Source organism: Salvelinus alpinus, chromosome 8, assembly GCF_045679555.1.
Source record: "Salvelinus alpinus chromosome 8, SLU_Salpinus.1, whole genome shotgun sequence".
In the NCBI taxonomy this organism is placed as follows: domain Eukaryota; kingdom Metazoa; phylum Chordata; class Actinopteri; order Salmoniformes; family Salmonidae; genus Salvelinus; species Salvelinus alpinus.
This window is the reverse complement of record NC_092093.1, coordinates 77367143-77655500: the sequence shown is the minus strand read 5'-3', so window position 1 is coordinate 77655500 and position 288358 is coordinate 77367143. Positions and strand designations below refer to the sequence as shown.

At 45.3% G+C, this 288358-nt stretch overlaps 4 protein-coding genes across 7 annotated transcripts in view; 3 read left to right on the top strand and 1 right to left on the bottom strand.

Moving 5' to 3' along the window:
* LOC139583739 (MAGUK p55 subfamily member 7-like) overlaps positions 1–89539 on the top strand; it is a 268462-nt gene extending 178923 nt beyond the window's left edge. For all 4 annotated transcript variants that reach the window (XM_071415154.1, XM_071415152.1, XM_071415151.1 and 1 more), the window contains 8 exons: positions 2348–2544; positions 5883–5950; positions 63069–63239; positions 71203–71283; positions 74037–74130; positions 76595–76703; positions 81213–81356; positions 87179–89539. In XM_071415154.1, the coding sequence (XP_071271255.1) occupies positions 2348–2544; positions 5883–5950; positions 63069–63239; positions 71203–71283; positions 74037–74130; positions 76595–76703; positions 81213–81356; positions 87179–87358 (1044 nt within the window). In that variant the 3' untranslated portion in view covers positions 87359–89539. The remainder of the gene's footprint in view (positions 1–2347; positions 2545–5882; positions 5951–63068; positions 63240–71202; positions 71284–74036; positions 74131–76594; positions 76704–81212; positions 81357–87178) is intronic.
* Positions 89540–114850: 25311 nt separating this feature from the next.
* On the top strand, positions 114851–192655 carry odad2 (outer dynein arm docking complex subunit 2). Its single transcript, XM_071415150.1, has 20 exons — positions 114851–114931; positions 115246–115498; positions 120697–120854; positions 121236–121434; positions 121647–121753; positions 122548–122684; positions 123624–123740; positions 129177–129394; positions 130018–130146; positions 132971–133124; positions 147098–147244; positions 147669–147878; positions 148905–149138; positions 149344–149454; positions 149605–149759; positions 162131–162373; positions 166014–166128; positions 172107–172295; positions 172559–172780; positions 192196–192655. Exons 2-20 carry the CDS (start codon positions 115275–115277, stop codon positions 192307–192309), a joined length of 3183 nt encoding a protein of 1060 aa, XP_071271251.1. The 5' UTR covers positions 114851–114931; positions 115246–115274; the 3' UTR covers positions 192310–192655.
* Positions 192656–209276: 16621 nt separating this feature from the next.
* Positions 209277–242579, top strand: mkxa (mohawk homeobox a). Its single transcript, XM_071415149.1, has 7 exons — positions 209277–209401; positions 210297–210606; positions 213959–214118; positions 217162–217315; positions 218991–219332; positions 238106–238139; positions 239356–242579. Exons 2-7 carry the CDS (start codon positions 210422–210424, stop codon positions 239549–239551), a joined length of 1071 nt encoding a protein of 356 aa, XP_071271250.1. The 5' UTR covers positions 209277–209401; positions 210297–210421; the 3' UTR covers positions 239552–242579.
* Positions 242580–273479: 30900 nt separating this feature from the next.
* LOC139583735 (ras-related protein Rab-18) overlaps positions 273480–288358 on the bottom strand; it is a 14918-nt gene continuing 39 nt past the window's right edge. Inside the window, exons 1-7 of the mRNA XM_071415148.1 lie at positions 288173–288358; positions 285399–285454; positions 281457–281518; positions 280962–281034; positions 280272–280390; positions 276597–276663; positions 273480–275527 (exon numbers count right to left, since the gene is read on the bottom strand). The exon at positions 288173–288358 is cut by the window's right edge and continues 39 nt beyond it. Of these exons, the coding sequence (XP_071271249.1) occupies positions 275355–275527; positions 276597–276663; positions 280272–280390; positions 280962–281034; positions 281457–281518; positions 285399–285454; positions 288173–288240 (618 nt within the window). The 5' untranslated portion in view covers positions 288241–288358 and the 3' untranslated portion in view covers positions 273480–275354. The remainder of the gene's footprint in view (positions 275528–276596; positions 276664–280271; positions 280391–280961; positions 281035–281456; positions 281519–285398; positions 285455–288172) is intronic.

The window sequence follows — 288358 nt, the reverse complement described above, 5'->3', positions numbered from 1 at the left end:
CTCCTGCTGTTAGGCTGTAGAGCCAGAAAGTATGTTTCCTCCTGCTGTTAGGCTGTAGAGCCAGAAGGTATGTTTCCTCCTGCTGTTAGGCTGTAGAGCCAGAAAGTATGTTTCCTCCTGCTGTTAGGCTGTAGAGACAGAAAGTATGTTTCCTCCTGCTGTTAGGCTGTAGAGACAGAAAGTATGTTTCCTCCTGCTGTTAGGCTGTAGAGCCAGAAAGTATGTTTCCTCCTGCTGTTAGGCTGTAGAGCCAGAAAGTATGTTTCCTCCTGCTGTTAGGCTGTAGAGCCAGAAAGTATGTTTCCTCCTGCTGTTAGGCTGTAGAGCCAGAAAGTATGTTTCCTCCTGCTGTTAGGCTGTAGAGCCAGAAAGTATGTTTCCTCCTGCTGTTAGGCTGTAGAGCCAGAAAGTATGTTTCCTCCTGCTGTTAGGCTGTAGAGACAGAAAGTATGTTTCCTCCTGCTGTTAGGCTGTAGAGACAGAAAGTATGTTTCCTCCTGCTGTTAGGCTGTAGAGCCAGAAAGTATGTTTCCTCCTTGCTCAGACCCAAACAAAGTGTCCCCATCTGATACATAATTTCACCACATGGTAACGTAGCCCTCCTTAAATCACCCTAACACATACAGAGACTTTACCCGTCTGTCTATCTGTCTCTCTCTCTGTCTGTCTCTGGCTGTCTGTCTCTTGTCTGTCTCTGGCTGTCTGTCTCTCGTCTGTCTCTCTGTCTCTCATCTGTCTCTTGTCTGTCTCTTGTCTGTCGTTATGTCTGTGTATGTCTCTTGTCTTTATGTCTGTCTGTCTCTTGTCTGTATGTGTATGTCTCTTGTCTGTCTGTCTCTTGTCTGTCTGTCTCTTGTCTGTCTCTTGTCTGTCTCTTGTCTCTCGTCTGTCTCTCGTCTGTCTCTCGTCTGTCTCTTGTCTGTCTCTTGTCTGTCGTTATGTCTGTGTCTGTCTCTTGTCTGTATGTGTCTGTCTCTTGTCTGTCTGTCTCCTGTCTGTCTGTATCCTGTCTGTCTCTTGTCTGTCTCTTGTCTGTCTTTATGTCTGTGTCTGTCTCTTGTCTTTCTGTCTCATGTCTGTCTGTGTCTGTATACTGTCTGTCTGACACTGTCTGTCTCTTGTCTGTCTCTTGTCTGTCTCTTGTCTGTCTCTGGCTGTCTCTTGTCTGTCTCTTGTCTGTCTGTCTGTCTCCTGTCTTTGTCTGTCAGTCTCCTGTCTTTGTCTGTCTCCTGTCTCTGTCTGTCTGTCTGTCTGTCTCCTGTCTGTCTGTCTTTGTCTGTCTGTCTGTCTCCTGTCTGTCTGTCTTTGTCTGTCAGTCTCCTGTCTTTGTCTGTCTGTCTGTCTCCTGTCTGTCTATGTCTCCTGTCTTTGTCTGTCTGTCTGTCTCCTGTCTGTCTATGTCTCCTGTCTTTGTCTGTCTGTCTGTTTGTCTGTCTGTCTATGTCTCCTGTCTTTGTCTGTCTGTCTGTTTGTCTGTCTGTCTGTCTCCTGTCTTTGTCTGTCTGTCTGTTTGTCTGTCTGTCTGTCTCCTGTCTTTGTCTGTCTGTCTGTTTGTCTGTCTGTCTGTCTCCTGTCTGCACATATTCCCCAGTGGCTAAGGACTGGTAATTTACTGTGACTGCTTAGGCGTCTTGGAGTGAAGATGTAGTGAGTTGTTTTCGCTATAACGGGGAAGTTGTCCAAGTCTCCACTCCTTTCTCTCTCCCAGGTCTTACTTCTGTTGTGTTGATGACGCGCTGTGTCCCTCCGCTGACTGCCAACATAAATTAGCCCATCTCTGCAAAATATGTTTCCCTCTTCAGTAGGGAAAGATTACCGAAGTTAATTTGGACCTGCGAATCAGCCCAGATCACAAAGCGGAACGAAGTAGGAGTCACATTTAGAGTCTGTGACTCAGTAGACGTTAAACTCTCGCCACGCTCTAAGACAGCTGACAGACTTTAGTATGTGGGGGTGTTCCTCCTCCATTCCCTATAGTGCACTACTTTTCACCAGAGCCCTATCGGTCCTGGTCAAACTAGTGCACTATGTCGGGAATAGGGTGCCATTTGGGATGTAGACCATGTTGATGGAATAACCCAGAGAGACTAGAGCCAATGGCTTCAGGCAGGTAATAGACAAACTCCTGATTGTGTTGACCTTTCCTGGCCAATCACATTAAGCAACAGTGAAGTGTGTCTGATCTGGTTCCGAAGCCGGGCAGGTTTAGATCGCCGTAGCGACGGCCTACCTTGATGTTGCCACGGTGACTAGTGGGGAGAGGAGACAAAAGGTAATGTGAAGAAACCGCTGTCGTCCTTTTTAAAACTTCTTTCTCTCTCAACCTCCCCCTCCCATCTCTCTCCAGATGTTTGTGAAGACACTGTTTGACTACGACCCAGCTGAGGACAAAGCCATCCCGTGTAAGGAGGCGGGCCTGGCCTTCAAGAGGGGAGATATCCTTCAGATCATGAGCCAGGAGGATGCCAACTGGTGGCAGGCTAAACAAGATGGCCATGCCAACCCTCGCGCAGGCCTCATACCCTCCAAACAGTTCCAGGAGAGGTGAGTGAGCTACCCAAGGACCAGACACCACCCCACACAACCTACCCCCTGTCCTCCTGTCCCCCCTGCCCCCTGTCCTCCTGTCCCCCCTCTCCTCCTGTCCCCACTACCCCCTCTCCTCCTACCCCACTACCCCCTCTCCTCCTACCCCACTACCCCCTCTCCTCCTGTCCCCACTACCCCCTCTCCTCCTACCCCCCTACCCCCTCTCCTCCTGTCCCCACTACCCCCTCTCCTCCTAACCCCTTACCCCCTGTCCTCCTGTCCCCACTACCCCCTGTCCTCCTGTCCCCACTACCCCCTGTCCTCCTGTCCCCACTACCCCCTGTCCTCCTGTCCCCACTACCCCCTCTCCTCCTGTCCCCACTACCCCCTCTCCTCCTGTCCCCACTACCCCCTCTCCTCCTGTCCCCACTACCCCCTCTCCTCCTGTCCCCACTACCCCCTCTCCTCCTGTCCCCACTACCCCCTCTCCTCCTGTCCCCCCTACCCCCTCTCCTCCTGTCCCCACTACCCCCTCTCCTCCTGTCCCCACTACCCCCTCTCCTCCTGTCCCACCTACCCCCTCTCCTCCTGTCCCCACTACCCCCTCTCCTCCTGTCCCACCTACCCCCTCTCCTCCTGTCCCCACTACCCCCTCTCCTCCTACCCCCCTACCCCCTGTCCTCCTGTCCCCACTACCTCCTGTCCCCCTTCCCCGTACCCCCTGTCCTCCTACCCCCATACCCCCTCTCCTACTACCCCCTCTCCTCCTGTCCCCCCTACCCCCTGTCCTACCCTCCCACCTACCCCTCATCCTCCTTTCCCCCCTACCTGTCTATATACCTGTCTGTCTGCCACCCCCATTACAAGACCTGTCTATATACCTGTCTGTCTGCCACCCCCATTACAAAACCTGTCTATATACCTGTCTGTCTGCCATCCCCATTACAAAACTAGGTATTTAAAGGCCAGCATCCCAGAGTCACCTCTTCACTGTTGACGTTGAGTCTTGTGTTTTGCGGGTACTATTTAATGAAGCTACCATTTGAGGACTTGTGAGGCGTCTGTTTCTCAAACTAGACACTAATGTACTTGTCCTCTTGCTCAGTTGTGCACCGGGGCCTCCCACTTCCCACCTCCCTTTTTCTATTCTGGTTAGAGACAGTTTGCACTGTTCTGTAAAGGGAGTAGTACACAGCGTTGTACGAGATCTTCAGTTTCTTGGCAATTTCTCGCATGGAATAGCCTTCATTTCTCAGAAACAAGAATAGACTGCCGAGTTTCAGAAGAAAGTTCTTTGTTTCTGGCAATTTCGAACTTGTAATCGAACCCACAAATGCTGATGATCCAGTTACTCAACTCATCTAAAGAAGGCCAGTTTTATTGTTTCTTTAATCAAGACAACAGTTTTCAGCTGTGCTAACATAATTGCAAAATTATTTTCTAATGATCAATTAGCCTTTTAAAATTATAAATTGGATTAGCTAACACAACGTGCCATTGGAACACAGGAGTGATGGTTGCTGATAATGGGCCTCTGTACGCTTATGTAGATATTCCATTAAAAAACAGCCGTTTCCAGCTACAATAGTCATTTACAACATTAACAATGTCTCAATGTATTTCTGATCAATTTTATGTTATTATAATGGACAAAAAATGTGCTTTTCTTTTAAAAAACAAGGACATTTCTAAGTGACCCCAAACTTTTGAACGGTAGTGTACCTGTCTGTCTGCCACTACCATTACAAGCCCAGTCCAGGCTTGGGGTGTTTCACTGCCGTCACAATGAAAGGAATGACTATTTCTTTCTCTTTCCTTTTTTCCCCCTCTACTCCCTCCCTCCTTCTATCCGCCTCCCCTCTTGCCTGGCGCTGCCAAAATACTTTGGATTTCCGTGCACGTCTGGCTCAAAATGAGTCATGACAGAAAATGATAGCACTGGTACTGATCCACTTTGGAAGGGGAGTGGATGGAAAATCACACATCAGTGGCAAGCACAGATGGCTGCTGATGTGCAGGACAGGGCTGGAGGACTGGGCTGGAGGACTGGGCTGGAGGACTGGGCTGGAGGACTGGGCTGGAGGACTGGGCTGGAGGACAGGGCTGGAGGACTGGGCTGGAGGACTGGGGCAGTTTCTTGGCTCCGTCTGAACAACCAACGAGCGTAGAGAAAAAATAAAACATAAAAATCAAAATCCTTCACATTTATTCCTGCCACTTTTTTTCTCTAGCTTTCTCCCTCTCTCTCTTCTTCCCTTTCTTTAAAAAATGTTTCACCCTAAAGAATGAACGTGATGGATATTTAAGGATGTTTCTAGGTATTATAGCAGAAAGGGTTTATTAATCCCAGTGTGACTGTGAAAGCTGATGGTTTTATTGGGATTCTTCTCTCTCTCTCCTCTCTCCTCTCTCCTCTCTGTCTCTCTCCTTTCTGTCTCTCTCCTCTCTCTCTCCTCTGTCTCTCTCCGCTCTGTCTCTCTCTCTCCGCTCTGTCTCTCTCTCTCCTCTCTGTCTGTCTCTCTCTCTCCTCTCTGTCTGTCTGTCTCTCTCTCCTCTTTGTCTGTCTCTCTCTCTCCTCTCTGTCTGTCTCTCTCTCTCCGTCTCTCTCTCTCTCCGTCTCTCTCTCTCTCCTCTCTCTCTCTCCTCTCTCTGTCTCTCTCTCTTCTCTCTCTGTCTCTCTCTCTTCTCTCTCTCTCCTCTCTCTCTCTCTCTCTCCTCTGTGTCTCTCTCTCCTCTCTCTCTCTCTCTCTCCTCTGTGTCTCTCTCTCTCTCCTCTCTCTCTCTCTCCTCTGTGTCTCTCTCTCTCCTCGCTGTCTCTCTTTCCCCTCCTCTGACTTTCTCTCCTTGCTGTCTCTTTTCCTCCATCTTTCCTCTCCTATCCTCCTCCCTCTTTCCTCTCCTATCCTGTCTCTCTCTCCTCTCTTCCCTCTTTCCCTCTCTCTCTCCTCCCTCTTTCCTCTCCTATACTCTCTCCTCCTCCCTTTTTCCTCTCCTATCGTCCCTCTCTCTCGCTCTCCGTGTCTCTTTCCTCTCCTATCCTCTCTCTCTCCTCCTCCCTCTTTCCTCTCCTATCGTCCCTCTCTCTCGCTCTCCGTGTCTCTTTCCTCTCCTATCCTCTCTCTCCTCCTCCCTCTTTCCTCTCCTATCCTCTCTCTCTCCTCATCCCTCTTTCCTCTCCTATTCTCTCTCGCTCTCCGTGTCTCTTTCCTCTCCTATCCTCCCTCTTTCCTCTCCTCTCTCTCTCCTCCTCCTCCCTCTTTCCTCTCCTCTCCTCTCTCTCTCCTCCTCCCTCTTTCCTCTCCTATCCTCTGTGTCTCTCTCCTCCCACTTTCCTCTCTTCCTCTTTTCTCCAGGAGGTTTGCTCTGCGTCGGCCCGCCGCCAGTGTTCTTCAGCCCCAGAAGATCTCCAACAGAAGATCATGTAAGAATATATCACAGCCTCACACGCACAGCCGCACACGCACAGCCGCACACTCACAGCCGCACACTCACAGCCGCACACTCACAGCCTCACACTCACAGCCTCACACTCACAGCCTCACACACTCACAGCCACAGCCACACCCACACACAGATCATATAAGCATACTTCCTACCAGTAGCCAGTCATGTGGGTTTGCCCTCTGGTTGGATGTGTGGGTTTGCCCTCTGGTTGGTTGTGTGGGTTTGCCCTCTGGTTGGATGTCTGGGTTTGCCCTCTGGTTGGATGTGTGGGTTTGCCCTCTGGTTGGATGTGTGGGTTTGCCCTCTGGTTGGATGTCTGGGTTTGCCCTCTGGTTGGATGTCTGGGTTTGCCCTCTGGTTGGATATGTGGGTTTGCCCTCTGGTTGGATGTGTGGGGCTGCCCTCTGGTTGGATGTGTGGGGCTGCCCTCTGGTTGGATGTGTGGGTTTGCCCTCTGGTTGGATGTGTGGGTTTGCCCTCTGGTTGGATGTGTGGAGCTGCCCTCTGGTTGGATGTGTGGAGCTGCCCTCTGGTTGGATTTGTGGGGCTGCCCTCTGGTTGGATGTCTGGGTTTGCCCTCTGGTTGGATATGTGGGTTTGCCCTCTGGTTGGATGTGTGGGTTTGCCCTCTGGTTGGATATGTGGGTTTGCCCTCTGGTTGGATATGTGGGGCTGCCCTCTGGTTGGATGTGTGGGTTTGCCCTCTGGTTGGATGTCTGGGTTTGCCCTCTGGTTGGATGTGTGGGGCTGCCCTCTGGTTGGATGTGTGGGTTTGCCCTCTGGTTGGATGTGTGGGTTTGCCCTCTGGTTGGATGTGTGGGTTTGCCCTCTGGTTGGATGTGTGGGTTTGCCCTCTGGTTGGTTGTGTGGGTTTGCCCTCTGGTTGGATGTGTGGGTTTGCCCTCTGGTTGGATGTCTGGGTTTGCCCTCTGGTTGGATGTGTGGGTTTGCCCTCTGGTTGGATGTCTGGGTTTGCCCTCTGGTTGGATGTCTGGGTTTGCCCTCTGGTTGGATATGTGGGTTTGCCCTCTGCTTAGATGTGTGGGTTTGCCCTCTGGTTGGATGTGTGGGTTTGCCCTCTGGTTGGATGTGTGGGTTTGCCCTCTGGTTGGATGTGTGGAGCTGCCCTCTGGTTGGATGTGTGGAGCTGCCCTCTGGTTGGATGTGTGGGTTTGCCCTCTGGTTGGATGTGTGGGTTTGCCCTCTGGTTGGTTGTGTGGGTTTGCCCTCTGGTTGGATGTGTGGGTTTGCCCTCTGGTTGGATGTCTGGGTTTGCCCTCTGGTTGGATGTCTGGGTTTGCCCTCTGGTTGGATGTCTGGGTTTGCCCTCTGGTTGGATGTCTGGGTTTGCCCTCTGGTTGGATATGTGGGTTTGCCCTCTGCTTAGATATGTGGGTTTGCCCTCTGGTTGGATGTGTGGGGCTGCCCTCTGGTTGGATGTGTGGGTTTGCCCTCTGGTTGGATGTGTGGGTTTGCCCTCTGGTTGGATGTGTGGAGCTGCCCTCTGGTTGGATGTGTGGAGCTGCCCTCTGGTTGGATGTGTGGGTTTGCCCTCCGGTTGGATGTGTGGGTTTGCCCTCTGGTTGGATGTCTGGGTTTGCCCTCTGGTTGGATGTGTGGGTTTGCCCTCTGGTTGGATGTGTGGGTTTGCCCTCTGGTTGGATGTCTGGGTTTGCCCTCTGGTTGGATGTGTGGGGCTGCCCTCTGGTTGGATGTCTGGGTTTGCCCTCTGGTTGGATGTCTGGGTTTGCCCTCTGGTTGGATGTGTGGGGCTGCCCTCTGGTTAGATATGTGGGTTTGCCCTCTGGTTGGATGTGTGGGTTTGCCCTCTGGTTGGATGTGTGGAGCTGCCCTCTGGTTGGATGTGTGGGTTTGCCCTCTGGTTGGATGTGTGGGTTTGCCCTCTGGTTGGATATGTGGAGCTGCCCTCTGGTTGGATGTGTGGAGCTGCCCTCTGGTTGGATGTGTGGAGCTGCCCTCTGGTTGGATGTGTGGAGCTGCCCTCTGGTTGGATGTGTGGGTTTGCCCTCTGGTTGGATGTGTGGGTTTGCCCTCTGGTTGGATGTGTGGGTTTGCCCTCTGGTTAGATATGTGGGTTTGCCCTCTGGTTGGATGTGTGGGTTTGCCCTCTGGTTGGATGTGTGGGGCTGCCCTCTGGTTGGATGTGTGGGGCTGCCCTCTGGTTGGATGTGTGGGGCTGCCCTCTGGTTGGATGTGTGGGGCTGCCCTCTGGTTGGATGTGTGGGGCTGCCCTCTGGTTGGATGTGTGGGTTTGCCCTCTGGTTGGATGTGTGGGTTTGCCCTCTGGTTGGATATGTGGTGCTGCCCTCTGGTTGGATATGTGGTGCTGCCCTCTGGTTGGATGTGTGGTGCTGCCCTCTGGTTGGATGTGTGGGGCTGCCCTCTGGTTGGATATGTGGGGCTGCCCTCTGGTTGGATATGTGGGGCTGCCCTCTGGTTGGATATGTGGGTTTGCCCTCTGGTTGGATATGTGGGGCTGCCCTCTGGTTGGATGTGTGGGGCTGCCCTCTGGTTGGATGTGTGGGGCTGCCCTCTGGTTGGATGTGTGGGGCTGCCCTCTGGTTGGATGTGTGGGGCTGCCCTCTGGTTGGATGTGTGGGTTTGCCCTCTGGTTGAATATGTGGGTTTGCCCTCTGGTTGGATGTGTGGGTTTGCCCTCTGGTTGGATATGTGGGTTTGCCCTCTGGTTGGATGTGTGGGTTTGCCCTCTGGTTGGATGTGTGGGTTTGCCCTCTGGTTGGATGTGTGGAGCTGCCCTCTGGTTGGATGTGTGGGGCTGCCCTCTGGTTGGATGTGTGGGTTTGCCCTCTGGTTGGATGTCTGGGTTTGCCCTCTGGTTAGATGTCTGGGTTTGCCCTCTGGTTGGATGTGTGGGGCTGCCCTCTGGTTGGATGTGTGGGTTTGCCCTCTGGTTGGATATGTGGGTTTGCCCTCTGGTTGGATGTGGGGCTGCCCTCTGGTTGGATATGTGGTGCTGCCCTCTGGTTGGATATGTGGTGCTGCCCTCTGGTTGGATGTGTGGGGCTGCCCTCTGGTTGGATGTGTGGGGCTGCCCTCTGGTTGGATGTGTGGGGCTGCCCTCTGGTTGGATGTGTGGGGCTGCCCTCTGGTTGGATATGTGGGTTTGCCCTCTGGTTGGATATGTGGGTTTGCCCTCTGGTTGGATATGTGGGTTTGCCCTCTGGTTGGATGTGTGGGTTTGCCCTCTGGTTGGATGTGTGGGTTTGCCCTCTGGTTGGATGTGTGGGTTTGCCCTCTGGTTGGATGTGTGGGTTTGCCCTCTGGTTGGATGTGTGGAGCTGCCCTCTGGTTGGATGTGTGGGGCTGCCCTCTGGTTGGATGTGTGGGTTTGCCCTCTGGTTGGATGTCTGGGTTTGCCCTCTGGTTAGATGTCTGGGTTTGCCCTCTGGTTGGACGTGTGGGGCTGCCTTCTGGTTGGATGTGTGGGTTTGCCCTCTGGTTGGATATGTGGGTTTGCCCTCTGGTTGGATGTGTGGGTTTGCCCTCTGGTTGGATATGTGGGGCTGCCCTCTGGTTGGATGTGTGGGTTTGCCCTCTGGTTGGATGTGTGGGTTTGCCCTCTGGTTGGATGTGTGGGGCTGCCCTCTGGTTGGATGTGTGGGTTTGCCCTCTGGTTGGATGTGTGGGTTTGCCCTCTGGTTGGATGTGTGGGTTTGCCCTCTGGTTGGATGTGTGGGTTTGCCCCCTGGTTGGTTGTGTGGGTTTGCCCTCTGGTTGGATGTGTGGGTTTGCCCTCTGGTTGGATGTGTGTGTTTGCCCTCTGGTTGGATGTGTGGGTTTGCCCTCTGGTTGGATGTGTGGGGCTGCCCTCTGGTTGGATATGTGGGTTTGCCCTCTGGTTGGATATGTAGGTTTGCCCTCTGGTTGGATGTGTGGGTTTGCCCTCTGGTTGGATATGTGGGTTTGCCCTCTGGTTGGATGTGTGGGTTTGCCCTCTGGTTGGATGTGTGGGTTTGCCCTCTGGTTGGATGTGTGGGGCTGCCCTCTGGTTGGATGTGTGGGGCTGCCCTCTGGTTGGATGTGTGGGTTTGCCCTCTGGTTGGATGTCTGGGTTTGCCCTCTGGTTAGATGTCTGGGTTTGCCCTCTGGTTGGACGTGTGGGGCTGCCTTCTGGTTGGATGTGTGGGTTTGCCCTCTGGTTGGATATGTGGGTTTGCCCTCTGGTTGGATGTGTGGGTTTGCCCTCTGGTTGGATATGTGGGTTTGCCCTCTGGTTGGATATGTGGGGCTGCCCTCTGGTTGGATGTGTGGGTTTGCCCTCTGGTTGGATGTCTGGGTTTGCCCTCTGGTTGGATGTGTGGGGCTGCCCTCTGGTTGGATGTGTGGGTTTGCCCTCTGGTTGGATGTGTGGGTTTGCCCTCTGGTTGGATGTGTGGGTTTGCCCTCTGGTTGGTTGTGTGGGTTTGCCCCCTGGTTGGATGTGTGGGTTTGCCCTCTGGTTGGATGTGTGGGTTTGCCCTCTGGTTGGATGTGTGGGTTTGCCCTCTGGTTGGATGTGTGGAGCTGCCCTCTGGTTGGATGTGTGGGGCTGCCCTCTGGTTGGATGTGTGGGTTTGCCCTCTGGTTGGATGTGTGGGTTTGCCCTCTGGTTGGATGTGTGGGTTTGCCCTCTGGTTGGATGTGTGGAGCTGCCCTCTGGTTGGATGTGTGGGGCTGCCCTCTGGTTGGATGTGTGGGTTTGCCCTCTGGTTGGATGTCTGGGTTTGCCCTCTGGTTGGATATGTGGGTTTGCCCTCTGGTTGGATATGTGGGTTTGCCCTCTGGTTGGATGTGTGGGTTTGCCCTCTGGTTTGATGTGTGGGTTTGCCCTCTGGTTGGATGTCTGGGTTTGCCCTCTGGTTGGATGTGTGGGGCTGCCCTCTGGTTGGATATGTGGGTTTGCCCTCTGGTTGGATATGTGGGTTTGCCCTCTGGTTGGATGTGTGGGTTTGCCCTCTGGTTGGATATGTGGGTTTGCCCTCTGGTTGGATGTGTGGGTTTGCCCTCTGGTTGGATGTGTGGGTTTGCCCTCTGGTTGGATGTGTGGAGCTGCCCTCTGGTTGGATGTGTGGGGCTGCCCTCTGGTTGGATGTGTGGGGCTGCCCTCTGGTTGGATGTGTGGGGCTGCCCTCTGGTTGGATGTGTGGGTTTGCCCTCTGGTTGGATGTCTGGGTTTGCCCTCTGGTTAGATGTCTGGGTTTGCCCTCTGGTTGGACGTGTGGGGCTGCCTTCTGGTTGGATGTGTGGGTTTGCCCTCTGGTTGGATATGTGGGTTTGCCCTCTGGTTGGATGTGTGGGTTTGCCCTCTGGTTGGATATGTGGGTTTGCCCTCTGGTTGGATATGTGGGGCTGCCCTCTGGTTGGATGTGTGGGTTTGCCCTCTGGTTGGATGTCTGGGTTTGCCCTCTGGTTGGATGTGTGGGGCTGCCCTCTGGTTGGATGTCTGGGTTTGCCCTCTGGTTGGATGTGTGGGTTTGCCCTCTGGTTGGATGTGTGGGTTTGCCCTCTTGTTGGATGTGTGGGTTTGCCCCCTGGTTGGTTGTGTGGGTTTGCCCTCTGGTTGGATGTGTGGGTTTGCCCTCTGGTTGGATGTGTGGGTTTGCCCTCTGGTTGGATGTGTGGGTTTGCCCTCTGGTTGGATGTGTGGGTTTGCCCTCTGGTTGGATGTGTGGAGCTGCCCTCTGGTTGGATGTGTGGGGCTGCCCTCTGGTTGGATGTGTGGGTTTGCCCTCTGGTTGGATGTGTGGGTTTGCCCTCTGGTTGGATGTGTGGGGCTGCCCTCTGGTTGGATGTGTGGGGCTGCCCTCTGGTTGGATATGTGGGTTTGCCCTCTGGTTGGATATGTGGGTTTGCCCTCTGGTTGGATGTGTGGGTTTGCCCTCTGGTTGGATGTGTGGGTTTGCCCTCTGGTTGGATGTGTGGGTTTGCCCTCTGGTTGGATGTGTGGGTTTGCCCTCTGGTTGGATGTGTGGAGCTGCCCTCTGGTTGGATGTGTAGGGCTGCCCTCTGGTTGGATGTGTGGGTTTGCCCTCTGGTTGGATGTCTGGGTTTGCCCTCTGGTTAGATGTCTGGGTTTGCCCTCTGGTTGGACGTGTGGGGCTGCCTTCTGGTTGGATGTGTGGGTTTGCCCTCTGGTTGGATATGTGGGTTTGCCCTCTGGTTGGATGTGTGGGTTTGCCCTCTGGTTGGATATGTGGGTTTGCCCTCTGGTTGGATATGTGGGGCTGCCCTCTGGTTGGATGTGTGGGTTTGCCCTCTGGTTGGATGTCTGGGTTTGCCCTCTGGTTGGATGTGTGGGGCTGCCCTCTGGTTGGATGTGTGGGTTTGCCCTCTGGTTGGATGTGTGGGTTTGCCCTCTGGTTGGATGTGTGGGTTTGCCCTCTGGTTGGATGTGTGGGTTTGCCCCCTGGTTGGTTGTGTGGGTTTGCCCTCTGGTTGGATGTGTGGGTTTGCCCTCTGGTTGGATGTGTGGGTTTGCCCTCTGGTTGGATGTGTGGGTTTGCCCTCTGGTTGGATGTGTGGGGCTGCCCTCTGGTTGGATATGTGGGTTTGCCCTCTGGTTGGATATGTGGGTTTGCCCTCTGGTTGGATGTGTGGGTTTGCCCTCTGGTTGGATATGTGGGTTTGCCCTCTGGTTGGATGTGTGGGTTTGCCCTCTGGTTGGATGTGTGGGTTTGCCCTCTGGTTGGATGTGTGGAGCTGCCCTCTGGTTGGATGTGTGGGGCTGCCCTCTGGTTGGATGTGTGGGTTTGCCCTCTGGTTGGATGTCTGGGTTTGCCCTCTGGTTAGATGTCTGGGTTTGCCCTCTGGTTGGACGTGTGGGGCTGCCTTCTGGTTGGATGTGTGGGTTTGCCCTCTGGTTGGATATGTGGGTTTGCCCTCTGGTTGGATGTGTGGGTTTGCCCTCTGGTTGGATATGTGGGTTTGCCCTCTGGTTGGATATGTGGGGCTGCCCTCTGGTTGGATGTGTGGGTTTGCCCTCTGGTTGGATGTCTGGGTTTGCCCTCTGGTTGGATGTGTGGGGCTGCCCTCTGGTTGGATGTGTGGGTTTGCCCTCTGGTTGGATGTGTGGGTTTGCCCTCTTGTTGGATGTGTGGGTTTGCCCTCTGGTTGGATGTGTGGGTTTGCCCCCTGGTTGGTTGTGTGGGTTTGCCCTCTGGTTGGATGTGTGGGTTTGCCCTCTGGTTGGATGTGTGGGTTTGCCCTCTGGTTGGATGTGTGGGTTTGCCCTCTGGTTGGATGTGTGGAGCTGCCCTCTGGTTGGATGTGTGGGGCTGCCCTCTGGTTGGATGTGTGGGTTTGCCCTCTGGTTGGATGTGTGGGTTTGCCCTCTGGTTGGATGTGTGGGTTTGCCCTCTGGTTGGATGTGTGGGGCTGCCCTCTGGTTGGATGTGTGGGGCTGCCCTCTGGTTGGATGTGTGGGGCTGCCCTCTGGTTGGATGTGTGGGTTTGCCCTCTGGTTGGATGTCTGGGTTTGCCCTCTGGTTGGATATGTGGGTTTGCCCTCTGGTTGGATGTGTGGGTTTGCCCTCTGGTTGGATGTGTGGGTTTGCCCTCTGGTTGGATGTCTGGGTTTGCCCTCTGGTTGGATGTGTGGGGCTGCCCTCTGGTTGGATGTCTGGGTTTGCCCTCTGGTTGGATGTGTGGGGCTGCCCTCTGGTTGGATGTGTGGGTTTGCCCTCTGGTTGGATGTGTGGGTTTGCCCTCTGGTTGGATGTGTGGGTTTGCCCTCTGGTTGGATGTGTGGGTTTGCCCTCTGGTTGGATGTGTGGGGCTGCCCTCTGGTTGGATATGTGGGTTTGCCCTCTGGTTGGATATGTGGGTTTGCCCTCTGGTTGGATGTGTGGGGCTGCCCTCTGGTTAGATATGTGGATTTGCCCTCTGGTTGGATGTCTGGGTTTGCCCTCTGGTTGGATATGTGGGTTTGCCCTCTGGTTGGATGTCTGGGTTTGCCCTCTGGTTGGATGTCTGGGTTTGCCCTCTGGTTGGATATGTGGGTTTGCCCTCTGGTTGGATGTCTGGGTTTGCCCTCTGGTTGGATGTGTGGGTTTGCCCTCTGGTTGGATGTGTGGGTTTGCCCTCTGGTTGGATATGTGGGTTTGCCCTCTGGTTGGATGTGTTGGTTTGCCCTCTGGTTGGATGTGTGGAGCTGCCCTCTGGTTGGATATCTGGGTTTGCCCTCTGGTTGGATGTGTGGGTTTGCCCTCTGGTTGGATGTGTGGGTTTGCCCTATTGTTGGATGTGTGGGTTTGCCCTCTGGTTGGATGTGTGGGTTGGCCCTCTGGTTGGATGTCTGGGTTTGCCCTCTGGTTGGATGTCTGGGTTTGCCCTCTGGTTGGATGTCTGGGTTTGCCCTCTGGTTGGATGTGTGGGTTTGCCCTCTGGTTGGATGTGTGGGTTTGCCCTCTGGTTGGATGTGTGGGTTTGCCCTCTGGTTGGATGTCTGGGTTTGCCCTCTGGTTGGATGTCTGGGTTTGCCCTCTGGTTGGATGTGTGGAGCTGCCCTCTGGTTGGATATGTGGGTTTGCCCTCTGGTTGGATGTGTGGGTTTGCCCTCTGGTTGGATATGTGGGTTTGCCCTCTGGTTGGATATGTGGGTTTGCCCTCTGGTTGGTTGTGTGGGTTTGCCCTCTGGTTGGATGTGTTGGTTTGCCCTCTGGTTGGATGTGTGGAGCTGCCCTCTGGTTGGATGTGTGGAGCTGCCCTCTGGTTGGATGTGTGGGGCTGCCCTCTGGTTGGATGTGTGGGTTTGCCCTCTGGTTGGATGTGTGGGTTTGCCCTCTGGTTGGATGTGTGGGTTTGCCCTCTGGTTGGATATGTCGGTTTGCCCTCTGGTTAGATATGTGGGTTTGCCCTCTGGTTAGATATGTGGGTTTGCTCTCTGGTTGGATGTGTGGGTTTGCCCTCTGGTTGGATGTGTGGGTTTGCCCTCTGGTTGGATGTGTGGGGCTGCCCTCTGGTTGGATGTGTGGGGCTGCCCTCTGGTTGGATGTGTGGGGCTGCCCTCTGGTTGGATGTGTGGGTTTGCCCTCTGGTTGGATGTGTGGGTTTGCCCTCTGGTTGGATGTGTGGGTTTGCCCTCTGGTTGGATATGTGGTGCTGCCCTCTGGTTGGATGTGTGGTGCTGCCCTCTGGTTGGATGTGTGGTGCTGCCCTCTGGTTGGATGTGTGAGGCTGCCCTCTGGTTGGATGTGTGAGGCTGCCCTCTGGTTGGATGTGTGAGGCTGCCCTCTGGTTGGATGTGTGGGGCTGCCCTCTGGTTGGATATGTGGGGCTGCCCTCTGGTTGGATATGTGGGGCTGCCCTCTGGTTGGATATGTGGGGCTGCCCTCTGGTTGGATATGTGGGTTTGCCCTCTGGTTGGATGTGTGGGGCTGCTCTGGTTGGATGTGTGGGGCTGCCCTCTGGTTGGATTTGTGGGGCTGCCCTCTGGTTGGATTTGTGGGGCTGCCCTCTGGTTGGATTTGTGGGGCTGCCCTCTGGTTGGATATGTGGGGCTGCCCTCTGGTTGGATATGTGGGTTTGCCCTCTGGTTGGATATGTGGGTTTGCCCTCTGGTTGGATGTGTGGGTTTGCCCTTTGGTTGGATGTGTGGGTTTGCCCTCTGGTTGGATGTGTGGGTTTGCCCTCTGGTTGGATGTGTGGAGCTGCCCTCTGGTTGGATGTGTGGGGCTGCCCTCTGGTTGGATGTGTGGGTTTGCCCTCTGGTTGGATGTCTGGGTTTGCCCTCTGGTTGGATATGTGGGTTTGCCCTCTGGTTGGATATGTGGGTTTGCCCTCTGGTTGGATGTGTGGGTTTGCCCTCTGGTTGGATGTCTGGGTTTGCCCTCTGGTTGGATGTGTGGGGCTGCCCTCTGGTTGGATGTCTGGGTTTGCCCTCTGGTTGGATGTGTGGGTTTGCCCTCTGGTTGGATGTGTGGGGCTGCCCTCTGGTTAGATATGTGGATTTGCCCTCTGGTTGGATGTCTGGGTTTGCCCTCTGGTTGGATATGTGGGTTTGCCCTCTGGTTGGATGTCTGGGTTTGCCCTCTGGTTGGATGTGTGGGTTTGCCCTCTGGTTGGATGTGTGGGTTTGCCCTCTGGTTGGATGTGTGGGTTTGCCCTCTGGTTGGATATGTGGGTTTGCCCTCTGGTTGGATGTGTTGGTTTGCCCTCTGGTTGGATGTGTGGAGCTGCCCTCTGGTTGGATATCTGGGTTTGCCCTCTGGTTGGATATGTGGGTTTGCCCTCTGGTTGGATGTGTGGGTTTGCCCTCTTGTTGGATGTGTGGGTTTGCCCTCTGGTTGGATGTGTGGGTTGGCCCTCTGGTTGGATGTCTGGGTTTGCCCTCTGGTTGGATGTGTGGGTTTGCCCTCTGGTTGGATGTGTGGGTTTGCCCTCTGGTTGGATGTCTGGGTTTGCCCTCTGGTTGGATGTGTGGAGCTGCCCTCTGGTTGGATATGTGGGTTTGCCCTCTGGTTGGATGTGTGGGTTTGCCCTCTGGTTGGATATGTGGGTTTGCCCTCTGGTTGGATGTGTGGGTTTGCCCTCTGGTTGGATGTGTTGGTTTGCCCTCTGGTTGGATGTGTGGAGCTGCCCTCTGGTTGGATGTGTGGAGCTGCCCTCTGGTTGGATGTGTGGAGCTGCCCTCTGGTTGGATGTGTGGGGCTGCCCTCTGGTTGGATGTGTGGGTTTGCCCTCTGGTTGGATGTGTGGGTTTGCCCTCTGGTTGGATGTGTGGGGCTGCCCTCTGGTTGGATGTGTGGGTTTGCCCTCTGGTTGGATATGTCGGTTTGCCCTCTGGTTAGATATGTGGGTTTGCCCTCTGGTTAGATATGTGGGTTTGCCCTCTGGTTGGATGTGTGGGTTTGCCCTCTGGTTGGATGTGTGGGTTTGCCCTCTGGTTGGATGTGTGGGGCTGCCCTCTGGTTGGATGTGTGGGGCTGCCCTCTGGTTGGATGTGTGGGGCTGCCCTCTGGTTGGATGTGTGGGTTTGCCCTCTGGTTGGATGTGTGGGTTTGCCCTCTGGTTGGATATGTGGTGCTGCCCTCTGGTTGGATATGTGGTGCTGCCCTCTGGTTGGATATGTGGTGCTGCCCTCTGGTTGGATGTGTGAGGCTGCCCTCTGGTTGGATGTGTGAGGCTGCCCTCTGGTTGGATGTGTGGGGCTGCCCTCTGGTTGGATATGTGGGGCTGCCCTCTGGTTGGATATGTGGGGCTGCCCTCTGGTTGGATATGTGGGGCTGCCCTCTGGTTGGATATGTGGGTTTGCCCTCTGGTTGGATATGTGGGTTTGCCCTCTGGTTGGATGTGTGGTGCTGCCCTCTGGTTGGATGTGTGGGTTTGCCCTCTGGTTGGATTTGTGGGGCTGCCCTCTGGTTGGATTTGTGGGGCTGCCCTCTGGTTGGATTTGTGGGGCTGCCCTCTGGTTGGATTTGTGGGGCTGCCCTCTGGTTGGATATGTGGGGCTGCCCTCTGGTTGGATATGTGGGTTTGCCCTCTGGTTGGATATGTGGGTTTGCCCTCTGGTTGGATATGTGGGTTTGCCCTCTGGTTGGATTTGTGGGTTTGCCCTCTGGTTGGATTTGTGGGTTTGCCCTCTGGTTGGATATGTGGGGCTGCCCTCTGGTTGGATGTGTGGGTTTGCCCTCTGGTTGGATATGTGGGTTTGCCCTCTGGTTGGATGTGTGGGGCTGCCCTCTGGTTGGATGTGTGGGTTTGCCCTCTGGTTGGATATGTCGGTTTGCCCTCTGGTTAGATATGTGGGGCTGCCCTCTGGTTGGATATGTGGGGCTGCCCTCTGGTTGGATATGTGGGGCTGCCCTCTGGTTGGATATGTGGGTTTGCCCTCTGGTTGGATATGTGGTGCTGCCCTCTGGTTGGATGTGTGGGGCTGCCCTCTGGTTGGATATGTGGGGCTGCCCTCTGGTTGGATATGTGGGTTTGCCCTCTGGTTGGATATGTGGTGCTGCCCTCTGGTTGGATGTGTGGAGCTGCCCTCTGGTTGGATGTGTGGGTTTGCCCTCTGGTTGGATGTGTGGGTTTGCCCTCTGGTTGGATGTGTGGGTTTGCCCTCTGGTTGGATGTGTGGGTTTGCCATCTGGTTGGATGTGTGGGGCTGCCCTCTGGTTGGATGTGTGGAGCTGCCCTCTGGTTGGATATGTCGGTTTGCCCTCTGGTTAGATATGTGGGTTTGCCCTCTGGTTAGATATGTGGGTTTGCCCTCTGGTTGGATGTGTGGGGCTGCCCTCTGGTTGGATGTGTGGGTTTGCCCTCTGGTTGGATGTGTGGGTTTGCCCTCTGGTTGGATGTGTGGGGCTGCCCTCTGGTTGGATGTGTGGGTTTGCCCTCTGGTTGGATGTCTGGGTTTGCCCTCTGGTTGGATGTGTGGGGCTGCCCTCTGGTTGGATGTGTGGAGCTGCCCTCTGGTTGGATGTGTGGGGCTGCCCTCTGGTTGGATGTGTGGGTTTGCCCTCTGGTTGGATGTCTGGGTTTGCCCTCTGGTTGGATATGTGGTGCTGCCCTCTGGTTGGATGTCTGGGTTTGCCCTCTGGTTGGATATGTGGTGCTGCCCTCTGGTTGGATGTGTGGGGCTGCCCTCTGGTTGGATATGTGGGGCTGCCCTCTGGTTGGATATGTGGGTTTGCTCTCTGGTTGGATATGTGGGGCTGCCCTCTGGTTGGATGTGTGGGTTTGCCCTCTGGTTGGATATGTGGGTTTGCCCTCTGGTTGGATGTGTGGGGCTGCCCTCTGGTTGGATGTGTGGGTTTGCCCTCTGGTTGGATATGTCGGTTTGCCCTCTGGTTAGATATGTGGGGCTGCCCTCTGGTTGGATATGTGGGGCTGCCCTCTGGTTGGATATGTGGGGCTGCCCTCTGGTTGGATATGTGGGTTTGCCCTCTGGTTGGATATGTGGTGCTGCCCTCTGGTTGGATGTGTGGGGCTGCCCTCTGGTTGGATATGTGGGGCTGCCCTCTGGTTGGATATGTGGGTTTGCCCTCTGGTTGGATATGTGGTGCTGCCCTCTGGTTGGATGTGTGGAGCTGCCCTCTGGTTGGATGTGTGGGTTTGCCCTCTGGTTGGATGTGTGGGTTTGCCCTCTGGTTGGATGTGTGGGTTTGCCCTCTGGTTGGATGTGTGGGTTTGCCATCTGGTTGGATGTGTGGGGCTGCCCTCTGGTTGGATGTGTGGAGCTGCCCTCTGGTTGGATATGTCGGTTTGCCCTCTGGTTAGATATGTGGGTTTGCCCTCTGGTTAGATATGTGGGTTTGCCCTCTGGTTGGATGTGTGGGGCTGCCCTCTGGTTGGATGTGTGGGTTTGCCCTCTGGTTGGATGTGTGGGTTTGCCCTCTGGTTGGATGTGTGGGGCTGCCCTCTGGTTGGATGTGTGGGTTTGCCCTCTGGTTGGATGTCTGGGTTTGCCCTCTGGTTGGATGTGTGGGGCTGCCCTCTGGTTGGATGTGTGGAGCTGCCCTCTGGTTGGATGTGTGGGGCTGCCCTCTGGTTGGATGTGTGGGTTTGCCCTCTGGTTGGATGTCTGGGTTTGCCCTCTGGTTGGATATGTGGTGCTGCCCTCTGGTTGGATGTCTGGGTTTGCCCTCTGGTTGGATATGTGGTGCTGCCCTCTGGTTGGATGTGTGGGGCTGCCCTCTGGTTGGATATGTGGGGCTGCCCTCTGGTTGGATATGTGGGTTTGCTCTCTGGTTGGATATGTGGTGCTGCCCTCTGGTTGGATGTGTGGAGCTGCCCTCTGGTTGGATATCTGGGTTTGCCCTCTGGTTGGATATGTGGGTTTGCCCTCTGGTTGGATGTGTGGGTTTGCCCTCTTGTTGGATGTGTGGGTTTGCCCTCTGGTTGGATGTGTGGGTTGGCCCTCTGGTTGGATGTCTGGGTTTGCCCTCTGGTTGGATGTGTGGGTTTGCCCTCTGGTTGGATGTGTGGGTTTGCCCTCTGGTTGGATGTCTGGGTTTGCCCTCTGGTTGGATATGTGGTGCTGCCCTCTGGTTGGATGTGTGGGGCTGCCCTCTGGTTGGATATGTGGGGCTGCCCTCTGGTTGGATATGTGGGTTTGCTCTCTGGTTGGATATGTGGTGCTGCCCTCTGGTTGGATGTGTGGAGCTGCCCTCTGGTTGGATATGTGGGTTTGCCCTCTGGTTGGATGTGTGGGTTTGCCCTCTGGTTGGATATGTGGGTTTGCCCTCTGGTTGGATGTGTGGGTTTGCCCTCTGGTTGGATGTGTTGGTTTGCCCTCTGGTTGGATGTGTGGAGCTGCCCTCTGGTTGGATGTGTGGAGCTGCCCTCTGGTTGGATGTGTGGAGCTGCCCTCTGGTTGGATGTGTGGGGCTGCCCTCTGGTTGGATGTGTGGGTTTGCCCTCTGGTTGGATGTGTGGGTTTGCCCTCTGGTTGGATGTGTGGGGCTGCCCTCTGGTTGGATGTGTGGGTTTGCCCTCTGGTTGGATATGTCGGTTTGCCCTCTGGTTAGATATGTGGGTTTGCCCTCTGGTTAGATATGTGGGTTTGCCCTCTGGTTGGATGTGTGGGTTTGCCCTCTGGTTGGATGTGTGGGTTTGCCCTCTGGTTGGATGTGTGGGGCTGCCCTCTGGTTGGATGTGTGGGGCTGCCCTCTGGTTGGATGTGTGGGGCTGCCCTCTGGTTGGATGTGTGGGTTTGCCCTCTGGTTGGATGTGTGGGTTTGCCCTCTGGTTGGATATGTGGTGCTGCCCTCTGGTTGGATATGTGGTGCTGCCCTCTGGTTGGATATGTGGTGCTGCCCTCTGGTTGGATGTGTGAGGCTGCCCTCTGGTTGGATGTGTGAGGCTGCCCTCTGGTTGGATGTGTGGGGCTGCCCTCTGGTTGGATATGTGGGGCTGCCCTCTGGTTGGATATGTGGGGCTGCCCTCTGGTTGGATATGTGGGGCTGCCCTCTGGTTGGATATGTGGGTTTGCCCTCTGGTTGGATATGTGGGTTTGCCCTCTGGTTGGATGTGTGGTGCTGCCCTCTGGTTGGATGTGTGGGTTTGCCCTCTGGTTGGATTTGTGGGGCTGCCCTCTGGTTGGATTTGTGGGGCTGCCCTCTGGTTGGATTTGTGGGGCTGCCCTCTGGTTGGATTTGTGGGGCTGCCCTCTGGTTGGATATGTGGGGCTGCCCTCTGGTTGGATATGTGGGTTTGCCCTCTGGTTGGATATGTGGGTTTGCCCTCTGGTTGGATATGTGGGTTTGCCCTCTGGTTGGATTTGTGGGTTTGCCCTCTGGTTGGATTTGTGGGTTTGCCCTCTGGTTGGATATGTGGGGCTGCCCTCTGGTTGGATGTGTGGGTTTGCCCTCTGGTTGGATATGTGGGTTTGCCCTCTGGTTGGATGTGTGGGGCTGCCCTCTGGTTGGATGTGTGGGTTTGCCCTCTGGTTGGATATGTCGGTTTGCCCTCTGGTTAGATATGTGGGTTTGCCCTCTGGTTGGATATGTGGGTTTGCCCTCTGGTTGGATGTGTGGGTTTGCCCTCTGGTTGGATATGTGGGGCTGCCCTCTGGTTGGATATGTGGGGCTGCCCTCTGGTTGGATATGTGGGGCTGCCCTCTGGTTGGATATGTGGGTTTGCCCTCTGGTTGGATATGTGGTGCTGCCCTCTGGTTGGATGTGTGGGGCTGCCCTCTGGTTGGATATGTGGGGCTGCCCTCTGGTTGGATATGTGGGTTTGCCCTCTGGTTGGATATGTGGTGCTGCCCTCTGGTTGGATGTGTGGAGCTGCCCTCTGGTTGGATGTGTGGGTTTGCCCTCTGGTTGGATGTGTGGGTTTGCCCTCTGGTTGGATGTGTGGGTTTGCCCTCTGGTTGGATGTGTGGGTTTGCCATCTGGTTGGATGTGTGGGGCTGCCCTCTGGTTGGATGTGTGGAGCTGCCCTCTGGTTGGATATGTCGGTTTGCCCTCTGGTTAGATATGTGGGTTTGCCCTCTGGTTAGATATGTGGGTTTGCCCTCTGGTTGGATGTGTGGGGCTGCCCTCTGGTTGGATGTGTGGGTTTGCCCTCTGGTTGGATGTGTGGGTTTGCCCTCTGGTTGGATGTGTGGGGCTGCCCTCTGGTTGGATGTGTGGGTTTGCCCTCTGGTTGGATGTCTGGGTTTGCCCTCTGGTTGGATGTGTGGGGCTGCCCTCTGGTTGGATGTGTGGAGCTGCCCTCTGGTTGGATGTGTGGGGCTGCCCTCTGGTTGGATGTGTGGGTTTGCCCTCTGGTTGGATGTCTGGGTTTGCCCTCTGGTTGGATATGTGGTGCTGCCCTCTGGTTGGATGTCTGGGTTTGCCCTCTGGTTGGATATGTGGTGCTGCCCTCTGGTTGGATGTGTGGGGCTGCCCTCTGGTTGGATATGTGGGGCTGCCCTCTGGTTGGATATGTGGGTTTGCTCTCTGGTTGGATATGTGGTGCTGCCCTCTGGTTGGATGTGTGTAGCTGCCCTCTGGTTGGATTTGTGTGGCTGCCCTCTGGTTGGATTTGTGGGGCTGCCCTCTGGTTGGATTTGTGGGGCTGCCCTCTGGTTGGATTTGTGGGGCTGCCCTCTGGTTGGATTTGTGGGTTTGCCCTCTGGTTGGATATGTGGGGCTGCCCTCTGGTTGGATATGTGGGGCTGCCCTCTGGTTGGATATGTGGGGCTGCCCTCTGGTTGGATATGTGGGGCTGCCCTCTGGTTGGATATGTGGGTTTGGACTCTGGTTGAATGTGTGGGGCTGCCCTCTGGTTGGATGTGTGGGGCTGCCCTCTGGTTGGATGTGTGGGGCTGCCCTCTGGTTGGATGTTTCGGGCTGCCCTCTGGTTGGATGTGTGGGGCTGCCCTCTGGTTGTATTTGGGGCTGCCTACCTCTCCCTATCCACTGTAAATGCTGCTCTGCAAGGTTGAATAAATAATGAATGATCAGATAGGAAGTAGGCTGAATGTGAGGATATGATAGGGCCTCAGTCTCAGAGCTGTAGATGAACCTCCTGCTAGCCTACCTACTCTGGTTTACACATATTAATATGTTTTACTGTGTGTGAACAAGACTGCACCACACACACACATACACACACAAACACAGAACTCACAACACAGACTGATAGACAGAGAGGGCTGAGGTTGGAAACAAGCGGCTTGAGCAGACGAAGAGAGAGGGACAGACAGACAGAGAGAGAGGGACAGACAGACAGAGAGAGAGGGACAGACAGACAGAGAGAGAGGGACAGACAGACAGAGAGAGAGGGACAGACAGACAGAGAGAGAGGGACAGACAGACAGAGAGAGAGGGACAGACAGACAGAGAGAGAGGGACAGACAGACAGAGAGAGAGGGACAGACAGACAGAGAGAGAGGGACAGACAGACAGAGAGAGAGGGACATACAGACAGAGAGAGAGGGACATACAGACAGAGAGAGAGGGACGGAGAGAGAGGGACAGACAGACAGAGAGAGAGGGACAGACAGACAGAGAGAGAGGGACATACAGACAGAGAGAGAGGGACATACAGACAGAGAGAGAGGGACAGACAGACAGAGAGAGAGGGACAGACAGACAGAGAGAGGGGGACGGAGAGAGAGGGGGAAGGACAGACGGAGAGATGGGCACGGACAGATGGGGACGGAGAGGGAGATGGGGACGGAGACGGAGGGACGGAGAGGGAGAATGAGGGAGGGACGGGGAGGGAGAATGAGGGAGGGACGGAGAGGGAGAGACGGGGACAGAGAGGGGGAGAGGCAGACGGGGAGGGAGAATGAGGGAGGGAGAATGAGAGAGGGAGATGGAGGGACGGAGAGAGGGAGACGGAGAGAGAGACGGGGACGTAGAGGGAGAATGAGGGAGGGACGGGGAGGGAGGGACGTAGAGGGGGACGTAGAGGGAGAATGAGGGAGGGACGGGGAGGGAGGGACGTAGAGGGGGACGGAGAGGGAGAGCGGGACCGAGAGAGAGACGGGGATGGAGGCGGAGGGACGGGAAGGGAGAATGAGGGAGGGACGGGAAGGGAGAATGAGGGAGGGACGGGAAGGGAGAATGAGGGCGGGACGGGGAGGGAGAATGAGGGAGGGACGGAGAGAGGGACGTAGAGGGGGACGGAGAGGGAGAGCGGGACAGAGAGAGAGACGGGGATGGAGGGAGGGACGGGAAGGGAGAATGAGGGAGGGACGGGGAGGGAGCATGAGGGAGGGACGGAGAGAGGGAGACGGAGGGACGGGGAAGGAGAGAGAGAGACGGAGAAAGGAATCGGGGGGACGGAGAGAGAGACGGAGGGACGGAGAGAGAGAGACGGGGGTACGGAGAGAGACGGAGGGATGGGGGGTCGGAGAGAGAGACGGAGGGACGGAGAGAGAGAGACGGGGGACGGAGAGAGAGAGACGGGGGACGGAGAGAGAGAGACGGGGGACGGAGAGAGAGAGACAGGATCGGAGAGAGAGGGAGGCGGAGGGACAGATATAGAGAGACGTAGGGACGGAGAGAGAGAGACGGAGGGACGGAAATAGATTGGGGGACGGAGAGAGAGATACGGAGGGACGGCGACGGAGCGAGAGATGGAGGGACAAAGAGACTGAGAGACGGGGACGGAGAGAGAGAGAGACGGAGGGACGGAGAGAGAGAGAGTGACGGGGGGACGGAGAGAGAGAGAGTGACGGGGGGACGGAGAGAGAGAGAGAGACGGAGGGACGGAGAGAGAGAGAGTGACGGGGGGACGGAGAGAGAGAGAGACGGAGGGACGGAGAGAGAGAGAGTGACGGGGGGACGGCGACGGAGCGAGAGATGGAGGGACAAAGAGACTGAGAGACGGGGGACGGAGAGAGAGAGAGACGGAGGGACGGAGAGAGAGAGAGTGACGGGGGGACAGAGAGAGAGAGAGTGACGGGGGGACGGAGAGAGAGAGAGACGGAGGGACGGAGAGAGAGAGAGTGACGGGGGGACGGAGAGAGAGAGACGGAGGGACGGAGAGAGATGGGGGGACGGAGAGAGACGGGGGACGGAGAGAGAGAGAGACGGAGGGACGGAGAGAGAGAGAGTGACGGGGGGACGGAGAGAGAGAGACGGAGGGAGAGAGACGGGGGGACGGAGAGAGAGAGACCGGGGACAGAGAGAGAGAGAGACGGAGGGACGGAGAGAGAGACGGAGGGACGGAGAGAGAGACGGAGGGACGGAGAGAGAGACGGAGAGAGACGGCGGGACGGAGAGAGAGACGAAGGGAAGGAGAGAGACAGAGGGACGGGGACGGAGAGAGAGAGACGGACGGACGGAGAGAGAGAGGGACGGGGACGGAGAGAGAGAGTGACGGGGGGACGGAGATAGATTTTGGGGACGGAGAGAGAGAGAGAGAGAGACGGAGGGGACGGCGACGGAAGGACGGAGAGAGAGAGTGACGGGGGGACAGAGAGAGTGACGGGGGGACGGAGAGAGAGACGGGGGGACAGAGAGAGTGACGGGGGACGGAGAGAGTGACGGGGGGACGGAGAGAGAGACGGAGGGAGAGAGAGACGGGGGGACGGAGAGGGAGGGACGGGGATGGAGAGAGAGAGAGGCGGGGGGAAGGAGAGAGAGAGGCGGGGGGACGGAGAGAGAGAGAGGCGGGGGGACGGAGAGAGAGAGAGACGGGGGGACGGAGAGAGAGAGAGACGGGGGGACGGAGAGAGAGAGAGACGGGGGGACGGAGAGAGGGGGGGACGGAGAGAGAGAGAGACGGGGGGACAGAGAGAGAGAGGGAGACGGAGGGACGTAGAGAGAGACGGGGGACGGAGAGAGACGGAGAGAGAGAGAGAGACGGAGGGACGGAGAGAGAGAGAGACGGAGAGAGACGGAGGGACGGAGAGAGACGGAGGGACGGAGAGAGAGACGGAGAGGCGGAGAGAGAGAGAGACGGAGGAACGGAGAGAGAGAGAGACGGAGGGACGGAGATAGATGGAGGGACGGAGGGACGGAGAGAGATGGAGGGACGGCGATGTAGAGAGAGAGACGGGGGGACGGAGAGAGAGAGAGAGAGAGGGACGGCGACGGAGAGAGAGAGACGGAGAGAGAGACGGGGGGACGTAGAGAGAGGGAGGGACGGAGAAAGAGGGAGGGACGGTGACGGAGAGAGAGGTATAGACGGGGGGACGGAGAGACGGAGGGACGGAGAGAGAGAGACGGAGGGACGTAGAGAGAGAGAGAGACGGGGACGGAGAGAGGGGGAGGGACGGAGAGAGGGGGAGGGACGGAGAGAGAGGGAGGGACGGAGAGAGATGGGGGATGGAGAGAGAGAGAGATGGAGGGACGGAGACGGAGAGAGAGACGGGGGGACGGAGAGAGAGAGACGGGGGGACGGAGAGAGAGAGAGACGGGGGGATGGAGAGAGAGCGACGGGGGGACGGAGAGAGAGCAACGGGGGGACGGAGAGAGAGGGAGGGAGGGACGGAGAGAGAGGGAGGGAGGGACGGAGAGAGAGGGAGGGAGGGACGGAGAGAGAGAGACGGGGGGACGGAGAGAGAGAGACGGGGACAGAGAAAGGGAGGGGCGGGGATGGAGAGAGAGGGAGGGACAGAGACACACAGAGAGAGGGACAGAGACGTACAGAGAGAGAGAGAGAGAGAGAGAGAGAGAGAGAGGGACAGAGACGCACAGAGAGAGATAGAGAGGGACAGAGACGCACAGAGAGAGAGAGAGAGGGACTGAGACGCACACAGAGAGAGAGAGAGAGAGAGGGACAGAGACGCACAGAGAGAGAGAGAGAGAGGGACAGAGACGCACAGAGAGAGAGAGAGAGAGGGACAGAGACGCACAGAGAGAGAGAGAGAGGGACAGAGACGCACAGAGAGAGAGAGAGAGGGACAGAGACGCACCGAGAGAGGGACAGAGACGCACCGAGAGAGGGACAGAGACGCACCGAGAGAGGGACAGAGACGCACCGAGAGAGGGACAGAGACGCACCGAGAGAGAGACAGAGACGCACCGAGAGAGAGAGAGAGAGAGAGAGAAGGGGACAGAGACACCGAGAGAGCCAGAGAGGGACGGAGAGAGAGCGAGAGAGAGAGTGGGACGGAGAGAGATTATAAGGTAATTAACACTTTAGACAGAAACCAACTGTCTCGACTCCCAAAGTGTTTATTTCCTAATGCAGCCCCAGACATCCTAGCTTTTCAGAGTGTATGTAGCACCTCTTAGGTATGCCAGCATGTGTGTGCATGCGTGCGTGTCTAAGTGTTTGTGGTGTACTGTTTGTACACACTGCCTCTCAGCCGAGGAGGTGTGTATTCCTCTTCTCTCTTATTTGAGCTGTTCTTGTCATAATATGGACTTGGTCTTTTACCAAATAGGGCTATCTTCTGTATACCACCCCTACCTTGTCACAACACAACTGATTGGCTCAAACGCATTAAGAAAGAAAGAAATTCCACAAATGTACTTTTAACAAGGCACACCTGCTAATGCATTCCAGGTGATTACCTCATGAAGCTGGTTGAGAGAAGCTGTCATTAAGGCAAAGGGTGGCTACTTTGAAGGATCTCAAATATAAAATATATTTTGATTTGTATAACACTTTTTTTGTTACTACATGATTCCATATGTGTTATTTCATAGTTTTGATGTCTTCACTATTATTCTACAATGTAGAAAATAAAGAAAAACCCGGGAATGAGTAGGTCCAAACTTTTGACTGGTACTGTGTATATTTTTATTTTATTTATTTAACTCGGGGAGTCAGTTAAGAACAAACTCTTATTTTCAATGACGGCCTAGGAACAGTGGGTTAACTGCCTTGTTCTGGGGCAGAACGACAGATCTTTACCTTGTCAGCTCGTGGATTTGATCTATTAACCTTAGTTACTGGCCCAACGCTCTAATCACTAGGCTACCTGCCTATAAACACTACCGTTCAAAAGTTTGGGGTCACTTAGAAACGTCCTTTTTTTTGTTGTTGAAGAAAATCACATTTTTGTCCATTATAATAACATCAAATTGATCAGAAATACAGCGTAGACATTGCTAATGTTGTAAATGACTATTGTAGCTGGAAAGCTGTTTTTTATGGAATATCTACATAGGCGTACAGAGGCCCATTATCAGCAACCATCACTCCTGTGTTCCAATGGCACGTTGTGTTAGCTAATCCAAGTTTACCATTTTAAAAGGCTAATTGATCATTAGAAAACCCTTTTGCAATTATGTTAGCACAGCTGAAAACTGTTGTCTTGATTAAAGAAACAATAAAACAGGCTCAAAATGGACAGAACCAAATAACTTTTTTCTGAAACTTGTCAGTCTATTCTTGTTCTGAGAAATGAAAGCTATTCCATGAAACTGAAGATCTCGTACAACGCTGTATACTACTCCCTTTACAGAACAGCGCAAACTGGCTCCAACCAGAATAGAAGGAGGAGTGGGAGGCCCCGGTGCACAACTGAGCAAGAGGACAAGAACATTGGAATGTCTAATTTGAGAAACGGACACCTCACAAGTCCTCACATGGCAGCTTCATTAAATAGTACCCGCAAAACACAAGACTCAACGTCAACAGTGAAGAGGCAACTCCGGGATGCTGGCCTTCTAGGCAGAGTTGCAAAGAAAAAGCCATATCTCAGACTGGCCAATAAAAATTTAAAATTAAGATGAGCAAAAGAACACAGACACTGGACAGAGGAAGATTGGAAAAAAAGTATTATGGACAGACGAATCTAAATTTGAGGTGTTCGGATCACAAAGAAGAACATTCGTGAGACGCAGAAAAAATGTAAGATGCTGGAGGAGTGCTTGACACCATCTGTCAAACATTGGTGGAGGCTATGTGATGGTCTGGGGATGCTTTGGTGGTGGTAAAGTGGGAGATTTGTACAGGGTAAAATGAATCTTGAAGAAGAAAGGCTATCACTCCATTTTGCAACGCCAGGAAGCATGGGGTGAAATCTCTTCAGATTACCTCAACAAATTGACTACAATGCCAAAGGTCTGCAAGGCTATAATTGCGGCAAATGGAGGATTCTTTGACGAAAGCAAAGTTTGAAAGACACAATTATTATTTCAATTAAAAATCATTATTTATAACCTTTATTTATAACCTAACCTAAGACCAACGTCTTGACTATATTTCCTATTAATTTTGCAACTCATTTCATATATGTTTTCATGGAAAACAAGAACATTTCTAAGTGACCCCAAACTTTTGAACGGTACTATATACAATTGAAGTCAGAGGTTTACATACACTTAGGTTGGAGTCATTAAAACTCGTTTTTCAACCACTCCACAAATTTCTTGTTAACAAACTATAGTTTTGGCAAGTAGGTTAGGACATCTACTTTGTGCATGACACAAGTAATTTTTCCAACAATTGTTTACAGACAGATTATTTCACTTATAATTCACTGTATCACAATTCCAGTGGGTCAAAAGTTTACATACACTAAGTTGACTGTGCCTTTAAACAGCTTGGAATACTCAAGAAAATGATGTCATGGCTTTAGAAGCTTCTGATAGGCTAATTGACATCATTTGATTCAATTGGAGGTGTACCTGTGGATGTATTTCAAGGCCTACCTTCAAACTCAGTGCTTCTTTGCTTGACATCATGGGAAAATCAAAAGAAATCAGCCAAGACCTCAGTAAACAAATTGTAGACCTCCACAAGTCTGCTTCATCCTTGGGAGCAATTTCCAAATGCCTGAAGGTACCATGTTCATCTGTACAAACAGTAGTACGCAAGTATAAACACCATGGACCACGTAGCCATCATACCGCTCAGGAAGGAGGCATTCTCTCCTAGAGATTAACATACTTTGGTGCGAATAGTGCAAATCAGTCCCAGATCAACAGCAAAGGACCTTGTGAAGATGCTGGAGGAAACAGGTACAAAAAGATCTATATCCACAGTAAAACGAGTCCGATATCAACATAACCTGAAAGGCCGCTCAGCAAGGAAGAAGCCACTGCTCCAAAACCTCCTTAAAAAAGCCAGACTACGGTTTGCAACTGCACATGGGGACAAAGATCGTACTTTGTGGAGAAATGTCCTCTGGTCTGATGAAACAAAAATAGAACTGTTTTGCCATATTGACCATCGTTATGTTTGGAGGAAAAAGGGGGAAGCTTGCAAGCTGAAGACACCATCCCAACCGTGAAGCACGGGGGTGGCAGCATCATGTTGTGGGGGTCCTTTGCTGCAGGAGGGACTGGTTCACTTCACAAAATAGATGGCAACATGAGGAAGGAAAATTATGTGGATATATTGAAGCAACATCTCAAGACATCCGTCAGGAAGTTAAAGCTTGGTCACAAATGGGTCTTCCAAATAGACAATGACCCCAAGCATACTTCCAAAATTGTGGCAAAATGGCTTAAGACAACAAAGTCAAGGTATTGGAGTGGCCATCACAAAGCCCTGACCTCAATCCTATAGAACATTTGTGGGCAGAACTGAAAAAGCGTGTGCGAGCAAGGAGGCCTACAAACCTGACTCAGTTACATCAGCTCTCTCAGGAGGAATGGCCCAAAATTCACCCAACTTATTGTGGGAAGCTTGTGGAAGGCTACACAAAACGTTTGACCCAAGTTAAGCAATTCAAAGGCAATGCTACCAAATACTAATTGAGTGTATGTAAACTTTTGACCCTGTGGGAATGTGATTAAAGAAATAAAAGCTGAACTAAATCATTCTCTCAACTATTATTTTGACATTTCACATTCTTAAAATGAAGTGGTGATCCTAACTGACCCAAGACAGGGAATTTTTACTAGGATTAAATGTCAGGAATTGTGAAAAACTGAGTTTTATTGTATTTGGCTATGGTGTATGTAAACTTCTGACTTCAACTGTATGTACTGAACAAAAATATTAATGCTACATGCAACAATTTCTAATATTTTACTGAGTTACAGTTCATATGAGACAATCAGTCAATTGAAATAAATTCATTAGGCCTTAATCTATGGATTTCACATGACTGGGCAGGGACGCAGTCATGGGGGGGCCTGGGAGGGCATAGGCCCACCTACTTGGGAGCCAGGCATAGCCAATCAGAATAAGTTTTTCCCTACAAAAGGGCTTTATTACAGACAGAAACAGTCCTCATTTTTATCAGCTGTCCGGGTGGCTGGTCTCAGACGGCCCCGCAGTTGAAGAAGCCAGAAGTGGAGGTCCTGGGCTGGCGTGGTTACACATGGTCTACAAGTGTGAGGCCAATTGGACGTACTGCTAAATTCTATAAAACAACGTTGGAGGTGGCTTATGGTATAGAAATTAACATTAAATTCTCTGGCAACAGCTCTGGTGGACATTCCTGCAGTCAGCATGCCAATTGTACGCTCCCTCAAAACTTGAGACATCTGTGTTGTGTGAGTGGCCTTTTATTGTGCCCAGCGATAGTGATCATGCTGTTTAATCAGCTTCTTGATATGCCACACTTGTCAGGTGGATGACTTATCTTGGCAAAGGAGAAATATTCACTAACAGGAATGTAAACAAATTTGTCAGCAAAATTAGAGAGAAATAAATGTTTTGTGGGTATGGAACATTTCAGGGATAATTTATTTCAGCTCATGAAACATGGGACCAACACATTACATGTTGAGTTTATATTTTTGTTCTGTGTGGTGTGTGTGTATGTATACAGTATATGCTTGTTCTGATATTTCTTAATTTCTTTCTTTTTACTTTTGGATTATGTTTGTATTGTTTCGTATTAAGTATTATTACTCCTCTGTTGGAGACAAAAAAGCACTTTGTTGTTTCTGCGATAACATCTGCAAATGTTTGATTTATTTCTCTGCTTCCTAAATATATGAGCAGAGTACAGATGCTGCTGGTTTGGCTCTGGTCTGGTAGCACACACAGAGGCCATGAAAGATGTCTAAAATAGTGCTTATTTGACTAAAATAATAATCCCCTTAGTCGTCTCTCCCTTTAAGTAGGACATGGATAGGACATGTCCATTGGCCTTGTTTACTTCCTGGTTATGTTAAACCACGCACTATTGGCATACATGGTGAGGATCAGCTCAACATAGCCTGACTGACACAAAGTTGTAAAGAGAGAGCGAGTGAGAGAATAAAATGAGAGTAGAGCTGTACTGTTCTCCTGTTTCCCTTTAATATCAGTTAACTTTCTTGAGTAGTAGTAGTAGCAGTAGTAGTAGCGGCAGTAGAAGTAGTATTAGTAGCAGCGGTTGTAGCAGCGGCAGAAGTAGTAGTAGTAGTGGCAGTAGTAGTGGCAGTAGTAGTAGTAGTAGTGGCAGTAGTAGTAGTAGCGGCAGTTATTGTAGCGGCAGTTGCAGTAGCGGCAGTAGTATCAGTAGTAGTAGCAGCGGTAGTAGTAGTAGTAGCAGCGGCAGTAGTAGTAGTAGCAGCGGCAGTAGTAGCAGCAGCGGCAGTAGTAGCAGCAATGGCAGTAGTAGCAGCATTGGCAGTAGTAGTAGCGGCAGTAGTAGTAGCAGCAGTAGTAGTAGTAGCAGTAGTAGTAGCAGAAGTAGTAGTAGTAGCGGCGGTAGTAGTAGTAGCGGCGGTAGTAGTAGTAGCGGCGGTAGTAGTAGTAATAGTAGCAGCGGCAGAAGTGGCAGTCGTAGTAGCGGCAGTAGTAGTAGTAGCGGCAGTAGTGGCAGAAGTGGCAGTAGTAGTAGTAGTAGTAGCGGCAGTATCAGTAGTAGCGGCAGTATCAGTAGTAATAGCGGCAGTAGTAGTAGTAGTATCAGCGGAAGTATTAGCAGCAGTGGCAGAAGTAGTAGTAGCAGTGGCAGTAGTAGCAGCGGCAGTAGTAGTAGCAGCGGAAGTAGTGGCAGTTGTAGTAGTAGTAGTAGCAGCAGTAGTAGTAGTAGAAACGGTAGTAGTAGAAACGGTAGTAGTAGTAGTAGTAGCGGCAGTAGTAGTTGTATCAGCAGTAGTAGTAGCGGCAGTAAATGCAGCAGTTGTAAGAGTAGTAGCAGTAGTAGTAGTAGCGGCAGTAGTAGTATCAGTGGCAGAAGTAATAGTGGCAGTAGTAGTAGCGGAAGTAATTGCGGCAGTTGCAGTATTAGTAGTAGCAGTAGTAGTAGCAGCGGTAGTAGTAGTGGCAGTAATTGCAGCAGTAGTAGTAGTAGCGGCAGTAATTGCAGCAGTAGCGGCAGTTGCAGTAGTAGTAGCGGCATTAGTAGTAGCGGCAGTAGTAGTAGTAGCAGCAGTAGTAGTAGTAGTAGTAGCGGCAGAAGTGGCAGTAGTAGTAGCATCAGTAGTAGTAGTAGTAGCGGCAGTAGTAGTAGTAGTAGCGGCAGTAGTAGTAGCGGCAGTAATAGTAGTAGCGGCAGTAGTAATAGCGGCAGTAGTAGTAGTAGTAGTAGCAGCGGAATTAGTAGCATCAGTGGCAGAAGTAGCAGTGGCAGTAGTAGCAGTGGCAGTAGTAGTAGCAGCGGAAGTAGTAGCAGCAGTGGCAGAAGTAGTAGTGGCAGTTGCAGTGGCAGTAGTAGTAGTGGCAGTTGCAGTGGCAGTAGTAGTAGTGGAAACGGTAGTAGTAGTAGTAGAAACGGTAGTAGTAGTAATAGTAGCAGTGGCAGGAGTAGCAATGGCAGTCGTAGTAGTAGTAGCAGTAGCGGCAGTAGTAGTTGTATCAGCAGTAGTAGTAGCGGCAGTAAATGCAGCAGTAGTAAGAGTAGTATCAGTAGTAGTAGTAGCGGCAGTAATTGCGACAGTTGCAGTAGCAGTATTGGTAGTAGCAGTAGTAGTAGCAGCGGTAGTAGTAGTGGCAGTAATTGCAGCAGTAGCAGTAGTAGTAGTAGCGGCAGTAATTGTAGCAGCAATAGCGGGAGTAATTTTAGCAGCAATAGCGGCAGTAGTAGTTGTATCAGCAGTAGTAGTAGCAGCAGTAGCGGCAGTAAATGCAGCAGCAGTAAGAGTAGTAGCAGTAGTAGTAGTAGCGGCAGTAGTAGTAGCAGTGGCAGAAGTAGTAGCAGCAGTAGTAGTAGTAGTGGCAGAAGTGGCAGTAGTAGTAGCGGCAGTAGTAATAGCGGCAGTAGTAGTAGTAGTAGTAGCAGCGGCAGTAGTAGTAGCAGCGGAAGTAGTAGCAGCAGTGGCAGAAGTAGTAGTAGTAGTGGCAGTTGCAGTGGCAGTAGCAGTAGTAGTAGTAGTAGCGGCAGTAGTAGTAGTAGAAACGGTAGTAGTAGAAACGGTAGTAATAGTAGCAGTGGCAGGAGTAGCAATGGCAGTCGTAGTAGTAGTAGCAGTAGCGGCAGTAGTAGTTGTATCAGCAGTAGTAGTAGCGGCAGTAAATGCAGCAGTAGTAAGAGTAGTATCAGTAGTAGTAGTAGCGGCAGTAATTGCGACAGTTGCAGTAGCAGTATTGGTAGTAGCAGTAGTAGTAGCAGTGGTAGTAGTAGTGGCAGTAATTGCAGCAGTAGCAGTAGTAGTAGTAGCGGCAGTAATTGTAGCAGCAATAGCGGGAGTAATTTTAGCAGCAATAGCGGCAGTAGTAGTTGTATCAGCAGTAGTAGTAGCAGCAGTAGCGGCAGTAAATGCAGCAGCAGTAAGAGTAGTAGCAGTAGTAGTAGTAGCGGCAGTAGTAGTAGCAGTGGCAGAAGTAGTAGCAGCAGTAGTAGTAGTGGCAGAAGTGGCAGTAGTAGTAGCGGCAGTAGTAATAGCGGCAGTAGTAGTAGCAGCGGAAGTAGTAGCAGCAGTGGCAGAAGTAGTAGTAGTAGTGGCAGTTGCAGTGGCAGTAGCAGTAGTAGTAGTAGTAGTAGCGGCAGTAGTAGTAGTAGAAACGGTAGTAGTAGAAACGGTAGTAATAGTAGCAGTGGCAGGAGTAGCAATGGCAGTCGTAGTAGCGGCAGTAGTAGTAGTAGTAGTTGTATCAGCAGTAGTAGTAGCGGCAGTAGTAGTAGCAGTGGCAGAAGTAGTAGTGGCAGTAGTAGTAGCGGCAGTAATTGCGCCATTTGCAGTAGCAGTATTAGTAGTAGCAGTAGTAGTAGCAGCGGTAGTAGTAGTGGCAGTAATTGCAGCAGTAGTAGTAGTAGCGGCAGTAATTGTAGCAGCAATAGCGGGAGTAATTTTAGCAGCAATAGCGACAGTAGTAGTAGTAGCGGCAGTAATTGCAGCAGTAGCGGGTGAGGAAGTAGCAGTAGTAGCGGCAGTAATTGCAGCAGTAGTAGTAGCAGTAGCAACGGCGGCAGCAGTAGTAATAGTTGCAGCAGTAGTTGCAGCAGTAGTTGTTGTAGTAGTAGCAGCAGTAATTGCAGCAGCAGTAGTAGTAGTGGCAGTAGTTGTGGTGGTAGTAGTAGTAGCGGTAGTAGTAGTAGCAGTATTAGTTGTAGTAGTAGTAGCAGCAGCCGCAGTAGCGTAGTAGTAGTGGGAGTAGCAGCGGCAGTAGTTGTGGTAGTAGTAGTAGTGGCGGTAGTAGGAGTAGCAACGGCAGTAGTAGTAGTAGGAGTGGCAGTAGTTATAGTGGTAGTAGCAGTAGTTGTGGTAGTAGTAGCAGGAGCAGTAGTAGTAGCAGTAATATGAGTAGCAGTAGTAGCAGTAATATGAGTAGTAGCAGTAGTAGCAGTAATATGAGTAGCAGCGGAAGTAGTTGTAGTTGCAGTAGTAGCAGTAATATGAGTGGCAGTAGTAGCAGTAGTTGTAGCAGTAGTAGTAGCAGTAGTAGGAGTGGCAGTAGTTGTAGTAGTAGTAGAAGCAGTAGTTGTGGTAGTTTTAGTAGTAGTAGTTGTAGTAGCAGCAGTAGTAGTAGTAGCGGCAGCAGTAGTAGCGGTAGTAGTAGTAGCAGCAATAGTAGTAGTGGCAGTAGTGGAAGTAGCAGCAGTAGTGGTAGTGGCAATATTAGTAGTAGCAGCAGTAATTGCAGAAGTAGTAGCAGCAGTAATTGCAGAAGCAGCAGCAGCAGTAGTTGCGGCAGTAATTGCAGTAGTAGTAGCGGTAGTAGTAGTAGCAGTATTAGTTGTAGTAGTAGCAGCAGCGGTAGTAGTAGTAGCAGTGGCAGTAGTTGTAGCAGTGGCAGTAGTTGTAGTAGTAGCAGTGGCAGTAGTTGTAGTAGTAGTAGCAGTTGCAGTAGTTGTAGCAGTAGCGTAGTAGCAGTAGCGTGGTAGCAGCAGTAGTGGGAGTGGCAGCAGTAGTAGTAGCAGGAGCAGTAGTAGTAGCGACAGTAGCAGTAGTAGGAGTAATATGAGAAGCAGCGGCAGTAGTTGTAGTAGCAGTAGTTGCGGCAGTAGTAGTAGCAGGAGCAGTAGTAGTAGCGACAGTAGCAGTAGTAGCAGAAATATGAGTAGCAGCAGCAGTATTTGTAGTAGCAGTAGTTGCGGCAGTGGTAGTAGTAGTTGTAGTGGCAGTAGTAGTAGCAGCAGCAGTAGTAGTAGCGGCAGTAGTAGCGGTAGCAGCATTAGTAGTAGTGGCAGTAGTGGAAGTAGTAGTAGCAGTGGTGGTAGCAGTAGTAGCGGTGGTGGTGGTGGTAGTAGTAGCAGCAGTAGCAGTAGCAGTGGTGGTAGCGGTGGTGGTGGTGGCAGCAGTAGTAGTAGCAGCGGCAGTGGCAGAAGTAGTAGTAGTAGTGGCAGTAGTAGTAGTGGCAGTAATTGTAGCAGCAATAGCGGCAGTAATTTTAGCAGCAATAGTGGCAGTAGCGGCAGTAGTTGCAGCAGTAGTTGTTGTAGTAGTAGCAGCAGTAATTGCAGCAGCAGTAGTAGTAGCAGCAGTAGCAGCGGCAGTAGTAGTAGTGGCAGTAGTTTTGTGGTGGTAGTAGCAGTAGTAGTAGTAGTAGTAGTAGTAGTAGCGGTAGTAGTAGTAGTAGTCGCAGTAGTAGTAGTAGCAGCAGCGGTAGTAGCAGTAGCGTAGTAGCAGCAGTAGTAGTGGGAGTAACAGTAGCAGCGGCAGTAGTTGCGGTAGTGGCAGTAGTAGGAGTAGCAATGGCAGTAGTGGTAGTAGCAGTAGTTGTGGTAGTAGTACCAGGAGCAATAGTAGTAGCAGTAATATGAGTAGCAGTAGTAGCAGTAGTAGCAGTAATATGAATAGCAGCGGAAGTAGTTATAGTTGCAGCAGCAGTAGTTGTAGTTGCAGCAGTAGTAGTAGCAGTAGTAGGAGTGGTAGTAGCAGCAGTAGTAGTAGTAGCAGTAGCAGTGGTAGCAGCAGTAGTAGCAGTAGTAGCGGTAGTAGCAGCAGTGGTAGTAGTAGTAGTAGCAGCGGTAGTAGCAGCAGCAGTCGTATGTAATGCCTGTGTGTATGGTAAATACTGGGCGGCCCATACAGTTTGATGAATAGAATATACCTGTGTTGAGTAGGAAGTCCCAGACCACAGTCTCAGGTGGTGTCCCAAATGTCACCCTATGCTCTGTGGGCCCTGGTCAAAAGTAGTGCACTTTATAGGGAATAGGGTGCCATGTGGTACATTGCTAGGGTTTGATGTGTGACCAGGGGATGATAATAGCCTTCTCTCTGTTCTGTACACTCACATTTCTATTTATCTTTATTTAACTAGGCAAGTCAGGTAAGGACAAATACTTATTTACAATGACGGCCTACCGGGGATCTGTGGGTTAACTGCCTTGTTCAGTTAACCCACGGGAATTCGATCCAGCAACATTTCGGTTACTGCCCCAATGCTAGGCTACCTACCTAACACTGTACACAGGGTAAAGAACCCATACATACCAATTCGCTCTGAGACAGAAAGCTAGGAAGAGAGAGACAGAACATGGTAGTGGGAGTGAAGAGACGAGGAGCCAGAGAGAAAGGGGAGCAGAAAAGGACCGTCTGTGTGTGACCCTGTGGACTGTCAGGTCAGGAGGAGGAGAGAACGGACGGAGGGAGAGTGAGTTTCTTTCGTTTAAACCAGGCTCTTGTTCAGACAGGCCTGTTTGTCTGCAACCTCATAGTTATAAAGCATTATCTAATTGAAAGATACCAAAGAGACTGCTGTTACAGAGGGAGGTGCTGTTACAGAGGGAGGTGCTGTTACAGAGGGAGGTGCTGTTACAGAGGGAGGTGCTGTTACAGAGGGAGGTGCTGTTACAGAGGGAGGTGCTGTTACAGAGGGAGGTGCTGTTACAGAGGGAGGTGCTGTTACAGAGGGAGGTGCTGTTACAGAGGGAGGTGCTGTTACAGAGGGAGGTGCTGTTACAGAGGGAGGTGCTGTTACAGAGGGAGGTGCTGTTACAGAGGGAGGTGCTGTTACAGAGGGAGGTGCTGTTACAGAGGGAGGTGCTGTTACAGAGGGAGGTGCTGTTACAGAGGGTGCGTCTGGCATCCGTCTGTGCGTGTGTGTGCATGCGTCAGTGCATGTGTGTGTCGGGGTCTGGGGGCCTCAGTGTTTCCAGCCCAGGAGCTAGCTCCATAGGAACAATATTGATCTTGGACTGAACCGGCCGGTCTAGCGTCACTTAACCGTGTCCGTTTACGCAGAACATTTACGCCTTATAAATAGTCTCCTTCTCCTTCCAAGATGCACCCTATACTGGAATAATGTAGTTTAATGCCTTAACATTTAGTAATAAAAGGCTGTAGGCCTTTAAGCAGGGCCAGGTTAAAGTAATTTCCCTGAATCTCAAGGTGGGTGACACAGTCTAGGCTGGTTTTGATACCCCTCCCTCCCTCTCTCTCCTCCCTCCATCCTTGCCCAAACCTTGCATCATGTCCCTCTGGCTCTCATCCAGTCTGCTCTCCTCTACTTATCCTCTCCTCCTATTCTCTCTTCCACCCACCCATCCTCATCTCTACCCCTCCTCTTTGAAAGAGCCCTGACAGCTTCCTGAGCTAGCACGTCTCTCCATACGTTATTATAGCACGTCTCTCCGTACGTTATTATAGCACGTCTCTCCATACATTATTATAGCACATCTCGCCATACGTTATTATAGCACGTCTCTCCATACGTTATTATAGCACGTCTCTCCGTACGTTATTATACCACGTCTCTCCGTACGTTATTATAGCACGTCTCACCGTACGTTATTATAGCACGTCTCTCCGTACGTTATTATAACACGTCTCTCCGTACGTTATTATAGCACATCTCTCCATACGTTATTATAGCACGTCTCTCCGTACGTTATTATAACACGTCTCTCCGTACGTTACTATAACACGTCTCTCCGTACGTTATTATAACACGTCTCACCGTACGTTATTATAGCACGTCTCACCGTACGTTACTATAACACGTCTCTCCGTACGTTACTATAACACGTCTCTCCGTACGTTACTATAACACGTCTCTCCGTACGTTACTATAACACGTCTCTCCGTACGTTATTATAACACGTCTCACCGTACGTTATTATAGCACGTCTCACCGTACGTTACTATAACACGTCTCTCCGTACGTTACTATAACACGTCTCTCCGTACGTTACTATAACACGTCTCTCCGTACGTTATTATAGCACGTCTCACCGTACGTTACTATAACACGTCTCTCCGTACGTTATTATAACACGTCTCTCCGTACGTTATTATAACACGTCTCTCCGTACGTTATTATAGCACGTCTCTCCGTACGTTATTATAACACGTCTCTCCGTACGTTATTATAACACGTCTCTCCATACGTTATTATACCACGTCTCACCGTACGTTATTATAACACGTCTCTCCGTACGTTATTATAACACGTCTCTCCGTACGTTATTATAGCACGTCTCCGTACGTTATTATAGCACGTCTCACCGTACGTTATTATAACACGTCTCTCCGTACGTTATTATAGCACGTCTCTCCGTACGTTATTATAGCACGTCTCTCCGTACGTTATTATAGCACGTCTCTCCATACGTTATTATAACACGTAGGAACAATAGCACGTCTCTCCATACGTTATTATAGCACGTCTCTCCATACATTATTATAGCACATCTCGCCATACGTTATTATAGCACGTCTCTCCGTACGTTATTATAACACGTCTCTCCGTACGTTATTATAGCACGTCTCACCGTACGTTATTATAGCACGTCTCTCCGTACGTTATTTTACCACGTCTCTCCGTACGTTATTATAACACGTCTCTCCGTACGTTATTATAACACGTCTCTCCGTACGTTATTATAGCACGTCTCTCCGTACGTTATTATAGCACGTCTCTCCATACGTTATTATAGCACGTCTCTCCATACGTTATTATAGCACGTCTCTCCGTACGTTATTATAACACGTCTCTCCGTACGTTATTATAGCACATCTCGCCATACGTTATTATAGCACGTCTCTCCATACGTTATTATAACACGTAGGAACAATAGCACGTCTCTCCATACGTTATTATAACACGTCTCTCCGTACGTTATTATAGCACGTCTCCGTACGTTATTATAGCACGCCTCTCCGTACGTTATTATAGCACGCTTCTCCGTACGTTATTATAGCACGCCTCTCCGTACGTTATTATAGCACGCCTCTCCGTACGTTATTATAGCACGCCTCTCCGTACGTTATTATAGCACGTCTCTCCGTACGTTATTATAGCACGTCTCCGTACGTTATTATAGCACGTCTCTCCGTACGTTATTATAGCACGTCTCTCCGTACGTTGTTATACCACGTCTCTCCGTACGTTGTTATAGCACGTCTCTCCGTACGTTGTTATAGCACGTCTCTCCGTACGTTATTATAGCACGTCTCCGTACGTTGTTATAGCACGTCTCTCCGTACGTTATTATAGCACGTCTCTCCGTACGTTATTATAGCACGTCTCCGTACGTTATTATAGCACGTCTCTCCGTACGTTGTTATAGCACGTCTCTCCGTACGTTGTTATAGCACGTCTCTCCGTACGTTGTTATAGCACGTCTCTCCGTACGTTATTATAGCACGTCTCTTCGTACGTTATTATAGCACGTCTCTCCGTACGTTATTATAGCACGTCTCTCCGTACGTTATTATAGCACGTCTCTCCGTACGTTATTATAGCACGTCTCTCCGTACGTTATTATAGCACGTCTCTCCGTACGTTATTATAGCACGTCTCTCCGTACGTTATTATAGCACGTCTCTCCGTACGTTTGACATGCGATCACTCCACTGTCTGATTGTACAGTAGTTAGGAGCGCTAGCCTAGCTGCCAAACATGTGGTTGTACTTATAGCTCATCTTGAGGCCTACTTTGTCTCTCTCTCTCCCTCCACAGGTTACTGTTGTCTCACCCAACACACGCTCTCCCTCTCCAACTGCTGAAAGATTGAACCACTCTTAAATAGTGCCCCAGATTCTTCTAAGTGCTTCTGGACCTGGCCTTCCCTCAATTTATACAACTATTTCAAGTCTCAACTGAAATGCTCACAGACAAAGCAGGACAAATAAAGTTGAATCCATTTTCATTTCAGCCGTGGAGGTTAAGACTCCATAATCTCTATTAGAGACCACCCTTGACGATGTATTTTGAATGTATTATTTTCCCTCTGAAATATTATCCTTCAACATCAGAACAACTTATAACACAGCAGTGTTATGGTGTGTTAGTTATTAATCTCTGCGTATACATTTCCAGATATATGTTTATATGAAAATCCAATGTAAAACTCAATCATATACAGATTACAGAGGCCCTAATGCGGACCAGCTTCGTTACCGGCAGTTACAGCCTGACTGTAAACAATCTGTCTAACCGCCGTCGTTCCAATCTCCGTCGTCCCGACGTATGAAAACGATCTAATTTCATGTCATCTGGAAAATTCCACCCGGTCCGGTCTCATCCTGGCTATAAAAACGTTGAGTTTGTTCAAGGGAAGGAGGAGGGAAGACCATCTCCATCTGTGGTTGCATCCCAAATTGCACCCTTTTCCCTATGGGCCCTGGTCAAACGTAGTGCACTATATAGGGAGTAGGGTACAATTGTGGATGTAGCCTGTGTGTTGGCCCACCAGGCAGCAGAGTGACATCAGCCAATAACTCTTCACCATTCAGAGGGTGTTGACTGGAGGTCATTCCACAGGTTCTTTACTGGTAAGGAGATAGCTGAGAGATGGGCCTCGCTGCCAGGAGGGAGATGGCAAGTGGGGTAGACGGACGGAGGGAGAGGGGTAGACGGACGGGGAGAGAGGGAGAGCCGGGGAGGGACAAAGGTGGAGAGGGTGATGTAGAGACAGACAGAGATTGAGAGAGAGGAAGATTGACTGAGTGAGTGGCCAGGTAAAGCGTTTACTGCATGAGGATGACTGACCAGAGAAGGGAGAGAAGACTTCTGCAGTATAGGACAGTACCGAGCTGATGTCCCTGGCCCAGTTCCCTGGTCAAGCAGGTTTTGTGTTACAGCACCATGCAGCACAGTGCAGTCAGTGGCTGGTGATGATAATGATTAAAACCATCTCCATATGTCTGTGTCTCTTGGAGCACACAGCTCCTGCAGTACCATAGCATCTACCAACCCAGGCCTTCCCCTGTCAGAGTCCCCCCCTTTCTAATCAAATACATTTTTATTTGTCACATACACATGGTTAGCAGATGTAAATGCGAGTGTAGCGAAGTGCTTGTGCTTCTAGTTCCGACCGTGCAGTAATATCTAACACGTAATCTAACAATTCCCCAACAACTACCTCATACACACAAATCTAAAGGGGTGAATGAGAATATGTACATATAAATATATGGATGGCCGAGCGGCATAGGCAACGTGCAATTGATGGTATAAAATACAGTATATAAATGTGATATGAGTAATGTAAGATATGTAAACATTATTAAAGTGGCATTATTTAGTGGCATTGTATAAAGTGACTAGTGATCCATTTATTAAAGTGGCCAGTGATTGGGTAGGCAGCAACCTCTCTGAATTAGTGATGGCTGTTTAACAGTCTGATGGCCTTGAGATAGAAGCTGTTTTTCAGTCTCTCGGTCCCAGCTTTGATGCACCTGTACTGACCTCGCCTTCTGGATGATAGCGGGGTGAACAGTCAGTGGCTCGGGTGGTTGTTGTGCTTGATGATCTTTTTGGCCTTCCTGTGACATCGGGTAATGTAGGTGTCATGGAGGGCAGGTGGTTTGTCCCCGGTGATGTGTTGTGCAGACCGCACCACCCTCTGGAGAGCCTTGCGGTTGAGGGCGGTGCAGTTGCTGTACCAGGCTGGGATACAGTCCGACAGGATGCTCTCGATTGTGTATCTGTAAAAGTTTGTCAGGGTTTTGGATGACGAGGCAAATTTATTTAGCCTCCTGAGGTTGAAGAGGCGCTGTTGAGCCTTCTTCACCACACGGTTTTTGTGGGTGGACCATTTCAGTTTCTCTGTGATGTGTACGCCAAGGAACTTAAAACTTTCCACCTTCTCCACTACTGTCCCGTTGATGTGGATGGGGGGGGGGGGGGGGGGGGGTGCTCCCTCTGCTGTTTCCTGAAGTCCACAATCATCTCCTTTGTTTTGTGGACGTTGAGTGAGAGGTTGTTTTCCTGATACCACACTCCGAGTGCCCTCACTTCCTCCCTGTAGGCTGTCTCGTCGTTGTTGGTAATCAAGCCCACTACTGTGTCGTCTGAAAACTTAATTGAGTTGGAGGCGTGCATGGCCACGTAGTCGTGGGTGAACAGGGAGTATACCAGGGGGATGAGCACGCACCCTTGTGGGGCCCCAGTGTTAAGGGTCAGCGAAGTGGAGATGTTGTTTCCTACCTTCACCACCTAGGGGTGGCCCGTCAGAAAGTCCGGGACCCAATTACACAGGACGGGTTGAGACCCAGGGCCTCCCGCTTGATGATGAGCTTGGAGGGTACTATGGTGTTGAATGCTGTGCTGTAGTCAATGAACAGCATTCTTACATAGGCATTCCTTTTCACCAGATGGGATAGGGCAGTGTGATGGCGATTGCGTCGTCTATGGACCTGTTGGGGAGTTATGCAAATTGAAGTGGGTCTATGGTGTCAGGTAGGGTGGAGGTGATATGGTCCTTGACTAGTCTCTCAAAGCACTTCATGATGACAGAAGTGAGTGCTACGGGGCGGTAGTCATTTAGTTCAGTTGTCTTTGCTTTCTAGGGTACAGGAACAATGGTGGCCATCTTGAAGCATGTGGGGACAACAGACTGGGATAGGGAGTGATTGAATATGTCCGTAAGCACACCAGCCAGCTGGTCTGCGCATGCTCTGAGGACGCGGCTGTGGATGCCTTCTGGGCCAGCAGTCTTGCGAGGTTTAACGTGTTTAAATGTTTTACTCACGTCAGCCACGGAGAAGGGAGGGGGGGGCAGTCCTTGTTAGCGGGCAGCGTCGGTGGCACTGTATTATCCTCAAAGCGGGCAAAGAAAGTGTTTAGTTTGTCTGGAAGCAAGACGTCGGTGTCTGTGACGTTGCTGGTTTTCTTTTTTTAGTCTGTGATTTCCTGTAGACCCTGCCACATATGTCTTGTATCTGAGCCGTTGAATTGCGACTCCACCTTGTCCCTGTACTGGCATTTCGCTTGTTTGATTGCCTTGCAGAGGGAATAACTACAATGTTTGTATTCAGACATATTCCCAGACCTCTATAGTTAAATGCGATTTTACGCGAATGCCGCCATCCATCCACGGTTTCTGGTTACGGTAGGTTTTAATAGTCACAGTGGGTACAACATCTCCAATACACTTCTTTATAAACGCACTCACTGAGTCAGCGTTTAGGTCAATGTTGTTCTCTGATGCTGACCAGAACATATTCCAGTCCGCGTGATCAAAACAATCTTGAAGCGTGGCTTTCGATTGGTCGGACCAGCGTTGAATGGTTCTCGTCACTGGTACATCCTCTTTGAGTTTCTGCCTATAAGACGGTAGGAGCAAGATGGCATCGTGGTCGGATTTGCCGAAGGGAGGGCGGGAGAGGGCTTCGTATGCATCGTGGAAGATAGAGTAGCAGTGGTCGAGGGTGTTGCCCATACGCGTAACGCAATCAATATGCTGGTAGAATTTAGGTAACCTTGTTCTCAAATTTGCTTTGTTAAAATCCCCAGTTACAATAAATGCAGCCTCAGGATATATGGTTTCCAGTTTGCATGTAGTCCAGTGAAGTTCCTTGATGCCCGTCTTGGTGTCTGCTTGAGGGGGAATGTACACAGCTGTGACTATAACTGACAAGAATTCTCTTGGTAGGTAAAATGGCCGGCATTTGATTGTAAGGAATTCTAGGTTGGGTGAGCAGAAGGACTTGACTTCCTGTATGTTGTTATGATTACACCATGAGTCGTTAATCATGAAGCATACACCCCCGCCCTTCCTCTTCTCAGAGAGGTGTTTATCTCTGTCAGCGCGATGCATGGAGAAGCCCGGTGGCTGGACCGATATCAGCATATCCCGAGAGAGCCATGTTTCCGTGACAATGTTACAATCTCTGATGTCTCTCTGGAAGGCAACCTTTGCTCGAATTTTGTCTACCTTGTTGTCAAGAGACTGGGCATTGGCTAGTAGTATAGGAGCGGTGGGCGATGTGCACGTCTACGGAGCCTGACCAGGTGGCCGCTTCGTCTGCTCCTTCTGCGGCCCTGTTGTTTTGGGTCGGCTTCTAGGATTAGATCCATTGTCCTGGGTGGTGGTCGAAACAGAGGAGCCGCTTCGGGAAAGTCGTATTCCTGGTCGTACTGTTGGTGAGTTGACGTTGCTCTTATATCCAGTAGTTCCTCCCGGCTGTATGTAATAAGACTTAAGATTTCCTGGGGTACAATGTAAAAAATAATACATAAAAAAACGAAATACTGCATAGTTTCCTAAGAACTCGAAGCGAGGCGACCATCTCTGTCGACCCCCTCAGACACAAGATCCAAGCCCAGGGACACCAGAGAGGCTAGATGTGAAGCAATGTCCCCTCTCCCCCTTTTTATTTATCCCTCAATCTATCCCTCTTTCCCCCCTCCATCTCACCCCTCTGTCACCTTTCTGGTGAGGTTTCCTTGGTTGAGCTCTGTGACGTGATACCAATCCTCTCTCTCTGTGTTTCGCTCTGGCTTCGTGGGGAGCCATGAGGCATCCAGTTGCAGTCTGACTGCACTGTAAGAGCTGCAGCCACAGGCAGGGTCGGCGGCCATGACGGCTCGGTGTGTCTCCGTAGAGAGCCGTGAGGTGTCCAGTGACAATCTGCCTACACTGTAAGAGCTGAAACCACAGGCAGCGTGGGCGGCCATGATGGCTCGACTCCCTAGTAAATGATAGGCTCCACTGTCACTGCAGGCCCCGGCGCGTAACGACAATACCAGCACTACTTACTCACTCTCTCGTCTCTCTAGAGTAGACACACTACTGCTCTCAAAATGTAGGTCTGGAGAACCAAAATGTCAAAGTCTCTTATGAACGAAAACTTTTAAGAATTTGGCCGGCTAGCGCTGTCTCACTAGTCGTTACCATACTTTTAGCTCTCTCCTGCTGATTTTCCCTGTGGATTCTTCATCCTGCGTGCTGTTATCGCATGGTTTTCCATCAGGCCAGGAATGCAGAGGAAGAAATAGTTGATACTAAACTATTGCTCTAACTTTCCCCATCGGGTGCAGATAGCCTCGAGATGAAAGCAGAGTACCAGTGTAATGACTTCAGTTATATTTGAAGGTCAATAGATATCACTGTCAAGCACATTCTCTACTTCCCTCACATATCCTCTCCCTCTTTTTTTCCTCCCCCTTTCACCCTTTCTTGTCTCTCGTTTACACACACTCTTCCTCTCTCCCTCCTTCCCTCCTCCTCTTTCTCAGCCACTGTTCTCTGATCTCTCTCTTTTAGTCTCTTCATAAGCTGCTGTTACTTCAGATGTCACACTACAGTGGGAGGAGGCAGCATTGCTGTGACCACACACTAACATGTGAAACAAGTTGTCAGATAAAGGCTTTCAAATTCACATTACCCTCTCCCAGTCTCCCACTTAAAAACAACCTGTCACCACCAGACGCTTTTAGCATGTATCCTAACCTCCTAACCGCTGGTTTGAGAAAGAATAAATCATATTTCCCGTGATCATTCCTGACTATTGTTATGGCTAGCGATTTACCTTGTAGCGTGATGCAACATCTCCCAGTGCGCTCTGGGAGAAGCGGTCCGCTGTAAGGTAAGCTCGAGGATCTCATTGGTGCAGTCCTGTATGTTTTGAATGTAACCCTTTTTGCTGGGATTGGGACCACATGACAGGAAGGAAGCTTTTTAAGTGGCTCCAAATGGGTCTGGGATGTGTGTTGACCTCCACTCTTCTTATAGTGCCCCATCTGCTCTGGTCAAAAGTAGTGCACGATACGTAATAGGGTTCCATTTGGGACAGATCACTCTTCTCTTCGTCACTGCTGGGCTGTGGCCTGACCAGACAGCTGTGTGGGGTAGCATGGGCCTGCATCTGCTTGGCATGTTGATGGGTTTAGTGATACTGCTACACATCAGGACAGTGTCTGTATCACTAGAGATAAACACTCTGTGTGCGTCCCAAATGGCACTATAATAGTGGACTATATAGGGACTATGTGGTGATGAGTGTGTCTGAACTCTCTAGATACTTTGCCTCAATGCCTATCAAGTAAAAAAGGTCAAAAGTAGTGCACTAGGGGTAGGGTGCCATTTGGGATGCACATCAATGTGTTCTTCCTGTGGTGACCTCACCATGAATAACAGACAACATGCACAGTTTATTTTATTAATGAAACATTTTAACCATTTTAACCATGTTGTTTCCTTTGTTTCTTTGCTTTTCTAAGACGATACGGCAGTTGAGTTTGGTAGGTGTCTCGTCTCTTTTACTCTTCTCTCATCCCTTTTGCTTTCACCTCTCTCTCTAACGTTCCTCTCTCTCCAATGTTCACCTCTCTCTCCAACGTTCACCTCTCTCTCCAACGTTCACCTCTCTCTCCAACGTTCACCTCTCTCTCCAACGTTCACCTCTCTCTCCAACGTTCACCTCTCTCTCCAACGTTCACCTCTCTCTCTCTAACGTTCACCTCTCTCTCTCTTATATCTTGCTTTCGCAGCCCCCCTTGAAGCTGAGGAAATAGAAGGTACATAGTGCTTGTCAGACTAACTGCTGCTCACCTATTAGACTGACTCATAGCAACATAGCAGCTCACTGGCTGGGGACCCAGCAACATAGCAGCTCATTGGTTGGCAACCCAGCCAGCACCCCAAAAATGAGTCCTGACATTCGCTGATCAGCCTTTTAACATTACATCGCTGTGTATCTGTATCAGCATCCCAAATGGGCACCCTGTTCTCTATGTAGTGCATTATGGGCCCCAGTAAAAGTAGTGCGCTACATAGGGAATAGGATGCCATTTGGGATGCAGAATGTGTCTTAGCATGTCAGGGATGAGGATAGCTCACCTCCTCTACCCTCATCTCATCTCCCGCTCCCCATATTCTACTGTTTGTGTTCGCCTGTCTTCTCATGTCTACCGAAACGGTTTTAAAGAGGAACATCGGGTGTCTCTGTCAATGTCTCTGTTAAATACTCCTGCTCCCTGGGAAAGGAGCTTAAGGTTATTGGCCTTTTCTGTGCCGAATCTTCCTCTTTCACTCACTAACTTATCACTTTCATTGAAACAGACATTATTTTACCGAGCGAGGGATAGAGGCTTATCCCTCCCTTCACACGCATAGCATAGGCTGTGTCCCAAATGGCACCCCGTAGGGCTCACCTTAAAAGTAGTTTACTATATCGGGAATAGGGTGCCATTTGGGATGCATCCATACTGTAGGTGCTTGTAACAACATACTGTAGCTTTATGCTATGTATGATGCTGTAGTAGTGCCATGGCATCGCTAGCCGCAGAACCAGGCTAGATCATGTACATTGTTCTATGGGCCGTCCATGATGTCTTGAATATGTGAGGTAAAAATGTATTCCTGAAAATCTATCTTGATCAGCGGGAAAGGTGAAGTGTAGTCTCGTGGTGAGTGTTGGGGCTACCTGTGTTTGTGTCTGTCTCCCTTCCCTCTGTGGTACCTGGCTGTGCTGTCACCTGGGTTCAGGCAGTCTGTGTAGATGGGTGGGCCTGCTGGTTCTTTTTGGGATCTGTGATGCCTGATGTCTAACTCCTGTTCTTCTCTTCTGGCTACCATGCTGTTCTCTCTCCTCCTCTCTCGTCACCGACACCAGAGGATGACGGTTGGTTCTATGGCTCTGGTTTCTATTTAAGCGGATACCACGTAGGTGAGACATCACATGTCCCCTTCAGTCCTTTTCATAGATCTGTCCTTCGCCCTTGTCATACATTCGCTCTTCCTACCACTGTCCCTCACCCCCTGCCATACAGTAGCTGTTCCTGCCACTGTCCCTCGCCCCCTGCCATACAGTAGCTGTTCCTGCCACTGTCACTCGCCCCCTGACATTCAGTAGCTGTTCCTGCCACTGTCCCTCGCCCCCTGCCATACAGTATCTGTTCCTGCCACTGTCCCTCGCCCCCTGCCATACAGTAGCTGTTCCTGCCACTGTCCCTTGCCCTCTGCCATACAGTAGCTGTTCCTGCCACTGTCCCTCGCCCCCTGCCATATAGTAGCTGTTCCTGCCACTGTCCCTCGCCCCCTGCCATGCAGTAGCTGTTCCTGCCACTGTCACTCGCCCCCTGCCATATAGTAGCTGTTCCTGCCACTGTCCCTCGCCCCCTGCCATGCAGTAGCTGTTCCTGCCACTGTCACTCGCCCCCTGCCATACAGTAGCTGTTCCTACCACTGTTATATGGATTCATTCGTGATAAAGGGACAAGGTCCATTCAATTCTCTTCCCGTCAGGCCTGTTGATGTGGTCCTGCTAGCCTCCTCTTCTCTCTTTCTTTCCCCTTTCTCTCGCTCTCAGTGTGTGTGTCTCTCTTTCTCTCTCTCCTTTTCGTTGATGTGGTCCTGCAGCAATTACGGCTTGTTCTGTTCTGGAACCATCCTCTGGGTACTGGTTCCAATTCTCTTTGCGTACAGAAACTCTTCCTCATCGTGTTGTTATTACCCCTGTCACTTTCCTGACAAATCAGAAGTTATAATCCCATCAGAGTACCACGGAGTGTCCTGGCTGAGTCTCTCAAACCTCTTCTCTCTCTGAGGATCTCTCTCTCTCTCCCCTCTCTCTCTGAGGATCTCTTCTCTCTCTGAGGATCTCTTCTCTCTCTGAGGATCTCTTCTCTCTCTGAGGATCTCTCTGAGGATCTCTCTCTCTCCCCTCTCTCTCTGAGGATCTCTCTCTCTCTCTCCCATCTCTCTCTGAGGATCTCTCTCTCTCTCCCATCTCTCTCTGAGGATCTCTCTCTCTCTCTCTCCCCTCTCTCTCTGAGGATCTCTCTCTCTCTCCCCTCTCTCTCTGAGGATCTCTCTCTCTCTCTCCCCTCTCTCTCTGATGATCTCTCTCTCTCTCCCCTCTCTCTCTGAGGATCTATCTCTCTCTCCCCTCTCTCTCTGAGGATCTCTCTTTCTCTCCCCTCTCTCTCTGAGGATCTCTCTCTCTCTCCCCTCTCTCTCTGAGGATCTCTCTCTCTCCCCTCTCTCTCTGAGGATCTCTCTCGCTCTCTCTCTCCCCTCTCTCTCTGAGGATCTCTCTCGCTCTCTCTCTCCCCTCTCTCTGAGGAACTCTCTCGCTCTCTCTCTCTGAGGAACTCTCTCGCTCTCTCTCTCTGAGGAACTCTCTCGGTCTCTCTCTCTGAGGAACTATCTCGCTCTCTCTCTGAGGATCTCTCTCTCTCTCTCTCCCCTCTCTCTGAGGATCTCTCTCTCTCTCCCCTCTCTCTCTGAGGATCTCTCTCTCTCTCCCCTCTCTCTCTGAGGATCTATCTCTCTCTCCCCTCTCTCTCTGAGGATCTCTCTTTCTCTCCCCTCTCTCTCTGAGGATCTCTCTCTCTCTCCCCTCTCTCTCTGAGGATCTCTCTCTCTCCCCTCTCTCTCTGAGGATCTCTCTCGCTCTCTCTCTCCCCTCTCTCTCTGAGGATCTCTCTCGCTCTCTCTCTCCCCTCTCTCTCCCCTCTCTCTCTGAGGAACTCTCTCGCTCTCTCTCTCTGAGGAACTCTCTCGCTCTCTCTCTCTGAGGAACTCTCTCGCTCTCTCTCTCTGAGGAACTCTCTCGCTCTCTCTCTGAGGATCTCTCTCTCTCTCTCTCCCCTCTCTCTGAGGATCTCTCTCTCCTCTCTCTGAGGATCTCTCTCTCTCTGAGGATCTCTCTCTCTCTCTCCCCTCTCTCTCTCAGGATCTCTCTCTCTCTCCCCTCTCTCTCTGAGGATCTCTCTCTCTCTCCCCTCTCTCTCTGAGGATCTCTCTCTCTCTCTCCCCTCTCTCTCTGAGGATCTCTCTCTCTCTCCCCTCTCTCTGAGGATCTCTCTCGCGCTCTCCCCTCTCTCTCTGAGTATCTCTCTCGCTCTCTCTCTCCCCTCTCTCTCCCCTCTCTCTCTGAGTATCTCTCTCGCTCTCTCTCTCCCCTCTCTCTCCCCTCTCTCTCTGAGGAACTCTCTCGCTCTCTCTCTCTGAGGAACTCTCTCGCTCTCTCTCTCTGATGAACTCTCTCACTCTCTCTCTCTGAGGAACTCTCTCGCTCTCTCTCTCTGAGGAACTCTCTCGCTCTCTCTCTCTGAGGAACTCTCTCGCTCTCTCTCTCTGAGGAACTCTCTCGCTCTCTCTCTCTGAGGAACTCTCTCGCTCTCTCTGAGGAACTCTTCCTCTTTCCCCCTCCTCTCTCTCTCTCTCTCTGACTAACCCTGCCTCTCTAATTTCCTTTCTCTCCTCCGCACCCCTTATCTCTATTGCTGCTACTCCCCCCCCCACACACACACACCTCTCTCCCACCCTCCACCTAGTGTATACACCAGGCTATGTGAGGCTGTGTTGAGGTCATGAGGCGGTCTAGACTCTGGACACTCCACAGCACACTAATCCATTTAGACCAGTTGATTTCACAGGAGATCCAGTGCACATTGAGTTTAGAAATAAAGACTGAGTTGTGTCTGCCAAGCTCAATCAGGGAATTCTATAAGGATGACCTTTCAAACACTGGGCTATTTTTGACTTCATTGAGTGTGTTTCAAATGACCACATATTCCCTATATAGTGCACTACTTTTGACCGTGACCCATAGGGTCTAGTCAAAAGTAGTGCACTATATAGGGAACACGGTGCCATTTGGGGCGCAGGCTCTGTTTGCCCGTGTTGTCGCAGTGCCCTTATGAGGTCGGCGACCTCAACTGCTCCTCTTCCTCTCTGACCTGAACAACCTCCATTGCTGGTCCCAGTGCAGTTTAACTTGTTTCCTATGTCCTAGTACACTGAAGCACCGATTTTTTGAAACAAAAGATGTTTTGAAGAGAAAAAAAGGCTCCTAAAATAATAATATATTCTCTACAAGCGTCTCTCAACAGTCGTTGCACATTTTATTACATTTCAGGCTGTTGTATGACTTAAAGTTGGACAGGCCTAATAGCTAAGAAATCCTAGAATACAGATGCTTTTTCAATGCCATTGAGGTTGAATTGGGAGCTTGAGTTGGGGGAAGAGGGGGCAGAGAAGTGGGTTGTCTTGTTCTTCTTTGGTCTGTTTGTAATCCCTCCGTACCTCTTGTCGGTCACTGATGGAACGTCTGAGTCCTCAATTTTCAAAGAATGGTCCTTGGGGCAAGCTGTATTCCTGTGAGATGCCTCAATAGTATAGAGCCAGGAGACTGTAGAATAGGGCTCTGGTCAAAAGAAGTACACTATATAGGGAATAGGGTGCGTTTTGGGACTTGTCACATGCTTCGTAAACAACAGGTGTAGACTAACAGTGAAATGCTTACTTCCGGGCCCTTTCCAACAATGCTGAGAGAAAAAAGAGAAATAATAGAAAGTAATAATACTAGGAATAAATACACAATGAGTAAAGATAACTTGTCTATATACAGGGAGTACCAGTACCGAGTCCATGTGAAGGGGTACGAGGTAATTAATGGCGTTCGGTGCCGTTTAAGATGGGGGACGATTTTTCTTATTTCTATTACAGCATATTGGATGACTGTCATTCATATTCTATTCACTCAGATCAATGTAACATGGATAGGTTTAGGCTACTACATGATACAACATCTTTCCCTATGCCCATCATGAGGTTGCTACAACCTAGCCTATGAATGAACGTTTACAGCGTAGATGCACAGGTCGAGAGACATTTAAGTAACAGACATTGACACGTCCAATGTCGCTTTGTACAATCTTGCCTGCATCTAGCTGATCTAGGGTGTAATCATTAGTCCAACAGTTACATAGAAGAGTTTCTATTGGACAAATTCAGTTACGTTTATCCCTGTTTCGTTCGGTTTGCATCCGTTTAAGAAAGGGTTTTCAACAAAATCGGCAGAATGAATATACCCCTGATCAAACACAGTTCACTTTCATATCAGCCACATACAACCAGCATAATTCCTTTGATTATTGTGTAATTACTTCTTACATCTACACGCTCTCCTCCTCTCACCTATTCCCTTCGCTCGTGGACTTCAGTGCACAACACAAACCTTCATATCATAACCGCTAACCGCTGCACACAGCCTACATTGTTGTCACCATAGTAACGTCAAAGTCAACAAAGCTACTAGAGCTAAAGCTTTAGTAAACCCGCTACAATCCATCAGTACAGTCGGCAAGAAGTTTAGAAGGAAATACGTTTATACAACCAAAAGCTTACCTTGACTTGGAAGAGTTCCAGTATTGGATAACCATAGCCATCTAGCTAACATAGCAATCCTCTCTGTTTGAGCCATGTGTTTGAGTAGGCTAAACTAGCTAGCTGCTTTCACAAGCTAAGTGAAAAATAAATACAACAATCTCTCTCTTGCTACTCTTTCATTGTTGAATAAATTCATTTAAGAACTGTTCAACTATTGTCTTTCTCTCTGAGTAAACTACTCACCACATTTTATGCACTGCAGTGCTAGCTAGCTGTAGCTTCTACTTCTACTTTCACTAGATTCCTTCTCTGACCCTTTGATTGGGTGGACAACATGTCAGTTCATGCTGCAAGAGCTCTGATGGGTTGGAGGATGTCCTCTGGAAGTTGTCATAATTACTGTGTAAGTCTATGGAAGGGAGTGAGAACCACGAGCCTCCTAGGTTTTGTATTGAAGTCAATGTACCCAGAGGAGGACGGAAACTATAAGGAAGGAATAGAAGGAATCAAGCTCGTCTGGTAGACATCACTGGGCAGCTCGAAGCTGGGTTTTCTTTTGTAATCCGTGTGCAAGCCTTGCCACATCCGACGAGCGTCAGAGCCCGGCGTAGTAGAATTCAATCTTAGTCTTGTACTGACATTTTGACTGTTTGATTTCTCGTCGTAGTGGGATTTCTTATAAGTGTCCGGATTAGTGTCTCGCTCCTTGAACTCAGTGCGGATGTTGCCTTTAATACATCACTTTGGGTTGGGATATGTACATACGGTCACTGTGGGGACGATGTCATCGATGCCCTTATTAATGAAGTAGGAGGAGGAGGACCGTGTCCTGAGATGCCTTCCCATAAGCCCCGTGCCACGCCCTAAACACCTCTTTGAGACCACCGCTCCGTCTGGAAGAAGTGCGTTAAAGAGATCATTAAGACCCGTGGCCGTTCTGGGCCCGTTCCTTACCTTTCCTGGATGGAAGAAAGAAAGGAGCAGAAGAAAAGAGAGAAAAGACATGGGTTTTGTCCCAAATGGCACCCTGTTCTGTATATAGTGCACTACTTTTGACCAGCGCCCATAAGGCTCTGGTCAAAAGTAGTGCACTATATATGTTGGCACCCTATTCCCTATTTTGGGACATAGCCCGTGTCTCTCCTTAGATCCATCAACACATTGTAGCTTAGTTCCCTGGGATTAGACACACAATACCTGGATGGAGACCTGGAAGCGTAGGCAGTAGGCACAGTCCCATTTCTGCTGCTGTCGTAATCTACCCTAATCCCAGAGATCCCGAGGCACAGAGAAAAGCCTCTCAGCAAACATCTGGATAGAGGGATGAGAGAGGGTGGGATAGAGGAGAGGAAAGGACAAAACAGTACAGGGGAAAGCTGGGAAAGCTGTCAACCCCCAGAATCCAATTAAAACAGAGTTATGGAAAAATGGAGACGTGTGTAAGCCCCCAAATAATTCTAAATTTCCAGAAAACAAGTTTATTTCATCTGTCTGCAGGTTCACTACTGGAGGATGAGCCGCAGCCAAAATATAAGACCAAATGTGCGTTCCAAATGGCGCCTTATTCTCCATTTAGTGCACTGTTTGACCAGGGCCCACATCTTGGCTGAGCAGGTAGAGGCCATGCAGACAGACAGGTGTGATTGGCTGAGCAGGTAGAGGCCACGCAGACATACATGTGTGATTGGCTGAGCAGGTAGAGGCCACGCAGACAGACAGGTGTGATTGGTCTAGACCAGTGGTTCCAGTCCTCCAGTACCCCCAACAGCACACATTTGTGTTGTAACCCCGGACAAACATACCTGGTTTAATTCATCCAGGGCTGAATCAGGTGTGCTTGTCCAGGGATACAATAACATTGCATATGGTTGGGAGGACTGGAGTTAGGAAACAGTGCTCTAGACAGTGGTGACGTTACTTAATAATGTCCAGGGGTTACATTTCAGTGGTTTGGTTGTGGTTCTGACCGGTAAGAGAAGAGAGTCTATGTCCCAAATGGCACTCTATTCCCTATGTAGTGCACTACTTTTGACCCCATCACTATAAAGGTAAAAGAGTCCCTATCGGCCCTGGTCAAAAATAGTGCACCATATATAGTGATGGGGTGCCAGATGGGATGTGGACTTTGGCATCTCCCCTCGCACTGGGTTTGTTGTCTAGCATCCCTGTTGTCTGAGTGGGCTGGCTGATTGATGAGGAAAACAGGAAAGTGTTCTTGGCACTCCCAGCTCCCAACTCACTAGCTGTGCTGAGAGAGCCCAGACACATACAGTACACACAGCACCAGAGAGAGCCCAGACACATCCAGTACACACAGCACCAGAGAGAGCCCGGACACATCCTGTACACACAGCACCAGAGAGAGCCCGGACACATCCAGTACACACAGCACCAGAGAGAGAGCCCGGACACATCCTGTACACACAGCACCAGAGAGAGCCCGGACACATCCAGTACACACAGCACCAGAGAGAGCCCGGACACATACAGTACACACAGCACCAGAGAGAGCCCAGACACATCCAGTACACACAGCACCAGAGAGAGCCCGGACACGTACAGTACACACAGCACCAGAGAGAGCCTGGACACGTACAGTACACACAGCACCAGAGAGAGCCCGGACACGTACAGTACACACAGCACCAGAGAAAGCACAGACACATACTGTACACACAGCACCAGAGAGAGCCCAGACACATACAGTACACACAGCACCAGAGAGAGCCCAGACACATACAGTACACACAGCACCAGAGAGAGCCCAGACACATACAGTACACACAGCACCAGAGAGAGCCCAGACACATACAGTACACACAGCACCAGAGAGAGCCCAGACACATACAGTACACACAGCACCAGAGAGAGCCCAGACACATACAGTCACACAGCACCAGAGAGAGCCCAGACACATACAGTACACACAGCACCAGAGAGAGCCCAGACACATACAGTACACACAGCACCAGAGAGAGCCCAGACACATCCAGTACACACAGCACCAGAGAGAGCCCAGACACATCCAGTACACACAGCACCAGAGAGAGCCCAGACACATCCAGTACACACAGCACCAGAGAGAGCCCGGACACATCCAGTACACACAGCACCAGAGAGAGCCCGGACACATCCAGTACACACAGCACCAGAGAGAGCCCGGACACATCCAGTACACACAGCACCAGAGAGAGCCCGGACACATACAGTACACACAGCACCAGAGAGAGCCCGGACACATACAGTACACACAGCACCAGAGAGAGCCCAGACACATCCAGTACACACAGCACCAGAGAGAGCCCAGACACATCCAGTACACACAGCACCAGAGAGAGCCCGGACACATCCAGTACACACAGCACCAGAGAGAGCCCGGACACATCCAGTACACACAGCACCAGAGAGAGCCCAGGCCGCTTTGCGTAAGTGCAGCGGAAGACGAGAGCTAGATCGAGATGTGCGTTCGTGTTTTTCTTTTCTTCAAATCAATCCATTTTTTCAAGCGACGACAAATTAGGCATGGTTTTCTGTTCAGACTAGACATTCCTGAGTCCTAAAGAGCTCTGGGATAAGACGGAGGGGAAAAACAAATAGCGCTCGACACAAACCCACGTCGCTCAGCCAAGGGACTTGAGCACTATTCCACTGTATAAGCCTGTAACACTTGGGTTGGAGTACCACTTTCCACATGCTGGAGCAAGCATACTGTAGTAAGCCCATGGAAAGTACACTAGCCCCAGAGTGTGTTTCTGTTCCCCCCCAGATAACACTGTAATGAGTTCACCACGGTGGACTCAAACGCTCTCAGTACATATTTCAAACATCACAGACAGCCTAAAAGGCTTTTTTAATCATCAAATAACGTTTAACTCTCTCTCCCTCTCTGCATACAGCCTTCTATCCTGGTTAGACCAGAGTGAATACTGCTTAAAACAATGGCTACCTGCCTTTCCTTTCTCAACAGGAAACCCAGTGACCCGTAAGGGAGGGCTTCAGCAACAGGGTATGAGGTTTGAAGGACAGCCGTTACAGTAGATGCCACATACTGTAGGTCGGTATGAAACGTTCTCCTCCAGTTAAATATTCCTCGTTCCCCTCAGAGCAATGTTTTTTACCATTCACTTCAAATGCAGTGTTCAGTCTGGTTTAACCAGGATGCCTGCCTGTCCCCTCACAACACGGAATGCCATTACCCATAAAGCTAGAGCACAGGAGGTTGGTGGCACATTAATTGGGGAGGGACGGGCTCGTGGTAATGGCTGGAGCGGAATTGGTGGAATAGGGTCAAACACATGGTTCCCATGGTTCCCAGATGTTGATGCCATTCCATTAGCTCCTTTCCGGCCATTATTATGAGCCGTCCTCCCCTCAGCAGCCTCCACTGAGCTAGAGGTAGGAGGTTTGAAGGACTAGCAGTGAGATACGGATACCACATGCCACATCGGGAGAACCCTCTCCACCTGTTAAAGATCCCTTGTTCCCCACAGAGCTATATGCTTTTCCTCGTCAGTACAGTGACCGTCCATGTGGTCAGCCTGTGAGCCAGGTACTTCCGTGACGCGGCAGGCCTGGTCCCTGGTTCGGAAGCCACGATTCCTATAATGCCTTTCACAGATGGGTTTACATGGAGGGGCATTGAAGGCCACACGTCTGTCTATCTGTCTGGACAGCCCCTCCCCCCCCCCCCCCACACATCACTGCATAGCGGGACTAAGACACGCCACACAGCGTGAGAGACCAGAGGCCTATTTGAACCCAGCTGTTGGTGGAAGAAGGGAGTGCAGAGAAAAGGTTTTACTTTTCCCGCGTCGCTGCTACAGTGTTGGCCCACATTTTTCCTCTTATTTTTAGTGAGTGTCATTCCTCGGGAACCATCCTCCTTGGTTCTCTTCGGTCCTTTGGTCCACCTCTCAACTCACAATGGACGGACATAAATAACATGCTGTAGTGAACAGGCGGGTAGCTGAGTGAGTTACCTGGAAGAATTAGTCAGGGTATTTGTGGAGAACTTGGTAGAGTTGGTATTTGTCCTTGTTGTTCTGTGGTAGGAGGGAATATTGCAGAGAGTGTGGAAACTGGAGATCCTTCTTCACACACACTGGGACATGCAGTAGAGCCATCCTCCTCTCCCCCTGCCTGCCTGTCGAGCGTGTCTCTGACACAGACTTGAACAGACGAGGAGCTGTAATGAGCACCATCACATAATGACTGAAAGGAGGTACTCAGTAATGCCTCCCACATTTCTGTGGCCACTTCCAGTACTAAGTGTTGCAGTGATAAACCGCACCGTGTGTGTGTGTGTGTGGCAGCCATAAACCACACATGTGGGGCTAGGGTGTAATGGTAATACTCTCTTAATCTAGAGTTGCCATGGAGAGATAATTCACCAGTTGTCATCTCTGTTAGTCTTCATACTGAGGGCTTGTTCTGCTGGGCCAGGATGGCACTGCATGCATCCCAAATGGCACCCTATTCCCTATGTAGTGCACTACCTTTGACCAGGGCCACAGGCTTCTGGACAAAGTAGTGCACTATAATAGGGAATAGTGTGCCATTTGGAATATGCCAGTGTCTGTCAGCGCTTCTTCAACTGCAGTTAGAAACTCCAGGCTCAGATGGGAGCCATCTTTTTTTTTGGGGGGGGGGGGGATTTGTACACTTGATCTAAATAGTTAGGAAATCAGAGTGGAGATGGGTAGGTGGGAGAGACAGTGGGAAGGATGGATGCTGGGATTGAACGCCGGTCTTCCAGTCGTATGTGATTAGACACACCATTATTACCATTCCACCCCAGGATTTGCACAAGACATTGACTGCAACAGGCTTAGGCCGGATCCCACAATTCAACACACACACACACAAAGGCCGGCTCCATAATACAACACACACACACACACACACACACACACACACACACACACACACACACACACACACACACAAAGGCCGGCTCCACAATACAGCAGGTGGTTTCTCTGCCTGCCTATCTTCACTCCTCTCATCTCGTCTGATTTGGAGAAAATGACCGCAATTTATGTATTTTGTGTTGGCGTCTTAATGGTCTCCTACACATGTTGTCTCCGTTTACTTTCTACAGAATAAATCTGTGTGTGTGTGTTCTTTTTTTGTTTCAACAGTTTTGCTCCGTCTCTTTTACAGACACCGCAGCAACGTTTCACAGGATGTTAGCATCAGCACAGTGAGCAGTTTAGAATTCCCTGTTTGTGAAGGCGCCTGGGTGCTGAATGTCCTACACCACGGCTGTTAGATATTATCACACTGGAAAACGGGCTTGCAGGAGCACACTGGCAACTTCCAGGCAGTTGTGTGTGTAGTGGCAGCACGTGTCTTCTACTGTTTACTCTGTGGCTCGATATGCCCCTTGTTATTTTTCTGTTGGAGGTTCTCTTGGAATGGGAGGCTTTGAGTTCGTCTACACGTTATTGTGTGTGTCTTACAGTAGTAGGGGCGACTGGCAATTATCCAGTCACGGTCAAGTGCACGCCATTAAAACGTGCGTGTGTGTGTGTGTCCTGAGCAAGGAAAATGTCTCCATATCCGAGCTCTTTGTCACGGTAGGGGGATACAAGAGAGTACGATTACATCCAGGGTCAAGGGTTAGGAGCCAGCTGAACAATGAGTTAAAACCACAGTCTTTTCAGCTCGACCCCATCATAATTAGGACCACTGTTGCCATGCATAGCTAACATTCCTGATTTACCACCATGCCTTCTATTGGCCCTAGCTATTGGAAACCCCACTGTTAATCAGAGCTGAACAGTAACACACAAACCGGCCACACACGCAGGCACACTTCCCTGCTCTAACAGTAACACAACTTCTCTGTACTGTAACAGTAACACAACCCCTCTGTACTGTAACAGTAACACAGACATGACAACGAGACGCTGGTCCGGGTCCAGACCAGGAAGGTTTAGTCATTCATTTATTTCATTCGGGTTGAATACTTTTCCAGCCCTCTCTCTGGGCTCGCCTAATTCTGTCTCCATGGAGATGATGATGCTCGCCGTGCGTGCGTTTTGTCTCGCTCCTTTGATTGATTTGTCTTTATCCTCGAGTAGAGGAGTTGTGGGTTAGTTATTTTCTGTTATTTGGATGGAGCTGTCTAGAAGGGTTGAAGTGATTTTGAAGGGCCCGGGATTACGGAGGGCCTTCAACAACAGGAACAGAGCTGTGTATTGACTGGCTGCAGCTGAGCCTAATGAAACGCCGTGCACCTGCCTCCCTGAAGGAAAACAAAGAGATTCCCTCTGACAGAGCCAATGAAATGCTGGCGGCTTCTGGGCCCCGAAAGGCCCCCTAATCGAATGGAACAACCCGTGCTGCAGTATCACGCTAATCAGACCACAGTATTAGAGCGATCCAGAGGGGTGGCGGAACCTGCCCTGGAATGTCCAAGACCCTATTTCCTATATAGTGCACTACTTTTGACCAGGGCCTAACAGGACAACCTTAGTTAATATTATCTACCCTGTAATGGCTTAATAATAGCACTGCTATGATGTTAACCGTTGATAATGATGACATTGTGCATGGCTTGCTGTTACAGTAATGTTGCTAGCAGCAGCGTATTCTATTCAGTGCGTCCTTTCCACTGTGGCGAGCAGGCGGCTCGTTCTTTCTGGCTGGTGTTCGGTCAGAGCAGTGGGGGTGTTGAATGAGAAGGATACACTGCAGGAGAAGTGGCACAGACAACACCGTGCTAACCCAGAACGTGCTGTCCTGCCCGCAGTGGAACAGTCTGCCTAGAACGTTAGCTGTAACACAATATCCCAACGCTAGGGTTCACACACGCACTCAGACACACACACAAACACTTTCTCTCTCTCTCACACACACACACACACACACACACACACACACACACACACACACACACACAGACACATTCTCTCTCTCTCGCACACACACACACACTCATACACATACACAAACACATTCTCTCACACACACACACTCAGAAACATACACAAATACATTCTCTCTCTCTCTCACACTCTCACACACACATTCTCTCTCACACACACACACACACACACACACACACATTCTCTCTCACACACACACACACACACACACACACATACACAAACACATTCTCTCACACACACACACACACACACATACACACTCAGAAACATACACAAATTAATTCACACACACACACACACATTGTGACATGCCTTAATACCTTAGCCATACACACATGGGTTATTGTGCTGAAGCCGTATGTTTGACGTGTTTCATTTCTTACACAGCGTAGGTCTCTCCATCTCCTGTCCCTTATTAAGTGACTGTTTGGAAAAGAACAAACTCTCGACCGTAGCTATACTCTCTCTCTCTTTCTCGTGGCACATCTGCACAGCGCTCGCCTGCCGCTCGCCTCGCGGTTTCTCCATGTTGTGGAAAGTATTAAAGGATTGGATCAGGGCTTCTCTCTCTCTCCAGTGTATGATTTTAATGCTGCCTTAATCTTGGCCATCTTGCATCATAACGCTGGGTTCATTCATCACTGTTTAAAAGAAACCGAGAGGGAGAACCTTTCTGCCGTGTGCAGGAACGGGATATTAGCAAAGTGTCCTCGGTCCTCGGTTTGCGGATTTTGGTTTAACTGTCTGTCATAAATATGAAACTGTGCTCTTCAAATTAGGGGTACGTTTCTCTCTGTTTGGTACTGCCTTAGTGCATTCAAACCAGACCATTTGTTTGGGTCAATTTATGACGGTTGTCATGTTTGATTGGTTTATCGTGCGCTGCATGTCCATGGAATGCCACCACCACACATACTTCCTTACACACGCACACACACCACCTACAGTACCAAAGTAGTCTGAGAAGAATGAGAAACGCTTGACTGGTACTTGTGTCAACTGGACAAGCATGAAGCAATTACCAGTAAATTCACATAGCAGCAGTGAATTACATGAAAAAATGCCAGTCGCCTTCACTCATCCTTCCCACCTGCCATTTTTGATTCTCTCTTTACCTCCTGTTCCCCTCTACAGGAGGTCAGAGGTCAATGTGCTTAAAACGGACCATTCCGGTTCAAAAGGCTCAGATGAATCACATCTATGGTTGCATCCCAAATGGCAACCTATTCTCTATATAATGGGCCCTGGTCAAAGGTAGTGCACTACATTGGGAATAGGGTGCCATTTGAGACTCGTCCTGTAACATAAAGAGAGAAATGACATAAGAGGTAGCTAGATGACATAAACTGAGGCTGGGAGGAGAATGGGAACGTGGCAGTCATGTTTTTATGGTCTCTAGAAGACAACAGTGTTAAGACGACATTACATATGAACCGTATGAGCTGTTACTCACCGACCAAACGCTTTCCCTGGATCTAGGTGCATCTCAAATAGCAACCCATCCCCTATATAGTGCAATAGATTTGACAGGGCCCAGGGAAATCGTTTGGCTTAGCGTTCACTACTCCTACCTACTGCACAGATATCTCTCTCAATATGTTACATATGAAGGGCTGCTCTACATAAAGCCAGACCTGATAGATATTGAAACGCTTGTAAATGTGCATCGGCAGGCATTTTGTGCAGATGCAAGTTTACTTGTACGTACTGTATACACTGTCAACTTTACCCCTTACAGTGACTCAACTTTCTCTCTCTCTCTCTTCTCGCTCTCTGATTTGTAGCTGGTTTTCGCCGGAGTTTCCGCCTCAGCAGGCGAGACAAGAAGACCAACAAGTCCATGTATGAGTGTAAGAAGAGTGAGCAGTACGACATGGCTGACGTGGCCACCTACGAGGAGGTGACTCCCCACCGCAGGCAGAGCGGGGCCAAGCACAGGCTGGTGGTCCTCGTCGGTGAGTAACACACACACACACACCATGGTAGAGCGGGGGGACTGGGCTGGTGGTCCTCGTCGGTGAGTAACACACACGACATGGCAGAGCTAGACCAAGCTGCTGTCGTAGTCGGTGAGTAACTGACTACTGCCACCATGGGACACTGGGGATTGCTGAGCTGTTGGTCTTGGCCAGGCAGAGGCCATCGTTTAAGTCTAAAAGTGGTTTCTCCATAGAGAGAGCATGTGGCGCTCCAGTCAGAGTTCCAGGGCCGGAGGTGGCTCAGCCTTGCCCTCACACAGCCGTAACCCAGAAACATGCTCCCGGCCACACGCAAGCCCCCTTAACTTTTAAAGCCCTGGTGGAATATGACAGCACAGGGCTGGCGGGCTGGGGATTCCTTCATATTTAGTGCTTTTCATTAACAGCACCTTGCTCAGCTCTAAATGTTCCTTCTTTTTTTTTACTTGACAGAATTGTTAACACTTGCCTTTAAGGCTGGTATTACAACGTCCTCCAGAAGGCTTATGAAGTGCCAAAATCTTGAAATGAAGTTAGCTTTGTTTTTATTCCCTCTTGTGTAGTTTTGAGAAAAGCATTGTGCCAACGAGTGGTGGAACAATACCGTTAAGCCCAGGTGCACCAGAATTAAAACCTGAATATAAATATTGGAACTATTATTGCAAATGACACGAATAATGAATGTCTTCCTCACACGCTGCTTTTTCTTCTCAAGGTTAGCAGTGCTACTGATTGGTGCAGCTGCGTATGAATCATTCTTCATTCTGCAGATATCGCTGTCTTTCTATTTAATGCTCTTATGAAGAGAAGAGAAAGTGAGGCTTGTGTTGCAGTACGTCTGTTTTAGCATGATTGACCAGGCCTTGGTACGGTGAAACGCACTGGTATGGACTTCATCATAGCGTGTTGCTAATTAGCTAGCCCATTTTCTTGCCAGGCAGCATGTCAGGCTGTGCAACCCAGCGGACGCCACGGCCTCTCTCTCTCTCTCTCTCTCTCTCTCTCTCTCTCTCTCTCTCTCTCTCTCTCTACAATGCATATAACCCCTCCTCTGTCACGCTAATGTAAATATTTTCAATTCACTTCTGTAATTTGGATGACAACCTATGGACAATTTCACACCTAATGAAGAGAAAGGCCAAGGAAAGATCTGTTTTATGTTTCCTTTCTCTCTCTGGAGTTCTCTCACTTTTTCTTATTATGAGGACTTCTTTCTCTCTCTCTCCCTCCCTCCCGCCATCTCTTTCTCTCTTCTCTCTCACTCTCCCTCTCACCATCTCTTTCTCTCTTCTCCCTCCCGCCATCTCTCCTCTCTTGCGCTCTCCCTCCCGCCATCTCTCTTCTCTCTCTCTCCCTCCCACCATCTCTTTCTCTATTCTCTCTCGCTCTCCCTCCCGCCACCTCTTTCTCTATTCTCTCTCGCTCTCCCTCCCGCCATCTCTTTCTCTCCTCTCTCTCGCTCTCCCTCCCACCATCTCTTTCTCTATTCTCTCTCGCTCTCCCTCCCGCCACCTCTTTCTCTATTCTCTCTCGCTCTCCCTCCCGCCATCTCTTTCTCTCCTCTCTCTCGCTCTCCCTCCCGCCATCTCTTTCTCTCCTCTCTCTCGCTCTCCCTCCCGCCATCTCTTTCTCTTCTCTCTCTCGCTCTCCCTCCCGCCATCTCTTTCTCTCCTCTCTCTCGCTCTCCCTCCCGCCATCTCTTTCTCTCCTCTCTCTCGCTCACTCACTCGCTCTCCCTCCCGCCATCTCTTTCTCTCCTCTTTCTCTCCTCTCTCCCTCTGCCTCCCAGCGTCTCTTTCTCCATTGTAAACGTCAGGCGCCTAGTGGTCCAGGAGAAAGTGAAGTAGGCGTGTAGATCCTCCAAAGAGGATCAGGCGTCCTGTGCTTTGCCTTGGCCCCCTTTCCTCACTCCTCTTTCCACTCCACACACACACACACACACACACACACACACACACACACACACACACACACACACACACACACACACACACACACAAGAAAGATCACTGGAGCGTCCAACGTCCCTCTAGTTGTTTATCCATCTACGTGGATGAAAAGGAATCTAAAAATGATCTCCAACGAACAAAGTAGACCCTATACTCTCCTTACTCTTATTAGAATAAATGTGGACGACAGTGAGATTGGATTTCAAAAGATGAAACAATATGTTTATCTGTTTTTATACATTTGTATTAGTTTTCAGGCATGGTTCGTGGTAGGGTGAAATGGCCTTAGGATAGTGTTCCGCATATAGCTGTTATCTTAGGCTTGTTGGACTCAACAGAGCAGGGTTAAGGTCTGGTTGGAGGAGGCTGAAGTTACCCTGTCTGGCTGGCTGGGTGGTGGAGGTTGGATAGGACTCACACCGTCCACATCGCCCCTCCTCTCCCCCTCAGCTCTAACGCTATGTGATATGCTCTGCGTTTCGCCCCTCCTCTCCCCCTCAGCTCTAACGCCATGTGATGTGCTCTGTGTTTGGCCTGGAAGTTATTAAGCTCCAGATATTAAAGGCTGTTTCTCTAATGAGGGCAGTAATACAGTCTGACACTTTTACTGGCACTGCAACCTGCCTGAGGAGAGGAGGGCAAGAGCACCGACCCACCACACCGCGCCCCCTCCCAGAGGAGGGAGAGAGGGAGACTCAATATAACACAGTACACTATACCAATCAAGTATAATTCAGAAACAGTTGCAAAGAAATATGCTTTTTTATGGTGCCGTTTTGTTTTATAAGGTCAACATTGTATTGGAGATTGTTAAAAACAAACAATGCACAATAGAACAAACCGGTTTCTTTCTGCTAGTTCACAACGTCCCACCCCAATGTGTTCTTTACTCCAGGTTATATAGGCCTCACAGGCAGCGTGTGTTGTCCTCCACCGTACATCAGACGTAGAGGTAGTGAGAGGCTGCGTCCCAAATGGCACCTTATTCCCTTTCCTCCGTAGTGCACTACTTTTGACCAGTGCCCAGTAGCACTATATAGGGCAAAGTGTGACATTTAGGACACAGCCAGAGAAAGAGCGAGACCGAGAGAACGCCTGCTGGCGAGGGAACGATGTAGAAGGTGAGAATAGTTTAATGAGAGCTGTAAAAGTGTAAGGGAGCGTGAGCCGTTTGTCATCCCACGGCGAGGTGCTCGTGGCGGGGCCTGACGCCGCCGGGAAGAAGGGCCAACAACCACTGAAACGGCCGCTCTGCTTCCCGACAAACAACGTGCTTGAACTAGAAACTATTCCCTATGGTGCCTGGTGTAAAGTAGTGCGGTGTAAAGTAGTGCACTATAAAGGGAATAGGGTGCCATTTGGGACGCTCCACTAGACTTGTGGCTGGGAGCAGCCTGCTCTTCTGTCTTGATGTTACCGCTGTGCTGAGATACGCTTCAGAAAAGGCCTGTATTACTCCGCTCCAGCGCCTTTAACACCTACAACAACACGCCGGAGCACCGCTGACATGCACGGCCTTCTTTAAACAGCACAGTCACATTCCTTGTGGTCTCTCCAAACACATTTTAAAAGTGAAATCCGTTTCCTGATCTTAATAAATCAACACGGAGGAGAGGGTCAAGACCCCATTTGGACTTGTTCTCTGAAAACTCTCCTGAAAGATTGATTGCTGTCTTCACGCGGCCATGTGCTGTTTATGTGAGACGGCGACCGCAGTTCGCTAGGGCCCAGCAGCCCCGCGCTTTAAGTCCATAGCTTTTTTCCCCACATTTTTTGGGGTCTTTTTTAACATGGAGAGTGGAGGACGCTGAATGTGCTGACGAAACAGCTTTTATCACTTACAGGGACCATGTGACGGAGAGGACATGTGTGGCCGAGCGCTAAACTGCTGTAGGGCTGTCTCAAATGGCACGCGCGTGTGTGTACATGTCTTGGAGAGAGACTTTATCCTTCAGGAAGAGACACTGCTCTCTCTCACTCTCTTACTATCTCACACACACACACACACACACACACTTAAAGGCACTCTTTGTTCACACCTGTTTATCAGAGCAGCTTAAAATCTCTCTGGAAGGACGGACAGGAGGTGAAAGGTGAACACACCAGATAGGACAGACAGACAGACATGATGACTAATGTCTAACAGTACAGCATTTGTGTTCAACCTCCTCTTATAACCCAAACCTCCCTCTTTTTCCAACTCCTCCACATCACTGAGTGAACTCAATGTCCATTTGTTTTAGATGGCGGCCTGCTAGACACATTTGCCTGCTAAACTTAATTTCCAATAGGGCCCGATGCATTCGTAGCGCCTGCCCAGAACAACAAGCACGTCAGGAATTCCATCAACCCTGCCTTTTTGCCATTCTACAGGCGGATTGTAGGGAGCTGTGGGGCTTCCTGCCACTGTAACGCTTCTAGAACCAGGGGCGTGGAACCTTGTACTTCCGTAATTGATTCTTGTCCACACTACTTGAAGACATCGATACAAAGTCAGTTTGAATTAGCCTCATATATCAGCCTGGTCACTCCTGCTGATGTTATATGCTATAGGTTTCTGTCTGGAGACGGGGGGGGGGGGGAGAGCCAGGGAGGGGGGAGAGGAGGGAGCGCCAGCGTTTGTGTTTTGGAAAAGTTGCAAGGATCTGGAGCCGCAGACAAATCAATAGCGCATTACTTCTCCCTCTCTCTCCCTCTCCCCCCTCCCTCTCTCTCCCTCTCCCCCCTCCCTCTCTCTCCCTCTCCCCCCTCCCTCTCTCTCCCTCCCCCCTCCCTCTCTCTCCCTCTCCCCCCTCCCTCTCTCTCCCTCTCCCCCCTCACTCTCTCTCCCCTCTCCCTCTCTCTCCCTCTCCCCCCTCCCTCTCAATAGCGCATTACTTCTCCCTCTCTCTCCCTCTCCCCCCTCCCTCTCTCTCCCTCTCCCCCCTCCCTCTCTCTCCCTCTCCCCCATCCCTCTCTCTCACTCTCCCCCCTCCCTCTCTCTCCATCTCCCCCCTCCCTCTCTCTCCCTCTCCCCCCTCCCTCTCTCTCCCTCTCCCCCTCTCTCCCCCTCTCTCCCTCTCCCCCCTCTCTCCCTCTCACCCCTCTCTCCCTCTCACTCTCTCCCCCCTCCCTCTCTCTCCCTCTCCCCCCTCCCTCCAGTAGATGTGATGGAAAACCCAGCTGCCCACTGAGATGGATCCTTTCAGGCTGTTAAGGAAACACAACAAAGTGCTCTTTAGGCCTGTTGGTGCTGCACTCCTCCCACTCCCTCACTCCTCTCCTCCTTTTCTCCTCCTCCCACTCCTCTCCTTCTCCCAGTCCCTCACTCCTCTCCTCCTTCCACTCCCGCACTCCTCTCCTCTTCCCACTCCAGCACTCCTCTCCTCCTCGCACTCCTCTCCTCCTCCCATTTCCTCACTCCTCTCCTCCTCCCTCTCCCTCACTCAGCTCCTCCCACTCCTCTCCTCCTCACTCCTCTCCTCCTCCCACTCCCTCACTCCTCTCCTCCTCCCACTCCCTCACTCCTCTCCTCCACCACTCCCTCACTCCTCTCCTCCTCCCACTCCCTCACTCCTCCACCCATTCCCTCACGCATCTCCTCCTCTCACTCCCTCACTCATCTCCTCCTTTTCTCCTCCTCCCTCTCCCCTCCTCCTCCCACTCCCTCAGTCCTCTCCTCCTCCCACTCCCTCACTCCTCTCCTTCTCCCACTCCCTCACTCCTCTCTTCCTCCCGCACTCCTCTCCTCCTCCCACTCCTCTCCTCCTCCCAGTCCCTCACTCCTCTCCTCCTCCCACTCCCTCACTCCTCTCCTTCTCCCACTCCCACACTCCTCTCTTCCTCCCGCACTCCTCTCCTCCTCCCACTCCTCTCCTCCTCCCAGTCCCTCACTCCTCTCCTCCTCCCAGTCCCTCACTCCTCTCCTCCTCCCACTCCCTCACTCCTCTCCTCCACCCAGTCCCTCACTCATCTCCTCCTCTCACTCCCTCACTCATCTCCTCCTTTTCTTCTCCTCTCACTCCCCTCCTCCTCCCACTCCCTCACTCCTCTCCTCCTCTCACTCCCTCACTCATCTCCTCCTCTCTCCTCCTCCCTCTCCTCTCCTCCTCCCAGTCCCTCACTCCCCTCCTCCTCCCACTCCCTCACTCCTCTCCTCATCTCACTCCTCACCTCCTTCCACTCCCTGACTCCTCTCCTCCTTTTCTCCTCCTCTCACTCCTCTCCTCCTCCCACTCCCTCACTCCTCTCCTCCTCCCACTCCCTCACTCCTCTCTTCCTCCCACTCCCTCACTCCTCTCCTCCTCCCACTCCCTCACTCCTCTCCTCCTCCCACTCCCTCACTCCTCTCCTCCACCCACTCCTCTCCTCCTCTCACTCATCTCCTCCTTTTCTCACCTCCCGCTCCCCTTCTCCTCCCACTCCCTCAGTCCCTCCCACTCCCGTCCTCCTCTCACTCCCTCATTCCTCTCACTCCTCTCCTCCTCCATCTCCTCTCCTCCTCTCACTCCCCTCCTCCTCCCACTCCCTCACTCCTCTCCTCCTCCCACTCCCTCACTCCTCTCCTCCACCGCTCCCTCACTCCTCTCCTCCCACTCCTCTCCTTCTCTCACCCCTCTCTTCCTCCCACTCCCTCACTCCTCTCTTCCTCCCACTCCCTCACTCCTCTCTTCCTCCCAGTCCCTCACTCCTCTCCTCCTCCTACTCCCTCACTCCTCTCCTCCACCCACTCCTCCTCTCACTCATCTCCTCCTTTTCTCATCCTCCCTCTCCCCTCCTCCTCCCACTCCCTCACTCCTCTCTTCATCCCAGTCCCTCACTCCTCTCCTCCTCCTACTCCCTCACTCCTCTCCTCCACCCACCCACTCCTCCTCTCACTCATCTCCTCCTTTTCTCATCCTCCCTCTCCCCTCCTCCTCCCACTCCCTCAGTCCTCTCCTCCTCCCACTCCCGTCCTCCTCCCAGTCCCTCACTCCTCTCACTCCCTCATTCCTCTCACTCCTCTCCTCCTCCATCTCCTCTCCTCCTCTCACTCCCCTCCTCCTCCGACTCCCTCACTCCTCTCCTCCTCCCACTCCCCCACTCCTCTCCTCCTCCCATTCCCTCACTCCCCTCCTCCTCTCACTCCCTCATTCCTCTCACTCCTCTCCTCCTCCATCTCCTCCTCCCACTCCCTCACTCCTCTCCTCCTCCCACTCCCTCACTCCTCTCCTCCACCACTCCCTCACTCCTCTCCTCCTCCCAGTCCCTCACTCATCTCCTCCCACTCCTCTCCTCCTCCCACTCCCTCACTCCTCTCCTCCACCCACTCCTCTCCTCCTCTCACTCCCTCACTCATCTCCTCCTTTTCTCCTCCTCCCTCTCCCCTCCTCCCACTCCCGTCATCCTCCCACTCCCCTCCTCCTTCCTCTCCCTCACTCCTCTCCTCCTCTCACTCACTCCCTCAGTCCTCTCCTCCTCCTCTCACTCCTCTCCTCCTCTCAGTCCCTCTCCTCCTCTCCTCCTCCCTCTCCTCCTCCCACTCCCTCACTCCCCTCCTCCTCCCACTCCCTCACTCCTCTCCTCCTCACTCCTCCTCTCACTACACGTCAGTCATATTTACAGTAGTGAGAGCACAGAGGTCTCAGTCAGTGACTTTCACAGTCTGGCCCTCTCTGTTCCAGTCATGGATGGACTTAGCCAAGGTGTGTGTGTTTGTGTGTGTATGCACGTGTGTGTGTGTGTGTGTGCCTGGGTCTGTAAACACCATCACACATTTATCAGTGTCTCTCATTGGCGTATGGGATGGAAACAATTCCGCTCTGCTGCGTCCCATCCTGGACCAGACCTGGCCTCCACACTGCCTTGCTCCTCTGGCCCGGCCTCTATCTCGCCCACCTTTATTATGGGGAGGCGGTGATGAATGCATGACTGATGTTGCTTTAATGATGCTTTAACTCTCTCTCTCTCCGTCCTGGTTTCTCTCTCGCTCTCTCACTCTCGCTCTCGCTCTCTCTCACTCACTCTCTCGCTCTCACTCTCTCTCTGTCTAGGTCCCACAGGGGTAGGTCTGAATGAGCTGAAAAGGAAACTGCTGATCTCTGACCCCCAACACTTCAGTGTGACCGTGCCACGTAAGTCTACCTGACCCGTATGCTAGACCAGACTGGTGGTGGGGTGTGTGTTTAATGGAGACTGAACCTCTCTCCCAGACCAGGAGAGAGGTTCACTGGTACTGAGGTGCACTGAAATCAGATTGGCTGTACAATGGCACAGAAATGTAAACCTATCAGGTGCCAGGTTAGATTGTCACTAAACGGAGGCCAAATGCCCCCTGTGATTTTAACTGGTAAGAAATCATCCATCACCCTGGATAAATGATGTTTAGCTTTCTGCTGCCAGTTTTGTTGTTGCCTTCGTGGGTGTTAGTAAGGGTGAAGGTCCATAGACCCATGCAAAGACTCACACACACACAAACACGGAGCTGTCTGGGGGCGACTAGCACCAAGACGTTGCTCTCAGGTTGTGCGTCTCAAGGCCCACAAACACACACTCCTTCTCTCACACGCACGCACGCACACACACACACACACACACTCCTTCTCTCACACACACACACCCTCCTTCTCACACACACACACACACACACACACCGGACCCAGGCGAGTGGAGTGGTTCTCCTCCTGATGGTGTAATTGTCTGTTTATCGCGGGCTGCATGACAGGCCCAGAGCGATGGAGGAACTGCTTTATTTTCTACCTCCTGAAGAAATGCCATTCCACTGCCTCATGTTTTGGCACCAGCTCCACGCTCCCTTCCTCTCCCCCCTGCCCTCTCCACCTCCAACTCTCTCTCCCTTACCACTTTCTTCCTCTCCCTCTCCCTCTGTCTGTAAGAACTAAATGACAGCTTGCCATAATTCTGAACACCTTCCAGCCCCAATGCTGGTTATGACTTAGACTCACACCACTGCCAAGGTTTTTCAGTTTGTAACTTTATTTTTTATATTTTTTTGCGTTGAGGAGCAAAATTCTCTTTCTGAGCCCACAAGCCTGAACCAAGACCAACGTGTTAGGAAAAATGAATTGGTTTGATTTATGTATTTAAGCAGGACACAGCCAGAGTAATTGCATATTTACTGCAGGCTTGCTGGGAAATGTGCGAGGAGGAAGGGATAGATGGAATCGGTTGATATTAATTGCCATGTTTGTAACATGCAGCGTGGCATAGTGGATGTGTCCCATTTTGTGTCTGTCACTTGAAATGTCACTGGTATTAAAATCCCATCGCAGTCGCTCTTTTTCCCATAACGACTCCTGTTAATTGTTCACAAATGTGACCACTGGTTCTATGTCTGACCTCTTATAGACAACGTATAGTTACACCAGTATCTCTTGTTCCTTTTTATTTTGATCACTGCCAACGTTGGCCTACAGATGACACTCGCTGTTGTTTCCAATTAAAAACCCAAGAAGCGTTACCTCCTTTTGTTAATTTGAGAAACGTATTTCTGAAGAGCACCATAAGGCTTGTGTTCTGAATGACTGTATTTTTATACCCTCCATGTGTGTGTAGAATGTAAACCATCCTTCAGCCTGCCAGTCAGTAACAATAGCAGCATTGCAATAAGCCATTAGGATGGATACGGGTTAAACATTTTGATTTCACGACCAGATTCACTGACAGATATTTTCCATGATTGGGGAATGACATTTATTTCAGATTCCTTTGTTGCACGGTAAATAATTCCTATACAACTGAGCAGATGCGAAATCATATATATTGTATTAGTCTGAATCTATGTTGTGAAGGACTATTTTGTACAGTTGCGTATAATACTCATCACGGCTTCCGAGACATAAATATATGTTATGACGGTCTGGCCTCGTAGTTTTTCCAACTGTGGCTGAAGATGTAGGCCTATTTTCTTGATGAGTAATTGATTCATTGCAGAGTCCAGTCTTCCTCCTCTCTTTTGGGAAGGATGGACTTAGTTTTCAAGCTGAGCTAAAGATCCAGTAAATCACTTACTTGTTCGTCCGTGAACTCCACTGGCCACTCACATAAAAACACACAGTGTGGAAAAAGAACTCGTTAGTCCACGCCCCTACACTTTGTTCCGACGACTGAGGCCACATCCCAGAAATAGCCACATCTCAGGCACATGGCGAGTTAGAAAATAAAAACGGGGAAGAAACTGTAAACCTGGTGTGGCGGTTGCAGGAACGGTGATAAAAGTTTAATAGTTTATTTTGGAGCTGGAAGGAGTGTGCGGTCAATTTGTCTGAAGAGTGTAACGGAGTTGATCTCCGACCCCTGTATCTCTCATTTAACAAGCGGCAGTTCAATGTCCGCAGACGGCACGGCGGGACCTCTCGCCCCTTGCAAATCCACTCGACCCTGGCCACACTGCACATACACACACACACACTGTGCTGCCTCCACATGTCGCCCTTTTAATGGCAGAGGTTTATGAGGAAGCAAATGTCGAAACGGATCTTAATGAGAGTTACCCAACTCAACTACCTTACCCTCTCAGTCTCCATCTAATGGAACTGCTCCTGTGTATGTGCGTGCGTGTGTGTACACTACTGACTGTGCCAAATTGAATGTTCCTCAGTAAACGTTGACTACTGCATTTCATTAAGTGTCTGACTGTAGTAGTGCCCTAGCCACTGGAGGGTCTCCATCATGCACAGGGCCTAGCTCTGAACACCACTGCTGTGTATTTTACTGAGGAAATACTGTCATGGTAATAAGGAATGATTCCTGTCAGAACTGTGACTCAGAATGTCTGGATTAGTAGTGATGTCTGTTTGTCTGTCTCTCTCTCTCTGTCTGTCTCTCTCTCTCTGTCTCTCTCTCTTTGTCTGTCTGTCTACTACAGACACCAGCAGGCCGAAGAGAAACCAGGAGAATGAAGGAGTGGAGTATCACTTTATCTCCAAAAATATATTTGAGACGGACATTCACAACAACAAGTAAGTACACTCCTGAAACGGCGGTCATCTTTAACCAGCACTAATACCACCTCTGATACAAGACACACCACGTCAAATACATACTGTCTGCATCCATCCATTCACACAGGCACAACAACTAAAACACACAGCTCTTATATTGGAGGTCTCAGACAGTACCTCTTTCAGGAATCAACCACGTTCTGCCGTGTCCTCCCTGACCACTAGGGGCAGTGTAACTGTGAGACAGACTGGTGAATGACCTCAGCTGACGTGAGCAGGGTTCTCTGTAAATAGACCAGGGTTCTCCCCTATGACTCTCCCTGACTGAGTGTGAGGTGGTGTTGACAGGGCCAGGCCCTGGCTTGGTAACAAAACTCTTCTACAAAGGGCTCCAAGGTCACAGAGGGCCCCTCTCTGCCCTGTGTGTGTGTGTGTGTGCGCATGTCAGTGTGTGTTTCTTTGAGGTGGCCCCGACGCCGACACTCACACTCGGTAGCCGCTCTCACATTATGCGGGGCGGACAAATTGAAACAGAAATTAACATCCTTCGTGATGGATGCCTTTCCGGCTGTCTCGCTCTCTAAAAGCACACAACATGCACGCGCGCACACACACACACACAACAGGATGGCTGGGCTGTCAGAGCATGCAGAGCGAGGCTGGGACCAGGGTAGGGCTGCTTCAGCTGTGGTTGGTCATGGGGCACGGCATAGGATGTCTGTCGGGGAGTTGAGAGTTAGGGGTGAATGTTGGGACTGTGATGTGGCCTCGACGCTCTGGACAATCCACACACACACACACACAAACACAAATTACAAGGCACTGGAGAGAGGAGAAGAGTGAGATAGCCTTGTTGTTTGCGTTGTGCTGTGATGCATGCACTCATGACACTGTACAAACACACACACACACACACACACACACACACACACAGGCACTCTCTCTCTGTGCCAGTAGGGAAAAGCTCCATGAGAAATGGGCCACGGGCAGTAACTAGCAGTGTGTGTAGCTTTCCCAAGGAAAGCCCTATTCCCTGCACAAAATGGATGGCATCCATACATTCCCAATTTAGTTGAACCGGTCTTGGCATTCTACTCTACTCTTATCTACATAACAGCACTTGTGACAACAAACAGCATAGCCTTTTTCAGTGTATGGCTATGGCATGCCTTTTTAAACATGAAATGAAATGAATTTCCCATAACCAAATATAAGAGCTTGTTAGACTCCCGGCTCCTTTTCTGAAACAGAATAAAATGTCCTTACATGAGGCAATTACTATAAAATGAGTTTTACATGGATTTTAGTACTGCAAGTACAGACATTCAGCCCAGCGATCATCAGGACCAGTCTGATGGCGTGTCCAAAATGGTACCCTGCTCCCTACGTAGTGCACTGCCCTATGCCCGTGTGGACCCTGGTCAAAAGTAGTGCACTATATAGGGTCTGAGGTGGCTTTTTGGAATACACACGAAGTCTACCAACACACACACACTGTCTTATTATTTAGAAATGTAAACTTAGTAAAACACACACACACACACACACACACACACACATATACTAGACACGCTCCTGGCATTCTCCTACACTTTAAACAAACAGGTGTTACTGATTTAAAGTGTAGCATAGAAGATTATATAAAGGGTTATTGTGCCAGACTGTCTGGATTTGTGTTGTACTGAAGAATGCTATCTGAGGATTGGTCAGTGGTTGGAAGAGTAATCCCTAGTCCCTGCGGTACTGTAGGCTTTTAGAATGATCTTATTCTGAACACAATCTCAGTTAGGAGTGTGTGTGGATAGTATATCTAAATAAGAAAGGAGTGCCTAGGAATAAGATGGTAACTAGGCTAGGGGAGTAATACGTTGGTTTTATTTGACGTTAATATTAATGTTAATCCCAGCCTGTACTTCTAAATGATGTGAGTGAAACCTTTACTCACTGACCTACTATTGTGTTTTTTTACTTATCTCTCTCTCTCTCTCTCTCTCTCTCTCTCTCTCTCTCTCTCTCTCTCTCTCTCTCTCACTCACTCACTCACTCACTCACTCACTCACTCACTCACTCACTCACTCACTCACTCACTCACTCACTCACTCACTCACTCACTCACTCACTCACTCACTCACTCACTCACTCACTCACTCACTCACTCACTCACTCACTCACACACACACACACACACACACACACACACACACACACACACACACACACACACACACACACACACACACACACACACACACACACACACACACACACACACACACACACACACACACACACACACACACACACACACACACACACACACGTGAGTGAGTGAGTGAGTGAGTGAGTGAGTGAGTGCTGCAAAATGAATTGCCTCTTTAAGGACATTAAAGTTTTTTTTATATAATCTCCCTTTTTCTTTTCTTTCTTTCTCTCTCTCGCTTGCTCACCCCCCCCCCCCCCCCCCCTCTCTCTCTCTTTGTAGGTTCATAGAGCATGGTGAGTATAAAGGGAACTACTATGGCACCAGTCTGGACTCTGTGCGTTCGGTCCTGTCCAAGAACAAGGTGTGCCTACTGGACGTTCAGCCTCATGTGAGTTACACAAGTCCCTGACCCAGTCACAATCTTCCCTTTACCTCTACCCCCCATCTCTTCATTCTTTACCTCTACCCTCCATCTCTTCATTCTTTACCTCTACCCCCATCTCTTCATTCTTTACCTCTACCCTCCATCTCTTCATTCTTTACCTCTACCCCCCATCTCTTCATTCTTTACCTCTACCCTCCATCTCTTCATTCTTTACCTCTACCCTCCATCTCTTCATTCTTTACCTCTACCCTCCATCTCTTCATTCTTTACCTCTACCCTCCATCCCTTCATTCTTTACCTCTACCCCCCATCTCTTCATTCTTTACCTCTACCCCCCATCTCTTCATTCTTTACCTCTACCCTCCATATCTTCATTCTTTACCTCTACCCCCATCTCTTCATTCTTTACCTCTACCCCCCATCTCTTCATTCTTTACCTCTACCCCCCATCTCTTCATTCTTTACCTCTACCCTCCATCTCTTCATTCTTTACCTCTACCCCCCATCTCTTCATTCTTTACCTCTACCCTCCATCTCTTCATTCTTTACCTCTACCCTCCATCTCTTCATTCTTTACCTCTACCCCCATCTCTTCATTCTTTACCTCTACCCTCCATATCTTCATTCTTTACCTCTACCCCCCATCTCTTCATTCTTTACCTCTACCCTCCATCTCTTCATTCTTTACCTCTACCCTCCATCTCTTCATTCTTTACCTCTACCCTCCATCTCTTCATTCTTTACCTCTACCCCCCATCTCTTCATTCTTTACCTCTACCCTCCATCTCTTCATTCTTTACCTCTACCCCCCATCTCTTCATTCTTTACCTCTACCCCCCATATCTTCATTCTTTACCTCTACCCTCCATCTCTTCATTCTTTACCTCTACCCCCCATATCTTCATTCTTTACCTCTACCCCCATCTCTTCATTCTTTACCTCTACCCCCCATCTCTTCATTCTTTACCTCTACCCTCCATCTCTTCATTCTTTACCTCTACCCCCCATCTCTTCATTCTTTACCTCTACCCCCCATCTCTTCATTCTTTACCTCTACCCCCCATCTCTTCATTCTTTACCTCTACCCTCCATCTCTTCATTCTTTACCTCTACCCTCCATCTCTTCATTCTTTACCTCTACCCCCATCTCTTCATTCTTTACCTCTACCCCCCATCTCTTCATTCTTTACCTCTACCCCCCATCTCTTCATTCTTTACCTCTACCCTCCATCTCTTCATTCTTTACCTCTACCCTCCATCTCTTCATTCTTTACCTCTACCCTCCATCCCTTCATTCTTTACCTCTACCCCCCATCTCTTCATTCTTTACCTCTACCCCCCATCTCTTCATTCTTTACCTCTACCCTCCATATCTTCATTCTTTACCTCTACCCCCATCTCTTCATTCTTTACCTCTACCCCCCATCTCTTCATTCTTTACCTCTACCCCCCATCTCTTCATTCTTTACCTCTACCCTCCATCTCTTCATTCTTTACCTCTACCCTCCATCTCTTCATTCTTTACCTCTACCCCCCATCTCTTCATTCTTTACCTCTACCCCCCATATCTTCATTCTTTACCTCTACCCTCCATCTCTTCATTCTTTACCTCTACCCCCCATATCTTCATTCTTTACCTCTACCCCCATCTCTTCATTCTTTACCTCTACCCCCCATCTCTTCATTCTTTACCTCTACCCTCCATCTCTTCATTCTTTACCTCTACCCCCCATCTCTTCATTCTTTACCTCTACCCCCCATCTCTTCATTCTTTACCTCTACCCCCCATCTCTTCATTCTTTACCTCTACCCTCCATCTCTTCATTCTTTACCTCTACCCCCCATATCTTCATTCTTTACCTCTACCCTCCATCTCTTCATTCTTTACCTCTACCCCCCATATCTTCATTCTTTACCTCTACCCCCATCTCTTCATTCTTTACCTCTACCCCCCATCTCTTCATTCTTTACCTCTACCCTCCATCTCTTCATTCTTTACCTCTACCCCCCATCTCTTCATTCTTTACCTCTACCCCCCATCTCTTCATTCTTTACCTCTACCCCCCATCTCTTCATTCTTTACCTCTACCCTCCATCTCTTCATTCTTTACCTCTACCCTCCATCTCTTCATTCTTTACCTCTACCCCCATCTCTTCATTCTTTACCTCTACCCCCCATCTCTTCATTCTTTACCTCTACCCCCCATCTCTTCATTCTTTACCTCTACCCCCCATCTCTTCATTCTTTACCTCTACCCCCATCTCTTCATTCTTTACCTCTACCCTCCATCTCTTCATTCTTTTCCTCTACCCTTCATTCTACCACTCCTGTTCCCTCCCAATGTCCTTCCATCTCCCTTCATCCCTCCATCCAAAAATATAAAAAACAACAGTATGTTAGGGCCGTGGACCAGAAAACCGGTCTGTATCTGGTGTGACCACCATTTGCCTCATGCAGTGCGACACATCTCCTTCGCAGAGTTGATCAGGATGTTGATTGTGGCCTGTGGAATGTTGTCCCACTCCTCTTCAATGGTTGTGCAAAGTTGCTGGATATTGGCAGGAACTGGAACATGCTATCAAACACGTTGATCCAAAGCATCCCAAACATGCTCAATGGGTGACATGCCTGGTGAGTATGCAGGCCAGAACAGGGACATTTTCGTCATCAAGGAATTGTGCACAGATCCTTGCGACATGGGGCCGTGCATTATCATGTTGAAACATGAGGTGATGGCGGTGGATGAATGGTACAACAATGGGTCTCAGGATCTCGTCACGGCATCTCTGTGCATTCAAATTTCCATAGATAAAATGCAAATGTTTGTAGCTTATGCCTACCCATACCATAACCCCACCACCACCATGGGGCACTCTGTTCATAATGTTGACATCAGCAAACCGCTCGCCAACACAACGCCATGCACGTGGTCTGCGGTTGTGAGGCTGGTTGGATGTACTGCCACATTCTCTAAAGTGACGTTGGAAGCAGCTTATGGTAGAGAAATGAACATTAAATTCTCTGGCAACAGCTCTGGTGGACATTCCTGCAGTCAGCATGCCAATTGCACAAGCCATCAAAATGTGAGACATCTGTGGCATTGTGTTGTGTGACAAAACTGCACATTTTAGAGTAGCCTTTAATTGTCCCCAGCACAAGGTGCACCTGTGTAATGATCATGCTGTTTAATCAGCTTCTTGATATGCCACACCTGTCAGGTGGATGGATAATCTTGGCAAAGGAGAAATGCTCACTAACAGGGATGTAAACAGATTTGTGCAGAGAATTTTTGAGAAATTAAGCATTTTGTGTGTCTGGAAAATGTCTGGGATCTTTTATTTCAGCTCATGAAATTTGGGGCCAACACTTTATATGTTGCGTTTATATTTCCACCTCTCTCTCTGCCTATCTCCTGGAGGAATCTCATCCTTCAGAAGACATCAGAGGCAGCGGCGGCTTTCTGCAGGCCATGGCTGCTTACAGGGTTACCAACCAAACCTGGCTGGTATTTTTAGCAGCAATTACTGCTAATGTTCTTTATTTGAAGATTTCCTCTTTGGCTTATGTGTCTGGGTGGTGGTGATGATCTGCCTTTCATAAGTGGCCTGTATGTTACTGAAAGCCCACAAACCCCACAGTTACAATCCTGTTACCCCAGGCCAGGCCTAGCACCCACCCTGCCTCAACCCTGCCTCGCACACACACACACTCTCTTGCCTAGGCCCCATAGGCATCCTCTGTTTGTTTTCTCTGAGTAAATAATCATATAAAGGCCGAAATACACTATTATATAGATTACTGGCATGTTTTCGAACCATCTCTCCCTGATCAAGTAGCAAGCAGTTAGCTGAGCCCCTCGTTAGCCCATGCTGTGTGTGTACCTGTGTTTATATGTGCGTGCTCGCACGTGTCTGAGCCTTTGTGCTCCCTTGTAGCTCTCTACCCCGCTCAGTAGTCAGTCACATGAGTTTCATGTCAGCCCGGTGGTGTTGCAGAGCGAGGGATGTTGACTGCTCCCGTGCTGACCGTCCGAGCGCCGGATGAAAGCTTTCCTCCTCTCGTCCCTCTCTGTGATGGAAATGTATGGTAGTCTCGCGCCACTTCCCTCCTGTCTTCTGCTCCTGTCTTCGCCTGGGTCCCAAGTGGCACCCGATTCCCTATCTAGTGCACCTAATCGGGAATAGGGTGTCGTGTCGGACGCGGCCTTCGTATCGGCCCAGGGTTTTGAACCCGCTCAGCAGAACACAGCGAGAGGCCGTGGTATCGGGCCCAGAGGGAGGTGGACCGGCGCCGGTTAACACTGCTCGGCTGCGGTTCAGTACACACACACACACACACACACACACACTGTGTGCTACGTGTCAACGCGACCCAGCTGTGTAATGTGTCATCGCCTCTGCACTGTGACAGATGGAGATCTGGGTCTAATTCCACTCTGCGATATCTCCAGATTGTCTGGTTCATCTATCTCCTCTGCTAACTGTGTTTTCTCTCTCCTCTGTGTGTCGCAGACGATAAAGCACCTGAGGACGGCAGAGTTTAAACCTTATGTGGTGTTCGTGAAGCCGCCGCCCGTCGAGCGCCTGCGGGAGAGCAGACGGAACGCTAAGGTCATCTCAGGCAAGGACGACAAGGGATCTGCCAAATCATTCTCCGTAAGTCACGTCAGCAAAAACAAATGTTTTCGTGTTGTCAAGAGATGAAACGTTTCAACGTTTCACCTTGTCAAAAATCTGTGACAGAAAAGCCTTGCGCTTAAAAGTTTGCGTCTTTTTGAAGTAAAAACACGTTTTTAGAATGTCACACAACGTCAGAAAGTTGAAATGACTATTGCTATTTGCGTTAAGCACACTTCTCTCAGAGAGGTCCTCTTCATGCAGGGTAAATGTGACGTGGTGGGAAGGATCAAACTTGATCCAGGGGTGTAAAAGTTAACACATTTTGAAGAACAGTACTCTGGTAAAACAGGCCGTTTTAGAACGTCAAACAACTTCTTTTTTTTTTTAAAGATAATAAATCCACAAATTGGATAATGATTGGCTAATTGCGTTGGAAGCACACTTCCCACTCAGACGTCTCCAGTGAAAAGTGATGTGGTCTTTGTGTGTGTCACTGTGTGCTGGCGTGTAATGACACGTTATAAGGTAGGATCAAAGGTGATCGACCAAGCTGTTGCGTACCAGTAGGTTATCAGAAACCCACCTAACACAAACTTTATCTGGGGCTTTGGGGGAGCTAGTTGTGGTGGTGAGGTCATATTTACTACCTACAGCTTTCTGTTGCAGGCTAGGGTGTATGGGTGTATGGGTGCTTGCTTGTGTGTGCGAGCATATGTGTGTGTGTGGTTGTGTGTTACACACCTTTCCGCCGCAGCAAGTCGCAGCTCACAGCCGGGCCCCACGTGAAACCAATTAGCCGTGGCGCGTTGCCGTGGTGGTGGCATAGACGTGTGGCAGCTGATGACTTTCCCAGCCCGCCGGGTCATCAGGTCCGGCGCTCGCGTGTCTCTCTCCGCTGGGCCACGCTACGGGCCAGAACCCAGGTCACAGCCACATGCCGGGCCGGGATGGAGTGATATGATGACGCGAGAGAGGGTGGGGGTGAGAAAAAGAGTGAGGGGGGAGAGAGAGTGGCTGTCATGTTGGAGGCGTGGAGGCTTTCCACGCGCCAGCGCTGAAGGTCGTGTCAACCGAGCTGGGGGAGGGGAGGGGAGGGGAGGGGAGGGGAGGAGGAGGTGTAGACCGGCAGGTGCAGATCAGATCGGCGGGCGGCTCAGTGGGATGTCTGCCTCGGCCTTCGCGGCCCCGCAGGGCTCTGGGCCGCTCTCTGCCTTTCGTCTGTTCTCTCTCCCTCTCTCTCCATCTCTCCCTCTGTGTGTCTGCTCTTTTCAGCTCAGACCATCAGGGCCTGCCCTAAATGGCTCCCTATTCCCTATATAGTGCCCTATGGGCCCTGGTCAAAAGTAGTGCACTATTCAGAGAATAGGGAGCAATTTAGAGCACGGCCTCAGCCCCACTTTGAGGTGTTACTCCACACATACCTCTGTGTTTTCACCATGACCTAACCTAACACACAGCCCAACACGGCTCTGGAAAAGGACAGGGTTAGACACAGCCGCTCTTAACTCAGAACATCCTTCGTTGAGCCGTCACTAAGTTATATAGTACCGTCACTGTTTTAAGCACAATATGTCAGAGGGACAGAATATATTCTTAAAATCATCCTTAAAGCATTAAATGATGACAAATTCAACGGTGACCTCACTGATATACTGACATAATGTATTAAAGTCAGAAGCATCACTTTTTCCTCCAGTCGTGAACTGACTACATCTCTGAGATCGCGGATTTCTTCTCGTGAAGCTCTTGGGCTAGAGGATATAGGTAAACAGCTCCATCATGCATGATGACGACCATCCTGAGGTGTGAGAGGTCAAACAGAGAGAGGTCAGAGGTCATGCTATCGACCTTTGTTTGACCTTTGGGTGAAAGTAACCCTCTGATCTCAGTATAACTCATGTGAACAGTAAGCTGTAGTTGCCAAAAACAGGGCAGACTTTGACATTGATTGCCCTGGCCTATAATACCGTTATTAGATCCAGTGTTCAGAGCTCAGGTAACACATCCAGCCCCAGCGTTTCATTTTGTTACCTGGTTGAAATATTTCCTGTTACCAAAGCCCTTTCTGTAACCTTCTCTAGAGATTGACAGACAGCGTTTTAAACCATCAGGTCCCAGCTATTAAAGAAAGAAAGACTTTGTTTGGTGGACATGTCACTGCTGGATTATATTCTCCGCCTGCTATATTTCTTTCAGTCGAGACGAATGTTAGAGGCAGCAGGTCTGGTCATTGTCCCATCCAGACTACTGGAGAACAGACGTTTCATTGTTTTAACAGAGCCGTCTATGCTTTATTTTACCTGAATGCATTCATATCTGTTTTCAAATGGGGCTGACGTGAAATATGAGTCCAAAATCAGTTATGATACTGTAATATGTCCATATTCATATTCCTAGTAAGAGCAGTATTATAAGTAAAGGGATCATGTGATAGGGCTACTTACTGATATCTTACCTTTCCCTCTAGCCAAGCAATGACATTCTGTCTTCTTTGAGAGAGAGTAAATCAGGGACCTCTTGCCGAACCAGATCTGTTCTGATATTTTATATCATTTTAATACAGAGGGCAGGTGCATTTTATGTGTATGAATAAAAGCAGATTTTCCGTTGAGGGCCTGACCTACAAGGGGATGGCCAAGAGACATCAGGACTGAGAGGAGACCTTATCCTGGCTCAGTACCATAGATCTCTCTCTCTGTTTCTCTGTTTCTCTCTCTTGGTCTCTGTTTCTCTTCCTCAATTTCAGTTTAAGGTCTCTGTTTCTCTCGGTCTCTGTATCTCTCGGTCTCTGTATCTCTCTCTCTCGGTCTCTGTATCTCTCTCTCTCGGTCTCTGTATCTCTCTCTCTCGGTCTCTGTATCTCTCTCGGTCTCTGTATCTTTCTCTCTCTCTCGGTCTCTGTATCTTTCTCTCTCTCTCGGTCTCTGTATCTCTCTCTCTCGGTCTCTGTATCTCTCTCTCTCTCTCTCTCGGTCTCTGTATCTTTCTCTCTCTCTCGGTCTCTGTATCTTTCTCTCTCTCTCTCAGTCTCTGTATCTCTCTCTCTCTCGGTCTCTGTATCTTTCTCTCTCTCTCGGTCTCTGTATCTCTCGGTCTCTGTTTCTCGCTCTCTCTCTCATTCTCTGTTTCTCGCTCTCTCTCTCGGTCTCTGTTTCTCTTCCTCAATTTCAATTCAATTTAAGGTCTCTATCTTTCTCTCGGTCTCTGTATCTCTCTCTCTTTCTCTCTCGGTCTCTGTCAGGTCTTTCTGTCTCCTCTCATTCTTGTTCTCTTTATCTCTCTCTCCCCATAATGGCCTGCTATGGTCATCGAGAGGGAGACTTGCCATGTCATGGACACTGACCGACTGGTCGACATGGAAACGGCATACACAGCGTCTCTAGGGCTTCTTCTGTCAGATGTCCACCCCACCGTCCTGTTGCCAGTTCCTGGTCTAATGTCCAAAGGGTTGGAGAGCTGCTGGCAGCAATAGCTGGTTGTGCGTCCCAAATGGCACCCTATTCCCTGCATAGTGCACTACTTTTGACCAGAGCCCTATGGGAATCGGGTGCCATTTAGAAGCACCCTGGGTCACTGTGTCCACATCCAACCTCCATCCTTTCCAAGGGCTGACCACAGAGGAAGGCTACCAAGGGTCAACAGCCTTGGATCACCGGAGGGAATATATGGTGTACGGACGGACTGAGCCACTTCAACTTCCTCTCAGCCCTGACCAACAAACCTCCTGCTCCCTCCTCAACCTCTTCCCTTCCTCCCAGACGGAGGAGGATAAAGCCATCTCTCAAAAGACAATAGACCGTGATATAATGTGGGTGGATTTTTTACTGCCTTGTACAGTAGACAGTGAATACAGGGGGAGAGAAAGCTGTATGAGGGCTGTGTCGGAGGCAGAGTGGTATGTTTGCAGAGACTGGCTTGAAAACTAGTTATTGTCGTGTCATGGCGACCGTTTAATTTTAGCTGCATGACTAATCAACTATGAGGCGGAAAACCACGAGCAACAGGCTGAAGTAACTCCTGGCTCGGAGCTGTTAGGCTGACAAAAAGGAGACATTCTAAAATTGTAGATTGTAATGAGTTTGTGTGTGCATTAGTGTGTGTGTGTGTGTGTGTGTGTGTGTGTGTGTGTGTGTGCATTTGCATCAGTATGTGTGTCTGTATTCCTGCCTATGAATGTGTCTGTATATATGTATTTATATTTGTGTGTTTGGCAGAGTCAGTGACCGTATCTCAGTGGAGATCTGAAGCTCAGTATTCCTCTAGTAAAAGGAGCTAGCTAAATGTAGCTAGCCGCTCTAACCCTGCCATGTTCCCTGGGTCTGAGGCTGGAAGGGACCAGGCCGTATAAACATATCACCGTGCGGTATAATACCATGCCATCAGAGAGGGGAAACTGTGAGGTGGTAGCTAGCCTGGTCCCAGATCTATGTGTGCTATCTTGCCAACTCCATTCATTACAGTGACCATAGTAGTTGCAAAACAGCACAAGCAGATCTGGGACTAAGCTAGCGATGAGGCCAGGAGTTGTATAGCTACTAGGTTCATGTGCCCAAGACATTTCCATTTCTGAAGCCATCCCATTTTGAATGCCTTGTCTACAAGCTGTCTTTGGCCTGTCTCCATAAAACCAAAGTGGCATGTATCAATTATGGATCTTCTACTTGCTTGGTCTGTCTCTTCGTCAGTTATAGATATGTTTAGTATTTTTCAGTTTTTAGGAATATTTTATTTCTCTTCTGAATCAGATAGACTATGTGTAGCCAAATGAGGAAATAATGACAATTCCTTGAGGTTTTGGACTCTGTGTGTGTGTTAAGGTTTTGTAAAGTGTTTTAGGCTACATGTGGGTGTGTGTGTGTCCTTCAGTTACACAGGGCTGTTTGCGTCAGTCTGTTTATGTGTGTTAATGGCTGTTATCTTTGTTTATGTGTATGTCTCCGTCGTCCCTGAGATTCTCACTTACTCATGCCCTTTACTCTTCATAGGCCATCGACAAAAGCTTGTACCGAAGATAAGCAGTAAATAGATAAAATATACAGTTTATTAGGTACACACATCTAGTACCAGGTCGAACCCCACTTTGCCTCCAGAACAGCCTGAATTATTTGGGGCATGGACATGTTGCTCTATTAGTATCAAGGGACCTAACGTGTGCCAGGAAAACAATCACCAGACCATTATACCACCGCCACCAGCCTGTACCGTTGACACCAGGCAGGATGGATCCATGGATTCATTCTGCTTACGCCAAATCCTGACTCAGCCATCAGCATGACGCAACAGGAAGCGGTATTCGTCGGACCAGGCAATGTTTTTCCACTCCTCAATTGTCCAGTGTTGGTGATCGCGTGCCCACTGGAGCCACTTCTTCTTGTTTGTAAGTGATTTAGCCGTGACAAGGACCGATGAGTTGTATGTTCCGAGATGCCGTTCTGCGCCATTATTTGCCTGTTTGTGGCCTGCCTGTTAGTTGGTATGATTGTTGCCATTCTCCTTCGACCTCTCTCATCAACAAGCTGTTTTCACCCACAGGACTGACGCTGACTGGATGTTTTGTGTTTGTCTCACCGTTCTCAGTAAACCCTAGTCACTGTCGTGCGTGAAAAGCCCAGGAGACCAGCCGTATCTTAGATACTGTAACCGGCGTGCCTGGCACCAACGATCATACCACACTCAGTCGCTTACTGTAGGTCACTCGTTTTGACCATTCTAACGTTCAATCAAAGAGTAACTGAATGCCTCGATGCCTGTGTGCCTGCATTATATAGCAAACCACGGCTTTGTGACTCACTGTCTGTACGGGTGTGTACCTAATAAACTGACTGTATATTTTATTCCATTCTATTCTTGTTCAACAGGAGGAGGACTTCCTGGAGATGGTGAGCACCGCCCAGCAGATGGAAAGCCAGCACGGCCACCTGTTTGAGAAGATCATTGTCAACGACGACCTGACGGCGGCATTCAGCGAGCTGAAGGTGGCTCTGAAGAAGGTGGAGACTGACACGCACTGGGTCCCCATCAGCTGGACTCACTCCTGAGAACCACAGAGAAAGAGTGAAATACTGTTTGGAGAAAGAAGGATATAAAAAAGGGGAGGACTTTTTAATGACGTTGGTTCTATGTCCACTGCGTAGGTGGTGGGTGCTGTTGGGTTTAGGATGGATCGTAACACAGCTGGACAGCAGAGTGGGCTGACTTTAAGTGCGTCCCAAATGGCGCCCTATTCCCTATATAGTGCACTGCTTTGTGAAAGTACTTTCCAAAAGTAGTGCACTATGTAGGGGTTAGAGTGCCATTTGGGACGAAGCCTGTGTCTCTGTCTGGGTCTTCCTCTGGGCCCTGTCTAGCTCAGTCAACATTCAACGCGCTGGACATCTGAGGGTGGGGCTGGTCTGATCTGGTTCTAGACCGCTGCACTGTCTTCTAATCAGATCGGTGTGACTGCCTATCAGTGCTGTGCCAGAACGTACTGTAACTTCGGACTCCTTCCTTAGTGTGTTTTTAACATTAGTTTATAGAAAACTAAGGGATTTGTATTGTTCTGTGGATGGTGGGTGGGTTGTATATTAATGCAGAATGGGGGAACAGATGAAAATATTTTTTTGCCTTCAAGTCTTAAACTCAGCTTGGGTCCAAAACGGCACCCTATTCCCTATGTAGTGCACTACTTTTGACCAGGGCCCGTAGGGGATAGGGTGCCATTTCAGACACAGCCTCAAACTCAGATAAACGTTTCCCCTGTGATTTCTAACGCTTCCATAGACTGCTACACCAAGGTATCAAAGCAAAAACGTCGGCAGGTACAGTACACTCAAAAAAGGGCAGCAAGAGGTGTAATTTTATTTAAGATAAATTAATATATTTGAATATTTTTCTGCAGTTTTACATACCTTTTTTATATACAACATATCTATAGCATCATCTGTAAGGAAGCACCATGACACTGTAAGCTACAACCTGAGGTGATTTCTGATGTTACTTTGACGTTGAATTTTTTTTTTCAAGGTTTCAGTCAGTGTTATGTCATTGCACCTCAAATTCCCAAGGCCCTACTTACACCGGGTGTATTTTAAATGGCAAGCTATTCTGTGTACTGTGCACTACTTTTGACCAGAGACCAATGGACCCTGGTTAAATGAAGTGCGCTACATAGGAAATAGGGTGCCATTTGGGACACAGCCTAGGTGTTTTATCATTTTATTTTAGGAGCTATTTAAATGTAAAACCCTGCCCTACTCATGATTGTGCCCAGGCAGCATAACAGTTTGCTATTTCAACTAGCAGACATTGGCTCGTCGGTTGTAAGTCAAATGTTCTCAATCTAGTATAATTAGGGTGGAGTTAGCGTTATTTTACCCTCATAAAACAGGCCTAAAACAAGGAACCTAATAGAGGGGTCCATGGCGCTAGTAGATTTACAACAGACAGAAACACAAAGTAGCTGCTTTTAACTTATGTAGAGAAAGGTTAGAGTTGCTAGTTATTTGCAGGACTCCTCCACCCCTCTCTTTCTAACCCTCCATCTGTCAATCCCTCTACCATGTTTTTCCTATACAGTATGCTGGCTGTATCCCAGGGTTATGTGGCTAGACTAGAGCATGTCTTGGATTGTTTGATGAGAGAATATTTGTTTATACCATATCTAGGGTTGCGAAATTGCTGGGTGCAGTGACCTCAGTGCCCTTATGTTCTCTCTCTGTCTCTCTCTGTGATTTCACACTCTCACATCACCAATCATGTGGCGTTAGTTAGCTCTGTGTTGAGCTAAGGTCATCATGAGTCATGACGATGCACCAGAGCTATCTCGCTGTCTGTCTGGTGTCTCTTCTCTTTTACAGCAGGTTTCCCTCTATCCCTCTCTTCCTTTATCCCAGTTTTTTTGTTCATTTCAAATGTTCTTTGTATTGCAGATACACCTGTTCTGTATTTTTCTGATTATCAAGAGATGGTGTATCTATTTAAACAAATATATTTGTTTGAGGTTAAGCCACTACAATACCATGTTTATCTACACTACAGGTTTAACTCTCTAGTTTCCCCATTCTTTTATTTCATGTTTATATGATGTTAGGTTCATATTTACCCTCCAGCCAGCCATATCATAGTTCTGTCTGCAGATATTGTCCTTCTAACTGTACATTCAATTACTGTGAGGCAAGTTGTGTGATTTCACTTTTTTCTTTTTATTTGTACATTTTATATAAAAATGTTCAACCAAATGTGTATTTTTCTAAGATGCTAATAACAAGTATGGAAAACTAGAGTTTGTAATATGTCAAGTGAAGAATGATTGTAGCCATGAGTTCATTTTCCTCTCATAGGATCACGACAGTGACATGGGACGCGTGGGGTTGTCACAATCTTGTATGTTTAGAATTTGTTTCTGAGCCATTTAGCGCAACTTTCGCTCGCTCCGATGAAGAAGAAAAACACCTACACGGAGTGCACACTTGTGTAAATAGAACTGAGGGTGTGTCCCAAATGGCGCCCTATTCCCTTTATAGTGCACTACTTTTGACCATAGTGGTGCACTATGTCGGGAATAAGGTGCCATTTGGGATGGATCCTCACATTCACATCTTTCGTCTCCCTTACGGAAAATCGCATGATTCCACATGTGGTGACATTTCACATAAAGTTTCACATGTTGATTTTCACATATGAAACCAACAGCTAGAGGCTGTCCGCCTACTAATCTCACTACAACCCCCCTCCATGTCGCTGATCACTACTGTGTTTCCTTTTCTCTCTCCATCTCTCATCCAACCCTATCCACTCAGCCTTTCTCACGACTCTCTCCATCTCTCATCCAACCCTATCCACTCAGCCTTTCTCACGACTCTCTCCATCTCTCATCCAACCCTATCCACTCAGCCCTTCTCACTACTCTCTCCATCTCTCATCCAACCCTATCCACTCAGCCCTTCTCACTACTCTCTCCATCTCTCATCCAACCCTATCCACTCAGCCCTTCTCACTACTCTCTCCATCTCTCATCCAACCCTATCCACTCAGCCCTTCTCACGACTCTCTCCATCTCTCATCCAATCCTATCCACTCAGCCCTCTCTCCCTCCACGACTCTCTCCATCTCTCATCCAACCCTATCCACTCAGCCCTTCTCACTACTCTCTCCATCTCTCATCCAACCCTATCCACTCAGCCCTTCTCACTACTCTCTCCATCTCTCATCCAACCCTATCCACTCAGCCCTTCTCACTACTCTCTCCATCTCTCATCCAACCCTATCCACTCAGCCCTTCTCACTACTCTCTCCATCTCTCATCCAATCCTATCCACTCAGCCCTTCTCACGACTCTCTCCATCTCTCATCCAACCCTATCCACTCAGCCCTTCTCACTACTCTCTCCATCTCTCATCCAACCCTATCCACTCAGCCTTTCTCACTACTCTCTCCATCTCTCATCCAACCCTATCCACTCAGCCCTTCTCACTACTCTCTCCATCTCTCATCCAACCCTATTCACTCAGCCCTTCTCACTACTCTCTCCATCTCTCATCCAACCCTATCCACTCAGCCCTTCCCACTACTCTCTCCTCTTCTATCCTATGCTCTCCCCCTTCTGCTAGATCCTTCTCCCTCCTGTATCCTGACTTTGCCTCTTCGACACTACTCTCCTCACTTTCCGCATCCTTTGACTGTCCCCTTTCCTCCCGGCCCGGCTCAACCTTCCCCTCATGCGCCGTGGCTTAGTGACTCACTGCTTGCTAACAGAATAGGGCCCGTTTCCTCAAAAGCATCTTAAAGCTAAGTTTATCGTTAGAACATTCGTTAAATCTCTGCGCTGTTTCCCCCGAAACTATCGTTATTAACGTTGCATTTGAAAACACTCGTAATCTAACGCCTGCCTCAGACCACTCGTGTAACGGCTAAGTGCAGCGGTAGATACTTTTTTGCCCTCCCGCGTCACTTTATAGACAGAAGATCTCAGCTAAACATAGAATCACATGGTTTATCCGTCTCTCTGTGACCACTGATATCTTCAGAACAACGTTGGCTGCAAATACAAAGTTGCCAATGTCCTTGCAATTGATACAAAAAAGCGACATATAAATAAAAAAAAAGATGACTGCATTAAAATATAAACAGTAGACTATATGCCTATTTCAATCATATTGAAATACATTACATTTTCAATCAATTTAGTTATATTTTGCTTCTTGTAGGCACTTTCTGTATTTGTCTCAATATATTTCATGATGTGTAGCCTAACGTGCGTTAGGCTACACATCATGAAATATAAAAAATCTGTGATTTTGTGCATTTTCATTGGGTAAGCATTATAATAAGCCGCCTCAATAGTTGCAGCCGTAGGTGGTAATAACTCTCTAGGAGCTGACCGTTTGTCAGTATTGTGAAATAATTATAATGTTAAAGAAAGATTTGAATGGAGAAAGCTGACCCGAGAGCAGCGCAGCATTTCTTTAGATCCTATCAGTTTCGACACATGCCTTAACGACGCACTTAGCGACCTTTCTTTCTGCGTTGTTTTTTGGGAAACATGTTACATATTCGGCCGTTGTAGGAAAGATGCATTGTTAAAACACTCGTAAGGAAAATTAAACTTTCGGAGGACCTTCCACTCCCTCCTCTCAACCTTCTCTTCCTCTGTATCTGCTGCTAAAGCCACTTTCTACCACTCTACATTTCAAGCTTCTGCCTCTAACCCTAGGAAACTCTTTTCCACCTTCTCCTCCCTCCTTAATCCTCCACCTCCTACCCCTCCCTCATCCCTCTCTGCGGATGACTGGAAAAAAAGGTTGACAACATCCGCTCCTCATTCACTCAGCCTACTGAGCCCACTGATCACACTCACATAGTACTACCCTACACCTTGACCTCTTTCTCCCCTCTCTCCAGATGAAATCCTGCGACAAGTGATGTCCGGCTGCCCAACAACCTGCCCACTTGACCCTATCCCCTTCTCCAGACCATCTCTGGAGACCTCCCGTTCTTCACTTCCCTCATCAACTCATCCCTGACGACTCGCTCCCTTCAAGAAACCAACACTCGACCCCTCTGACGTCAAAAACTACAGACCAGTATCCCTTCTTTTCTGTCCAAAACACTTGAGCGTGATGTCTCTCTCGTTATCTCTCTCAGAACGATCTTCTTGACCCTAACCAGCCAGGCTTGAAGGTGGCTCACTCAACTGAGACCGCTCTCCTCTGTGTCACAGAGGGTCTACGCTCTGCCAAAGCTGACTCTCCTCTGTTCATCCTCCTAGATCTATCTGCTGCCTTCGACACCGTGAACCATCAGATCCTCCTCTCCACCCTCTCAGGGCTGGGCGTCTCAGGCTCTGCACACTCCTGGATTGCATCTTATCTGGCAGGCTGATCCTACCAGGTGGAGTGGAGAGGATCTGTGTCTGCACCACATGCTCTCACTACTGGTGTCCCTCAGGGCTCAGTTCTAGGCCCTTTTCTCTTTACACCAAGACTCTTGCCTCTGTCATATCCTCACATGGTCTCTCCTATCATTGCTATGTGGATTGCATTCGACTACTCTTCTCCTTCCCCCCTTCTGACACCCAGGTGGTGACACACCTGTGCATGCCTTCCAGAGATCTCAGCTTGGATATCGGCCCACCACCACCTTTGTCGGCCCGCCAAAAACAGACAAAACAAAGCTGCTCTTACTCCCGGGGAAGGCCTGACCACTCCTAGACCTCTCCATCATGGTTGACAACTCAACAGTGTCCCTCTCCCAGACTGCAAAGAACCCCGGCGTGACCCTGGACAGCACCCTGTCGTTCTCTTCAAACATCAAAGTAATAACTCACTCCTGCAGGTAGAGTACAACCTTTCCTCACACAGGATGTGGCGCAGGTCCTACTCCCGTCTAGACTACTGCAACCATGTTGGCTGGGCTTTCCGCTTGTGCCATCAAACCTCTGCAACTTATCCAGAATGCCTCAGCCAGCCTGTTGTTCAACCTTCCTAAGTTCTCCCTTGTCACCCCACTCCTCTACACACGCCAATGGCTTCCAGTCAAAGCTCATCTTGAAGACCCTGGTGCTTGCCTACAGAGAAGCAAGGGGAACTGCCCCTCCTTACCTTCAGGCTGTGCTCAAACTCTACATCCCAACCCCGAGCACTCCGCTCCGCCACCTCTGGTCTCTTGGCTCTCCCACCCCTACAGGAGGGCAGCTCCCACTCAGCCAAGTCCAAGCTCGTCTCTGTCCTGGCACCTCAATGATGGAGCAAGCTTCCCCCTAAAGTCAAATGCATATAGTCTGGGAAGCCATTTGATTAGATGTTCAGTAGTCTTATGGCTTGGGGGTAGAAGCTGTTTAGAAGCCTCTTGGACCTAGACTTGGCGCTCCGGTACCGCTTGCCGTGTGGTAGCAGAGAGAACAGTATGACTAGGTTGGCTGGAGTCTGACTTTTTTTTAAGTCGCTCTGGATAAGAGCGTCTGCTAAATTACTAAAATATCAAATGTAGTACTTCACGTGGATTTTCACGTGGTTACATAACTTTTGTAGGTTCAAATTTTCACATGAGATTTCACAGGTGATGCCCTGCAAACAAAAATGAGTCATTTTGATACACACACAAACAGTACTTTTAACATAGTGATTTCAATGTATATATTAGACACACTTTGAATCTTCTCATTCCAGGATTTTTCTTCATATTTTTTCTTCTACCATGTAGAAAATAGTACCAATAAATAAAAACCCTTGAATGAGTAGGTGTGTCCAAACTTTGGACTGGTATGTAGCAGCTACAGATTGACCCGTTAAGTCTATTAAAAGTGTGAGTTTGAGCATGTGTCCATTAGGCCTATGGATTTTTTTTTTTTATCAGCATGAATTATATTGAGCAACAAAAGCCCCACTTTTATTCCATAGTCTGTGATCCGCACTATGCAGCTGTTGCAAGAGCGCATTTTTCATTGGCTGTCCACTGGTTTCAAAAACAGTGACTTATAGGCAGCTTAATTCAACCATTATTGGGTTCAAATACACATTTTAGATTTGTGAACAGCCATCCACAACAACCACAATCTGTAAGGTGCAAATAGCTAAATCAAATCACATTTTATTGGTCACATACACATGGTTAGCAGATGTTATTGCGAGTGTAGCGGAATGCTTGTGCTTCTAGATCCAACAGTGCAGCAGTATCTAACAGGTAATAATCTAACAAATTCCACAACAAAACCTAATACACACAATCTAGTAAAGGAATGGGATGAGAATATATAAGTATAAAATATATGGATGAGCAGTGACAGAGCAGCTAAGATGCAATAGATAGTAAAGAATAGATAGTGAAGGATACAGTATATACATATGAGATGAGATATGTGAACATTCTTCAAGTGGCATTATTAAAGTGACTAGTGTTCCATTTATTAAAGTGGCCAATGATATCAAGTCTGTAGGTAGGCAGCCGCCTCTCTGTGCCAGTGGTGGATGTTTAACAATCTGATGGCCTTGAGATAGAAGCTGATTTTCAATCTCTGTCCCAGCTCTGATGCACCTGTACTGACCTCGCCTTCTGGGTGGTAGCGGGGTGAACAGGTAGTGGCTCGGGTGGTTGTTGTCCTTGATTTTTTTTTTTTGCCTTCCTGTGACATCGGGTGATAGAGCAGCAGTGTGATTCACATCAGTGCGCTATGTAGATATCAATTACTGGCGCCTTTATTCAATGCTGAGTTGAATGTCATTGAGAAGTGTCAGAAGTGTCGTTAGAGCATGAACAGAAGTGTCCCAAAGCATGATGTTTCCACCCCCATGCTTCACAGTAGGTATGGTGTTCTTTGGATGCAACTCAGCATTCTTTGTCCTCCAAACATGACGAGTTGAGTTTTTACCAAAACGTTCTATTTTGGTTTCATCTGACCATATGACATTCTCCCAATCTTCTTCTGGATCATCCAAATGCTCTCTAGCAAACTTCAGATGGGCCTGGACATGTACTGGCTTAAGCAGGGGGACACGTCTGGCACTGCAGGATTTGAGTCCCTGGCGGCGTAGTGTGTTACTGATGGTAGGCTTTGTTACTTTGGTCCCAGCTCTCTGCAGGTCATTCACTAGGTCCCCCCGTGTGGTTCTGGGATTTTTGCTCACCGTTCTTGTGATCATTTTGACCCCACGGGGTGAGATCTTGCGTGGAGCCCCAGATCGAGGGAGATTATCAGTGGTCTTGTATGTCTTCCATTTCCTAATAATTGCTCCCACAGTTGATTTCTTCAAACCAAGCTGCTTACCTATTGCAGATTCAGTCTTCCCAGCCTGGTGCAGGTCTACAATTTTGTTTCTGGTGTCCTTTGACAGCTCTTTGGTCTTGGCCATAGTGGAGTTTGGAGTGTGACTGTTTTTGTGGACAGGCGTCTTTTATACTGATAACAAGTTCAAACAGGTGCCATTAATACAGGTAACGAGTGGAGGACAGAGGAGCCTCTTAAAGAAGAAGTTACAGGTCTGTGAGAGCCAGAAATCTTGCTTGTTTGTAGGTGACCAAATACTTATTTTCCACCATAATTTGCAAATAAATTCATTAAAAATCCTACAATGTGATTTTCTGGGAAAAAAATTATTCTCATTTTGTCTGTCATAGTTGAAGTGTACCTATGATGAAAATTACAGGCCTCTCTCATCTTTTTAAGTGGGAGAACTTGCACAATTGGTGGCTGACTAAATACTTTTTTGCCCCACTGTACATGAAATGAGTTGCAAAATGAATAGGAAATATTGTCAAGACTTGACAAGTTTATAAATAATGTTTTTTTATTTAAATAATTATTGTGTCCTTCAAATCCTCCATTTGCAGCAATTACAGCCTTGCAGACCTTTTGGCATTTTAGTTGTCAATTTGTTGAAGAGATTTCACCCCGTGCTTCCTGAAGCACCTCCCACAAGTTGGATTGGCTTAATGGGCACCTCTTACGTACCATACGGTCAAGCTGCTCCCACAACAGCTCTCCCACTTTACCACCACCAAAGCATCCCCAGACCATCACATAGCCTCCACCAATGTTTGACAGATGGTGTCAAGCACTCCTCCAGCATTTTGACATTTTTTCTGCGTCTCACAAATGTTCTTCTTTGTGATCCGAACACTTCAAACTTAGATTAGTCTGTCCATAGCACTTTTTTCCAATCTTCCTCTGTCCAGTATCTGTGTTCTTTTGCCCATCTTAATCTTTTATTTTTATTGGCCAGTCTGAGATATGGCTTTTTCTTTGCATCCCGGAGTCGCTTCTCCTCTTTCTATTCTGGTTAGAGCCAGTTTGCGCTATTCTGTGAAGGGAGTAGTACACAGCGTTGTACGAGATCTTCATGTTTCTTGGCAATTTCTCTCATGGAATTGCCTTCATTTCTCAGAACAAGAATAGACTGACGAGTTTCAGAAGAAAGTGCTATGTTTCTGGCCATTTTGAGCCTGTAATCAAATCCACAAATGCTGATGCTCCAGATACTCAACTAGTCTAAAGAAGGCCAGTTTTATTGCTTCTTTAATCAGGACAACAGTTTTCAGCTGTACTAACATAATTGCAAAAGGGTTTTCTAATGATCTATTAGCCTTTTAAAATGATAAATTGGATTAGCTAACACAACATGCCATTTGAACACAGGAGTGATGGTTGCTGATAATGGGCCTCTGTATGCCTATGTAGATATTCCATTAAAAATCTGTAGTTTCCAGCTACAATAGTCATTTACAACATTAACAATGTCTACACTGTATTTCTGATCAATTTGATGTTATTTTAATGGACAAAAAATTTGCTTTTCTTTCAAAGACAAGGACATTTCTACGTGACCCCAAACTTTTGAACTGTAGTGTCTATCATGCCTAGTCGGACGGGGCCACTCTCTCTCTCTGCTATCTCGACCTGCTGTCTCGACCTCTGAATGACCCTGCTGGTCATCTATGAACATTGTTCTTCAAGATGTTCAAATCGGCCCTTAATAGCCATGTACTATTTCCACCCAGCACAACCAGAAGAGGACTGGCCACCCCTCAGAGCCTGGTTCCTCTCTAGGTTTCTTCATAGGTTCCTGCCTTTCTCAGGAGTTTTTCCTATTGCTTTCCGTTTGGGGTTTTAGACTGGGTTTCTGTACAGGACTGTGTGACATCAGCTGATGTAAGAAGGGCTTTAAAAATAAATTTGATTGAAACCTGATTGAAGGATGACGAGGAGGAAAGAGGTGGCTGGAGACGTTCCGAGGGAGGGAGGGGTGGGGAAGGAGAGAGTGGGGGAAGGTCAGGGAGAGGTAATGACACTCCGTGAGGAGGCCAAGAGGAAGGGCTGAAAACAGTTTTTCAGGAGGACTCACTCTTCCCCTTAATTGGAATTAAGGAGTGATGTGGGACTCACTCACTTACTCACCAGGCTCCACAGTACTGGTGTGTGTCCCAAATGGCACCCTATTCTCTTTATAGTGCACGTCTTTGACCAGGGCCCGTAGGGTAGTATAGTAGTGCACTTTAAAGGGAATAGGGTGCCATTTTGGACTCAACATTTGTAAGTGGGGACATGACAAGGTGCTGGAGCTGGCCTGTCATGCCAGGCTTTTAGAAGTAAGAGAGAGAGAGAGAGAGAGAGAGCGAGAGAGAGGGAACGAGACAGAGAGGGAGACTGAGAGAAAGAGGGAAGAAGACAGAGTTCCACTTTGGTGTTACCTTCCAAAAGCCATCAAGCTCAATGATCCATGTTTAACACCAGAAAAATACAGCCTCACATCGTCCCTTGGGCGTGGGAAACTAGAGCCGTGGGAGCGCGTACCCAGTGACAGGTAAGAAAGGTTTTTAGAGACTTCTAAGTAAAGCGCTGACTTTACCTCCATTTCCCTTCACGTCAACAGTTACGTTAACGGTGCCCACTGTCTGGGGTGCGCCTTTATATTCCCTTTATAGTGTACTACTTTTGACTAGGGCCCATACAGGTTGCAGACACAGTGTTTGGGGCCTGCTGGCTAGCTCTCCTGGGTAAAAATGTCCCTCTCTTTCCAGCCTGCAACGAGCCAAAGTGACTGGAGCCACGTCCATCTCCTCTATTCGCCACTCTCCTGTCATCTCTGGTTTAGCTCTTCGCCGAATGGCTCACAAAGAATGCGCCCCAAATGGCACCATATTCCCTACATAGTGCACACTACTTTTGACCAGGGCTCATAGGGCTTTTGTCAAAAGTAGTGCACTATAAAGGGAATAGGGTGCCATTTAGGACACAAAAGGCTCAGCTCGCTTTCAATCTACAGTACACTTCATTAGATTGAAACCTTCATTTTTTTGTTAACCCACTACCTCACCCACTAGATAGTGTTTCATCCTTGCGTGTTTATTTGACCATGTCCACGTTTGAGTGTTTATGACCTCTTGCCCGTTCCAGTATGTTTTGATAACACTCAAAACAATGTACATGAGGGTGATGGGTTCCATGTGAATTCCAAACGGTTCTCCTCAACAAAACACCCTAGTATCTGACGTTCTTAGACATTCTGTCATGGGGGGGTTTGTGACTGACACCGCGTTTTCTCTCCCAGCACACTGACATGTAGATGTACTTTAAGTCCTCCTGTCACGCCTTCTAGAGGCCTTATGGGGAAGGAAGAAGTGCACTTGCTCAGTCAGACGTAAGTCAGGTCGGTACACTCCAAAATGTAATATGTTCCCACTATTACATTTCTCCCACTGCCACGGACAAGAAGGGGGCTGCTAATGGAAAAGGACAGAACTATCCCCCACATTTCTCCCCCTCTCTCTCCCTCTCCCTCTCACCCTCAATCACATGAATCAGGGTTGATTTGACAGATGGTGACGTCACAGCGATCAATTAATTGTGTGTGTGTGTCTGGGCAGCATGTATCTGAAGTTGCACAGCCCTAACGAGGTGATGAGATCTGCAGTTTAAATACATCCATATAAAGGTGAATAAACATCATGCGTGCCTGTATTAGTCCATGACTGATTTAAGAAAACATATCTTCCTCTCTCTACCTGGTCCCTGGAGAGCAGCTACTCTTATGTGACTGTACGGCCTAACCCAAGCCCATGCAGCAATGGTTTCCCCAATTATGATATGAATGTGACTTTGAGAGCTCACAGAATCAAAAAGCTGCCCTTTTCCTCATTTTGTTTTGTCTCTGATCCACGAGATTAATGTTGGACCCCGCAGGGCCTGTCGTACGTTTTCCTGAATCGCTCTCCATCTGCCTTGATGTATTTATTGTCATGTCCATAAATTCCCATATTAACTGGGCTAGGGCCGAGGTGGAGAGAGAACCAGGAGATTATGTTGTGGAAAAGCCAGACACACCGCCATCACAGCGAGGCACAGCGACATGTCACAGAGGTTCCTACTGCGTTCCCTCTGATGCTTTTCGGAAACCATTAAAGCAAAGTGACTCACCCTCTTCGGTTTGATATACACTCCAATTGGTTTGATTTACTGCTCTAAATTACGACGTCAGGGCCAATATCCTGACCCCTGCTCAACGTGATAAGTCCTTACATTCGCTGCATGACAAATTGTACATCATGCGCATCGGAGGAGGGGAGGTAGAGGGGGTGTCCTGGGCTCCTGCTGAGATCCGATCTCTTTCATGAAGGTTCTCTTCTTAAAATAACCTTTCTCTCTCCATTTTATCTCTCTTCCTCACTATTTCATTTTTTCTCTTTTTCAATAGTAGCCCGTTCCATCCTGTTCTGTCCATACTTTCGTGTTGTGATCTGGGCCATCACCGTCGCAGCTCTGTTTTCCTCATCCCTGGTAAATGACCTTGACCGGAGGGAGAGTTCCAGCCTGGCTTCCAAATGGCACCCTTTTCCCTATGTAGTACACTGCATTTGACAAGGTCCCGTAGAGCTATGGACAACAGTAGATCACTCTAGGGAGCCATTTGGGACACCTCTCCAGTGCTGGCTGGGGCTTCTGCCCACCATGTGTCTCCTGCTAATTAACGACACATTACCTCATGTCTGTAGGCAAAGGTCTTCAGGCCCTGTTACTTTGAGCTGTATTACTCAGTTACACACAGGGTCTGGGGAACCAAGGAGAGAACAGAGGATGCCCTTCATACCTTTCTTCATGTCTGCGTCCCAAATGGCATTCTATTACCTACATAGTGCACTACTTTTGACCAAAGTTATTTTTAAGTTATTTTTACCAGGTAAGTTTACTGAGAACACATTCTCATTTACAGCAACGACCTGGGGAATAGTTACAGGGGAGAGGAGGGGTGATGAATGAGCCAATTGGAAGCTGGGGATGATTAGGTGGCCATGATGGTTTGAGGGCCAGATAGGGAATTTATCCAGGACACCAGGGTTAACACCCCTACTCTTATGATAAGTTCCATGGGATCTTTAGTGGCCACAGAGAGTCAGAACACCCGTTTAACATCCCGCCTGAAAGACGGGAAAGACACTACACAGGGCTATGTCCCTAATCCCTGCCCTGGGGCATTGGGATATTTTTTTAGACCAGAGGAAAGAGTGCCTCCTACTGGCCCACCAACACCACTTCCAGCAGCATCTGGTCTCCCATCCAGGACCAACCCTGGTTAGCTTCAGAAGCAAGCCAGCAGGGGTATGCTGCAGGAGTATACATTGCCTGTTAGGGATGTGCAGGCTATGGTTAGAGAGGCACCCTGTGTAAAGTGAAAATGAGAGCAGGGGGTAAAAGTTCAGGTGGAAGTGGTGGGTCCATCGTTAGTATTAGTGGAATTTCCTCTGACGTGTGGAGGTAAAACAGGGTCGAGGGACCGAGGCTGTGTGAACACATTGACTATGTTACGGCGACACAAAACTGTCCACCTGTATTTTCTTAAACTTCCCCTCAACCTCTCTGTACCCAGTTCTTAATTATTTAGACAGAAACTATCATGTTTAAAGTTAGAGGTATGGCGGTCGAGGGAGGACTGCCTTGTTGTGCAGAGAAATTAGCACAGTCTCTGTGGTGTTGTGAAGGGGGAAAAGACCACCTCTAAAAATGTTATTTATATATTTTTACTATGTCACTTTACTTTAGTTTTGTGTTTCAGAGCCTAATGGGTAAGTTTCTCATCATGCCACTTTATAATAACTTTACAACCAGGCTCTGGTTTGAACTTGTTGGTTAGCCCGACCACATGTAAAAAATTTATTAAACAAAAATCAGCCCATATACATCCATCCACAGAGGAATGTGTTGGTGGGACCAGTCCAGCTTGGATGTGAGTACAGAGCAGAGCGCAGAAGTAGGCTGGTAGCCACACTGACCCTGTGTAGTCAGTCATGATGTTAAGCTTATAACAGCGAAGCCTGATCATCAGTCGTTTATAGCCGTTCTACTGTAGAGGGTTCTCGAGTTACCACCACATCTCAGCAGCATGCTGACGCAAATAAACACGCATACACCCAGCACTGGGACCGGACACGGACCTCTGCTCTGCCTGCGATACCTGCGAACCTTTACTGTTTAAATGTCTCTGTAGGCCCATCTACCTTAGCGCTCTGCTGTGGCGACTACTCAAAATAATATGTTTCATGGTTTTCCTAATTTATTTCATACCATAGTTTGCTGTGTTTATGGAATATTTTATTTCCATGCTCGTGTGAAGTGAGAGTACAAAACCATCCTGTTGTCATATCAAAGTTCACCACTGTACTAGCCAATAATAAAGATACTTTCTTAGGCCATAGGAATAGATGAGACATGAAAAGTGTGTTTTTCAATAGAGAAAGTGATTGTAGATTTTTTTCAATGGTCTTACACTGCACACGCCACACACGCATTGAAATCTGATCAAAATCACACTCAATGAAATCAGATTCAGCTCCATGGCCATGTGCTAATTACATTTTAGACGATTGGCATACAGTATCTTAAGTTGCTCCTATAAAGACTGTGTATGCTCAGCCTCCGATTCTGACGTTGCCTCAACTCAAGGAAACTGTGAAATGCTTTGCCTGGCGTGTTCCAAACCAGGAAGCAACAAAACATTCCAACGAAGCACGGCATGCTGATAAAACCCATACTTTTCCTGGGATACAATTGGCCAGACTGGCCTTGTAGGAGACGTGTGAGAGACGTGTAGCGTCATATCGGTGGCGCCAGTTGTGTTCTCAGAGGCAGGGTTGAGGCTGTTGCTGTTTGACACCTCTGTAACACAGAGACATGAATCCCAAATGGCACCATATTCCCTATTTAGTACACTACTTTTGACCAGGGCCTTGGTAAAAGTAGTGCACTAAATAGGGAATAGGATGCCATTTGGGATGCGAGCAGAGACCCAGGTCCAGATGGAAAGGGAGGCCCTTAGCGTGACGATGACTGGGCCAGGTCATGGCAATCACCAGGACGTCCCTCGCCGCACCTCGCCGTGTCTCGCTTCGCTCCCAAAGCCTACAGCCCAGAGCCCCTGGACTCACCCAGGGAAGAACACTCACTCACAGGCCTTGTTTTGACAAGATGTCCCTCTCATTTCTCTTAGGAGTGTGGAGGGTGGTCAGACAGACACACACACAAACAACGGCACGCACACACGTGAGTGTGTTATTATTTCCAATCAGCGGTTCCCCCTGACTGACTCGCCTGAGCGACAAGATGGGAACTCACATGATACAATGAATGTGTAAAACACAGGAGGTGGAAAAAGTGGGAGGGAGCGGGAGAGAGGTCCAGACAGAGAGACCTGTCTGGTTTGCTGGGGAAGAATAACAGTATGATATTGTATTGGGTCGTGTCCCTTTACAAGGTGATGTAATCGCCAGTAAAGAGTCATCGGCGGGGTCAGGGCCATATGCGCTGAGCAGACAAGTGACTGGGTCCTCAGCTGTAAGGCCTGCTGGGCAGATATATACGGCCAGACCTGGTTGGAGGGGACAGGGGATGCCTCCCAAATGGTACCTTATTCCCTATGTAGTACACTACTTTTGACCAGGTCTGGCCTATATCCCATAGGGCTCTGCTCAAAAGTAGTACACTATATACAGTCGTATGAAAAGGTTTGGGCACCCCTCTGAGGCTGAATAATAATTTACTCTGTCGTCACAGAACATGATCACAGTGGCATGCCATTCATTTTCTAATAAAAGCTGAGTACTGGGGTATTGTCCAGACAAAGATTTTTAGTGTAGCAATATTAAGTTGTATGAAATTAAATCAGATGTGAAAAATAGGCTATGCAAAAATGTGGGCATCCTTGTCATTCTGTTGATTTGAATACCTGTAACTTCATAGACAAGTGCATCCAATCATGAGAAAAGGTATTTAAGGTGGCCAATTGCAAGTTGTTGTTCTCTTTGACTCTCCTCTGAAGAGTGGCAACATGGGGGCCTCAAAACAACTCTCAAATGACCTGAAAACAAAGATTGTTCAACATTATGGTTTAGAGGAAGGCTACAAAAAGCTATCGCAGAGATTTAAGCTGTCAGTGTCCACTGTGAGGAACATAGTGAGGAAATGGAAGACCACAGGCACAGTTCTTGTTAAGGCCAGAAGTGGCAGGCCAAGTAAAATATCGGAGAGGCGAAGGATGGTGAGAACGGTCAAAAACAGCCCCCAGACCACCTCCAAAGACCTACAACATCATCTTGCTGCAGATGGTGTCACTGTGCATCGTTCAACAATTCAGCGCACTTTGCACAAGGAGAAGCTGTATGGGAGAGTGATGCGGAAGAAGCCTTTTCTGCACACACGCCACAAACAGAGTCGCTTGAGGTATGCAAACGCACATTTGGACAAGCCAGCTTCATTTTGGAATAAGGTGCTGTGGATGAAACAAAGATTGAGTTATTTGGTCATAACAAGGGGCGTTATGCAGAGTTCCAAGAAAAACACTTGCTCCCCACAGTCAAATTTGGTGGGGGTTCCATCATGCTGTGGGGCTGTGTGGCCAGTGCCGGTACTGGGAATCTTGTTAAAGTTGAGGGTCGCATGGATTCCACTCAATATCAGCAGATTCTTGGGAATAATGTTGAAGAATCAGTCACAAAGTTGAAGTTACGCCGGTGCTGGATATTTCAACAAGACAACGACCTAAAACACTGCTCAAAATCTACCCGGGCATTTATGCAGAGGAACAAGTACAATGTTCTGGAATGGCCATCCCAGTCCCCAGACCTGAATATCATTGAGAATGTGTGGGATGATTTGAAGCGGGCTGTCCATGCTCGGCAACCATCAAACCTAACTGAACTGGAGATGTTTTGTAAGGAGGAATGGTCCAAAATACCTTCATCCAGAATCCAGACACTCATTAGAGGCTATGGGGAAGCGTCTAGAGGCTGTTATTTTAGCAAAAGGAGGCTCTACTAAATATTGATGTGATTTTTCTATTGGGGTGCCCAAATTTATGCACCTGTCTAATTTTGTTTTGATGCATATTGCACATTTTCTGTTAATCCAATAAACCTAATTTCGCTACTGAAATATTACTGTGTCCATCAGTTATTTGATAGATCAAAATGAAATTGCTGATCCAAACACCCAATTATTTATAAATGGAAATCATGGAAATTGTCAGGCGTGCCCAAACTTTTTCATACGACTGTAGGTAGTAAGGTGCAGGGTTGTGAGAAGATCTCAGCTGCCACGGCGTTAAACTGTCAAACCGGACGGGACTCATATGAGCAGAACCAGGTGGTAAGAGCTGTGAAGCAGCAGCTCACCTTTGGACGTGGATAACGTTAGTTGTACCTTAAGTGGCCAAAGCCGAGGCTAATAAACCGACGGCCTTCAATGTTCACCTTCCTTAAAATGTGAGCAAATCCAGTGAAGAAAATGGCCTGAAAACACATCGCAAAAAAATGGCTGACCGTTTTGTTTGTGTCTCTTTGAGAGACCGGCATGCAGTTGAAAGAGGAAGGAGATGCAGTGAGGTTCTAGTTCGTAAAAGACAGAAGTGGGAGCAGAACGCAGGAAGGTGAAGGCAGTCTGTCAGTGTGCTGGTCGGTGTGTCATGTGTTAACAGGTGTTGATGTTGGGGAGTGGTGTGTGAGTGGTCTTGGGAGTGGAGTGCTGGTGGACTTTGGCTGAGGTCTGAAGGGAACGGGGTTTCTAACAGCCCATAATGAGTGATCATCCACTGGCTTGGTTGTGCGGGGTTGACAGACAGGGCGCACCCACCGCCACCCTCTGAACCCAGCCCTTTGGAAAGGGAAATGGGAACTACCCGCAGCCTTGTGGAGGCCCAGCAGCAGCCTGGCTCTCCAACTCTACAGCCCACATCGAAGGTCCCCAGAGCAGGCCGGCAGGCACGAGGCCGGGTCCAGTTCCAGCACCCTCTCTCTCTGGAGCGGAGCGGCTCACACGAAGCCTGTAGACAGACTGATTGGTCCTCTGTGTTCTGTGATTAGACTAGCTACATTGTTAGCATTGGAACGCTCTCCACTCTTTGAGAGTCTCCTCTGGCGTTCATAGGCCTTCAACATTTAGCAACTCACTATACTCTATAACAAATCGTATTTCCAAGTTCCTGACTTCAAAGTCAGTGAGTGCACTGATGGATTTTCCCTTAACGTGACTTGTCTAGTGGACTTCCCCTTTGAACAGACTTTACACATCATGCGTTCCAAATGGATGCCCTATGGGCCCTGGTCAATAGACATGCACTACATAGGGAATAGGGGGCCATTTGGGACACAACTACAGACTTCTGTTTATTAACACTTCTTGTCTGTTAACAGGAAACCCTTGTCTTCTCGTGTGACTTTTCTTGCCTGCCTAACTAACTGAAGTGCCATTATTTCCAGAGAGTCATAGTTATCCATTTACTGGCTTCTTTTCCCTCTGTCTGCATCTCACTTAGCTATGACGAGCTGGGTGCAATCGCTGGAGCGGCTGCAACATAAGCACTCAACAAGCACCTCCTCAACCAATGGTTGGGAGGGAGGAGCGCCCGACTCAAGAACCCCTCTCCTTTCCTACAGTACTTCTCCCCTCCCTCTATCCACCTCTCTCTGCACATGCCAGTGCCCGTCTCCCCCCCCTCCTCCTCTCTCCACCTCTCCTCGCGGCACATGGCAGTGCCTCTCTCTGCCTGTTCATGCTGAGATAGACTGACAGACAGACAGACAGGCGGAGGAACAAAGAGGCCCTGATGTCTTCCAGGGAAGATTATAAAACACAAGTCAAATTGTATTAAACCTCCCCAAGTGTTAGCGAGTGAGGCAGCGCCAAGCATGGACAGCTCTTCACACCGCAGTTTCAAAATAATAATTACGCTGTGAGAGACTGAGGTAGTGAGGAGGGAAGGATGGAGGACGGGAGGGAGAGGGGAGGAGAGAAGTGAGTGAAGATCTGTGTTTTTGCATGCTGAATGACTTTGAAATAGTAGAACCAGCTGGTATCTCCAGGGACCTCATTTATAAACCTTACATAAGTACAAAATAGACCCCAAAATGTGCGTGCACCAGTTTTCACGCAGAAGTTGGCATTTATAGAAAATTAACTTGACATGAGAATGTGCTCACCTCCTCGCTAACTTTAGACCATGCCTACACACATCTGCTAGTGGTTGAAATATTGTATTGCAAGCTGGCAAGTATTTTGTGCAAATTTGGGATGTGATGAAAAGCTTATTCATAAAAAATAAAAACTAGAAAACATATTAACAAGAATGCAGACATGTGCAGTTAGTGAGCAGAGTGAGAATCTGTTTATATTTCATTTGAATTAGATATTTTTCATAACCGTAATACATTCCTCACCTTTTCTGGCCATGATGGCTTCATATTCCCAAAGGAGCCATAATACAATTTATCATGCGAATCTGTCATTTAATTGGACCTATTAGCCTAGACAATATACTGAAGAAAAATATAAACGCAACATGTAAAGTATTGATCCAATGATTCCAGAGCTGAATTGAAAGATCTCAAAAATGTTCCATATGGATAAAAAGCGTATTTCTCTAAAATGTTGCACACATTTGTTTACATCCCTGTTGGTGAGCATTTCTACATTTGCCAAAATAATCCATCCACCCGCAGACCACGTGTTACCACGCCAGCCTAGGAACTCCACACCCGGCTTCTTCACCTGCGGGATCGTCTGAGGCCAACCACCCGGACAGCTGATGATACTGGTTTGCGCACCCGAAGAATTTCTGCACAAACTGTCAGACACGGGCAGAAACAGTCTCGGGAAGCTCATCTGCGTGTTCGTAGTCCTCACCAGGGTCTTGACCTGACTGCAGTTCGGCATCATAATCGACTTCAGTGGGCAAATGCTCTCCTTCGATAGCCACAGAAGTGTGTTCTTCACGGAAGAATCCCGGTTTCAATTGTACCTGGCAGACGGCGTTTATGGCGTTGTGTGGGTGAGCGGTTTGCTGATGTCAACGTTGTGAACAGAGTGCCCCGTGGTGTCGGTGGGGTTATTGTATGGGCAAGTATAAGCTACAGACAACGAACACAATTGCATTTCATCGATGGCTATTTGAATGCACAGAGATACCGTGAGGAGATCCTGAGGCCCATTGTCGTGCCATTCATCACGGCCCCATGTCGCAAGGATTTGTATACAATTCCTGAAAGCTGAAAATGCACCATTTCTTCCATGGCCTGCATACTTACCAGACATGTCACCCATTGAGCATGTTTGGGATGCTCTGGATCGACGTGTAGGACAGGGTGTTCCAGTTCCTGGCCATATCCAGCTACTTCACACAGCCAATTTAGAGGAGTGGGACAATATTCCACAGGCCACAATCAACAGCCTGATCAACTCTATGCGAAGGAGATGTGTCGCGCTGCATGAGGCAAATGGTGGTCACACCAGATACTGACTGGTTTTCTGATCCATGCACCTACTTTATTTTTTAAAGATATCTGTGACCAACAGATGCATATCTTTATTCCCAGTCATGTGGAATCCAGAGATTAGGGCCTAATGAATTTATTTCAATTGACTGATTTCCTATGAACTCTGCTGATTTTAACCGGTGTGAAATGGCTAGCTAGTTAGCAGGGTGCGCGCTAATAGTGTTTCAATCGGTGACGTCACTCGCTCTGAGACCTTGAAGTAGTTGTTCCCCGCACCTTTTGTGGAGCGATGGGTAACGGTGCTTCGTGGGTTGCTGTTGTTGATGTGTGCAGAGGGTCCTTGGTTGGAGCCCAGGTAGGGGCGAGGAGAGGGATGGAAGCTGTACTGTTACACTGACAGGTCCACAAAAATGTGCAATTGTTTTCTCTTTCAGAAACTTTTCCAGATACTGCATAAATTACTGCTAAAGATTAAACACATTCTATTTACAATAGACCCCAAGCATATGTCTTTTGGAGGTATGGGTAAGCTACAGTATTGCTGTGCGATAGGAACACAACATTAGTGCCTATTTAATCTCAGAGCCTATACCAAGGCAGGACATAGAAATCCAAGAATCTATTGAAAGACAAACCATTCATATTTTGCATGCCGTGGCCTAATGCCAATAGTTCCAATTTCTACAGCAAATAAAGGGTGTTATTGTCACCCTAAAAGACAAATTGTGTTTTCCAGGCTGAGTTATAATGCTCTTTCATACTCACACAGTTTCAGGACATAATTGATTTATAACGGGAAACATTCCTATGGCCTGTGCGAATTTTATAAATCTCAATATCTTTGGTGTGCAGACCTTTCAGAAATGGCACACGCAGACATTTTGTGTGAAATTTCGGCAATGGTTATAAATGAGGCCCCAGGCGAGAGGAGAGAAAAAGAGAGAGGGGGGGTGTATGGTGAGAGGCAACAGGGATGGCAGAGTGGTACTTGGTCAAATCAGGGATAATAGCTGAGCTCAGGGATACAAGCTGAGCTCAGGGATACTAGTTGAGCTCAGGGATACTAGTTGAGCTCAGGGATACTAGCTGAGCTCAGGGATACTAGCTGAGCTCAGGGATACTAGCTGAGCTCAGGGATACTAACTGAGCTCAGGGATACTAGCTGAGCTCAGGGATACTAGCTGAGCTCAGGGATACAAGCTGAGTTCAGGGATACTAGCTGAGCTCAGGGATACAAGCTGAGCTCAGGGATACTAGCTGAGCTCAGGGATACTAGCTGAGCTCAGGGATACAAGCTGAGCTCAGGGATACTAGCTGAGCTCAGGGATACTAGCTGAGCTCAGGGATACTAGCTGAGCTCAGGGATACTAGCTGAGCTCAGGGATACTAGCTGAGCTGGTAAATAGGTGTGGTTGGAGCCAACCTGTCTGACCTCAGATGAACCAATCAGGAAGCAGGATAGGGGACATTCCCCAACAATGGTTACGACAACTGTCCAACATCTGTGAAGTCCAATATCACTTTGGACAGTAGATGCAAGCGTTTTCCTCTTAACCCCAAAACAACTAAATGACAAACTATTAGGACTAAATAATTGGATTTGTTCACAGTAACATGTTTACCGCAAACATGATAACACAATGTTGCTTGTAGTATCATGCTAATGTATGTTCATACTGTCTATTAGGCCCTACAATGCATTTACGTTTATATACAGGTTGACATTTTACATTTTGGTCATTTAACAGATGCTCTTATCCAGAGCGACTTACAGGAGCAATTAGTGTTAAGTGCCTTGCTCAAGGGCACATTGACCGTTTTTTCACCCAGTCAGCTCAGGGATTCAAAACAATGACCTTTCAGTGACTGGCCCAACACTCTTAACAGCGGGGCTACCTGCTGATGTCACGGGAAACCTGGTCAGATAAAAACATGGTCAGCTTTTTCGTTCTATTTTTACATTAAATGACAGCTTGTGGATTTCAAATGCATTTCTGGTGATGGCAGTGTGGACATCAATCATTTGAAACGGCTGGAAATATTCAACTTTATGATGATATGATTTTCTAAAAGATATGTTTTGAGGTTTGACAGTGCTAGTTCAATTTCATTTTTTGAATTCAAAACCACTTGTAAAAGTGGTACAGGATTTAGCAGAGGTATTGGTGGGGTTTTGCCAGTGCCACCAAATAGCAAAATAAACAACAATTGGTTTTAATACATACAGATTCAAAGTCATTCCATTCCATAAATCTATGTATTCATGAATCTTGTTTTACTTCTATATTTGACAAGCAACCAGCTGCTCCAAAGAAAGCATTGGCACCAACAACTTGAAATATATACACAGCACTTGAAATACCACAATTACAGGTTTACATCCATAAGAAGCCCAAGCAATGATATTCATTGTTACAGAGCAAACCGTTTCAACAGTATCTGGTTTTGTTTTTCTTACAGTGAGACTAGTTTAGTGTAGATATAATGGACTTTATTGCTTTATATTGCACAGTTGCCCTTGATTTCCCTTCATCACAATTGGTTAACAATGTTTTGATTCATGGGCCGTATCTGAGTGGGTCTTATTCTAGAGAGGTTTGATTGCCTTTGGCTGGAGTTCCTAGTTCTTTACTGATGTAGCTATTATTTAGAAAAAACAAAGGTTATATAGATATCGAGGTATTTCCGATTCACTGACGTTGACACAACGTATGTTGATCCATTTGTATTACCCTCATATCAAACCATTTGAAAATATTTCAATAAGCAGCACCCGTGAATCGCCACACACACACACACACACACACATACTTAACGGCCCATTAATAATGAGATGCTCTCCAGCCTGGGTTTGTCAGTGAAGTAAAATTAAGTGCAGTTTTCTTTGGCACCTCTGTCTATGTCTGCCTCACCTATCAGTCCGTCCTCACTGAACCAAGAACCAGAAGCACTTATGTATTTTCCATGTTGGTGGGAATCCACAGTTACTCATCTATAATACTGCCTGTCCAAACAGTCAATAAACTGGGTGATTATTTATAATGACCCAAATCCTGTTTATACCCCGTTTATATCTAATGATAAAATCAAGCTGCTACGGGGGTGAGGTAGTAAAATATAAAAAATATCCCTATTTGCAGTGCCCTTAGGCACTGTACTCTAGGGCCACTCTAAATTGTTCCCTGGAAAAAGTTATAAGACAAGTCACCAAGTCTCTTGTTCATCATACTGCTAGTCACTCAGACCTGAATCTCTCTCAGAGCAACATTTGCACCACCGAACTCCCTGTCCCTACAAGACTCAGCAGATTATAGAAGAAAGTCTACAGCTTTATAACAGGAGTATACGGTAATACAATGTTCTCCTCTTGTTAGAACTGTTTTGGCTATTTTTACTATTTTCTATTTTGGAAATGTCATATATCTGAAATGTGTGTGACAGATCTTGCACTTGCTCATTATTGTGACCAGTGTCACCTCATTCCTTGCCTGGCCCGTCCTATGGGCTTGCATCCCAAACGGCACCCTATTCCCTATGGGCCCTGGTCAAAAGTAGTGCAATATATAGGGTATAGGTTTCCATTTGCGCTGCAACCCGAGTTAACTTAACCACGGCCCTGACCTGTGCTGAACTGCACTTGACATGAAGCCTGCAATAATACGAGTTCTCTGGACTGTGTGAGTGTATCTGGGAGGAAGACTAGAGCAGGAGATATGGTGTTATACTACCTCAACATGAGGAAGACTAGAGCAGGAGATATGGTGTTATACTACCTCAACATGAGGAAGACTAGAGCAGGAGATATGGTGTTATACTACCTCAACATGAGGAAGACTAGAGCAGGAGATATGGTGTTATACTACCTCAACATGAGGAAGACTAGAGCAGGAGATATGGTGTTATACTACCTCAACAGGAGGAAGACTAGAGCAGGAGATATGGTGTTATACTACCTCAACAGGAGGAAGACTAGAGCAGGAGATATGGTGTTATACTACCTCAACATGAGGAAGACTAGAGCAGGAGATATCGTGTTATACTACCTCAACATGAGGAAGACTAGAGCAGGAGATATGGTGTTATACTACCTCAACAGGAGGAAGACTAGAGCAGGAGTTGTGGTGTTATACTACCTCAACAGGAGGAAGACTAGAGCAGGAGATATGGTGTTATACTACCTCAACATGAGGAAGACTAGAGCAGGAGATATGGTGTTATAATACCTCAATAGGAGGAAGACTAGAGCAGGATATGGTGTTATACTACCTCAACAGGAGGAAGACTAGAGCAGGATATGTGGTGTCATACTACCTCAACAGGAGGAAGACTAGAGCAGGAGATATGGTGTTATACTACCTCAACAGGAGGAAGACTAGAGCAGGAGTTGTGGTGTTATACTACCTCAACAGGAGGAAGACTAGAGCAGGAGATATGGTGTTATACTACCTCAACAGGAGGAGGAAGAGTAGTCCATACTCTTCATCACTTGTTTAATTTCAGTTTAAACAGTTTGAGTATTGAGTACACTGTGGACGGATGGAATCATGATAGCAATGTACCTGGCACACAATACCTTTCTTCAGAAGTCCTCAGCATGTTCCCATGCAATTCATTCAACTGCTCCAGTCAAGCATTGGAGCAGAAGCATGGAGACTGGTTTTGTTTATTTGGGTGTATTAAGTTAAATGCTAAGTGCATCTAAGACCCAGCAGGTGCCCTAGACCGCAGAGCCATATTTGTTTTTGAAAAGGTTCTGGAAGCCCCAGACGGTTCCATTTAGCCGTTTTAACAAACAGAAATTAGAGTTGCTAATGAGTCCTTGAGCCAGAAATATTAAGGCAGTCATTCATTCTCCTTGTCCTTTTGTCTCTGTTTCTCTTTTCCCATTTCCTCTATCCAAGCTCCTGTCTGGACTCCTGTGCCCTGAGTCTGTACACTCTCTCTCCTTTTAGCCTGACCTAATACCCTGCTGTGGATATGTGGATTTCTCCTTTTCTTTTTGTCTCTCTCACCCCCCCCCCCCCCCCTTCCTCTATGTCCTATACACAAGCATGTGTATCTGGGCTCTTGCATTGCCCGAACCACTGACCTGATCAGGCATCCTGCTGTGGCTACGTGGATTTCACCTTTTCTCTTTGTCCCACATACTCTACACTTCTCTCTCCCCCTTGCTTCATTCCAAACTCTTACACAAGCCTGTCTGGACTCCTGTACCCGAAACCACTACTGCTCCGGCACCCTGCTGTGGCTACGTGGATTTCTCTCCATGCTTCTTAATTTAGACAGACTACCTTGTTCCAAATGAAATACCTGAAACGGGGAACTCATAAATCCTCCCTTGTAACAACAACAACCCTCAGGATGATGTTTCTTGATTTCCCTTTCTTCCAGGGATGAGCTACGGCTTCTCCCCAGGGATATCTCAAGCCCACATGACTGACTTACAATAATTTCTGTCCAGCGTGTTACCTACGAGAGAGAGAGACACACACACACACACACACACACACACACACACACACACACACACACACACACACACACACACACACACACACACACACACACACACACACACACACACACACACACAGAGAGACACACACAGAGAGAGACACACACACACACAGAGAGATGATAGTAGTTGTAGTACTGATGTAATGGTGAAGATGACCGTTATTTAGTTATAGTTTCATTTTCCATATTTAGATTTTTATTACATTACATTCTACTATTGACTGTTACCATTTTATTGATATTTTTGTATTTCATTTTATTATTTACTGCCATTTTATATTATTATTTGTTATTGGTTATAATTATATATATATATAAATATATATATATATATATAGAGAGAGAGAGAATATTTGCACAAATTGTTGCAGTTCATTCAGCGTAGGAAAGAGGGGGTTATAATCTAATGAAAACATACTCCAGTGTTATCAATCATGGTCTGGGGCACACTTAGCCAATATGAGGAGCCCATGGTAAATATGCAGGGAATAGGGTGCCATTTGGGATGCAACCATGGAGTTTTGGTACCTTTCTGTGGAGGGTGGATCACCCTATTAACTGTCTGACTCTGAGCTCACTTCTGGTGAGGTTAAAGGAATGGAAGGTTCCACAGTGGTGCACAATCAAAGGGTTAGAGTCTTCTGGTTATTTTCCTTTTGCATCTACCTGAAAAGGAAAAATATGCAATCGGATCTGGTTAATCAACTAGGCCTGATTTTTGGGTGGCCTACCAGTCTCAAAACATACCAATGCCTTTATCTCACTCTCCTGGATGATTTTTCTTTCTTCTTTTTTTGCCAACCTGAAATAATGAAATCATTTCCATACTCAACTTTTGAAATTACAGCCAGGTGAGGTGGCTTTTGTTTTGAAAATGAACACTTTTCATACAGTAAGAGGATGTTGCTCTCAATGACTGAATGAATGAAGTCTGAATTACTTTATTTGAATGAAGTCTGAATTACTTTATTTGCCGAGCCAAAATGGGTAAAAATCTACTTCAAATAGACTGTTTCCAGTTTGCCCAGAATGTTTGTCTGCATAACACTGCAGTGCCAAACCATACAGCAATCCTAGAGGATTTTTCTCTACTTTAAAAAAATGAACTATTCTTATGAAGGCATTATCAGACTCACGCTGTGCTAAAGCAAATATCACACCAGCAGGCTGCAGGCAGGAAGCAATGGAGTTTTGCGTTTCTGACTAATGTCATTTTTGACACGTCTCCCACTATGTTGTTGAGCGGTATCCTAGCAACTGGAGGCAGTGGTGCTTGTCTGTTTCCAAGGAAACCGACTAACTGCTAACGTTGATTGGTAGCTAGCTCGGGGTTCTCTAACAAAATAGAAGACAATTTCAAATAGCTGGTAAGTTGTCATATGTAAAAGATAAATGTTTACTGTACACTTAGCTAAAACATTTGCAAATTATTCGTTTTTTTGTGTATGAAAGCGTCAACACCTTTCAAAAGTTTGGGATGTGATGGATGTAAGCAACGCGGGGTTCAGCTGGCTAGCTAACGTTACATTAGTCAATAACCGGCTGTTAACATAGCTAGCTAGCCAGGTCGATACCGTCTTATCTGCCAGTCTACTATAACTGTAGCTAGCGATTTAATATTTTGTTGACATTTGTTGCTAAAAGTGTAATTGTCACCAATTAATCCACCATAGCGTTTCAGGACTTTGCCAGTCCCACACAGCTGCTACCATGGGGGTAGCGCTGACCAGAGCAGCGCAATGGACCACAGCAAGTTCTGGGATTGGAAAACTGGAGATCACTCCAGTCAACGAGTCTCTGCTGAAAGAGATCCTGGAGTTTGTGGAACAGTTCAGCTCCAGACACCCTCAGGAGGCTAAGCATGTGTTCAAGGAGCCGCTCCAGTGGACTACCTCTTTGGAGGCATCTGATTTCAAAACAGAGTATGACATAAGGTAATCATGAGGCAAGCTGTGCTGCCTGTGTGCTTGGTGTAATGTTACTGACTGGGGATGTTGTCATGGAGTCTAAACGTATTTTGAGCCCTGCAGCAGGACTCATATTTATGTTCTTGAATGTATTTGTTTTCTGTTCAACTTCAGTAGGACAGGAAACATCTAGACTACTTCATCAGAAAAGTCTGTTATTTTTTTCCCTGGCTGTCTGTATGTGATTAGTTGTTATTCTACAGTTGGTAAATAGTAACCCTTTGATTTCACATGTGAATTTTCCACGTTTTGCACAAGTGAAATTTTATTTCAGATCTGAAATTCCACATCTGAAATAATGTGAAACCGTGTGTTTTTGGAACACTTCACATGTGATGATATTTCATATGTGGATTTTCACATGTGACGATATAACCGTACAAATGCAGATTCATTTTTTTCCCCACATGAGATTTCACAGGTGATGCCCTGCAAACAAAAATGTGTCGTTAGGATACACACACAAACAGTACTTTTAACATAGTGTTTTCAACTTACATATTTGAAACATTTTGGCATACATTATTCAATTGTGTATTTTTATTTGTACAGTAATTGTTATTCAACATGTCATCACCTGGGATTTGAACTCATAACCTCTTGGTTCGTTGCATTCCGATCTTCCTGCTATGCCACCATGCCTGTGTCAATGACTGATTTCACCTGTCTTTCTACACTTCGGACTTAAGTAAAGTAAATCTCTGCTTAAAAATATACTCAAGAAAAAACATATTTATCTTAGTGAATCAGGAGTAACATTAAAACAGATTAATATGCCTCACCAACAGACTAATACAGAAAATCCTCAAATTGCTGAAATAAGTAAATGAAATCAATGATGAGAGAATAGTCAAATCCAGAAGTTGTGAGTTCAAATCCTCATATTGAAAAGTCAGTACGAAGTGATCATGTTACATTTTTTACTCTGTCTCAGCAGTTTACCACTTACTTTAAAACCCCCATATCATATCCTTATTTTGAGGGCCTAGATTTACCCTAATACAGTGGCCTGAAACTCATGGTTTACAGGCCATATTAGGCCTGCAAGTAATGTAATGCTGTCTTGCAAAGTGATGAGTAATTCCTATTGGAATCCAGCCACAATGGGGAAATCCATTTATTCACCTCCAACCTGCATTCAGAATGATTGCTGGGTTGGGAAGAAAAATATATATATCTTTTTGATTTAAGCCTTATTTTAACAGAGAAGACATGTCGATACTTAAGTCTCTTTTTTTCAAATGCGCCCTGTATGATACAACATACAGTGCATTCGGAAAGTATTCAGACCCCTTGACTTTTTCCACATTTTGTTATGTTACAGCCTTATTCTAAAATTGATTAAATTAGTATTAGTTAAATTAGTATTAGTTAGTATTAGTTAAATTAGTAAATTACAATACCCCATAATGACAAAGCAAAAACAGGTTTCTAGAAATTTTGGCAAATGTATTACAAATGTAAATAAGGTATTTCTGTTTTTTATAAGTATTCAGACCTTTTGCTATGAGACTTGAACTTGAGCTTAGGTGCATCCTGTTTCAATTGATCATCCTTGAGATGTTTCTACAACTTGATTAGAGTCCACCTGTGGTGAATTCAATTGATTGGACATGATTTGGAAAGGCACACACCTTGTCTACATAAGGTCCAACAGTTGACAGTGCATGTCAGAGCAAACACCAAGCCATGAAGTCGAATGAATTGTCCGTAGAGCTCTGAGATAGGATTGTGTCGAGGCACAGATCTGGGGAAGGGTACAAAAACATTTCTGCCGCGTTGAAGGTCCCCAAGAACACAGTGGCATCCATCATTCTTAAATGGAAACAGTTTGGAACCACCAAGACCCTTCCTAGAGCTGGCGGCCCTGGCCAAACTGAGCAATCCGGAACAGAAAGGCCTTGGTCAGGGAGGTGAGCAAGAACCCAATTGTCACTCTGACAGAGCTCCAGAGTTCCTCTGTGAAGATGGGAGAATCTCTCAGAAGGACAACCATCTCTGCAGCATTCCAGCAATCAGGCCTTTATGGTAGAGTGGCCAGACGGAAGCCACTCCTTAATAAAAGGCACATGACAGCCCACTTGGAGTTTGCCAAAGGGCACTTAAAGGACTCAAACCATGAGAAACAAGATTCTCTGGTTTGATGAAACCAAGATTGAACTCTTTGGCCTGAATGCTAAGCGTCATGTCTGGAGGACACCTGGCACCATCCCTACGGTGAAGCATGGTGGTGTCAGCATCCTGTTGTGCGGATGTTTTTCAGCAACAGGGACTGGGAGACTAGTCAGGATCGAGGGAAATATGAACGGAGCAAAGTACAGAGAGATCCTTGATGAAAACCTTCTCCAGAGTGCTCAGTACCTCATTCTGGGGCGGTTCACCTTCCAACAGGACAACAACCCTAAGCACACAGCCAAGACAATGCCGGAGTAGCTTCGGGACAAGTCTCTGAGTGTCCTTGAGTGGCCCAGCCAGAGCCTGAACTTGAAACCGATGGAACATCTCTGGAGAGACCTGAAAATAGCTGTGCAGCGACGCTCCCCATCTAACCTGACAGAGTTTGAAAGGATTTGCAGAGAAGAATGGGGGAAACTCCCCAAATACAGATTTGCCAAGCTTGTAGCGTCATACCCAAGAAGACTTCAGGCTGTAATCACTACCAAAGGGGGTTCAACAAAGTACTGAGTAAATGGTCTAAATACTTACGTAAATGTGATATTTCCGTTAAAAAATTTTTTTAAATAAATTTGCAAAAAAATCTAAAAATCTGTTTTTGCTTTGTCATTATGGGGTATTGTGTGTAGATTGATGAGAACATAAAAAAAAAAATGCACTTTAGAATAAGGCTGTAACGTAACAAAATGTGGAAAAAGTCAAGCGATCTGAATACTTTCAGAATGCACTTGTGAATATGCACATTATACACATATATATATTGGACCCATGTCTTCCAAAAAGTTATACTTTTGACTCATCTGTCCATAGAACATTTTTCCAAGAGTTTTGATGATCATCCAGGTGCTTTTTGACAAACTTGAGTCAACTTTTTGGATGAGATGGGTCCCATTATGTCTGGCAAAAACCAAACACTGCATTCCACAGTAAGAACCTCATATCAACGGTCAAGCATGGTGGTGGTAGTGTGATGGTTTGTGGATGCTTTGCTGCCTCAGGACCTGAACGACTTGCCTTAATAGAAGGAACCATGGATTCTACTCTGCATCAGAGAATTCTACAGGAGAATGTCAGGCCATCTGTCTGTGAGCTGAAACTGAAGCGCATTTGGGTCATGCTGTAAGACAATGATCCAAAACACACAATGAAGTCTACATGAAAATGGTTAAAAAGCAACACATTTGAAGTTTTGAAATGCCCTAGTCAAAGTCCAGACCTAATCCCAATTGATATGTTGTGGCAGGACTTGAAAAAAGCAGTTCTGCATGCAAGAGTTTGCCAAAATTCCTCCACAGCGATGTGAGAGACTGATCAACAACTTCAGGAAGCATTAGGTTGCAGTCATTGCAGCTAAAGATGGCACAACCAGTTATTGAGTGTAAGAGGGCAATTACTTTTTGATTAATGGTGTTTATTTAAATAGTGAAGAGAGCAGGTCCCAAAATCGACCCCTGTGGTACATCAAGAAATGCAGACTTAACCCCATCAATCACGATGGCCTGAGTTCTGTCACTAAGATAATCATTAAACCATTCACACGCGTCAGAGCTCAGGCCTATTGAGGACAACTTATTCAATAAAATAGCATGATCAACAGTATCAAAAGCTTTTGACAGGTCCACAAACAAAGCAGCACGTCATTTAGGTGTCTGAAGCATTGACAATACCATTAACAACTGAAGTGGTTGCTGTAATAGTGCTATGCCCAGGCCTAAACCCTGATTGGTTTACATTCAACATACATTTCTCAGATAAAAAAGAGCAAAGTTGTACATTTACCAAGGATTCAAGAATCTTAGCTAGACAAGGAAGCCTTGAAATGGGGTGATAATGATGAAGATCACTACTATCCCCGCCATTATGGAGTGGTAGCACAAGAGCTGATTTCCAGACTTTTGGAATATTTCCTGATAACGATGTGAGTGGTTACATAATAATCAGATTAGGCTTAGTCACCAGCTGGGTTAGGTTTAGATCATTACACATGTCTTTTAGATTGTCCGAAGCCTCAATTTCCCAATCATAATTTACGTTACCCAGGATAATAACTTTTGATTTAGTAAAGGAATACAACAAACTAGTTAACTCCTCGAGTGCACAAAGGTTAGCCGAAGGAGGACGATAGATCCCTTTAACAGTTATGGATACATTTTCCCCCAGACAAAGTCTTAAAGATAGTAGCTCGTTATTACGGGCATTTATTTAGCAAGAGACATGGATTTCAGTAAAGAGACAGAAAATATGTTTTATAAAAATGGCCACTCCACCACCTCTATCTACCCTGTTTGTCAGCTCAATATTATACTTTTTTTTTTTCTTTATCTATGAGACTATCTTAAACAGAGAAACTGTGACAACCATTTCAGTAATGGGTGCAATAAGTCCAAGTAACAGATTGGAATAGTTTAGAAAAATTTATGTTATTTATATTTGAGTAGCATAAGATGAATTAATCAATCAATATACATGCAAAAATATAGATATTGAAACAAACAGTTCTAATAATCAACCTGCAATATAGCATGCAGGGAAATAGGATAATGATGGCCGTGGTTTTGGTTTAACACTTCTTATTACCACCAACACTGGGGTTCTTTTACACCAATGAGTGTTAATTTCACACTTACAGAGTTAACACCTGACTCAACACTAGAAATGTTACATGGGAAAATCCACTCTAGGTAAAACTGACCAATTTTCTGTGCATGTTGCTTTTACATGTTATCACATTAACTTCAACTAAGATCACATGATCACATGCAATCACATGAGATTACGTGATGACATGTGGAACACGTGTTTTTTCTGTAAGGGAAACCAAACAAGTGCATTTACTGTAGATTTCACATTCCCTTTTCCTTCCGAAAAGCATATTTATGATATTAGCATAGACTCCGAATAGAAAAAGTATCTAGGCATAGATAGAGAAGGAAAACGGTGTGCGTGTTGCTAGTTTATGCTTAAAAATATGTGTGTTTCTCTATTTTCAGTGGCCCCGCTGTAAAGTCACAGGAAACAGACAGGGATGGGCATCCTATGTTGCAGCTCACCCCTCCGAGCATTTCTGTGCACAGCTTCAGTCAGCTGTCCAAAATAGTGCAGCTGGCAACGGATAAGCAGCTCAAGGAGGTCCGAGCTTGCCTGGAAGGTAAACCATGTCAACCACAGAATGAGACTTTGCATCCCATTTGCATCCTAAATAGTCAAAGCTGCATACTTCCCATAAGCCACAGGCATAATTTGTTTGTCCTCCTTGTTATCGTCTACTTTCATCCAATTAGAAACTGGCATCAGATTATGTTTGCAATTCTTCAGTCATATTTACTGTACCCTCCAAGCCATAATGTGGTACTTGCTAATAGCTATGTTAGTTTGAGAAAAGAAAACATTATCTACTGTATGTCTATATTACCCTAGGCCTGGACTTTCTTAAAATAGGCCTACATCGTTTGACCTCAATGGGACAATCTGGCAAAATAAACGTGAAAAAAAAATGTATGGACTTAACCATTTTTACTGTAATTTGTAGCCAACAGAGACCCTGTTGCGAAGATGCTGGGACCTAGCTTCGCCACAGTGGAGGGGGAGGACAGCTCTGTGCTGCGTCTCCTGGAGAAGGTAAAGGAGGGGGACCAGGCCAAGGAGACTGAGATCAAAGTGAAGCTGCTCATCCTACTGCAGCAGCTGGACACTCAGCTGCTCAGCAACTCCCTCAAGCAGATCTCCCAGTGGGTGCCTTTCCTTCCTCCTCCTCTGTCTGCATTCTCTATCAATAACAAATCAATCTATCTTCATTCACACACTGACTCCCACTCCCACTTCAGACAAGTACAAACATATGGGTTTTACTGATTAAAAAACTGTTTCTTACCAGACAGAACAACCACAAATGGGCCCAAGATGAATTGTCTGTATTTGTTTTTGTTGTTTTTTTGTACAGGGAGGTTAGGCTCAGTCCTGCCACAGTGAAGAATGATGTTGAGCTGCTGAAAAGCTTCTGCAGTGAAGGGGAGAAAAGGGTGTTGACGTCTGTTCAATACACATCAGGTTTGAGTTATCTTTCCCATTTTCTTTCTTTTGCTATTAGAGGGTAATACTAGGATATACAAAATATCTGTGTTCAACCCTGAAAAACATGTTAGTCATTATACATGTCAGATGTACTGAGACAATCGATTGTTTCACTTGCCTCAGTCGGCGCGGCACATTTGCGATGCCATAACAATTAACCGTTCAGTGGAAAACGCACCACCCCAGTGATAAATGCAGTCTTTTGAAAAAAACTTCTATGCAAATAGTCTCCAACCTGTCATATCGGGCACATTAAAATAAGGTGGTATGTGTGTCACGATGCTCTGCGGGGTAGCTGTTTTCAGAGGATGATTTATCAGGGAGTGAAATCACAGCGAGCTCTAAATAACCTGGTCTTCTGTCTTCAGACCTGTACTGCATCCCAAATGGCACCCTGTTCCCTATATAGTGCACTCATTTTGACCTGAGCCCTATGGGCCCTGGTCAAAAGTAGTGCACTAAATATGGAATAGTGTGCCATTTGGGATGCCAGCCCCTGTACCGCTCTCTCTGAGGTAGAGTTGATCCGTCATCTTCGCTGGCAGCTCAGGGAACAGCGATGATTTCTCCTGTGATGCTGCACACTTTGAACCCGTATTGGAACTGTATTTTCCCTCTAATTCTCGATCCCCTCATACGTTCTGTACCTTCAGGGAAAACTCACAATGTGGCCTAATTCCCTATAGAGACATTACTACTGTATGGTAAAATCCTATTGATTTAACGTACATTGTACACTGAACTGACATGCTCTTCTTATTTTTCTGCAGATTATGAGTTCACCAATGGCTGTCGAACTCCTCCTTGGAGGCAGGTGCATGGTGAGATTTGCTACCTAGTGATAAAGCCGTGTGACACTCAGCCCCTGCACATCACCTGCAGCACAGCTGGAGTCTTTCTCAACGGGGTAAGATAGCTAGAGATAGATTAGTGTCACTGAATCAACACTAGTTTCCCGTAGACTGAGACCCAAATGAGTTGTGGATTATGTTTAAACTGTCAAACAGAAATCCTGCAGCAAGAAACGCTCTTTATTTTCTCCTTTCGTTTCAGTTTCCATAAACTGAATTTCAGTCAACAGTATTCCATTCTCCGCATTAGATATTATTTTTAGTCTACAGGATGTGTTTTGTCATAAATGCTTTAGGCATCGGTCAATTAATAGTCAAGATATTATAGCACAGTATGTTTGCCAATTGTTATGAACAAGCACGGCAAATTAAAAATAATCTGAATATAATTTTTTTAAATATAGAACGTTTCTGTTAATGATAGCCCGTAAAGTTTCCAAAACATTAGGTAAGTGTCACTGAAAAGTTTTGGAATTTATGTACTGAAGTAGCGTTAACTGCATGGTGGAATTCCAAGTTTGCCCTGTGTTGTTAAACATTTACAACCACCCCATTGACCTTAACGTGTCTGCAATTAATCATAAGAAAACATTTTACATGCCTCAGCGTCTTTCACTCTCTCCGTCACTGCCTGATTGGCTGAGTTAGTACATTTCCTGTCTCCCTGTTTCCTCACCTGGAAATGGTTCAATTCAGGACACTGAAACCCGTGTTCCAACATGTATGACATTGATGGTATATTGACAAAAATGACACCTAAAAGATTACAGTTTAACATAATGTGGGTCCAGGCGGTACACACTGGTGTTGAATTCCAGCCTGTGAAGCTGCATTTTGATACTTTGACCCTCTCTAACCTCAGTTGTTCTGACAGATATCCAACTGAGCCTATAGTTAGTCTATAGGGGTCTCTGCCAGTAACAGTGAATAGCTTCATGGTATTATGTATTAGTAGTATTGATCTGATACATAAAATGTTATCTTCATCTTCACAGGGCATAAGGCAGGAGGGTGAGGAAAATGCCTATGACAGAACAAGCGAGGTCTACAAAGACCTGGCAACCCTTCTGAAAAGCACGTCTCCCCATTTTGCAGAGAACATAAATAAACAGGTAGGGTTTCACGTGAAGCAAGTTGCGGTTTTCTCCGAGTAATATTTGCTCTGCCGATAACCCTACGAAGCAGTATGCATTCGACTGATCATAGATGACGTAATGTAATGCATAGTAGAGTGCGTTTAGGATTGTGAATCAGTGTCTGCACTCGTCCTCCCCGGTGAGCTAGTGTCTGGTTGTCACAGTGCACAGTGAGAACTCTCTGAAGCTGTTGCAGCACTACCTAACCTTACTTTCCAAATCACCCCAGTTGAAAAGAATGTTAAAAAAACAATCCAGTTACTCACACAGACAGAGTCATGTGTTGCCCTGAAATGCCAGTGATTCATTCAGTAGTGCTGTTTCCTGCTTAAGTGATTTGATGAATTAACAAATCACCCCAATAATGACTTCAAGCTGTGGTGGGAAAAAATGTGTTTATCATCTGAATATTTGGACATATTTTTTGTCACGAGTGACTCAATAATGTATTGTTGGAAAATGCTGTATAATTTACAGGCATGCTAGCTATACAGTTACAGGGGCCAAATATTTACGGAGAAACCTTGTACATTTATTTATGTTCTAGGAAAGGACACAATGTTTTATTTAATTGATTAAACAAGTATATTGAGTATTTATTAATTTCCTCATGTCTATTTGGACTGTCTTATGAGTAGTTACAACAAAGTAGTCTAGCTAAACAAATAATAGTATTTTCCCACTTTAAATCGTTCATTTCTGTTAGCAAAGACTATAGTCATTGTTGCTCTTGCTGGTTTCTCCTGGGCTGGTTTATATTCACTATAATTCTGTCCTTGAGCTATTGAAACGGAAATGTGATTAAAACTGATTTCCTTTTACCCCTTTCTGCAAATCTTGCTCTTTAAAATGAGGAGCCCACTGGTTGAATCAACGTTGTTTCCACGTCACTTCAACAACAAAAATTCTATGTGAGGACGTTGAATCAATGTGGAAAACTGATTGGATCAACATAAGACAATTTAGTCTTTTTTTTCACCCAACTTTTTACCTCAATCCAATGACATGGTGAAATGTTTTGTTGATTTCACGTTGAATTCACATTACTTGACAACTCAACCAGTGGGACGTTATCACAATAATATATTGTAGTTTGCAAATGTAAAGCCGGGCAGACAAGAATATACAGTGGGGAGAACAAGTATTTGATACACTGCCGATTTTGCAGGTTTTCCTACTTACAAAGCATGTAGAGGTCTGTAATATTTATCATAGGTACACTTCAACTGTGAGAGACGGAATCTAAAATAAAAATCCAGAAAATCACATTGTATGATTTTTAAGTAATTAATTTGCATTTTATTGCATGACATAAGTATTTGATCACCTACCAACCAGTAACAATTCCGGCTCTCACAGACCTGTTCGTTTTTCTTTAAGAAGCCCTCCTGTTCTCCACTCATTACCTGTATTAACTGCACCTGTTTGAACTCGTTACCTGTATAAAAGACACCTGTCCACACAATCAAACAGATTCCAACCTCTCCACAATAGCCAAGACCAGAGAGCTGTGTAAGGACATCAGGGCTAAAATTGTAGACCTGCACAAGGCTGGGATGGGCTACAGGACAATAGGCAAGCAGCTTGGTCAGAAGGCAACAACTGTTGGCGCAATTATTAGAAAATGGAAGAAGTTCAAGATGACGGTCAATCACCCTCGGTCTGGGGCTCCATGCAAGATCTCCCCTCGTGGGGCATCAATGATCATGAGGAAGGTGAGGGATCAGCCCAGAACTACACGGCAGGACCTGGTCAATGACCTGAAGAGAGCTGGGACCACAGTCTCAAAGAAAACCATTAGTAACACACTATGCCGTCATGGATTAAAATCCTGCAGCGCACGCAAGGTCCCCCTGCTCAAGCCAGCGCATGTCCAGGCCCGTCTGAAGTTTGCCAATGACCATCTGGATGATCCAGAGGAGGAATGGGAGGTCATGTGGTCTGATGAGACAAAAATAGAGCTTTTTGGTCTAAACTCCACTCGCCGTGTTTGGAGGAAGAAGAAGGATGAGTACAACCCCAATAACACCATCCCAACCGTGAAGCATGGAGGTGGAAACATCATTCTTTGGGGATGCTTTTCTGCAAAGGGGACAGGACGACTGCACCGTATTAAGGGGGGGATGGATGGGGCCATGTATCGCGAGATCTTGGCCAACAACCTCCTTCCCTCAGTAAGAGCATTGAAGATGGGTCGTGGCTGGGTCTTCCAGCATGACAACGACCCGAAACACACAGCCAGGGCAACTAAGGAGTGGCTCCGTAAGAAGCATCTCAAGGTCCTGGAGTGGCCTAGCCAGTCTCCAGACCTGAACCCAATAGAAAATCTTTGGAGGGAGCTGAAAGTCCGTATTGCCCAGCGACAGCCCCGAAACCTGAAGGATCTGGAGAAGGTCTGTATGGAGGAGTGGGCCAAAATCCCTGCTGCAGTGTGTGAAAACCTGGTCAAGAACTACAGGAAATGTATGATCTCTGTAATTGCAAACGAAGGTTTCTGTACCAAATATTAAGTTCTGCTTTTCTGATGTATCAAATACTTATGTCATGCAATAAAATGCAAATTAATTACTTAAAAATCATACAATGTGATTTTCTGGATTTTTTTTTTTTTTGATTCCGTCTCTCACAGTTGAAGTGTACCTATGATAAAAATGACAGACCTCTACATGCTTTGTAAGTAGGAAAACCTGCAAAATCGGCAGTGTATCAAATACTTGTTCTCCCCACTGTATTTGTTATTTTCCCACACAATTTCAGGAACTGGTAAGTCAGTGCTTGCTTTATGGACAAGAGCTTAATACAAAGGAAATGTCTTGTTTGACATACAAGAGTTGTCTGAAGTACGATCTGCCATAATAGCCCCTCTATAATCGATGGACGTTCCCGAGACATTTACCATTTACATCATGTTACTGCAGTGGCCTATAACATCCATTGTTCTCCCCATTTGGAAATAACGATATTATCAAGGAAAAAGAGCCTCATTACTTTCAATTGAATTGTGCTTGGCCAGTCAGTGTGACTTAGTGCCACAGAGAGACAGGTCAGGTTAAGTGGCGGGTAAGTGGGGCAGTATAAACCCCAATGAGCAGTGCCAGGCCGCTGTGCTGTGTAAAATGGCCATCCAGGCTTTAATGTTTTATGAGTCCTGTGTCTGTGAGGAGTGATGCCATGAGGCTGAACCTGTCGGTCTGAGGATGTTGGACAGTAGGCCGTAAAACTACTGTAAATGAGGTAGCTGAGATACAATTCAAGTCGCAGGTTTTCTCTGCCTACTTCTTTTGCCCTTTGAAGTTGCTACAGTTATGTAGAAAAACATTGAATTGTGACGGTGAGGTGATATAAAGGGAGTGTTTTGCACTCAAATCAGGCAATCTCTTTTTGGCCTTTTTACACCCCACCAAAGGATTTTCCCTCTGCAATAATTAAGCACACTTCTTATATGAGAAAGGGTCAGCTTGACTCAGCAGTGAATGCTGATTGCAGATAAAAGCCTTTTGTATTGATTGGTGCAACAGGCAGTGCAGTACTGTAACCTGTTCAGACATACAGCAATAAAGTAATTGCACTCAATCTTGAGGACAAAAAAATGTAAAACCGCTCCGGCCGGGACCTGCTCTCTGATTGTATCACCAAGAGCCCAAAATGGTTGTGATCCAAGTCAACATGAAGCCTGGCAGGGTGATAGCCAAAGATAACAACACCAATCTCTGAACATGATCTACTCGTTTCCAGCGTCGCGGAAGCAGATTCTTTTTCACAGTTTTATTAGATCAGACATTCTCAATCAAATAAGCAAGAGGCAGCCAGAGGAGAAGAGTGCAGCACCTGGGAAGCATACCGCATAATGCTACTCCCTTCCTTGGTGTGTTGGACCGACAGAACGTGTTGGACTGACTCGTTCTGAAAATTACAACGTGATTAGAAATTGGACATGGTGTCTGTGTTATGCATGCGCGATCACACGCAAAAATGCAATTCAAAAATCCCGAAATCAATCTATCTCTGCTGTCATGTTCACTCTCCACACGGAGTCTCGCGGAGCTCCGCCACTGACAGCTACCCATTAGCTGACAGCTGCACATTTGTTGCACCTCTTCTGATTTTCCATCACTGTGTGGAGCAAGTCATTATAGATACAAGTCCATAACGTGTAAATATTTGGAGTCTCAGGTTTCTCAGTGAGGGCTTGCAACGTGGCACAAAAAATAATAATTGTTCCAATGATTTGGAAGTCAGCTGTAGTAAAAAAAAAAAATTGTCGCTGAGAAGTGTGAGGAGAGTTGCATGCAGACAGGCGTCAGACTTGCTTAAAGTGTCTGTGCACTTGTTTGTTGGCCCTCTCACTGCTCTGACAGAGCCGTCCCTGTGCTGTGTGCGCTGCTGTAGTGTGCCATAGACTTTGGAATGTTTCCTTCGGTCTTAGCATATGGAGTTTGTCCATTTCAGGTATCATAAAAAGAGGTAAGGTTGGACACCTGAAATGCAGCCACGGCGGACTGAATTGGCCTGCAGTAGCTGGAAGGTCACTCTGGGTTCTAAGACAAACAAGCCTTTTGAAAAGTGGCCCGAGCGTGGTTGAGCCGAACGTACGAACATAGCCGTAGTATTCCATGTTAATTATTTTTCCCCTTTTACTTCTGAAAATCACAAATCAAAAATGAGCTCATTGAGAGCAATGGCAGTCTGAGGCGAACAATTTTCTGCCTAGCAGGTGTCTGTGATTATAAAACGTTCCCTGCCTGCAATCCATTCATGTGTGTCTTGTTGGCATTCTTATGTTAGGTTGTAAAGTTGGGTAAAAAGACCTTCAAAAACTTTAAAAATCATCTTTGAATAACAGTGACACAAAGGCTCTACTTTCTCCATGCCAAACTGCAAGGTTTTAGCGTGAGGAATGTAAAGAAACAATAAACTTTTGATATTGTTCAGCCAATTAATAGAGAGGGACCTCTTCTGTGTTGTAAAGCACTGGGAATGTGTTATTTTATTCCCTTCGCTCAGTAATAAAGGCTGAATTGTTATTCTGCTGCGGGAATGTTGAGAAAGTTCTGTTTTATCATGAACAGTCCCTGATACAGACTTATAACCCTGATTCGTTTTTATAGGGTTCTTCTTGGGCTGAGAAGAACTGAACGACACCCTTTCAGACACCAGTGTGTGATGTCTCTCAAATAAATGAGTAAAGAGGCAACATATCAGATGTAGAATGGAAAATATGCTTTATAACTTAAAAGAATCACAAAAGGCCCGAAAACTTTGTTAAAAGAACAATCATTCAGAGGAAGAGCTTTTTTAACGACCCAAGTCCATATAATTTTACGACCCAAATTTATTGTATATTTCACTGCTAGCATTTTGGTGCAAATTAAGAGAGGTCCTCTTTTCTCATGTCTTTTTTCCCCTCAACAGGATTTTGCCGTTCAAGAAGAACCTCCAACACAAAAGGTCCAACATGTGGAACTGGTTGATGCAGAGGAACAAGGCCAACCCCAGAGGTCTTACGAGCATCACGAAAAGAATGTGCATGAGAAGGCGAGACAACAGCTTGTGCAAAACAAGCCAGGCGGCAAAAAGAAATTAGAACCATCTTTGAAATGGAAGAACCTCGGTCTCGCATCTCCCTATGAGTACGTGATAATTCCACCCTTATATACAATGTCCTTGAAATATTGCAATGCGTGTAATATGCGTGGCGGGAACTTTCTGCTCCAATAGATTTGAAGCTTTTAAGTAAGAAGGGGGCGATGCTGGTGTCAAGCACTCCGATGGCTGTGTTTGTCTCAGTGTGTCTTCTCCACATGCCAGCAGTCACACATTATAAAGAGATGGTTTTATATGGCTTATACATTTAAGGGCAAGCACAAATATTCCTGATTATATGGACGTTCCCAGTTAATGGATGTGTTCACTGTGTTGAACCCCTCAGCTCAATTATAGACCGAAAACTTGGGCGCGGGAGGATAAATTCACAGAAATGATCTATCGCATATGTTCTTTGATTGATAAATAGATCTAGCAGGGGTTTGAGTATTTGCAGCTGCACCTTGTGATAAGTGTCCCCATTTTTAAGAGGCAACTGGCTCCAGATAAAAGTGCCTTAAACGGCTAAAAAAGCCTAAAATCCCTGCGTCTCTCTTCTCTCCCTCAATGCCTTAGATGATGATGATGTTATGTTACGATAAATAACTATTTAAAAATAGAAAAATGGGTAATGATGTGTGCCTTTTTATTTTATTTTTTTTTTTTTTAGTGAAGCAGATGACAAGAAATCGAAAAAGAATGCAGTGAGTGAAAAGTTTGCCGAGACGCAGGAGAAGATGCAGAAGAAAGCCGATTTCTCTGTGTCCTCCTTACCTGGTCGGCAGTCGTCTAATAAAACGTAAGCCACCTGATGGGGATTTCTCTTCCTGCACTACATAAATGATAGAGCTTCCACAGTACAGCAGAGAAAGCAGCAGCCTACAGTACAGGAGATTGCTGAGTTAACAGAAAGAAAAGATTGGCAAAACTCTTTTGACCCATGATGATATTTTCTGTGGATTATAAGTATTCTTATATAAGATAATGTATGGGTCTGATGTACACCTTCCCTGTTTTTCCTCTGGCGCCTGGCAGCGAGGTTTCCAGCTGTCCCCATAATTGTGACAGGCCAGTATATACAGGACCTCTAGTAAAGTTACTGGGTCGACTGTAGCCACTGTTCTGCCAATTAGCTTTTTTCCACCTTGCACCAGTGAAACTTGGTACACATACAGGAGGGGAACTAGGCAGGTAGCCTAGCGGTTAAGAGCGTTGGGCCAGTAACCCAAAGGTTGCTGGTTTAAATCCCAGAGCTGGCAAAGGTGAAAAATCTGCCGTTCTGCCAGGCAATTAACCCCCAACAACAACTGCTCCCCTAGACGTCGATTAAGACAGCCTCTCACACCTCTCTGATTCAGAAGGTGTGGGTTAAATGCATTCAGTTGTGCAAGTTGTGAATAGGTATCCCCCTTCAGGGAGCCTACTGACATGACTTATGGACAGTAGTGATAGCAGACACAGGGACAGTGCTTCACTGCTTAATTAAGGCTTGGTTCAGTGTTTATCCTGGCTCTGCTACGCTGCCTGGGAAACGGTCATATCGGCTGGTTTCCTCTGATAATGGCCTTCTCTGGAAATTCTATCTGTGTACATGGGAACCATCTCCCCGCTGACCCATTTGAACGTGTACCAAATTTCATTGCTCCGCGGTGCGCCGTTTTAATGATACACTTATTTGAGTGGCCCAGCTGACTTTAAAATCCATCTGCATTTCTGTTTGCGTGTATGGAAGGAAGGCTACGGTAGAGAGAGGCCTGCTTTGTGTAGCATGATGATGAATACTCCAGTTCCCCCATTACTTTCGGACCCTCTCTTTCACTTTATGCTTGGCTGCTGCTGCTTAGATCTCAAGGACGTTCAAACCTGACACTTCCATTTAGGTTTGGAATTTTAATGGTGCTTGTTGTATAGAATAACATCGCCGTTATTTTAAATGGAAAAACCTCAAATATTGTTATGTGTATCATTGCAGTTATTTAAATCCTTCCTGTGTATGTACTTGTATAGTTAATTATGTTAGGGGGTAGATCAGCTTTAATATTGCTGATAGATTGTAGCTTCCATCAGTGTAATTGTCTGCATCATTTCTAATCCCCCATATATGTTTTTTGTAAATATATACAGTACCAGTCAAAAGTTTGGACACCTACTCATTCAAGAGTTCTTTATTTTTTACTATTTTCTACATTGTAGAATAATAGTGAAGACATCAATACTATGAAATAACACATATGGAATCATGTAGTAACCAAAAAAGTGTTAAAACAAATCAAAAGATATGTTATATTTGAGATTCTTCAAAGTAGCCACCCTTTGCCTTGATGACAGCTTTGCACACTCTTGGCATTCTCTCAACCAGCTTCATGAGGTAGACACCTGGAATGCATTTCAATTAACAGGTGTGCCTTGTTAAGTTCATTTGTGGAATTTATTTTCTTCTTAATGTGTTTGAGCCAATCAGTTGTGTTGTGACAAGGTAGGGGTGGTAAACAGAACATACCCTAAAAGACCAAGTCCATATTATGGCAAGAACAGCTCAAATAAGCAAAGAGAAACGACAGTCCATCATTACTTTCAGACATGAAGGTCAGTCAATGCGGAAAAAAATTCAAGAACTTTGAAAGTTTCTTCAAGTGCAGTCACAAAAACCATCAAGCACTATGATAAAACTGGCTCTCATGAGGACCGCCACAGGAAAGGACGATCCAAAGTTACCTCTGCTGCAGAGGATAAGTTCATTAGAGTTACCATCCTCAGATTCCAGCCGAAATAAATGCTTCACAGATTTCAAGTATGACACATCTCAACATCAACTGTTCAGAGGAGACTGCGTGAATCAGGCCTTCATAGTTGAATTGCTGCAAAGAAACCACTACTAAAGGACACCAATAAGAAGAAGAGACTTGCTTGGGCCAAGAAACACGAGCAATGGACATTAGACCGGTGGAAATCTGTCCTTTGGTCTGATGAGTCCAAGTTTGAGATGTTGGGTTCCAAGCACTGTGTCTTTGTGTGAGACAGAGTAGGTGAACGGATGATCTCCGCATGTGTGGTTCCCACCGTGAAGCATGGAGGAGGTGTGATGGTGTGGGGGTGCTTTGCTGGTGATACTGTTTTTGAATTATTTAGAATTCAAGGCACACTTAATCAGCATGGCTACCACAGCATTCTGCAGCGATATACACAGATCTTTTAAAATATATTTTCCTTTGTTTTCCACTAACCCTACCACCCCTCCCCTAATTGGAGTAAACGAATGAACAAGAACACTTAGGCTTTTACTTCCACCTTTTACATAGTATATACATTTTTGGGACACAATCTATTTTACAAGAGTCATCTTTTGTTTGTTTTTTCTCCTATCCTTCCGCTACCCTCAACCGCTCCCATCTATTTCTGCAGACCATCCAGTGCTTGTATAGTTATTACACATACTTGGTCTAGATAGTGATTTTAGCTTGTTTCCCTTAACCTTTCAGTTATTTTAAATTACAAAAGTAAATCCTGGACATTAACCTTCATATTTTGTTATCACATACCGACATTGAACCTCTTCTTGTTTATGAGTATGAACACACAGCCTAGATGTTGATTGTTATCTCCTGCTGCATCCTGCTCCTCAGTAAGACCCCGGGAGGAGTTGGTGGCGCCGATGACTTCAGTGAGAGTTCATCGGAGAGTGAGGAGGATGAGGAGCAGCCAGAGCGCCGCACGGAGAGCAACACAGACCTGCCCTCAGAGTACTGGCAGATCCAGAAACTGGTCAAGTACCTCAAGGTACAGTACAGTAAAGCCTATAGAGGCCCGGCCCTCCTCTGCTTTGGGAATTTGACTGAAAATAAGTTGTATTGTTCTGTACTACTGTTCTGTACTACTAAACATGTAGTATTCTAGCAGGCCAGCAGTCCACAACAGACAGGAAACAGTCAAATCCAGGTTATTTTCCTGTGATCCATACAGGAATTTTTATGCGGAGTTGAGTCAATATTTTTGAAATTGTCTAAAAAGTAGTAATTGATTTAAGGTATTTCTCCGTGTCTGTTGTATTGTAATAGTCACAATAGTGCTAATGTCACCTGGGAGAAACATAATGTTATCACCTTAACATAATTCCACATGCCTGCTTTGGGTACATTTTATGACATTGTCGACAAACTGACGTTGGAAAAAATATACATTGCATTGCAAAAGTATTCAGACCCTTTGTATTTCCTCACATTTTATTGTTACAAATAAATATTCTGTAATGTCAAAGTGGAAGAAAACAGTATTTTTGGGGGGGTGGATAAATACATTCATAACTAAAATATAGTCGTTGTATAAGTATTCAGCCAATTTGTTTAGGCAAGCCTAAAATTTGGTTTAACAAATCACATAATAATGGACTCATTCTGTGTGAAATAATAGGGGTTGGCATGATTTTTTAATGACTACTCCTTCCTCTGTCTCCCCTACATACAACATATGTAAGGTCCCTCAGTCAAGTATTGAGTTTCAAGCACAGATTCAACTACTGTACAAAGACCGAAAGCCAGGTTCAGTCTGCTTTACCCCTGAGACTGGGAGAGGAATCCATATTTCAGCAGGACAATAACCTACACTGGAGTTGCTTACCAAGAAGAGTGTGAATGTTCCTGAGTGGCCAAGTTACAGTTTTGACTTAAATCTGCTTGAAAATCTATCGCAAGACTTGAAAATTGCTGTCTAGCCATTATCCCCAACATCATGACAGAGCTTGAAGAATTTTGAAAAGAATAATGGGAAAATATTGCACAATTCAGGTGTGCAAAGTTCTTAGAGACTTACCCAAGAAGACAGCTTAAGTTGCTGCCAAAGGTGTTTCTTACATGTATTGACCCAGGGAGCGGAATACTTATGCATTGACTATATTTTAGTTATTTAATTTCTATTCATAAAAAACAAATGTTCACATTTTTCTCCCACTTTGACATTACGGAGTATTTTGTGTAGATTGTTGACCAAAAATGACAATTAAATCCCACTTTGTAACACAATAAAATGTGAAGAAATCCAAGGGGTCTGAATACATTGTATAAGGTGCTCCTGTTTTAAAGCGCCTGCTTTGTAGTAGGATGTTTATTGAAGTGGTTGGCCTGGGTCTGTGGAATTCTGGTTTCTGACACACTAGGCCTGTTTGGGTGCATGTGTGAGCCAACGCTTAGGAGATAGAAGAGAGCTGTCTAAACGCAGCAGCTGGACACGCTGTCTGCCCACACCACAGAGCATAAATGAAACGCGCCTCTGAAAGGCCTGACAGTGCATCTGGTGAATATTAATGTGTCAAAACACAAAAGGACCAAAAACGCCAGTGACCCAGACTGACTGGGAATACCTCCATCTACTGCCTGATTTGAAAGGAATTCTCCCTTCTCTCACTCTGTGGTTACCGGTCAGTTTATTTGGATAGATACCGTTTAGGTCCATGACATGATGTAACTGCAATCATATGATATTGTGGTTAGTCATTCATTGCATATCTGGCCCCTATACTTTAATGATAATCATGACCTAAGGTAGCTTCTCTCAGCTATGACTCGGCCATTTTAAATGTAGTAAATAAATTTTAAAAATGTGTGATAAATATATTTTTTATACAAATTAAATTGATTTACGGTATAATAATTCAATATGAATTACTTTATTTCGTACCTCTATGATCTAGGCGTATTAAATATTAGCAGAAACATATTTGTGGTACAGTATTTGGCTCTGTCCATGTTTTTATATACTTTACTGCAATCGGTAGCCCCTAATAAGATCATTCATAGGGCAACCGGTGGTTCTCTAAATGAAAACATTCATGCAAAGTTCAGTTCCAGGTAGATATTTTTAGCTTAAGAAAACATCAGGTAATTAATGAAAATTCCCTCTTAGGAAAGCAGTAGTTACTCTCTTTTCCAAAAAGGATTTAAAATGTAAATGATATAGAAAGAAAATAAGAGAACTTTCAAATTTCATTTTGTTTGTATACGTTATACTTTTCAGTGGGATTGAAGTGAATTCGTAGTGATACTTTGTGCCTTCAACAATATGCATTTGTAAACCTGTACTTCCCAGGCAGTATTATATCTGTCTGGAAACCACACAGTGGAGTTATTTATGGGGTTTGTCCAGTAGTCATTTTATAATATCATTACCATCAGAAGCTAAATGTAATCCAGAGCCAAGTTAAATATCTGTTTTATTTTAGGAGTAAGAACAGTTTTTTTTCTTCGTCTTTTCAGCGGTATAGACAGACATTTGTACTTCAGGAAGATTGAGACTTTCATAAAGCAACACATGAATGATCTGTGTTGCGTTTTAATGGTTATTTATCTAAGGATATTTAGCCAGAGTGCTAATATATGTGTCTACATTGCATGCGTTTAGAATGTCTTATGTAACGTACTAATATGTATACTAATATGTATATATGTGTGCCGATGAATACACATACAGTGTGCCATATAATAAGTTGTGTTTTTGCTCGCTGCAATGATGTTATAATGATGTTAACATGTTGCTTGCCGCAATGACTTAAACACTTTAGATGAGACTTGTGTGGAGTAGAGTACAGTGGAAGTCGGAAGTTTACATACACTTAAGTTTACATACACTTTCATTCAAACTCATTTTTCAACCACTCCACAAATGTCTTGTTAACAAACTATAGTTTTGGCTAGTCGGTTATGACATTTACTTTGTGCATGACACAAGTCATTTTTCCAACAATTGTTTACAGACAGATTATTTAACTTATAATTCACTATCACAATTCCAGTGGGTCAGAAGTTTACATACACTAAGTTGACTGTGCCTTTAAACAGCTTGGAAAATTCCAGAAAATGATGTCATGGCTTTAGAAGCTTCTGATAGGCTAATTGACATCATTTGAGTCAATTGGAGGTGTACCTGTGGATGTATTTCAAGGCCTACCTTTAAACTCAGTTCCTCTTTGCTTGACATCATGGGAAAATCAAAAGAAAACAAATTGTAGACCTCCACAAGTCTGGTTCATCCTTGGGAGCAATTTACAAATGCCTGAAGGTACCACATTCATCTGTGCAAACAATAATACGCAAGTATAAACACCATGGGACCACGCAGCCGTCATACCACTCAGGAAGGAGACCCGTTCTGTCTCCAAGAGATGAACGTACTTTGGTGCGAAAAGTGCAAATCAATCCCAGAACAACCGCAAAGGACCTTGTGAAGATGCTGGAGGAAACCGGTACAAAAGTATCTATATCCACAGTAAAACGAGTCCTATATCGACATAACCTGAAAGGCCACTCAGCAAGGAAGAAGCCACTGCTCCAAAACCGCCATAAAAAAAAGCCAGACTACGGTTTGCAACTGCACATGGGGACAAAGAAATATCCTCTGGTCTGATGAAACAAAAATATAACTGTTTGGCATTAATGACCATCGTTATGTTTGGAGGAAAAAGGGGGAGGCTGTTTTAGACAACAAACTTTAACCAAGTAAGATAAATAAATGTTCAATCAGTCCTAGGTGAATGAACAACAACAAAAGCTTCCTGTCATCACCAAACTGTCCATTTAAATAGTGTCAAGATAATGCGTTCATGACAGGGTTTGTAGCGTAAGCGTTAACATCACCGCCATGAGATCTGAGGGTCCTGGGTTCGCCCCTCTTTGAGGAGACATTTTTAGCATTCTCTTTCGTGTATAGTTTTGACACCCCCCTCCCAGTCCCGACACACACCGCCCCACACACGTATGGTGTGTGCTTATTTTCAATGATTAGGTTGCTCTTAAAAGAGCATCGTTGAATGGCAATGGACAGGGGCTGTGATGATTACTACTGTGGCCTGTTCCATTCGAGCAAACCATTGGTTCCTGCAAAGCTACCTGGTGTTGCCTCCCGCCTGCTGTGCGAGTCCTCCTATCTAGCTGGCTAACTAGCTAGCACACAGTGTCCTTCACTCCCACCTGCAGAACACCTGCCCTTGCCATCGTTAACAGACCTTCTGAAACAGTGCACAACAGGTGGGGGCAAAATACACTGTCTACCGGTGTTCTAGCTATTGTTAGCTAGCTAGCTACCTAGCCCGCCTGCTGAGTCCTAGCTTGCTAGCTAACTAGTAGAACTGCCCGACTTTCGGGGATGAAGGACACTCTACCGTTGTCCATAGTTAGCTACCTATGTTGTCACCCCCACCTCTTCTTCTGTGGGGTTTATCGGCTGTTGGCATCCAACGTTATGGCACGTTACTGCCACCTACTGTCCTGGAGCGCTCTCGCCTGTGTACCGGACTCCGTCTTGCTACCACGGAGGAGAGAACGGTGGATACTGGAGAGACCAACTCTCAAAGAATACGTTGTTGCCCTCATCCGTCAGATGCACTCCAACCCCTATGGTACATCCCAGGAACACACTGCTTTATGGCTGGGTGGCGGATTGTGTTCCCTGAAATGTTTATCGTGCTGGGCCCACTCTATGCACTTGGTTATCTTCTGGTCGCACTGGAACATCCAGCTCTTCCGCTGCGCGATATCAGAGAAGACCACCGCTGTCCTGGGTAACATTCGGATGACCACCTCTAAATCCGCACATCTGCCGCACCAGTGCCGTCCCTTTGGTGTATCCCAAGTCGTCTCCACCAAGATATACAGTGGGGCAAAAAAGTATTTAGTCAGCCACCAATTGTGCAAGTTCTCCCACTTAAAAAGATGAGAGAGGCCTGTAATTTTCATCATAGGTACACTTCAACTATGACAGACAAAATGAGAATAATTTTTTTTCCAGAAAATCACATTGTAGGATTTTTAATGAATTTATTTGCAAATTATGGTGGAAAATAAGTATTTGGTCACCTACAAACAAGCAAGATTTCTGGCTCTCACAGACCTGTAACTTCTTCTTTAAGAGGCTCCTCTGTCCTCCACTCGTTACCTGTATTAATGGCACCTGTTTGAACTTGTTATCAGTATAAAAGACGCCTGTCCACAAAAACAGTCACACTCCAAACTCCACTATGGCCAAGACCAAAGAGCTGTCAAAGGACACCAGAAACAAAATTGTAGACTTGCACCAGGCTGGGAAGACTGAATCTGCAATAGGTAAGCAGCTTGGTTTGAAGAAATCAACTGTGGGAGCAATTATTAGGAAATGGAAGACATACAAGACCACTGATAATCTCCCTCGATCTGGGGCTCCACGCAAGATCTCACCCCGTGGGGTCAAAATGATCACAAGAACGGTGAGCAAAAATCCCAGAACCACACGGGGGGACCTAGTGAATGACCTGCAGAGAGCTGGGACCAAAGTAACAAAGCCTACCATCAGTAACACACTACGCCACCAGGGACTCAAATCCTGCAGTGCCAGACGTGTCCCCCTGCTTAAGCCAGTACATGTCCAGGCCGTCTGAAGTTTGCTAGAGAGCATTTGGATGATCCAGAAGAAGATTGGGAGAATGTCATATGGTCAGATGAAACCAAAATAGAACGTTTTGGTAAAAACTCAACTCGTCGTGTTTGGAGGACAAAGAATGCTGAGTTGCATCCAAAGAACACCATACCTACTGTGAAGCATGGGGGTGGAAACATCATGCTTTGGGGATGTTTTTCTGCAAAGGGACCAGGACGACTGCTCTCCGAGCCACCTAAAGTGACAGTCAATGATGTATGTACAGTAAATTGTTAATTGGTAGGCTACATGTTGATTATTTTGCTGTGAATATTAAATAAATACTAATACTAATAACTACATTATTTCTGTTGCCATTTTCCGTTATGGTGTATTTTTACTTGACTATATTGCTGTGTTATGTTGTATAATTATGTTGCGTAATCACCTGCCGATATGAACACCTTGGATATTAAGTGAAGACTAGGCATTGGTCTGAAGCTGAAAAAGAAAGGAAATTGACACCACAATGCCTACTCAACTCATGCTCTCCCAAGGTTGTACAGCACACAGCTTTGACCTACTACAGTAGCCATGCTGATCTATTACTTCACACATTGTGTATGCAGGTTGCTTAGGATTCAAACCTTGTCAAACAGCCTAATTCATACTCTTCAGTGGAATAATGGAATGCACAGTGTCCTGCTATTAAAATAATACTGTATATCATTAGGCTGTATGTATTTTTTTAGAAATAGGCTGTTAATAGGCTGTTAATTGTTGTAGCGTCACCATCTTTATTTAAAAAATAAATACAAATACACACAACTTTGATCATATTCATTTGACAGAGGTAATCAACTACCCACTGATCAGCACAGAAATAGATAAAACAGGACCATTTTGTGAAACAAGTGTTTCTGAGCATCACTACAGACCCTGGTTCGATCCCAGGCTGTATTCCAGCCGGCTGCGACCGGGAGACCCATGAGGCTGTGCACAATTGGCCCAGCGGCGTTCGGGTTAGAGGATGGTTTGGCGGGCCGGGATGTTCTTTCGGGCGCTTGCATGCTGACTATGGTCGCCAGCTGTACGGTGTTTTCCTCTGACACATTGGTGTGGCTGGCTTCAGGGTTAAGCAAGCAGTGTGTCAAGAAGCAGTGCGACTTGGCGGGGTCGTGTTTCAGAGGACGCATGGCTCTCAACCTTCGCCTCTCCCGAGTCTGTACAAAGGTGTAAAAAGTTATAATATAAATACCTTTCCCTATATGGTAGCGGTCTCTCAAATTGCAGAACATACAGTAAAGTTTCCATACCACGTAATTGCCATCAATATGCACTGTAGGTAACCACAAGCTGAAGCCAAACGGCCTCATTAGCTAGAATTAGATACATGGCAACTTAACAGTTTCATATAATATGCTGTCGCCATAGCTGCTACCAATTACCCTAATTTGTGCTCTGCTTTTTTTGATAAAGCATTGGCGATTAGTAACTTCATTGTAAGTGGCTTAAGTGATGATTAACAAAAAATATTTAGGTGCCAAATTTATTAACATGTTTATTACTTAGCAAACCACACTCAAAGGTTGTCTATTGTGTAAGTGTTTACAATGACGGCTAGAATGTGGTCATTTTTGTTGCGTAGGTGGCTTCTTAATTTTCCTGCCACATAATAACACATTAGATGATCCCTTATTTGTCCCTAATATATATTTTCATATATTAGCATTAGATTATGTCCTTTAGTTTATATTGTCTTATAATAATGAGATTACAGTATATTTTGTTTTATGTCCTGAGGAAAAGTAAGCGATGCAATCTTTTTATAATAAACAATAGAATTATTATGTATATTCATTTCCAAGTAAAATGTAAGATATTGCAAAGAGCAAGGTGATGTAGGTAGGTGTCATGATTTACTTAAGTGTCTAGTGAGCTCCCTCCGTCCATCCACGACGATGACACTTTGTTTAACCCTGGTTGAGATTGTCCACCCTCTGCTGGTCAGTAGCAGAACTACAGACCCCATAAGTTCTCCTGCCATACAAAAGAGCCAGGGTCAGTCTCTACACTCACATTAACTTAATTTCTACAAGTGAAGCATTATTTCCAATGAATTAGGTGTTTCAGAGCTTTGAACAGAGTTTTCAGCTCTCTTAACATGTTATAAAGACTTTTTCAGAAATAGTTTCTTAATTAACTACCAGGCAAAAAAATGATGGTTGATAGTAAGCCTCGGACTAAAAGGGAAAATATAAATACAACACACATCAGTTTGAACCATTATTTCGGAAACCCATAGAAATTAAGTGGGCTACTTTTGCACCAGACAAAGTAATTTTCACTATGAATGTCTGTACCTATTTCCATACTTTTTAAATTAAACAACTTTTTAGTGACAGAAAATACCACAAAACGTTTGGACGCCTGACAAAACTGTATTATTTCACTAGCCGCTACAAGACAGCAGGGCCAGTCATATGCTCAAATTTTATTTTATACATGATCCTATGTCCAATATGAAGTTAGAGAGAACCACCAATCATTCTTTCCCTATTCCTTACCCATAATGGACTTGGCAGTAGATGGCTACATTTTTCTTCATCTGTACCCTACATGGCTAGTCTGCTTCAGAAACGACAGAATAGTATAAACCACATGAATCCTCCGGGATGTGGCCTCAGCCAAGCTGCTTGATTCTTTCTTACACCGACTGAGGTCGAGGAGCGCAGACAGTAGGAGCGCAGGCAGTAGGAACACAGGCAGTAGGAACACAGGCAGTAGGAACACAGGCAGTAGGAACACAGGCAGTAGGAACACAGGCAGAAGGATCACAGGCAGTAGAAACACAGGCAGTAGGATCACAGGCAGTAGGAACACAGGCAGAAGGATCACAGGCAGTAGAAACACAGGCAGAAGGATCACAGGCAGTAGGAACACAGGCAGTAGGAACACAGGCAGTAGGAACACAGGCAGTAGGAACACAGTCAGTAGGAACACAGGCAGTAGGAACACAGGCAGTAGGAACACAGGCAGTAGAAACACAGGCAGTAGGAACACAGACAGTGGCTCCACCCCACATGTCATAGATCCAGCTCTGTGGCACCCACACACACACACACACACACACACACACACACAGGTTATTACCTTGATGTTTGCAATTAGTTGTATCAAGCAGTGAAGGTTTCAGACATTTCTGGTGGTGAGGAGGTCTGAACATTGGGGGAGACAAAAGCACACTTTTTATTTTAATAGGTGATATCAGGTTAACATCTTTAATTAAATTCTATCCCTGATAGTTTTATAATTGGTTGTAAAACAGTTTTTTAGTCCCATAATGGTATTTGATTAGTAGATACATCTTTTATACAATGGTCTCTATAATTTACCTGAGGAATGACCATTGAGTTGTTGATTAATGATGATCATCCAGCACGGCGTGTCTGGTGTGAATTCCAGAGCGACCTTCCCATGGCTTACTTAGTGCCTGTTGCACTTGCTCAGTTTTTAATGTATGTGTCTTAATTAACGGACTATAAAAAATGCTTGTTTTATAAACTCAGCTAAAAAATAGATGTCCCTTTTTCAGGACCCTGTCTTTCAAAGATAATTCGTAAAAATCCAAATAACTTCACAGATCTTCATTGTAAAGGGTTTAAACACTGTTTCCCTTGCTGGTTCAATGAACCATAAACAATTAATGAACATGCACCTGTGGATCGGTCGTTAAGACACTAACAGTTTACAGACGGTAGGCAATTAAGGTCACAGTTCTGAAAAACCAGTACACTAAGGAGGCCTTTCTACTGACTCTGAAAAACACCAAAAGAAAGATGCCCAGGATCCCTACTCATCTGCAGCCAGGGAAATAAATTGCAATTGTCCGTACTGTGAGACGCCTAAGACAGCGCTACAGGGAAACAGGGCGGACAGCTGATCGTCCTCACAGTGGCAGACCACGTGTAACAACACCTGCACAGGATCGGTACATCCGAACATCACACCTGCGGGACATGTACAGGATGGCAACAACAACTGCCCGAGTTACACCAGGAATGCACAATCGCTCCATCAGTGCTCAGACTGTCTGCAATAGGCTGAGAGAGGCTGGACTAAGGGCTTGTAGGCCTGTTATAAGGCAGGCCCTCACCAGACATCACTGGCAACAACGTCGCCTATGGGCACAAACCCACCGTCGCTGGACCAGACAGGACTGGCAAAAAGTGCTCTTCACTGACGAGTCGCGGTTTTGTCTCACCAGGGGTGATGGTCGGATTTGCGTTTATCGTCGAAGGAATGAGCGTTACACTGAGGCCTGTACTCTGGAGCTGTCATGCCCTGATCTGTTTCACCTGTCCTTGTGATTGTCTCCACCCCCTTCAGGTGTCGCTGATTTTCCCCAGTGTATTTATCCCTGTGTTTCCTGTCTGTCTGTGCCAGTTCGTCTTGTTTATTTTTCCAAGTCAACCAGTGTTTTTCCCGTTCTCCTGCTTTTTGCTATTCTCCTTTTTCTAGTCCTCCCGGTTTTGACCCTTGCCTGTTCTGGACTCTGTACTCGCCTGCCTGACCATTCTGCCTGCCTTGACCACGAGCGTATCTGCCACTCTGTACCTCCTGGACTCTGATCTGGTTTTGACCTTTTGCCTTGACCACGACCATTCTCTTGCCTACTCCTTTTGGATTAATAAACATTGTAAGACTTCAACCATCTGCCTCCTGTGTCTGCATCTGGGTCTCACCTTGTGTCATGATAGGAGCGGGATCGATTTGGAGGTGGAGGGTCCCTCATGGTCTGGGGCAGTGTGTCACATCATCGGACTGAGCTTGTTGTCATTGCAGGCAATCTCAACGCTGTGCGTTACAGGGAAGACATCCTCCTCCCTCATGTGGTACCCTTGACCCTCCAGCATGACAATGCCACCAGCCATACTGCTCATTTTGTGCGTGATTTCCTGGAATGTCAGTGTTCTACTATGGCCAGCGAAGAGCCCGGATCTCAATCCCATTGAGCACGTCTGGGACCTGTTGGATCGGAGGGTGAGGGCTAATGCCATTCCCCACAGAAATGTCCAGGAACTTGCAGGTGCCTTGGTGGAAGAGTGGAACAACATCTCACAGCAATAAATGTGAGATCTGGTGCAGTCCACGAGGAGGAGATGCACTGCAGTACTTAATGCAGCTGTTGGCCACACCAGATACTGACTGTTACTTTCAATTTTGACTCCACCTTTGTTCAGGGACACATTATTCAATTTCTGTTAGTCACATGTCTGTGGAACTTGTTCAGTTTATGTCTCAGTTGTGGAATCTTGTTATGTTCTTACAAATATTTACACATGTTAAGTTTGCTGAAAATAAACGCAGTTGACAGTGAGAGAACCTTTTTTTTTTGCTGCGTTCATATTGGTAATTGACTGCATTCACCAGATCATGAGAGTATATACTGTATTTATGAATACTGAATTCCCTTCATTCTTTCCCTACTTTGTAATGTGAAATATTTAAAGATATTTTCCCTCTGGATATAATTTATGAGGACATTTAGTCATCTCTATCCTTATTGCCAAATCCCGCTGGTAGTGAAATGTATTGAGCAGTGAGTCCCTCCCCAGTTTTGGAGCAGACGTGTTCACCTGGGTTTAAACTACTATAAACAAAACACATAGCAGCCTAACCTCTGCAGTCTTCCCTGTTATCCCCCCCTATTGTGACAAGTGTAAATCTATGAAGTATTGTTTATTTTCTGTGGCGAATCACAAATGCCCCGAAGTCACATAAATACTGTCGAAAAATGTCCTCATCATGTTATGTAAACCCTAGTCATTGGTTATGTTTACAGTTTATTCATGTGTCTTTCATAAGCTGTAGTCTTTAGATGCAGACAGGTTGCTTTCCAAATAGTACCCTGTTCTCTTTATAGTGGACTACTTTTGACCAGGGCCCATAGGGTAGTGTACTGTATAGGGAATAGTGTGCCATTTAACAGACAGTTGTTGAGTTGTATTCTGTCTGCCCCCTCTGCCTGCACATCTGCCCCTATCATGCTAGCTGGATGGGAGTCAGAGACATCCATCTTAACAGATTGTCAGATGTTGTCAATGTTTTAAAGAATGTCTACAATACTTCTAGACCAAAGCTAACAAAACTGGAAGCATATGATATTTTCTCTCTGGTATCAGTTCTAAACATAGCGTTTTGTTTTTACAAGGTATGATCCTAGCCCCACTGAATCCTTTGAAGAGTGAGAAGGGGCGGTGGAGACTATATAAGCAGTAGATCCACTGCTGTTAATAGACAAAAGGTTCACGTTTAGGCCAACGTCATAATATGGGGAACACATGTGTCCATTATCCCGCTCACAACAGTGTTTCAGGCTACCTCTTTTTGGGAACTCCTTCATATCACGGTTCACCCAGATACAGTGATTTAACTGTACTCCCTTAACATGAACTGCGTAGAACATACTGTTATCCATAGTCGTTTTTTCCCCTTTAAATAGCTCTTCTATCTCACGTTAGTACGTTCATTACATAAGAGATTTGAGTCTCCTCTGCGTGGGTAGAGTAATCTGTCTGGGATGGTCCTGAGTCGGAGATGTTTGTGAAGTGTGCAACTAATAAAGCAGCTTGCAGTAGTGCCCTAAGAACTCACTGATCTCCACGCCTATCTGTGGTTCATTTAAAAGAAGAACAGAAAGAAAAAAAATGAAACAACAAGATTTGGATTGTTCACTTGCCAGGAGATTTTGACTTTAGGATGCCATGTCACATTTCAAAGTCGTGTAACACATCCAGCTTACTGCTGTATTTTCTACCTACTGCGAGGAACTGTTGTTTCAATCTGGAATTAGAGGGTTTTGTTCTGTCTAAACTATACTGAACAAAAATATAAACGCGACATGCAACAATTTCAATGATTTTACTGAGTTACAGTTCATATAAGGAAATCAGTCAATTGAAATCAATTCATTATGCCCTGATCTATGGATTTCACATGACTGGGCAGGGGCGCAGCCGTAGGCCCACCCAGCCAATCAGAATGAGTTTTTCACCACAAAAGGGCTTTATTACAGACAGCAATACTCCTCAGCTGTCCGGGTGGCTGGTCTCAGATGATCCCGCAGGTCAAGAAGCCGGATGTGGAGGTCCTGGGCTAGCGTGGTTACACGTGGTCTGTGGTTGCGAGGCTTCTCTAAAACAACGTTGGATGCGGCTTATAATAGAGAAATGAAAATTAAATTCTCTGGCAACAGCTCTGGTGGACATTCCTACAAGTCACCATGGCAATTGCACACCCTCTCAAAACTTGAGACATCTGTGGCATTGTGTGACAAAACATTTCAGAGTGGCCTTTTATTGTCCCCAGCACAAGGTGCAACTGTGTAATGAGCATGCTGTTTAATCAGCTTATTGATATGCCACACCTGTCAGGTGGATGGATTATATTGGCAAAGGAGAAATGCTCACTAACAAGGATGTAAACAAATGTGTACGCAACATTTTGGAGAAATAAGCTTTTTGTGTGTATGGAACATTTCTGTGATCAGCTAATGAAACATCTGATCAACGCTTTACATGTTGCGTTTGTATTTTATTCAGTATATTTCACATCAACAGAAGGTACACTGCAGGAAGAAGACACAATACAGACTAAGTATCTGAGAATTGCAATTGTTGTATCTACCTTCCGCCAACTTCGTTCTTTATGCATGTAATGCCACACTCAATCTCAACTAAATTGTTTGGTTATGTTTCCAACACTGTCAACCCAATCACCTATCATTATATAGGTCAGTGAATGACCCCAGTCACCTGTTTTACATCTTTACATTGTTTTGCACACGTTGCACTTAAGAAGCAATAATTCCAAATTGGCTCAATATCCTCTCCCTATATATTGAGGCACTTGAAGTGAAATCAAAGAAGATATGTTTTTTTTTTACTCCCAACCCACTTGTTTGCTTAGTAGTAGTTACTAAGTAGCTAATTGGGTAGAAACGAGCTTTGAGTTATTTTGTGTGTGTATAGAAACTGTCATAACAGAGTCTTTTGAAATGCTTACTCATTATTATGTTCAATCAACATTTCAATGCACATTTTTCTCTTTTTTCTTTAACTTAGGTCATTGTCTATGGTTTCTGGCCACAGGCATCTTAGTAGTCCGAGTCAGTGCCATTCCATATCAAATCATTTCTCTCCACCGGTGTTAACTGTCACAAAATAACCCCAGCAGGCATGGTTAAAGAGAGATATCAGTAGAGGGAAGGAGGGGAGACACTGTGTCCTCGTTTTTCTAAATGTCTCTTTAATTATTTTCTCTGCCGTTTTATTCATTTATTCGTTGCTGCTGTGTTTTCATTCTTATTTCAGGGAGGCAACCAGACGGCCACTGTGATTGCTCTGTGCTCCATGAGGGACTTTAATTTAGCCCAGGAGACGTGCCAACTGGCCATCCGGGATGTAGGTGGCCTTGAAGTCCTCATTAACTTGCTGGATACAGAAGAAATCAAATGCAAAGTGAGTAGCCCTCCCAGTCCCTGCTCCCTGCCAAGCGGACTTGGATGCCCTTGGGGGGGAACAGAGTTGCCCCTGTGCTGTGTGTGCCAGCCTAGTGTTTCAGATACCCAGAGTACTGACGGGAGGTACTTTAAAGACACAGGGTAGCAATTTGACTCCTATAGACCTAATGAGATGTGTGGGCGCTTTTTATACAGCATGCCTTTATATTGAGACTGTTTAGAAACTGCTGTCTATTTTTAGGGGTCACATTTTGGGGGTTTACCTAATCCTCTTTATTTGTGCTCTTGGTGACGGATGTTTAGCCCATGTTGTTGACATTGGCTTTGCAGTTTTTCTTCATACAAGCCAACGTTTTTTTACCCGCTAAGGAGATTTAGCGAGATGTACTTTGTGGACTTAACCGTCTTCGTGCATGGTTTAGATTGGCTCTCTGAAGATTCTGAAGGAGATCAGCCGTAACTCTCAGATCCGCCGGGCCATCGCTGACCTGGGGGGCCTGCAGACCATGGTGAAGATCTTGGACTCCCCAGACAAGGACCTAAAATACCTGGCCGCAGAGACCATCGCCAACGTGGCCAAGTTCAGACGGGCCAGGAGGACAGTCAGACAGCACGGAGGGATCAAGAGACTGGTGAGTCTAGTGGGAAGATATATACTGCACTGTACTGTAGCACAGCAGCGCATAGCCTTGCACAAGGGAACATAATGCTAATGTTATTTAGACAGACGCTTTGATCCAAAACATTGACAGTGACACATAAATATATGGGAATGGAACCCGTGCGGGAAATGAACCCACAGCCCTGCTGATGTTCCCAGCAGCACGCTCTAACTGACCCACTACAGAGCCAATTTGGAGTCACATGCTATAGCAAAGCAGAAACTTAGACAATATAGTCAAATCATGGCTCCCCTCTACAGAACACAGCCCAGCACAGCAACACACAGCTCTTCACAGCATTGGCTCTTCTAAGTACCTCCAGTTTCCATACACTGGGTTCCCTGATACATGCCACCCTCACCCACCTTTCCCCTAGTTTTATGTTACAAAACATCAAAGTCATTGGGGGGGAAACGGATAGAATGTCCTTTGACATCCTTGGATCTGAGTTGATGTTTATTGACAGAGCGACCTGTGATTAAAGCCTGTGGGCCTTGTATATTTATCCTCAAGCACCAAATCGGATGTGCTCATTGCAGTCATTGCAGTGGAGAGATTAATTTCACGCTAAACTTCAGACTGAGACCACCTTTGAACTGCATAACATGTGTAATAGCTTTGCCTGCTCTGTCTTAGTGGCCGTGCAGGAACTATGGCTTTAACACAGCCCTGACACACAGACCGACGGTCATAAAGGGTCACTCTGGGATTTCAAAACTGTAACATCAACACGCCGACCTGCTATTTTTCCACATTCTGAATCTCTGTTTTTTTATTCTGTCAGCCCACATAGTAATATGATTTAATTATGCACCTAATCATGGCCAACAACTTTGCTAATCCCATTTAATACATTGCTTCAATGGAAACCACAGCTATCATTACAGCATTTCCTGTGGTTTTCACATTCACTCTCGCAATGTCTGATAGATATTTTATTTGATGCACACTGGATCGTTGAGTGTGTGTTCTCTCTGTGTGTGTGTGTGTTCCCAGGTGGAGTTACTAGACTGCGTGCCTGACTCGGCGGCCCTGACAGAGGAGCAGGAGAAGGACGTGGAGGTGGCTCGCTGCGGGGCCCTGGCCCTCTGGAGCTGCAGTAAGAGCACCAGGAACAAAGAGGCCATTCGCAAGGCCGGGGGCATCCCTCTGCTGGCTCGCCTGCTCAAGTCTCCCCACGAGAACATGCTGATCCCTGTCGTGGGAACCCTGCAGGAGTGTGCCTCCGAGGTGAGGGGCTCACTATGAGCCGCTGGCCAAAAGAAGTGCTCTATATAGGGAATAGGGTGCCATTTGGGGTATACCTATGGTTTAGTGGGCAGCATGTGTAGCAGATTAAGGTATGGAGTGCCACCCTGAAGAGGACCACCTAGTGATTCATCATTGCAAACCAAAACACTGTCATTGACTGTTTTCCCTGAACGTTCATTTCCAGAGAAGTTACAGGATTGCCATCCAGACGGAGGGTATGATCGAGGACTTGGTGAAAAACCTCAACTGTGACAACCACGAGCTACAGATGCACTGCGCCAGTGCCATCTTCAAGGTAACCATGGTTATGACTCATGTTAAGAATGTTTTCAGTCCGTCATAAACAAACAAGAATAAATTGAGGCTGGGAATGTGGACAATGCATAAGCATTAGGGCAAGAAGCATCCCAAAATATGTCTAGCTATGTTTGTCTGTCTGTCTCAGTGTGCAGAAGACAAGCGTACCCGTGACCTGGTGCGTCAGTGCGAGGGCCTGCAGCCCCTGGTGACTCTGCTGAGCCAGGCAGACAACAAACAGCTCCTGGCTGCCACCACCGGGGCCATCTGGAAGTGCTCCATCAGCATGGAGAATGTGGCTAAGTAACGTTACCCCTCCCTCTCCCTCCATTCAGGCATCCCTCCCTCCTTCTCTCCTTCCCATTATTATTAACCCTCATTATCACTACAGCCCCACTCAGACTGGAGCCTGACCAGCACCACAGGTGAACTGTGTGTTGCTGGTCGTGATCCGATATTTACTGTAGTGGGGGGGGTGAGGGGGCGGAGTACTTTAGAGTGGGTCATGTCTTATGTCATTGGTAGGTTGGTGTAATTACTATAAAATTAGCCTGGCCCTGACTTTGACAAATTACCCACACAGAGGTACATTTTTGTTTTGACTGATGTCCACTTAGCATGTATAGGCAGCCATAGGTGCTCGTAATACTCAGATAATATGTTTGCAAACTTAGTGTCATGAGTCTGATGGGAATTTAGAGAGCTAACTTTAAAGTACGGGGAGATGGGTCTACAGTACGTTCCAATGGAAATCCTAGTGATAGCGGTTGGGATGAGGGTCGATATGCTGCAATCACGTGGCATTTTTACGAGACCTCTCATGTGTTCATATGTGAGTCTCACTTTTTCCACTCCCAAAAGTTGTCACGTCTCGTCCTTCGTCTCGTCTGGCCGAAGTGATTATTTGGACAAAATGTTAAGTTTTGCAGATACACAGATTCTATTAGCGTTGATCTTTTATGTGACTGTTAGCAGGAGGAATGTGAGCTTTTCTACTGTTAACAAAAGATGAAGTAAAGAGTTGGTTTTATAGACACCCTTTGGTGTCTAAAGCAGCTCTCCTCCCATTAGTAATGAACATGGGCAAGCGGACTGAGAGAAAGCTGCCTCGAAAATGACTCCTCCATAATGTTGGAAATGTAAGCTGACAGACTCTTAAATCATTTGTCATGTTACTGCATACCCACATTTATTTCATTGTCATTTAGTTCCCCTCAACAGTCACACTTTCTGGAATCTTTCCTGGCTGGCTTTATTTTGCATGGGAGGATTTTTTTAATCAGTAATTTTCCCTCAAAAATTAATAATGCCTGAAAATCGTGCCCTGGCAGCTCTCAATGGTTGCTAAAGGTACTCCCATGACTTGTTTTGTTGTTGCTGTATTTCTTTTATTTGTCAGAGTGACTCAGGGGACAATGCAAGCCATATGCATTAATTTATACCATGGTAACCTCTTAATAAATTCAAGGCTGTCACAATGGCGTGTATAAGTGGCAGAGGAAGTCAGGCGCAGGAGAGTCAAATAGAGTGTAGAATGGAGTACTTTAATTAAAGTCCCAGTAATCTGCTCAATAACACTCACGGAAAAAATATAAAACAAATCTGGGTACGAAGACCCGTCGCACACCTATACACAATCAACACAACACTTGACAACGAACAATCTCTGACAAACACATGAAGGGAAACAGAGGGTTAAATACACAACAGGTAATGAATGGGATTGACAACAGGTGTGTGGGAAGACAAGACAAAACCAATGGAAAATGAAAAATGGATCGATGATGGCTAGAAGACCGGTGAAGTCGACCGCCGAACACCGCCCGGACAAGGAGAGGCAACGACTTCGGCAGAAGTCGTGACATTACCCCCCCCCTGACGCGCGGCTCCAGCAGCGCGTCGACACCGGCCTCGGGGACGACCCGGAGGGCGAGGTGCAGGGCGATCCGGATGGAGGCGGTGGAATTCTTTTAACATGGAAGGATCTAAAACGTCCTCCACCGGAACCCAGCATCTCTCCTCCGGCCCGTACCCCTCCCAGTCCACGAGGTACTGAAGGCCCCTCGCCCGACGTCTCGAATCCAAAATGGATCGAATAGCGTACGCCGGGACCCCCTCGATGTCTAGAGGAGGCGGAGGAACTTCACGCACTTCAGCCTCCTGGAGCGGGCCAGCCACCACCGGCCTGAGGAGAGACACATGGAACGAGGGGTTAATACGGTAATTAGTGGGCAGTTGTAATCTATAACATACCTCGTTCACTCTCCTCAGGACTTTAAACGGCCCCACAAACCGCGGACACAGCTTCCGGCAGAGCAGGCGGAGGGGCAGGTTTCGGGTCGAGAGCCAGACCCTGTCCCCTGGTGCGAACACCGGGGCCTCACTGCGGCGACGGTCTGCGCCAATTTTCTGGCGCCTTATGGCACGCTGAAGGTGGACGTGGGCTGCCTCCCAAGTTTCCTCAGCGTGCCGAAACCAATTGTCCACCGCAGGAGCTTCGGTCTGACTCTGATGCCAAGGAGCCAGAACCGGCTGATACCCTAATACACATTGAAAAGGGGTAAGGTTAGTGGAGGAGTGACGTAGCGAGTTCTGGGCTATCTCTGCCCAGGGCACGAACTTCGCCCACTCCCCTGGCCGGTCCTGGCAATAGGACCGCAGAAACCTGCCCACATCCTGGTTAACTCTCTCCACCTGCCCATTACTCTCGGGGTGAAAACCTGAGGTAAGACTAACCGAGATCCCCAGACGTTCCATGAACGCCTTCCAGACCCTTGACGTGAACTGGGGACCCCGATCAGACACTATATCCTCAGGCACCCCATAATGCCGGAAAACATGTGTAAACAGAGCCTCCGCAGTTTGTAAGGCCGTAGGGAGACCGGGCAAAGGGAGAAGACGACAGGACTTAGAGAACCGATCCACAACGACCAGGATCGTGGTGTAACCCTGTGAAGGTGGAAGATCAGTCACAAAATCCACTGACAGGTGCGACCACGGCCGTTGAGGAACGGGTAAAGGTAAAAGCTTACCTCTAGGCAGGTGTCTAGGAGCCTTGCACTGGGCGCACACCGAACAGGAGGAAACATAAATCCTCACGTCCTTAGCTAAAGTGGGCCACCAGTACCTCCCATCAAGACAGCGCATCGTCCGACCTATCCCAGGATGACCAGAGGAGGGTGATGTGTGAGCCCAATAGATCAATCGGTCGCGGACAGCAGACGGAACGTACAGACGACCAGCTGGACACTCAGGAGGAGAGGGCTCTGCACGTGACGCCCGCTCAATGTCCGCGTCCAGCTCCCACACTACTGGCGCCACCAAACACGACTCTGGGAGTATGGGAGTGGGATCCATGGGTCGCTCCTCTGTGTCATACAGCCGAGACAATGCGTCTGCCTTGACGTTCTGGGAGCCTGGTCTGTAAGTAAGCGTAAACACAAAACGAGTGAAAAACATGGCCCACCTTGCCTGGCGAGGATTTAGTCTCTTCGCCTGCCGGATGTACTCCAGATTGCGGTGGTCAGTCCAGATGAGAAAAGGGTGATTAGCCCCCTCAAGCCAATGCCTCCACACCTTCAAGGCTTTTACGACAGCTAACAGCTCTCGGTCCCCCACATCATAGTTACGCTCCGCCGGGCTGAGCTTCTTCGAAAAGAAAGCACAGGGGCGAAGCTTCGGTGGCACACCCGAACGCTGAGAGAGCACTGCTCCTATCCCAGCTTCGGATGCGTCCACCTCAACTATGAATGGCAAAGAGGGATCCGGATGAGCCAACACAGGCGCCGAGGTAAACAGAGCCTTCAGTTTACCAAAAGCCCTATTCGCCTCGGCCGACCACTGCAAGCGCACCGGTCCCCCCTTTAGCAGTGAGGTAATGGGAGCTGCAACCTGACCAAAACCCCGGATAAATCTCCGGTAGTAATTGGCAAACCCTAAAAAACGCTGCACCTCCTTTACCGTGGTTGGAGTCGGCCAATTACGCACGGCTGTAATGCGGTCGCTCTCCATTTCCACTCCTGAAGTGGAAATCTGATGCCCTAGGAAGGAGATGGATTGTTGGAAGAACAAGCATTTCTCAGCCTTGACATATAAATCATGCTCCAACAGGCGACCAAGCACCCTGCGCACCAAGGACACATGCTCAGCGCGTGTAGCAGAGTATATCAAAATATCATCAATATACACCACTACACCCTGCCCATTCAGGTCCCTGAAGATCTCATCTACAAACGATTGGAAGACTGATGGAGCATTCATCAACCCATATGGCATGACCAGGTACTCATAATGACCTGAGGTGGTGCTAAATGCCGTCTTCCACTCATCACCCCTCCTAATACGCACCAGATTGTACGCACTCCTGAGATCCAATTTTGTGAAGAAGCGGGCCCCGCGCATTGACTCCATTACTGTATTGATCAAAGGTAGCGGGTAACTATATTTTACCGTGATTTTATTAAGGTCTCGATAATCAATGCACGGGCGTAAACCGCCATCCTTCTTCTTCACAAAAAAGAAACTCGAAGAGGCGGGTGAAATGGATGGCTTAATGAACCCCTGACGCAGGGATTCAGAGATATAATTATCCATAGCCACTGTCTCCGCTTGCGACAGAGGATACACATGACTCCTGGGATATGCAGCGTCTACCAGGAGATCTATCGCACAATCCCCCTGTCGATGGGGTGGTAATTGAGTCGCCTTCTTTTTACAGAAGGCGAGTGCCAAATCGGCATATTCGGAGGGAATGCGCACGGTGGAAACCTGGTCTGGACTTTCCACCGTAGTAGCACCAACGGAAACCCCTACACACCTACCTGAGCACTCTCGCGACCACCCCGTGAGAGCCCTCTGTGGCCAAGAAACAGTGGGGTTATGAGTAGTTAACCAGGGTAGGCCTAACACCACAGAATACGCAGGGGAATCAATAAGGAAAAGACTAATCTTCTCCTTGTGACCCTCCTGCGTTATCATAGACAAAGGTGCGGTGACCTCCCTGATAAACCCTGACCCTATTGGTCGACTATCTAAGGCATGAATAGGGAAAGGCATATCCACAGAAACAACAGGAATCCCTAAACTATGAGCAAAATTTTTATTAATGAAATTCCCAGCCGCGCCTGAATCTACTAGCGCCTTATACTGGGAATGCAGGGAAAAATCCGGAAAGGTGACAGAGACAAACATAAGTGCAGCAGAGGGCTCTGGATGAGTATGGTGCCTACTCACCTGGGGTGATGCCAGAGTGCCCTGCCTGCCTTCTCTATTCCCAGAGGAACCAACCCGGCACCGATCAGCAGTGTGATCTCTGCGATCATAGATGGTGCTCGAGCGGGTACCCCCTCCGGTCTCCCTGCGCACCATCCCTCCCAATTCCATAGGTTCGGGAGAGAGAGTGCGGGAGGATGGAACAACCAGACCCCGATCTAGACGTCCCCGAGTAGCCAGCATGTTGTCCAGCCTGATGGACATATCCACCAGTTGGTCGAAGTTGAGGGTGGTGTCTCTACAGGCCAGCTCCCGACGGACGTCCTCGCGTAGACTACAACGGTAGTGGTCGATCAGGGCCCTGTCGCTCCATCCAGCGCCGGCAGCCAAAGTCCTAAACTCCAACGCGAACTCCTGAGCACTCCTCTTCCCCTGCCTCAGATGATAGAGGAGCTCACCTGCTGCTCTGCCTTCGGATGGGTGGTCGAATACCTTCCGGAAATGGCAGATGAGCTCCTCAAAATGGTCCAACACCTTATCCTCTCCACACACAGCGTTGGCCCACTCCAGGGCTTTCCCGGTAAGGCATGAGACGAGAGCGAAGCTTTTCTCACGGTCTGATGGTACTGGAGAGACCGTGGCCAGATACAAGTTCAGTTTTAGGAGAAAACCCTGGCAGCTGGCAGTATCTCCATTGTATCCCGTGGGTAGGGATAACTGGATCCTGTTCTGTTCCGGAGGATAAAAAACGTTCAAAGGAATTCCAGGTGGTGGTGGAGGTACTGGACAAGCTCCCTGTCTCTCCCAGCGGTCCATACTCTGGACAATGCGATCCATGGCAGCACACAGACTGTCAATCTCCGCCGCGTGTTCCAGGACGCGTTCCTCAACCTCCATTAGCGAAGTGCCTCCTCCTGCTGACTTCATTTTTTAAGGTCAGAGATTCTGTCACAATGGCGTGTATAAGTGGCAGAGGAAGTCAGGCGCAGGAGAGTCAAATAGAGTGTAGAATGGAGTACTTTAATTAAAGTCCCAGTAATCTGCTCAATAACACTCACGGAAAAAATATAAAACAAATCTGGGTACGAAGACCCGTCGCACACCTATACACAATCAACACAACACTTGACAACGAACAATCTCTGACAAACACATGAAGGGAAACAGAGGGTTAAATACACAACAGGTAATGAATGGGATTGACAACAGGTGTGTGGGAAGACAAGACAAAACCAATGGAAAATGAAAAATGGATCGATGATGGCTAGAAGACCGGTGAAGTCGACCGCCGAACACCGCCCGGACAAGGAGAGGCAACGACTTCGGCAGAAGTCGTGACAAAGGCTTATTTTCAGAAACGTAGCTTTTTTTAAATACGTTTTTACGATAAAAGAAGCTTTTGGAGTTTTATATGGTTTTATATGATGAATTAAGATAATGTGGAAATGTCTAGCATCTGACTCAAAAACTCTGTAGGACTGAAAATTGCAGAGGAATTTTAAAAATAATAGTAAAATGTCCCAGTAGCACTCACACCGGTCTCTCTCCACTTCATATTTCATAACTGACAGAATGATATCCTACATTTAGAGTCTAAGTTAAGTCTTCCCAACTGGAAACAAGTGCCTGTTGCCACAGTCAATTAAGCAATGATCCCATTATAGAAGCATGCCAATAACGCTCTCTTTAAAACAGGTGGATATAGATTACTATCTCTGGTGCCAAGTTCATGATGGACAACCAGACCAGTGGTTATTGTCATAAACAAAAGCATATGTTCTGTTTGCATAGAACGAGGAGTGTTGGATAACAACATATTTAGTTATAAAGACTAAAGAATTCATACAGGAGAGAGTTCAAGTTACAAAGTGAACCTTTCAGACTGCCTTTCAGTCCTCTGGCTACTTAACAAGCCTTCATATTCAGTCCAGTTCTGATGCATATGAAATAACACAAAAATGGCAGAGATTGGGAGCCCTTTAGAGTTCAGCCTGGCACGGCGATAAAACAAATGAACTACACTGGCAATGAGTAATGTGGCACCCTGTGCACTTGCTCCCATTACAGGCCGCTTGTCTCAGCGTACTTACTCATAACACTGTTGCTATGCAAGAAAGGTCCATAATAATAATGAATAATGATACTGATAATCACATGTAAAACCGCAATTGGTTGACCCTTCATTGGCAAGCATCAAACCCTCACACTCATTAAGGGGAATGTGATAAATAACTAAGGAATCCAGTCAGTGAGAGAGAGCGACCCAAAGGGCCGTATCACCCACTACAATGTTTCATTTAACGGTTACCTTCCTGTGTAGTGTTTGTGTTTAGTTTTTTGGACGGCTCGGGCGGTTGGTGTGAATGAAGTTAGAAGTTTGGCCGTGGGTTCCCCAGGAAGGCCGGAGAGGAAACCAGCATTATGAAGAGTAGAGCACTGACTGGTTAATCCACACTTACATTTGCGAGTGGATCTGTTTTTTTTGTTTTTTTTACTCTCCCAGGGTTATTTGAATAACATGTAAAAATGTCAAGACGCAGGTTTGGAATCACATGACCAAGCCATTACTGTCAAAAAGGAACGGCTGCAAACGGTAATAGAGTTTTTTTGTCGAGAGTTGTTAAGGGCCGTTGTGTTCATTTCAGAATCAATCATGGGCCGAGTGGTGTTTCGAGACGAAAATCGTTTTAGAATATATTTGACAGAAACAGTAATGAGAGGGAGTTGAGCTTTTTTTTGTATTCCCAAGTAGTAAATGAACAACTCAAACAGCCCTTGTGGCCAATAGCAGACAGCGTGCTTTCGTGTGAGTGATCTTTAACATGGCATGGCTGTACTGTACAGTAGGGACGTGTGGGATGCAGGACTGAGATATGTGAGGCGAGAGGGAGACCTCCCCTAAAGCCCAGAAGAAGATGCATGTGTTAGCTATTTTCCTGATTAATGATGCATCAACATAAGAGATCATTGATGGCAAAATAATATAATTATCTTCATAACTTAAGTGTGTTTGTTTTAAAGGTGTACATCGGCTAAATGCGGAGAGATTGACATTTTCCTAAGACCTGCAATATGGAGCCTATGTATGTATGAAAGGCCTTAATAAAAAGGCCTCTCAAACCTCTTGTCTCGCACTAGGAACGTTTTGTACTGTTTTGTGCAGATTTAAAAGCAGATTTATAGGTGCATTGATACGTGTCCCCTTGAACCGTATATACGGAAGTGTTATGCACACACACAAAAGCTGTGTAAAAACTAAGCCCTGTAACAAACAAGTGAGGGAATAACTTTGCAATGGAAAGTGGTCCTCGCCAAGACTCGGACTGTATTTGCCAACGCAATAATGTTTGAGGTCAAGATTGTATGGTTCAGTTACAATTACTGACTATCCGTCCAGTCCTCCTTCTCTTACCTCTCTTCCAGAGTCTATGATGAGCAGAACACCATCATTATGTATCATAATGATACTTCTTTCTTACCTCCCGTTTCTATCTACAGAACTTTGCTCACCCGACCTCTAGGCCTATTTAGGCAGCAGTTCACTCTCCTTCATTTTGAAGTGAGTTCGTTTTTCTGTTCAACGTTGGGCAGTAGAATGTATCCTTCTGAAAGTCTCCCAGGCCCTTTATGATTCCCATTGAACGTCTTCGAGGCTCTCTTCCTTTCCCGTAGTCCTTGAAATGACTCTTTCACACAGAGCCCCTTCTTAAAAACGAACTGGCTGTGGTATAAAAGGACAGACAGGCAGCATTCAATTTCTTTGCACCACCAATGTGAATGAATGTGTTACTGTAACAGATGTGTTTAGAAAAAGAGCAACACAATTCGTCATAGAACTGCTACACAGAAGCCTCTCTTTGGTCCCTGTGCCTTTTGATAGGCCTTAATGATGCTTCCACTTGTATTGAGCCTACTGTTTGTACGAGGAGCTGATTCAGCCAGCTTTGTGTTACTTCTGCCATCTTTATTACACGAGCTGGAATTGGCTGAACAAAAATAGGCATGACTTGCAGTCCATTTATCAAAAGTTATTTGTGCAATTACAAGGGAATTCTAGGTCTGGGAATTTCCAGGGACCTCACAATACGATATTATCATAATGCTTAAGAGCCGATACGATATGTATTGCGATTCTATCAAATCAACATTTATTGGTCTGGTACACAGTTTTACAGATGTTATCGCAGGTGCAGAGAAATGCTTATGTTTCTAGCTCCAATAATGCAGAAATGTCTAGCAATCCAATGACCATACACACATAATCCAAAATGTACACAAAAAAATTCATAAAGATGAGCAATTTTAGAATCTGGAATGTAAATAAATATATATATATATATATATATGGTGTGTATAGACAGTATGGACAGTATATGAATAGATAAGGTGTGTACAGCAGTAGTTATATAGGATGAGCCATGACTAGAATACAGTATAGAGATATAAAGTGTGTAAAACAGTATGTTAACATTATTAAAGTGACCAGTGTTCAATGACTCTTGGGCAGCAGTCTCTAAGGTACAGGGTAAAGTACTGGGTGGTAGCCGGCTAGTAACAGTGACTAAGCAGAGTACTGGGTGGAGGCCGGCTAGTGTTGACTGTTTAACAGTCTGATGACCTGGAGATAGAAGCTGTTTTCAATCTCTCGGTCCCAGTTTTGATGTACCTGTCCTGTCTTCGCCTTCTTGATGGTAGCGGGGTGAACAGGCCGTGGCTCGGGTGGCTGAGACAATTCTATATGACAATTCTACAGTGAGGGAAAAAAGTATTTGATCCCCTGCTGATTTTGTACGTTTGCTCACTGACAAAGAAATTATCAGTCTATAATTTTAATGGTAGGTTTATTTGAACAGTGAGAGACAGAATAACAACAAAAATATCCAGAAAAATGCATGTCAAAAATTTTATAAATTGATTTGCATTTTAATGAGGGAAATAAGTATTTGACCCCTTCTCAATCAAAAAGATTTCTGGCTCCCAGGTGTCTTTCATACAGGTAACGAACGGAGATTAGGAGCACACTCTTAAAGGGAGTGCTCCTAATCTCAGTTTCTTACCTGTATAAAAGATACCTGTCCACAGAAGCAATCAATCAATCAGATTCCAAACTCTCCACCATGGCCAAGACCAAAGAGCTCTCCAAGGATGTCAGGGACAAGATTGTAGACCTACACAAGGCTGGAATGGGCTACAAGACCATCGCCAAGCAGCTTGGTGAGAAGGTGACAACAGTTTCTGTGATTATTCGCAAATGGAAGAAACACAAAAGAACTGTCAATCTCCCTCAGCCTGGGGCTCCATGCAAGATCTCACCTCGTGGAGTTGCAATGATCATGAGAACGGTGAGGAATCAGCCCAGAACTACACAGGAGGATCTTGTCAATGATCTCAAGGCAGCTGGGACCATAGTCATCAAGAAAACAATTGGTAACACACTATGCCGTGAAGGACTGAAATCCTGCAGCGCCCGCAAGGTCCCCCTGCTCAAGAAAGCACATATACATGCCCGTCTGAAGTTTGCCAATGAACATCTGAATGATTCAGAGGACAACTGGGTGAACGTGTTGTGGTCAGATGAGACCAAAATGGAGTTCTTTGGCATCAACCCAACTTGCCGTGTTTGGAGGAGGAGGAATGCTGCCTATGACCCCAAGAAACCATCCCCACCGTCAAACATGGAGGTGGAAACATTATGCTTTGGGGGTGTTTTTCTGCTAAAGGGACAGGACAACTTCACCGCATCAAAGGGACGATGGACGGGGCCATGTACCGTCAAATCCTGGGTGAAAACCTCCTTCCTTCAGCCAGGGTATTGAAAATGGGTCGTGGATGGGTATTCCAGCATGACAATGACCCAAAACACACGGCCAAGGCAACAAACGAGTGGCTCAAGAAGAAGCACATTAAGGTCCTGGAGTGGCCTAGCCAGTCTCCAGACCTTAATCCCATAGAAAATCTGTGGAGGGAGCTGAAGGTTCGAGTTGCCAAACGTCAGCCTCGAAACCTTAATGACTTGAAGAAGATCTGCAAAGAGGAGTGGGACAAAATCCTTCCTGAGATGTGTGCAAACCTGGTGGCCAACTACAAGAAACGTCTGACCTCTGTGATTGCCAACAAGGGTTTTGCCACCAAGTACTAAGTCATGTTTTGCAGAGGGGTCAAATACTTATTTCCCTCATTAAAATGCAAATCAATTCATAACATTTTTGACATGCGTTTTTCTGGATTTTTTTGTTGATATTCTGTCTCTCACTGTTCAAATAAACCTACCATTAAAATTATAGACTGATCATTTCTTTGTCAGTGGGCAAACGTACAAAATCAGCAGGGGATCAAATACTTTTTTCCCTCACTGTATATGTATTGTGATTCGATACTGCGATTTTATTGCGCTTTGATGTTCCAAACATATTGCTCACTGCTCCAGCTGTCTGCTGGAGAGAGACAAGAGAGAGCATGATAACATTTGTTTTGATCAGTCATGGACATAAAAGTCCTATAAACATGTTGGCTCACTATTTTAAAAAAGATGGACAAGCTATAGGATGAAAAATACAGAGTTCTGGCGCATGTACAGCCAACTAGCGCTAGCTAACGCTACCTAGTATCAAATCCATACCCGGAGTCAAAGTATCGATATAATATTGTCCAAAATAATATCTGTAATATCTGTATAAATAATATCCCCCATCACTAAATTCTGCTGTAGGAGCACCATGCAGATGCAACTTCAATGGTGGCCGTATGAATAGCATCGTTGTTCGACGCAAAATTCACTAAAAGTTTGCTTTGGCAGCCGCTCCGTTCATTACTGTTTTGCTTGCAAGAATATGTTTCGGTGGATCATGACCAAAACCAAATGACCTTGGACACTTTCTACAATAGCCTACAGACTGTGTTGCCAGCAACCATAACTGTGAGGGAAAACAGTCCTAGAACCTAACCGTACATCAGAGGTTTGTTGAGGCTTTCTGCAACCACATTATATCCCTCTTAAATGTTTACTGTCGTTTACCCACTCGGTAGTTCTGGCAAACAAAGTGAAATCACAGTAAAACAGGGAGTGAACTAGTCCAAGCCACAGTGAACCTCGGTCATGCAAAGTACATGTGTGGAGAGGCCTTTGAGCAGTCGTGGGAAAACCGTCCTGTTGTTACTGGGTCAAGTGATTTGTGCTGAAAAAATACATCCGTTCCCAAATATAACTCCATTCCTGAAATATATCAATCTCTATATTATCACACTGTCACCTGGCCAAACCAAGACATTTTGACTTGCTCCACACACATTGAAACATCTACAGGATATTGATTATGATTCAGAATTATGTCCTATTTTTGAAGCCCCTAAACTTACAGTATGTCCAAAGCTGCATATAACATATAAGGCTATAAAAAAGATGGAAGTGATTGGGTTGAATAAAGTGATTGGTTGATTGACCCTGGTGCTGTGCCTTTCGCCAGGTTCCAGGATTACAAGGCCTTGGAGACCCTGGTGGGTCTGCTGACAGACCAGCCTGAGGAGGTGCTGGTGAACGTGGTCGGCGCTCTGGGCGAGGGGGCCCAGAAACCTGCCAACAGGGCCACCATCAGGAAGTGTGGAGGCATCCAGCCCCTGGTCAACCTGCTGACGGGAACCAACCAGGCCCTGCTGGTCAACGTCACCAAGGCTGTGGGAGCCTGCGCCACCGAGCTTGAGAATATGACGTAAGTCATAGAGATCAATTTAATGTTGTGGCGTGAATCACCAACTCCGTTCAGATGATCAACAGTGGTGATGCTTTATTTGATGTCTGACCCATTTATTGCCATCTCTAAAGCTCTTCAAAATGGTTCATAACCTCTATCATTAGCGGTCGTTCATCATCGTAATTGGTCCGAATAATGTTGATAACAGACGGGTGTCCTGGTGATAATGTCAGGCTATGATCTTAATCTTTCATCCTCACCAGGTAGGTTTAATGTTCGTCTTCAGCGGAGTGACAGTTTTAAAAGCCTTGTTTATTGTACCTGCTGCGATAAATATGGTTGTGGTGGCGCGTCCCACAGTTTTACTGTACGTCTGCGGTCATTCATGTTGCTGAACTGGTCAGAGTAGCATACCTTCAGCCGTCCAAGCCCTCGTGGCTGGAAAAACATCAACAGTGAACACCTAGCTACAGTCCAGTCCTGCTAACTACAGTATGTGTTGCTTATTTGGCTTCAATGCTCCGAAACACTGCATACAATATAGTCCCATTTGAATCGCATTGCTATTACAAGGCTGTTACAGACTACAAGACCCCTACTTAGTTAACACTGGACACAAATAAATAACTTTACGTCTGAGTATGTTTTGTTAGGCTAGCCATTAATGCCATTGTAAGAATAAGTAATATGGTGTAGATAAGCATAACCACAGTGGTGCAATACAAGTTGCAGAACTGTTGTTTTGAAGAAATAAGGCCATTTCAGCAATTAGGCTAGCTAGCCTAACTTCTCCATTCGCCCAGGCAGAATGTTACATCTGAACCCATTCATTCAGGGCCATGTTTTCTCATGGAATGTATATTTAGGCCTTGTCATTTTTTTAGCATTTACACTTAGTTGTGGACAGAAAGTCGTTATTTCCACAAGTGCTTTCTGTATGTCTTGTGGCAGGGTGAATTATTTTGAGGACCTGTGTGTACAGTAGTTTGCCGAGCAATTAACATAGCTCACATTTGATTGTTTCCTGCTCCAGACCACGTTTGGTCAGAGCTGGTTCTCAGATTAAGGACCTGACCAGGCCTGCTATTGTCACTCACTGACTGACTGGACTACAGGGTGATGTATGTCTGTGCTGCTCCAAACTCTACATGGTGCTTCAAATTCATTGCAAAATCCATGTCAGTTATTGGCTTTGTTTAGCTTTGTTTTCCTGGTCCAGGCCACATGGCCAGGAAAAAGTCCTGGCCATAGTTGTAACTTTTCAAAACTAGCTAATCGATGATCTACGCCTACCTATTTGTTTTAAAGTCCTTTTGAAAATAAGCATATTTTTACTCTAAGCTATTGCACTGTGTGGTTAATGATATCATAGACAAAATATGGGAAAATATCACATTACAATCCTGCCTAGTACTTTCTGTAATTTACAAGAAAGAACACACGTTTTGCAAATGCCTTAAGGCTTTGTGGTCTCCTTGTTTCCATCCCTCATCCAACTGTCAGTTGTCTCCTTCATGCTAACGTGTTTCATACCTGCTCTTGTGAGGACAGAACTTTTCTGGCGCTCGATATGAAGTTTAGTTTGTTGTTGGGCTGGATTTAGGAGGCCCCTCTGACTGGAATCTTACGATATGATCCCCCAGACTGATTTATGTGCAAACGGAAGACAGATGGCGCAGGGGACTTCTCTTGATGAGTGCTCGCTCATTGCCAGTCACGGAGATACCGTGATTAGGGAGTGTTTAAGTAATTATGACAGCATTCAATGTCGGCCTTGTTGGTGGAAGCACACATGGGAAAAACGTTACATGTTATTTATACCAGACAACGGGCACATTGTGGTGTAATTCTTTGGGTTCCCAGACCCTGACTACAGCCTTGACTACAGTCATGTACGCAGCATGAAATACGGCTTATGCTTAAGTAAACTTCAACTCGGACGCCATGAAATATAGAGAGACCTGTCTACTGGCTCTGTTTGATTTGGAAAGAGGTATCCCCAGACTACCCACCCACCGTACAGTATAATGTTGTTTTGGTTCTATATATAAATATCTATACAGACCTCTCACTTTACCTTGATTTAAGTTAACCTATGGCCTACCGTCACATAGGCACTCAGTGATTTCTCATGGAGATCCACTTTACCAGACCAGACCAGACTGAGAGTGAGTTTTTAGAGCTGTGGTGGAAACAGAATGGGACTGGTGAAGGTTGGTTTGTCATTGAAAACCCATGCAGAACCCTTTGATTTTGCCCTGTGATGGGTATTCAGGGCCTGGACAAACTAATTCTACTGTATGGCCCAGCCAGAGCTCTGAGAAAGACGAGCACTCAAATGCTCCTCTTGACTGTGAAAGTATATACACTGAACAAAAATATACACGCATCATACAATAAATTCAAAGATTTTACTGAGTTACAGTTCATATAAGGAAATCAGTCAATTGAAGGCCCTGATCTATGGATTTCACATGACTGGAAATACAGATTTGCATCTGTTGGTCACAGATACCTTCAAAAAAAAAGTAGGGGCGTGGATCAGAAAATCAGTCAGTATCTGGTGTGAGCACCATTTGTCTCCTACAGCGTGACAAATCTCCTTCACATAGAGTTGATCAGGCTGTTGATTGTGGCCTGTGGAATGTTGTCCCACTCCTCTAAAATGGCTGTGCGAAGTTGCTGGATATTGGCGGGAACTGGAACACGCTGTCGTACACGTCGATCCAGAGCATCCCAAACATGCTCAATGGGTGACATGTCTGGTGTGTACGCAGGTCAATTCAAGAGCTGAGACATTATCAGCTTCCAGGAATTGTGTACAGATCCTTGCGACATGGGGCTGTGCATTATCATGTTGAAAAATTAGGTGATGGCCTCAGGATCTCAATGGGCCTCAGGATCTCATCACTGTATCTCTACCTGCCCATACCATAACCCCACCGCCACCAATGGGGCACTCTGTTTACAACATTGACATCAGCAAACCACTCGCCCACACAACGCCATCTGCCGCTACAGTTGAAACCGGGATTCATCCGTGAAGAGCACACTTCTCCAGCGTGCCAGTTGCCATCGAAGGTGAGCATTTGCCCACTGAAGTCAGTTACGACACCGAACTGCAGTCAGGTCAGTACCCTGGTGAGGATGACAAGCATGCATATGAGCTTCCCTGAGACGGTTTCTGACAGTTTGTTGAGAAATTCTTTGGTTGTGCAAACCCACAGTTTCATCAGCTGTCCGGATGGCTGGTCTCAGACGATCCCTCAGGTAAAGAAGCCAGATGTGGAGGTCCTGGGCTGTCGTTGTTACATGTTGTCTGCGGTTGTGAGGCCAGTTGGACATACAGCCAAATTCTTACAGTAGATAAATTAACATGACATTTTCTGGCAACAGCATAATTTTTGTGGCCTTTTATTGTCCCCCAGCACAAGGTGCACCTGTGTTATGATCATGCTGTTTAATCAGCTTCTTGATATAGCACACCTGTCAGGTGGATAGATTATTTTGGCAAAGGAGAAATGCTCACTAACAGGGTTGTAAAACACATTTATCACTCTATTATCTTTCTTTATCTCTCTCTCTCTCTCTCTCTCTCTCTCTCTCTCTCTCTCTCTCTCTCTTTCTCTTTCTCTCTTTCTTCGCTCTTCTCCTACAGGATCATTGACCGTCTGGATGGAGTGCGTCTGCTCTGGTCCTTGTTGAAAAACCCAAACCCAGATGTCCAGGCCAGTGCTGCATGGGCCATTTGTCCATGCATTGAAAATGCAAAGGTACAGTACACCTAAGAAAATGGCATTTGTTTTAATTATTTAATTATTCTCTAATGGCAACACTGCTTAACAACATGTAAAACAAATTACACTGTTATAACGTTGTAAATAACATTAAGTCTCAACTTTTGCGTAAAAGTTATCATGTTCTATTACAGGTTTATATGTGTATGTTCATCATGTTTATATCATGGTTGTAGTATGTTCATCATGTTTATATCATGGTTGTAGTATGTTCATCATGTATATATCTTGGTTGTAATATGTTCATCATGTTTATCATGGTTGTAATATGTTCATGTTTATATCATGGTTGTGATACGTTCATCATGTTTATCTTGGTTGTGATACGTTCATCATGTTTATCATGGTTGTAATATGTTCATCATGTTTATCATGGTTGTAATATGTTCATCATGTTTATCATGGTTGTAATATGTTCATCATGTTTATCATGGTTGTAATATGTTCATCATGTTTATCATGGTTGTAATATGTTCATCATGTTTATCATGGTTGTAATATGTTCATCATGTTTATCATGGTTGTAATATGTTCATCATGTTTATCTTGGTTGTAATATGTTCATCATGTTTATATCATGGTTGTAGTATGTTCATCATGTTTATATCTTGGTTGTAATATGTTCATCATGTTTATCATGGTTGTAGTATGTTCATCATGTTTATCATGGTTGTAATATGTTCATCATGTTTATCTTGGTTGTAGTATGTTCATCATGTTTATATCTTGGTTGTAATATGTTCATGTTTATATGATGGTTGTAATATGTTTATATCATGGTTGTAATATGTTCATCATGTTTATATCTTGGTTGTAATATGTTCATCATGTTTATATCTTGGTTGTAATATGTTCATTATGTTTATCATGGTTGTAGTATGTTCATCATGTTTATCATGGTTGTAATATGTTCATCATGTTTATCTTGGTTGTAATATGTTCATCATGTTTATATCATGGTTGTAGTATGTTCATCATGTTTATATCTTGGTTGTAATATGTTCATCATGTTTATCTTGGTTGTAATATGTTCATTATGTGTATCTTGGTTGTAATATGTTCATTATGTTTATATCTTGGTTGTAATATGTTCATCATGTTTATATCTTGGTTGTAATATGTTCATCATGTTTATATCTTGGTTGTAATATGTTCATCATGTTTATATCATGGTTGTAATATGTTCATTATGTTTATCTTGGTTGTAATATGTTCATCATGTTTATCATGGTTGTAATATGTTCATCATGTTTATATCTTGGTTGTAGTATGTTCATCATGTTTATATCTTGGTTGTAGTATGTTCATTATGTTTATCTTGGTTGTAATATGTTCATCATGTTTATCATGGTTGTAATATGTTCATCATGTTTATATCTTGGTTGTAGTATGTTCATCATGTTTATATCTTGGTTGTAGTATGTTCATCATGTTTATATCTTGGTTGTAATATGTTCATCATGTTTATATCATGGTTGTAGTATGTTCATCATGGTTGTAGTATGTTCATCATGTTTATATCTTGGTTGTAATATGCTCATTATGTTTATCATGGTTGTAATATGTTCATCATGTTTATATCTTGGTTGTAATATGTTCATCATGGTTGTAATATGTTCATCATGTTTATATCTTGGTTGTAATATGTTCATCATGTTTATATCTTGGTTGTAATATGTTCATCATGTTTATATCTTGGTTGTAATATGTTCATCATGTTTATATCTTGGTTGTAATATGTTCATCATGTTTATATCTTGGTTGTAATATGTTCATCATGTTTATCATGGTTGTAATATGTTCATCATGTTTATATCTTGGTTGTAATATGTTCATCATGTTTATATCTTGGTTGTAATATGTTCATCATGTTTATATCTTGGTTGTAATATGTTCATCATGTTTATCATGGTTGTAATATGTTCATTATGTTTATCTTGGTTGTAATATGTTCATCATGTTTATATCTTGGTTGTAATATGTTCATCATGTTTATCATGGTTGTAATATGTTCATCATGTTTATATCTTGGTTGTAATATGTTCATCATGTTTATATCTTGGTTGTAATATGTTCATCATGTTTATCATGGTTGTAATATGTTCATTATGTTTATCTTGGTTGTAATATGTTCATCATGTTTATATCTTGGTTGTAATATGTTCATCATGTTTATCATGGTTGTAATATGTTCATCATGTTTATCATGGTTGTAATATGTTCATCATGTTTATCATGGTTGTAATATGTTCATCATGTTTATATCTTGGTTGTAATATGTTCATCATGTTTATCTTGGTTGTAATATGTTCATTATGTTTATCATGGTTGTAATATGTTCATCATGTTTATCATGGTTGTAATATGTTCATCATGTTTATATCTTGGTTGTAATATGTTCATCATGTTTATCATGGTTGTAATATGTTCATCATGTTTATCTTGGTTGTAATATGTTCATTATGTTTATCATGGTTGTAATATGTTCATCATGTTTATCTTGGTTGTGATACGTTCATCATGTTTATCTTGGTTGTGATACGTTCATCATGTTTATCTTGGTTGTAATATGTTCATCATGTTTATCTTGGTTGAATCCCTTTCTCACACTGTTCAGAAGCCTGTTTATATCATCATGAAGGTCAGCCTCCTTAAGCCTCTCTCGACAATCTGGTGTCGAGAGGTTGCTGCAGGGGTGACGTTGTGTCACTAGAGGCTTACATGAACCCTCCTCTAATACAAAGCAGAACACGCTGCTCTCTGTTGGTGAACTGGTGAACTGGGAAACAGGCAGCTGGCAGGCAGGCATGCAGGGAGAGACTTGGAGGAGTAATATCCTGTTCTGACTCCTCTGTTGAAAATCCTCAACATGCTCTGAGTTACAGAGTCATACAACCAGCAGCAGCTTCTTCTTACGAGCAGGGTGCCAGACAGACAGGCTGTGACTCCTGTGACCCCATTCTGCACATAAAGGCTGGGGTACATACTTCTACTGTCCAGTCCTCATGGCATAGGGCCTGCTGTATAGCATTCATATGCTGTCTGAATTCCAAATTGCACCCTATTCCCTATATAGTGCACTACTTTTGACCAGACGGCCCATAGGGATCTAGTCAAAAGTAGTGCACTATATAGGAAATAGGGTGCCATATGGGACTCACAGTCTATTGCGTTCATATAGAGCGGCTGAAGTATAGCTATCTAAATCCCCCTAATATTTCTGTCAGTGGGTTTGATTCCCAGGGCCGTTGTATCATTTTTCCAAAATACAAATGTAACGTTGTTCTATTAGATTATAGCCAAGATGAACGTAAACAGCTTGTCAGTTAGACAATCTGTTGACGTTTAAACAGATACATTGGGCCCAGCTCAGGCAGGTGTCTCAGTCTCAGTCCGGGTGAAGGGAGCTTTTCACTCGCTACAAGGAATTTTTCCGGACCAAAATTGTGACAAAAATGATCTATGGCAACCATATGGAAGAGGAGTACCGACCGGCTGCAGCTTGAACACTAACAAAGTTTGACCATGTTTGTCTGGACTTTACGGTGCCAATTTTTGTAGTGAATACATGAACATGCTCTTTGGTTGATTTCTGACACAGGGGCAATGACGAAAGCTAAATAGTGCGTTGGTTTTGCGAGCGAGGGGAACCTGATACTGCTCGATGCAGTAGTAGTTATATAGATAAAAGACCCATGTGGTTTTAGTTAGCAGCTCCACAGTGGATTTATGAGAGGATCAGGGTGTAAGTGCAGCTGCTGGATGCTCCAGTCCTTACCTCTACTCCTACTCAGGCATATACAGACACATACAAGAACAGTACGCCCCACTTGTACCGGCCTGCCTGGCCTTCCTGGACTGCCTGGACTGCCTGGACTACCTGGACTGCCTGGCCAGCTCCCTCTATGAGTAAAGCCCCAGTCATTATTGCAGTCAGCAGGGGCTTTGCAGTGAATCAGTCAATTAGCGTTGTTCCCTCGATCAAGGAGGTAACCTGCCCTGCTGCTCATGTAATGAAGTGCATTATTAAATTGCCTGGACACGGGCAACTTGCGATACCTGGTTTATTTCCCGTTTACATAGTAGCCTATGGACGTAGGAGCCTGATTGCTTGCTTGCTGGAGAGGGTCAGGGCAAACTACTCTGCTGCGCCACTTGGGCCGGCTTCCTTTCCCCCTCCCTCAGACTAGGCCAAATCACGCACACCGACCAGATAATGTGTTTTCTATTTCATTTCATCTTCGGGAAAAAGGGACAGCAGGATGGCCGGGGCCTTACGTGTGTAGCTTTATAATGCGGCGGTTTTCAGGGATCTGGGGTTCTGTCCAGGCCATGAAAGGGATCCTCACTAGTCCGCCGCCGCAGCTGGTGACTTGAGAAGCGCTTCCTCTGTCGCTGGTGAGTCGCGGCATCATCAGTATTCCTGAGGAAAGGCTTCCTGTGCTGTGTGCTCTCTGTGCTGTGTAGAAGCGGAGCGGGGGGTCAGCTCCGGGCACACACTGCCCCTCTGGCACCACATCTGAGGGGAGCAGAGAGAGACACACCACCGTGTCTCGTCTTGCTCTCTGAGCCCTGGCCTGTCAGAGCTAGAAGGTTGCATTCAACACTCCTCACTGTGCAGTGTGCACAGCCACGATACCTGCTGTGGTAGTGTCCCATTGTCACTGCTTTGGTTGGATATGCCTGCACTCCTGTCCCTCGTTGAATAGGCCACTCACATTGAGGCTAGTGTGAGTGTGGTTAACCGGGCAGTTATTATTGTATTTATCTTTTATTTAACGAGGTGAGTCCCATTGAGATGCAAATCTCTTTTACAAGTGGAGCCCTTGGCCTGGCACAACCACACACAACCCCCAAAGGGAGGGGGTTATGATTCATTACCTAGACAATAATGTCTACGTACAAAAAAACGAAGAAACAAGCTATATTAAATCCTCAATGTCCTAGATGGAGATATAATGTTGATGGATATGGAAATGGAGCATGCGTTGTGATGATTTGCACTCAGCCATCTCTAATTATACGCTTTCCATAATCTTGGTTTACTATTTTCATATTGCTGGAGAAAGGCTGGCAGTGGCTGTGTATGCCACCTTGATATATACCTCCTTTTGGTGCCGATTATGTTGAGTTGTGATTTTAAAAGAGGCCCGATCTGCCAAGCTTCATTGAAGGCTGCGTATGTGCCCACTCTCTTCCGCTGTGGTTCCTCAGAGAGCTTGGACGGCACAGCCCCATAAGTGGCTGAGAGTCCTGTGGTACCAGCTAGCCCACTGGTGCCATGCACTTAAACCAGTGTCTACGGTGCCAGCCTGGCCTGCATGGTCGGGGAAACACACCGACTCCTTCAGTTCCTCCGCACACTGATTCCGACACCATGTTTTGGTCCTGTGTTCTGAACAGTGTAACCTACATGGAGAGGTCATTAGATAGGCCTTCTGTTGAAGTAGTAAGCCTACCTGGGGGGGTAGAAAAGGCCTATCCAAATGGATAGGCTGACATTAGATCGGTCTGCTGTAGAAGGATTCGTTTCCCTTGGCCCTTGCATTTCTTAGCAAGAAATCCCATCAATTTTGCCCTGTTGATTTCTGTAAATGGCTTTTTATAACAAACGGATTATATCTCCCCTATGACATGCTTGATGAGGAATAGCTACTTGCACACCACACAGCCCATCCGTATTTACAATGGCCCTATCCGTAGAGGGGAAAGCAGGAGAGAGCCACGGCTACTCACCTTACCTCCGATTGGGCTGACTGGCTCTGATGGGGTTTTGATTGTTGCTAAGACTGATGAAAAGGCTTTTTCTTTTTCCTTTGCTTGTGTGTTTCTTTAGTTTTCTCTGCTTTGCTCAAATGCCCCTGCTTCCCTCCCTGCCCATTACACAGTCTCCCTGCGCCACTTCATTTCACAGATTGAGAACACCAAGCTAATAAGAGGCTTTTTACTTTTAGGATTCAGGGGAAATGGTGCGCTCATTTGTCGGTGGATTGGAACTGATTGTTAATTTGCTGAAATCAACAAACAAAGAGGTACTGGCGAGCGTGTGTGCCGCCATAGCCAAAATAGCCAAAGACGAAGAGAATCTGGCAGTCATCACTGACCACGGGGTTGTACCGATGCTGGCCAAGCTGACAAACACAGTAAGTACACCTCAAAATACTTAGAATCCTACTCAATTAGCCTGTGTGTTTACTGGGAATCTTCAGTCCTGTTGTAAATGGACTGTCTATGATACCATCATCTCAGTTGTAATTTAAAAGTTCACTGTAGTGTTTGAAACAAACTCTATTGAGTAGTATTTATAGCCTAGGCCCGGGTCAAAAGTAGTGCACTATATAGGGAATAGGGTGCCATTTGAGATGCAGCCATAGATGTCTGTTGTCCTATTTTCTCTGTTTTACAGACTGATGATAAACTGCGTCGTCACCTGGCTGAGGCCATTGCCCGTTGCTGCATGTGGGGCAGTAACAGGGTGTTGTTTGGGGAGGCGGGGGCCGTGGCCCCCCTCGTCCGTTACCTGAAGTCCAAGGACTCCTCAGTCCACCAGGCCACAGCTCAGGCCCTTTTCCAGCTCTCCAAGGACCCCAACAACTGCATCACCATGCACGACAACGGAGTGGTCAAGGTATGTTCTTTGGCCCCTGATGTTTTCAATCACTTTTTAGCTCACAACCACTTGTCCTTTCCATACCTAGTGGTCAAGGTATGTTCATTAATATCTTTGCTCATGATCATTCACTTAAAAAAAACACTCGAAATAATCTTATGAATAGAACACTTGATAAAACTTGTGGTTTTCGGACATGTGTGAAACATGTCAGAAAAAAAAGTATATATTTTTTTCACATGCCAACAAATCACGTGAAAAATGTAATGTGGGTAAAACGGATACGTGAGTCAGACACGTGGTTTATGGACACGTGTGACGGATTTTTCACATGTACATTTTTCACATGACTCAGACACGTGGTTTAGAGATTTGAATTTGAGATTTGAAGTGCGCCATATTGCTGAATGGTACCAAAAAATAACTAAGGATCATGGTGAAAGTGGCTGTAACTAGCAAAAGATCATGGTCGATGTAGTCGTTTTCATCCTGCCTGAGAGAGTTAACCATGGAGCCTCCTCGTAGCCTGCAGGCCTGTGATTGATTGACTCACCACCTTATAAGACCATAAGGCAAAATTTGAAATTGTTTTCTTTACATTGGATAAAAGTAGAGACTTAGAGCTACAAAATGGTATATCATACACTGCATTTTGGGAAAGTAATTCTGCTTTGAAAAGTTGCTAAACTTGTAAACTCACTTTTGAGAAACTGGCCTTTGAATGTTTTGGTATCTAGTGAAGAGCTCTTCTTTGTCTACACCAATTCAGCACCGTTCACACCCTCTTAAGCTTTAGCCCCACCCATCTCGTTTCGCATTCGGAGCGCACACTCGACGCTCTGGCCGATGATTTGTTTACCTCTGGATAACATGAAAACAACCTAACCAGCTCTACTGGCAACAATGTTATTACGCTTTTTTGCCGACGTTTACTATATTCATTGCGTGCTGTACACTTTATCTTAAGACATGTAGCTAGCTAGGTAAACAATGAACCTAGCTAGGTAAACAGCGTGTAAGATCACACACGTCACGTAACGTTAGCTAACGAGCCAGCCAGTTAATGTTAGCGAGTTAAACAACAATGAACATAGTGCCAAATCATGTCGTTACTACCCTGTATGAATATGCTGGGAGCTAACCAACCAGGTTCAATGTTAGCTAGCTAACATTAGGCTCTAACTAGAAAAGCAAACGGCTCTGGGAAATTAAAAATAACGTCAGCTAGGGAGCCAGCCAGCTAATGTTAGCGAGCTAGCTAACAGTACACGTTATCTTGAAATGAAACCACTTTCTGTCAAAATTAGAAATGTATAATATCTGAAAATGGAGCTAGCTAACGCTAGACTGTCTTACCTGTATACATCATCATGCATGATGGACACGACTCCCTGTCACGGATGTCATACCACGGTTGCCCTTAGTTTGAAGACGTAAACTGGAGACAGGTGTTTTCTCCGTCTCTTTAGCTATCATACTCTAATTCCACTGATTTCAAAACTTGATCCTCCAGAAAGTGGAGAGCGACACTTATGCAGCTCCACTACACAATTTAAAAAAAATTAAGTCGCGTTCGACAGGATTACCAACACAGACTGGCCAGCTCAAATAGACAGAAGCCTTCTATATGGCAGACCAATCCAAACGCCGAACTCGGCATGTCCAGCCCACTCATTATCTCAGCCAATCATGTCTAGTGGGAAGGTTGCTGACTTTTTCTGTGGCTTAACCAACAAGGCTCGTAATTTAACAATTGTTTTCGTATTTACAGATGGCATGACAAGTTTATTATTAAGGCACATGAAAGTTCACAAGTTCCAGAAGGCATTTCTGACAAAAAACGCATTTTTATAAAAAAAAACGAAAGAAAACGTTAAAATGGCTCTCCTGTGAAGTCATGACTTGCGACATGCGCCTAGTTTCATGAAACGGGTCACAAATGTAGTACTCAGAAATAGTGATTCTAATTAAATAGAATCACTATTTAATTAAATATCTCTATTTATAGCGAACTTTAAAATAATTCACTGTGGGGATTGAATTTGATCATCATAAATGGCCTTCTACATTTTTTGGTTTGGCCCTTCTGGCGATCGTAATTTACATAGGCTTTCTAGGACTTTTGACACAGCTAGGTTGCTACGCAGTAGCCGACCAGCAGAGCTTATGACTTCACCCTCCAGACCAGACACTGGGTGCCTGTAGTAAATCCATTAGCTGCTCCTCTCTGTCTGTCACTTGCTCCGTGCACACAGCTCGTTCTGCATGCACTCTGTTCATGGCGCTCTGAGTCATTGAGTATCCATAGCAACGGCTACGCTCGGGCTGCTCTGCTCAATGAAGAGACATGAGAGAGCAGTTAGCTGTTAGCTATTTTTCGTCACTCTAAACTCAACATAACTCAAGGAACATATTATTTTCTGTGAAATAATCTCTCCTGTCTCATATTTCACGAGGTTGGAAGCACTTCTGACTCCATGTTATGATCTTATTCAGATATAATTGTACTGCGCAGCAGAGCACGCGCAAATGGCTCAGCTTCAAAGTGTTAGTGATCAATTTAATGATAACTGAGCCCTGCAAGTACCCTAATTATTGATGAAAAAACAGGCCCGACCCGGATGTATAATATCAGGGGCGTCGGGCTCGTGTCGGGTAGCAGAGCTCTAATGTGGTTTCCCAACATTTCACGTGATATTATACGTTTCACGTGTGCTTTTGCAACTGGCGGGATTAGAACCTGGGTCTCCCACGAGAGAAACCAACGTCATGACCATTCAACCAACACTCATTTTAAAGTCGCAGTCGACTCATGTCCGCAACACTATCACATGTGCATTTTCACATTTCAATGTCAACTAGTGCTTTCAAACGTGTCTTCGCTGACATTTTCAACCTCTCCCTGACCCAGTCCGTAATACCTACATGTTTAAAGTAGACCACCATAGTACCTGTGCCCAAGAACGCCAAGGTAACCTGTCTAAATGACTATTGCCCCGTAGCACTCACATCTGTAGGCATGAAATGCTTTGAAAGGCTGGTCACGGCTCACATCAACACCATCATCCCAAACACCCTGGACCCACTCCAATTTGCATACCGCACCAACAGATCCACAGTTGATGCAATCTCTATTGCACTCACACTGCCCTCTCACACCTAGACAAGAGGAACACCTACGGTATGTGAGATTGCTGTGCATTAACTACAGCTCAGCATTCAACACCATAGTCCCCTCCAAGTTCATCATTAAGTTGGGACTGAACACCTCCCTCTGCAACTGGATTCTGGACTTCCTGACGGGACGCCCCCAGGTGGGGAGGGTACAACACTGCCACACTGACCCTCAACACGGGGGCCCCTCAGGGGTGTGTGCTTAGTCCCCTCCTGTACTCCATGTTCACCCACAAATGCGACTTCAACACCATCATTACGTTTACTGACGATGACGATGAGATAGCCTATAGGGAGGAAGTCAGAGTCCTGGCAGTGTGGTGCCAGGACAACAACCTCAGCCTGACAAAGGAGCTAATCGTGGACTGTAGGAAACGGAGGGCCAAGCACGCCCCCATTCACATCGACAGGGCTGTAGCGGAGCTGGTCGAGAGCTTCAAGTTCGTCGGTGTCCACATCACTAAGATGTATCATGGTCCACACAAACCAACACAGTCGTGAAGAGGGCACAACTACGCCTCTTCCCCCTCAGGAGGCTGAAAAAATGGCATGGGCCGTAAGATCCTCAAAAGTTATACAGGTGCATCATTGAGAGCATCTTGACTGGGTCCATCACCACATGGTATTTCAACTGCTTGGCATCCGACCGCAAGGCACTACAGAGGGTAGTGCGTACGGCCCTGTACATCACTGGGACCTAGCTCCCTACCATCCAGGATTTCTATACCAGGCGGTGTCAGGCGAAGGCCCTAAAAATTGTCAAAGACTCCAGTCGTGGGCGGTTCTCTCTGCTACTGCACGGAAAGCGGTACCGATGCACCAAGTCTGGAACCAACAGGACCCTGAACCGTTTCTACCCCCAAGCCATAAGACTGCTAAATAGTTAGTCTGGCTACCTATTTGGTTAACTATTTAACTATCTGCATTTGAGTCATCACATATTCAGCTGCTACGGTTTATTATCTATCCTGTTTCCTAGTCACTTTATCCCTACTTACAGTGGGGAGAACAAGTATTTGATACACTGCCGATTTTGCAGGTTTTCCTACTTACAAAGCATGTAGAGGTCTGTAATTTTTATCATAGGTACACTTCAACTGTGAGAGACGGAATCTAAAACAAAAATCCAGAAAATCAAATTGTATGATTTTTAAGTAATTAATTTGCATTTTATTGCATGACATAAGTATTTGATACATCAGAAAAGCAGAACTTAATATTTGGTACAGAAACCTTTGTTTGCAATTACAGAGATCATACGTTTCCTGTAGTTCTTGACCAGGTTTGCACACACTGCAGCAGGGATTTTGGCCCACTCCTCCATACAGACCTTCTCCAGATCCTTCAGGTTTCGGGGCTGTCGCTGGGCAATACGGACTTTCAGCTCCCTCCAAAGATTTTCTATTGGGTTCAGGTCTGGAGACTGGCTAGGCCACTCCAGGACCTTGAGATGCTTCTTACGGAGCCACTCCTTAGTTGCCCTGGCTGTGTGTTTCGGGTCGTTGTCATGCTGAAAGACCCAGCCACGACCCATCTTCAATGCTCTTACTGAGGGAAGGAGGTTGTTGGCCAAGATCTCGCGATACATGGCCCCATCCATCCCCCCCTCAATACGGTGCAGTCGTCTGTCCCCTTTGCAGAAAAGCATCCCCAAAGAATGATGTTTCCACCTCTATTCTTCACGGTTGGGATGGTGTTCTTGGGGTTGTACTCATCCTTCTTCTTCCTCCAAACACGGCGAGTGGAGTTTAGACCAAAAAGCTCTATTTTTGTCTCATCAGACCACATGACCTTCTCCCATTCCTCCTCTGGATCATTCAGATGGTCATTGGCAAACTTCAGACGGGCCTGGACATGCGCTGGCTTGAGCAGGGGGACCTTGCGTGCGCTGCAGGATTTTAATCCATGACGGCGTAGTGTGTTACTAATGGTTTTCTTTGAGACTGTGGTCCCAGCTCTCTTCAGGTCATTGACCAGGTCCTGCCGTGTAGTTCTGGGCTGATCCCTGACCTTCCTCATGATCATTGATGCCCCACGAGGTGAGATCTTGCATGGAGCCCCAGACCGAGGGTGATTGACCGTCATCTTGAACTTCTTCCATTTTCTAATAATTGCGCCAACAGTTGTTGCCTTCTCACCAAGCTGCTTGCTTATTGTCCTGTAGCCCATCCCAGCCTTGTGCAGGTCTACAATTTTATCCCTGATGTCCTTACACAGCTCTCTGGTCTTGGCCATTGTGGAGAGGTTGGAGTCTGTTTGATTGAGTGTGTGGACAGGTGTCTTTTATACAGGTAACAAGTTCAAACAGGTGCAGTTAATACAGGTAATGAGTGGAGAACAGGAGGGCTTCTTAAAGAAAAACTAACAGGTCTGTGAGAGCCGGAATTCTTACTGGTTGGTAGGTGATCAAATACTTATGTCATGCAATAAAATGCAAATAAATTACTTAAAAATCATACAATTTGATTTTCTGGATTTTTGTTTTAGATTCCGTCTCTCACAGTTGAAGTGTACCTATGATAAAAAATTACAGCCCTCTATATGCTTTGTAAGTAGGAAAACCTGCAAAATCGGCAGTGTATCAAATACTTGTTCTCCCCACTGTATATGTACATACATAGCTACCTCAATTACCTCGTACCCCTGCACATTGACTCTGTACCCCATGTATATAGCTACGTTTTCTTATTTTTGTATTATTTTTATTACGTGTTATTACTTTTCTATTATTTCTCTATTTTCTCTCTCTCTGCATTGTTGGGAAGAGACCGTAAACAATTTCACTGTTAGTCTACACCTGTTGTTTACGACGCATGTGACAAATAAAATGTTATTGATTTGATTCAGAACATTTATTGAGTTTCTCAGGATTTGCTGTGATTAATCATGATTATCGCATATTCATAATTTGCTCAAATTGAGCTGTAATTTAAGAGTTTTTATACAAAAAAGCGTTACAAGAATATTGCCGTTTTGATTTTGTCCAAAGTATCAAAATCAGGAATATTGATAAACACTTTATTTAACCTCAGTCAACTTGTTTGGACCTCGTGTTGTTGTTTTTAGATGTATAGATGATGTATTGAGGATGTTTTCAATGTATTTTGAACGCTTTCAGACATTGTGATTGAAAAAAATGAAGGTTTTTCACGTGAAACTGCATATCCGATTTTCACATGGGAAGGTTTTTAACATGTGAAACCGCAAATTCCACATGTGCAACTGCAATTCACATGGGAGGTGAAAACATGTTTTTCTTCTCACATGTGAAAGGTGGTATTAACATGTGAACTCTAATACATGTGAAAATATGGTTTCCATGTGAAATTTAAGCTCAACATGTGCCATTTCATGTGGAAATTCCTCAAACGTTCTCCTCACACCTTCATAGAATTTATTTTAATTTATCAAATTAAATTTTATTTTCAGCATTCTGTTTTGCAGTTTTAGCTGGTAATTTAATGAGCCCCATCACTCTACTATGTTTTAGCGATGTGTGAAAACACTGATAATAAACTTTGAAAACCTGTAACTATTTTCAGAGCCTTTGACCAAAGAAGCAGAAACAAAGGTAGTTTTATTCTCGTCCGAAACATGACTCCACATTCTAACTGTCATGGGAGTTCAGAAAAGCAAACAACTCAATGTGTGCGAAGTGCCACTTCCCTTGTAAACCCTAGATGCCATTACAGAGCAAGTCAAAAGGCTGTATCTTGGGTAACTGTTGTTAAGAGTTGTCCCTGGACATGAGAGCAGAATGTGTCAGTGACATGTTTTAGGCCAAGGAACAGGGCCAAGGAGAACAACACTATGTTATGGTGGATATACTTTCAAATGACTGCACTGCTTCACTGAGAAGAACATCTACTAAGTTAGAAGCAGTCTAAGCTACGTCGTTCCAGTTCCTTGGTTCTAATCCATAAGTGACTGAGAATAGAGAACAGTGAGTGTTTCATACAGAATAATACTATTTTATTATCTTCATTTTCCGATACTTTTTCCAAATTAGTCGTGTTTATATTTATACGTGACTTTGAAGTAAAGATTTTATGTTTAGATTGAAACTGTATTTAATGGCATGTTGTAGAGAACGGCGTAATGCAATGTTTGGGGATTTATTTTTATTTTTATCACATTACTTTCAGAAGGAGATTTTTACGTGAGATATCTTTTGTGACCACATAGGGTTAACCTACTTTTTTCCCCGACAACAACTGCAATGTAAATTATGAAGGGGTTCTGCCATTGGAGCCAAATATTTTTTTCCCATGTTCATTTAATGGTGTACTTTAGCTTGATCTACTGTTGCAGTATATGTGGTTCAACACTACCCATAATTGGTAGCTGGACTGAACATTGGGTGTTCCGAAAGAGTAATGTCCAATTTTGCAAAAGTCATTAAGAAGAATGTTTTTTGTACTTCAAGCCACCACAAAAACTGGACAGCTGTGTGTTTGTGTGTGTGTGTGTGTGTGTGTCCGTACGCATGTTTGCTTGTGAGTGTGTACATATGTTCGTGTGTGTGTCTGCATGCCCTGCATACCACTCTTTTAATCAGTCTCTTTCTGTTTGCTCTTATTAATGTACCAGTGCAGAGTAAGTTGTTTCAACACAACTCCAAAATGTATTTTGGGATTATAAAGAGCTTAATTACGAGGGGGAAAAAGGCAGGTTACGTTACACCACTATTGCGTGTTTAATTTGTTCTTAATCTGAGCGGTGAAAAGGAAACGCACAGGCGGCTGCATTGTTTCAGCCTGACTGGGTTCATACGAACAGTCTGCTGATATATACCTGCCTGATCCCTAGACAACATTGCGAAACATTACGACACAAGAGCCTGTCGGTGGTTAAACACTGAGAGAGGCATTGAGGCCTAGCTGTGTTATGTACATCCTGCTTCTGATCTATGGATTGGTTTGACCGAGAATGTGTTCGAACAATATTTCCTGTCTTTTAAAAACAAAAAATGGGTTTGAGTAGGGTTTATCAAGAAGCGATGCTTGGCTCTCTGTCGGTGTAATTTACGGCCCAGTGTAAAATTAAAGACTGCCTCTTGTGTTATTGCAACCGTATTTCAAAGGGCCTTTCTCTGCCATTGAAAAGCTCTCAAAACATGTACACCCGCAAGTTGTATAATGATTTTGTAGGATTTTCTCTCATTCCCCCTCTCTCCTAACATTCTGTTCAGTACTGTATGTAACTTTCCTCCCCAGCATTCTTAATGGTGTATAACTTAGTCCCCTAAGCTTAGCAGAGGAAATTAAGCATTGAAAAGAAAGTATTTTACACTGGAAAACACATTAGTGACCCGTCTGAGTCTTTTCTCACATTTTTTATGTTCCTCGGTCTTAAAAATATCCAAACGCCATTTCATTGCATCTCTTCAAATTTCATAAACTGTATTAAAACCTTGTAATATTGTATGAAAAATATGAAAACATCTTTATATGAGCAGAATAAAAACCACAACATTTTTTACAGCGTGTTTGCCTTGGTGATTTCATTAGACAATCAAAATGTTTAGCTTAGATTCCGTTTTTCAGAATGACTCAGTCTTGTGCTTTACGTCATGGTGTTATCGTGTGTTTTGTCATTGTGTTGTCGTGTGTTTGGTCATTGTGTTATCGTGTGTTTGGTAATTGTGTTCATGTGTGTTTTGTCATAGTGTTAGTGTGTGTTTTGTCATAGTGTTAATGTGTGTTTTGTCATAGTGTTAGTGTGTGTTTTGTCATAGTGTTAGTGTGTGTTTTGTCATAGTGTTAGTGTGTGTTTTGTCATAGTGTTAGTGTGTGTTTTGTCATAGTGTTAGTGTGTGTTTTGTCATTGTGTTATTTATTGTGTTTTATCACAGTGTTAATGTGTGTTTTGTCATAGTGTTAATGTGTGTTTTGTCCTGCGTTCCCTGGTTCTGTTGGGGAGCTCTGTGAACAAGCGCAGAGCGTGTTCAGGAGAGAGGAGCATTCAGGGGCCACTAGCTTTCCCAGAGGAAGTGTCTACCAGAGCTAAGCAGAAAAAGCTCCAAGATGAATTGTCCTTCCTGTTTGAGTTGACATCTACACTTGGTATCTCACAGTTTTATAAGGATGGTGCTTTATTTTGTCCCTTTTACAAAATCAACACGCCCTCTTTGCTTTACATCGCTTCCAGAGGGCTGTGGATTGTTTGCTGAAACCATAAATCCTTGTGGACAGCTTCAGCTAGCTTTCTGTATTAAAGGGGCTCTTTCATAAGACAAGCTTTGTGAAGTAAAATGATGTAAATTACAAAATGCGCGTGGTAGGTATTCCAGAGAATGGCCGTTGCCAGCTCCTAGCTCGTATGTATTTTAGGCTTTAAATCTCAAAATTCTAAAAACGTTTGCACTGTTGTTGCCATGTATACTCAGTCAACTCTTTGCACTGTCGGTGTTTGTTTTCATTTTCTCTGCTCTACACGCTCAAACTGAACTAGTGAACAAGACAAGGGAGAGAATAAATAGAGGGAGGGAAGGAGTGAGAGTGAAAGAGAGAGTGAGAGCAGCAGTCAGAATTTCAAACGGCACCATCTCAGAAGAAAGATTTCTGAAGTTTCCTCTTAGTCATGCTCTATCTGTAACAGAATGTCATGTTGTGGACTGGATGTGGTATGCAGATGATACCACTAGCATACACCACTGGTGCTGCTCTCTGCAGCTAGCTACTATGTATGAAATACCTAGTGTGTTATGTGTTAGGCCTGCCTGGCGATATGACTCAAGCCTTTCTCTAAAGTCTGGTCTGGAATGAGGAGGAATGTCCAGTTCCAGCAGCTCTCTCAGGTTGGACTTCCTCGTGTGTGTGTGTGTGTGTGTGTGTGTGTGTGTGTGTGTGTGTGTGTGTGTGTGTGTGTGTGTGTGTGTGTGTGTGAAACTATAGATTTAGAGAGAAAGTCTTACAGTACAGTAAACTTTCCATGAGTCAAACCCCCCCAAATCATTGATTTGAAGCTGGGTTTTTCTCTTCTGACACTTCTGAAAAAGAGATGGGGGGGAACACAGCTAAATGGTCCTGGCTCATTGGAGGCCGTAGGGAACGTTGTTTACCTTGACTTCCCTTAGTAACTTCCCTTCCCCTCGACCCAGAGCTCAGCTCAGCTAAATGCAGCCTGTTTGTGTTGTTTGCCCATAGCATGGAAAGAGCAGGAGGCTGAACCAGGATGTTCGGTCCCAAATGGCACCCTATTCCCTATATAGTGCACAAATTTTGCCTCTGGTCAAAAGTAGCGCACTATATATGTAATAGGGTGCCATTTGGGACGCATCCAAGGGAACGCTGGGCCAGGGGTCTGAGTCTGTAATGCCTGGTTGGTTGTCAGACCCAGGAGCTTTTCTAGGGGGATTTAGAGATCCTAACTCCTCAGGAAGCAGCAGCCCAACACCGGAGCACTTAACACTGTGACACCTCCATGTGTGATGGGAGGGGATGTGTGTGTTCATGCATTGCACATGCTAATGCAACACTGTGCAGCAGGGCAGGCCTCCCACTCCCCAGCTCAGCCTGAGAGCCAGAAAGCAGCCAGGGGAAGCAGCGTGCTCTGCTCCTGCAGCTCACTTCTCTTTTAGGAGGGCAGGACTCCCAAGAGTCCCTCTGAAGTTCGAAAAACCTCACTCTCCTGATTCATTTCTCGAACGAGCGCGAGCAAGTGTTCATGTTACCATGGTTTGGGAATATTCTAACAAGTGGTGTATTATAGTCTTTGAGATCCCAGCTGGGGAGGAGGAAGAGAGAAAAAATGCAAAGAGACACGCTTATCTTAGCCCATAACTGTGCGCTTGGGGAGACCTTATTTGGCCACGTCTGAATAACATGCTATGATGTTGGCAAAATGCTGCTTCTGGCACTTTGCAGGCATCCTCTCTTTTCACAAAAGAGACTTGTGTCTGAGCCTAGCTGCATGTTTTCTGGACCTTGTGTATATAACATTTGCGTTTCAGAGGTGTTTTGGATGCTATTTAAAAACCCGTATAAAAACCATATAAACTGATGTTACCACAGAAATACTAACTGATACACTGATTCATTGAAAGAGACCCGTATTCATAGGCCAACATCCATTTTTTTCTTTCTCCCAATGCAGGGAATGAATGGGAATGGAATGGTGGTATTATTTTCTCAGCTTTTTGGGGGTTGTCAATGTTCTCCCAGAGTGTGTCAGTTTGTGTGCTCACTGCTCATACACGGAGAGGAGATAGAAGCCTCATCTTTCATCTGTTTTCCTTTCACTATTTATCTTTGAGCAGAACATTCTGGGAATGTCTTTCTCTCCGCTCTCTGGCACTGCGCTAGGCCGCTAGCTAACCACACAAATGTGCGACGCAGCCTTTTTAGTTTGCATGTAACACAAAAAGAGTCAGAGTTCAACCTCACACTGACATACATTATGAACACAATGATAGCATGGGAACAGAACAGAGACCTGTAATGTCCTGTAATGTCCCGACCAGTGGTAAACTCACTGTCAGGGCCAAGGGCAGGCTGGTTGAAATAGATGGAGATGCATGATGTGAGGATCTATTAGATTACTTTAGAGGCAGATGTTCACGTTAAAACACATGAACAAACACACACACACGTGCACGTGCAGCACATGGGGATTCGTGAAACGTAGTCCTCATCCTGAAGCTTTTCGTGTGACGCCGACTGGTAAGATGCTTCAGGAGGGCAGTCATGTGTGTTATTAAGCCAGAGGTCCTGGATCTGAGACGAATCAGGAGGAATTGGTACTCGCTAAGCAAGCAGCGTGACGTACTTTACGCGCACACACAGACACACACACTATTATATTAATGATACAGTACAAACCTCATTAAGGATCTCCATGAAGAATGCTCTGCATGTGAAAGACAGAAGAATCCAACCTGGTCTCAGAACATTTCGTATTATTCTGTACGTAAATCTGAAATACTTGATTTAATATGATATGTTACGTTTCATATGGTACAGTTGAAGTCAGAAGTTTACATACACTTAGGTTGGAGTCATTAAAACTCGTTTTTCAACCACTTCACACATTTCTTGTTAACAAACTATACAGTCGTGGCCAAAAGTTTTGAGAATGACACAAATATTCATTTCCACAAACTTTGCTGCTTCAGTGTCTTTAGATATTTTTGTCAGATGTTACTATGGAATACTGAAGTATAATTACAAGCATTTCATAAGTGTCAAAGGCTTTTATTGACAAGTTGATGCAAAGAGTCAATATTTGCAGTGTTGACCCTTCTTTTTCAAGACCTCTGCAATCCACCCTGGCATGTTGTCAATTAACTTCTGGGCCACATCCTGACTGACGGCAGCCCATTCTTGCATAATCAATGCTTAGAGTTTGTCAGAATTTGTGGGTTTTTGTTTGTCCCACCCGCCTCTTGAGGATTGACCACAAATTCTCAATGGGATAAAGGTCTGGGGAGTTTCCTGGCCATGGACCCAAAATATCGATGTTTTGTTCCCCGAGCCACTTAGCTATCACTTTTGCCTTATGGCAAGGTGCTCCATCATGCTGGAAAAGGCATTGTTCGTCACCAAACTGTTCCTGAATGGTTGGGAGAAGTTGCTGTTGAAGGATGTGTTGGTACCATTCTTTATTCATTGCTGTGTTCTTAGGCAAAATTGTGAGTGAGCCCACTCCCTTGGCTGTGAAGCAACCCCACACATGAATGGTCTCAGGATGCTTTACTGTTGGCATGACACAGGACTAATGGTAGCGCTCACCTTGTCTTCTCCTGACAAGCTTTTTTCCGGATGCGCCAAACAATCGGAAAGGGGATTCATCAGAGAAAATGACTTTAGCCCAGTCCTCAGCAGTCCAGTCCCTGTACCTTTTGCAGAATATCAGTCTGTCCCTGATGTTTTTCCTGGAGAGAAGTGGCTTCTTTGCTGCCCTTCTTGACACCAGGCCATCCTCCAAAAGTCTTCGCCTCACTGTGCGTGCAGATGCACTCACACCTGCCTGCTGCCATTCCTGAGCAAGCTCTGTACTGGTGGTGCCCCGATCCTGTAGCTGAATCAACTTTAGGAGACGGAGAGCGGGGGGCGCTAGAGAGCGTGCTATGGAGTAGACGTGCTTTGCTAGAGCTCCGCTCAATTTTGAAACAAATTAGTATTTATCTTAACCTCTCACAACCTATAACTTCAAACAAATATGACAAAGGGAAAAGGCACCAAAAAAGGGGGCGCTAAACAAGATAATTGGAATGAGATAGACAACGAACCAATTTCAACGTCGCCGACCCACGGGGAGCTAGCTGAAGAGGCTAGCTTCCAAGAGTTCCCCACAGATCCTACTCAAAGTGACATACTGGCTGCCATAAACGCACTAAGCAAGAAGGTGGACACAAGGTTGGCTGATATCTCAAAGAGTATTGGGACTTTGGCCGAAACTGTGAAGGCAACTAAGGGAAGGGTGCACGAGGTTGAGCAGACGACAGACTACAGGACATAGAGAAACAGTGCGCAACGTTCAAAAATGACAACAAAACCCTGAAGGCCCGACTGGAAATGCTCGAGTCGCATTCAAGACGCCAAAACATCCGAATATGTGGGATCCAGGAGGACACTGAGAAAGGGAAACCCACTGAATTTGTCTCGGAGCTGATACCGGCATTACTGGGGAGTGAACACTTCAAAACGGCCATCCTGATCGACCGCGCACACAGATCACAGGCAACGAAGCCGGCCAAGGGCGGGCCACCAAGGCCATTCATTGTAAGGCTGCACTATCCCCACACCAGGGATCTCATCCTCAAGCTGGCTAGTCAAAAGTTCCCCCTTAACTACAACGGAGCCAGGGTGTCTTTCTACCCAGATCTTACCTTGGAGGTGAGGAACCAACGGAAAGAGTATGATGAGGTACGCAACAAATGCAGGGCGGCCAACATCCGATATGGATTCCTCTTCCCAGCCCGGTTTAAGGTGACAGTCGAGGGATCAACACGTACGTTTGACAACGCAAAAGAGGCCGATCTGTTCTTGACAAGCAAGCTCCCCGGCTGAGGATACAGAACGGCTGTGCCAGCCGGCTAAATGGCCAAATACAGGCCAGGAATGTGTTTGAATTGAATTTCCGGCCTATGTCTTTTCGATCAGAAGATCAGAAATTGGGACTTATATGATAGGTGAGATGTTGTGGCTAATATAGCATTGTTTGGCATGTCATGTTTTAGCGCCACTCACCCCCTAACGTGAGAGTTAAGTTAAGTTTTATTTAATATTAGTTTATATGCGGAGCATCTATAGACGACGAGTTAGTTCAAGCTGTATGTCTAGACACCCTAAGTACAATGAAAAAATAATAATAATAAATTTAAAAAATAAAAAATATTTAAAATAAAAAAAACTTTAGGAGACGGTCCTGGCACTTGCTGGACTTTCTTGGGTGCCCTGAAGCCTTCTTTACAACAATTGAACCGCTCTCCTTGAAGTTCTTGATGATCCGGTAAATGGTTGATTTAGGTGCAATCTTACTGGCAGCAATATCCTTGCCTGTGAAGCCCTTTTTGTGCAAAGCAATGATGACGGCACGTGTTTCCTTGCAGGTAACCATGATTGACAGAGTAAGAACAATGATTCCAAGCACCACCCTCCTTTTGAAGCTTCCAGTCTGTTATTCAAACTCAATCAGCATGACAGAGTGATCTCCAGCCTTGTCCTCGTCAACACTCACACCTGTGTTAACGAGAGAATCACTTTGTGGCAGGGCTGAAATGCAGTGGAAATGCTTTTGGGGGATTCAGTTCATTTGCATGGCAAAGAGGGACTTTGCAATTAATTGCAATTCATCTGATCACTCTTCATAACATTCTGGATTATATGCAAATTGCCCTCATACAAACTGAGGCAGCAGACTTTGTGAAAATTAATAGTTGTGTCATTCTCAAAACTTTTGGCCACGACTAGTTTTGGCAAGTCAGTTAGGACATCTACTTGACACAATGACACAAGTAATTTTTCCAACAATTGTTTACAGACAGATATTTCACTTATAATACACTGTATCACAATTCCAGTGGGTCAGGCGTTTACATGCACTAAGTTGACTGTGCCTTTAAAGAACTTGGAAAATTCCAGAAAATGTTGTTATGGCTTTAGAAGATTCTGATAGGCTAATTGACATAATTTGAGTCAATTGGAGGTGTACCTGTGGATGTATTTCAAGGCCTACCTTCAAAACTCAGTGCCTCTTTGCTTGACATCATGGGAAAATCAAAAGAAATCAGCCAAGACCTAATTCTAGACCTCCACAAGTCTGGTTCATCCTTGGGAGCAACTTCCAAACGCCTGAAGGTACCACGTTCATCTGTACAAACAATAGTACGCAAGTATAAACACCATGAGATCACGCAGCTGTCATACTGCTCAGGAAGGAGACGCGTTCTGTCTCCTAGAGATGAGCCTACTTTGGTGTGAAAAGTGCAAATCAATCCCAGAACAACAGCAAAGGAACTTGTGAAGATGCTGGAGGAAACATGTACAAAAGTATCTATATCCACAGTAAAACGAGTCCTATATCGACATAACCTGAAAGGCCGCTCAGCAAGGAAGATGCCACTGCTCCAAAACCGCCATAAAAAAGCCAGACAACAGTTTGCAACTGCACATGGGGACAAAGATCGTACTTTTTGGAGAAATGTCCTCTGGTCTTCCAAATGGACAATGACCCCAAGCATACTTCCAAAGTTGTGGCAAAATGGCTTAAGGACAACAAAGTCAAGGTATTGGAGTGGCCATCACAAAGCCTTGTCCTCAATCCTATAGAAAATTTGTGGGCAGAACTGAAAATCGTGTGCAAGCAAGGAGGCCTACAAACCTGACTCAGTTACACCAGCTCTGTCAGGAGGAATGAGCCAAAATTCACCCAACTTATTGTGGGAAGCTTGTGGAAGGCTACCCGAAACGTTTGACCCAAGTTAAACAATTTAAAGGCAATGCTACCGAATACCAATTGAGTGTATGTAAACTTCTGACCCACTGGGAATGTGATGAAAGAAATAAAAGCTGAAATAAATCATTCTCTCTACTATTATTCTGAAATTTCACATTCTTAAAATAAAGTGGTGATCCTAATTGACCTAAAACAGGGAATTTTTACTTGGATTAAATGTCAGGAATTGTGAAGAACTGAGTTTAAATGCAAGTAAACTTCCGACTTCAACTGTATATGGGGCATACAGAATGGCATTTCCCATTCTTAAAATAAAGTGGTGATCCTAACTGACTTAAGACAGGGACTTTTTACTAGGATTAAATGTCAGAAATTGTGAAAAACTGAGTTTAAATGTAGTTGGCTAAGGTGTATGTAAACTTCCGACTTCAACTGTATGTATTAATTTGTGGATGTCCATCATCCATTTCGTATGATACACTATATATACAAAAGTATGTGGACATCCCTTCAAATGAGTGGATTCCGATATTTCAGCCATGACCGTTGCTGACAGGTGTATAAAATTGAGCACACAGCCATGCAATCTCCATAGAGAAACATTGGCAGTAAATTGGCCTTACTGAAGAGCTCAGTGACTTTCAACATGGCACCGCCATAGGATGCCATCTTTCCAAGTCAGTTTGTCAAATTTCTGCCCTGTTAGAGCTGCCCCGGTCAACTGTAAGTGCTGTTATTGTGAAGTGGAAACGTCTAGGAGCAACAACAGCTCAGCTGCGAAGTGGTAGGCCACACAAGCTCACAGAACGGGAGTGCTGAAGCGCGTAGTGTGTAAAAATCGTCTGTCCTCGGTTGCAACACTCACTACCGAGTACCAAACTGCCTCTGGAAGCAACGTCAGCACAAGAACTGTTCGTCAGGGGGCTTCATGAAATGGGTTTCCATGGCTGAGCAGCTGCACACAAGCCCAAGATCCCCTTGCACAATGCCTAGCGTCGCCTGTAGTGGCGTAAAGCTCGCAGCCATTGGACTCTGGAGCAGTGGAAACACGTTCTCTGGAGTGATGAATCACGCTTCACCATCTGGCAGTCCGACAAACTATTCTTGGTTTGGCAGATGCCAGAAGAACGCTACCTTCCCCAATGCATAGTGCCAACTGTAAAGTTTGGTGGAGGAATAATGGTCTGTAGCTGTTTTAACGCTTCAGCATACAATGACATTCTAGATGATTCTGGGCTTTCCCCAACCTTGTTGCAAGTTTGGGGAAAGCCCTTTCCTGTTTCAGCATGACATTGCCCCAGTGTATAAAGCGAGGTCCATACAGAAATGGTTTGCCAAGTTTGATGTGGAAGAACTTGACTGGCCTGCACAGAGCCCAGACCTCAACCCTGTTATAGCAGCAAAGGGGGGACGAACTCCAAATGAATGCCCATGATTTTGGAATGAGATGTTTGACGAGCAGGTGTCCACATACTTTAGGTTATGTAGTGTACGTTACAAATTAGAATTTGTATGATATGTTACGAATTGCAATTCGTACAATATAATCTGAATTTGAAAAACATATATGTTGCGAATTCCAATTTGTTATGGCTAACGTTAGCTAAGCGGCAAACACTAACGTTAGCAAGCTGGCCAACGTTAGCTAAGCTAAGGGTTAGGGTTAAGGTTTAGAGTCAGGTTAAATGGTTAAGATTAGGGTTAAGGTTCGGGGAAAGGTTAGCTAACATGCTACGTAGCTAAAGTTGTGGTGAGGAGGTTCGAACACGCAACCTTTGGTTTGCTAGATGTTTGCCTTATATGCCGAGAGAGAGAGACAGAGAGACGATGGCTTTATTTGCCTCGTCGTCCTCGCTTAATATAGTCATATTCATAGCCTATCGAAGCCTATAAGGCCCGAGAGAGACTGAATAACTAAAGCTCTCTCCTTCATAAGACTGTTTCATGAAATGTCTGAATCTATTCAATGGATTTAGGTGTTTAAGAAGGTCTTAGGATCATTTCCTTTGTACACAGGATACTGTCTAGAATATTGTTTGCTGTGCTTAAAGGATCCTCAGATGACAGGATGTGTCATTTCAACACTGACAATTGGTTGGTTGTTCAAACACGGCTGCCAAGCCTGCGTCAATATTCTTGGTATACAAGACTTCAGAAACAAAACTTGCCATTTTTACAGCTTTAAAGCTTACTTTTTAGTTAGGACTCAATGTAGAGCCTGAAAAGTATCTAGAATATACTGTATGATTAATGCACTGTCAAATAATCATTTTGTTTGGGACTCGTGAGCTTTCGATTGTTTAGCTTTGAGATCTAAATTAGCCTGTTTCGTTCAGTATTGATGCAAACCAGAAAGCCTCCAAACTAAGTTGAGTGTGGCTTAAGAGAGCTCAATGGTACAACATTGTGATTTCATGAAGGAGCACACATTGAACAAATTTAAAATGTCCATTGCGCCGGAGTGTTTGTGCCTGTATTTACTTTTATTTTGATTTGGGACTGCAGCTGCCCACAAGCTAGATGTAGTCACTTTTTGCTCACGAAAATAGGCAAAGATAGCATACTAAAACCCATGCTATATCATAGCCACAGTGGTTTTTAATGGCAGACTTGTCCATCTCCAAAGGTTTACATGTTGTGACAGTATAATAAGTAACTCTTTTGAACACAATAAAAACGTTTTAATGTATTATTTTGATGTAAAACCCAAAATGTGGGGCCCAAAAAAAGCAGAATTTCTGGTGAGAGAAAAACCCAATGTTCTGCAAACAGATCAAACAGCAGATCCATTATACAAGTGGCAGTAATAGTCGGATATAATATGACCTTTGGAGCAGTGGAAGGATGTCAAGTAGTGTGGTTGCTTCGTGCTCAGGTTTTTAATGCGTAGCCACGCTGCTGCCTGCTAGACAAACGCTTTCATCTAAACAAACTTTGCAGAGAGAGGCAGAGACGGGCAGGCATGTGCTGCTTGCAGCTGTAACCCATGCCCCATGCTCATGGCCTGGTTAGGAGGTTAAAACAGGACACACAGAGAATGACACGCCACTGCAGCCTGACAGACTATTCACAGCTACTGTATACAGACTTTGCATTTCTCAGCAATCGTGAGTTGTAGTGCTGACCATGAGCAAACTACTTGATACTTACAGTGTCTACAAAATGAATACATTTAATGTAAATGCCATATCCCCATTGATTTACCGACAGCTTCATCATGATATTGAATGAGAATGAACAGATTGTTGCATTAGCGACTTTATCTCCTACATTAGCGACTTTGTCTCGTCTATCTCCCCTGCTTCTGATTGTTACAGTAGCATCTTTAACCTGTCCTCTCCTCTCTCCCTGTACTGTAGCTCCTGTTGGGTATGATGGGCTCCACTGACGAGGTCCTTCAGGAAGCTGCCGCTGGCTGTGTGGCTAACATCCGCCGCCTGGCACTGGCCAATGAAAAGGCACGGTACGGTTAAACAACCACAATTAACCCTCCCCCCCAGAAGCTACTGTGACCTCATCATCACTTTCTGGGTACGATTGGATGTCATGGTTCCAGATCTACTCCAGTAGCCTTCCATCCACAGAGACTCATCTCACTATCCCTCTATCCTTCCCACCCATCCCACAGAATATAAGAGTGATTCCTTCTGCCTCCATCTGTAATAGCAGGAAGCGTTTATTCTATCCTACCCATGAATTTGGATGATTATTTCATTTGGATTTCATACAAACATACTGTATAGGAAAACTATTTCACACTTCCTCTTGTTTTTTTCTCTTCTCAATTTGATAATAGCAATAAATGCTTTCTTTCTCCTGTTTTGTGCCCATGCCAGATACCCCACCACTGTTCCTGAGAGTGAAGCAGTTTAGAGCATGTACTGTGCAGTCACATTCCTTACGCAGTCCACACGAGACACTGATATCTAAACAAGACCACATCTGGCTGTGTTACTCACTTCAACACAAGCACCTTAAAACTGTAAATATGTCTGCGAAACACAGACACAACCTCCAATGAGCCATTGAGAGATATTGGGAACATAATGCATTGTTGGGTCAGTATATTATATGAGCTGAGCTTATTTGCTCAACAGTGGGTCTGTCTGTATGCAACTCAAGATACTCAGAAATTCAATCAACATTGACATAAACGGGCAAAATACAGCGATAACATTGCATAATGCAATAAAGGTCCCTCCTGCACTATAAATATGAATCTAAACATGTAATTGGTACACGCAGTTTCCTATTAATCACAATTACTTAATGTATGTTCCTGTTGCATTATGGGTAGGCATAGTCATTATAAGTAATTGGGAAAGTGTATGTATATACAGTACCAGTCAAAGGTTTGGACACACCTACTCATTCAAAGGTTTTTCTTTATTTTTACTATTTTCTACATTGTAGAATAATTGTGAAGATGTCGAAACTATGAAATAACACATTTGGAATCATGTAGTAACCAAAAAAGTGTTAAACAAATCAAAATATATTTTTGATTTTTCTATGTAGCCACTAGCCACCCTTTGCCTTGATGACAGCTCTTGGCATTCTCTCAACCAGCTTCATGAGGTAGTCACCTGGAATGCTTTTCCAACCGTCTTGAAGGTGTTCCTACATTTTCCTGAGCACTTGTCTGCTTTTCCTCCATTCTGCGGTCCAACTCATCCCAAACCATCTGAAGTTGTTCTAGACCTCAGCTGAATCTGGTAATGAATGGTGTGGCTGTTGAACAAGTTGAGGAGACTAAATTACTTGCTGTTACTTTAGATTGTAAGCTGTCATGGTCAAAACATATAGATTCAATGGTTGTAAAGATGTGGAGAGGTCTGGGCGTAATAAAGAGATGCTCTGCGTTTTTGACGCCACACTCCAAGTTCTGCAGGCTCTAGTTTAGTCTAATCTTGATTATTGTCCAGTCGTGTGGTCCAGTGCTGCAATGAAAGACCTAGTTAAGCTGCAGCTGACCCAAAACAGACCGGCACGTTTTGCTCTTAATTTTAATCAGAGGGCTGATATAAATACTATGCATGCCAGTCTCTCTTGGCTCAGAGTTGAGGAGAGACTGACTGCATCACTTCTTCTTTTTATAAGAAACATTAATGTGTTGAAAATCCCAAATTGTTTGCATAGTCAACTTACACACAGCTCTGACACACACACTTATCCCACCAGACATGTCTTTTCACAGTCCCCAAATCCAGAACAAATTCAAGAAAGTGTACAGTATTATATAGAGCCCTTATTGCATGGAACTTCCTTCCATCTCATATTGCTCAAATAAACAGTAAACCTGGTTTCAAAAAACAGATAAAGCAACACCTTGCGGCACAACGCCTCTCGCCTATTTGACATAGATAGTTTCTGTGTATGCATTGATATGTAGGCTACGTGTGTCTTTAAAACAAATATATGTAGGTCTGTTCTTGTCTTGATGTTCTGTATTATGTTTCATGTTTTGTGTAGACCCCAGGAAAAGTATCTGCTGCTTTTGCAACAGCTAATGGGGATCCTAATAAAATAACAAATACCAAAATTGGGTTGAGGTCGGTGATCTCCTTCGTCAAATAGCCCTTACACAGCCTGGAAGTGTGTTTTGGGTCATTGTCCTGTTGAAAAACAAATGATTGTCCCACTAAGCCCAAACCAGATGGGATGGCGTATCGCTGCAGAATGTTGTGGTAGCCATGCTGGTTAAGTGTGCCTTGAATTTAAAAAATAAATCACAGACAGTGTCACCAGCAAAGCACCTCCTCCTCCATGCTTCACGGTGGGAACCACACATATGGAGATCAACCTTTCACCTACTCTGCGTCTCACAAAGATACGGTGGTTGGAACCAAAAATCTCCAATTTGGACTCCAGACCAAAGGACACATTTCCACCGGTCTAATGTCCATTGCTCGTGTTTCTTGGCCCAAGCAAGTCTCTTCTTATTGGTGTCCTTTAGTAGTGGTTTCTTTCAGCAGTTCGACCATGAAGGCCTGATTCACGCAGTCTCCTCTGAACAGTTGATGTTGAGATGTGTCTGTTACTTGAACTCTGTGAAGCATTTATTTCGGTTGCAATTTCTGAGGCTGGTAACTCTAATGAACTTATCCTCTGCAGCAGAGGCAACTCTAGGACTTCCATTCCTGTGGTGGTCCTCATGAGAGTCAGTTTCATCATAGCGCTCTATGGTTTTTGCGAAGAAACTTTCAAAGTTCTTGACATTTTCTGTATTGACTGACCTTCATGTCTTAAAGTAATGATGGCCTGTCGTTTCTCTTTGCCTATTTGAGCTGTCCTTGCCATATAATGGTCTTGGTAGGGCTATCTTCTGTATACCCCCCTACCTTGTCACAACACAACTGATTGGCTTAAACGCATTAAGAAGGAAAGAAATTCCACAAATTAACTTTTAACAAGGCACACCTGTTAATTGAAATGCATTCCAGGTGACTACCTCATGAAGCTGGTTGAGAGAATGCCAAGAGTTTGCAAAGCTGTCATCAAGGCAAAGGGTGGATATTTGAAGAATCTCATATATAAAATAGATTTTGATTTGTTTAACAATTGTTTGGTTACTACATGATTCCATATGTGTTATTTCATAGTTTTGATGTCTTCACTATTATTCTACAATGTACATTTACATTTAAGTCATTTAGCAGACGCTCTTATCCAGAGCGACTTACAAATTGGAAAGTTCATACATATTCATCCTGGTCCCCCCGTGGGGAATGAACCCACAACCCTGGCGTTGCATGCGCCATGCTCTACCAACTGAGCCACACGGGACCGTAGAAAATAGTTAAAATAAAGAAAAACCCTTGAATTAGTAGTTGTTCTAACTTTTGACCGGTAGTGTATATACACACCTCAGAACCAAAACCCTAGTGTGGCTTCTGCTCGACAATACCCTTTAAATGACTCATAAACAACTGGATTTTTTTCTTCCATTAAAGACAATAACTGCTCGGCTGCTTTTTCATACAAATAATGACATGAACTTAAAAAAAGAGAGAATAGATTGCTTTTTATTGAAGAGAATACAAAACATAACAAAAGAGAAGGGATTGGATGAGAATGGATTGCTGCTTAAGCTCAGACATCCCTATCACTGTAGTAGGAAACTTGATGTGTGTCCTCCTTCTCCTTTACCACCTCCATCTTGTGTCCTCAGAAAAAACAAACATGTCAGTTTTCATTGTTTCACCTGCAACCTGAACTCAGGGGTAGATGTAGTATAGTAAACAAAAATCTGGGACACTCAAATTTGTATGATATGTACAGTCAACTTTCCTGCCAGTTCTTCTCTACGGTGACACCATTTATGGGAATGCAGCAGCCACTACTCTTAAACCTTTGGATTCCCTGGTGCCACTAGGGCAGTTTAAAACCCTGATGATAAATGAGTCCACCGAGGTGTGCAATTGTTTTGATTGATTGACTTAAAAAATGTGTTTATGATGCCTGTAATGTACTTGTTATTTTATCTTGTAGTTTTTCCTTTTATTTCATGTCCTCGGGGCACCATTGAAAATGAGACCCTGTTCTCAATTGGGCTCCCCTGATCTTTTAGAGTCTAAGCCCTTACTGCTATTAGCCCATAAAAACACCTTAAATAACAGATTCATACTGTACATGGAAAAACAGTCAGAAAATAAATAAAAATTACAAATTTTTAAATTAAATGTATCAAGATCCTCTTCCTGGAAATGACTGGACCAAAGCGTAGCGTGGTACGTGTTCATGATATTTTATTAAATTAGAACACTAGAACAAAAATAACAAAGAGAAAACGGACAGTTCTGTAAGGATACTAAACTATACAGAAAACAACTACCCACAAAACACAGGTGGGAAAAGGCTGCCTAAGTATGATTCCCAATCAGAGACAACAATAGACAGCTGCCTCTGATTGAGAACCACACCTGGCCAAACACAAAGAAATAGAAAACATAGAAATAAAGAAACTAGAATGCCCACCCTAGTCACACCCTGGCCTAACCAAAATAGAGAATAAAAGCCTCTCTATGGCCAGGGCGTGACAAAGTGTCTGACTTATATATGTATGAGAGATAAGAAAGATCAGGAAATTATTTTCATTTTTTGGAACCATATTTAACAACAACAAAAAAATCTCTTAATTAACTACAATGAACAAAAAAATGAATATTCCATTCTCTGACGAGCTCTGGTGGACATTCCTACAGTCAACATGCTAATTGCATACTCTCTCTAAACTTGTGAAATCTGTGGCATTGCTTTGTTTGACTAAACTGCACATTTTAGAGTGGCCTTTATTTTCCCCCAGCACAAGGTGCACCTGTGCAATGATCATGCTGTTTAATCAGCTTCTTGATATGCCACACCTGTCAGGTGGATAGATTATTTTGGCAAAGGAGAAATGCTCACCAACAGGAATGTAAACAAATCTGTGCATAAAATCTGAGAGAAATAAGCTTTTTGTGCTTATGGAACATTTCTGGGATCTTTTATTTCAGCTCATGAAACTCATAAAGTTTGTCACATGTTTCATGAGCTGAAATAAAAGATCCCAGAAATGTGTATGTATATATATATATATATATATATATATATATATATATAAACACACATATAGTGTACAAAACATTAGGAACACCTGCTCCTTCCATGACATAGACTGACCAGGTGAAAGCTATGATCCCTTTTTGATGTCCACTTCAATCAGTGTAGATGAAGGGAGTCGACAGGTTAAAGAAAACATGTTAAGCCTTGAGACAATTGAGATATGGATTGTGTGCCATTCAGAGGGTGAATAGGCAGGAAAAAAAGATGTAAGTGCCTTTGAATGGGTTATGGTAGTAGTTGCCAGGCACATCGGTTTGAGTGTGTCAAGAACTGCAACGCTGAGTGGTTTTTCACTCTCAAAAGTTTCACGTGTGTATCAGGAATGGTCCACCACCATTAGGACATCCAGCCAACTTGACACAACTGTGGGAAGCATTGGAGTCAACATGAGCCAGCTTCCCTGTGGAACGCTTTCGACACTTTGTAGAGTCCGTGACCCGAAGAATTGAGGCTGTTCTGAGGGCAAAAGGGGGTGCAACTCAATATTAAGAAGGTGTTCCTAATGTTTTGTATACTCAATGTATACTTCCATTCATTTATAAAACTGGTACCGGGCTACTTTCAGACGAGTCATGTGAGGCTTGTGGGCGTCCTAATGCAAAACGAAATGTACGTGTTTGTGAGAGCCACCATTGTTGGATGTGGTGGATTGAGACGCAGCCCATGTAAAAAAAAACTGATGTCTCTAGCTTAAACACACAGATTTTGATGGTGATTTTTTTATTATGCTAATTAGATTTCCTCGGGGGTAGGGACCGCGACTCTAGGGGGTTGAATTAAAGTTAATAAAAAAATGAAATACGTTTAGGGGAAGGGTTAGCTAACTTACTAAGTAGTTACAATGTAGCTAAAAAGTAGTAAGTCGTTGCAAAGTAGCTAAAATGCTAAAGTTGTCCATGGTGAAATTCGAACACACAACCTTTGTGTTACTAGACATTTGTGTTATTTGCTCGCCCAGACCAACTACCCTCCTTTCAATTTTGCTTTAAGTAACCTTTTGTCTTATGTAACCATACCAAATGTAACATATCATACTAATTAGTTTACTATGTTACGTCTAGTCTATGAGACCAGCCTGCACAATGGGCTGCATTCAGACTAGTGCTGTTCCTCCTTTCCTCTCCTCTTCTCTGGTCTGTCTGCTCAAGTGTCCTGCTCCTAATTAGCCTTCCAGACTTACTGTAGCACTCCACAACTCAGCCACCGAGCCACTGGGTGTGTCCCAAATGGCACACTATTCTATATATAGTGCTTAGGGCTCTGGTCAAAACTAGTGCATTACATAAGGAATAGGGTGTCATTTGGGAAGCACACACCGAGACTACTTACTCCTCCTGACTCCCATAAAACATCAAGGGACGCGATTAATAGTATCAGCCTGGCTGAGCTAATGTAAAAAATTAGCAAAACATCAAAAATATGTGGTGAAGAAATCTTCACTCCTGTGATGTAAGCAGTACCAGCTGTGACTGAGGGTTACTGTGGGAGCACAGACAGACAGAGAGAGAGAGAGAGTGAACTTTGACTTGATTACTCTGAGGGAACTCCTTCCAAATATTCCAACAACGAGGAGCTGGGCCAAGGCTGAGACATAGTATCAAAACGATTCAAAACAAATAAATACCCGGTGATTAATGGCACTTTTATTGCTCATGCAGACACACTTTACGACCTTTCAAAAAACATACCGTATATGAAAACAGATTTTTAGGAAACGTTTAAATGAGAAGCATTTGGTAATCTAAACAAGCAGATGCTCAGCTCAGGCCATTTATGTTTTGTAATCTCTCTGTTTCGCTGTTTCTGTAACACACACACACACACACACACTCACTCTCTATATCTCGCAGTCTTTACTCTCTCTCTCTCTCTTTCTGTTAAATGTTTTGATTTGGAGGTCGCTGACTGAAAAGGATATGCATAACTAACATCATTAAACAAATGTTGCATGTTCCGCTGAAGGAAAGGAATTTATGAGACACAACTCCACTACATGTTTTAGCCATCGGTGAGTAGGGGCAGAGGCAGACCCACTGCTGCCTGGGAGTTCTTAAAAATAAAAAGATATGTTCCTCTTGTCCACGATGTCTTCCCAATGTGTGCTCAGACAGGATGACCCTTGATTTACCATTTTAAAGCCTCCTTGTTATCGTAAAGAAATACTGATTTTCTCGTCTTGACTATGTTTCTGAGCCCTGTGTTGTACTGTGTTTCTGAGCCCTGTGTTGTACTGTGTTTCTGAGCCCTGTGTTGTACTGTGTTTCTGAGCCCTGTGTTGTACTGTGTTTCTGAGCCCTGTGTTGTACTGTGTTTCTGAGCCCTGTGTTGTACTGTGTTTCTGAGCCCTGTGTTGTACTGTGTTTCTGAGCCCTGTGTTGTGCTTTGAAGAGCATCAGGGAAAGTAACTAGTAAGATTGTTTCTCTGTGCTCTGGTCTGGTCCTCTGGCCCACTGGCCATAAACCCACAGTTCAGTTGAGTGTATTAGCGGAGCCACAATCCCTCTGAGAAAGGAAACTGCCACTTTCTGTGGCCTGTCGACCGGCACAGGGACATTATTCATGGGAAATTAGAGGTTGCGTCTCCACGCCTCGGCAGAGGTAGCAATTACGTCCGGTCGGTCCCTTCCCTTTAGTCGCCATCACTGGAGATTCCGTCCCGTACTTCTCATGGCTTCATTAAAGGGAACAGAAATAGTGAAGGGATATCCCTGACCGTTGTTGACCGGACCGTTGTCCCCAGGTTCAGGGAAATGTGAAGGCCTGGCTGCCACACCCGCTAGACTGACTGGTACCTCTTACCGATGGCATGACCCTACTGTACACTTCACGCACAGTCCAGACTTCTGTCATTTTTTGTAGGTCAGGTGATGGGCTTAACCATGGGTCAAAGTTCATATTGACTGTTTAATATACACTGAGTGTACAAAACATAAACACCTGCTCTTTCCATGACAAAGACTGACCAGGTGGATCCAGATGAAAGATATGATGCCTTATTGATGTCACCTGTTAAATCCACTTCAATCAGTGTAGATGAAAGGGGAGGAGACCGGTTAAAGATTGATGTTTAAGCCTTGATGTTTAAGCCTTGAGACAATTGGGAGACAGATTGTGTATGTGTGCCATTCAGAGGGTGAATGGGCAAGACATACCATTTAAAGTGCCTTTTGAACAGGGTCTGGTAGCGGTGCCAGGTTACAACTCAATATAGGAAAGGTGTGCTTAATGTTTTGTACACTCAGTGTATAAGAATACAAGGGAATACATTTTGAAGGAACTGGTACTGAAACATTGTGATACTAGCTGCTCAATTGTTTCAGAATGGAAGTTCTGAAAACTTCCCACATCTATCCAGGCACCCGGTTGAAATATTTCATAAAGAAACTAATGAACAGTAAAAGTCCTTTCCAAATATCAGAAGTGGTTTTTTTCTCTTTCCTTTAGAGAGCATAAGTGCCATTTTAATATAAAATCCCAACCGTAGCACAGCATTGCTTGCAATTCAGCCATTAATAACATGCAGCAGCATACACAAGGGCCTCTCAGTGTCACGTCCAAACAGGGAGAAAAACCTAAAGCCCACGGTAGCAGCAGGAGCAGGGATTTGGAGTAGGACTCAACACAGCCTCTGTTCTCAATCTGTAAATTGGGTTTTATATCATTACAGCTCTCTCACACACACAGCTAGCGGCCAGCCAGCCAGGCCTGTTGGTAGCGTGTCATAGCGCTCTCCTGCTGTTTGCACAGCGGGATGTAGGCAGTGTGTCAGTTTCTTTCCCTGCGGGTCATGTGCCCTCACAATTCAATATTCCTTAAAAGGTTAAATGCGCCTTGTAATCCGCTTGCATTACCGGGTGGCTTTTAAAAGGGTTTCATTGCCCTAATGAATCTTGACGTTCCCATCCATAAAGTGTAAATAACTAGCTGGCCTGACAATAAATAAACAGAGAAATGAGTGGGCAAATACCGCAGAGTCTGGGTCATGTTTCAGGGCTAGCAGAGTAACTTCTCCATAAAAATCTCAACAACATGAATAATACCTACATTGGTATTGACAGCCCAGGCTTATGATTATGTACTTTATATGGCTTCGAGGTTTGCTCAAAGAGGAAACTTACCTGTGGCTCTGACAGCAGAACAGTGATGGCGAGTGCATTAGGAAATATTTTCATAATGGGCAACAGGATTTATAGACAAATAATACTCAGCCGTTACCTGTGCCGCATTATCAATAACAATTGCCATAATCATTGTGTTCGAGAAATTGAACTTTTGCCCCATCAGTAATAGTTTTAGTAGCATAAACCCAGAATACACTATGATAAACCCAGTCTTACCCTACAACCTGGAAGGATCTAGCTGTGACCTAGTGTTTTGGAAACTGATATACCGTAGGCTGCTACTACACATACTGTACACCTACCTTGTAAATATGCTCAGACACACGCATAGCCACACACACAACCACACACAGGGAGAGAGACGGATATCAATTGGTGTAGAAACACACCCACACAGCTGTAAGCCAAAAGCCATCCAGGTTTTCCTCGTTCAGAACCAACCTGAGAACTGAGGTCCTTGTGGCTCCCCACCAAAAAATGATTTTCATGCCACAGCTCTTCTCTGGGTTCCAGAGGTAGAAACATGTATCACAGAGGAATGATACCCAATCAACATGTCATCTGTGAGGTATAACAACTTCTTACCGAGTATCTGTGACACGCTGTTGTTCCTGTACTTTTAAAGACACATTTCCATCCTGAAATGAGTCTCTCCGAACCATGTGCTTCAGAGGTCTGTCTACTCGAAAGCTATCTGACGACCATTAGTTTGATTGACCTGTCAATCAACCTTCCTGTCTATATTCCACCAATCATGTCCCTGGCATTCTGTTACATCACTTGTCTCTCGTGTTTTTCTCTCTCTAACCCTCAACTCGATCGCTGTTCTTCTCCAGCTATGATTCTGACATTAATGAATGTCCTTCCGCTCAGCCCCATGCATCACGCCAAAGCACAGTTCAGCCTTCTGCTTTTAGTCTGCCCAGGCCCGAGCCTAAGCCAAAGCACTCCCAAATGCTGCAGAGGTTCTCAGCTGTCTACTCAAAAAGAAAAACACATGTACAAAGAGCATGAGCAACCAAAGACAAAGCAGCACAAAAGGTTTAGAGTCAACAACAAAGATGTGACTGAAACAATAAAAGAGACACGTGCAATACATAAAACCTGCATATTCAGGTGATTCAGAAGGCATTGATGTCTTAGGAAGCTGTAAAGGAAAAACACAGGAGAGGGCTAGGGTGCCCAAACAATTATTCCTTAAGACAGTGTAAAGGAAAAACAGGAGAGGAGGGCTAGGGTGCCCAAACAATTATTCCTTAAGACAGTGTAAAGGAAAAACAGGAGAGGAGGGCTAGGGTGCCCAAACAATTATTCCTTAAGACAGTGTAAAGGAAAAACAGGAGAGGAGGGCTAGGGTGCCCAAACAATTATTCCTTAAGACAGTGTAATAGAAAAGCAAGCCTCACGGCCACTAATGACATCTAGGATGAGTCCCAAATTGCCCTGTATTCCCTATACAGTGACCAGGGCCCATAGGGGTCTCATTTGGGACGCATACCCTAACAATGGAGGGCACTGTAATTGGTTTAAGTACGTGTGGAAAGATTGTCCATATCCGTATGTTCTGATTACTGTCCCAAATGTTTAAAGTCATTTGGAAAACCCTGATTGAATCGTTTTAGACAATCCAATAAGAAGTCCTTGTCCCACAACCATCAGACTTTCCTATTTTCCACGAAAAAGGGGCAATGATTTGAACAAATATGTCTGTGGGTTTTAAAGTGGAGGCCTAGCTATGTAACCCTTACTCAGTTTGAATGGATTAAATTAAAGCCAATCTTTGGTGTGAAAATGTCAGTTTAAATGAGGGACTGATTAGGGTTTTCCAGAGGGCTGTCGACTTGGGTTTATAAAGGAATTTAGAGTTTAATGGTATAAGGTGTTGACAGAACAGTACTTTCAACTAATGGCTACCTTTCTAACCAAAGCCTTGATACACACTGAACAATGGATGCCGTGATTATATCCCCAGCAATAAGGGTGTCTCTAGCTGATTTTGTGATGTCAAATACATGTCTGTTTTTAACATTGGCAATAAGTGCCCTCAAATAAGGTACAGACGTCATCCTCACACGTCAGTTTACCCATTTCACTGTTTCTCAGTGGAATAGTTTGAACATTGTGTCTTCATCAAAATCCTCCCAGGCCTTGTGTGTCTGTCTGTGTGCGTCCGAAATGGCACCCTATTTCCTTTATAGTGCACTACTTTTGACCAGAGCCTATAGGGTAGTGCACTATATTGCGAATGGGGTGCCAAATGGGACTCACACTATGTCTGTTCTGTTAGTTAAGTGGTGTTTTATTTATAACGCATAAACACTTAATAGTCTCTTTAAGCAGACATATGCTGTAAGAGCAACAGTTGGCATTAAAGCTGAGCTCTTGTTCCTGGGAGGAAAACATAAACGTAATGAACACAAGAGACATAAAAACCTAATGACAAACACTTCTCAGTTCCCGGCTGTGCCAAAACCACAGCCAGTCACATTCATTTGAGTGGATGATTGATGGATCAACAAGCCAGTCAGAGGACCACGGAACAGAGGCCTTTGTTCCAATGAGCCAAGTCCCAGAATGTTCTAGTGTGCATCGTGATTCACCCCTCCATGACGGGACACAGCCTATAGAGCTCGCCAGCTTGTAGTCCTAAAACACGGGAATGAGTTAGCATTTTCTACCTCTTATTAGTTGGCTATTCCAATGAGGGAAAGAATGGGATTTTGGAATAAACACGCAAAAATAAGGTCTGAGGTTAACACAGGCTTAGGATATATTATATATTTTGTTCTATGAGGACATATCAGAATTATGAAACATTTATGTGCTTGTTTTGATTACATAAACGCTTCAAGATTATCTCCTAGAACAAAATGTGTAAGATCTCCTAAGCCTGTGTTTCCCACAGACCTTGTTTTCGGCATTTATCCAAAAACCCTATAAATTTCCCCATAGGCTTTGGCCAACAAGCCATGGTAGAGTTAGCCTCCGTTAGTGCCTACAAAAAGATGCCATTACTGTTGCTCTCTATGTAGGCTACAAGAAACCTCCATCTTCGAGAAAGGGCCTTCAACTAAAGTGTTACATCTCACACCCATTGCTTTCCCTTATCTGCTTGTCTTGGCCTTAGTGCAGCTAAACTCAAGTGAACACTTCAAGAGACATTTTTTTGTCTGTGCAAAATAATGCAGAACTGTCAGTGGCATTGGCTTAAAGGAAAGTGAGACAGTGTAACGTTGAAAGTCACTAAGCTCTTCAGTACGGGCCATTCTACTGCCATTATTTGTCTATTGAGATTGCATGGCGGTGTGATCGATTTTTCTATACCTCTCAGCAACGGGTGTGGTTGAAATAGACACATTCATTCATTTGAAATGGTGTCCACATACTTCTGTGTATATATAGTGTATCATACGAAATGGATGATGGACATCCACAAATTAATACATACCATACATATCATATTAAATTATGTATTCCGGATTTACGTACAGAATAGTATGAAAATGCTCTGAGACCAGGTTGGATTCGTGCGTCTTTCACATGCAGGGCATTCATTGCTTTCCCTTATCTGCTTGCCTTGGCCTTGTTGCAGCTAAACTCAAGTGACTTTTCTTTTCTGTGTCCATTGTCTGTGTAAGATAATGTAGAAGTGTCAGTGACATTGGCTTAGAGGAAGGTGAGACTCTAATGGTGAAGCTTAGGCCCCAACCTTATATATGGACCATTGGAGTTCAATTGCATGAATGTGAAAATCTAAAAATATTCAACTGGGCCAAAAAAACAGAGGCTTTATTGGGTATCTTGTAGGTTTAGAAATAGTGTTGAAAGGAGGAACCACTATACATGTTAATGTCGGGGGGGGGGGGGGGGGGATATATGTTGACCTTTAAAGGTGAGTCCTAAAGGTCATAGGTCAAACCAGGAGCAGGTAAAGTGAGTTACTTTCAGAAGGGGCATTGCAAATAAACTGACCAAAACCTTAATTAAAGTTATTACATGAGAGAGACTCATTCATAGCGTGTTTGCACAAACTATTTGCAAAAGTTGTTCACTCCCATTAAATGAAAATAAACACAAATAAACGATAATTACATGGGTCTCTAAACCTGCATATAGGTTTGCTGCTTAGTCATGAACAGGGAATCACTACCTTGGATAAACCCGAAAAGGACACACACAGCTCAAGAGCTCAGCAGTTCTGACTCAGGCAGAATGGCCTTAAAGGGGAAATCTGGGATTCAAACAACAACAAAGTGGTCTCCTGGTTTCAAATTCAAAAAATGTAGGTACCAATTACAGATTGCCCCTTTAAAAAGCGACAACTTGTGCAATTACAGTAAATGAAAGGGTTCATCAGTGGTAATCAGTGGTAGGCTATCTATAAAAGCACATTTTTCCTGAACGCCTCACCGCAAATTAGGCCTAACAGAGAACTCTTTAGATATGCTATTTCAATTAATTGATCTGTTTTTCTTCAGCAGGGCTGCAATGGTGACCTTGTAAAAAAGAAAGGAGCATCTTAGGTCACCTAAAAATAGTGTTTCCAAAAGTGATAAAGGTTAAAGTTATATTTAAGCATATTTCTTTTTCTTTTCTTAAAAGTACTTTTAAACTTGGTTAAGCCTAGCCCTAAGCTATACTGAAAACATAAACACTCATCTGGAGGATTGTGAGAAAAATGGAAAATGCTCAATAAGAGGTGATGTCTTAAACAATTCACGTCAAGGCCATGATTGTAAATAACCTAGCGTTTTACGTGGGTAAAATCACTGGGGAAGCCAGGGGGGAAAAAAGGCTTATTACAACCTATGTGTTGTGACAATTGTGTTGTTTGCTCTATAATCTGTTAGTTTATATGCCTTGTGACCGTGATATATAGGCCTAAAGGCAGCGGCAATAAGAAGACAGTGAGAATAAATTCAACCACACCTTTGTTTCATCACAAAACCAGAGAGCAACATCTGTCCTGTGAAATCCACAAAGCATAGGCCTTATTGCATGTAACAAACAGTTACATGACCTACAGTATGGTCAAGCAAGTTAATGTTTCCGACATTTTCGGACCACTGAACAACTATTGATTTAGAACCACAGAGTTACCGCAAGTCGCAAGGAAAACAGGAGCTGCCTCCACTATTCCAGCACCATTTCAACTTCAACATTTCAACATCATCAAATCACTTATGCCTAGTCTAATAGAGTGACAACTAAAATATACACTACATGACCAAAAGTATGTGGACATCTGCTCGTCGAACATCTCATTCCAAAAGCATGGGCATTAATATGGAGTTGGTCCCCCCTTTGCTGTTATAACAGCTTCCACTCTTCTGGGAAGGCTTTCCACTAGAGGTTGGAACATTGCTGCAGGGACTTGCTTCCATTCAGCCACAAGAGCATTAGGGAGGTCAGGCACTGATGTTGGGCAATTAGGCCTGGCTCGCAGTCGGCGTTCCAATTCATCCCAAAGGTGTTCGATGGGGTTGAGGTCAGGGCTCTGTGCAGGCCAGTCAAGTTATTCCACACCAGTCTCGACAAATCATTTCTGTATGGACCCCGCTTTGTGCACGGGGCATTGTCATGGTAAAACAGGAAAGGGGTTTCCCCAAACTGTTACCAAAAAGCTAGAAGCACAGAATCTAAGGGGGCTAGCCCAAACCATGAAAAACAGCCCCAGACCATTATTCCTCTTCCACCAAACTTTAGAATTGCCACTATGCATTGGGGCAGTTAGCGTTCTCCTGGCATCCGCCAAACCCAGATTTGTCCGTCGGACTGCCAGATGAAGCGTGATTCATCAATCCAGAGAACACGTTTCCACTGCTCCAGAGTACAATTGTGCCAAAGCTTGGCATTGCGCATGGTGATCTTAGGCTTGTGTGCGGCTGCTCGGCCATGGAAACCCAATTCATGAAGCTCCCGATTAACAGTTATTGTGCTGACATTGCTTCCAGAGGCAGTTTGGAACTTGGTAGTCAGTGTTGCAACCGAGGACAGATGATTTTTACGAGCTTCAGCACTCGGCGGTCCCGTTCTTTGAGCTTGTGTGGCCTACCACTTCGCGGCTGAGCCGTTGTTGCTCCTAGACGTTTCCACTTCATAATAACAGCACTCACAGTTGACCAGGGCAGCTCTAGCAGGGCAGAAATTTTACGAACTGACTTGTTGGAAAGTCACTGAGCTCTTCAGTGCGGGCCATTCTACTGACAATGTTTGTCTATGGAGATTGCATGGCTGTGTGCTCGATGTTATACACCTGTCAGCGATGGGTGTGGCTGAAATAGCCAACTCCATTCATTTGAAAGGGTGTCCACATACTTTTGGCCATGTAGTGTACCAAAAAAACGATTTAGTCCAATCAACGTAAGCTAAAAATGATGTGGCTGTCCATGGTTTTGATTTCTGTGCGTGTGTGTGTACGTGCTTGCGCCTTCGTGCAAGTAGAAAAAACATGTCTCACACTACTTGTAGAGAAACGCCAATACCATCCTCCTCTCTTTCATGTGAACGAAACGGTCTATCACTTTGTCATACAGTACACTTTTATTTTATTTTGTCCTAGGCTACCTGGCAAAAATTCTTGCTTGCTAGCCTAACTTTCTTTCATGGGCAACATTAGCTAGTTAACATTAGCCTTCTACATCTACTGTAGCTACATATTGAACTTCCATCCTGTCAGGCCAGGGGCATAATGTAGTAATTAATGGTTGGATCAGACTCACCATTATAATCATTGGCTAGTACGGATGATTAAGTCCAAATCTCTATCTCCATCCATGGTTAATTTAGGAAAGGGTCAATTTTAGCAAGCTAGCTCGCCACCGGAGGACAACAACACAATGAGAGGCAATAATTCAATGTTTTTCTGTCATTGAGGTATGCTCTCAACTCGATTTGATAGGAGTGATGCCAAATCCAAACTGGCTTCCCTTTACCCTTTTTTTTGGTGCGTCAGGACCATTCACAGTTTAGCTCAACGCTGATTGGCTATTATTTTATACGTTTTTTCATCAAGGTGGGCCAAATGCTCGCCACATCCCTTGCATTCAATGCTATGGGCGGCAACAATGTCATACTCTTTTGGACCAGACAGCATCAGATAGATGGCCTACAAATACAGAGACAGAGGGGCGCTGTTTCGCTTGCTCGGATCCTTTCTCCTGTGAAATACTTCAGCCTATTGCGAATTGAAGGGAAATGATGAAACACAGAGAAAGTTAAATTATGTAGTTTTTTTTCAAATTTTCTTGGTAATTTTTGGGGGGGAAGCCTAGCATCCCTTGGCATCCAGGAATACACGCCAGTGTGTTTTACAAGCTCCAGATGAGTGCAATCTATCACTAAACACACGAGCACCTGCACAGAGTCAATTGACCAAGCCAGGGAAACGTTTTTCGGTGAGAATGTGTTGCATCAAGTCAGACTACTCCGCGCTAATTTCTCAAGAAAACGCGAACACACACAATGAAGCAAGCATCTAACTGATATACAAAGCAAAGCACAGAAAAGTGGTATCGTGCAATAATAGACAGATGGAAAAAGTCCAGACGCAAACTAGCAGTGAAACACTGCAGCGCTGTATCCCTGATGCGTGCCGCGGAACAGGCATAGAGTATTAACTTTATGTTCGCAGGCTGGGGCTCTGTGCTAGGAAACATGAGAAGGGTGACATATTCAGCTTCTCGGGCTGAGAATCGGAGGCCACTGAATAAAGCAGAAAGGCGACCGCGGTTCGTGTGGTTTTAGCTCAGGAACTTAGAACGGGAGCATGTGAGCAGGGAATGGACAACTGGAAGCAGGATTACAAACTACACCGAGAAGCAGGCGGGCTGCGGTACAGGTAACTGAGAATGGGATATCGTTTGATGTGGTTTCCTATGTGTGACTACAATGGCAAAACTACTGCCGTATCTTTAAAGCGCATAATGCCTCAGATGGGATATATCTGGCAACATTGTTCCACGCTGATGGCACAGTCTATCCCGTGACTGGAGTTATGATCATGTTATGACATATTTTGCGGTATGACAGTAGTAATTGTAGCTAAATCATAAACATTACCGGTTTGAATCAAATAGAAGAAAGAAAAAATAACTATAGCCGATAAATTTTGTCTGTCAGAAAGTGCGCTCAATTGCACCTCTGACATTTCTGTCGAAGCTCTAGAGATTTCATGGCAACACGCAGTGGTGTGGAATGCATTATATATTTTTTTGAATCAGGGGAATAATGGGGTTGGAATCACATTATGCACGAATGAGCCCGTGCGACTGTGAACCCATTTAGCTAATCTGATGGACCGTATTTTGTCTCAATGTATTGAGATGCTCTGTATGGCGAGGTTGTGTTGTCAATCTACAGTAGTAGCCTAGTGAGTAAAATATGAAAATATCACTCACAGGAATGCCTATTGGATGCATGGTACCGCACCGCGCTGCGGAGTGGGATGTGTTTTATTGAGACTGCATGAACTTCATAGTGATCTTTGAGTATAGTCAAGAGCACTTCGTAGAAATCACCCTACTGCCTTTGTGGTTTCAATCAGGCTTTCGCTTGGTGCGTAAATTGATCCACCATATGATGAATTAGGATAAAATACAATGAATGCACCTTTGATTTGGGCGCATCATCATAATTACAAAATCATAAACCCGACTTTAGCGAATGATGTACATCTGAATCTGTTAACCCCAGCTGCGTGACTTTCTCATCTCCGTTTTCCACTTGTTTCACAGGAGACTCACCGGGACACCGGGACACCGGGGGCAGCAGCAGCTTCAATAAAACGTCAAGTGCAACACTTTCGAGAAGACAGACAGATTTTACGCAGCAGATCATACGGAGGAATACCGAACCAAAGATGAATACTATTGTGTTTAACAAATTGAGTAACCAGGTCCTCTTCGATGAGAAGGCGAAGGAGGCCGAGAGGAGCAGTAGAAATTATTTAGACGTAATAGATGGACAGCATCCGGACCTTCATCCAGACATGCTATCAAGCAATCACCAAGTTATCAAAGACAACAACGGCATCAGACACAGGAGGTAGGCTATGTCACTCATTCAAACCTAAAAAAAACGAATCAGACAACAAAACTCGCAACAGTGTTTCGATTTTTCAATTATTCCAATTTGGTTTGCATTGTATAGTCCTATCTGGGTAAGGGGCGCAACTGAAGACATAGTGATACAGACTGTGTAAAAGGTGTAAAAAGTTGATGCTGCAAATTTAAATTGTGCATATGAGTTTCTTAGATTATGGTGAGCCCAAATAACCAAGTCTGCATAGTGCGTAAGTATGCGTTTATAATGCACGTCGTAGGCTTTTTGAAAGCAATGTCATCTAATAATATTTAGGATATGTTCTAAAACAATAATCTCAATTATAAATTCAGACAAAAAGTTGTCTAAAAAATCTAAGCAAAATATGACAAAATCATTGCACCCAATGCAGCCAAAATATTAACCAAATTAGGAGGTTTTACATGCATATTTCATTTTTCCATCAGTGTAATATGATCTTTTTGTTTTAGGGAAATTGCAGGAAATGTATATTTGCTATTGCAACCTGGTTTGCATTTTAGTGTTGATATTCACATAAAATCTACAGATTAATCAATCAACTCAAATTGTATTGGTCACATACACATGTTTAGCATATGTTATCGCGGGTGTAGCGAAATGCTTGCGCATCTAGCTCCGACAGTGCAGTAATATCTAACAAGTAATATCTAACAATTTCACAACATATACCCAATACACACACATCTAAGTAAGGAATGGAATTAAGAATATCTAGGCCGTCCGTGTTCAGTAGCATGTTTTAAAACACGTTTTATTCTGTTTCTAATATGCTATATAAATGTGTACTTGCTTCAACTCTGTGGTCTAGTAGTCAATATTGGCTTCTTTTTATAAGACAGCGAGTAAAAAAGGAATCATGTCAGAACTCCAGATTGTCCCGTGGACTGTTACAATCGAATCAACGCGCATTTTATTTACAGACAGTACAGTAGTCTCATATATGGGTGGATGGGTACCAGCATTGAATGGAAAGGTAGGTAGCCTAGTGGTTAGAGCGTTGGGACAGTAACCGAAAGGTTGGGAGATCGAATCCCCGAACTGAGAGGTTAAAAATCTGTCGATCTGAACAAGGCATTTAACCCACTGTTTATAAGCCGTCATTGTAAATAAGGATGTGTTCTTAACTGACGTGCCTAGGTAAAATAAAAAAACGTTTAAAAAACGCGATGCTGTGTGAAACACGAATCCATTTAAGCAAACATCCTACACCGTCGGTCTCCATCTGCGCTGGAGTTATTGTGTAAGGAGTGTAAGGAGAGACCGAGGGATAACACAATGACAGTGAGGTGCCGCTTCCGGGGGAATATCATTACTAATTAAGAATATTAAAATAAATACGAGGTGTGTGTCGCCAAAATTCAGTACAGGGGAGTAAAATGTTCTTTAGGTTGTTCATACAGATCTAGATTACAAGGAAAATATTTGTAGAACATGAACCTTACTTTAGGCAGACTTGAGGTTAAGAGAAAATATGTTACATCTGCAGTGAAGCTTCGGAGAAATAAGACAAAGCAGGAATATCGCAGCACCATAGTGACATCTACAGGTTTAAAAGTCATAGGCAGCACATTAGAAGTATCAGGAACAAATTGATCTCATTTGGAATTCCTTTAATGATCAATGTCTGAGAATTTGCTGTTACCAAAATACATATTGCTCAATGTGCTTGGTTGAAACACGCCATTGCGTGTTGGTGAGTAGACTTGACAGCACTACTGCACCACACCGACCATAAAAGTTAGCCCTACTTGAGGCACATCTCCCGTGGGTGTAAAATTGAATGTTATTATTTGTTTCATTGCGACGTTTTCGTGCTTTGAGGAGAAAACAAGCAACCAATAAAACGCTTCCCTGCCCCAGCTTAATTATAGCACACTTTGGTGACAAAATTACATAGGCCTACTTTCCAACGGTCATTTTACGTGTCATGACTCAGGATAGCCATTCTTCTTCAAGTAAGGTTATAAAATGAACGGAACATCCACTTTAGTCACACTTAGAACATCCACTTTAGTTCGATCCCATTACATTTGGTCGTGTGTAAATAAACAACTATATTCTCTGTCCATTTTCTGGGATAAAGTCCACCACTCTTCCCTGAATTCGATCACTTCACTTGTTTTTAGTGGGGGGGGGGGGGTTGCCCAAAAGTTTTTTTGCACCCAAATGCATTAAGATGTATATGAAATTAAATTGTTGGTAATGATAGCCTCTTCCTTTATCATTGTTTTTCAAATAAAGTTGAATGATATGTCTTTAATTGATTAGTCAAATAGCATTTTTGGCCTGTATTAAAAAAAAAGGTGTTATCCTAGGAACCTAAAAAGGAGAAACTGGAGGAACTTTTTCTGTTTCATATATTCATTATGATTAATAATAGTAATAATATTAATAGCAAAAATGCTATTAACAATGATAATAAAAACAACATTGAGTGGCAAACTTGTAAAGTTACACTTTACACGTTTTTTAAATTAATTTATTAACTTTACATCAGAAGTCAAAATAAATATGCAGTCAATAAATAAATAAAGACCTTTAGCACATTGTCAACCATTGACGGATGTTGATATTGCTCATATACATGTCTATCTTGTTGTCACAGGGTGCATTGCTTCTTAACAACCTATAGGCATCGTTAAAGTGGAGGTGGCTTAGCTAAGCTCAATGTTATTCATTTGTGTTGACTAAGTGACTCAGTGTCCCATTGCCTTCCAGTAAAAAAAATATATATATATTCTATAGAACTATTATCCCTCAAGTAGTCCACATATGCACAATGAATGAAACCCTTAATTAGACCTAGGCTAAATGTAATCATATTATCGAATTAGTCTTGAATAATAAGAAGTGTAAAAGTTGTGTGTCACTGATCAAGTCTTGGTCAACAGCTTTGCACAAAGGGAAAATACTTTGTACAAATGGAAAGAGAAAAAATGATTTCCACATGTTACCAACAGTTTTCATTATAGCAATGTTTTAATATTTTCTCTAAATTCACTATTGTTTCATTATGTCAATTTCTTATAGGCCTACAGTCTGCAACCTTGACAACTACGTTATGAAAACAAAATCTGAAAAGTATGTACTACTATTACCCATAAATTACACATCAAGAATGTCATTTTTTCTACGTAGGTTTGTTTTAGAAGGACATTTTTGTATGTGCATGGGCCTCAATTCAATTTTCCGGCCTATTTTCTCGAGAGCAATGAGTGACACACTTGTTGCTCTCTCTCTCTTTCTTTCTCTCGCTCTCTCTCTCTCTCTCTCTCTCTCTCTTTCTTTCTCTCGCTCTCTCTCGCTCGTGCAGGGGCCGTCAGAACGGTGGGAAGGTGCGACACAAGCGCCAGGCTCTACAGGACATGGCTAGGCCTCTGAAGCAGTGGCTCTACAAACACAGGGACAACCCATACCCCACTAAGACAGAGAAAATCCTGCTGGCCCTCAGCTCTCAAATGACCTTGGTCCAGGTATTTCTTTTCTCTTATTTGAAATATTTCAGGAAAGTTCCATTTGAACAACCGTTTAACCACAATGTCATTTATAATCTGATTGTTGTTGAGATGATATTGCATTGAAATTAAAATACGTATATAGATAAGTAATTCTAATAGTGAAAAGGCCTCATTACAATGTAGCCTACATCATTCTAGTGTACCTACATTTTAATTAGTCACAGAATTCATTCTGTATGACTTCGCCATCTCTATTTAACCTTATGGTTTCCATTATGGACAACATTGACCTTGGCATCATCTCCTCCATGTTGTAGCCTACTTCTCTTTGTAAATAGGCAGCTTGTACTTAGGTGGCCTTTTAGTTTTGTGAGTCATAGAGCATGGTGTTCCTCTAGATTACTGGGTTTTCATCATAAAGTGACAAACCCCAGAGAGAGAGCCAGAGAGAGAGCCAGAGAGAGAGCCAGAGAGAGCCAGAGAGAGAGCCAGAGAGAGAGCCAGAGAGAGAGCCAGCCAGAGAGCCAGAGAGAGAGCCAGAGAGAGCCAGAGAGAGAGCCAGCGAAAGAGACAGAGAGACAGAGAGACAGCGAGAGAGCGAGCCAGAGAGAGAGCCAGAGAGAGAGCCAGAGAGAGAGCCAGCGAGAGAGCCAGCGAGAGAGCCAGCGAGAGAGACAGAGAGACAGCGAGAGAGACAGAGAGACAGCGAGAGAGACAGAGAGACAGCGAGAGAGACAGAGAGACAGCAAGAGAGAGTGAGAGACAGCACAGCAAGAGAGAGTGAGAGACAGCACAGCAAGAGAGAGTGAGAGACAGCACAGCAAGAGAGAGTGAGAGACAGCAAGAGAGAGTGAGAGACAGCGAGAGAGAGACAGAGACAGACAGACAGACAGACAGACAGACAGACAGACAGACAGACAGACAGACAGACAGACAGACAGACAGAGACAGAGAGAGACAGAGACAGAGACAGATAGACAGACGGCACAGCAAGAGAGAGTGAGAGACGGCACAGCAAGAGAGAGTGAGAGACGGCACAGCAAGAGAGAGTGAGAGACAGCAAGAGAGAGTGAGAGACAGCGAGAGAGAGACAGCGAGAGAGAGAGAGCGAGAGAGAGACAGCGAGAGAGAGACAGCGAGAGAGAGACAGACAGACAGAGAGAGAGACAGACAGAGAGACAGACAGAGACAGAGACAGAGAGATACAAAAAGAGAGAGCAGCAACAGTAGGCTAGAACTGTCAGACGTTGATCTGAGCTCCTCCCTACAGTATGTTCTGTCTGACGTGGGACTATGCTGCTATGTCATCTGGACACAACACAATGTCATTAATATGAGAGAGAGATGGGGAGGTAGAGAGAGAGGTCTGTCTCTGCGTCGGTTGCCTAATCTGTTTTTAATTTTGGTCCTAATGAAGCCGTTTGTTTTGGGAGTGTGAGCACATCACAGAAGAATGCTTTACATGGAACACACACACACACACACACACACACACACACACACACACACACACACACACACACACACACACACACACACACACACACACACACACACACACACACACACACACACACACACACACACACACACACACACACACACACAGGCCCACCTCACCACACACCCCATACTGGGGGTTGAAAGGTCATGCTATGTTCACTCTGTCTGTGACCTGTCTGTATGCCACAGGGCAGGAACAAGGAACAAGGTGATGAACCATGTGGTGGCATAACACTGTGTTTGATGTCTGTGGTGGGAACCTCGGCATTGTGACTGTGGGTGCGTCCAAAAAGGCCCCCTTATCCCTACATACTGCATTACTTCTGACCAGAGCCTAATGGGCCCTGGTCAAAAGTAGTGCACTATATAGGGCAATAGGGTGATATTTGGGACGCAAGCCCAAGCGAGCCACCCATCCATCCTCCCCCAGTCTCAGTCTTAGTGACAGACATCTTTTCTTGCAGGCTCATTAGCCTCAGACCTCTATACTCTCTAAGTGCTCTCTCAGTCTCTCTCAGCCCTCTCCAAGCCACATGTGGATGTTTCAGCTTAGGCCCCTGGTGTGACGTGCCCTCGGCCAGAGACAAAGGGATGTGGGACTTTATTCGTTAACGAGAAACATGATACTGAAACACAGGAAAGATCAGAAAAGAAGTACTCTAGCATACTGCCGGTCCAACTCTTTCATAAGTCGCTTGAAGTGTATTGAGCATGAAAAGTTATTCCAGTATAACTTGTAATGGTCTCTGGTTCTTGTGGAATGAAGAAGGCAGGGTCGAGTATCATTTTATTGCATTAAAAAAAAACTATTATTAGAAGGAGTTTGTTGGAATCCAGAATAAGCACATAGGACTGGGTATGTTGGGTTGGAAATAACTTAATGAATCGTTACATTTGCTGGGCCTGTCTAGCGTCTAGGTGTGTTAAATGGTTGTGAATGGCATTTTGAAAGCCTTTGATATGGACTAGAGGACCATAGAGGACTAGACTAGATGAATGTTGCAGTGTTTTCTTGCTGATTTTTCTCGATCCATTTCCCCTGCGTGTCTGGGATGTCTCAGAGACTTCTGCTTCGGCGGTATTATGGGTATCGGGGTCCGCCGTGTTGCAACCCGACTCTGTCTCTCCGCCTCTCTCGTACCCAGGGTGAGGCCGGCCGGAGAGAGGGAGGGAGGCACAGCAGACATTTTCCTAAAGGATAGTCTTTGTTTTGTCATGGATGTGGAGGTGTTTTGAATCCAAACAATAACAGCGATTTCTATTTTTCTTCCCTTTTCTCTCTGTTCTTCTCTCTCTCTCGCACTCTCTCTGACTCTCCTCCTTGTACTTTGCTCTCTCTCTTTGTTTCTCTGTCTGTCTCGGTTCCTCTCTTTCTCCTCTCTCCCCCTCTCTCTCTCCCTCTCTGTGTTTTTTTCTTACTTTATCTCTTACCCCATCTCTCACTTTCTCTCTCTTACTTTTGCTCCCTCCCTCCCTCCCTCCCTCCCTCCCTCCCTCCCTCCCTCCCTCCCTCCCTCCCTCCCTCCCTCCCTCCCTCCCTCCCTCCCTCCCTCAGGTGTCTAACTGGTTTGCCAACGCCAGGCGGCGGCTGAAGAACACAGTGAGACAGCCAGATCTGAGCTGGGCGCTGCGCATCAAACTCTACAACAAATACGTCCAGGGCAACGCAGAGAGACTGAGCGTCAGCAGCGATGACACCTGCTCAGAAGGTAGGCTAACGCTCTCCTCGCCGCCAACCTGTCGTATTACAACATCGTATGTCTACCTCATGAAGATATAACCCTCAATGTCAGTGCCCACTTATCACATATCTCATATCATGTCTCTACCTCGGAAAACGAGGTCAGCCAAACAAACCATTTCCATCCTCCTTACTACTGCCTCGTATCCGGCAGCTCCAGTGCCGAAGTAGGATCCCGTTATGCAGGGACATGCACTGCCGTTTATAAATGGCCTGTCTGTGGCTGTGTCTCAAATTGCACCCAATTCCCTATGCAGTGCACTACTTTTGACCAGGGCCCATCTCATTTGGGACGCACACGGTGTGTCCTGTTAGAAAGACGCTGACGCTCAGAAGCTGTGACACACTGTCATTAAGACACCCTACGGGACTAGCAGGGCTGAAGACTAGCTTCCCTTCAGATCCCAGCCTGCAATTGGTAATGAGAGGCTCTGTCATATGTGTATTTATTGCTCTCTCTCTCTCGCTCTCTCGCTCTCTCTCTCGCTCTCTCTCTCTCTCTCTCTCTCTCTCTCTCTCTCTCTCTCTCTCTCTCTCTCTCTCTCTCTCTCTCTCTCTCTCTCTCTCTCTCTCGCTCTCTCGCTCTCTCGCTCTCTCTCTCTCGCTCTCTCTCTCTCGCTCTCTCTCTCTCAGCTCTTTTCTGTGACACAGAAAAACACCCATGCACTGTACTGTGGTGTCACTTAGTCTTTTAAGCCCTAATTAGGTTTGTTGAGGAGGAGAGACACACAGTGTGGGCAGGATGGAATGTCTTTATTTTGCAGTCTTCAGTTTGCATGGCGTTGTAATAAATTGTTTATATAGGGCTCTGGTCAAAAGTAGTGCACTATATAGGCATTTGGGATGCGCGTACTGTTGCTCCAGGAGTTAGTGATGTGACTAAGGAGACGATAACCCCAGTGACCCTGTAACCACTCAGTCTCACTGTCAGGATCTCACTGTTAGACACGTCACCTCAGTGTCAGCGGGGTGGCCGTGGCAACGCCTCAACAGGAAGGGGTCAGACTGAGGGAGGTTAAAGGTCACCTGTAGCTCAGGTTTATGTCCGACCTGAGGAAAGGCATGAAAGAGATGTCTCAGGCTTAAAAAAAACGGAACCTGAGGATATCAACATCATTTTCAGATATACGATGTACACCTCGAATATACACCTGGAACATCTACCTCGGGAAGCAGGGGAAGGAAAGCAAATATCTTCATGTGGTTCTGATATAAGCTCTAATTATAATTTGGCCCAGACTGAATCAAAACTCAGACCTGCCCGAATCATTTTCAGTGGCGCTCTCTTGATTTCCCCCATCCCGAGAGGGGATCTGTTTTTCACCACCGTGTTAGATTTTCTGTATTTTTTTCATCAGGTGGGGGCCAATATTTTAATTCAATCTCGGCTGCAAAGAGCTCCCTGGAAATTATTTATTTCTGCAAAGGATAACAGCAATGTGCTTTTGATAGAGAGGAAATGGGCTACCATCCGTCATGGTTTGGTAATGCCTTGGTCTTAAGCTGACGGCTGAGGTCTTCACTGTAGCTGGTTGAAGCCCTGCCAACTGGAGGGCGTACAGACAGAGGAACTAAATGTGTTTTTCATTTATTTCACTCTTCGTTGTCTGGATTCTCCCTGGTGGCGCCCCCTGGTGTTGCAGACGGGGACAACCCTCAGCGGATGCAGACGAGCGGCGGCGAGTTCAGCAAGCCCATGTACCAGAGCGTCATCAAGAAGGAGGGTGCCACCATGATGGGGACGGGGCTCCGAGCCGCTGACGCCGCCTCATTGGCCGAGGACTACGTGACTCCGCCTCCTAAGTACAAGAGCAGCTTGCTTCACCGGTACCTTAACGACTCGCTGAGACACGTGATGGTGGCCAACGGCGTCATGGACGCCAGGAAGAGGAACCACTCGGGATCCTTCAGCTCCAACGAGTACGACGACGATCTCCTCTCCCCGTCGTCCTCAGAAACCGAGGCAAACTTTGTTTATCGAGCTGGTAAGAATCCTACATTCCTTCTCACATTCTTTCCTTAATATTTAGCTGCTGCCTCTCTCTTTTTCTCTTTTTCTGTCCCCATCTGCACATTTTTGTTTTAATTCCCCTGCGCTCAGGCCCATCTGGCCCGTTCGTTGTGAGGAAGACGTTGTTAGGCGCTGTGACGGTGTTCCACTCCCCGTTGTCTTGTTTCAACAGCCTGCTTCTGTTTTTTTCCCCTTATAGAAAAACAATATGATTTCATGTGACATTTTTTGCACATGTGAAACACTTCACGTGACGATATTTCATTTTTCACACGTGAATATTTTTCACTTGATATTTCCCAGGTGATGCCCTGCAAGCAAACATGTGTCATTAGTAGTGCTTTTTAACAGTGCTTTTAACATACAGATGTCCCCGGAACATCACGCAGTCACAGTGTTTTTAACATACAGATGTCCCCGGAACATCACGCAGTCACAGTGTTTTTAACATACAGATGTCCCCGGAACATCACGCAGTCACAGTGTTTTTAACATACAGATGTCCCCGGAACATCACGCAGTCACAGTGTTTTTAACATACAGATGTCCCCGGAACATCACGCAGTCACAGTGTTTTTAACATACAGATGTCCCCGGAACATCACGCAGTCACAGTGTTTTTAACATACAGATGTCCCCGGAACATCACGCAGTCACAGTGTTTTTAACATACAGATGTCCCCGGAACATCACGCAGTCACAGTGTTTTTAACATACAGATGTCCCCGGAACATCACGCAGTCACAGTGTTTTTAACATACATATTTGACATACATGATTACATTGTGAATGTTTATTTATAGAGTAAGTATTATTCAACATGTCCTCACCTGGGATTTGAACTCACAACCTCTTGGTTCACGACATTCCGATCTTCCTGCTACGCCACCATGACTGATTTCACCTGTATTCCTACACTTTAGACTTAAGTAAAGTAAATCTCAGCTTTGTTAAAAAATACACTCAAGAAAAACGATTATATTTATCGCGGTGATTCAGGAGTAACATTAAAACATGTTAATATGCCTCACCAGCAAACAACTATACAGAAAACCCTCAAATTGTTGAAATAAGTCGATTAAATCAATAATGAGAGAATAGTCAGATTAACTGGTAACTAAAACAGCAGTGCAGATGGTACTATTTTGCTAAGTGCAGAGATGTATTATAGGTAATGAACGTGTAGAGGAACTCTACAGACTTTGCGATGCAGCAGAAAGATCAGTGTTCCCCAAATCCAGAGGGTGTGAGTTCAAATCCCAGGTGGGGTCATATTGAAAAGCTATTACTAAGTGATAATGTCATATGCAATCATATTGTCATTGATTAAGAAAACCCATAAACCATTTGTGGTATTTTTACATGTGACATAGCTGTTTTCACATGTTGTGCTAAAACTTTCACATGTGGAAATCGAACTCTCACATGTGGAATTGTATCTTCACAAGTGAAAAACTTTTGCATCCCCATGTTGTCACATTTACTTCACATGAGATCATGTTTTCACACCTGCTCAAATTTGTAGTTTCATGGTATCACATGTTGACATTTTTCATCCCCATGTCACATTTCTTTTTTCATGTGTAGTTTCATGTTACCACGTTGCTTTCACATTTTGTCACGTTATCACAACTTCACATATGATCCCATGCAATCACAAGAGATCACATGCACTCCCTGTTCTCACACTCTTCTTTCATTTCAGACGAGTGAAAGTTAACAAGGTACTTGTGGCTACTGAAATGGACCTCCTAGGTAGCTATAGGATATGATTTCCCTTTTATTCTAAGCTATCTCTCTGTTCACCATGCACCTGCAAAAAGATAGCTCTGATGCGGGAGTGCCTTTTAGTATGTTGGGTATGAGGTAACAGAATATTCACTTTTAAAAGTGAGATTTTCACTGGACGGTTACTTTAAGTCCGTGTTGCAAATTGCACCCTATTCCCTACTTAGTTTGGTACCTAAGTCTAATATACCGCTCTCTATGTGTCCTGTTCACACCAACAGAGATAACCTGGCCTCGCCCTCTCTTAGGTTTGCCTCCTAATGTCAAGTACACTGTGGAATTCCCCCTAACTCCCCCCTCTCCCCTCTAACTGGGTTTTAGGGTTTAACACTAGAGACACAACAAGACCATGTGTAACATGCTCACACTGACTACTGTTTGGCATGAGAGAGAGAGAACCGGGCAGACGTGTGTGTGTGTGTGTGTGTGTGTGTGTGTGTGTGTGTGCCAGCGTGTGTGATCGTGAGCAGGGGCTCAGTGCAAAGAAAACAAAAACCCAAGCTAAAGTAATACACACCAGTGGCAAGGTAGATAAACGAACAAGTGTGCGTGGGAGTTTTCCTCTTGGCATATGCATTTCTCACAGTGCAGTCCCTTAACCCCTGGTTTCGGTGCCTGTGGGTTGGCCTTGGATATCAGAACGGCTGTTTGTGCTGCGTGTTATGAAGGGTTCACGGTGTCATGGATTTTCAGCCACAGCTTGCAGGTGCTGTTACCAATCAGACCTAATCTCACTGCATGGAGATCTGACAGTTCTTCTTCAGTTCTAGAACAACTGGGCCTTTGTTCCAAAGAAGACTTCATAACTGATAATAATGTTTTCACTATTCTGTGTATACAGTTCAGTATTAAAAAGTGCCTGTAGGGAATTCGGATTGAGGTGGAGGAGGGGGAGGGGGAGGGGGGGGGGGCTAAACGTGTTTTGCATTATCTCGAAGGAACGGAGAGGAATTTGAAGTGATGTATAAGCCGGATAGGGGAGGCTGTCCAATGAAACGGTCCACCGATCGCGACTGTTACAATCTTCCGTCCCGATCAGATCCTTAAAACTCCCTGACCCGAAACATCTCTGTCTTTCACTAAGTCACCTGCTGAGCACGTCAGTCACCAGCCAGACGCAGACCGAGATAGAGATAGGGACAGACGGACCGAGTGGCTTAGCTTAGGCTTCATCACAGACACCCCAACCCACCCCTCCCTACCACCCAACGATTTAATAAGAAATAGTAAGAAGGAATAATTTACCTGGCCCGCATAATGTTTTAATAGAAAGTAACTATTTTATCTCCATGGTAAATATAATGTCTTGGCTCTGACGTCTTCCTCTTGGGTTTCTGGGCTGGCCAGCCAGGCATTATTGTGAACGGTTTCTCTTCTGTTACATGCGAGAAGAGAAGGGAACTTGAATCCTGACACATGGAAAGTTCCCGGAGGCGTGGTCTCAGGGGAATTTTCATGCGAACACCTGCTAGCCCCTCTTCATTAGTGAGTGAGAGAGAGAAATCGAAATAGCTGTTATTGTTTGGATCCAAAACAACTCCACAAGTTAAGATCCAGTTTTTATCATTTCCTCTGGAGATTTTCTCCCCTGAATATGCCAGATATTTTTGTAGTGAAAGAATTCCTCAGCTTTTTGACAATTACAGAGTGTCTGAAATTTCAGGCCTGAGCTGAGCTTCTCGGGCCGTAGGTGTGTTTGTGCGTCAAACCTAGGCTGTAGGAGATGGAGAGAATGAACTCTCTTGAGTTCTTGGCACTGACACATTCCTTATAAGCCCCTACCTCTGCTTCACTTCTGATTCGCATAAGCCAAAGTACCGTGCCCACCGATTGGGGTCCCATTGGATAAATGTCCATTAATGGGACAATTGGTGGATGTCTGGCAACAGCCCTGGGTTTTATCTATGACTTCAGAGAGCAGTCGAACGTGGCAGGAGATGGTGAGTGTAGATTTACTCTGACTGCATTCCAAATGACACCCTATTCCCTACACCCTGGCATATTCCCTATGGGCTCTGATCAAAAGTAGTGGACTAAATAGATAATAGGGTGCCATTTGAGACGCACTTTTACTTTGTTCCGCACTTAGTGGAAAAACCAATAGCCTTTTTTTTGTTGCTTGACGATAAAAAATAAAAGATCTCTGTAAAACCCTGTTGGTAATATTATTGAAAACAAGGAGCAGTAGAATTCCAATGCACATGCCAGGGGTTTCATGCCAAATTACCCTTTAATGGCATATTAAATGGCATGAATCTAGCTGAATGTTTTTCTTCTTGCTCACTACCAGATTTTGCCCTGTCCGATATGATATAGATCATTATACGGCAAATAATTCTCAACGTTTCTGTGAAAGGGGAGAGTGAGAGAGGTTTGACAGTGGTACATTTTCTCAGGTTCTGTTCTGCTTCGGTCTAATATACTGTACAACTAAGCATATATAATATATCACCAACATTTTACTTAATTTGTGCTTACTTACTTTTTTTTACTAGTTGGTCACAGTAAGGTAATGGTGGTCTTTTTTTGTTATTTACTAAACACTTGGTTTGTTCAGCCAAGTTTCCTAAAAATGAGCTTTTATAGGTTCTGTTTTAGATTAGATAAGTGGATCGATCAAGAAGAATAAAATGATAAATGATTGTCTATTTCCCTAATTGTGTCATTTCAATTTCAAACTCTCATTGTTTGTATTTTAATACCATGACAGCATTTTACTACTAAATAGTGATAAATATGTTTTATGTGTGCGATATTTCAGAGGGCCAAAACGTCTCAGTAATTTCGAGAAGAACACACTTTTTCCATTCGCCCATTTTCTCAGACAGATAGGTTGCTCAAGACGTTTCCAGGACACACAACGCGTTAAGATTGAAGCTCACCTGTATTTTATAGCATTAAAGTGACTTGTTACAAATGCTAGCAGGCAACATTTTAACGATGACGAAATATGTTAAATGAAAACAGTAGTGTTTGACAGGACCCCGGGGACTCATAGAGGTTTGTTGAATTAGGTCACAGCAATGCAAGACAGTTATTCAATCCAGGAGAATTGTACTGTAGTCTATGTGTGTACGCTGTTTAAAAATCTGTTTAAAACGCACTTATAAATCCCATCTCCCTAAATGGAAAGGTTTAGTAGCTTAGCTACCAGCCCGACTCGGGAGGTGCTTTAGAATGATGACAGAGAGAGTGTGTCCACCATCTGTAATGTTTACTGGTTCACACGGTTTAGGTTATATCAGGAAAGAAATATAAAAGGTCTTGAACACAGTCAACATTATCAGGGGTCAGCTTTTCATCTAGTCTAATGAGCTATAGTACTGTATATGCAGTTTGAATCCTCCATTTCTCTCAGCTCGTTTATAAAATAAGCAAAGTACTGTAATGCTTTACACAGCAGCAGTACAATTCCGTTGAACGGGTGGAAAGTCAGAAACATTCGAGTTTAGAAAAGAGAAATGTCACGGAACGTAGCATTCGTGGAGTGATGGGAGAATATGTCATTTAGATGAAGCTAGCGTTAGGCGGCCACAGCGAGCTGAGAATACAATACTTTACTGGGTCTGTAGGGTGACAATAAGCCTCTGTGTGACATTGATGGATGTGGATTCCACTTGCAGTAGATGAGACTCATCTTAGGAATCCAGCTAGCGCAGGCAGGGACGGGAGGACTGGCCACAGATCCTTCTTTCCACCCTTTCCTAATAATAAAGGAGGGATGAGGAGGGAGGGAGGGAGGGAGGAGGACAGAGGCTGTTCCAAAAGAACAACCCAGCAGCCAAGACTCACTAAGGTCTTGTGTGTGTGTGTGTGTGTGTGTGTGTGTGTGTGTGTGTGTGTGTGTGTGTGTGTGTGTGTGTGTGTGTGTGTGTGTGTGTGTGTGTGTGTGTGTGTGTGTGTGTGTGTGTGTGTGTGTGTGTGAAAGATCTTAACTTTTAGAATAAGTAGAAAAGGGGGGATCCCATCCCTCCATCCCTGGCACTGACCTTTTTCTCTTTATCTCTGTCCATCAGTCAGTGGTTTTCAGTTGAAAGGCTGGAACGAGTGAGTAAGTGCTGATGTGTCCGGTAGAATACAGCCTTTTCCACACAAAGACTAAACCATCTCTTCTAGAACATTCATAATGCGATGTTAAGAAGTGAAGTAAATCAGGTACTCTCCAAAAAGCAGGGCCTGCTGTAGTGTAGAGAAGAGAATCTACTATAATGTAGGTGTTAGCATCATTGTATCCCTGTGGGCGTGGTGGGTAGTGCTGATGGTGACAGACAGAAGTGGGATCCTGGCTAGATGCTGATCTTTATCTTGGCTTGATGTTGTGGGTGTAAGAAGGGTGTGTGTGTGGAGGGCTGGGTTCGGTTGGGCTGGTTTTATATTTATGAGATAAATGTTAGCCGTCACCAACCAGACAGAAACTGGATGTGATGCTAACAGACCAGAAGAGAACAGAACGAGCCTGGTTCATTCAGACTGGAACAATCGGTTGCATAGAGAGGTAAAGTGTGAACTGACAACCATCACTCAGGCTCTGTTTATAGTGAAACTCCTAACATAGACGTCAGGAGCGGAGATTAATGGGAGAGGCGTTTCTCAAAATGATCGTTTTTAAGTCATCAGCGTCAAGGTTTGAGAAGCGCCCAAATACACGCAGGCAGCAGAACCCAACAATCAGCAGATCACAAAATACAGCTGGGTTAACTGACTCACTCACCCCGAGTCCACACAAAACACAAATTGGTTCTATTTAAAAAAAAAAAAAACAGCCTCATGTTTAAAACAATTGTCCACAATAGTGTTCTCATGGGACGGCTGCGGAATCTTTTTAATGACAGAGTAGAAGGTGTGACCAGGAGTGGTCTGAACGGTCAAGGCTCTCTCATGGACATACCACACACACACACACACACACACACACACACACACACACACACACACACACACACACACACACACACACACACACACACACACACACACACACACACACACACACACACACACACACACACACACACACACACAGTGTGTGTGAGGGCCTTGAGTTTCAACCCACTGTGAGGAAATTGCAACGTAATGATGCTGAGAGCGCACAGCAAACATATCATTTGGGTTCTAACTCCAGAATGGGCTGTTTTAATCCAAGAAAACACTTAAAAATCCCAAGCAAATTGTGTTTACACAAGAGTTTGGTGTACATTCTTTTTTTTCTCCTGTGCTTTTTGAGTACTGCAAACAACTTCTATTTGTCTTAAAGGACCAGGATTGCTGAGAAAGACTTGGAGCGGAAATAACTCCAGCTCTGTGGTTCAGAGCATCACGTTGTTTTGCCTGTACCTGTTCAATCCAACAGAGGATAGTGATAAGGCATCTGTTGAATAGTTTAACCCTGAGGCCCGTTCTGAGACTCACCTCGACCACTCGTTCAACGTCATCGGGGGATATCGTTACCATATTCATACGTCCCCAGCGACCCATACTCCTCTGTGGTTGTTCGGTCAGTGTTTTGAAGTATGCACGTACTGATCCACAGATATCAGACATGGCTCTGATAGAGCTCATGTACAAATCTAACCTCAATCTCTAACAGCAGGAAGAGCGGAGCTCGCTGTCGTGATGACCGTTTCCGTGCCAACCATCTGCGGCAGGCAGACGTATGAATCTCTGTCACGCTCATCCCTGCCGAGGTTCTGATCTTCCAAGGTTCTGATGATGATGGTTGACGTTTCTCTTTTAGTTCACATTGCCTGGCAGCACACACACACACACACACAAAAGGAGCACTTTAGTTAACAATGTGTTTACTTTCTGATTGAAAGGCGCTTCTCTCTAACCCTCTCATTTGGCTGGCGATGTGACTCTGATTAGCTAGTGTTTAAGCCACTGGTAAACACTCTCTGAGACACAGCCATGTTTAAACACACCAATCACTTAGTATTTCTTCATCTCCAAAGAAAAAGTGTGATTCCCATTTTGGGAATGTTTTTATCTTTTCCCCCCATCACTGAATGATGCATCGTGGTCTGAGAATGTCGTGGTCCGTGTCATCTGCTTCGTAGACGTCGTGGAAAAAGGACAGACCAAGCCGTTTTAAAACAGTTCTACAGGGAGCATATTTCTGATATTATAGTTGATGTATCTAGCTGGATCTGGGATTGTTAATGTCTATTATATCTAAACTCAGATAGCCTGGATGTTATTACTACTACTAGGTTATTAATAGGTACCTGTTATTGCATGCACCTACCTACAGCAAGATCTGTGGTTCTTACCAGAAAGAGGACAATAATGTAACATTTACAAACTAGCAGGAATTGTTTACAGTGACTTCTGACCTGAATCCAGGCCTATGCCCCAAATGGAACCCTATTCCCTATATAGTGCACTACTTTTGACCAAAGTCCTATGGGCTCTGGTCAAAAGTAGTTCATAACATAGAAAATAGGGTGCCATTTGCGACACATACCATTCCTCCCAGTACAATGGCTCCTCTGTGGCCATAAAGTTACGACTTACCAGAGGATTATTCAACTCAGCGACATGCTGCAGCCGTGATAGATTTTTGGGCTGAAATTCTGAAACATAGAGTGAATCCCACGCAGCAGCTTATTCCCTATATAGTGCACTACACACTAAAAACAAATGGTTAACCATAATGTAACCCTTTTTGGTGCTATATGGAACCTTTTTTTTAAGGTTCTATAAAAATCATCCTCATAAGGTTCTAAATTTACATTTACATTTAAGTCATTTAGCAGACGCTCTTATCCAGAGCGACTTACAAATTGGAAAGTTCATACATATTCATCCTGGTCCCCCCGTGGGGAATGAACCCACAACCCTGGCGTTGCATGCTCTACCAACTGAGCCACACGGGACCTAAATGAACCTGTATGCTATAAAGAACCATTAAAAAAGGTTGTATTTAGCACCAAACAATGGTTCCGCTATGTTTACCACCCTTTTTGGTGCTTTGTAGAACCAAACAGTTTTTTAAATTTTGATTTGAATAGCCATATTATATTGTAAAAATTCCATTGGTTTTATTATTGTGTTTATTAACAAGTTGAATCAGGTGTGCTAGCGCTGCAACAGCTATGGCTCCATGAGGCAAGAATTGAGAACTATTGACTTAGTCAACCGTTCTCAATTGACCAAAGGCCATACAGAAGTTTTTCACAAAACATCATCACTGGCCATAGTCCTATAATAGCAGATCCCAACAGATTAGATCAACTGGAATGACACACTCACTCACTGTTACACAAAAAGAGCTGTGAGAAAACCACGCCCCAAAATATTATATTGAGCCGCCGCCTCTACATTTGAATTATCACTAAAAGAGGAAAGAACCCTTTTCTGAACTGCAAAGAGCCATTAAAGGGCTTCGGGTCAGTGTGGTTCCACATAGAACCATCACCCTTCCCAAAGAACCCTAGTGTGTAATTTAGTGTGTACTTTTGATCAGGGCCCACAGGGCTCTGGTCAAAAGTAGTGCACTATGTAGGGAATAGGGTGCTATTTGGGATGGATCCCTTAAAAGGTGAAACGGTCTGGTCTGGTTTGAATGCTAATAATCTGTAATATCGCCTGCTAGTTTGGATTAATGTACTGTACCTCACTGGAGTATAAAAGTTTATGCAAAATATAAAACAATAGGATGCCATATTTTTTGAATACCTCTTTTGGCCTTACTCACTGGTTTTGTGAACTTCTTTAATAATTTACAATTTTTTAAAGATTTAATTGTATCTTTTATAAACAATACAAAACATCCACATACAAAGGACAACATTATAGAAACCTCTACTACATCAAACTTACCCAGACCCACAAGCAGTCACCCCCATCTCCAGCTCCTGCATCCCTTTCTGCCATATGGCCTGAAACTGCACCATTTTGTTTCTCTCCGTAGCCCACGCACTTTCAATATTTTCCATTGTGTTAATGAAACTTGATTTCCAAGTTTTTAGTGTATGTTTTTTCAAGATGAGTGATAAGAGAATCGTCCAACCCATCGGGTATCCCATTACACCCCCATATGCCATATCTTGAAATATGCAGACAGACGGATTAAAAGTACGTTTACATTGTAATACTTCTGACTGCCAACTTTCTAGCTCCGCCCACAACTTCCGGACTTCATAGCATTCCCAGAAAGCATGGATTATTGAGTCATTATTAGTTCTACACTTAAGACATGACTCTGCCGTTGAACTTCCTTTTTACAATGTTAAAGTTATGAACTTAAAGCCAAGGCATTGTAAACAAAGTAGGCAGTGATGTCTAATTTTCCATAATTTTTCTCTATGTCGGAGTGTAACTGTCTCAGTGTGGCCCTGGCAAGCCAGCCCAGTGCCAGTAAGGGCCCATGGATCCCCAGCCTCGGAGTGGATCGTTGCCCCAGAGAAAGGCAGGGAGAGAAGGAAGGAAGGAGGGAGGGCCAGAGGAGTGCCAAGACATCCCTAACTTCATTCACAGACTGCCCTTGACATTATAAAAAAAAGAACAGAGCATTTAAAACCACCAGGAAAAGAATAGGGAAAAGGCAAGCCCTCCACCGTGTTACTAGTGACAGTCTATACAGTATGTCTGTACAGTTTGTCTGTACAGTTTGTCTGCCTTACACTCTTTCCTCTCCGTAGTGTGTTTGTTGTTTAAGAAGAAAGGTTGGGTCCATATAGTTTTTTTAATGTATGGGTAGAGGAAGATGTATTTCTCCAGCTCGGCTGCAACAATCATGACTGGACAAAGTATTTGGTAAATTGTTATCTGTGCAAGAACTCCTATTGTCTGCACATTCACCTTATTGTACATTAACCGAGAGTTAGGTTGTCCCATAATGTTTCCTATCCAGTAAGTTGTGCTGAAAGATTGGTTGTGGTCTGAACGGTTTCTTCTCTCTTTGAGATGGGAACAGTCAGAGTTACTCATCTCTATGTATGCCTCCCAAATAGCACCCTTTTCCATATGTAGTGCACTACTTTTGACCAGGGTCCAAAGGGCTTTGGTTGAAAGTAGTGCACTATGTAGAGAATAGTGTGCCATTTGGGACAGAAGCTAATACTGTAACTCCTGAGTCATAGCTCACTGATTGGCCTTCTCCAGTCACCAGGGTCACATAATTGGGTGATCATTGGGCTGTCCAGCTCTCTATTGGTCAGTTGACCTCTGGCATCAGTGGGGTGTCTGTGATTGTGTCCGTCCCATCTGAGATGTGTTTCTCGCTTCTCTTTCGCCTGGCTGTCAGGACCCGAAGGGGGATTAGGCTGAGCTCATTGACTGTGTGTGCGTGAGTGTGTGTGTGTTTTTTTTGTCTACTAATCTAGCGCAGCCTTTGGTTTGTGCACCAGGGGCCAGTGTGGTGTGTTTATTGTTGTGTGTTGCTAACAACAGCAGCAGCTGGTTGTGATAAAACAAACCCATCCTCTCTAAGCAGGTGTACTCTATTCCCTCTCTCATTTGTCAGTTCGTTGTTGCTTGTTTTTGCTTGTTTTGTTTCACGTTTTTTCACTGTGTTCAACCTCCTCTATTACCCACCGTGATGTCAAGTGTTTTTGGACTTGTAGCACAACACCAGAAACCATCACTTCAGTGTAACAGAAAGGTTGCAGCAAAGTAGACTGCATGACTTTCAGGTTCCTTAGCAAAGCAGGAGAAAAAAGCCCCAAAAGAAAATACAAATAATTAAAGGTTCCACTATGATTTATTGACAATTTATAGTTTCTTTGGCACCATTTTTGTTTAAAAAAATCAGAGTTTTAGATGTTTTAGGCAAAGGAGGTTGGAAGTGTGCCTGCTCCGATTGGATGTACTCTACTCTATTGTACTCTGGCCGGGTCGGGGTCTCAGGGGGGATTCTGGGTAGACGACGCGTGCGACCACACCCTCCGCTCTGCTCCGAGGCTGCAGGAGGCCTCACACAAACATGTTTTTTATGGGACATTGGGGGAATTGAATAGCATCTGGACACTGGCTGCCCTGCTCTGAAACATACTGAACTGGAACCCACAGCCGCTTCACAGCCTCGCTGCTCAGAGAGAGCTCTGCAGACCAGACCTGGGTCCAAATACTACTTAAAATCATAAAAAATATGTACTGTATCTGCTTGATTGAGTGTGCCTGTTGCAATGGAAACAACAGAAAAGTCAGATTAAAGAAACTATAAGACAAAGATATCTTTTTTTTTTTTATCACTATGATACCCTAGTATTGTTTTTGTTGTCTTTTTGTTGTCTGCTGTATGGCTTGTTGTCATTGGCAACCTATCAATAGGCCTTCCCTGACTGTCTGACACGATAGCAAATATTGAGCTAATATTTCAATTTAATTGGGATGTAATTATAGAAAATGAACGAATGGAGCATATTTGAATCAGTCTCAATCCTGTCTCTAGCACTGGTATTAATCAGAGAGAATAGATGGAGATACATGGAATATGCTGGAGTCTACAGCACTAGCTAGCTACTTACATTAGCTTAAACAATTGACACCTGAGCAATAGAGCAAACCAAGTGCCTGCTCGCCCACTATCAAAATAGGGGAAGCAAGCTTATGTGCCTTCACTTTTTCTAACCAGGAAATGATCGAAATCCATTGGGACATTTTCACTAAGTAGTCATGTAGAGTAGACCACTGCAAATTCTTCTCATGTATTACACCAGTCTATCAAAGTAAGAGAACGAGGCCTAATATTTCCTCTAATATTGTCAGAAAAAGTCGATCTGGTCAGAAGTCAGAGAGCTGGAAAGGGAGAGGAAGGAGAAGAGGGAAAAAACACTGTTATAATTTCAAGGCTTTTAAATGACCTGTGACGCCGTGGAAGAAATGCTAGTTCTTGACATATAACAGATATAGTTTTTCCTTGTGAAATCAAAGGGAGAAACATAATTGCATTTGTTTTGGCTGGACTGCTTGAGAATGGTCAATCTGAAGCACCTTAAATCTAGCGTGTTACTGTAAGTCACTTCAGTCAGAGGAAAGACAGAGAGAGAAGTAAAGAGAGAGAGAGAGAAAGAACACCGTTGAGACTGATGAAGAGAGAAGGAATGAGTGAGAGGGAGGGAGGAGGAGAGACTCGAGATGAAGCGAGAGATAAGAACCAAAAGAGAGAAAGGAAAAGAAGGAGAGAGAGATTTGGCCTGACAAGTATTTGAGGATTTTTTTCTGGAATGTGCTAAAGAGTTGAAACCTGAAATCCAAGCTGTTTGTTCTATTTCTAATCTCTCTCTATTTCTAGATTTTCATCTCCCTCCCTCTCTATCTCCATCTAAAATCGAATTGTATTTCTGACATGCGCCGAATACAACAGGTGTAGACCTTACCGTGAAATGCTTACTTACAAGCCCTTAACCAACAATGCAGTTTTAAGAAAAATAAGAGCTAAGAAAAAGTTTTTAAAAGTTACACAATAAAATAACAATAACGAGGCTATATACAGGGGGTACCGGTGCTTAGTCAATGTGTGGGGGTACAGGTTAAACAAGGTAATTGAGGTAATATGTACATGTAGGTAGGGGTAGAGTGACTATGCAGAGATAATAAACAGCAAGTAGCAGCAGTGTAAAAACAAAAGAGGGGGGTTCAATGTAAATAGTCCGGTGGCCATTTGATTAATTGTTCAGTAGTTTTATGGCTTGGGGGTAGAAGCTGTTAAGGAGCCTTTTGGACCTAGACTTGACGCTCCGGTACAACTTGCCGTGCGGTAGCAGAGAGAACAGTCTATGACTTGGGTGGCTGGAGTCTTTGGCCATTTTTAGGTCCTTCCTCTGACACCGTCTGGTATAGAGGTCCTGGATGTCTGTAAGCTTTGGCCTCAGTGATGTACTGGGCCGTACTCACTACCCTAGTAGTAGCGGTCGGATGCAGAGCAGTTGCCATTCCAGGGGGTGATACAACCAGTTAGGATGCTCTCGATGGTTCAGGTGTATAACTTTTTGAGGATCTGAGGACCCATGCCAAATCTTTTCAGTCTCCTGGGGAAGTCGTGGGTGAACAGAGAGTACAGGAGGGCACAAAGCATGCACCCCTGAGGGGCCCCCGTGTTGAGGATCAGTGTGGCAGATGTGATGTTGCCTACCCTTACCACCTGGGTGCGGCCCGACAAGAAGTCCAGGATCCAGTTGCAGAGGGAGGTGTTTAGTCCCAGGGTCCTTAGCTTAGTGATGAGCTTTGAGAGTGCTATGGTGTTGAACGCTGAGCTGTAGTCAATGAACAGCATTCTCACATAGGTGTTCCTTTTGTCCAGTTGGGAAAGGGCAGTGTGGAGTGCAATAGAGCTGGCGTCATCTGTGGATCTGTTGGGGCGGTATGTGAATTGGAGTGGGTCTAGGGTTTCTAAGATGATGGTGTTGATGTGAGCCATTACCAGCCTTTCAAAGCACTTCATGACTACGAACGTGAGTGCTATGGGTCGGGAGTCAATTAGGCAGGTTACCTTAATGTTCTTGGACACAGGGACTATGGTGGTCTGCTTGAAACATGTAGGTAATACAGACTCCGTCAGGGACAGTTTGAAAATGTCAGTGAAGACACTTGCCAGTTGGTCAGCGCATGCTCTGAGTACATGTCCTGGTAATCCGTCTGGCCCTGCGGCCTTGTGAATGTTACTCACATTGGCTACGGAGAGCGTGATCACACAGTTGTTTGGAACAGCTGGTGTTCTCATGCATGCCTTAGTGTTGCTTGCCTCGAAGAGCGCATAGAAGTCATTTAGCTCGTCTGGTTGGCTCGTGTCACTGAGCAGCTCGCGGCTGGGCTTCCCTTTGTAGTCCGTAATAGTTTGCAAGCCCTGCCTCATCCGACGAGCATCAGAGCCGGTGTAGGAGGAGGATTCGATCTTAGTCCTGTATTGAAGCTTTGCTTGTTTGATGGTTTGTCAGAGGGCATAGCAGGATTTCTTATAAGCATCCGGGTTAGAGTCCCACTCCTTGAAAGCAGCAGCTCTACCCTTTAGCTCAGTGCGGATGTTGCCTGTAATCCATGGCTTCTGGTTGGGGTATGTACGTACTGTCACTGTGGGGACGACATCATCGATGTCGGTGATAAATCTGGTGACTGATGTGGAATACTCCTCAATGCCATTGGATGAATCCCGGAACATATTCCAGTCTGTGCTAGCAAAATAGTCCTGTAGCTTAGCATCGCGTCATCTGACCACTTCTGTATTGAGCGAGTCACTGGTACTTCCTGTTTTAGTTTTTGCTTGTGTGCAGGAATCAGGAGGATAGAATTATGGTCAGATTTGCCAAATGGAGGGCGAGGGAGAGCTTTGTAAGCGTCTCTGTGTGTGTTGAGAAAAGCTGGTCTAGAGTTTTTTCCTCTGGTTTGACATGTGACATGCTGGTAGAAATTAGGTCAAACGGATTTAAGTTGTCCTGCATTAAAGTCCCCGGCCACTAGGAGTGCCGCCTCTGGATGAGCATTTTCTTATTTGCATATGGCATCACTTTGTGGTGGTAAATAAACAGCTACGAAAAATATAGATGAAAACTCTTGTTAAATAGTGTGGTCTACAGCTTATCATGAGATACTCTACCTCAGGCGAGCAAAACCTTGGGACTTCTTTAATATTAGATTTTGCGCACCAGCTGTTATTGACAAATAGACACAGACCACCATCCCTTGTCTTACCGGAGGTAGCTGTTCTGTCTTGCCGATGCACGGAAAACCCAGCCAACTGTATATTATCCATGCCATCATTTAGCCACGATTCGGTAAAACTTATGTTATTACAGTTTTTAATCTCCCGTTGGTAGGATAGTCTCGAACGGAGATCATCCAGTTTATTCTCCAGTGATTGCACATTGGCTAATAGAACGGATGGTAGAGGCGGGTTACGCACTCGCCAACGAATTCTCACAAGGCACCCTGACCTGCGTCCCTTGTATCGGTGTCTCTTCTTCATGTGAATGACGGGGATTCGGGCCTGGTTCGGTATCAGCAGTAAATCCTTTGCGTCCGACCCGTTAAAGAAAGAATCTTCGTCCAGTATGAGGTGAGTAATCGCTGTTCTGATGTCCAGAAGTTATATTCGGTCATAAGAGACGGTGGCAGAAACATTGCGTACAAAATAAGTTACAAACAACGTCAAAAAACACACAAACTAGCACAATTGGTTAGGAGCCATCCCCTTCGACGCCGTTCTCAGGTAGTCCAGCCAAAACTGCATAGAAAAATAAGTATATATACTGTATATAAAATTGATTCCCCCCCAAAAATGTATGAATATCACTAGCAACAACATCATTTAAAAAAAATGACATACCTTCAGTAGAAAAGAGGAGAATATCTTATTTCTAATAATGTCAACTTTATTTCTCAACTCCTAACATTGAGTAAATTACAGTCACTGGAGCCAATTACACTCACTGTAGTATCTGACAGGCTTTGAAAAAGCACACGTGAATAGGCTACTCGTGTGGCAGGTGCCGCTGGCTGCTGGTAAATTTTATTGACTTGGACGTACATTTTTGCCAGCACATGGCTAAACAGTTGCTCTTAGTGAAAATGTGTTTAGAGTTACCTTTCTAGCTAATAGGCTGTTAGAGTTTACACTTCCTCTTCCAACTATAATGTGGGGAGGTCAAAATAATGAAAAACTATCTACCAAATCTATGCATTTAAAAAATATTGATTACTTCTCCTTGCCATTGTCATTCACTTGATGGTAAGAAAATATGTGAAAATGTAACTTTTTCCCCAAAGTATGATGGGGGTTCCTGGGTCGCCGGTTTGCCTGGGAGGGGGTTCCTTCGGCAAGAAAACTGTAGCATTTACTGTAGTGGTTTTGTGGACATTATGGAAGTATTTACTATAGTATTTCTGTTTTATTATCTTTGACATGAAGTGGGGTCTTTCTCCTTGAGGAAACCTACCTGACAAATACCGAAAGAGCACATGTTCCACAACTTATAGGAAGGTAGATAGGCCTGGGGTCTGAACTAGCACAATATAGTCTATACTTGGTGTGTAGGTTTCTCACTTATAGGTGGCACAAATTGGGATATGTGGGAGGGGAATGGGCAGGGTATATGCAAATGAAATACTGTAGTATTACTATTTACAGTTAAATAATGTTTTTTTGTGGACTGTAGTGTTTTTGTGGACATTACTGTAGTATTTACTACAGTTTTTTTGTGTGTGGGGGGGGGGGGGGGGATACTGTGGCCCTGCAGGACTCTGTATTCCTTGTCTAGACTCCGGATTAAGGTCTTTGGAAAACTGAATGGGTGAGGTGAAAGGCTGCAGCGCGCACCACCTGTCCTTTCTCCGGTGTCGGCCAATGAGGTTCTGAGACCCTTGCAGGAAGAAGCAAGGACATGGTTTTCCAGCTCTACAGCTGCGTAGGAGAATTGACTTTCTCTAAGTAACATAATAACTATGTCCCCACCCGACCCTCCTTCCCTCACCACCTATAAGAAGTGTGGGAACAAATTCCAGCGCAAATGTGCGACTGAATTTTCATTAGCGTAAAAAATGGTCAAAACACCCAGTCGGCGATGATTTGCAGTGGTGGCGGTACAAGTGGCTGCTCGTTAAAGGGACTCGTACATGTTATGAACATTTTCTTTACGGGAAATGTGGTGCGAGGCAAGCGTCTGTCTCTCCTCCCTGCCTCTGTGTCTATAGGGCGATCTGGGAGGGCAATCATCCTAAATGAAAGCAGCTGGAGAGAGAGAGAGAGAGAGAGGGAGGGAGAGAGAGCGAGAGAGAGAGAGAATTACATTGTAAATGTCTGTAATCTTTTGGACCTTTTGTGAGTGTAATATTTACTGTACATTTTTTTTATTGTTTATTTCACTTTTGTTTATTTTCTATTTCACTTGCTTTGTTTCCCATGCCAATAAAGCCCTTAAATTGAAATTGAGAGAGAGAGAGAGCCTTACCTCACCCCCAATCAGTCACCTGGTCTTGCCTAATGCTCAGCTCAATTATTTAATATATTTTTTAACCATTATTTAACAAGGCAAGTCAGTTAAGAACAAATTCTTATTTTACAATGACAGACACTCACAGGTTGCCTCTTAGTTTTGTCTCCTTGCACGCTCCCTCCTTAAAGCAGCTCATTGGCCCTGGTTTTATGTTTTTCAAAGGGTGTGCCTGGAGGTTTTATGAGCAGGAAATCCAGATCTCTTTTAATGGAGGGTGCCAAGCCAGTCATCATCATCACTGGGTAGAGTTCACTGCTAGGCAGAGGCTGCTGTAGCCCTGGGCCCAAACCTGCACCCCTCACATCACCACTCTACCCACTACCCCCTCTCGAAGCTCTCTGCAGCTTGGCAGGTAGTAAGAGTACAGGAGGCCTTTTGCGGCTGTGCCACTATTACCTCAACGCACACACACACACACCACCATAACTGCCCTTCTACCTAAGGGTCTGGCTGGTGAGAACACAGAACATTAGATGGACCTGGTTTTAAACAGACTGGCTGAACTGATAGCGTTCATTGTTTACTGACTTCGCTGTTTAATTCCTGACCAATGCTTTTTCTATGAGATATAAACAGCTCCTGTGTCTGAATGTGTCCCAACAGCATGGGAAGTTAACTCTCTTTCTTAGTTACTTTGCTTTTTCTCTATTCCCCCTTTCTGTCTCGTTTTATTCCTATTTTCTCATTTCTATCATATTTTCTCAGTCTAATTTGTTTCAAAATGAAAATGCAAGTATATGCAGTTTGGGATCAAAAATAGTTAAAGTGCAGTTGTGTTATTCATGTCAAAATGTGAGTGTTAACGGTGCCTTTTTAGTTAAGATTTGGCCATTATTACATGACTACTATTTGTTTTGCATCTGAATCAGAAGTGGAAACAGAGAAACACATGTTACTGCAGCACAGATTTGACCCCACACACAAACCCACATGCACTCCTCACCAGCCCTCAAACTAGGTCCTTAATTAATCCTCATTGACCCCAAGGTGTACGTCGTTAAATGAACCTCTTTTTCTGTTGCGCTTTCAGAAACCATGGACCATGGATCAAGTAAATGTGACAAGTGAGTGTATTTTACAGATTCCTTCTGTATGTTTTCATGCTCATTCGGACATCGATTTTTCTCTGTCTATGATTATTAACTATTTGTAGAGCTCCCTCTCCTCCTTCAACTCTGTGTTCATTCATCTCTCTTCTCTCTCTCTCTCTCTTTTCTCTGTGCTCGTTCATCTCTCTCTTCTCTCTCTCTTCTCTCTGTTCGTTCATCTCTCTCTTCTCTGTGTTCGTTCATCTCTCTCTTCTCTCGCTCTCTTCTCTGTGTTCGTTCATCTCTCTTCTCCCTCTCTTCTCTCTGTTCATTCATCTCTCTCTCTCTTCTCTCTTCTCTGTGTTCGTTCATCTCTCTCTCTTCTCTGTGTTCGTTCATCTCTCTCTTCTCTCTCTCTTCTCTCTGTTCGTTCATCTCTCTCTTCTCTGTGTTCGTTCATCTCTCTCTTCTCTCGCTCTCTTCTCTGTGTTCGTTCATCTCTCTCTCTCTTCTGTGTTCATTCATCTCTCTTCTCTCGCTCTCTTCTCTGTGTTCGTTCATCTCTCTTCTCCCTCTCTTCTCTCTGTTCATTCATCTCTCTCTCTTCTCTCTTCTCTGTGTTCGTTCATCTCTCTCTTCTCTATGTTCGTTCATCTCTCTCTTCTCTCTCTCTTCTCTCTGTTCGTTCATCTCTCTCTTCTCTGTGTTCGTTCATCTCTCTCTTCTCTTGCTCTCTTCTCTGTGTTCGTTCATCTCTCTTCTCTCGCTCTCTTCTCTCTGTTCGTTCATCTCTCTCTCTCTTCTGTGTTCGTTCATCTCTCTTCTCTCGCTCTCTTCTCTGTGTTCGTTCATCTCTCTTCTCTCTCTCACTTCTGTGTTTGTTCATCTCTCTCTCTTCTCTCTTCTCTGTGTTCGTTCATCTCTCTCTTCTCTATGTTCGTTCATCTCTCTCTTCTCTCTCTCTTCTCTCTGTTCGTTCATCTCTCTCTTCTCTGTGTTCGTTCATCTCTCTCTTCTCTCGCTCTCTTCTCTGTGTTCGTTCATCTCTCTTCTCTCGCTCTCTTCTCTCTGTTCGTTCATCTCTCTCTCTCTTCTGTGTTCGTTCATCTCTCTTCTCTCGCTCTCTTCTCTGTGTTCGTTCATCTCTCTTCTCTCTCTCACTTCTGTGTTTGTTCATCTCTCTCTCTCTTCTCTGTGTTCGTTCATCTCTCTCTAACTCTGCGTTCGTTGTCTCTCTGTGTGTTATGTTCAGTGGGGGTGTTCAGAAGGAGAAGGTACGGGGCAAAGATGAGACGTACTGGAAGGAGATCAATGCAGCCATGGCCTTGACTAACCTGGCGCAGGGAAAGGACAGCAGCGGATCAGGGACGACCAGCTGCATCATCCAGAAGTCCTCTCATATATCAGAAGTAAAGACTGTCAAAGTGCCTCTGGTGCAGAAGTACTAGCGCCTATCACGGAGTCGTCTGTCTCCAACTCATCTTCCCTTCTACTCTCTATGCAACATCAACCTTCCCTCTGAAAACTCACTCGGAAGAGACAGTCAAAAACAAGAAACAGGTACTCTCTGTTTTCCGTCTGTAAAAATGCAGCAGAACTGAAGACATCCTATTTCGTGTGTGGGTTGTGTTTTGACCTGCATCACATGCATTAGACAGGTGTTGCCATGATCATCGTTAACTGCATTGTTCAGTTCTGAACGAGACACTTTTGTTATGTTAACTTATTTGATGTATCTGAATTTCATTTTTTTTTTTTTTTATACTCCGAGATTTGTATTGTACTTTTGCCAAAGTGCCTTTTTGGGAAGCAAAGCAACACACCCGTTGTGGTTAATAATGTACAGAGTGCCTCTGGGAACATAAAGGACTATCTGAAGAGGCAAAATAATATGGTCTTATAAGCTTCTTCTGAAGGACTCCCTCCATGATATGTGCCTTACAACGTGAATGAATTTAGCTGACCTTAAATAACATCTGTACTGTTCTAATTTATCAAGACACACACAAACACACACACACAAAGCAGTGTGTGACTAAATTAAACTAAACTAAACAGACAATAACTGTGAATATATAGATAAAGTTCACTCCAGCCAAACACCTAGCACTTGAGGGTTAGAGTGGACAAGATACCAGCAGATCCATTGTGCTGTCGTTAGTCACAACCACCATCATGTCTTCCACAGCTCGGCCTTGGGGTTTCATTTCCGAGAGAGGATGGATCCTTATCGAGGCTTTTAAACTGGAAAGCGCAAGCAAATGTTGAACTAGCACCAGCATACAGGCATGCTCACGTGCACACACACGCAGGCTGACACACACGCAGGCAGACAAGCAGACAGGCGTGCAAACCCACACACACACTCGGTCGGGAGGTTTAGTCGGCCCAGTGCTGCATCCGTTTAAGGGCCATGAACTAAAGGGATGTTTTTCTTTCTGTTATCAGTGTAGTATTATATGAAGTACAGTGTTGCTCCCTTATATGTTTTCCTTTAGAACAAGGTACGTCAACAGTGTAAAAAAGACTAGGAGGTCAATTCAATCCAACCCGGATTGCAGTATTTACGCAGTAGTTATTTTTCCAATGGTCAAATGAATTCGCAGACTGGTCTTGGGTACTGTATAAAAACCTACAACTACTAGCAGGGTGACCCCCCCCCCCCCACACACACACACAGGTCTGCTTTTCAGAATTAGAAGTGTGCGGGCATGGGATGGATATTGTACATAAAGACACTGAGTAAACGTTGCTAAGGCAGGTTTGATTCAATCCCAGCCTAGCTCACCATGCCGTTTAATCCTACACTCACTCCTGCTTAGCTGTTCAGAATCACATTCAAATTGCTGTTTACAAGAAGCCAGAGAGAGAGAGAGAGAGAGAGAGAGAGCAAAAGACTTGCTCAAAAAATTACAAATAAATAGCCTTTTCAGTATTATCTCTTTGTCAGCCAGCAAAGCAATTGTTCAAGTATTTGTTATTGAGAGTTTGTTTATCGCAGTGGTTGTTCTGCTGTATCAAAGTTTTACTTAACCATAACCCGTTGTGTTCCTTTTTTGACCGACTGGAAAGAATCCTCCTTAAATACTTATAAAGTATGTTATTTACATTGTAGCAACCCAATGCCAAGTACACAACTGAGAGAAATCAAGTTGGACTGTTATAGTAACTAGTCGGCCATTTTCTGCCGACTCACTAATTGTATGTATATCTTCAAGGTACTGTTTGTGTCAAAATCTACACTTTTTTAAATTCTCTGTGCTGTTTGGGCCCATTGTTTGACAACCTCGACTGTGCTTGTGGTCAAGGGGTGATTGAGAAAAGCTGCACAAAGTTACTTTTAGCAATGACTCTTATTCTTGAATGTGCAAACCGTTAAAAGCTGCACTTTAGACTCTCTGTTCTCCAATAGAAAGAAACAGAAGAGAAGGCGTCATTGAGAAATTATGAGATTGATTTGAAGGGGGAAACAATGTGTTGAGGCTTCAGAGGTATAGAACAGCCATTGTTTTAGCTGTACACCCTGTAGGGACACAGAATCAGCCATTGTTTTAGCTGTACACCCTGTAGGGACACATAACAGCCATTGTTTTAGCTGTACACCCTGTAGGGACACAGAATCAGCCATTGTTTTAGCTGTACAACCCTGTAGGGACACAGAACAGCCATTGTTTTAGCTGTACACCCTGTAGGGGCACAGAATCAGCCATTGTTTTAGCTGTACAACCCTGTAGGGACACAGAATCAGCCATTGTTTTAGCTGTACACCCTGTAGGGGCACAGAACAGCCATTGTTTTAGCTGTACAACCCTGTAGGGACACAGAACAGCCATTGTTTTAGCTGTACACCCTGTAGGGGCACAGAATCAGCCATTGTTTTAGCTGTACACCCTGTAGGGGCACAGAACAGCCATTGTTTTAGCTGTACAACCCTGTAGGGACACAGAACAGCCATTGTTTTAGCTGTACACCCTGTAGGGGCACAGAATCAGCCATTGTTTTAGCTGTACACCCTGTAGGGACACAGAACAGCCATTGTTTTAGCTGTACACCCTGTAGGGGCACAGAATCAGCCATTGTTTTAGCTGTACACCCTGTAGGGGCACAGAATCAGCCAGCGAACTAAATGTACCCCAAGGCTTCGGTCCGGTACTGTACCTTTTATTTTCTGTGCAAAAACTCATGCTTCAAACAGATGCTGACAAACGGAAAGCAATTAACTTTTGTCATATTTTAGAAAATCTATAAATTATTAAGGATTGTAAAAAAATAAGTTGGTGAGAATAGTCTGTTTTTTTTATTGTTAAGTTATGAGTTAAAACATTTTGATAGAGACTGGATTGTTATCCAATGACCAAATGCATAATATCTCATTGTATTGTCTGATTTTGCTTTTATGTGAACATTTATTTTGTTAATCTATGGTTACTTCCACAAAACAATGAATAAACCTTTGAAGAAATTGTATGATATTGACATTTTGCTCAAATTGGGACTCTATAAAACATACAGTATATATTCATGGGAATTGTATAAACTTTTATGAATAATTTTTGAACCATTGAGTTATTTTTCTATCAACTTTTACACATGAGAAGAAAATTCATTTTGCTTTTACTCTGATCAAAAATATGAAACTCTTGCATCACTATACCAAAACTTTACATTAAAATATATATTTTTTAAACGGCACTTGAAAATAAATCTGAATTCACCACAGTTTGTTTTTGCAACATTAACTCCTCACTGTTATCTGCTAAAAACACATTTAAACCTGCACTTTTGGCATTCTGGGTTAAAGAGGTCAAATCAAATCATCAAATCAAATCAAATTTTATTAGTCACATACACATGGTTAGCAGATGTTAATGCGAGTGTAGCGAAATGCTTGTGCTTCTAGTTCCGACAATGCAGTAATAACCAACAAGTAATCTAACCTAACAATTCCACAACTACTACCTTATACACACACACAAGTGTAAAGGGATGAAGAATATGTACATAAAGATATATGAATGAGTGGTGGTACAGAACGGCATGGCAAGATGCAGTAGATGGTATAGAGTACGGTATATACATATGAGATGAGTACTGTAGGGTATGTAAACATAAAGTGGCATAGTTTAAAGTGGCTAGTGGTACATGTATTACATAAAGATGGCAAGATGCAGTAGATGATATAGAGTACAGTATATACATATGAGATGGGTAATGTAGGGTATGTAAACATTATATTAAGTGGCATTGTTTAAAGTGGCTAGTGGTACATTTTTACATAATTTCCATCAATTCCCATTTTTAAAGTGGCTGGAGTTGAGTCAGTATGTTGGCAGCGGCCGCTAAATGTTAGTGGTGGCTGTTTAACAGTCTGATGGCCTTGAGATAGAAGCTGTTTTTCAGTCTCTCGGTCCCTGCTTTGATGCACCTGTACTGACCTCGCCTTCTGGATGATAGCGGGGTGAACAGGCAGTGGCTTGGGTGGTTGTTGTCCTTGATGATCTTTATGGCCTTCCTGTGACATCGGGTGGTGTAGGTGTCCTGGAGGGCAGGTAGTTTGCCCCCGGTGATGCGTTCTGCAGACCTCACTACCCTCTGGAGAGCCTTACGGTTGTGGGCGGAGCAGTTGCCGTACCAGGCGGTGATACAGCCCGACAGGATGCTCTCGATTGTGCATCTGTAGAAGTTTGTGAGTGCTTTTGGTGACAAGCCGAATTTCTTCAGCCTCCTGAGGTTGAAGAGGCGCTGCTGCGCCTTCTTCACAACGCTGTCTGTGTGGGTGGACCAATTCAGTTTGTCCGTGATGTGTACACCGAGGAACTTAAAACTTTCCACCTTCTCCACTACTGACCCGTCGATGTGGATAGGGGGGTGCTCCCTCTGCTGTTTCCTGAAGTCCACAATCATCTCCTTTGTTTTGTTGACGTTGAGTGTGAGGTTATTTTCCTGACACCACACTCCGAGGGCCCTCACCTCCTCCCTGTAGGCCGTCTCGTCGTTGTTGGTAATCAAGCCTACCACTGTAGTGTCATCCGCAAACTTGATGATTGAGTTGGAGGCGTGCATGGCCACGCAGTCGTGGGTGAACAGGGAGTACAGGAGAGGGCTCAGAACGCACCCTTGTGGGGCCCCAGTGTTGAGGATCAGCGGGGTGGAGATGTTGTTACCTACCCTCACCACCTGGGGGCGGCCCGTCAGGAAGTCCAGGACCCAGTTGCACAGGGCGGGGTCGAGACCCAGGGTCTCGAGCTTGATGACGAGTTTGGAGGGTACTATGGTGTTAAATGCTGAGCTGTAATCGATGAACAGCATTCTCACATGGGTATTCCTCTTGTCCAGATGGGTTAGGGCAGTGTGCAGTGTGGTTGCGATTGCGTCGTCTGTGGACCTATTGGGTCGGTAAGCAAATTGGAGTGGGTCTAGGGTGTCCGGTAGGGTGGAGGTGATATGGTCCTTGACTAGTCTCTCAAAGCACTTCATGATGACGGAAGTGAGTGCTACGGGGCGGTAGTCGTTTAGCTCAGTTACCTTAGCTTTCTTGGGAACAGGAACAATGGTGGCCCTCTTGAAGCATGTGGGAACAGCAGACTGGGATAAGGATTGATTGAATATGTCCGTAAACACACCAGCCAGCTGGTCTGCGCATGCTCTGAGGACGCGGCTGGGAATGCCGTCTGGGCCTGCAGCCTTGCGAGGGTTAACACGTTTAAATGTTTTACTCACCTCGGCTGCAGTGAAGGAGAGCCCGCAGGTTTTGGTAGGGGGCCGTGTCAGTGGCACTGTATTGTCCTCAAAGCGGGCAAAAAAGTTGTTTAGCCTGTCTGGGAGCAAGACATCCTGGTCCGCGACGGGGCTGGTTTTCTTTTTGTAATCCGTGATTGACTGTAGACCCTGCCACATACCTCTTGTGTCTGAGCTGTTGAATTGCGACTCGATTTTGTCTCTGTACTGGGACTTAGCCTGTTTGATTGCCTTGCGGAGAGAATAGCTACACTGTTTGTATTCGGTCATGCTTCCGGTCACCTTGCCCTGGTTAAAAGCAGTGGTTCGCGCTTTCAGTTTCACGTGAATGCTGCCGTCAATCCACGGTTTCTGGTTTGGGAATGTTTTAATCGTTGCTGTGGGTACGACATCGTCAATGCACTTCCTAATGAACTCGCTCACCGAATCAGCATATTCGTCAATATTGTTGTTGGACGCAATGCGGAACATATTCCAATCCGCGTGATCGAAGCAGTCTTGAAGCGTGGATTCAGATTGGTCGGACCAGCGTTGAACAGACCTGAGCGCGGGAGCTTGTTGTTTTAGTTTCTGTTTGTAGGCTGGAATCAACAAAATGGAGTCGTGGTCAGCTTTTCCGAAAGGGGGGCGGGGGAGGGCCTTATATGCGTCGCGGAAATTAGTATAACAATGATCTAGGGTTTTTCCAGCCCTGGTAGCACAATCGATATGCTGATAGAATTTAGGGAGTTTTGTTTTTAGATTAGCCTTGTTAAAATCCCCAGCTACGATGAATGCAGCCTCAGGGTGTGTGGTTTCCAGTTTACAAAGAGTCAGATAAAGTTCGTTCAGGGCCATCGATGTGTCTGCTTGGGGGGGAATATATACGGCTGTGATTATGATTGAAGAGAATTCCCTTGGTAGATAATGCGGTCGACATTTGATTGTGAGGAGTTCTAGATCAGGTGAACAGAATGACTTGAGTTCCTGTGTGTTGTTATGATGATCACACCACGTCTCGTTAATCATAAGGCATACCCCCCGCCCCTCTTCTTACCAGAAAGATGTTTGTTTCTGTCGGCGCGATGCATGAAGAAACCAGCTGGCTGCACCGACTCCGTTAGCGTCTCTTGAGTTAGCCATGTTTCCGTGAAGCAGAGCACGTTGCAATCCCTGATGTCTCTCTGGAATGCTACCCGTGCTCGGATTTCATCAACCTTATTGTCAAGAGACTGGACATTGGCGAGTAGTATGCTAGGGAGTGGAGCGCGATGTGCCCGTCTCCGAAGCCTGACCACGAGACCGCCTCGTTTGCCCCTTTTTCGGCGTCGCACAGGGTCGCCGGCTGGGATCAGATCCATTGTATTGGGTGGAAGGCAAAACACTGGATCCGTTTCGGGAAAGTCATATTCCTGGTAGGAACGATGATGAGTTGACGTTAATCGTATATTCAGTAGTTCCTCCCGACTGTATGTAATGAAACCTAAGATTACCTGGGGTACCGATGTAAGAAATAACACATAAAAAAACAAAATACTGCATATTTTCCAAGGAACGCGAAGCGAGGCGGCCATCTCTTTTCGGCGCCGGAAGCGCCCCAGCCATGTGTTTGTTTGATTGGATAATTCCCGCAACATAAAGCCTCGCAAAAATATAATGTAGCAATTCATCTCTGATTGGGCCTCTGTTAAAACAGAGTGTTGACGTCTTTCGCTTTCTTCTCAGAATTATTCTGAATAGGCCACCCCATTAATTAAGCTAAATGCAATTGTCTTTGGTTTCTGTTTAGTACATACTGAAACTCAAAAGACACACAAGCCCCGAAATAGAAATAGATTTAAGGGACTAGAGCAGGAATAATGTAATGTCATTTCCTTAGTGAAAACACGTCACCCGCCCGCTGTTCTGAAGGTCTTAATTTCGATGATTATGTCACAAATGGCATGCTTTTCCCTATATAGTGCACTACTTTTGACCAGGGCCCCAGAAGTAGTGCAGTATATAAGGAATAGAGTGCCATTTGGGATGCAAACCATGATTCAACAGCAGATGTGAGACATGTTTATTTACAATACAGGAGGGGTGTGGTTTTCTAAAGAGCATTTTCAGAGCTACACCAACAAATCAGACTCTTTTACAGCTTACTGTATACATCAGTGGGATGTCTCTGTCGCCGCAGATTCACAGTTAAACTGGGCCCCTGTGTTTGGTATTACTGGTATTTTTTGACTTCATTGGGATTCTCAAACAGTACCTTAGGACAGTTGTGTGTTCTTTGTGCATTCTGCAAATCCACTTATTACAATATGGACTAATGGAGATATGGTTTCTCTATACAGATCACAGTGACTAACTGTGGCGTTGTATTTGTACAATGCTTTTGATACAGTGTGCACAACCAAGCCTTTCTGCAGGGATCATGCAGTAAAGTTAGTCTCCCCTCCACAGTGAAGTTGGAGGAAGCGTGAATTTGTGGCAAGAGACGCTAGGTGTGTCCTTGTCCTCAGGGTTTGGTGTTGGCGGCGGGGCCTACACCCTGTCCTCGCCTCTCCTCTTTAGCTTCTATTAATCGCTCTACCATGCCATCGCTCTGCTCGCCACCCTATCCTGAGCCCTGCCGCGGGGCCAAGGCCCTCTCACTCCAGGGACGGCGCGCGAGAGAGAGGGGAAGAGAGGGGAGGTAGGGAAAGGGAGATGACATAAAGTAAGAGGCAGAGAGAGAGACACAGAGAAACATACAGAGGCAGAGAGAGAGACACAGAGAAACATACAGAGGCAGAGAGAGAGACACAGAGAAACATACAGAGGCAGAGAGAGAGACACAGAGAAACATACAGAGGCAGAGAGAGAGACACAGAGAAACATACAGAGGCAGAGAGAGAGACACAGAGAAACATACAGAGGCAGAGAGAGAGACACAGAGAAACATACAGAGGCAGAGAGAGAGAGTATACAGAAACAGAGTCCAAAGGAGTCCTTCCCAAGCCAATGGCAGTGAACACAACACCACAAACTGCATGACGCTGCCTGGCCCTGGAAAGCCCTTCGCTGCACGGCCCATCTATCAGTCAGGACCAATCAGGCGAGGGCTCTTTGAGGGGCCAGCGGCTCAGCAAGGGACCACTGGGGATGTACTGGATCCCTGAGCCAACTGGATCGCAGCTCTATCTCTCTCCCCCTCCCTCCCTCCATCCCTCCTTCCCTTTCTCTCTTGTCTCTCAGGCAGCTATCCCGGACACGTCCCAAAATAATTCTATCAGGTGTTTTGACCCGTCTCTCTGTTCTCATCTCTCATTAAGTGGCCTGGCACACATCCACATCTGAGCAATAGTTTCCATCGAAAATATTAAGCGATATTCCATCATGGTTTCTTTTTCCCCCTGATATGTCCCAAATGGCACCCTATTCCCTATATAGTGCACTACTTTTGATCAGGACCCATCGGGGCTCTGGTCAAAAGTAGTGCACTATGTGGGGAATAGGGTGCCATTTGGGACTCAGGTTTGGTGTTTGTCTGGAGGATTTGAAGTTGAAGACTCGCATTTGCTGAAAGATTTGAAAAGCGTTGCGGAACTAAGAGCTGTTATCTCGGAGCGCACGATCGAGAGACAGACAAGTGGAGAGATGTTAGGCGCTTGGCGGACAACTTTACTTGACAGACTCCAGATCACCTTGTTTTTACCCAGCCAGAAAAGGAATGGAACTCAGAGGAACCAAAGACTTTATTCCTGAAAATCATTTAAATGAACAAAACAAATTGTAAAGTATTTCTTATTTGATGAGGGACTCTAACCTTCACCACACTGAAGTAATTAGTTACCTTGCAGAGGAGGATGCTCCAACAGCACGTTCAATAGAGTCAGTCCTTCTCTGCATCCCAAATGGCACTGTATTGCCTATATAGGGCTCTGGTCAACGTAAATTCACTATAATTGAAATAGAGTGCCTTTTGGGACGCAAACCTTGTTGCGTTTCCACTCATACACAGTACGCTTGGAGACAAATCTGAAGACAAACAGCATTCAGCTTGTTATTCAGAAATTGCTCAACTAATTTGTTGATTAAAACGGTCCGGCTTTGCAATCTTCTCAGCAATGGGACCGGTACTGATCAACTGCAGGTGCATGTCACAGGAGGTTGGTGGCACCTTAATTGGGGAAGATGCGCTCATGATAATGGCTGGAGTGGAATTAGTGGAATGGTATCAAATACATCAAACAAATGATTTCCATGTGTTTGATGCCATTCCACCCGCTCCGTTCCAGCCATTATTATGAGCCGTCCTCCCCTCAGCAGCCTCCTCTGCTGCATGTGTGTTTTGCCATTATTTCATGTGCCTTTTTAAGCGTTTTTACATCATATAAAGGTGAGGAAGCTAACAAAGCCAGGTAAGGTCACACAGACACTGTTGTAGGAGTCTCAGCTCTCGTGATAAAGAGTGTCGACAAGACACACAGGAGTCAACGGGTAAAAGGGTGATGACATTTCAAGGATGTGTCCCAAACGGTTCTATTTTCTATATAGAGCACTGCTTTTTACCAGAGTCCTATGGCCCTGATCAAAAGTAGTGCACAAAATAGGGAATAGGGAGTCAAATTGGGACATAGACAAAGTCTTTAAACCGTTGAAACAGACTGATATGCACTTACCTAAAGACTAAAGATAAGGGCTCAGACACACCAAAAGCGTTTGCTGGCCGAGAGTACTTAGCACCTCCGAGCATAATTTGCAAACCGAGTGTGTACCGTCGGCAGTCAGATGTTCACACAACAAATTTACGATTGGAATTGTAACACCCTAGGTGCTAAATGTAATACTTTATTAGTAATTATATAATTATAAGTGTTAAACTAACACTTTTCAAAGTATTGATAAACTAACACCCCAAGAGTGTTGCAAATTCCAACTTAAATTAACACATTATTAAAGCGGTTGTTGGGAATTAACACCCGTGGTGTTACAGTAACTCATTGTTGGGTGTTGTTTTCTATCTGGTGTAAAGCCTTATTTGCATATTTATTTCCCAGGGTTCCTTTCGAGTGAATTTTAGATGTACCAATACCACGCATGAGCGTGTTCGCATTCGAAGGCTTTCAGTCCTGTAGCTCACCAAGTGAGTGCAGAAGTGAAGATTTCATCCTAAAAATGTCATTATTTATGACAATTACATTACTTTTTTTGACAATACCATACTTCGACAGCTAGTTTCACCCTGACACAATAGTCTGACACTTCTGGTTTGCAGGCCACATTGGCAAATCATATTATGCTGGCTTGCAAAGTGTTACATAATTCCTATTGGAATCCAGCCAGAGTTAGGATATCCAACAATTGGAACTTTTAATCACCCGCAATCTGCAGTTAGAATGACATGCCAAGGTAGGGAAGAGAGATAAGAGACTACCTTAGCCATCGAAACTGGCACGGCCATTTCAATAAAGGGTGAAAAAAGTTGATTTGTTTAGAAAAATGTATGTTATTTATCTTTGTGTAGTATAAGATCAATTAATCAATCAATGTGCATGCAGAAAGATAGATATTAAAACAAACTAATCTAAAACGCAACCTAACTCAGAGAGAGTTAACGGAAATGAACTCAACACAGTTGTGTAACACCACCACCACCTGGTTAACACATTTATTCACCGCTGGTGTCAACCCCACTAGAATCGACACTCAAATATATAACGCCCACAACACTTTTAACCTCAACACCGAGATGTTAACGCCCGCAAATCTGCTTCGCACAGCAGGTGGGCCCTAAAACACCGCGTGCTGAATGATCAGCAGATCCACATTTGGTGCGATGCATGCGAGCCACATCTCACCCAATCACAGAATTACCCAATCACATCAAGTGAATCACACAGAGCCAAAGACTCCTTACTATAATAAATGAAGAGTTCATTTAGAATCATGAAGGAATTATGTAATATATGAATTGTTGTCTCAGTGTGATACTTCCTATACTTATCTATAGGAATGAGGAAAGTTACATTGCTTTTTATTCATTTCTTAAACTAATGGGGCAGGATGACTGTTAAGAGTAAAACACTGAAAAGGTTTATTTTGTTATATTATATTGCTTAATGGATTATTTCCCTAAGGTATTTTCTATTGGTCTGAGTATGAGGGATGAATACTGGAATTGTTTTGTCTCCATCATTTTATTATTGTTTTAAAGCCACAAATGTTCAACTCTTCTCCTGGTTCCAATGCTGATGTGAGGCGGCAACTCGTTTCTAAATCTGCTGCTCAGTAAGCTTACCTAAGGCAGTAACAACATTTCCTGTCTTTATTTCTCATAATAAACTTGAAAAAACCACGAGAAACATTGAGAGAAAAAAAGTTTGACTTATAAGAAACAACATGAAAATGCTATTTTCGGCCAAACAGCGGCGTTTTAGACGTGTTCACTGTTCTGCTTTGTTAGAATGTCTGAGTCTTTTGAACGCCTTGGTCTTAAACAAAGGAGTAAAAATGATACATCTTGTCAAGTTAAAACAAAAAGGTTGAGTGGACTTGTAAGTACATGCTTAGGAGGGTTGCGTGTTGTTTCGACTTGAGAAATGGTCACAAGTGAGTAGATCAAGAACGAGCAACAGACAGACAGACAGGACAGGACAGGACAGACAGACAGACAGACAGACAGACAGACAGACAGACAGACAGACAGCTCCTAACCTTGAACCCTAACACTAATTCTAACCCTAGCCTTGTGGGGACTAAGAAAATGTCCCCAGTTGGTCAAACTTTTGTTAGTTTACTATTCTTGTGGGGACTTCTGGTCCCCACAACTACAGATAAGCATGTCCACAGTCACACACATACACACACACAAACACACATAGGTCTGTAACATTGCAAGAAAAAGGCAGGATTAGCTTTTCCCTAACCCTCAGCTGTTTCCTAACCTCCATAATCCCCTCTATAACTAACCTGCTGTTGTTCTCCTGAGACGGACCTGGCGAAACAGCTGCTACAAACAAACCCAACTTCCAATGGGATTGTGGGTAATAGCCAATTTATGCACGCAAGCACACACGCATGAGCACACACATCTAGGCACGCAAACAGGAACACACACACATACACATCTTGCCAACAAACAGCAGATTGCCAAACCCACATTATTGATAATTTGACTTCCTAAGACTCTTAACAACATGCTTTGGCTGCTCTTACAGTATCTCCTTTCATAAACGATGATCACTTTGGCCCAATTATTGTCTTCACCTCACCAAACTGGCCCAAGGTCCTAAGACTATGTATATTCAGTGGCCAGTTTATTAGGTACACTACCCCCATGACAAAAATGGATCGCTCCTACAGACAGTGAGTCACGTGGTTTGCTATATAAAGCAGGCAGACAGGCATCAAGGCATTCAGTTACTGTTCGACTGAACGTTAGAATGGCAAAACGAGTGACGTAATGAACTTTGAGTGTTGTGTAACTGTTGGTATCAGGCACGCCGGATCCAGTATCTCAGAAACGGCCGCCCTCCTGGGCTTTTCACGGACGGCAGTGTCTATAAGGTTTCCCGAGAATGGTGAGACAAACTCAAAACCTCTAGTCAGCGTCAGCCCTGTGGGCGAAAACAGCTCGTTGATGACAGAGGTCGAAGGAGAATGGCAAGAATCGTACCAACTAACAGGCGGGCCACAAACAGACAAATAACAGCGCAGTACAACAGTGGTGTGCAGAACGACATCTCGGAAACACACAACTCCTCGATCCTTGTCATGGATGGGCGGTTGCAGCAGACGATCACACCGGGTTCAACTCCTATCAGCTAAATAACAAGAAGTAGCCGCTCCAGTGGGAACACGATCACCAACACTGGACAACTGAGGAGTGGAAAAACATTGTGTGGTCTGATGAATCCCAGTTCCTGTTGCGTCATGCTGATGGGGTGGCAGGTAGCCTAGTGGTTAGAGCGTTGGACTAGTAACCGCAAAGGTTACTGCATCCCCGAGCTGACAAGGTAAAAACCTGTCGTTCTGTCTCTGTTCCTAGGCTGTCATTGTAAATAAGAATTTGTTCTTAACTGACCTGCCAAGTTAAATAAAGGTGGTCTACTGCTGTCCAATATGCAGCAACTGCTTGATGCCATCGCATCAGCATGGACCAACATCCATGTGGAACGTTTCCGACTTGTAGAATCAATGTCCTGAAGAATTCAGGCTGTTCTGGAGGCAAAGGGGGGGGGGGGGGGGTCTGACCTGGTACTACATGGGTGTACCTAATAAACAACAGCTAGAACTCAGTAGAACTCGGTTGTTGAATGTCATTTTCTAAGCTAAAACAGAACCTATGCCATCAGCAAGACCCATGATTGAGTTCAGTGTACTTTCCTCATTCTCTCAACTTCCTATGTATTATGTATTCCCAGCTCTGTCTATTCTTCAGGATTAAATATTCTCTGTTATTCTGGATTAGGAATTCTGTCTTGTATCCATGGTATAATGGTTCTCTGCTACAGTTTCAAATAACGTGTTCCATTCCATGTCCACATTGGGTTAGGTCAGAAACATTGTCCATGTCCCACATACACCAGTCCAGCAGTAGCAGTAGCAGAACCCCTCATAATATAATGACAGCTGTGGGATCACAAATAAGGGAAAGAAGAGAAAAAAAGGTCTATGTTTCTGTTCTGTCTGTAATATTTCTTAAGAGAAAAGTTTCCTAAATTCCTGACTACAGTCAAGTGAAACCACGTCAATGCAGCAGATGTAAAAAAAATAATAAAGAAAATCGCAGCTGCCGTAGGAATGTGGCTTGGCAGGGACGAGGATGGCCGGGGAGACTGTGGCCCCGTCCCAAACAACACCCTGTTCACTAGTAGTGCACTATATAGGGAATAGGGTGCTATTTGGGGACGGGACATGTAAGGTCCTCTCACGTTAACACTTTGTGTTTGGAAGCACAAAGAAACATTGTTGATGGACGGAGTTTGCCTCTCCCTGCTTGAATCACATATCTGCATGTACAGGGTATCACATCTCATTGACTGGCACATGAACAAATTATACACAAAGGCTTCCATGTGTCCAGACCATACGCCCAGGGTAGTTTTCTATGAAATACTATTAGCAATATTAAGAGTGAGTAGATCTACTATTATGACTGGCACACACACACACACACACACACACACACACACACACACACACACACACACACACACACACACACACACACACACACACACACACACACACACACACACACACACACACACACACACACACACACACACACACACACACACACACACACACACACACACACACACACACACACACACACGATTATGTCTGGATTCTGATGTCTGGATTCATGGTCTCACTGCTGGAGATTCAGTTTAATAAAGCGGAAGATGCACTCTGCATGGCCATTCTTATTTACTGCCCTGAAATGTATCATCCAACCGACAATATATTCAGCATTACCCAACTTAGGTAAACTCTCTGTGACCACACTCCTATCAAGACGCATAGCTCATCAACCACCTTATAAGCTCATTTGATAATGGAGACATTGAATGAAAACCCAGGTCAGGTTGGGTCAGCAGAAAATTAAGGATATACGTGCAAATTAACCAATAAAGCAAGTACTGTATAGAGCAGCTGGAAATAATAACTCAGCAAAAAAAGAAATGTTCTCTCACTGTCAACTTATTTTCAGCAAACTTAACATGTGTAAATATTTGTATGAACATAACAAGATTCCACAACTGAGACATAAATGGAACAAGTTCCACAGACATGTGACTAACAGAAATGGAATAATGTGTCCCTGAACAAAGGGGGGGGGGGTCAAAATCAAAAGTAACAGTCAGTATCTGGTGTGGCCACCAGCTGCATTAAGTACTGCAGTGCATCTCCTCCTCATGGACTGCACCAGATTTGCCAGTTCTTGCTGTGAGATGTTACCCCACTCTTCCACCAAGGCACCTGCAAGTTCCCGGACATTTCTGGGGTAATGGCCCTAGCCCTCATCCTCCGATCCAACAGGCCCCAGACGTGCTCTATGGGGTTGAGATCCGGGCTCTTCGCTGGCCATGGCAGAACACTGACATTCCTGTCTTGCAGGAAATCACGCACAGAACGAGCAGTATGGCTGGTGGCATTGTCATGCTGGAGGGTCATGTCAGGATGAGCCTGCAGGAAGGGTACCACATGAGGGAGGAGGATGTCTTCCCTGTAACACACATAATTGAGATTGCCTGCAATGACAACAAGCTCAGTCAGATGATGCTGTGACTTACCGCCCCAGACCCTCCACCTCCAAATCAATCCCGCTCCAGAGTACAGGCCTCGGTGTAACGCTCATTCCTTCGACGATAAACGTGAATTGACCATCACCCCTGGTGAGACATAACCGCGACTCGTCAGTGAAGAGCACTTTTTGGCAGTCCTGTCTGGTCCAGCAATGGTGGGTTTGTGCCCATAGGCGACGTTGTTGCCGGTGATGTCTGGAGAGCCCCTGCCTTACAACAGGCCTACAAGCCCTCATTCCAGCCTCTCTCAGCCTATCGCGGAGAGTCTGAGCACTGATGGAGGGATTGTGCATTCCTGGTGTAACTCGGGCAGTTGTTGTTGCCATCCTGTACCTGTCCCGCAGGTGTGATGTTCGGATGTACCGATCCTGTGCAGGTGTTGTTACACGTGGTCTGCCACTGCGAGGACGATCAGCTGTCCATCCTCTCCCTGTAGCGCTGTCTTAGGCGTCTCACAGTACGGACATTGCAATTTATTGCCCTGGCCACATCTGCAGTCCTCATGCCTCTTTGCAGCATGCCTAAGGCACGTTCACGCAGATGAGCAGGAACTCTGAGAATCTTTCTTTTGGTGTTTTTCCAGAGTCCGTAGAAAGGCCTCTTTAGTGTCCTAAGTTTTCAGAACGGTGACCTTAATTGCCTACCGTCTGTAAACTGTTAGTGTCTTAACGACCGTTCCACAGGTGCATGTTCATTAATTGTTTATGGTTCATTGAACAAGCATGGGAAACAGTGTTTAAACCCTTCACAATGAAGATCTGTGAAGTTATTTGGATTTTTACGAATTATCTTTGAAAGACAGGGTCCTGAAAAAGGGACGTTTCTTTTTTTGCTGAGTTTATAAGAGTCTCGAGGGCTTCAATTGTATTACAGAGTGTGATTGATTAATCTGCTTCATTGAATCAACATTGAATTGATCTCTTTACAAGTTTTCGTTGTATTCCACTGGCTACTGCTTTGTCTGCCTGTGTGTCTGTCTGTCTGTGTGTCTGTCTGCAGGCCAAATCTATAAAAGGCCTGAGAGTGATCTACTTAGGACTTATGCCCAGACGGTTGGACGGCCATGGTTGCGTCCCAAGTGGCACCCTATTTCCTGTAGGGCTCTGGTCAAAAGTATGGCTCTACATAGGGAATAGGGTGCCATTTGGGACATCACATCCCCATGTATTGCATGTCATCTCAGACCCAGATGCTCTGGCGTTTGTCAGGGTTGAGTTTTGCGTCACTGGGTCCTATTTAAATGACTGCTATTTAATCATCATATACCGCTCATCTCCTTCAGAGGAGACCTCAGTTATAGATATAAAGTTCTACTGTAGGTAGGTTTATTATATATGACACCCATACACAGAATCCCACAAACCTAATCTAACCAATGATCTCGAACAGTCTTTTATGTATCTTTTGAGAATATAGTCCATATGTTATACTGTTATAATACATGCCTGGTATTTGTTATTAGAATGGACCTAATAAAACTAACATTGTGGGGGGAAATGAGGTTTCAGAGAACGTTTTAGCACCTCATCCGGTCATATGTTCTCAGATAAATATATGATGGTATCCTGGTTCTGACCCCTGAATGGCTGTCATTTCAGTTGCAGTTCTTTACACAGAGAGACAGAGAAAATAAATCAAGGAGAAAACAGAGAGACCACTGAAATGTTCCAAAAAAGATAAGATCAAGTTCTAAAACCTAGATGAAGATAAACTACCTCAAAATATTTGAAGCTCGGAAAGAGACAGACAGAGGAGGAGGGGACAACATCAATAACTGTCCACTGTGTGTGTTATACTCCGTTATTCGGCTGTGTCCGGGAGAATACTATGAGCTACAGTACCCTGGATCCCCTAAGCTCTGCGGTGGGAGTGGGAGGCAGCACACTGATGACCTCACTGAAATATATGCGCTACTGTCTGCCGCTTGATTGGACGAATGTAAATATTTGAACTCTTGGAAATGTGCCTGCTGCTATCCAACACCATAAATGAGTTCGGAGCCACTCAGGGTCTGTACGGTGAGGAGCCAGGAGCCAATGCACAGACACACACACACACACACACACACACAGAGACACCTTGACGTTGGTAGCCAGGAGCCAAGGCGGGCCCCGAGCCCCAACCCGGCACTGTGGGGAACCTACACCATTGTTACTGTATCTGCTTACCTAGGAAGGGCAGGAGTGTGTGTGTGTGTGTCTGAACATATTGTGTGTGAAAGCTGATGTAAAATTAGACGTGGAGAGTTTTTAGAGCCGGTGCCAGTCTATGTTAAGCCAGGCTCAGGCCCAGCAGGTTACTAACGTCCTCCACATTACGGCCTTGAGATGGGTGAGGAGTAGACAAAACAGCCAAGCCTAAAGGCCCCCGGCCCGGGCAAGGCTGCTACCATTACAACACACACACACTCCCACACAAACAACACACGCACACATGCATACACACACATACATGCAGACACACGCACATACATACAGTTTTCCAGCTTCTACATCTGCCACTAACTAACAGGCTGCATTCCAAATAGCACCCTATTATTCCATTTTGTCCTGGTCAAAAGTAGTGAACTATAAATGGAATAGGGTGCCATTTGGAACAAATCTATAAAGTACAGGGTCTCTTTTCTCCAGTACCACAGTAAACTGTCCCGCTATTGTAAATTATACCACTGTATCAATAAAGTATTCCAAATCCAAAATATATTGATTTCCAAAATATTATAAAAGTATAACAACATCTATAAAATGTACTTTTTGGACCCAAATCTATCGTCTTGTATTCAATATTAGTCTAAAAAGTGATAAACATCTGTGCAATGAAAACATTTTCCAACCATTTCAGTATTTTTGAGTCATAAATCTTTGAGGTCTTTCAGATATGGTGATATTTTTCAAAATATTAAATATGTGATGACAAGGAATTCATGAAATTATTATTTTTCCATTCGCCTGTATAAAATTCTTAGACAGAATACGAAAATACCAGTCATAAATATAACCTAAACAAACAGCCTGGTTTCATAGACTAGAGGTAACATAGTAAATGTAAATCTGGGACACTCAAATTAGTATATGTTACTTTTGGCATGGTTACATAACACAGATGGTTACTTAAGGCAAAAATGGAGGTGGTTGGGTGGGCGTATAATGCAAACGTCTACCAACACAAGTTTGAATCTCATCATGGACAACTTTAGCATTTAAGCTAATTAGCAACTTTTCAACTCAAATCACATTTTATTTGTCACATACTCATGGTTAGCAGATGTTAATGCGAGTGTAGCAAAATGCTTATGCTTCTAGTTCCGACCATGCAGTAATATCTAACAAGTAATCTAACCTAACAATTTCATAACAACTACCTTATACACACAAGTGTAAAATAATTAATAATAATATATGAAAGAGCGATGGCCGAACGGCATAGGCAAGATGCAGTAGATGGTATAGAGTACAGTATATACATATGAGATGAGTAATGTAGGGTATGTAAACATTATATAAAGTGGCATTGTTTAAAGTGGCTCGTGACACATTTATTACATAAATCTTTCATTATTAAAGTGACTAGAGATGAGTCAGTACGTTGGCAGCAGCCACTCAATGTTAATGATGGCTGTTTAACAGTCTGATGGCCTTGAGATAGAAGCTGTTTTTCAGTCTCTCGGTCCCAGCTTTGATGCACCTGTACTGACCTCGCCTTACACCGGCGCCGAAAAGAGATGGCCGCCTCGCTTCGCGTTCCTTGGAAAATATGCAGTTTTTTGTTTTTTTATGTGTTATTTCTTACATCGGTACCCCAGGTAATCTTAGGTTTCATTACATACAGTCGGGAGGAACTACTGAATATACGATTAACGTCAACTCATCATCGTTCCTACCAGGAATATGACTTTCCCGAAACGGATCCAGTGTTTTGCCTTCCACCCAATACAATGGATCTGATCCCAGCCGGCGACCCTGTGCGACGCCGAAAAAGGGGCAAACGAGGCGGTCTCGTGGTCAGGCTTCGGAGACGGGCACATCGCGCTCCACTCCCTAGCATACTACTCGCCAATGTCCAGTCTCTTGACAATAAGGTTGATGAAATCCGAGCACGGGTAGCATTCCAGAGAGACATCAGGGATTGCAACGTGCTCTGCTTCACGGAAACATGGCTAACTCAAGGGACGCTAACGGAGTCGGTGCAGCCAGCTGGTTTCTTCATGCATCGCGCCGACAGAAACAAACATCTTTCCGGTAAGAAGAGGGGCGGGGGGGTATGCCTTATGATTAACGAGAAGTGGTGTGATCATCATAACAACACACAGGAACTCAAGTCATTCTGTTCACCTGATCTAGAACTCCTCACAATCAAATGTCGACCGCATTATCTACCAAGGGAATTCTCTTCAATCATAATCACAGCCGTATATATTCCCCCCCAAGCAGACACATCGATGGCCCTGAACGAACTTTATCTGACTCTTTGTAAACTGGAAACCACACACCCTGAGGCTGCATTCATCGTAGCTGGGGATTTTAACAAGGCTAATCTAAAAACAAAACTCCCTAAATTCTATCAGCATATCGATTGTGCTACCAGGGCTGGAAAAACCCTAGATCATTGTTATACTAATTTCCGCGACGCATATAAGGCCCTCCCCCGCCCCCCTTTCGGAAAAGCTGACCACGACTCCATTTTGTTGATTCCAGCCTACAAACAGAAACTCAAACAACAAGCTCCCGCGCTCAGGTCTGTTCAACGCTGGTCCGACCAATCTGAATCCACGCTTCAAGACTGCTTCGATCACGCGGATTGGAATATGTTCCGCATCGCGTCCAACAACAATATTGACGAATATGCTGATTCGGTGAGCGAGTTCATTAGGAAGTGCATTGACGATGTCGTACCCACAGCAACGATAAAAACATTCCCAAACCAGAAACCGTGGATTGACGGCAGCATTCGCGTGAAACTGAAAGCGCGAACCACTGCTTTTAACCAGGGCAAGGTGACCGGAAGCATGACCGAATACAAACAGTGTAGCTATTCTCTCCGCAAGGCAATCAAACAGGCTAAGTCCCAGTACAGAGACAAAATCGAGTCGCAATTCAACAGCTCAGACACAAGAGGTATGTGGCAGGGTCTACAGTCAATCACGGATTACAAAAAGAAAACCAGCCCCGTCGCGGACCAGGATGTCTTGCTCCCAGACAGGCTAAACAACTTTTTTGCCCGCTTTGAGGACAATACAGTGCCACTGACACGGCCCCCTACCAAAACCTGCGGGCTCTCCTTCACTGCAGCCGAGGTGAGTAAAACATTTAAACGTGTTAACCCTCGCAAGGCTGCAGGCCCAGACGGCATTCCCAGCCGCGTCCTCAGAGCATGCGCAGACCAGCTGGCTGGTGTGTTTACGGACATATTCAATCAATCCTTATCCCAGTCTGCTGTTCCCACATGCTTCAAGAGGGCCACCATTGTTCCTGTTCCCAAGAAAGCTAAGGTAACTGAGCTAAACGACTACCGCCCCGTAGCACTCACTTCCGTCATCATGAAGTGCTTTGAGAGACTAGTCAAGGACCATATCACCTCCACCCTACCGGACACCCTAGACCCACTCCAATTTGCTTACCGACCCAATAGGTCCACAGACGACGCAATCGCAACCACACTGCACACTGCCCTAACCCATCTGGACAAGAGGAATACCCATGTGAGAATGCTGTTCATCGATTACAGCTCAGCATTTAACACCATAGTACCCTCCAAACTCGTCATCAAGCTCGAGACCCTGGGTCTCGACCCCGCCCTGTGCAACTGGGTCCTGGACTTCCTGACGGGCCGCCCCCAGGTGGTGAGGGTAGGTAACAACATCTCCACCCCGCTGATCCTCAACACTGGGGCCCCACAAGGGTGCGTTCTGAGCCCTCTCCTGTACTCCCTGTTCACCCACGACTGCGTGGCCATGCACGCCTCCAACTCAATCATCAAGTTTGCGGATGACACTACAGTGGTAGGCTTGATTACCAACAACGACGAGACGGCCTACAGGGAGGAGGTGAGGGCCCTCGGAGTGTGGTGTCAGGAAAATAACCTCACACTCAACGTCAACAAAACAAAGGAGATGATTGTGGACTTCAGGAAACAGCAGAGGGAGCACCCCCCTATCCACATCGACGGGTCAGTAGTGGAGAAGGTGGAAAGTTTTAAGTTCCTCGGTGTACACATCACGGACAAACTGAATTGGTCCACCCACACAGACAGCGTTGTGAAGAAGGCGCAGCAGCGCCTCTTCAACCTCAGGAGGCTGAAGAAATTCGGCTTGTCACCAAAAGCACTCACAAACTTCTACAGATGCACAATCGAGAGCATCCTGTCGGGCTGTATCACCGCCTGGTACGGCAACTGCTCCGCCCACAACCGTAAGGCTCTCCAGAGGGTAGTGAGGTCTGCAGAACGCATCACCAGGGGCAAACTACCTGCCCTCCAGGACACCTACACCACCCGATGTCACAGGAAGGCCATAAAGATCATCAAGGACAACAACCACCCAAGCCACTGCCTGTTCACCCCGCTATCATCCAGAAGGCGAGGTCAGTACAGGTGCATCAAAGCAGGGACCGAGAGACTGAAAAACAGCTTCTATCTCAAGGCCATCAGACTGTTAAACAGCCACCACTAACATTTAGCGGCCGCTGCCAACATACTGACTCAACTCCAGCCACTTTAAAAATGGGAATTGATGGAAATTATGTAAAAATGTACCACTAGCCACTTTAAACAATGCCACTTAATATAATGTTTACATACCCTACATTACCCATCTCATATGTATATACTGTACTCTATATCATCTACTGCATCTTGCCATCTTTATGTAATACATGTACCACTAGCCACTTTAAACTATGCCACTTTATGTTTACATACCCTACAGTACTCATCTCATATGTATATACCGTACTCTATACCATCTACTGCATCTGCCATGCCGTTCTGTACCACCACTCATTCATATATCTTTATGTACATATTCTTTATCCCTTTACACTTGTGTGTGTGTGTAAGGTAGTAGTTGTGGAATTGTTAGGTTAGATTACTTGTTGGTTATTACTGCATTGTCGGAACTAGAAGCACAAGCATTTCGCTACACTCGCATTAACATCTGCTAACCATGTGTATGTGACTAATAAAATTTGATTTGATTTGATTTGATTTGGATGGTAGCGGGGTGAACAGGCAGCAGCTCGGGTGGTTGTTGTAAAAAGGAACGCGAAGCGAGGCGGCCATCTCTGTCGGAATCAGAAGTTCTACTTACTACTTAGTCTACTTACTACTTTGCAACATGTTAGCTAACCCTTCCCCTAACCTTAACCTTTACTCTTCCCCTAACCTTAACCTTTACCCTTCCCCTAACCTTAACCTTTACCCTTCCCCTAACCTCTAACCTTTACCCTTCCCCTAACCCTAACCTTTACCCTTCCCCTAACCTTAACCTTTACCCTTCCCCTAACCTTAACCTTAACCCTTAACCTTTACCCTTACCCCTAACCTTAACCTTTACCCTTCCCCTAACCTTAACCTTTACCCTTCCCCTAACCTTAACCTTTACCCTTCCCCTAACCTTAACCTTTACCCTTCCCCTAACCTTAACCTTTACCCTTCCCCTAACCTTAACCTTTGCCCTTCCCCTAACCTTAACCTTTGCCCTAACCTTTACCCTTCCCCTAACCTTTACCCTTCCCCTAACCTTAACCCTTCCCCTAACCTTAACCTTTACCCTTCCCCTAACCTTAACCTTTACCCTTCCCCTAACCTTAACCTTTACCCTTCCCCTAACCTTAACCCTTCCCCTAACCTTTACCCTTCCCCTAACCTTTACCCTTCCCCTAACCTTAACCTTTACCCTTCCCCTAACCTTAACCTTTACCCTTCCCCTAACCTTAACCTTTACCCTTCCCCTAACCTTAACCTTTACCCTAACCTTAACCTTTACCCTTCCCCTAACCTTAACCTTTACCCTTCCCCTAACCTTAACCCTTCCCCTAACCTTAACCTTTACCCTTCCCCTAACCTTAACCTTTACCCTTCCCCTAACCTTTAACCTAACCTTAACCTTTCCCCTAACCTTTAACCTAACCTTAACCCTGCCCCTAACCCTAACCTTTAACCTAACCTAACCTTAACCCTTTAACCTAAGTCCTATACTTAACCCTAACCTTAACCCTAAATGTTAGCCAGCTAGCTAACGTTAGTAACCAAGCCACCTAGCTAGAATTCGTAACATATCATACATTTAGCAAATTCTTAAAATATTGTACGTTTTGCAAATTCATAACATGTTGTACATTTAGTAAATTCGTAACATATAATACTAATTTTAATTCGTAATACGAAACAGGTGACGGACATCCAACATATCATACAAAACGTAACATAAACTACATGACCAAAAGTATGTGGAAACCTGCTTGTCGAACATCTCATTCCAAAATCATGGGCATTAATATGGAGTTGGTCCCCCCTTTGCTGCTATAACAGCCTCCAATCTTCTAGGAAGGCTTTCCACTAGATGTTGGAACATTGCTGCAGGGACTTGCTTCCATTCAGCCACAAGAGCATTAGGGAGGTCGGGCACTGATGTTGGGCGATTAGGCCTGGCTCGCAGTCAGCATTCCAATTCATCCCAAAGGTGTTTGATGGGGTTGAGGTTAGGGCTCTGTTCAGGTCAGTCAAGTTCTTCCAGACCGAGCTCTTTGCATTTGGCAGGGAGCGTTTTGGCATCCGACAAACCCAGATTCGTCCGCCATCACTCCAGAGAACGCATTTCCACTGCTCCAGAGTCCAATGCCGGTAAGCTTTACACCACTCCAGCCAACGCTTGGCATTGCGAATGGTGATCTTAGGCTTGTGTGCTGCTCCTTGGCTATGGAAACCCATTTCATGAAGCTCCCAACAAACTGTTCCTGTGCTGACGTTGCTTCCGGAGGCAGTTTGGAGGCAGTCACTACTCGGTAGTGAGAGTTGCAACCGAGGATGGACAATTTTTACGCGTTACAAGCTTCAGCACTCGATGGTCCTGTTTGGTGAGCTTGTGTCGCCTATAACTTCGCGGCTGAGCAGTTGATGCTCTTAGAAATGTCCACTTCATAATAACAGCACTCACAGCTGACCGGGGAAGCTCTAGCAGGGCAGAAATTTGACGAACTGACTTGTTGGAAAGGTGGCATCCTATGACGGTGCCACGTTGAAAGTTACTGAGCTCTTCAGTAAGGCCATTCTACTGCCAACGTGTGTCTATGGAGATTGCATGGCTGTTTGCTAAATTTTATACACGTGTCAGCAACGGGTGTGGCTGAAATAGCCGACTCCACTCATTTGAAGGGGTGTCGGAAGTTTACATACACCTTAGCCAAATACATTTAAACTCAGTTTTTCACAATTCCTGACATTTAATCCTAGTAAAAATTCCCTGTCTTAGGTCAGTTAGAATCACCATTTTATTTTAAGAATGTGAAATATCAGAATAATAGTTGAGAGAATGATTTATTTCAGCTTTTATTTCTATCATCACATTCCCAGTGGGTCAGAAGTTTACATACCCTCAATTAGCATTTGGCAGCATTGCCTTTAATTGTTTAACTTGGGTCAAACGTTTCGGGTAGCCTTCCACAAGCTTCCCACAATAAGTTGGGTGAATTTTGGCCCATTCCTCCTGACAGAGCTGGTGTAACTGAGTCAGGTTTGTAGGCCTCCTTTCCTGCAGACGCTTTTTCAGTTCTGCCCACAAATGTTCTATAGCATTGAGGTCAGGGCTTTGTGATGGCCACTCCAATACCTTGACTTTGTTGTCTTAAGCCATTTTGCCACAATTTTGGAAGTATGCTTGGGGTTACTGTCCATTTGGAAGACCTGACTGACTGATTTGGAAGTCCTGACTGATGTTGCTTCAATATATCCACATAATTTTCCTCCTCATGATCTATTTTGTGAAGTGCACCAGTCCCTCCTGCAGCACAGCACCCCCACAACATGATGCTGCCACCCCCATGCTTCACGGTTGGTATGGTGTTCTTCGGCTGCAAACATAACGATGGTCATTATGGCCAAACAGTTTTATTTTTGTTTCATCAGACCAGAGGACATTTCTCCAAAAAGTACGATTTTTGTCCCCATGTGCAGTTGCAAACCGTAGTCTGGCTTTTTATGGCGGTTTTGGAGCAGTGGCTTCTTCCTTGCTGAGCGGCCTTTCAGGTTATGTTGATATAGGACTTGTTTTTACTGTGGATATAGATACTTTTGTACCTGTTTCCTCCAGCATCTTCACAAGGTCCTTTGATGTTGTTCTGGGATTGATTTGCACTTTTCGCAAGTCTCCTTCCTGAGTGGTATGACGGCTGCGTGGTCCCATGGTGTTTCTACGTGCATACTATTGTTTGTACAGATGAACGTGGTACCTTCAGGCGTTTGGAAATTGCTCCCAAGGATGAACCAGACTTGTGGAGGTCTATAATTTTTTTTCTGAGGTCTTGGCTGATTTCTTTTGATTTTCCCATGATGTCAAGCAAAGAGGCACTGAGTTTGAATGTAGGCTTTGAAATACATCCACAGGTACACCTCCAATTGACTCAAATTATGTCAATTAGCCTATCAGAAGCTTCTAAAGCCGTGACATCATTTTCTGGAATTGTCCAAGCTGTTTAAAGGCACAGAAATAATCTGTCTGTAAACAATTGTTGGAAAAATTACTTGTCATGCACAAAGTAGATGTCCTAACCGACATGCCAAAACTATAGTTTGTTAACAAGAAATGTGTGGAGTGGTTGAAAAACAAGTTTTAATGACTCCAACCTAAGTTTAATGTAAACTTCCGACTTCAACTGTACACTACCTTTCAAAAGTTTGTGGTCACTTAGAAATGTTGCATACATTTCTAATGTTGGGAATAGCTTCTTATGGCAATCTCTGAATGGATTTCAGACACAACCATTCCACAGTATAGTAGTGTAGTGGGTGAGGTGAACTCGATCTTCAAGGTCCTATCTCGATCTTCAAGGAGCTTTAACTAACAAGACATCAACGCTAGAACCTTCTCAGCACCAGAGAGTGACTTAGTGGTAGCATGACCTGAACTAAATGAAACATGTAGATCGCATACACTTCACTATGTCTGCGTGCCAAATGGCACCCTATTTCCTTTATAGTGCACTACCTTTGACGAGAGCCCAAATGGTAGTGCACTGTAAAGTTAAATAGTGTTCCATTTGGTTTTTCAGAGTTTTGCGTGACTGTTAACATAGATGTAACACAGAGATTTGGTTCTGGGTTACAAGATTAGTCAGATAGACTATTGTTTTCCTTTTGAATCTGATTGAAATTAATTACCCAAAAGAAGTGGATACAAGATATTTACTGGGATTATATCAAGCAAAACTCATGTACAGTACTTTTGATGTGTCTATGTGAAACTCATCTATAGTTTCTTTATAGAGCAAGAGCTGTATTCTACTTAGAAGGAGAGGGAAAGAGAGAGAGAGAGAGAGTCAGAGCGAGAGAGAGAGTCAGAGAGAGAGAGAGAGAGTCAGAGAGAGAGAGAGAGAGAGAGAGTCAGAGAGAGAGAGAGAAAGAGAGAGTCAGAGAGAGAGAGAGAGAGAGAGTCAGAGAGAGAGAGAGAGTCAGAGAGAGAGAGTCAGAGAGAGAGAGAGAGAGAGAGAGAGAGAGAGTCAGAGAGAGAGAGAGAGAGAGAGAGAGAGAGAGAGAGAGAGAGAGAGAGAGAGAGAGAGAGAGAGAGAGAGAGAGAGAGAGAGAGAGAGAGTCAGAGAGAGAGAGAGAGAGAGAGTCAGAGAGAGTCAGAGAGAGACAGAGAGAGAGAGAGAGAGAGAGAGAGAGAGAGAGAGAGAGAGAGAGAGAGAGAGAGAGAGAGAGAGAGAGAGAGAGAGAGAGAGAGAGAGAGATTCTACTTGGCCAGTGGGAGGGTATGAGTCGTGAAAGAGGTAGAGGTTGAGGTCGGGGCCTGTCTGTGTTTTCAATTTCAATTGTCCGCCGTACATCTTAAAGAACCTGAGCTTCCTGTGGTTCAGGGTAATAAACGTAACCTCAGGTTACATCCTGAGCACAATGGAACAGACATGTTGGAAAAACATACATTAACTAAGAGGTAAGCTGCAGGGCAAAGGTACTATGCTGTGCAAACACCCTGCAAAAATGGCAAAGCTACCAACAAAAGTAGCAAAGCTACCAACAAAAGTGGCAACGCTACCAACTCAAATTAAGTGGCAAGGGTTTAGTACCATTGAACTACTTGTCAGGTCGATACTTTGTACTGCTTCTCTTAAACACCCCCTATTCTGTCCAAGGTGGCACCCCTATTCAGCGTTTGAGGAAAAGTAACCCTGTATCTTCCCCACCCTGACAGACCTACACGCCTCATCAATGCCAGTCAAACTGCAGGGACTTCTGGTCTTTGTGGTTTCTAATGAATTCACTAGTACAGACCTGAAAACCAGATCATCCTGGCAAAGGAAAATAAGCAGCGCAATTATAACACAGAGCAGGATTATTTATACAAAATAATGAATTTGTTTCTATACATGCCAATCATGTAGCCCAAAGGGAGTTTAATAATATATATTTTTTTTCAAGGCGGGTCGAGATAGAAGCGTAGCAGTAAAACATGCGGCCTTTTTCATGGATGAAAAATTGTTTCAGGCATGTGGAAATCTTACACCCGGCCCATGTTGACACAATGTGATTCGTTTATTATAGAATCCAATAAGTTTGGGCCTGTATGGATATTTGCTTCCATGTTGTAGTAGCACGAGTCCAGATCTGACCGGAGGGCTTTTTGTGACAAGCGGTCGGGTGGTGTGGGTGAATGACAGCACAGCTAAAGAATTCTGGGGAGAGCCGGAGTATGCCAGAAATATGCCACAGGAGAGTGGAGCGGGGAGCGCAATAAACAGGGGAATTATGGGTAGATGGATGATGAATGGTGGTACTCATCCTTTCATTTGGTTTCCACAGGATGGTGGGGTGGTACGTACGTGTGTGTGTGTGTGTGTGTGTGTGTGTGTGTGTGTGTGTGTGTGTGTGTGTGTGTGTGTGTGTGTGTGTGTGTGTGTGTGTGTGTGTGTGTGTGTGTGTGTGTGTGTGTGTGTGTGCGTGTGTGTGTGCGTGTGTGTATGCGTGTGTGTATGCGTGCGTGCGTGCGCCCTGGTCTGTCCCTCTCCGAGCCCTGTGCTTATTAACACAGTAACCTGAGGCCAAGATGAAAGACTGCCCTGTAGAGAAAGGAGCTTCCGCTGTATGGGTGTGGAATCACTTGAGTCCCTCTCCCTTGCTTTCTTTAGGGACCTTTACATAGGAGTCTGTGTTTTCCCAAATAACAAATATAGGTTACAATACAATCACTTAGTTTCAAATCCTGAGGAAACTCAATTACAACTGAATTACAAGTCAAATTGAATACACGAAATTAGGCCAAGGGTTCACACCAAGCAGGGGTAGAGGTTTCCTACTCACCCAAGGTCAGGGATTATTCAGTTATGGGGCTGCTCCAGTCTGATTGATAGGTGATCTTGTAGGCCTGGTATCTCAGAGGATATGATCACACCTTTCTGAGGAGGACAGAATCTAACTTCAGTGGGCCCTACACTACTCTAACCCTGTCTTAACATTATGTCAACACCAACACTATCTCTGTTCATACTGTTTCAGGACACAATTTCAAAAAACAGGAGACTGCGATCTAGAATGAGAGGGAGGTAGAGAAAGAGAGTGAGAGATACAAAGAGATAGAGGGGAAAGTAGAGAAAGAGAGTGAGAGGGAGGTAGAGAAAGAGAGATGGAGGTAGAGAAAGAGAGAGGTAGGTAGAGAAAGAGAGTGAGAGGGAGGTAGAGAAAGAGAGATGGAGGTAGAGAAAGAGAGAGGGAGGTAGAGAGAGTGAGCGAGGGAGGTAGAGAGGGAGAGGGAGGCAGAGAGAGTGAGGGAGGTAGAGAGAGAGAGGGAGGTAGAGAGAGAGAGAGGAAGGTAGAGAAAGAGAGAGAGGTAGAGAAAGAGAGAGGGAGGTAGAGAAAGAGAGTGAGAGGTAGAGAAAGAGAGGTAGAGAAAGAGAGTGAGGGAGGTAGAGAAAGAGAGAGGGAGGTAGAGAATGAGAGAGGGAGGTAGAGAAAGAGAGAGGGAGGTAGAGAAAGAGAGTGAGAGGTAGAGAAAGAGAGAGGGAGGTAGAGAAAGAGAGTGAGAGGTAAATAAAGAGAGAGGGAGGTAGAGAAAGAGCGTGAGAGGGAGGTAGAGAAGATCGAGGGAGTGAAGGAGTAGTATTATAGGACAAAAGGAGGGCCATACATCTCCGAGGGACCACTGAAATTGTGAAACAAGAAGCTCCTGATGAAATAACAGGTGACAGAGTGTAAAACGACAATCTAAACAGGAGATTCAACCTAATTAGTGAGTTTCCACCTGCATTGACAGTCTCATCAGTCCTGGGGCTGTTGGTTGCATTACCTCAGAGGCTTCTGGTACAGAGAGAGGTCGCTTCCCAAATCACACCCTATTTCCTTAATAGTGCATTTCATTTGACCATGACCCATAGGGATCTGGTCATATGTACTGTAATATATAGGGAATAGGGTGCCATTTGGGACGTACACAGGGTAACCTAAGAGAGGAGAAGGCCAGGGAGCTTGGCTGAAGCTGGAGCTTACTGACTTCAGAGGGTAGGGAAGGAGGATGGAGGGATGGAGGGGCATTTTCCTCTACCTCACTTCAGAACGTTAACACTTGAAAAGTCTGCAGACGCACAGGTGCCTTATAGGCATGGTTGGGTAGGCTACTTTCGAAATGTAATCCGTTTAAGTTATCAGTCCAAAATTGTAATCAGTAACATAACTTGTTGATTACTTAAACTCAGTAATCTGATTACTTACTTTTGGATTGTTTTTCCCTTAACCTAGAAGACAAAAAGGATCCATCAAACATATTTGCTGTGTCATCATAGTGGTCTCTGAATTGTGGTCAGACTCGCTGAGGTGGAACAAACTTAAACTTATGCACAAAGGTGTCAATGTATTTTTTTCTTGCAAACATTTAAAAGTAATCCAAGAAGTAATGATCTAGTTCTTCAAAGTATCTGTAATCTGATTACAATATTGTTGCTGGTAACATAACCAATTACAGTAAAAAACATGTAATCAGTTACTCCCCAGCCCTGCTTATAGACCACCCTTTTCACACTACTGAGCTGAGCCGAACCAAGCCGTACTGCTCCGGCCTCGTTACGCATCCAACTACTGGAAATGTGTTGCAAGGGACAATGTGAATCAGAGCCAGCACGGTACATACGGTTTGATTCAAGTTGGCACAGTGTGGAAGGAGTAGCTTTTTAGACAAGGCCTGTTGCAATGTCGACTCACCAGTGCTCCCCATCACTTTCACACACAACACTTTCTGGGCGCAGAGCGGAGAGGAGGCTATCCTTATGGTTAACCTATTAGCCTTAAGGCCCCCGATAACTCAGATCTCTCCCAGCATCAGTAACAGAGAGCGTGATCCTTTCAGTTGTTCTCTCCCCATTCTTTCTTCTGGTCAGCATGGCAAAACAATTAACTGATAGTAGACCGACAATGAGCATGACAAACTGAGTGACGTCTGGCAACCCGACACCTTATGAAACGATGCCCGACGTCTCGTAACATTTTTACACATGACAGCATGACGGCTCTCCTGAGAGGCTCGTCTGAGCTAGCGCTAACCCAAAACCCATACGGCCTGGCGGAGAGGAGCCCGTGCTAATGAGACACAGACCCACTCTGTTAGCTTAGCCCGGCTGGCCGCTCAGACTGGCTCACTCCAGTCCCTTAAAAACCTGACTGACTATACATTTTCTGCAACCCATATTTTTTAACTTAACCTTTATTTAACTAGGCAAGGTCAGTTAAGAACAAATTCTTCTTTACAATGACGGCCTAGGAACAGTGGGCTAACTGCCTTGTTCAGGGGAAGAATGACAGATGTTTATCTTGTCAGCTCAGGGATTCCATCTAGCAACCTTTCAGTTACTGGCCCAACGCTCTAACCACTACGCTACCTGCCACCCGTGGTCAAAAGTGGTGCACTATATAGGGAATAGGGTGCCATTTGGGACTCCGACATACTGTTATAATACTATACTATTGCTAGTACGAATTTGAGTAGTGTTAAGTGGAAAGAGAATGCAATGGGACGTGGCAGGCAGTGGCATACAGTGCATTCGTAAAGTATTCAGACTCCTTGACTTTTTCCACAGTATTTAGACCATTTGCTATCAGATTGAGCTCAGGTGCATTCTGTTTCCATTGATAATCCCTGAGATGTTTCTACAACTTGATTGGAGTCCACCTGTGGTAAATTCAATTGATGGGACATGATTTGGAAAGGAACACACCTGTCTATATAAGGTCCCACAGTTGACAGTGCATGTCAGAGCAAAAACCAAGTTATGAGATTGAAGGAATTGTCCGTAGAGCTCTGAGACAGGATTGTGTCAAGGCACAGATCTGGGGAAGGGTACCAAAAAAACTCTGCAGCAATGGAGGTCCCCAAGAACACAGTGGCCTCCATCATTCTTAAATGGAATTAGTTTGGAACCACCAAGACTCTTCCAAGAGTTGACCGCCAGGCCAAACTGAGCAATCAGGGTAGAAGGGCCTTGGTCAGGGAGGTGACCAAGAATCCAATTTTCACTCTGACAGAGCTCCAGAGTTTCTCTGTGGAGATGGGAGAACCTTCCAGAAGGACAACCATCTCTGCAGCACTCCACCAATCAGGCCTTTATGGTAGAGTGGCCAGCCGGAAGCCACTCCTCAGTAAAAGGCACATGACAGGCCACCTAAAATTTGCCAAAAGGCACCTAAAGTCTCAGACCATGAGAAACAAGATTCTCTGTGCCAAGCGGCATGTCTGGAAGAAACCTGGCACCATCCCTATAGTGAAGCACGGTGGTGGCAACATCATGCTGTGGGGATGTTTTTCAGTGGCAGGAACTGGGAGACTAGTCAGGATCGAGGGAAAGATTAACAGAGCAAAGTACAGAGAGATCCTTGATGAAAACCTGGCCCAAAGCGCTCAGGACCTCAGACTGGGGCAAAGGTTCCCCTTCCAACAGGACAACGACCCTAAGCACACAGCCAAGATAACGCAGGAGTGGCTTCGGGACAAGTCTCTGAATGTCCTTGAGTGGCACAGCCAGAGCCCGGACTTGAACTCTGGAGAGACCTGAAAATATCTGTGCAGTGACACTCCTCATCCAACCTGACAGAGCTTGATAGGATCTGCAGAGAAGAATGGGAGAAACTCCCCAAATACAGGTGTGCCAAGCTTGTAGCGTCATACCCAAAAAGACTTGAGGCTGTAATCGCTGAGTAAACGGTCTGAATACTTATGTATATGTGATATTCCTGTTTTTGCTTTGTTATTATGGTGTATTGTGTGTAGATTTAATCAATTTTAGAATAAGGCTGTAACGTAACAAAATGTAGAGTCAAGGGGGTCTGAATACTTTCCAAATGCACTGTATATCCCACTGGTGGACAATTGTCAGACCTAAGATCAAATAATATTTATTTGTATTTATTCTGTTTCAGATAACTTTCAGCGTTAGATTGAAGTGTGCAAGATGAGCAGAGTTTGCACCTTGTGCTATTCGATTAGTTCCATTGTGCAAGGCAGGCTCCATCAAATGCAGCTAAAGTATTTGAACCCAAGTCTGAGTTTGGGGTTGGTGGTGGTTGAGAATCCTCTGGGAAAATGCTCCTTCTAATGTACTTTCTGCACTGACAGACCTCTGGTCTGTGTAATAAAGCAGATTCTCAATCTAACAATGTAGTGGTTAGGTCTATAGATGCTACAGACATTCAGTTATGTTGTAGGTCTGTGTTTTCAGATTAACAGCCTTCCCTGAGCAGTGAGGAAAGACTGAGGGTAGTGTGCTCGGTCGGCTCTGCCAGCCCTTTCATAATGACACAGGACTGATGCACATCCCAGTCCAAGCCACCGCACCAGGGCAAAATACTAGTGGGGGTTTCCTGACCAGCTGCCCAAAGGATGATTTAGAAATCACAGGGAGCTGACAGGAGTCCTCGGACAGTGTTTAAACCAAACACATATCTACTTCTCGATCTGTAAACGTGTGGAATTCAAAAACAGGCTTTAAGAGAAACCCTTTCTCAGTGCTCACCAAAGGATGACATTTCCAACATGGTAAGTAGTCTAGGTCGCTTTCTGTGAAGACGTCTCAGATGAGGTGAAGTACAAGTACTGTGTGAAGATTTATTCTAAGTTAATAGGATCTGGCACTTTGTTTTACAATAGGCGAGGGCTCCTTAGCTCGGGCAGGAATAAGCATCAACTTCAGAATCCTTTAAAAATTACTTTATTCACTTTAATACATAGGGCGGTTTTATAATTGTAGTATGTATACATTCAAATTTTACAATCCACACAGGATTTATACATATTTTCATAAGTATTCCTAAACACACACACAAATTTACAATGTGTTTATATGCTGTCACATAAACAGAAAATAACAAGTTCAAGAGTTAAAGTCTCTGTCATTTCAATCATAAAGCAGACGTCTAGTTCATTCAGAACAAATAAAAAATCCCAATGCAGTCTACTCTAAACCTGTGTGCAAGGTTCTGGATGAAGGTACATTTAACTCAATTGTGTATGTGTGGTTCATACAGTCCAAGTTTGTGTCCAAAATGGCACCCTAATTCTCTATATAGTGCACTACTTTTAGACCAGGGTGGTTGAAAGTAGTCCACTATATATTTAATAGGGTGCCATTTGGGACACAATACAACTGTCTCTGCAAGGCATTTATAAAACAAACATGAAAAAGTAAAAGAATTCTCCATGCAATAAAAAAAAAAAAAGGATAAGAAATAATAATATTTTGATTAGACATACTGTAAAGGCATCCGTGTCACTCCTGACAAATATACCGCAGGTCATAGGTACGGTCACCCAAAACTACATTTCCCAACACATTCTTCCTGGCTCTCAAGAACAACAGGCAAGGTCTAAGGACATGGAACATGGAGACAGAGCATTGCAAAACTCATTTTTTTTACAGGTCTTACACCTTCTTTGATTTCAATGCTAACACCCATATGACTCAATGTGTTCTTTAATATAGAAAACTTGAGTCTTTTTTCCATATAGGGATGCATTATGAAAAGCTGAAGCAAGACTGACACTAGCGCTGATATTAATATTTAACTGTCCGAGTGGCAGATAACCAGGCTGGTCACAGCCCATTAGAACAACCAACAAAACATGCAGCGTTGGTTCGTTTAGTTTCTTTTTCATAACACACACACACACAATGGATAGCCAACCCTCCTGTGCCAATCTGTTTGATTTATAAACCCTTCAAGAAAATGCTGAAAGTTTCGAGTCCAAGTCAGGAAAAGTTGTAAAACTTTGTTCCAGAAACATGGTGACTGTATAATTTTTAGAACAAAAGAGGCAGCTTGTGGAAGAGAGACAGAGAGAGAGAGAGAGAGAGAATACATGACGGCTTGGCCTGATAAGAAAATCAACTGCAGCGCTGTTAGGAGGGCGAGCACTGGGGGACAAGGCTGCATGATCACACAGGGTAGATGCACAGGCTGGAGAATCACCCCTGCAGCCAACACACACTAGCTGTCAACACACACTAGCTTGCCTTGCTAGGAGGAACAAAGTGTTAAAGCAGAGAAAATAGAGGGGGGGTTCTACAACAAAAAAGTGTTGAGAGGGGGAGGACAAACAAAACTCGTTACAACCGTAATTGAGAACAGGTGATAGAAAATAATTTTCTGAATTAAAATAATACCCCCATCTGCTTTCCATGGTATTGTGCCCCCCCTCACTATTCCACCAAGTCATTCACTAATATCATTTTCAGAAAGACCAACAGGGTAGAGTACCTTCAAACAGAATTATAGCCATGATAACAGGAAGTGTGCAAACAGCAACGCCCCTATGAATGATCACAGCCAGTGAGCGGAGGGTGCTGGTCAGGAGCAGCCCTGTCTCACTCCACACCTAAGGGGCTGATGTGGGAAATAGTCTGAAAACTATAGCCTTCATAGTCCTCATCGCAGGACATCAGCCATCAGTGTGAGTGTTTGGTTGGGTGTGTCTTTCAAGTGAGTGTGTGTGGGGTGCGTTTCGTATGTGTGTGTGTATGAGTGTCTATGCTTTGTATGTGCGCGCGTTGCGTGTGAATGTAGTGTGGGTCTATACCAGGGAGCAGTAACCCCCACAGCCACCCCCTGCAGCCTGGTCCTGCCGGCCCAGCTGGACCCCTCGGCCCTGCGTCTCGCTCTCCCACAGTCCAGGGGTCTGGATGATCTTCTCAACCAGCTCCTCAAACGCACACTGGACCCCATCACGCGTCTTAGCACTGGCCTCTGGCCCAGAGAAAGGTTTGGGGGGGGAGAGTAGGAGAGAAAGAGAGGGGGAGAGAAAGAAGGGATACAGACATAACAACTGTCAGTGACTGGCTGCTCCTGCTTGTCATCGAGCTTCTGACCTCCACAGCTGCATTTCTCTGAAACTAGACAGGGTCATTCTCCTGAACATTGTGTGCCTCCGCTGCCGCCCGGACCGAACAACGTTGTTTACCTGGGACTATGTTTATCACAGCCTCTTGTGCGTTATTGCTTAGCTAGAATGTGCTCTCCGAGTGCTACAATTTGAACAAGTTGCTCAAAATAGCCGTATCTATTGATTGGTAGAAGTTATTTCTGTTCTGATTGCTGATTGGAATAACAAAGACACGGACAAAGATTTCATACACTAAGTTTGTCTTACGAAGTCGGCAGATAGCCTAGCGGTTAAAAGCGTTGTGCCAGTAAACCGAAAGGTCGCTGGTTCGAATCCCTGACTAGGTGAGAAATTTGTTGATGTGCCCTTGAGCAAGGCACTTAGCCTAATTGCTCCTGTAAGTTGCTCTGGATAAGAGTGTCTGCTAAATGACGTAAATGTAAAAACGAAAGTGGTAAAATTGTTGTTTCTTAAATTGGAGAGAAAATAAAAGTAGTTGACGCGGTTCCTAAAACAGCGGTGTCTCTGGAATGGCAGAATAAACTTCTGCTCCGAGTCAATTATGTATGAGTGTTGGTCCCACTGCCCTTTAACACAGTGTATATTTACCACGTGGTTATCATTAAAATTATCTAAAATATGTTATACTAAATACAGGCAAAAACATGGTAACTATACACAAAAAAAATTAGGTCATTAAATTGCTTATTTCAAGCAAGAATCAGACAACTTTGTCCACATAGGTGGGGGGTTAGACATAAAGTGAAAGATGTTAGAGGATATTAAAAAGATAAGGCTAAGAATAGAAGCAGGCAAACATTCCAGTCCAGGTATGACAGGTATTTAAAAAGCTGTTTCCCCTGCATAATGGTGGGCCATAACTCATGCCCCGGGTCGCATCCGAGAGGGGAATCCTCCCAGCTCCCGACTTACCTATAAACAGCATGGAATGTTTTCTTGCAAACTTCAGGCCTTCGTTCCTGTCTAGTTCATGGTTTTCCTAAAACAAAGAAGAGTAATCTTTTATGAGGTCTGTCCAGTATACCTGTCAGCTACTGTGAATGGGCTGGGTACACGGGAAACATACACTACATGACCAAAAGTATGTGGACACCTGCGCGTCGAACATCTCATTCCAAAATCACGGGGATTAATATGGAGTTGGTCCCCCCTTTAAGCTATAACAGCCTCCACTCTTCTGGGAAGGCTTTCCACTAGATGTTGGAACATTGCTGCAGAGACTTGCTTCCATTCAGCCACAAGAGCATTAGGGAGGTCGGGCACTGATGTTGGGCAATTAGGCCTGGCTCGCAGTCGGCTTTCCAATCCATCCCAAAGGTGTTCGATGGGGTTGAGGTCAGGGCTCTGTGCAGGCCAGTCAAGTTCTTCCACATTGATCTCGACAAACCATTTCTGTATGGACCATGCTTGTGCACAGAAGCATTGTCATGCTGAAACAGAAAAGGGCCTTTCCCAAACTGTTGCCACAAAGTTGGAAGCACAGAATCGTCTAGTGTTATTGTATGCTGTAGCGTTAAGATTTCCCTTCACTAGAACCAAGGGGCCTGAACCATGAAAAACAGCCCCAGACTATTACTCCTCCAAACCTTAGAGTTGGCACTATGCATTAAGGCAGGTAGTGTTCTTCTGGCATCCGCCAAACCCAGATTCGTCCGTCGGACTGCCAGATGGTGAAGCGAGATTCATCACTCCAGAGAACGCGTTTCCACTGCTCCAGAGTCCAATGACGCTGAGCTTTACATCACTCCAGCCAACGCTTGGCATTGTGCATGGTGATCTTAGGCTTGTGTGCGGCTGCTCGGCCATGGAAACCCATTTCATGAAGCTCCTGTTGAACAGTTCTTGTGCCGAAATTGATTCCAGAGGCAGTTTAGAACTCGGTAGTGGGTGTTGCAACCAAAGAAAGATGATTTTTACGTGCTGTGTGCTCCTAGACGTTTCTGCTACACAATAACAGCATTTGCAGTTGCCCGGGGCAGCTCTAACAGGGCAGAAATGTTACAAATTGACTTGTTGGAAAGGTGGCATCCTACGACAGTGCCACGTTGAAAGTCACTAAGCTCTTCAGTAAGGCCATTCTACTGCCAATGTTTGTCTATGGAGATTGCATGGCTGTGTGCAATTTTCTTTTTTTTACACCTGTCAGCAATGGGTGTATCTGAAATACACTGCTCAAAAAAATAAAGGGAACACTTAAACAACACAATGTAACTCCAAGTCAATCACACTTCTGTGAAATCAAACTGTCCACTTAGGAAGCAACACTGATTGACAATAAATTTCACATGCTGTTGTGCAAATGGAATAGACAAAAGGTGGAAATTATAGGCAATTAGCAAGACACCCCCAAAAAAGGAGTGATTCTGCAGGTGGTGACCACAGACCACTTCTCAGTTCCTATGCTTCCTGGCTGATGTTTTGGTCACTTTTGAATGCTGGCGGTGCTCTCACTCTAGTGGTAGCATGAGACGGAGTCTACAACCCACACAAGTGGCTCAGGTAGTGCAGTTCATCCAGGATGGCACATCAATGCGAGCTGTGGCAAAAAGGTTTGCTGTGTCTGTCAGCGTAGTGTCCAGAGCATGGAGGCGCTACCAGGAGACAGGCCAGTACATCAGGAGAGGTGGAGGAGGCCGTAGGAGGGCAACAACCCAGCAGCAGGACCACTACCTCCGCCTTTGTGCAAGGAGGTGCACTGCCAGCACCCTGCAAAATGACCTCCAGCAGGCCACAAATGTGCATGTGTCTGCTCAAACGGTCAGAAACAGACTCCATGAGGGTGGTATGAGGGCCCGACGTCCACAGGTGGGGGTTGTGCTTACAGCCCAACACCGTGCAGGACGTTTGGCATTTGCCAGAGAACACCAAGATTGGCAAATTCGCCACTAGCGCCCTGTGCTCTTCACAGATGAAAGCAGGTTCACACTGAGCACATGAGCACATGTGACAGACGTGACAGAGTTTGGAGACGCCGTGGAGAATGTTCTGCTGCCTGCAACATTCTCCAGCATGACCGGTTTGGCGATGGGTCAGTCATGGTGTGGGGTGGCATTTCTTTGTGGGGCCGCACAGCCCTCCATGTGCTCGCCAGAGGTAGCCTGACTGCCATTAGGTACCGAGATGAGATCCTCAGACCCCTTGTGAGACCATATGCTGACACATGCACATTTGTGGCCTGCTGGAGGTCATTTTGCAGGGCTCTGGCAGTGCACCTCCTTGCACAAAGGCGGAGGTAGCGGTCCTGCTGCTGGGTTGTTGCCCTCCTACGGCCTCCTCCACGTCTCCTGATGTACTGGCCCGTCTCCTGGTAGCGCCTCCATGCTCTGGACACTACGCTGACAGACACAGCAAACCTTTTTGCCACAGCTCGCATTGATGTGCCATCCTGGATGAACTGCACTACCTGAGCCACTTGTGTGGGTTGTAGACTCCGTCTCATGCTACCACTAGAGTGAGAGCACCGCCAGCATTCAAAAGTGACCAAAACATCAGCCAGGAAGCATAGGAACTGAGAAGTGGTCTGTGGTCACCACCTGCAGAATCACTCCTTTTTTGGGGGTGTCTTGCTAATTGCCTATAATTTCCACCTTTTGTCTATTCCATTTGCACAACAGCATGTGAAATTTATTGTCAATCAGTGTTGCTTCCTAAGTGGACAGTTTGATATCACAGAAGTGTGATTGACTTGGAGTTACATTGTGTTGTTTAAGTGTTCCCTTTATTTTTTTGAGCAGTGTACCCGAATCCACTAATTTGAAGGGGTGTCCACATACTTTTGTACATACAGTGTAGGAGAGTCCAGTCAGTACCACAGTCAGTACCACAAGACCAGTAATGTACATGACGTCTACTAATGTTATATTATCCTACAGGGTTAAGAAACAACAAACAAAGGACCTACTATGGCGGAAGATGACAGAGGCAGCAGGATACATTTCAATGTAATTACAATGTTTGTTTTTAAAAAACACAGACTCAGGGAACTAAACCCAGAGATAACATTTGGTTGAACATGCGAGTGTTTTCAAAACACTTCTGTGGGCCACATGGGCTCGGGATGTGTTCAAATGTGTGTCCCCAGGTTGGGGAGGCAATATTATTCACATTACATTCCAGCTCAATCTGTAAACTAGGAACATACTACACCTAGTACTGAAGAATGTTTCAAATATACACCAGCGCAGTGGTTCCCCTAGGATATTTTTCAGCAGTGGTGGCAAGGGTAGCAGGAGGGGGTAGGGGATCCACAGGTAGGCATGGTTGTTTTTTTACAAAGACTACATTGTGCAGTCAGAGGCATTACTACGAGTTTTGTAAAAAAGAAATGTATATACAATATAATACATTTTGAATAAAATAATACAGGGGAAATACTGGGGTATGATCTAAACCTAGAAAATCAAGAAAAAGGGGATATTGGTTTGGGGTAGGTCAATACAATGAACAGGAAATTCCCTGTATATAGAATGTGTTGATTCTATGAGGGGGAAAAGCCTTGCTACCTATAAAGTATCAACAAACATTTACCACTGATTATAGCACAATTCTAGCCTAAATGACACACTGTACACAAACAAACGGACTCACCTTATCAATTTTGTTCCCGACCAGCATCTTGACAAGGTCATTCCTTGTGCAGTACGTCTCCAGCTCATTGAGCCAGTTGTCCAGCTTGGTGAAAGTATCCCGTCGCGTTACATCATACACTGAGGAAGAGACAAGAGGTGAGGTGCTCGGTCAAAAACATTGTATCTCTGTCAGCAGATGACTGCAGGACATACTGTAACTGAGGGCGGGACCTTTGACCTTTCAAACCGTGTTTCAACCCCCCCCCCCGACGCATCACAAGAATGTGTTAGTGTTATATCATAAAGTAGTCCTGAGCTGTGTATCAACACAAAATGTAGCGTTGCAACACTGGTTCTGCTACTACTAGGAATGTGTGTGAAATGTGCCATCTCTATATGACAAAAGCCACAATTCACCCAAAATCGGACACTTGGCCACCGGACTAGAACTGATGAGGAAATAAAACACTTTTGTCTAGAAAGCCAGTTCTACTGCATCCATGGTGTTAGCCACACTATCATAGCCTCCTGGTATACTGTAGGCTTTGGAGGATGTCTGCTCTAGCGTTAAGAGCAATAATGTCAGTTCCAGAGAGTAAGAAAGAGGACAGGATGAAAAGCCATCAGTCTTTATGGTGGCTGTCCGGACCTGCAGTGGCTGTATGTGTCTAAAGGGGTAGCGGTCTGAATGATGAAGTTGTTTGCTCACCCAGGATGACTCCCTGCGCGCCGCGGTAATAACTAGGTGTCAGGGTCCGGAAACGCTCCTGGCCAGCCGTGTCCTGCAAAACACAACCATTAATAAAGCCCTGGGCACATCAAAACATAACAGCTCTGGACACATAACACAGCCATAACCCTCTCAGCCATCAGGCTCTGGACACATGGGGAGGAAAATATGGTGGTGTGACTAAGACAGAACCATAAAAAGTGATGGAGGACAAGGACTAAAGCATAAAGAGAGATTTGACAGCCATTTGTCAATGGTGCTCAGAATGATGTACATCAGCACCATCTTGTGGAGGTTAAGTGAATCATTTGTTATGTGGAAGTTAAGCAATTAGATATTTTTTTACTAGCCATCCCTAGGAGTTGTCGACAACAATAACGCAGGCCTAAACCTCATACTAACTCCTTTCCAGCATTTTCCAGTCAGTTTTGAAAGGGACAGTGTGTGTGTGTGTGTGTGTAGAGGACTACTTACCCATATTGCCAACTTTGCCTTGTTCCCATCCACTGAGATGGTCTTCACTTTGAAATCAACGCCTGCGTAAGAAACAGAGAGAAACACACATTCAGGGTGCGTTCGTAAATTCACTCGGGCAATCCTCAGATTTCAGAGCACTCTCGCCTGAGTGTGCTAGAGTGCAGAGTTTTACAAATGCTCAACACCCGTTGAATATGGCCGGTGTTGGTAAATGTTGGCAAAAAGCGTAATTCATTTGTTGCCAGCAGCACAGTTACAGTCACCAAAGCTCTGGTTAACATGAAAACAGCATAACCAGCTCTGCTAGGGAGAGTAAAATGGTCAGAGTGAGGTGTTCTCATTTGTGTCTGGAAGTAGCTAGCAAGCTAGCCAACGTTAGCCAGTTAGCTTGGGTGCTTGACTGCCGTTGTAAGGTCAGAACACTCGGATCAACCCTACTCCTAGGTCAGAGCGTCTAGTGTGCGCTCTGAAAGCATTTACAAAACGGACAATCCGACAACGGTCTGAATGTACGAAATACCCTGAGTGCTCATTGGCACTCCAGAGTGAATTTAAGAACGCACCCCCAATCAAAGACGATGTCTTCATCATAAATGTGTGCCTGGTGATTTGAGTCATCACACAGGTCATATACGCCAAGAATATGAATCAAGAAGACAAATGAACTTGACTCATTTAACTTAGGCCTACATGTACCACTCAATGCATGTCTGAACTAAAACGGATCCTTTCACTAGTCAGAGAGGGGCGGAGCTTTGTGCACTTAAATTATGATGTGAGTCCTGATTTAAAACTATGTGGGGAATATGTGGTTGAATATGTAAAGATAAAAATATAGCAAATTTCCAACAACAACAAAAAAACTCCACCTGTGACGTCGCTCAGAAGTGCCATGATTCATATCCCCTCTTCTTCGGTCGAAAATACATAAAAATAAAAGCGTCGTGCTCGAGTAAATCTCTATGGCTTCTTTCAGCGCACATAGCATGAAGGGTTTGGCTGGACGTATTGTCCATAGTTTTAGCACACACTGAAAGATTTATCAGGAAAAACGGATGCTTAAGATGGGGTTGTTTTTATGTCTGGACCAGGCCCCAGACAAGAGCCAAAACAGAGAGGAGTGAAGAGGGACTCGTCTCCTCACCCTGCCCTCCTCCTACACCCAAAAGAGTGTCAAGCATGTCCTCTCGCTCTTTGTTTATCCCTACTGACCGTGGTATTTAGCACCCACTACAGTGTAGACATCAGTACAGTCATTGCCATGATGCAGCATCTGGTTCATACATCACCAAGCCAACAATAACTGACAATCACTGCGGTGTAGTCAAGGTAGGGCTGTTGTGCTGCAGACTCAACTCTTTACGGGCGACCTGAAACGTCCCCGAGTACTTCTGATAGAAACTGGAATAAGCAACTCACTTAAACATAGTTTGTTTATTAATAAAAAGGTACGTGATGGAGCTTTTTTTCGACCCTGCAACCCACTAAATGATGTGCGTTTGATTTAAGATAATGCCCGAGAAGCCTGTGTTTGGAGGATACATTGGCATGGGTGATAGGCCCGAAACGAAGTCGAGGGCCGGCAAACCGTGCCAATGTATCCCCCAACACCGGTTTCGAGGGCATTATCACTTGTATACAACGGGTTACCAACATATTTAAATAATGATTGACATTTTCATTAAAAACTTTATTTTGATGAATTTATGGATACCATTTCATCCTTCCACAAGATCTAGTCCAGACACAAATCTAGGGTTGCTACCCAAGATGGCTGGTCGTTCGTTCTATCGGTTTGGTTGCTAGAGACGCGACCCAGTCCTTCAGTCTTTTTGTTCTGTATCTATGGACGCGACCCCAAATGTTCCAATGCCATACTGGCTGGTAACGTTCTTATCCCATGCTTGTTAGCTAGCCAACTACGGCCAACTTACAGTCACGTCAAAAAGTGTGATATCGCCTGGCTTAGAAAATGTGCTTCCTTGTCAGGACACTGTTGTTCAGGGGAGCTAGCCAATAACACAGCTAACATAATCACTTCAAACTGAAGCTGGAAAGACCGCAAACTAGCTGCACTTCGTTTCACCTTTTTTCCCCCAATTTACATTTCTTTGTATAGATATATATCGATAAAAATGATGCCAGCTGATTAATGATTTCGACTGGCTGAGAAACGCTGCCTTCCTGTGTCTGTCTTGTACCGACACGCCCATTAATGGGACAGCTGAAGATCGAAACAATGTTGCAAATGTCAGAGGCAGACAGCCAGGTTTATACAAATCTCCACTGTTGAAAACTAAAGGTTAGTCTAAAAGAAATGTGAGATAATGTCTAGATGCATTTCATAGTGGAGATCAAGTTTATAAAGTGCCTGGCGGGGGCTGATGAGACAGTGGATTGCGCAGTCAGATGGAACAGAGTAAATAGTCCATTTTATATAATAGATTTAGCCGTATATGGTAATTTGTGGAATATACACCGACTGGAAAGCGGTTTTAACCAATCCGCATTAGAGCCACCCGCTGTATAACACTTGATAACTCACACAGACAGCACACTAAGTACAACAACCACATGCACCAAAACAGTAGTAGTGTCAAAGTATTTTAACTGATCACAGACAACCTGTGTCTTCAAATCTGAGGCTCTGTATTTATTCATGAGAACCGGTACACCTGAACCGAAGTTTCTTATCACCGTATTTAAGACAGAAAGTAGTTGGATGATAGGGAGGTAGTTTTATTTGGATGGCTCTGTTTAAATGTCAAAGGGGTGCTACAAACCACATGTTCCGATACAGATTTGTAACACGCTGGCACAGAATTACAGCAAGACTCAAATAAGAGACCACGGTATGCTTATGCTAATATGACAGATAGACAAGTGTAGATTGTACTTTTACTTTATACAAAGGAAGAAAGGAGCAAGCAGGAATTGAGGGATACCAGTGGTTCTCAGACCACAAATCACAAGGGACTTGTGTCAATGTGGGGAGTATAGCTAAACTTCTATGGGGACATCTGTTTGGCAAAGATATTGAGTTGGCCAAGTAAAATAGGAGTAAGGCATGCCTACCAGAAAAATGATTTTATTACGTTGAACTTTCTCTCTGGGAATCCACAGGCACGTATGGTTGTTTTAACAAAGACTACATTGTGCAGTCAGCTATAAGAACTTCTTATTGTAGAAAAAAAAACAGCACTATTCCGTTTGTGTCTCCCATTCTAAGTAATCAATAGCGCTATGAATGTTGAGCCTGTCTTTCACTAAGACTCCTGGATGTTAACTGTCTCAAGGCTACCTGAAAGAAATAATAGGGGTGTCCTTGAAGAGTCTAATGTTTAATACAGTTTGGAATTCTGATATCATTCGCAGATCCTGGAAGAAAAGGAATTCTCCATTTCCCAAACCATGTATTTCACCACCAGTTGAATTAGCTCACTCAATGTAGACCGGGCTGTATCTCAAATTCATTCCGTTAAATTTAGAAAGTAGATTATTGAAATAGTTGGGATATTATCTATACTTTTCATTCAGAATACCAGTCAGTGAGTTACTGTTATTGTTACCTGGTCTGTTCATACTGTTGATACCCATATGAGCCCAGTACAGGGCAGACCAGGTCAAGCTACCCTGCGCTTAGCTCAGATAAGAGGGGTCCTGTCCAGTACTGTCTGTGTGCGCTCACGGTTTGTCTTGAGTGACCTCATAGAAAATAGGCTAAGAGCTATTAGCTAGATTGTTATCTGGTTAACAAACACAGCATAAAAACATGACCATTTAATTATTGGGCATGTTTTAACAAGACAACAAGGGCTCCTAGTCCTAGCCAATCCAGGATTAATCAGGGGAACTGTCACTAAAACAAGAACTAATGATACTGACTATTATGTGTGTGGGTTATAGAGGGCTAGTGAACCTGCCTTCAGAAGGTCTTACCTATTGTTGCTGCTAGTTCGGGATCAAATGTGTCATCTGTGAATCTCAAGAGAAGACTGCAAAAGAGAAAAAGGACAAGTACTTTATAATTTGTATCATTTCCATTTTAGCCTTGCACAATTACAACTGTGTCGTTTTTACAGTACTGTATAACACATTTGAAATGGAGGGCAACTTCCACAAAGGCAAATAGCCATGAGCACATAGGCCTACATATTAAATACACTAACAACCAGATGACATCATCGGTTGGTGTTCAGAGGGTCAGGGTTCAGTTGAGTCACTAATCAAGTGCTAAGAACGGAATCACAGGGCTAATGATGTAGCTAGCTAATCCTTATTTCCAGTCAACCCCAGCACAGATAATAGCCCGATACTCTAATTTTCTTACTCAACCATACATCCATTTTCTTCATCCACATGGAAATGATTTATCAGATTGAATGTCAGAAGAACGACTGATCATAGTTATGTCAGTATCCTGATACCTCAGTAGCAATGTTGTTACTTAGCCTACATAATAGCACAATCGCAGTGCAACAGACCAATTTGCCCGGTAAAATAAAACCCCTATTCTCTGCCAGAGAGATTTCTAATGATTTGAAGACCTAGGAAGAGAGGGGGAATATTTGAGAATGAGATCATGCATTTATTTAATCAATAAATGACAAAAAAAATATATACATAATGTCAGTAATGAAGATTGAGTAATCGTATGCCATTACATTTTAACAATACTTAAAAATTCAAGGTTGAGGCAGTAACCCAAAATGGGCAGATGAAACACTAGCCTTGGCCCACATTATTCATACCAATAGCTAACGTTAGTGATGAGTTGGAGGTGTTGCAACAACAAGGATGACTGCATAGAGTTATTTTCACACAGCTAACGTCTTTATATGCCTTTAGTCACTTCAGTATAAGTGTGTTTTGTAATAATAAATCAGAACAATCATTTTGCTGATAGTATACAAATATTTAAGCTACTGTTTTATTTGGAAAAGTGTCTGATTCAGTCAATTCAGGTGTTAGATGACTTTGATCAAAACTGAACATTTGACACATCCAATATGACAGCAGGGTTTAGCTAGGCCTTTGAGTCTGATATATCTTAGACCAATGCCTTAGCTATAGCTAAAGAGTTTGGCCAACTCAGCTGAGAGAGTTAGAATCTTAAATGGGTGCCATGTTGGCACCATAAGTTCCAAGAAGAAATTCCAGGCCGTCCTTGTAAATAAGAATTTGTTCTTAAATTGAGTCGCCTGGATAAAAAAAAAAAAGACTTAGAAAAAAAAAAATCTTAAAAAAATCTTAGAAAATAACCATTTGTCCCTTGATGCAGATGCATTTTGGGAGTGTCTCTGGCCAGTCAGGTGGAAGGAACATCCAGTTATTAAATAAAAAAATGTAACCTTTATTTAACTAGGCAAGCAAGTTAAGAACAAATTCTTATTTACAATGACGGCCTACCCCGGACGACGCTGGGCCAATTGTGCGCCGCCCTATGGGACTCCCAATCACATCCGGATGTGATACAGCCTGGATTTGAACCGTGGACTGTAGTGGACTCTTGCACACAGCCTGCATTCGAACCAGTACCCTTGCACTGAGATGCAGTGCCTTAGACCGCTGCGACACCCAGGAGTTGCAGTGAGTCTGTCGGTCTTTCTTCAATTAAAAACATTTCTTTGATTATTTTGAGAAACTGAAGGCTGTCTGGTCTGAACCAAAGGCCTTAAATGCTGGGCCGAGCAGTGCAGGTGCACTAGTCCTCATGCTTTAGTAATATAACATAGCCCTACTACATACCAGCATTCTTTCTAGCAGTCTAGAGACGAAAGCCAGAGATATACACAGCTTGGTAACATTCCATGACAATACCATCCTACTTTGCATTATTTCTAGAATTTCTTCTTGGAACTTGTTGCCATCATGGCACCCTTTAATATACTAACTCTCTCAGCTGAGTTGGCCAAACTCTTTAGCTATTGCTAAGGCATTGGCCTTGACATAGGCCTTTTAGACTCACTGGGTCTCACTCAGGGCATAGGTCTACATAAACCTTGCTGTCATATTGGAGGCGTCAAATGTCCAGTCCAGTCTTGATTAGATTAATCTAACATAACTAAACCCGTGAATTGAATTACACTTAAATTGATCACTTCACTGACACTTTTCCTATAAAAATATGTATTTAACACGAGAACAAATTCCTATTTACAATGACGGCCTAGGAACAGTGGGTTAACTGCCTTGTTCTGGGGAAGAACGACAGATTTTTACATTGTCAGCTCGGAGATTCGATCTAGCAACCTTTCGGTTACTGCCCCAACGCTCTAACCACTAGGCTACCTGCTATTAAAGCATTAAGCTGGTTATTTGTATACTACAATCAAAATTATTGTTTTTGATTTAATCTTACAAAACTCACTCCTACTGAAGTGACTAATAAAAGGATTATTAAGACGTTAGCTGTGTGAAAATAACTCGTTGCAGCCAGCCTTGTTGTTGCAATACCTCCAACTCATCACATCGATTACGTCACCCGTTCCACATAGTAAGCTAGCTAACGTTAGCTAGCTGATGTGGCATAGCAAACGATTGTGTTACATTAGCCAGTTTACTATGATCTAACAACATATGTTGTTGTTTGCTTTGTTAACACTCAAGCTATCTGGTTAACAGACACAGCACGAAAACATGGTCATTTTTTAACGAGAGAACAGGGCTCCTCGCTAATCGTTCCAGCTACTGTTAGCTACCAGCTTTCTTACCTGGACTTCCCAACGCCACTTTCTCCAATTATTAATATTTTCAGTGTTGTTAAAACGTCGTCTTCCATCTTCCTATGCGATCTATAGACTATACTTGTACTTCAACTGAGAGTTGTAAAAATACACCCTAGGAGAGTTGTCAGCTAGCTAATGAGACTTATTCTTTAAATTTGTATTGGCGGATCG

Bases quoted from the DNA above. Each gene is read 5' to 3' on its own strand.
- mkxa (XM_071415149.1), top strand. From the start codon at position 210,422: ATGAATACTATTGTGTTTAACAAATTGAGTAACCAGGTCCTCTTCGAT. The intron at 214,119-217,161 runs GTATTTCTTTTC...TCCCTCCCTCAG, and splicing joins CTCAAATGACCTTGGTCCAG to GTGTCTAACTGGTTTGCCAA. The intron at 238,140-239,355 runs GTGAGTGTATTT...TGTTATGTTCAG, and splicing joins GGATCAAGTAAATGTGACAA to TGGGGGTGTTCAGAAGGAGA.
- odad2 (XM_071415150.1), top strand. From the start codon at position 115,275: ATGGGGGTAGCGCTGACCAGAGCAGCGCAATGGACCACAGCAAGTTCT. The intron at 130,147-132,970 runs GTAAGCCACCTG...CCTGCTCCTCAG, and splicing joins CGGCAGTCGTCTAATAAAAC to TAAGACCCCGGGAGGAGTTG. The intron at 172,781-192,195 runs GTATGTTCTTTG...CCTGTACTGTAG, and splicing joins ACGACAACGGAGTGGTCAAG to CTCCTGTTGGGTATGATGGG.